The 288,358-nt window shown below is 42.1% G+C and overlaps 3 long non-coding RNA genes across 7 annotated transcripts; 2 read left to right on the forward strand and 1 right to left on the reverse strand.

Moving 5' to 3' along the window:
• Positions 1-20,647: 20,647 nt before the first annotated feature.
• LOC135304228 (uncharacterized) lies at positions 20,648-167,832 on the reverse strand. The gene is made up of 4 exons (XR_010365644.1): positions 167,641-167,832; positions 65,178-65,226; positions 22,279-22,329; positions 20,648-20,767 (listed from the first exon to the last, which is right to left on the reverse strand). It is a non-coding gene; the product is annotated as an uncharacterized LOC135304228 (long non-coding RNA).
• On the forward strand, positions 56,104-56,772 carry LOC135304170 (uncharacterized). The gene is made up of 3 exons (XR_010365618.1): positions 56,104-56,147; positions 56,260-56,412; positions 56,682-56,772. It is a non-coding gene; the product is annotated as an uncharacterized LOC135304170 (long non-coding RNA).
• A 94,098-nt stretch (positions 167,833-261,930) lies between the features above and the next one.
• Positions 261,931-280,282, forward strand: LOC135304229 (uncharacterized). Of its 5 annotated transcripts, none has more exons than XR_010365646.1 (4): positions 261,931-262,255; positions 265,397-265,534; positions 275,707-276,033; positions 279,522-280,282. It is a non-coding gene; the product is annotated as an uncharacterized LOC135304229 (long non-coding RNA). The 5 variants fall into 5 exon arrangements; XR_010365649.1 differs by lacking the exon at positions 261,931-262,255 and adding an exon at positions 262,448-262,658; XR_010365648.1 differs by lacking the exon at positions 261,931-262,255 and adding an exon at positions 262,639-262,770.
• Positions 280,283-288,358: the final 8,076 nt, after the last annotated feature.

A 288,358-nucleotide genomic window follows, 5' to 3' on the forward strand; every position in this document is an offset into this window, starting at 1 on the left:
CTGTACAAACCGGGCTGACTTGCAGCAGCACCAGGCAGATAATAGATGAGCATCCTCTCTCACTCCGTGCTCACTTACTAATTCATGGAAAATAACTGCCACACTGCAAGTTTCTGATGGTTTATCATTGTTCAGGCCACTAAAACTACTGGTTTTGCCAACCACTGAGTTATGAACTAAACAAGAAACATGCTACAGAGAACCGTAAATGTTTATGCATTAAGTTTGAAAAAAAATACTTCCAGACATACTAAAAAAAAATGGATTATGACAGCTGGAAAATTGAGCAAAGGTTGCTGTAATAAGCACAAAAAAACCTACCTAGAAAGATGCTAAGTAGGCACAAATCTGAGCTGTGGGCAGCCCAAAACCTCTCTGGTTTTGACCTTCACTCTAGGGGGGTGTAAGGAACAAAACCTCCCTGGGTACAACCTCACAACACAGCACTCACACCCAAAAAACCTGAGAGCACTCAAGGGAGAATGGGATGGAAATGGCCCATCAGAAAATAAATCTGATTCTTCTCTCTTTTCAAATCCACTTGATTACTGGAAATGTGAAATTGCAGCTCTTCATGAATTTCTTTTTTAGTAGAGAGAATGTAATTAGAGAAGAGAGGCTGAAAATATCTATTGGGAAAATGGATCAGGGAAACAAAAGGTGCTGGCAAGAAAAAAACCCCATATATATATATATGTATACACACACATATACAAGTATATATATATACATATACACTATATATATACACACACACGCATATACACTATATATATATTTATATATTTTTATATATATATATGTATACCTGGACCAGGTGAGCACTGAGTATCCCTTTTCCTTTCCTGCATATGCACAACAAAAAAAAAAAAAAAGAAAAATCTTTTAAACTGACTCATTCCTGAAACAAACATAAGGCTTCCATGAACACTAAAAGTCTACTCAAAGAAGTTCTTGAACCTTAAAACAGATGAACTCTTCCTGTTTTAAATAATCAGTGAGCCTAAGGCAAGGCCTGAGCTTTTGTTTATCTTATTTCTGAATCTGCTGCTTCCATTCTAAAACCTTCATAAGCACAAAGCCAAGCACTGGTTCCAGCACTATCTATAACATGCAGACAATCCAGAAAATAAACCCTAAATTTAGAATATGACAGAGCAACAACCATTATTCTGCTTGGTTTAAGCTTTAAGGAAAAGAACATGGCACAAGTCATCACTAGACAAGACTCTGAGATTCTTCCCCCCAGTTCCCAAATTCAGGTTATCTAAAGAGCATGAAGACAAGGTAAAATCAAACTGAAAGTGAACACTGTGGATGGTCAGCAAGGCACGGCAGCTCCCACATCCCATTTTACCTGCAGGTCCCCATCACATCACCCAAATTACAGAAATTTAGCGTCAGAGGGAAGGGGCGACTACAGCAGGAGCCTTCCAGGAATACAAATCACAGAGCACAAATCACAGATTTCAAAACTGGAAAGGCCTCAGGACTAATGAAGTGAGAGCAAACAGGAACTCTCTGCATTGCTGAAAAAGTAGTCAACAAAATTAGGGAGCAAATGAAACACTCAGGAATGGCTGGTAATTACCACGGCTTACAAATGAGAAGTGTGATACTCAATCACAGAAAGCAGCAGCAGAAGAAGCCCAGATATTGTAATTGCAGGAAAAGATAATCATGTGTATAATAAAGTAACAAAGAAAATTGTGGTAACCAGGAGATCAGAAAGGATTCTGCAAGGGATAATACAAAAGAGAGAGCAATACAGAATAATTTCAGAGACCAAAATGAGGAAGCTGGGAGAAAGAATGGTGGGGGAGTAGGAGGGATTTTATAACATGCTGGATAGAGTTGGGTTTTTTTATTTTAAAGACCGAGCTAATTAGACACTGAATAGTCATCTAGAACAAAGGTTAAGCATCAGCTGTTAAGGCAGAAGAGAGCACTCAAGGTGAACCTATCACAGATTTCAAAGCTGCAGTAAAAAATAAAAAGAAGATGATGGAAAACTGGCTTAAAATTTTAGGGACAGAAATAGCACATGAAGTGACAATTTCTCCTGTGGTTTTGTTATTGTTGGAACAAGTGGTATGCATACAAATCATGAAGTAGGTTTTTTGATGCACTTTTAGAAAGAATCCATCACGGTGCAGTAGCTTACAGTTAATAGAAATATTCTAATTATTGACTATATGTGAAAATAACATTGACACAAATCAGCAGACTTTTGCCTTGTAAAATGTACTTGGTTTGCTTTCCTGCTTGTTACGACATGATTCCTGGAAATGTGATTGCAACCAAATATTCATGTTAATGCAGACCAGGACCTGCATGCCTCAGCTCCACAGCAGAAGGGGAAATGGATCCTACATGAAAAATAATTACTCTGGGTAGCACCTCATGCCATACATCACAATCCTTTCCTCTGAAATCACTGCTCTTCCAAAACTGAAACATTTCAGTCTTTGTCTTATCCTGAGTCTGGGTGTGTTGAAGAATCTCGGTGGAAACTCAGTCCTGTTACAAACACCAGGGACAAAACATCTCAAACATTTCTCTGCTTTGTGTGATCACCCCAACCCACCCCAGCCCTGCCAGGCTTTGGGCAGTGTCACTTTGTCACAGGTGTCCTGGTCAGCCTCCACAGCCACCCTGCTCTGTTTTGGCTCCTTCCTGATGCCCACAGCAGGGCTGCCTCGCTGCTTCTTTTTATCCCTTTTGCTCAAATGCAACAGCATCCAATGAATTTATACTGTATGTATTTATTAGAAACATCTGCACTTCTAAAACCCTATAAAGACTTTCAAAGTATCCTATAAAAATAAGTAAAAGCATCATCAAGTTCATGGGGATTGTCTGTATGTTTTAAAAATTTTTTTTAGTATTTTTTCTAAGGAATCATTTTACTAAGTGTAAAAGAAATCTATGTATAAATAATTCATTTTATCTGAACACATATTGGTCATTGAAATGCAACTTATCTTTATTTTGAGAGCCTAAATAGACTTCAGATGTTCTTTCTTTGATATGTTGTAAGGTGATACATTTCTGCTACAGGAATTATGGATCACTACATGTATACAACTTTGTATCTTTTTTCCCTAGGAATATTTATGAGATTTTTTTTTGTTTGTTTTCTTGTTTTGAGTTTGGTTTTTTTAAGTGGGAGTTATATTTTACAGTACCACAGGAAAATGCAGGCTAGATGCAAACTGGAGCAGAGGCTGATCCAAACTCCTGCTCAGAGAGGGAGAGCCATGGGATCAGCCCAGCTCACCCAACACTTCACCCACTCATGTCATGGAAACCACTCAGGATGGAGGCAATCCAACCTCACTGCACAGCCTGTTTCTATATTTGACTATTCCAGGGAAAAAAAGAAGAAGAAATAAATGTCAAAAAAGACTTTTTTCCAGGCAGCAAGAGCCGCTCTGCCCACTGTCTCTCATCCTCCCCTGCAGCACTGCAGGATGCTCGTGGCCCCCTGTGCCTCCCCTGCCTTCCCCAGCCCAAAGCAGCCCCCAGGCACCCTGGGACAGCGAGTTCTGCTTGTCCTGGGTGTCTGCAGGGCGGGCACCTTTGTGTGAATACCCCAACCCCATCCCAGGGCTGGCTCAGGGATCTGGACGTGCCTCCCAACATCCCAGCGAGAGGGGGATGCTCCCTGCCCGCCCTGCCTGTGCTGCTGCCCTGTGCCCGGGCTCTGCCAGGCTCTGCTGCTGGCTCCAGCAGCTTTTTGGCAGAGCTGCTTGCAGCAGAGCTGCTCCCCAGGCTGCAGCCCTGCCAGGGGCTCTCCCTCCTGCATCACTGCTGGCCTCGCAGGGCTGCCCTGCCCTGCTCCAGCCTCTCAAGGGCAGCACGCTGCCCCATGCCAGGCACTCCTGTCACAAAGCCTGATGGCAGGCTGGCCTCATTAGCTGCAGGAGATTAAACTGCCTGTTTGATGGGACAAATAAAATTGCTGCTATCCTCAATGGGTGATTCCACATGCGGGATTTAATTGGGATGACTGATACCTAATTTCACCTGCATGCATTTAAAAAAAATACAAGGATTGAGACTGTCAAGTACAAATCTGTGCTAAAAAGCTTCCCTTAAAATGAAGGGCAGATCCCAAGTCCAACCGCTCACTCCTCTGCTGAAAGCATTCCTATTTAATCCAGAGTGTTGCACATACACAACACTGAAGAAACACTGGGGGGAAACGAGTCTCATACTATCTGTAGGTGTGCAAAAACTTTCTAAATAGGGTAAAAGCAAGAGAAAATATACAGCTAAGACGACAAGAGTTGATTATTTTCCTGTATAAGCATTAGAAAACATGTTATGACTGTAAACCACAGAGCAAACATATTTGAGGTGTGATACTCCAAGTGCAGTATTTCTGGAACAACAAATTTGGTGAAACCTGGAAAATGACTAGATACACAAAATATCAAGCTGCAGTGTCAGTTAAGTGACAGGTAAATTAAAGCACAACAGAACAAGGACACTGATTTGGTTCAAAATTCTATGTCTGCAGCAAGAATTACATAAATAAATTGGCAGGCAGGCACAGACATTTCACACAGAAGATGACAACAAAACCAGCAGAGAGTTATGAAATCGTGAGTTGTTATTACAATACTTGGAGACATTTTCTGACCTTGTTCAAACTATTTATACTGGGGAAAGCTCAGCTACAAACACCAGGACGCTGGCCATGCAGCACTGAAGGGTTTGGCTGGTTGTGGAAGGTTGGGGGACGAGCCCATGAGGACAAGGAGCTGATTTCCAACCTTGCAGCCCAGTTTGTGCCTCCATGGGCTGTGCCCGAGCTGCCAGCACAGCTCAGCTCCCTGACCTGCTGCCATCCTCTTCCCCAAAAACTCACACAGGCAGGCAGCAGGGGGCTGATGCATCCAGTTTACTCTGGTGGCTCAGAGGTTGTTCCCAACAAGCCTGGTTCCTGCAGAAGAGACTTCTGACAGGGATTTGTGCCTGCTGCACAGAAGATGAGCCAGTCTCCAGGCTGTGAACACACACTGAAGGGCCATGGCTAAGAGTGTCACTGCTGCAGGACATCCCAGCTGCTTTGGCACAAGGACTGGAGCACCCAGCACTGCTGGAAGGGTTGTCAGGCACTGGAACAGTGCCCAGGGCAGGGGGGAGCCACCAGCCCTGAAGGGAGGTAAAGGAATGTGGATGTGGCACTTGGGACATGGTTAGTGCTGGGTTAGTGGTTGGGCTCCATCTCAGAAGCCTTTTCCAACTAAATGGTTCCATGGCTCGTGGATAAACAGCTAATTTTGAGGTTGTTAGCTAAGGAAAAAACCCAAAGAGGGGAGGGGAAAAAAGAAGGAAAATGCATGTTGCTCCAGAATAATTGCCACAAATGTAGTAGTGCTAAAGATGTCGGGAGAAACTTTCTATAGGGATGGCCAGAGACAAGGAAATGATCAAGGCAGGATGTTTCACAATGTCCTGTCTGCAAATAGCTCCATCAGTAGCTGAGGCAAAATAATACTGCATTTATTCCCAGTGCAAAGTGTGTAAACTGAAACCATCTTCATTAAAAGGGGCTTAACGTACAAGGTGTAATCTTACACTGCAATAAAGCAGGAATTTACTCATGGTCAATTATCCCATATCAGCTGGGGGCAGGTGGAGGGGGAGGATGGAGCTCCCAGCTGAGTGCCAGTAATTTCTTAAATAGCTGAAACTCATTTGCTTGTTATAGTCCAAATATCATTTAATTATCATAACAGTGCAGACCATGTGGCACTTAGTGACCAAAATCCCCAGTTTAATTCTCCACAGTACAAATCTGCCAGGTACAAACCAAGTGTGGATTTGATTCTGAAAGGTGCAGCATCTGCAACTCTCTGCCCAGATCCTGACCATTTTAGAGAGCTTCTGTGGGCAATGATTTGAATAAAGGTATCAGGAATTTGGTGCCTTGAAAAAGCAAACCTACTTTAAAAGGTAAATTCTGTGGGCCTTGCACATGCAGAACTCTCCCAGACAAGTTTCAAACGAGTCCTGCTGTTACTGCATCACACTGCTCTATTCACAGGAAGGAAAAAAGAAATGTAAACATGAAAGATCTTTAGAAACTGTCCTTCCTCAGAGATATTTTTTTCCTCTTTATATTCCAATTCCTTTTTCTATTTCCACTAAGCCTGTGTTTTTTTTGTTTTCTTTGCTGAAAGAAGTTTTTAGGCTGATTGCTTCCAAGAATGCCAATAATCACACATCACTGTCCACAGCATCTTGTCTGAAGCTCTGCTGTACCTAACTGCATTACCTTTCCCACATTTCAGATCAGAATAGCATCAAACTGCTGTTCTCATGTCACAGAGGTGAGCTCTCTTGTGAGATTGTATGGCACAGCTAGTGAAAAGTCACTATTATCTGAATCCAAATACACAAAATAATCCTAAGTGGTTGCCATTTTACTGATAGTCTGTGAGACATGATTGTGTCATTTACTGAATTCAGCCACTAAATGACAACATGAGCTGGAACTGTGTGAACAATTCTTTTCAGAGCCATATGTCTGCAAATTGTCTGAAAATTGCCAGCACAGTAGAGGGGGAAAAAAACCACAACCCAACAACAAAACAACAACAGTAAAAAATCCTCCCAAAACAAACAAGCAGTTGCTTTGAAAATCCAATTTGGAATAATACCACTCCACCCAACTGAAGCCACTTCCACTCTTCCCCCCAAATGCAAACATGTGAATGGAGCAGGATCTGATTCAGGGAAATTGCACATGTAGCTGCAGATAGAACCAATAAAAGTCACAGAAAGTGACATTTCTTTGTGTGCTGTACATCAGTGTTAATATGGGAGATCAAGATGACAGGACAAAATACAGCAAATACAGATACAGCAGCATCCGTGGAGAGATAGAATCCTGTAATCCCCCCAGAGACTCAAGAGCACAGCCATTATTTACACTGATTTGTAATAGAAAATAGTTTGCTTTTTGCAAGTCGAGGGGATTTTTATTCCCAGCAAGCAAAGCATAAGCGTTGGCTCAAAGCTGAATAAAACTTCCATGACAATTAGTTACTGGAGCCTTGTGAGAGCCAAATCAGACATGAAACAAGCAGGTGGAGCTCACATGAAGGACCATGGTGGAGTTTCACCTCAAGACACTGTACCTTGAAGTCATGGAGAAGGGGAGCTAGCAGGAATTTTCTGCCCAGGGCTTTATTCAGTGCTGCTCCCCTCTGGTTAAAGCAAAACTTGCCTCAAAACTTTATGCTTGAACTGATGGGAACACAAACAGCCTGCTCTGACCTTTCACTGAACTCACACCCAACACGAGAGGCTGCTCAGATCATCCCTGCCACTCCTGGCTGTGCTCAGCCCCTGCCAGGACAACCAAGCATCCACACACCGACTCTGTTCTTGGAAGCTTGGCTGCATTTTCCAGCAGCTTCACCTGCTCCAGTAGAAGAAATGACCTCTTCTTTGGGATTCTGCTTTCCTTCTGCCCTCAGGCACATCCAGGTGCCTCGCCAGGCAGCAGCCAGAGCACACCATAAATCCCAGTTTACCTTCCCCCCCTTCCCTGCATCCTCAGGAGCAGGGTCTGCAGGGGGCTGTGCCCACCTGAGGAACCCCCTGAGCACCTCACAGCCACAACTGACCCCAGAGGGGCTGGAGGAGCTGCAATTTGGGGCACAAGAGGGGGCAGGATGCTCCCATCCCACCTTAGCTGCTCACATTTACAGCCCCACCACAAAACTCCGAATCAGAGCAAGATGTGAGTGAGAATTGCAAGTCCTGTAAGCAGCAGGGAGGCATCGTGGAACCCAGGCACCCTGCACAGCCCACTGTCCCTGCCAGACGGGTCTGTGCTGCTTGCCTTCTGCTCCTGCCTCTGGAGCAGTCATGTTAAGGTGTTCCAGGGCAGGCAGCAGCCACTGCCACCCAGGTGTGCCTGTGCCCTGTCACTGTGGCTGCTGGGGAGCACAAACAGAGCTGCAGCTGCAGGAACGGGGTCTGGGAGTGCAGGAGCCTCCTCTGGGGTGCTGGGCTTGCAGCAGCCCTGGCACAGCCTGGCTGTGCTGGTGGGACAGGGCACAGCAGCTCTGCCACCCCCCGAAAGCCCAGAGCCCCTTCAGCTCCCAGCAAACTGACAGCAGGCACGGCAGGAACGGCCCAGCAGCTGCCTGCAAGAGCTAAAACTCCATTTTTTGGAGTGAAAACCATTCAGAGCTGCAGTTGGCTCCCAGTGCGTGCCAATCCCACTTTCCAGTGAAATCCAGGATATCAGCTATTCTTTGGGACAAAGAGCACCAGCCTTTCATCCTGACCTCAAAGCTCTCCCGCTGTGTGGAACAGGGCCCCAGTTTAGCTCACTCCAGTGTGGAAAGCTGATCACAAGAGTCACCGCTGAGTCAATTACCTGTCTTTTATTAGCAGGAGATTTTAAATAAGGAATTTCATTTGCGACATTTCTTGGTGGAAAGTGAAGAGTGGAAAATACTGAGCACAATTATTGGTTTGCATTGCACGTACAATTATTTCTCCGTATTAGCACAGTTGTGACTATCTGAGAAAACAAATTGTTAAGCTTGTACGTGTGAAGATGCACAGGAAATATTTTAAATTCAACTTCCATGAGCTCATTTGAATTATTTGAGTTCTTCAAATATTATTCAAGTTAGACTCATCTTATTGGCAACAGAAACAATGCCATGTGACTTATTATTTCAGATTCCTGCATCTAATCAGTGCAGCTGGAAAAGTGAATATTGAATTAACAATTGATCATTAATTCATGACAAATGGTGCTGAATAAATCCACAGAGAAAACAACTGCGAACACTCACTCTTCTGGCAAGTGAACACTCACTCCTCTCTCCATCAGCTGATAGGGCCAAAATCTGCCTCATAAATTTTAGACTATAATTCAGCTCTACGTTGCAGATTAATACTGATGAAGTGGCATTTCATTTTGACACTTCATTTTCACTGGGATGGGATGAAAAGCTGTTTTGTAGGTTCTACCACACAGATTTAAGACTTTTTAAATGTATTATTTTAAATATGGAGTACCTGCTGCTCCCAAAGAACAAAGTTTCTTTTCGGTTCACTTCATCCCCCCAGCCCTGGTGAGCACTCCAGGGTGTTTGTTTTGTGTCTGTGCAGCCTGAGCTCAGCCCTGCTCAGGGTGCTGCCTGCTGGAAACCACCCCTCTGTCCCCACACACTGCACCCTGCCCCTCCCATAGCCACAACTGTGCCAGTTTAAATTACAATTTAAAATCTGTGTGCTGATCAAATTTCTCTTAATTTAACTCATCAGAAAACACGCAGCAGAGAAATCAGGGGGCAGCTGCCCCCAGGCACACAGCAGCACCGGGCCCTGACTCCTTCAGCTAAAAACCTTACAGCTGGGAGAGAGCTCTGGAGTGCATCTTTATGAGATATCCATAAGGTTTATTTTGGTATAAGATAGCCTTTTACTAGCTAGGTCACATTCCTTCCTGATTAAAAGCATCCACATGGGAAATTATACACAGGACTGCAGCAGCACAGCAGCACTGACACAGCTCCACTGCTAAATCTCCTTGCAGACAAGCTGTACATCCATTTTCTCCACACAGAAGTCCTCTAAAATCAATGTATTATCAAATTTACTTTGGGGGAGAGGTAAGCAGACTAACTGGTGATGGAGGAGGCTGGCTGAGCTACACCACCACAAGCATGGCACAGTTTGCCAAAAAAAGGTGTCTGGGGAACGTCACCTGCACAGCACCTCTGAGCCAGCCCACACAGGGAGAGCCTGGGGAAGGAAAGGCAGGAGTGAGCACGCACTGGGCACATGAGAAGGTGTGGGATGCACTGCTCCCCTCCTAGCTGAAGCCAACTTGCTCTGACACTGCTCCCTTTGCAGGTTTTGGATGGCTGTGCTGGCAGGAGCCCTGCAGGCAGCAGCCAGCCACCACCAGGGGCAGGGACTGGTGGGACTGGCTGTGCCACCACCTTGCAGACACCTCCTTCAGCAGGGACAGTGCCCAGGGACTCAGCCACGGGCAGCCTGCAGCTCTGCAGCTACAGCCCCTCCTCAGCTGCTCTGCACTATCAGAGATGCACAAGTCTGGGACTGGGTCTGGCCCCAAGAACAAAAACAAGGCAAAGGTCTGGGCAGCTGCCCAAAGCTGGAGCTGTGAAATGCTGGGCAGAGAACTCTGCAGTTTGTGAGATCGGGGTCTCAGGTACCCAGTGAGCAGCAGCTCACAGGACTCAGGGCAAACTGACCCAGGGATGCCAGGCCAGCATCCCCAGGCAGTGCAGAGGTTTGCTGCTGGCTCAGCCTGTCTGCCCTGCCTCTGGGGCAACACGAGCACCTCATGGTGCTCATCACCCCAGGAACCACCCCTGCTGCCCTGCAGGAAGGCTGGACAGGGACAACTGACAGGGAATGGCTTCAGACTGCCAGAGGGCAGGGATGGATGGGATGTGGGAGAGAATTCCTGGCTGTGAGGGTGGGCAGGCCCTGGCACAGGTGCCCAGAGCAGCTGTGGCTGCCCCTGGAGCCCTGGCAGTGCCCAAGGCCAGGCTGGAGCAGCCTGGGACAGTGGGAGGTGTCCCTGCCATGGCAGGAAGGGGTGGAATGAGAGGATCTTTAATATCCCTTCCAAGCCAGGCCATTCTGGGATTCTGTGATTAGCAATAAAGGACTGTCCCTGAGCAGTTCTTAGCCTGGTCTGTCACATCTGGGGACAGCAGCTCCTTATCCATCCTCTGTCTCTCCCTGTTCTGTGGGGGAGTCTGAAACTTCTGCAGCTTGCTGGAAAACTGGCTCCTTACTAGAGGACAAAAGGAATAAATCTCCTCTGTACAAGTGCATTTTGCACAAATTATAGCTGCTAACTTCACTGAGCTTTACTTTCAATACAAGTTGAGAAGAAAAAATAATCTCAGCTTAATCCAGTTTTCATTAAAAATAAATAAAAAAAATGTATTTGAGAGTGAGCTGCCCTTCAAGGCTCCCAGGCATCAGCAGCATCCCATTGCTTTGGCAGCTTCCCACCCTGGCACATGCCACTGCTGAGCACAGATTTCCAGCAGCTGATGCAAAGCTGCCCATTGCAGACTATCCATGGGCTGTTGGGAGCATTTCCATCCAAACAGTCTCAGTTCCTTTCAGAAACAAGAAAGGGCAGCACCATACAAGGGCTGGTGTGCCCATCAGTGGCACCCACCCTTTATTCTGAATAGCAGCTCTGCTCCTGTGGCCATGCTCTGCAAAGGCTCAAATGGGGAATGGGAAATGGGAAATGGGAAATGGGGATGGGGCAGCACTCCAGAGGGAGCTGGACACTGATGCTCACTTAGGTAACAACTGCACAGGCATATCTGGAAGGAAGAAACCGACTCCTAAAAAGATTACAGTGCCCTATAAGAGACATTCCAGAACAGTATTTCTGATGGGAATCAGTGATCCACTACCTGCTGAGAGCCAGGGCATGGCACAGCCTCTCAACACTGGCACAAGGGCAAACTCACAAGCATATACAACCCTAAAATATGGTTTGCTGAGGGCAAAATAAAATAAAATCTTACTTATTAATCATTTAACAATGTCAATTTTTATGATGGAGTAACAAATCATTATTATCTCTGTACCTTGAAGAGGTTGAAGAAAAGTCATGGAGATTTAAAAAAAGGGAATTTCACAATTCTAATAGAGCTTAAGGATCCTGAAAAAAACCCAGCACATATTCCAGCATATGAATTTCTCTGCAGCAGATCACCACTGTGCCTGGTCCATGGCAGGACTCTCACTGCCTGCAGCAGAGGGGGAGCTGCACAAACACTGACTGCCCCTGGGAGCTCAGAGCTGGCTATTTACAGTTTTCAGCACTGGGCAGACCTGCACACGAAGGGAAGCAGCACTGCCCCTTCCTCTGGACCACAGCAAAAAGAAACACCCACGTCCAGTCCTGCAGAAGGGAAACTAAACCAAGTTAGACATAAATCAAAACCCTGGGCTTCAAAACTCAGATACTTGCCGAAGGGGTGAGCATGGGGGTATTCTGTGTCTGCCCAGGGTCACCATGGGCAGCTGGCACAGTGAGCACAGCCCTGGTGGCACAGGGGACACTCAGCACTGAGCTCCTCAGTCCCCCCAGAGCCCTGGTGACACAAGGGACACAGTGCTGAGCTCCTCAGTCCCCCCAGAGCCCTGGTGGCACAAGGGACACAGTGCTGAGCTCCTCAGCCCAGGAGTGCAGGAGAGCCAGGGTGCAGCTACCAGGAGCAGCTTGTGTTTATGTTTGCAGAAGCACACAAACAACACAGAGCTGCTCAGAGAGGAGCAGCTCCAGAGCCACGAAGGAGGAGGGTGAGACAAGCACACACATTTCAGATCATCCTGCGCTGCACAGGGAGCATTTGAGATCACAAAGAGGCTGGTGAGCAAATGCTGGCAGGAGCACACCAGCACCAGCAGCCATGTGAGTCACCCCACTGGTGCCTGACCTCGAGAACTACCCAGATCTGCCTGCAGAATGTTGGGATACAATCCTCCACAAACTGCTGGAGAGGGACCCTTTTCATATCCCACCTGTCTGGCCCACAGCCACAGACTGTGTGCTCTGCTCTCTGAGAAATGAGAATATCACATGAGAAGAGTTAGCTGATCTCACAATTATATTCAAGGGGAAATGCTTTAAAGAAGCACTGAAGCAACCAAGACAAATCTCATGGAGGCATCCCAATCTAATGAGCAGAGCCTGGCATGTTCCTGCAGATTGGAATTCTTTTCTCAATTAAACAGTAGGAGTGGACTGCTTTGCAAATATTTAATTTCCAAGCTTCTAATTACAGTGGCTGAGTTTTTTCTCCTGAGGAAACAGGTGTTGACACAAGATCTGACAGATCCTAGCAACTGGCATTTGCCGGTCCCTTTCTCAGTTTTACAAACACACATGGAAAAAAGGAAAATGCACGATCTAACCTAAGAGACAAATATTTGGGCTTTGCATGGAGAATTTTTTGATCTGCGTTTGCATGGTGAGCTGTTTATAATCTGGCTCAGTTCTGCCAGAAATGGAAGTTTCAGCATGCTCCATTTTGAAATGGCATCATCCTGGCTGTGAAAAGCTGCACACATGGGCCAGTTAGGAGGAAGTAATTAAATACATTCACAATGAAATCCTTTCAGTGAGGGGGATTTAATCTTGTCATCTTCCCCAGACACATCAAAAAGGGAAATAAAATGCACAGAAGAAAATATAAAGAGGATATCTGTTGTACTTCAAAAAAACCATGAAAACCTGTGATGCTTCCAGTTCAGCTTTAAACTACAAATGGGAATAAAGTCAAATTTAGAGCTTAAAGTATAACCTAGTTCATTAGCATGCTCTAATACTGCTAAAATGTTAATGTATTTGATGGAAGCAAGATAACCATAAAAAATGCTACCTATTGCACATTGTTTTGCTGCACTGCCTGCATGGAGCTAATTACAGCCTCCCTGCCTTCACTCTCAAATCTCTTGCCTTTGTGGGTTTTATCCATTGTCCTTAATGCTGAAATGCAGGGGTTTGTCTGAATTACCATTTCATTGTACTATTAAACTTGTGCTGAGCCACATTAGCAGCACTGTGTTATCACAAGTTCAGTTATTAATATCAGTAACCACTATATTTAGTTTGTTTCTGTGTTTGGTCCCCACCCTCCCTAACCTCCACTCCCCAAAAAATTATTATTTACTTATGCCCTGGAACTGCTGTGTTCTATCAGCTAAATACCCCCATTCTTTGAGCTGAGTGCTGTTTTGGAAATGCACAGTACTCACCCATTTCAGTGGCCCATTGTCTCTGTTCCTACTGAGAGGTTTTTGAAAGTGCATTTCTGGCACAAAGCACTGAAAGCTCTACGGGCTGGCTACTGCACACATGCAATAAATCCATCCTTTATTCATGCTTCTGCCTCAATAACATAAAAATCAGCTAAGTATCTTTTACACCACTGAAAAATGGTTGATGAACCTGCCTCGCCTCGTTTTTTTTCCGGTTGAAATATTATCATTTCTGACTGCTCCTGCATTCCCCCCACAGGTCAGGAAGGCTCCATGACCCAGCCCTGCCATGCTCAGGTGTGAGGGGAGAGCACCATGCCTCAGCCCACCCCAAATTGCTGATGCCCAGCTCGGAGGGAGCCCAGCCCTGCAGATCCCCAGCTGCTTTGGGGCTCAGCCATGTCTGGGTTAGAGAAGGGGTTATTTCATCTTCTTCAAACCTTTTCACTTTTATATTGAATTCCTCACTATGTAAATAAGGAACCAGTTCAAGGTCTCTTGGATTATTATTTTTTTTGTTACTTCCACATTGTTCAAAGGCATGCCAAGCTCAGAGACGAGTTCAGCCAGAAAGGACTTTTGAAAATGTCTGCTCTGACCTTTCATGTAACACAAAATCCAAAACACAAGAGCATAAAAGTTAATGTCTTTACCACAGGGATGGATTGAGGTGATTCAACCTGAACTGCACAAAATGCATCCATTTTTAGTGCTGCCAAGTGATGCAAGTTACACACATCCAGGTCCCCGTGGTGCATTACCTGGGCTGATCTTTCTGGGTTTTACAGAAGCCAAGACTCCACAGAGCCACATGCCATACCTTGTGTTTTGTTTGCTTTTCAATGCATTTCAGGTCAATTTTGTCCAGTCCACCCATCTTCAGAAATGAAGAGTATTTCAGTTCTAAATTTACTTAAATAATACTCAATAAGTAAAGGAGAGACCAAGCCTTGAGCCTACAAATTGACATGGTCCCAACAAATGGAGCCTACCCAGGCTGAAAAAACAAAGTCCTCAGGAGGTCCAATGATCAGAAAATAGTGGAAGCAATGTGCTAAGGTAAACGTGGCAGCCAGTCTGAAGGAGTGACAGAGAGAGCCTGCAATGCCCAGGCACAGGTCCATCTCCTTCCTCTCCCTCTGCCACCTCCTCTGCTTTTCTACCTCCATGTAATCTCAGCCTCTTCTTGAATTAACTGCAGGAAAATCTAAACACAAACTTCCCTTCAACCCCAGAACATTTCTAAGCCATTTAAGGACTCTTCCTGCTGTGTCTGCATCCCTTGGAAGCTCTGGCACCAGAAGCAGCTCAGACATTCTGGTGACAGTCCTGGTAAGGCTGTCCCCAAAACCAGGCTCACTTTCCCACCTCTGCTTTATAACCTTTCTTCATTTATCTTAAAAGGTCTGGTTCCCGTTCAGCCACAGCACTCTGCTGCTGTCTCATATTTAGGGGCTTTGTTCTGCCAGCCCCCTAAACCCCAGTGGAGTGAACTAACAAAGTCCAGAGCCCTGAATCTGCACCTGCTGCTCCCACACAAGCTTCCTTGCACTGGTTTTATTAAAGACTGACCAAATGACTAACAAACCTGGAGAACTCAATAAAAGCAACTTGTCCTCTCCTTTGTTACTACTCTGCCAATATTTGCAAAGCCTGCAAGCTCTGCAAAAAAATTATGTGGACAATTAAATTCACTGAAAAGAATGTTAAATGTGAGAGCACAGCTCAGTCCCATGCTGGCCCTCCAGAAGGAGCCCTGCTCACAGATCTCTCCCTCTCTCTCACAACTACATTTTGATACCTACCAATGACTCAGTTTTTAAAAGACACACAGCTAAATCCAAGCTTCTAGTCCAAATGTCATGCAGTATTAAGTTCTGAAGCCCAAGCACACAATGTCAGTTAATCTGACTTTATCAACCTGTCTATTATCCATTAAAAAAAAACCCAAACCAACAACTAAAAAAGGATCCTAATTGTCTGTCTGACAAGGTCTGTATTTTCCAAGTAACTGCTACTGTTAATGAAATTTTTTAGCTGCCAAGCCTCGCTGATGAACTCCTGAATCAAGTGTTTTGTTATTTTACACAGAATCAATATCAAGCCAATTTGCCCACAGCTTCCTGGTCGTTCTTCTTTACCTCTTTAAAGTAAGAAACAGTATATATGTTATCTCAGATTCTGTGACATTTCTTTGGTTTTCAACACTGTTCAATTAGTGATTGAGAAAGCCCTCAACTTTTTAGAACGATTCTTATGAAATTCAACATATTTTTCCCCATTCTCCTTTGTTCCAAATGACAAAGCTATTTGTGCCCCAGCAGACTGAGTGGATGCATCCACTGCCTCATGCCAAACTCCAAGCAGATCTATCAGCTGAACATCTCAGGTTATTGGTTCTGCATTGGCTATGGCATTCTGACAATCACTCTTATTCCAAACCTTCCCTTGAAGGAAGGCTGGAAGCTGTTTTGTACTCTCCAGCAGTGAATTCTGCCTCACAGCAGAGGAGATGGAATCAAAGCTGGTACCACCAAACACCACAAGGGTGGATTCAGTTTTGGAGCTGCAAACAGCAAGCACAGCAGGTCAGGGGATGGGCCCTGCTGCAGGAGGGGAGCAGCCAGAGCAGCTCAGAGCTGCCAGGGGCAGCTCAGCTCACCCCTGAGCAGCCCAGCCTGTGCCAGGCAGGGCGGGCAGCGATGGGTGACACAGCAGGCACTGCTTGGGGCTTGCCCTGCCAACAGACCCAAGGGGAAGGAAAGAAATGACAGAGAAGAGCAGGAGAATCACACCTTTACTGCTGTGGTAATAATGAGTTGATATCAAGTAAGGAAATGCCAACTTTTGAGGTGCATGGAGCAACTAAACCCAGGAGTAACTTACACCACCAACAGGCAGGGGAGGACAAGGGGACAGAGAGCCCCCCTTGTAACCCAGCTCTGCACAAATGCACAAACAACTTCAGACTGCAGCGAGGAAATAAAAATGCTCCTGAACTCTCCAGAGAGGGTTTTTGTGGCCTGGCACACCTCAAAGGAAACAATGACAATCACAGTCACCTTGACAGAATTTCTGCCTCTCAAGTTTACACCACTCTCCCTTTTCCTGAGCAATCTCTCTGCAGAGTAGGAAAAACATCTGAGCTTTGCAGGTTGGTTTTTCTGGGAGAACAAAGTTAGTGACACAGAGGCTGCCGACACTCTGGTACCTAAAAATCCCCCAAACAATCCCAACTTCTGGGATTTGCAGCTCTCAGTCAGCTTTGTTCTCAAGGAGCAACTCCAGACCCAGGACAGAACTTAATTTGAGCTGGGGCAAAGACTCTTTTGCCTAACTCCTTTTACCCAGAATTTTGTACAGCCCAAAGTTAAAGGATTCTTTCTATCAACACTAAAACTTTACCAGTACCTCAAGAAGAAGAAACCAAAAATATTTGTGCAGCAGCATTGCTTGGCATTTTCTGTATTGCAGTGTGAGACTGTCAGGACCCCACAGCACTCAGCTCTGAATCTCAGGGCTGTATCCTACACCCATGGAGCAGAGATTTTATCAGACAGGTGCAAGGGTCTGCTGATGTTAAAGATTTCAAAATAAAACAAAAAAAGAAAGTTTTGGCTACTTTGTGTTGTATATTTTTCAATGGCCACTGCTGCCTCATAAAACAAATAAAATTTCAACTCAATAAAAAATACCAGGATCAAAACTCCCAAATTAAAAAAGTCAAAATTAAGCAGTTTTTATCCCAGAAATTAAAATTTCCGAGGAATCCCAAACGTGTATTCCCCTACTAGAAAGTGGAAATGCCTGTGAACTCTCAGAAACCCCCCAATGCAGGAGTGCTGAATTTCAGCCAGCTTCAGTAAACAGTTTATCAACACTCATTACTCACAGTCAGAGCAGCAGTGCACACAGGCTCAGCATATGCTGCCTGACACCCAGCCTCCCAGGGAAAGAGCCACTGCTCCAGGAGCTGCTTGCTTAAGCCTGAGAGCTAGGAGACATAAAGGAGATGAATCTGTAATTATAGCCCAGTTACTATGCAAATACTTCAGCACACTATCTCGCTAAGAAATCTAGGGCTTGCCTTTCAGAGCAGTTTCATTATTAGAAACGATTATTGCCTTTATTCCACCACTGTGATATTTCATGCATTTTATGGAGCACAGATAAGGAGCAAACAAGAACAAACAGCTTTTACCTCTGCAATCCTCACTGGCAGCATCAAAATCACAGCCCTGAAAGGACCCGAGCTGAGAAACACCCAGGGATTTCAGATCTGTGTTTAGCAGAAAGCCCCAATAATAACTTGCATCTCATGTCTTAAGGCTGCAGCTATTTTTAACGAGTTCATGAGGCTGCACAGGCAGCTGGACCTGCACAGGTCAGAGCCACGCTGGCTGCTGGTGTCAGGCAGCTGCTGAGCCTGTAATGGGTCATTAACACCTTGTCCTGGCTGTGAACATATTTTTTAAGCCTGTTTTCCTCTACTGGCACTCTTGACTGTGCCGGTGTGATGGAGCTAAGGCAGGAATTTCAGTGATGAGCAGGGGCTCCAAAGGGTGGCTGAAGGCTGCTGGGAGCAGCAGAGCCAGTGCCGCCCTGTTCTTTTGAGTTCTTCTTGTTATGAATAAAAAGTTATCTATTTTTTTTAAGGTTGCAAAGTTAAAACAAGTTGGACCAGTTACTGTTAAGTTAGCTTCATTGTTAAGAGTTCTTCTTTTTAATAAAGGCATTAAAAAAGGAGAAAGATCTCCTGCCCATTCCTTTCACTTCTAAGCCTTCTGATGTTTACATTCTTGTAATGAACTTTCTCACGTACTTTATGTAAATAATTAATTCTTTTACATCCCTTTTTGGAGGAGGAGAAACTTGATGGGCTGCTGGTTTGTCCAGTGTCATTGGAGAGGAGGCACTGTCACCCTCCAATCCACTGTCACTTTTGGAAATCTATAAAAGTTGGAGTCAGAAATGAAACTTCCCTTCTTTTCCCTTGGAGGTTCCAGTGTGAGTGTGGTTTTATTTCGTGTCCTAGGGTGACAAGCCAGGGCTGTGCAGCCTGTGCTGCCCACAGGATCTCTGCTGCAGGAGCAGGCTGGCTGCTCAGGCTGAGCACTCTGCTCTAAGCACATCAGGCCCAGCTGTGCATGGCAGGGCTTTATCTGCAGAGGAGGCTTTAAAGCAGCTTGCCTGGAATGGAATTCAGAAAGGAGAGAAATCCACGGGCAAAGGCTTGCCATTGAAAATGTCCTGCACCTCAGCCACAGCTTCATTATCTCACATTCACTGGACTACTTCAAACCTCCAACACGTTATTCACAGCCACAGAGTTTTCACAGAATCAGCAGAGGAAGGAAAAAAAGATGCTTAAGAAGAACTTTCTGCTCAAGGAAGTGAAAAAGCAAGCTGTCCTGCATACTTCATCTAGTGCCTCACATTTATTAAGGGCAAAATAATTTCTGCCTGCTCACATAAATGGACCAGATAGAATATCTCTCCCCAGAGCCCCAGGAGCCACCAGGGCCAGCTAGATTAGGTTCAGAGCACTGATGCAGCCTGGGAGAGGCATTACTTCATAAAGTGGTGAGTTAGCAACGTGGGGTTTCTTGCAAAATATTTTGTTTGCATCTTCTGTCAAGCAAACAAAGGCAGTAATTGTGGGGAGATGTGTTTTGATTTTTCTGTGCTGCTGCCTCGTCCCCAGATGCAGGCACCGTGTCAGGCAATTCACAAATGACACCTCTCCCTGCAAACAAACATTATGGTTGATCATTAAAGATTGCTGTGATATTTGCAGAAAGGATAATAGGGATCTGGACAAAACAAGAGTGCTATGTGATACGTGGAAACAGTTGGGTTTATGGAGTGCTGGATAAATTCACTGCAATTTTTTGCATCTCCCTGCCTGCTATATTTTCTCATTTGAAGGACAGATCTGTATTAGTTTCCAAACAGAGAGCATATTGTTCCACATGTTCTACAGCTCCTGAATCACACTAATTTATATTACTACATTTTTAATTTAATGATTGATATGTTGGCTTTGCAAACTGACTGTCAGAATAATTCATATAGTATTAAAAAACCCAAGTGTACAGCAGTTTTATTAATGCACCCTTAAAGAATAATGAAACCTTCAGCCTCGTTCTAATGAATTCTGGTGGAACACTTCTGAATGATGCTGCTCATGCCCCTCAGCTGGGGAGGGGGCTCAGGGAGGGCAGGAAAAGCAAAAATTCCCAGTGATAAAATGGAAACGCTTTCCGAAATAACCTTCAGCTATCGAGTCCTGGTGGGAGAAATGGCAGCCTCAGACCTGCACTTCTTCATTCCCCAGGAGCACAGGATTGTGAAGGATTGTTTCTTGGTTTGCCTCATTGAGAAGCCCAGGCACAGCCACTCCAGACTCTCCAGCAGCACCAAGGCAAGGTCTGTGCACCTCGGGTCAAGTCCTGAATCAGCTTTTCAACGGCTGCTGTGCTTAGGGACAAACACAGCCCAGCCCCAGGGGCTGCCCAGCACCCCAGAGCAGGGTGCCTGTGAGCACAGGGGCTGCAAAGGCTGTGCTCAGACACAGAGCTCCAGCAGGGCTTCCCTGCACGCTGTCTGTGGCCAAAAGATGAGCTCCCAGCCATGGCAGGGCTCCCTCCTGCATTCCTGCCCAAGGCCACTGTAGTACAAGTGCTGATATTGCACTGCAGAACATCAGCACGCCGTGGCTTTCCCTCAAAAATCAGAATTTAATAACTTCCAGTAAGTACAAGAGTTACAAAGCACAGCCCAGGTTCCTACCTGCTGATAACATGTCAGGAAATATTATGCACAAAGGGTTATAATGTCCAGGCTAGCTGAAGGACAGACAGGATCAATAAAGCTACAAGAGCAGCTGGATGAGGAGATCCCTTCTGAGAATACTCTGCTTCCTGCACAGGACTTCAGAACAAAATCAAACCTGCACGAGAGACACCTGAGATGTGAACGGCTGTGTTCCAGCAACACCCAACCCAACCCAAGGAAAAGGAGAGCCCCAACCCAACCCAACAAAAGGAGAGCCCCAACTCAACCCAACAAAAGGAGAGCCCCAACTCAACCCAACCCAACAAAAGGAGAGCCCCAACCCAATGAAAAGGAGAGCTCCAACCCAACCCAGTGAAAAAGAGAGCCCCAACCCAATGAAAGGGAGAGCCCCAACCCAACCCAATCCAATGAAAAGGAGAACCCCAACTCAACCCAACCCAACAAAAGGAGAGCTCCAACCCAACCCAAGGAAAAAGAGAGCCCCAACCCAATGAAAAGGAGAGCCCCAATCCAACCCAACCCAACCCAACGAAAAGGAGAGCCCCAACCCAATCCAATGAAAAGGAGAGCCCCAACTGAACCCAACCCAACAAAAGGAGAGCCCCAACCCAACCCAAGGAAAAGGAGAGCCCCAGCCTCCAGGCAGCCACAGGGCGCTGCAGAGCAGAGCTGAGGGTCCTGTCGGATGGGCACAGGGCAGGAGGGGTCACACAGCAGCACTGAGCCCTTCCTGCAGCCCCTTCAGGTGGGGTGGGACACAGCCCCGAGTGAATGCCAACAGCCACAGCTGGTTCTGTGTTAACCCCTCAAATCCCTTGCACCAGCGCTCTCAATTAACAGCCACCATGGCAATGAAAAGCTGCCTGAAGCCCTCAGTGACAAACAAACATTGTTTTCATTCTGCTACACCTAAACACCAGGGTAACACCAAATCTGCTGGTTCCAGGACTTGGGCTTAAAAAGGAGGAGTGTTTTCAAAGTAATCGGGAGGGACTGAACAGATACTGGGTGCACATTTCACCAGTAACAAGCTTGAGTGCAATTGAACGAACACCAGCAAAGTTTTCTCCATTTCTGCAATATTTCAGCTGCAGTGGAGGAATAATAATAATAAAATCTCAATAAAAGCAACTTGGAGCTTTACTCATTTTTTAGGATGGGTCCTCACCCAGTTTTGTGTGCATTCTTCCAGCTGGTAACACTGCTGAGTTCTCCCTCAAAGGAGGATTCACTACAATGCAAAGGCTCACTCTGCAGAAACTGTAAGTGGGTTTTTTTGTTGGTTATTTTACCGTGCCATGGCATAAAATTCAGCCAGGTAAAACATATTTCCCTGCTTTTAAGAGTACATAAGTACACAGCACAGAAAGAGACCACAAATGCTCTTACAGAGGCATGGCAGCCAAGGCTAAAGACCTGAAATGGGAACCATGTCCAGCAAAGTGCTGAGTTCCTCCCAATATTAATGGCACATTAGGACACACCGGGCTTCTTGCAAAATGTGCAGAAAAATCCCAGCATTTACAAAAAACCACCACGTGCTGCCCTTTTGGGGAGGGGGAGCAGAGTTTTGCCTGTTTCCCTGTCTCTGCCCTGCCACCCTCCATCAGCACAAACCCTCCTGGGGCCGGGGTGACACCGCTGCCAGATCTGAGACCTGCTCACCACGTCTCTGTGACATTGCTGGGGAGAATTATTCAAGGCTGTGATCCTGATCTGGAAGACAAAGCCCAGCACAAAACAAAAACAGCACCAGCAGGAAGGGCAGACCAGGCTTAGCATCCCTGGTGTGACAGGATGGGGATGACAGGGATACCACACAACAGGCAAGGAGGAACCACTCCTGCACCTGCCTGGGAAACATCTCAGAAAACACACAAACAGAGCTAAAACTCTTTTTCCTCATCTGGGTGTTTCTCCTGCTGTGAAATGGGCTCTATTTGGAAGAGGGAAGCAACAAGCTGTCCCAGTCAATAGCACACAGACTGCAGAGTGCAGCCATGGCTCGTACAGAGAGGCTTTTTCAGACCTTGCCAGCACATCTGATGCTGCCTGCATGCTCTACAGAAAATCACATGTCACTTGCTTTTCTCGGCCTCTCAAAGAGTATCTGCCTCTCAGAATTCCCAGCGGGAAAGAGTTCCAAGCTAGGAGAAAGAATCCAGTCTATGCTGAAAAAACATTAGCAGGTACTGGAAGAAATGAAGTAAACTGCTTTTATCTCTTGTCTGTGTTTATTAGTGCAGGAAGCAGAAAAAGTACTGAAGTGGATTGTGGAATCATAGAAAATCCTGAGCTGGAAGGGAAGCACACGTTGGCTCATCTAGGTGGGCATCAGTGGCACACAGATCCACTAGGTCTTGTTGAAAAGCAGTAAATATATTCATTTTCTGTTTGTAAGAAAAGATGAAGGAGATTCAGGCGGGTTTGGCAGAACTGCACTTCTGGGTTATAAATCCTGCCCCCATCCCTGAGCCTTTCAGGAGGTTCCCAGTTTGAAGCCATTAAATAATCTAGACCAGTATCTGCCCTATCAGACCTCTGTTCATTAAAGTGATTTTCTGCAAATTCCTTTTGCTACCCCAACAGTACCCAACCAAACAATTACTAACATTTTTAAAAATTACCCAATCTGAAAGAGAACAAAAAAATATTTTGAGAAATTTCGATTCCAACTTCATTTCTTTATTCACTGAGAAAGTGACAGGTGTCATCACATCACAATATCTACAATGCTTGTACTGAACCTTTACACAACAATTCTTCTCTTTACCCAGAAAAAAGAACAAAGGAAGAAAAAGAGAAATGTAATATTAGCACTGGATTTATGTGCTGCAGTAGAAATGAGATGAATACACAACTCTCAGGCTTGTCAAAGACATATTTGGGTAGTGGCAAACACTCATTTCAGAAAATGGGCTACAGCCTCTTGTCTGTCAGATGAAGTGCAGACACAAGTTCAACATTAAAACAAAAAAAGAAGAATCCAAGATGAAAGTAAAAATGTGGAAAAAAATAATAAAATCCAAAAACTCCAAACACTTTCAGGGAAATTCATTGCTTTCTGAGGAGAACAATCAGTTCCAAGTGCCAGTGTCTGGTGTGCAGCACATTCAGACAGATCTAGTCTGGCAATAACACACTACAAATACTTTCAGAGCTTCACTACCCTGGGCTCCTCTGCTTTGAGGTTTCTTTTTTTTAGTTTTTTTTGGGTTTTTTGAACGTGCAAGTTAAAGGTTGATTCAGTTCTCCCCTGCAAAACCCTTTCTTTCCAAAGGTTGTATATTTGGATTTACTGTGGCTGGTTATTGCAACAAGGAGAGGGAGGAGGATGCAATCCTACAAGCCTCGGAAAATTGGAAGAATAAATCATGACGGAGACTTTTTCTTCTATTACATTTACTTTTAGGAGAACAGTATAAATAAAAGACTGCAAACGAGAGTGAAACAGGAACCAGGACACACGAATCATCTCTACTTCTACTCCTTTCTTACTCCTGCTGAGGCTTTTTCTGTCTTTACTCTAGAAAGACAACACTCTGAACATCTATTAATATTCCTGGTTTTCCCTGGCTGCCTGTCATTATCACGGGAAGTGAGAAATGGCTGTCAGGCTCAGAAGCAAACCCAAGCACATTCCAAATCCCCTCCAGCCACGCTTGCTCCATATAAGGACTTTGCTGCTATTATGGCAGCAAGCAGAGTAAATAATTTAAAGAAATAATTAAAAATGTTAATAATTAACAATCCCAAAGCTCCCAGTTTCTCCCCAAGTTTGCTCTCTGAGCGGAGGCAGGGAGCTCTGAGCCCACCCAGGGCTTATCAGTGCCCAGGACACAGGGGACAAGGGAAGTGAGATCACAGAGCAGGGATTGTACTAGTGGGAGAACACAGTTAAACAAGACAAAAATCTGTGCCCAAATGGAAAAATCATCAGAATAGGAGGTGGTGCTCTGAGAGCCAGCTCTGTGCTTCCCTCCTCAGCACAATCTGCCCGTGCTCAAGGACTTCATCCTACTTCCCTCCAGAGAGCAACGAGGACAGAAGAAATATGAGTGACTTCTCATGAGAAGCAGGCTTAAATAAAGTCTGGAATTAGTTCATTAGTTCATATTCCAACCGTAGGGTCAGATTTTAATGACAAGGCCAACACCAGCCAGTAACTTCCAGTCATAATCACAGATCCAGAAATAAACCAGGCTGTTGCATGACTCCCAGCTTTCTGGGAAATGTCCTTTTCATCTGTCCAGCCGAAAGTCATTTCCAGTCATTTAGGGCTGTTGATTCTTAGTGGAGCTCAGATTTACCCAGATATTGGTCAGACACTGAAGTGCTCTGAGCCCAGCCCAGGCTGGACCTGCAGCAGTGTTACTGCTATTGTTTCACCTCCCAAAATGCAGAACATTCCTGAGAGCTTCTGTGCCCTCCCTGCTGAGGCTGAGCCTCCCAGAGCTGTCCCTCTGCCCTGCCCCATCCCCTGTGCCCTCTCTCCAGGCAGGATCTCCTGTGTCCCTGCTGGATGTGCCCTTCCCAAGGACCACTTGTGGCCAGACTCCTGACTCATTCTGCTACAGTTTTTGTAATGACAATTACAGACTTTCTGATCATTTAAAAGTGCATTAAAATACAGCCCTAAGGCGACGAACAACTGGCAAAAGAGTAGCAGTCCCAGTGAAATCTAGGATTTCCTTGTCATTTATTTTATATATTTTTTCCCAAGCAACCTCAGAGAAGCAGCATTTTGGAGGAGAGGTAATGTACCTCATTAAACCAAATAAAGCAGCCAGGAGAAGCAGACAACCTTTCAGACACACAGCTCCTTCAGGTCAAACATCACAATGAAATAATTCTCGAATTATTGCAGAAGTGTCCTTATCTCCAGTGATAACAAATGTGCATTTGAGCTTCACCACTGCTTATTAAAGCCTTAACATTTTGGTTTGGGAATGTACACAAGCTCTGTATAGCCCTGGAACAGAAAACTTCTCCATTTGAGCTCTACCAGAAAGAGCACAGACTCTAAAGAAAAACAAAACTGCCGAATTCCTTTATTCCTCCTTAAGCATATGAGTATTTTTATACAAGTGAGTTTTACCTAACTTTATTACCCCACATCTCAAAGTCATAAAATTTCTTTTCATATAACACTCTAATCTTCCTCTTTATTGACTATGCCACCTAACCTTCTGTAAATGGCAAATTTCATTAGCACACTCTTGATTTTTCATGGATTTCCCCAGTGAAAACATTAAATTTGATCAGGCCTAAATCTGAGCAAGTTGAATTTCAGATGCAACGTGCCCCATTGTTGTGAATGTGAGAGCTGAGACTAAAGCAAAGCTGATGTACTAACCCAGAGGTAATTCACTTGAACAACCTGAGCAATGCACTTCCACCCGGGGCACCAAGATTTAAGGCAGAAAATGGCAAAGTAAAGGGTTTGCTCCCTGCACTGCTTTGCAGCTGCTGCTGGGGGGGTTTCTCCCCCCAAGGACAAGAACAGGCTCCAATAATTTGAGGCCTTTTCTCATATTTAGAGCCTTCATCTGGAGCCTGACTGGAGGGATTTGTCTATCAATCCTTCACACTTGCTGCTGCCCTGAACTGATCACCCCTTTAATTAACCATGTTAAACTAGCTCCCTGAAGCTTATGATGCTTCTGTCACTTGCCTGTGGGTTTCCTCTTCACTACAAGCCTGAGTGCTTCCATTAAGTTTACAGTGAGAAGAAACCAATAGAGGAAATGATGAAGGATATCCCTGGGCTCCCTTTGAAAGGCTGTTAAAGAAAGGCTGCACAGCAAAAGAGAAGTTAACAAAATCACACTTTGTTTTTTGGGTTTTGTTTCTGGTTTTTGTTGGTTTTTTGTTGTTGTTTTTTTTGATGCCTAGGGAAAAGAAAACAGAAAGAATATATTTATTTTACTGTACTTAAAATGTCTTTTGTAATAGCAAAACAAGCCCAGTTGGCAAGCAGTGGCAGGCACCACAGAGGACACAGTGCATGCACCAGCTGGGATCCCCCGGCTGGGGAATCACTATTCCCATTCCCAGTGGGAATGGGAATATTAACATCACTTGTAAGGCAAGGAGCTGGAAGCAAAGAAGGGTTTGCTGGGGCTGTGAATAGATGGGTGATACCCACAGAGGTTCTTGTCCAAAGCCTTGCCTGGATATTAAGAATGCAGTGGCCACCTTGGAGATCTGCAAGATTTTGCCAGGTCACTATCTGTAGCATCACCATTATCTCCTTTAATGAGTGCTGTAAGTGATGAAGTGTCAAACAATTAACACATTTCTCCTAGTCTTGCACTTAGGATAACACATATTTCCCAAGAGTGGGAAAGAATTTATTTGGCTTGCTTTCAGTTCGTGCAAGGAGGGTACAAACGTAGCCTCAAGAGCAGCCAGTCTGGTACATCATTACCACTTTCTGCAGGTACACATTTACAAAGTTAGGGAGCTTCTGCCTGAGTTCACAAAACTGATAATGATGAAGCAAATATGACTGTTGGCAAATACACGTTTTACAAAATGAGTTAAGTATTTTAGCACCTTGAAAAAGTAATGGAGATATGAAAATAATCTTCCTCCTTGCCTTCCTCTGAGCAAAGACAAAACCCACAAACTTTCAAGGTTCTTAGTGAATTTATACATTTTTCAGTGGTTAATTCTTCATTCAGCCACCATCATTTTAGCCAAACATTTGTATTTTTTAACTGGGTGTGATACAGGACAGACAAGATGCAGATTATTTAGGGCTGGAACAGACAGACACAAACAACGACCTCTGAATTTCACTGGAACCAGTTTACACGACCCAGGTTTCCATTTCTGTGTGTGCAACTCCTCTGGAGAAACAAGAAAGCAACTCAGCTCCCTCTAGCAAAGTCTTTTGTGCCACAAACACAACTGGAACCAAACTGCAACATTCCTGTTTCTCTCCTTGGAGAGGGGAGGTCTTGGCCTGCCAGGGAGTGCAGCCTGGGGTGCGAGGTGCCAGCTCTGAGCAGCTCCTGTGTCCCACTCCTCCCGGGGCTCCAGTCACCATAATTACTGAGAGGCAGAAGGAAAAGCCACAGCACAGGCAGGAAATGTACAGCATTACACATAAATAAAAGATTACTGCTCCACAGTGCTCTTGTCTCTTCTAATTCCTGCTTTGCCTCCCCACAGACCAATAGCAGTGTTGAATTCTGATGAAGCAAAGTGTGGTTCAACCTCAGGCATTTTTTGAGGCAGAGAGCAATTAATTGGCATTAAAGCAGTACACAGCAACACTCACTTTGCTGTCAGGGGAATGCCAGCTAAAGAGTTAACTTTGGCAGTACCAGCAAACTTTAACCACACGTTTAAATGCTTGCTTTATTTATCTATCCCCAATGCTAAGTAAGTGCTGCCCATTTCATCCAGGCATTTAAGAATGATTTTTAATTCCAACCTGCCCATGCAGTCCATGGAAGCCAAGTCAAGTGCCTCCTATTCAAGGCATGCTTAAATGTCTGCTGAATAGAGCCTGGCTGAGTTAAGGACTGGGTGATAAGCCTTGGGAGGACAAAATACAGTAAAGTTTGCACCTGTGGCTCTCCAGACTCCAGAACAGAGAGGAGCAACATAAAATAGAAATGATCCATGACACCATGGCCACTTGTTTTTGTTTTCTGAAAACACAGACCCAAAAATGTGAGGTGATAAAGGGGAGATACAGACCCAAACCTTCACCTTCCTCCCACCCTTGAGCCACCTGTTCTGTTTCACCTTTGAGAAATCGCTGTGCACTCTGTGCCCCCCTCTGCAGAGAGCCAGGATGGGCACATCTAGCCAAAAGTGAAGAATGTTCAGCTTTTTTCTGGTTTTACTTTCAAAAAAGCTGCAGGGTTGACAGAACATACGAGACACAGCAAGATAGACAGTGTGCCTAGATCCTTCAAGTTTACAACTGTCAAAATTGTTAAACTGGGCTATTTTTAGTGAAACTACAATTTGGAACTGGCATGTTGATTCCACACAGTTGGAGCCTGCTTCAATGCCAGTGAGCATACTTTGATTTATTGCTCTTTTATTCAGGTCAGGAACCATAACCTCCAGAGCAGGGAATTCATGGGTTTTAGTGCTCTAGACTAAGGAGGTGAACGTGGCCTTCAAATTAAAGCTGTTTATGTTATGAAGGAGAGGACAATCTTCAAAGTGATGGAACTGGTTTTCCCTAATTAGCTAGAACTAAATTTGATGGCAACCTACTGAAACAGACAACAGAGTAGGGAAATAGAATTGTTCAACATGTTTAAGAGAAGTGAAATCTGGTAATCAGAAATTAGCCTGAGTGTAAAAAAACAGCCTCCAAGAGAAACATTAAAGAAAAAAAAATGAAAAGCTGAGAGATAATTAATTTCAAGCATAAATCATGCCTTAGATAGATGGGGACTGGCAGCATTTTAAGATGGTGCCAGTGGAAGCATCCTAAATGTCTTGAAATTAAAATAGAAACCAGTCAGCTTCTGACAGCAGTTAATTCCTCTCCTCCATAGAACCTCAGTTCAAGTGTTATTTGTGCATTCTCTGTGCTTTGATCAATAATGTACCAGTACCTAAAGTACAAGCAGCAGCATCTGTACTCAAAGAAAAGAAAAGGAAGAAAAACAAACCGCCCTGTGGAGTGAGGGAGGAGCTGAGCAAGAACTGGTTCTCCAAAGGCTCCATCCCAAAAGCAGGGAGGAATCTGGCAGTTCCAGGAACTGGGAACATGAACATCTCACCAAGAGCCATGCAGGACTCCCTGGGGGCCTCTGCAGCAGCAGCAGGGTTTGCTGCAGGGCTGAGGGGAAGAATTGTCTGGATTGGTGCTGCTGGGAGAGAATGCAGGGAACCCTGGTCTTGGTGCCAACCTGACAATTCACCAGCATTTCCTCCCAGACTCGTGGTGGCCAAGTTTGAAAAGTCTCATGTTATGACAGGTGTCAAGGAGAAGTATATAAAAAGCCCTGCCATCTTAAAACAAAACCCATGAAAATACAATCCACCTTTAAACCTGGCTCCATTCCTTTAAAGTGAAAACAATTAAGCACCATTTTAAGGGAAGTAGCCAAGGGGAATGACAGAAATCAAACATTTTTATTTCCAGATTAAGTAACATTATGAGAAGAAAAACACAAAACACAAAGAATAAAAGGGATTGGTTCTGCATTGCTAAACCATAAGGGACAAAAACCAGTGTTGGCATAACATTTTTCATTAACTACAGCAAAAGCAAAATGTACATATCAGTGTTACACATCCTTTTCTTGCCTAAGGCTCTGATTAAGTTCCCCAAACTTCCTTTGCTGTATAGCTTTTAATGCACCACCACATATTTTTCTGCTATCATTGAACATGTCAGAGAAATATCTCTGCAGCATGCTAAATCTAGGTTAAGACTCATGGAGACAAAGAGTGTTCTGTTTTTCTGCTCAGGATATTGAAATGGCCATGGTGAGGGATTTTTCCTACTCAACTCCATCCATTTCTGTGAAATAACCACCTCACTTCTGCTCCAGCATCAGCCACAAGTGTTCAGGTGACCCAAAGAAATTATTATTTGACTGATAATGGCCACTGGAGAATTCCTCTTGCATAAGAAGCTATCCTGGTATGAATCTGATAAAAGCAGTGTGGTCTCCTGCCATGTCAATTCCTTTCAATCTCTGCTGTATGCAGGGAATGGAGCAGGAGCAAACGTGGCCTGCTGGATTTTACAGGAGCACATCACAAAGAGGAGTCCCTCGATTGTTCATCTCACTGCATCCCCAAACTGTAAAACGTTTCCCTGACAGAATTCCCTTTCCTTTACAAAAGGCCACAGCACCTGCAGTCCAGAAGAGCTGATGTGTTTGAGCATCAGTCTGTGCAGAGGCTGCTCTGACAGAGCCCAGTGCTGAGAGCTGCGCGGGCACGGCTGGCTCGGCACCCAGGGCTGGCTCTGCTGCCAGGGCATTTCCCTCCTCCCAGCCAGGCTGCAGGCACGACAGGGCAGCATGTGCCCCAGCACCCTCTGCATTGTGCACAGAAGTGGGAGTGAGCAGAGGTAGCATTCATTAGGTGTCACAAACGACCAGAATTTGCCACCAAACCTCCCCGCGCGAGCGGTTCCCATTGTGCGAGGCGCGATTCAAATTGTGCCTACTTCAGCTCTCTCCAGCCTCAGGAATTTTTGGAAACTGGGGTAATATTTCAATATCAATAAAACAAGACCAGCTGTTGAACTGATATAGAAAACTTCTTTGGCCTTCGCTAGCGAGCAAAATTTTCCCTGCAGCAGAAGGAATTTTGATCAGCCTCAGATGCGCTGGCGTGGCGCACACGGTCCCTGCTGGAGACACGTGTGGGAGCTGGGGGAGAATGCACTGCAGCCCAGGGCTGGAAAACAGGGAACTGAGCTCATCCCAGGGCTGGAACAGAGGGGAGAATGCACTGCAGCCCAGGGCTGGAAAACAGGGAACTGAGCTCATCCCAGGGCTGGAAAACAGGGAACTGAGCTCATCCCAGGGCTGGAAAACAGGGAACTGAGCTCATCCCAGGGCTGGAACAGAGGGGAGAATGCACTGCAGCCCAGGGCTGGAAAACAGGGAACTGAGCTCATCCCAGGGCTGGAACAGAGGGGAGAATACACTGCAGCCCAGGGAGCTGAGCTGAACTGCTACCCAGGGCTGGAGAACAGGGAACTGAGCTGCATACCAGGGCTGGAACACAGGAACTGAGCTTCATCTCTGCTCTGGAATAGAGGAGAGAACTGAGCTGCACTCCCAGCCTCCCCCCAGGATGCTGACACAGCTGCACAGGTCAGCTTCTCACGGTGGCCCCACGCAGATTCTGTGGGACAGGGACAGGGGACAGCTCCTGGGGACAGGGACAGCTCCTAGGGACAGGGACAGCTCCTGTGGGACAAGGACAAGGGACAGGGGACAGGGACAGCTCCTGGGGACAGGGACAGCTCCTGGGGACAGGGACAGCTCCTGTGGGACAAGGACAAGGGACAGGGACAGCTCCTGCTCCCTCCACCCTCCCCATCTCTTCACTGGTGGAGGATTCGTGCCTCAGGGTGAAACTCAGGGGAGGTGGGCACGATTTGCATTTCGCACCGAACAAATGGTGAGAGGGAAAGAGGAGGCAAACATCAGCTCCTGACTGCTCAAACCTGCTAAAGGCACTGCTGATTGTGCCTTTCACTCGCAAACACCTCCGTGAGGCAGGTGAGAAACCGTGTTATTTCAGGCTTTTGTAGTTCTGAAGGCGCTGGGTTTGCACCGGTTTGGAGATCAATATGAGAGTACTGAGCTATCCACATAATTCTGTATTTCAAACCTTGACTGACTTTTCCAGGCACCATTAAAATCTCATTTATGCTCTGAGCTTAGCATGAAGCAAATGTACAAGTTGTGTACATGTCAAGCTTAGTGCCACCAAGACAATTTCTTAAGAGAGAGGCACGGAGTCAAGTGCTCTTGTCACAGCTACAGGAAAAAATAAAGATGTTTATTCTAGTAAGGCTCCTCCACTGTGCCCTTCCCAGCAGAATCAAAGGATTAAGTGAGATGGTGATTATGATGACCAAAACCAAACGCAGATATTTCACCATTATTCAGGAGTGTCAAAGTGGATTTTATGCTATTAAATATATCACCCCTGAAAGAACAGCCTGAGGCTGAGGCAACTCAATTAGCCATTGAGTGTGTGCCCAAGGAGTTCGTGTGGAGTCCAACAAACACAAGGTCCAAGAAACTCACAGTCCAGCACAACTCCTTTGACATCTAGGCCACAACTCCAGGACTAAATATTTACATTTCAGTTCTCATTTCAGGTCCCTACCAGGCCTCCTGGAGGTGTAAAGTAGGATGGTGTTTTATCTTTCCCTGATTTTGTTTTTCCACACAAATCTGCATCGCCAAAATCTGCCTGGAAATTGAATAGAGGAAACAAACATAACAGGGAAAGTGAGCATTTCAGAAGAATTCAGAAATCAGAAATGTCAAGAATAGGGTTTTCAGGAGGTCAGAATTAGTAGACTTTCAACAAACTTCTGAATGCTAAGGAGGTTCAGGCTGGTTTGGAAGGGTAAGTCAAAGAAAAATACCATAATTTTTTTTATGCCATATATCAACAATTACTGTTAACACAGAGCAATTTGATTTAATCCCAGTTTCACATTTCCACTGACAGTCTCCATAAAATCAGTGAAAATTTAGTTACTGGATTTCTCATGCCATTCTCCCAAGCGTCGAGAAAGTTTCAGACTATGTCTGTAACAGAGCATTTAATACTGCCAGTAAAACATCTCATGCAGAAGCCAGTAAATAAAAGAGTTTCTCCTGTCTTAATTCTAATGCAGTCTGTAATGTGTGAAATCTCTCCTTGGCAGGGGCTCTGCAGGAAACAGGGCACTGCCTTCTGTCTTCCTTGCTCTGTCTCTTCCCTCCCCAATTTCTGCATTTTGTACGGACCCAGAAACACCAAAAAATGACTCAACTCCTTTACCTGACCTAAAAAAATCCCAGAAAAACCTCTTTATCTCCTACAGCAACACATCAAATGCAGTTATTTTTTCTTTAACATCACTTAAAGGATCCTCTAGCTTGAGCCACACACAAACACTTTCAGCCCTCTCCTGTCAGAAGAAATTCCTCATTATTAGCATTGCTCCCAGTTCTGTGACCCCACTGAGAGCTGGGCACTGCTGACAGGGTGAGGCCCAGGAGAGCAGGGTCACACAATGTCTGGTGACATCAGCCAGGGTGGGGGCAAACAGCAACCCCCACCTGCAGCCAGGGGTGCAGGGAGCGCAGCTGCAGGCTCCAGAGGGGAATTTTGGGAGCCACGGGCTGTGTCTCAGAGCCTGATTTGTTCAGCTTTCCAAAACGAGAGCTGCAAACTGCTCAGACTGCAATCCATAAACACATATTCAAGCTGAAAAACAGCATTGACAGAGGAGCTGGAGTACAGCAAGTGGTCAGGATTTAGCTGCAGCTGGAAAGTCCCGTGAAGAATTGCCATGGGGTAATGGGATTCCAAAACACTCTCCTCCCATTAACAATTGGACAAAATGCTTCACTTGTTTGAGGAAGGAGCTCAATCAATTTAAATCATGATTTGTGCAGTCCAGAAGTCTGGATTTTGTAACTTTAGTGGTGACGTGGCTTTGGGATGGCATCTTCTGTCTGGCATGAGACAAATGTGCAGCTCTACTCTGATGTCAGACCAGCCATTCCATGTCCTCAGTTTCACAATGATTTTTGTTTTCAAAGCTCGTGTACTTTCCTGTTTAACCAAGGTGCTACAGGGACACACAGGTTTAGTATCAAAGGAACAATATCTGGTGAATTCCTCCTCAGGCTGGAAATCCAGAACTGCTGGGAGGAAAAGATCCTCTTCAGACTCAAGCCTTCCAAAAACTTCCAAAGCTTTCCCCCCTCCATTTGAGAAGTCTCCCCTCCATCTCCATTCCCTTTTAACTCTCTCTAGCATCACAGTCACAGACAGTCCGTGTGTCTGCACCACACTGGCAGACATTATATTCTCAATATTTTATTACAGCTATTAAAAGCCATCACAGGATTGGTTTGTTTCTAAGCTGAACAAAGCCATATTAAATGAAAAGCACAGTGCAGGAGTAGAGGAAGAACTTTACAATCACAGTTGACAGCTTAGCTATTTATGCTGTAAATGCATCATAAATAATTCCTGAGGTCTTCATACATTCCTGTACTTGGTCTGTAGGAGGCTCATGAATAGATTGATAGGTCTTTATGAAGCAGGGGTCCCCAAAGCTGGCAGAGCTGTGCTGCCCCCACAGAGCTGCCCTCCACAGGGCCAGTGTGGGAGATAAGCACCACAGATCCATTCACACCTGGGCACCTCCAGCAACAACAAGGAACAAATTCCAGAGGCCCTCAAAGGGGCAAAGGCACAGCCAGGCCAGCTTTCCCAGGACTGCCTCCTCTGCTCTCCCCCTGCCCACTGTTCACCTTTCCCCCTCAGCCCCTGCCCCGCTGTGCGTTCCCTCCTTGCTGCCTCCTGTGCTCCCTCTCCTCCTTTTGCTGACAGTTTCTGCTAATGGGGCTCTTTTCCTTTCCTCCAGCTGACCCCAGCCCTCAGAAACCCTTGAGCTTTTCTCCAGCTCCTCCTCTCTTACTCTGAACCTTCTCTGCCTCTCCTCCAACAGGCACCTGCACCCAGGTGTAAACACTCCTCTCTTTCTCTTCATTGCCAAGCTCCTCTTCCACCAGATCCTGCTGCTTCTGATCCTTTTCCACCAGATCCTGATCCTTTTCCACCATGTCCTGATCCTTTTCCACCAGATCCTGCTGCTTCTGGTCCTTTTCCACCAGCCCCTGATGGTTCTGAACATTTTCCATCACACTCTGGTGCTCCTGATCCTTTTCCATCACACTCTGGTGCTCCTGATGATCCTTTTCCACCAGCTCCTGATCCTTTCTACCAGCTCCTGATCCTTTCTACCAGCTCCTGATCCTTTTCCACCAGCCCCTGCTGCTCCTGATCATTTTCCAGGAGATCCTGGTGCTCCTGATCCTTTTCCAGCAGCTCCTGATCCTTTCCTCCAGCCCCTGGTGCTCCTGATCCTTTTCCAGCAGCTCCTGATCCTTTCCTCCAGCCCCTGGTGCTCCCTGGCTCTGTGGCCCCTGCCCCACCTCCAGCCACAGCAGCTCCCTCCTCCAGCCCCTGCTGTGCTTTCCTCCTGACCACTGACAGCTTCTGATCCTTGTCCTTGTCAGCCTGTTGTCCTCGTCCTTGCAGGACCAAGGACAGGGAACCTGAGCAAAGAGACAGAATTAATTCCTCTGCAGGATGCAATTCACTGAGATATGCTTCCCTTTACAAAAAAGGGGCAATGCTTGCTTTTTTGTTCAAAAATAGAAGATTATATTTGTTTGCTGATAAAAATTTTCTAGAGATTTTTTTTCCCCAGCAGAAAAAAAGAAGCTAAAAAGATGACAAAAATTTGCCAAGATTTTACAAAACTGGAATTTACAAGCGGCGGTATTTATACAAAAATAAGGTTATTTACTCACATAAAACAACCTACAAGGCTTAAAAGTGACAGAAATTTATGTAGGAATAAAATCCATCAAGATTTATTAAATAAAAACATACTACCTGCCAACAGAAACACTAAAAAAGAAAAATAATTTTCAAAAAATCACAGATAGCTGAAATGCAAATTATCTGCACACCGAATTCCCCTGCATTCCCTGGTGTTTGACAGCAGCTGGATGCTGAGCTCTGTCCTGAACTGTAGGGCTGCTCCTGCCCAGCTCTGTTGTCCATCCCCTTTGTGCTGCCCCCTCCCTGTCCCAGCAGCCAGGCTGGGAATGTCGCTGTGCCCTCCCAGGGCTCCCCCTGGGGAGCACAAGGCTCGGGATCCCCCATGCCAGCCCCGAGGTTTTAATTGCTCTGGGCATTCCCACCCTGACCAGCACCTGGACAGCTCCAGCACCAGCAAACGCTGCACACAAAAGGCAGAACCCGGCTGTTATTTCAACCCTTAAAATATTCAACACTTTCCAGGCCAATTTATTATTCAATTGCTCAGAAATGACAATTGAAGCCTGCTGCTGAATCCTCACTGCCCCCCTCTGTACACAGCCTGCCTAACTGTGCTGCTCAGCAGCTCGGGCTCAGCTCTGGCAGCTCCAGCTCAGCCTCCCCAGGCACAGAGGGATGAGAGCTTCGTGCACAGATCCCCCAAGAGCTGGGGCTCCTCTGGCCAGGCTGCCTGAGAAGGCTCAGGATGCTCTTCCTGCATCCCAGAGCTGCAGCAGGGAGGTGCCAGCAGGCTCAGCAGGGCACTGCCCCTCAGCTGGGCACTGCAGAGGGCACAAGGCAGCCCCAGGGGTGTGCCAGGCACAGCCCCAGTGCCCCGACACGCCCTTGGAGGGTGAGGCATGGCACAGACAGCTCCTCACTGTGTTCTGGCCACCGAGGAGTTAATAATTGTAAGCCACCCAGCTTCTGCTTCCATCTAGCAGGAGTCATGCAAAATGAAACAAGCAGCGTTGTCACTGCCTCGTTTGTAAAGTGCTTTACAAATATTAACCCAGTGCCACGCTGAAGGGAAATTGTGCAGGACCCCAAAATTAGGAACAGGGGAGATGGGTCCTGCTGTGAGCCTGCTCTTTCCAAGTGAAGAGTGTGGAAGGGCTGGACAAGGAAAGGAACGGGCAAGGAGAAATTCAGGTAATGAAGGTGGTCTGGCCCAGGGTAGTGAAGGACCCAAGAGCTGATCACCAGAAAAGGAAAGAAACCAAGGAAGTTGGGCAGCCACAGGAGGACATCTTCAGAAGGAACGTGAATCTCAGATAATCACATCATGACAGAAGAACAATTTCAAGGTGTACTGCAAGTATTGGAGGTAGAACCTGGTGGAGAGTCACCCTGTGCAATAATCCTGTGAAGGAGTGGGAAAAGAGCAGCAAGATCACCTTTTGCAATCAAAATCCCTGCAGAGACACTCAGTAAGGAGCAGCAAGGTCCATAAAGACCTCCACAATCAAACTCAAATACAGCTGAAATCTGAATGTTATCATAAAGATAAATTCTGTCAAAAATGTTCCCTAAACTTAACGAGAAGGAAAGTAGGAGGCAAATATCTGCTGGAGGTGATTGCTGTGTCTCAGTGGCTTGGCACATGTGAGAACTGGCAATCCCCACTTCAGCCCTCCTCCCTGTGCCATCTCATCACAAACAGCTTTAGCAGATACTCTCTCTGACACCCATAATATTGATATAATGCTGTAAGAGACTTACAGCAACATTCATTTTTTGGAAAAAAAATAAATATGCGTCTCTACTGTCCAAGCAGCAAAGGCTCCTGAGCCTGTAATTTAACACAGATGTGGGAGCTTGCACCAGGAGAGGATTTGGGCAGCACCAGGAGGCCTCATCTGCAGTACTGGAAAGGTCCCACCCAAGGGAAATAAATTCAATCTGCACTAGTAGGAGTATGACTGAGGGAATTAAAACTTCTTTTAAAAAGGAGGCTTTTGGTTTGTAGATCCTCACAAAATGAAAGTTGAGAAGGATGTCATGTATTTTTCACTCTTCCTCACCATAGAACTAACCTGCCACAAGGAAAAAGAGCACTTTAACTAAAGGCTGACACTGGCACAAGAACAAATGTTACAAACTGGCCATGAATACACCCTAGATTAGAAATGACAGTATAACTATCACATAAGCAAGGAGGCAAACGGGGATAGGAACAACAGATGCAAGAGAACACAACTATTTAGGCTACTGAATATAAAATATCAGTTACATAGAGCTGGCTGCACGAGCCTGGATTTTCCTATTTTCCCCAGTCCATCATCAGGCTTTTCCCAGTTCAGGCCACGGCTTAGACCAGCCTAGAGGTGCCTGCTGTGCTCGGGGGAGCTGAGGAGCCACACGCCTGCCCTGCCAGAGTCTGACTTATCCACACTGCCAGGAGGATCCGTGGTGAATTACTGACTCATGTGAATTAGGGAGTGAAAAACCAGGCTTGCCAGATGTGCTTTTTTCACATATTTTGACAATTATAGTTCAGCTTAATCATTTATGATAATACTTCATAATGTTCTAGCAAATGCTCTGGAGTATACTTTGCAAAAAATAATGAAGTCTTAAGTAACATGGCAACTCACTCAGCTTTTAAATCTTTGCTGAGAAGCAGGAGGAAGCAGCCAGTGTTTTGTGCAGATTATGGAGAGTTATTGTAGTGAAATTAGGAACACTTCCATTATTGCTTCCCCATCAGGTTCTTAAGCATTTACTACTGTAAAAGCACCGTGGTTCTACAGCAACAAGGCACCTTCAAATGAGATCAAATCAGAGCAGAGCTGCAGAGCCCAGGAGCAATGCTATTAAAGGGAAACACGGGGTTATACAATAGAAACCATGGGCAGGGACTAACAATTTCTGTGTCTGCATTCAGCTCTGTGCTCTTAATTCTCATTGCAAGTCAGCTGTCAAAGTCCTACGTAACAACCTTCTAATCACAGCTTTGCTCAGCAAAAGCTGCAAGCTATCATAAAAGTGCTTCTTTTACTTGGAAAAAAAAAAATCTTAAAAAATCATGCTAATAGAAATTTTCCATCTGACTCCTTTATCACAACTTCTGGCCAGGGTTGGAGAAGCACCAGAACATGAATCGTGTGATCTGGCAGAGCTCATTCAGGGCACACACAGAAGTTGATATAAGCACCTGAACATGTTGTGTCAGTGACAGTGACACTGCCTCAGCTGCGAGAAACGGCAGCAGCTGAGCAGTGCCTGTACCTAATTTCAAGGAAATTAAGGAAGCCACTGGCATTCACAGAAAATTCCCATTTCCCTACTTCCTTGTTTTGCTGATTGGCAGCAGTTGCCATTATAACATAAGGTGGAAAATAGGAACAACTTGCACAGATCTCTCATATGTTTCACATTCTGTGAGTGTTTAGGTGGAAGGAGTTATTGTTCCAAGGCTCAGGAAGAGGTAAGGGAGCATTCACTGCAGATGCAAGTCTGAGGCACTCTCCATTTCATAACATCAGAATCCCTCCAAATGTTGTGCCAATGGAGACAGTAAACTGACAAGAAATGTAGATCAATGTTCTTTAAACATTTCAGCTTTTCTGATAAGCAAACATTTCAGTCTGTGTAATATTGTCAAACTACAGCTGCAGAGAATTTTGAAGAGGCTCCTATGTGCGCTTTAAATATTCCTATTTCTTTCTACCAGAAAATGTTCTCAAGAGAGCAGAACGCCAACACAATCCTGTTCTCAGAGCCTCGCTCCCTGTGCTGAGTGTGGCAGAGCCCCAGAGAGCGCCTGCACCTCGCTGAAGCAGGCACTCAGAGCTGCACCAGCACCAACAGCGACATATCTGCCCTGCATTTGTGCACAAAAACTTAAACGGCACTGCAGACAGACAGACAGGGGATTTGGCAAAGCAGGCAGGAGGCTACAGGCATTACACTGCCATTAAATTAGCATTTAATCTTTCCTGCACAAGATGCAGCGTTTTCCTGAGAAATGTGATCTTTGCGAGATACCAGACTCGGGGATCTGTCAAATAATCAAAAAGCTGATTTCCTACCACAGAAAAGTCTTTCCATGGAATAAGACTTTTTGAATGACACACAGAGAAATTACAGGAAGGTAGTGAATGCTTCTTGCATGATGGGAAGAAACATTCTAAAGAGCTCAGACTAAAAAGTAAAATGTTAAAACTAAGAAGATTTTATACACATGTGAAGGAATTTATATAAAACTCAGACTCCATCTTTAAAACTGAGTCCAAAAGGTGCAAGGAGATAAACACACTTAAGTCCTGATGGTCTCAGGAATGTCTGTTCCATGAAAAAGTGATTTGGACAGTTAGGTCCATGTTCTGCACGTGCACAGCAAATTCTGAAGGCAGGAAACAACTTTGCAAGTGAGAAGTATTTTTGTAGCATTCTTTCCACATCAACCAGTAAAGCTCTCAAACTGCTCACAGCTAGGAAAACAAGAAAAAATTCTGTAAAAATAAACTATGATTCCATATCCACTCCCATATTTTTCCTTTGTAGCTTTCTCCTTTCTTTTTGTTCTTGTTACCAAATCCAGGAATGAAGAACCAAAAGTTTGTCTGAGGCAGTTTCTGGATGTGGCAACAATGACTACTGGCCTTCCAACATACACCATTTTACAGCTCTGTTTGGTGAGAAAATTGAATTTGTACTTGTGAGACACCAGGCAGGGGTGTTCTCCAGATGGCAGAAACTTCCTCCACTTAGGAGATAAAATACAAGAAAACAAATAACGAGAACTTTATAAACTTCCAAAAGATAGAAAATAGTAACGTGGTTTGTTAATCACTTTGCAATGCCTATCAAGCTTTTGGCTGTGGCTTTGCCAAATAAAAAGCTTCACCCAGCTGACTCATCCTTACTCTTCACAATTGCCAAGGTTCGTTATCTAAAGTAAAGGCAGGAATAAGAGTAAGAACTAGAAAAGTGAATTTTCGTGTCATATTTCAAAGAGATTGAGCTCTGCAGGTTTTACAAACACTTCAAGGGAATTTGAGTTACAGTGTTTGAGCTCATTACAAGAGCTCAAAATCGAAGAAGATCAGAAATGCCAAGAAAAAACAAAAGATATGTCTAGCATCTTCCAGAAAATCAACTCATCTCTATGATTTTACATCAACATATAAAATGGTAGTAACAAAAGAGTCAAACACCTTTGCATCAAGTTGGTTCTAAAAAGTGACATTAAAACATGGTGTGTTTGTGTGGGCTTGTGAAAGTGGAGCCTCCACATCGACACAAAAGCTGAGCCAGGCAGCCTTCCAAGCCCATGGAGCAAACAGAACAGCACTGCTTTGAGAGAATCTGTGTCTGCCTTTCAGGGCTTTGTGATGTCACTGTGCCACTGTCATTATGTCATGTCACTATTCCAGTGCCATTTTTGTGATGTCACCATTCCAGTGCCATGTTTGTAATGTCACTAATCCAGTGACATTTTATGATGTCACTGTGCCAGTGCCATGTTTGTGAAGTCACCATTCCATTGCCATTTTGTAATGCCATTATTCCAGTGCCATTTTGTAATGTCACTATGCCAGTGTCCTTTTTGTGATGTCATTGTTCCAGTGCCATTTTGTGATGTCACCATTCGAGTGCCATTTTTGTGATGTCACTGTGCCAATGACATTTTTGTAATGTCACTGTGATGTCATTATTCCAGTGCCATTTTGTGATGTCACTGTGCCACTGTCATTGTGTCATGTCACTATTCCAGTACCATTTTATGATGTCACCATTCCAGTGCCATGTTTGTAATGTCACTATTCCAGTGCCATTTTTGTCATGTCACTGTGCCAGTGCCATTTTTGTGATGTCATTATTCCAGTGACATTTTGTGATGTCACAATTCCAGTGCCATTTTTGTGATGTCGTTCTGGTGCCATTTTTGTGATGTCACCATTCCAGTGCCATGTTTGTGATGTCACTATTCCAGTGCCATTTTTGTGATGTCATTATTCCAGTGCCATGTTTGTGATGTCACCATTCCAGTGCCACACCCCTGCTCACGGAGTCCCCTGGGGTCACTGCCTGCCTGCTTTGCACTGCCCTGCATGTCCCTTTTCTCCTGCTCCCCTCACCCTCCAGCTGCCCTGCCATGGGGAGGCTGCTCCTGGCAGCTCCCAGCTTCAGTGTGAAACTGAGGAAAGGGACACCTGTGAGGGGGGCACAGCTCAGCACATTCCCAATAAACTTTGACATCGTTCATCTCTGAACAGTGACATGTCAGAGGTACATGAGCACAGCCATGAGACCGAGCCAACGCCAAATGTTACAGAAAATGAGCATTTCCCGAGCTGCCTGCTGTGCTCTGTGCACCCCTGACACGTGGCAGAGTTCCTGGGGTGACTTTAGACCCTGGGCCAGCCACAGGCTGCCACGGGAAGCAGGGGAGGAAGGCAGCTTGCACACCAAGGTATAAAGTGATACAGGCTTATCCAATAGTTCAACAGGAGGGAAAAGCTTCTGAGGTCTTATCTTGTATTGATTCAGCTCTTCACACAACTGTTAAAGCAAAAATCTCTCTCCCTCTCTGGACAAAAAAATAAAATAAATAAAAATCAAGCAATATTACAGCATAGAGATGTTTTGTTCCACACAGTATTTACTTCTCTACAGGATTAAGCAGGCATCTATTCTCAAGGAGCACAGGGGATAACCTGGATTAAGTTTGTTGCTTCTCCTAGTGAGAAATAACTTGTTTGCCAAATATTTTTGAAGTAACTGTGACATCCAGAAAGTCTACTTGAATTGGGGAAGCAGAGAAAAGTGGTAGTAAAGAAAAAAGCTTGGGAAGCAAACATGCCATCAAGAAAAATAATGTACTGAATAGCTCTATGGCAAATCCTTATTGGTATATATCTGTCTGACTTCCTCTGGAAAAATACACCAGGGGCCCATAGCTGGGGAGAAGGGAAAACAACATCCAGCAGAACAATAAGAGATCCTGAAGGAAGCATATATAATAAAAAAGAGCTATAAACACTTAGCAAGATAGTAACAATTGTTTCCTGGAAACTTAGCACCTCATTTGGTAACAAAAGAGATTTCCAGCGAAGCGAAATCCACCTGATTTGTTGCTCTAATTCAGACCATCCATCCCACCGCGATCCTCACACACACCCAAGGATGTTCCCTTGTCGTTTGGAAGGTTTGGCACCTACAGACCCCGCAGCAGCTCCTCGCTGAGGGTTTTTAACCCAGATGTGAGGGAGGAACAAAGACATCTGACCTGGGGGTGACCTTACAGAGAATGAGCAAACCTCCCCACTGTCCTGAACAGGCAGCTCCAGCTACAAGGAAAATAGGCTTTGTTTGTGCAAAGCCACTGGCATGATGGCATGGAGGGAGAAATCCAGCCCTGCAGAGGTGCTGGGAGGTGCTGGGAGCAGGGAGGGACCCAGGGCTCGGCAGGTGACACCAGGACAGGGGCAGAGTCACAACCCACTGCTGGTCCAGCTCGTGTCCTGCATGCTCTGAACACCTGCTGCTGCAGGCAAGCTGCAAATACTCACAAAGCTGCTTGCCGTAAGAGACAGATCCAAAAGGCCAGCTCAACAAGAAACCTGCTATTTTATGAGAATATTCCAGCAAGGCACAGGTAGGCAGAGAGATCTCCGAGATCCACATGGGATGGAATGGTCAGAGATGTGCCACAGGGGCGAGGAGGGCAGTTCATGTGCACAAAAAACTGTGAATTTCTAGCAACAAGTCCACTGCAGTGAATCACAGAAGGAACAAATATTTAAATACTGAGAAACATTATCTTGTTATTCCTCTTTGATGCTAAGATGAAAATGACAACTATTAAACCTACACATTTGTTCTTCTCTTGTTCTGAGGGTCTGAAAGGGGACAACTTCTGTGAAGCTGTGACAGCACTTAGGAAATGGAAAGTACACGCTGATAACAGCAACTGACCCCCTCCCCCAGTGACAGATGGACAAATCTGTGCTAGCAGAGATGTTTTGTTCTTCCTGTGCAAAGCCAAAGCAGCCCCAGCCACAGACGTGGCAGCAACAGCGTGAGCAGCACTCCCACTTCACTGCTGAGCATCCTCGAGAAACTATTAATTAGTTACAAAGTTGAAATAGGCACCTTGCACTGGTCTCTTCATGAAACCCTGTTATTCATCTCAATTAAGTGGAACCCCACAGAATGGCTGTGGGGAGTTCAGAATAACACCAACTTTTTCAGAAGCCTCTTTTCTCATTTTACTGCTTTCACTTCTTTTGTTAATTGCCTAATTCCACCTTTTCCTGACTGCAGTTCCCTTGGGAGGTAAAGACCACTTAGCTATTTATTCACACAAGCAATTGGGCTTTGAAAGTAAAAAACTGTGCTCACATTTTCAGACATCTGACAAATGAGACTAATTCATTAGTAATTAAAAAGTATGGCGTCTTAAATGCTCATCTTATTGGCACACTGGCATGGGGAGGGAGGAAAACAGAGCAGCTTTGGGGAATGGGGTGGCAGGTGTGGATCTGTCTGCTCAGGTGAGAGAGGTGAAATCCTCACAGGTTCCTCCTGCCACCTTCACCTGCAGGGCTGGGCCTCCCAAAGCTCCCCTGGCACTTGAATTCCAGGGAGAAGGATTCTCAGGCTGCATCTGCTCCCATCCCTGAAAGGTCAGAGTGGCTGGGGTTTATCACCTGAACATCAGCCCTGTGCCTCTGGAGGAGGATACAGCTGCAGGGAGCATTGCTGGGAGCAGGTTTTGAACAGGAAAATACAACTCACCTGCTTTAATATTGTAATTTGAATTTTGATTGTAAAGATCTCAAAACTACACCTAGGCAAGAATAAACATCTGTTACAGGACACTCTGCCCTACTGACTTCCAGCAAAAGCTTCTGGTTTTGCCCAGGAAACAACAGCAGCACTTTGAAAGCCTCAGCTTCTGGAGTTGTTTTAGGATTTTTTGTTAAGTAATCACTTCTTTCACAGATGGAAAACAAAGTTAAAACTTTCCTAACTCTACAAGTAACAGGCTTAAAAATTTGAAACAAATTTCTGTAAAAAAGTTAGCACATTGATCTTATTATTACTTGCAGTTGGTAATTCTACATTTCACTGGATTTACATTTGAAACAGTTGGCCTCACCTTTCATCCTTCCTCTCATATTCAGTATTTTCCCATCTCAGGATGTACTGCAATGTTTAATTTGGATTTTCTGGGCCAGATCTGTATTTCTATTATTATGCTTTCAAGTTTCTTTTCTAATGTATCATTTTTGCATATGCTGACTGAAACAATAATTAAAGCATGCTGGTTCTTACAAGGAAGAGGGAGAATTTTCAGTCCTAACTGGAGGCACAGGTGCTGTATTAGGCTGAGGCCAAAAGAATTCCTTTGGACAGCACTGCTAAAATGCATCCAGAACGAGGGTTCTTCTCTACAGCAATTTCAGAGCTCACCAGGCAGCTGTCCTTGCTCATCACCATCACCCTTGGTTACCTCTCTGGAGATTCCCAGGGACCAGCTCCCACTCTGGGAATGTCTTGCCATGACTCAGGCTTCTGGTTTAGCAGAATTTCTTTTTCCCTGAGCCTCTCCCTGCTGTTTTAATGCCATGAACACCACCCACAGCTGCTGAGATAGAGCAGCGATGCACAGGGAGTGCTGAGCTGTGCAATTCCCCCTTCCAGAGGAATCTCAGGCACACACCCAGGGCACTTGGCCAGCCCAGGACAGTCCTGCCCTTTCCCCTCTCCCCACAGGATCTGCTCTGCTCCCTTGAGCTCCTCTGGGACTCTGAGACCACAAAGGCTTTGGGTTCTTTCACCCTCACCCCAATATCACAGTGCCCCAAACTGGGGCCAAGGTTGGACCCAGCCAGGTCCAGGCTCCCCCCAGGATTCCAGAAAACCAGAGGGGCCTTTCTGCACCTGCACACTCAGCTGGAGCCTTTAACAAACTTTGTCTGGAGCTCTCTCCCCACCCAGGACACAAATAGAACACCCTTCGATTGTGGTGTCGAGTTCATTGTTAACCATGCAAATCCAAACTCAACAAAATCCCCGTTTTTTAAATTATTAATTAGCAAATGACAGCATAAGTGGTTTTGTATTGAGTATAAACCTCTGAAATCAATGAAGCTGTTTTACATGAAAGAAATGTATTATTTTAAACACCTTAATAGTGTCAGGAGACTTGCATCAACATTAATCTCAGGCAGAGAACACATTCAAAAATACAGCTCTCGTTGGGTACAAGACTCATTAATACTTTGCAATAAATATGATGTGCTGAGATAAGCATCCAAGCTCACCAATTTCTGGTCTTTTCTGAATTCTTCTCAGCTATAATTAACCCAGCAGCAAATTTGGGTCCTTCTAGGGCAGAGGTCTGTGAACTCTGTGCTTTGACCTTGAGTGCAATTATTGTCTGGGCAGAGAGGATACTGTGACAGCAAGTTTGAAACCTCAGTTATTAGGGCTTGATCCTGAAACTGGCTTAATATTTCAGTGAGATGAGCAGAATGGGGTCAGCTGATGCTGCTAATTGTGTGTGACATCATCACACACATTGGAGAATTGTCTTTGTGTGAAGACAGAATGACAGCCCAGCACGGATCAATTCTGCAGTGAACTGCTGCTCTGCTGGGCTGGGAGACTGGAACACTTAGGAGTTATGAAACACTGAGCAGGAATCCCACTCCCCATGAAAAATCAGTTTCTAGCACCAAGCACAGAGCCATCGAAAGGGGCTCTTCTGTGCTGGGGGAGGATTTCCTTCTCTGGGCCAGGGGGATCTGTGTCCAGACATGCTGAGAGGAATTGTCAAGTCACTTCCTCCAGTGAGGTCTGGAACATCTTAAAAGCAAACCAGCATTTCCTGAGGAACACCTCACACTGTGCCTGGAGCCACTCTGCTGCTGTATTTCCCCTTCTTTGCTTATCCCCAAAACAAGAGAACATCAATAGCATCGGAGTGTCCCACACAGGGGCAAAAGGAGATGTGGCTATGAAATAACCACCAGCCAGCTGGGAAAATAAAACACCTCCAAAGGAGCCTGCAAGACAAGCTATGGAGCCCTGCAGCAGAATCGGGGGCTAAAATCAGACTCCAAATGCAGAGAACCAAAGTCTGCCCCAAAATGACCTAAAATGCCTGAAACCATAAACAAAACCCAGCTCACAATAACACAGGTATTTACTCTTCCTATTGTGGACCCCCTCAAAGGAAATTAAAAGCTTCCAAATGCTTTTTCCAGATTCCAATGGAATATTCAATTGTTTAGGAGGAAGCAGTTTTGCATTGCAGTAACAGCTGGAATAAAATCAGAAATGGCAACAGGATCTTCCTGGGGAAAAGTCTGTACCTTTGGAGGATACTTCCCTTCAGCACAACAAAAGCCCAGATGTGGGACCTTCAAACACAGGGCATTATTGTCTCTGGGCAAATGACACAGTTATTCATAGTTTCTCTGGTTTTTTTGTGAACAGGATAAAAATCCTTTTTCGTTTTGACCTCAAATTTCTTGTGCTTGCTGCATATTCTTCTGGCTCTTGTTTTGAATATTTATATTATTCTGAGTAATTGCATGCTGGCAGTTTTCATAATCACTAATTGCACTAGATGACTCTTGTGATCACAAATAAAACATTTGGGAGGGAATAAATGAATGGAACCATCCTCAGAATCAATAACTGCTGAAGTCTTCCTACATACAGATAAATCTTTTTTTTTGTGCACAGAATAAGTTATCTAATATTTTCATCTTCATTGTTGATGCAGAAGCAAACTTTTTTGTTCATTCTTGAATTTAGCATTGTGTCAGATTTCTCAGTGTCTCTCATGTACAACACTTTGAAATGGCAGAGAAAATAATCCATTAGTGTTGGATCCAGCCCTGTCTCTGGATAATGGAAACTTATAAAATAAATTAAAGGGATTGAAATTAAAACAGTACACAGAAAAATAAAAAATAAAAGGACAACAGCACCACGTTCCTTTGTTGGTGCTGGTTTTGCAATGATTCATAATTTAATTAGTATAGATCACAAGTTTGTTGATTTGCTAAAGAGAGCTCTCCAGGGCATAAAAATATTTATATAATGACTGGAAGAGCAAATAAAACTCATAAACAAAAATAATTTAAATTATAACTGAACATTTATTATGCTTTAAAATATAAATCAGAATGTCAGGAGAAAAATCCCTTAAGGAAACGTTTCCAGTGTAAAAAAAACCTAGAGCCCCAACCAACCCTGGTCAAGATGCCTGAATTGCAATGATTATCCTCCAGGGTCTCTGCTGGGCACACACAGAGCCCATGCCCTGCCCAACTCACTGTGACTTCTGCAGAGCTCTGGGAATTACACCTCTTATCCAGCGGATAATGAAAGTTAAAATTAGGCAAAATAATTTCCACAGGGTTAGGCTGAAACAGGCTGCCCCAGCTGGACCTTCATGGCCACAGGCAGCAGTAGGAATTGGCTTTTCAGCTTCCCCCAGTGCCTGACAGGCCCAGGGCTCCCAAAATGCCACTGCAGGGAATGCATCAAAGCCAGAGTGCAGCATGGAAATGCACTGCCCTGCCCAGCTGCACAACTGCACAAATGATGCCACAGCTGGAAACACTGACTGTGCCACCACATATTTCATGTTTCTGGCCCAAGGGACTGCCACCTGGAGAAGTCAGTGATTTCCAAGTGGCCCATGGTAACCAGTGACAGCAAAGGGGAAGGTGCAGGTTCTCCTCACCCAGAAATAACCACGGGCAGCTCCAGGATTGCTCAGGAACGGCATCACCTGCAGGCAATCAGCCACAACACTCCTGATCAAACCCACACTCCTGATCCAAATCAAAATGCAAATGGAAACTCGCTCATCTGCAACTGGAGTCATAAACATCCACACGATTCCCTGGCTGCAGCAGCAATGATCTGCAATTAACAAATGAGAGCAGAATCGTTTTCTCCCAGGTATTTATGCACGGGTTTCAGTGCCACACACCCTCCCCTCATCTCACACCAAGATCTAAATGCTCCATCGTGGTATATTTAGTGACACATGGACAACATGCAAATGTGAAATTTAAAGTTATATAAATTAAATTATAATCTCCTCCTCAGCAGTGTCATCTGGATCTGGGAGAAGCTAAAGCTCCCATCAAGTACAAGAGTAACAGATCTGCTTCAAGATGTGTTCAGCAGCTGCAGCTTCCATTTGGATAACAAAGCACCTACTACAAATAAATAAGTGCACAATTTCCACAGAGTTCCAAATGCACAGAGGTCTTCTAGAAACCTGGGGCTGCAGTTCCTGTTCCTTAGGCTTGTTTAGCCCAACCACCCAAACTCACTGTGACTTCTGCAGAGGCCTGGGAATTACCCCAGTTATCCAGTGCATAATGAAAATTAAAATTAAGCAAAAAAATTTCCACAGAGTTAGGCTGAGACAGAATGGAATTTATAAGCAAATGATTAGAAATGATTAAACAATGGAGCTTAGCTTTAAATGGTGTGAAATTACTTCAGGACCAGCAGAACTTCATTACTTTCTCTGTTTGTGCATAATGGATTTTTTGGAGTATAATTTCTCTCTTGAAAAGCTCCATGATATTAAAATGTTTTTGATTAACTAGTCAAGAAGCAAAGCAAACAACAGACATTTTTATAAACTGGTATCCAAATAACTCAGGAGAATAACTGGGAGCACAATGAAAACTAAACGGAGCCAGAAATGCCTTGTAAATATTACAGTAGATGCTTCTGCCAAAATATTGTCAACCAGTACAGATTGCACAGTGCCATAATTACAGTAGATGACATAAAATTATTATAAATTAACAGTTTATAGCACAAAGTCATGCATTATGTATTTTTATTAAGTAGCTACACAAGTGTGTGAAATGAAGAACTGTGAAATAGTGTAAAAAGTGATTGATCTAAACTTTCTCTACAACACAAATTACAAGCTCATTTTTTTTTCCCAAGGTTTAAACTCAACACATGTTCCTAGGCAAGAATTGTTGGAGCTGGGGAGAAATGTGTTAAAGCCTGGAATCCCATTTCTGTAGCTCCACGCCCACATTTCAGTGCCCATAACTCCTGCCCTAAGCCCCATTTCAGCCCTGGCAGTGACGGGTGTTGGCTGTGGGTGAGCACACACATCTGGGCTGGGGTGCATCCCTGTGGGAAGCACATCTGTGCCCGGCTGGAACTGATCTCAGTCACAGCCACCAATTCCAGGCTCAGGGCTCCTGTGTTGTCACTTCTGTAACCAGGCAGCACCAGAACGGTGCTCTGGAGATGCACCAAGTGCTCTGAGCTCCCAGAATCAAACCTCAGGCCAGCAGAGGCTCTCCTAGGAATGAACTGGGCTGCATTTCTCCTCGTCTCAGCTGACAGACTCTTGCAAGGAAGGTTTTACATCAAGACAGACACTGCTTTTCTCCAGAGCATCTCTATTTTGGCAATGCTTGAGAACATATTTTGGATGAAGCCAAGACACAAAAAAGCCAGTTGTTTGTTTTACAGTTTAACATGGCCCAATCTATTTTCTACTTGCAAACATTCACCATTTCTGGTCAACCTCACTTCTAAAAATAACTTTGCCTTAATTCTGTTACAGTGAATTCAGTCTCTGATTAATCTATTAGAGATATTATTAATATAACTTTGATTTATGAGATATAAATACATCTGTTATATATCAGTCAGTGAATTTATCTAACAGAAGTTATCTTGCAGAGGAAATGTGCCTTTCCCCAAGGAGCACTCGTGCACAGTCACAGTAGTAGTTACATTTAGGAAACAAATCTGTCTGTGACTTGCCATTTCCTTCCTGCATCAATCTGGTTTATTAGGGATTAGAAAAGGTCCCGTGTGCCATGGCACACACACAGGGCAAGAACCTGCCCTGCACAGAGCCCCCAGCCCTCCAGATCTGCTAAAGCACACACCTGGGGAAAGCTGCAGTGGGAGATCTCCTGGGGAACCATCAGAGTCCCATCAAACTCAAAATCCCCAACTCATCAATGCAAATTATTCAGAGATTCTGGAAACATTGCAATCACCTATTTCTGTTTGTGTCACCCAGGCCCAGGAAGGTTCTGCCTCACCTTGGCCAACCAGCCAATTGTTATTGCAAAGAACAGATAAATGAACAATAAGAGCAGGTGATGAATAGCAAGAGCAGAGCTAACAGAGCAGCTACGCCCAGGCTCCTGTCACAGGACATAATTCCAGTTCACAGAACATTTTGCCATAATCCTGTTCCATTTATCAGCAACAGTAGTCACGACAGGGGAAAAAATACAGATTTCCTACCTACAAGAAATGAAGGTTGTTTGCTCATTTTCATGGAACATGACACTGCAGAGAGGAATTAGTGGCACAAAACACTTTGGAGAAGTGGAAATCCTACTACACAAAACACAGCTCCTGTGACACAAAAACATTCATGCAAATAAGTCCCTGAAGATCTGTGTCCACCTACAATCATAATTTATAGAACATGAGTACAGAAAAAACCTCAGAAAACCTTTTTCTACTTCAACTCAAACTCCATTTTTCAAGCTGCTCACACAACTCCAAATCATCATAACCAAACAGGAGTTTAAAAATACACCTAAGAAAAAATAGCCAAAACTCTTTAGTTTTACACCTCTATTTTACCAAATAGCTCCACAAAAGATCTTGGGCAGAGCGCATGCAGAAGTGCTCACCAGTTTGTGTTTTATTCCATCCCAAAAGTCCTCAAGCTGAAATGCCAGCAGTTCCTCCTGACTGAGGGTGTTTGTAAACTGACTGCTCTGGCCACCTAAACACCCTGAAATCCCTGATTTTGAGGAGAGCACACATGCTTTTCCTCAGCATGGAAGGTTCTACAATCAGGTTTTGGGCAGCAAATCCACCCTCCAGTGCTGCTGGAACTGCGACCTTTCCCGAAGTTCCTGCAGCAGGCAGGAGAATTCCCACCTGGGGAACGCCAGGAGCAGGGGAAGCCAGCACTGGAAGCCAGCTTGGCTCCTGGGGTGGCTCCAGTTTGGGCAGGGGGAGCCCAGCCAGCAATCCTGCAGTGACTGGCACAAACAGAACACGACATGTGAGCAGGTGACATGGAAGGAGCACCAAGGAGCCCTCCAGTTGGCATTAAAACTCAACACCATTTTCTTTTCATGATTTTTCTTCTTAGTGTTTGATTTCTTTTCTAATGACAGTGTAATGCACACTGACACCTTTTCATTTCCACATCATCAGAAGTTCTCTAAAGGCTCACACTGAAATCTCACTGCAATAATCACAGAGGAATCAAATTAACATCCTAATGAATTCTCCACGGACTTGGGCCCCTCTGTGTTTTCCCCATTCTAATCTCCTGTCATAATGGCACCTTAACTGGGTCCCTACAGATTCCTACCAAAATTGTTATGAACCAGCTCACGTGACAGCTACACTGCATTAATCTGAGCAGAGAGCAAGAGGCATTGCAAAAGAACAGATTCTGGAAAGAAACTACTGGATACAGTTATAATATCTGGTTTGCTGCTCTGGTTTTGGTTGGTTTATTTTCCCCCATATTATTCCCAAGGAAATTGGTCTGAAAAAAAGCTACCTGGAAGCCCCCTCCAAAATTCTTATTATTTAAAATATTCATCTAGAAAACTGTCAAGCCCTGCAGCACAGGAGTGTGTGCCAGAGCTGCTGCAGAGAGAAGACACTGCATTTTCTGGCCACACAGGCTTCTCATAGTCAGTGGCATTATTTGTGAAGAAATGCAAACTTTTCAACCTCACCAGCCCCTTTCTGTGGTCACAGGGACTGCTCAAGCACCACGGGATTGTAAAGAGCATTTCACTTCATTTTAAACTATTCAAAGTTTAAAAAAAACTCTGCTGGTATGAGGCTGACAAAAGCCTTGTTTTAATGATAACACCTGAAAAAAATCCTTCTTTATGGGATAAGTCTGTGGAGCTCTCCTGCCTGGACAGTCCCAAGGCACCACACACCAAATCCTACAGAACATGAATGCAACAGCAAATCTCCAAATGTGCTGATGCTTTTTTGGCCCTAAGTATTATTTGTAGAGACATTCTTCACATAAATATTTCATTTTGCTGTCTATACACACAGCTTTTAGCATACTGATTGTCTTAATGTCAGCTCAGGCCTCTAGGTGCTTTTGCAATGCGAGCCACAGATGCAGTGAAAGCTGGAAAAATATTTATTATGAATAATTTGTGGCAAGTTTTATGATTTGTTTTGAAACCAACTCCCAAAGACTCACAATTCAGAACTGTTTGACAAACAGTGAAATAATACCAGTAAGTCCCTGGACATTATTCCAGTGTGGGCTGAGACCATGAGCTTGGAGAGTGGCTGGGGCAGTGGACAGGAGGTAAGGAAAACAATTCTTCCTGTTTGTGGAGCAGGAGATATTTCAAAGTGATCTTTCCTTTCTTTACTCTGTTTCCTTGAAAAAAGAATAAAAATATCCTTTCTTCTCTCTTCCACCATTTCTGTTTAGTACAAAAGCAAGCCAAATTCAGGGCAAGGGTTAAAAGGAGCTAAGGGTTCATTCACCTTGAACTTCACGAGTGAAGATGCTTAATTATTACAGTTAACATGGCTCTTGGACTGAAGTTATTTCTGCTGTCTGCTGCCATATTTTAGTAGAAATCCTTTAAGATAACATTAAAAATACCTTGGTGCCTCTCACTCCTCAAACACAACATCTAATTTCTGTTTGTGACCACAGCAGCTCTTTTTGTGCAGCTGTAATTGTACAACTGAGATGGCACCAACACAATTTTATCAGTTCAGCTGAAGGGTAGACAAAGAAAATCACAGAACACAGCCGTGATTTGAGTATTTTGCTTGTTTTCATTATATATTTGTTATTTCTTTTGGGTTACAGGTTTAAAGGAGAAGTGAGAACCCCACTCTCCACAGGCTGGCCGGGGTATGGAACTTGCCCCTGTGAGATTTGTTGCTGCATCACAGGAGCTGAACTGCTGAAATGTCACAAACATTTTGTCGTGATTAATAAAATGTCTGAATTGAATCAGATTTGCAACTGGAAAAGGCAGAACTCCTGTTTCCAGCCTTGGAACATTCACTGTGCTATCACTGCTGCTAATGCTGCTAAGTCCCATTTATAAAACAAAATTTGTTTGTTTCTTTAATGAACATATGGGAATTTAATTATAACAAAGCTGATGCACACAAAAATTTGCAAAGAGCATTACATATACAGTAAGAAATACACTCAGTTTCAGTTCCCCAGCTCTGCATACAGTGACATCAGATGAATTTGTATTCCATTTCTAAACTCAGACATATGTATCACAATTTCTTGTAATCAAGATATATAAAGGTTACAACCATCTGCTTCTCAGACTGCCTTGCTAAGTTATAAGACAAACCCAAGTTTTGAATTTTCATTGCATTTAAAGGGCTGATTTATTGATATTTGGGAGAGAAAAGAAAAAAAGACCTGTCCCCAAAAACAACAAAGGTCAAATCAATAGCTAAGAACAGCTATAATGGTGTTTGTGCTAAAGTGAAAACATGACTGATAAGGTTGTAAAGTTCAGCACTTGAATATTCTCTTACACCTGTGTTCCTGGGAAGGCTTTTTCCTACTGTGGAATTGGCTCAGCACTGCTCTTAACCTCACTAAGACCCAATTCAAGAAAACAAAGCAAAGCAAGTCTGCAGCAAAAGGACAAAAAAAGAACTATTAAAAAAAAGAACTATTAAAACAAACCCCCTTCTCTGAAGAACCAGTTAAAAGGAGAGCAAACTGATGTAAATCATTAACTGGGGTCATGCAGAATCAGCTCTCTCGTTAAAAAGTGGCAATTAAGAAACCAGAAAATGCCACATGAAAGGCAACCTGCGTTCCTCCCTTTGCAAAGTGCTCCCATGATATACTTTTTAAAGAATAATTACATAATTGGCCCATATGCTGCAAGGAATACAATTGGATCTTGATTTTGCTTCTGATTCCTGATTGCTGCCACAGTTAGCACTGGCAGCTCAGTGATTGAAATGTTCCTCAGACAGACAGAACACAAATGTGTACTTCTCTGAGTAACACATTTTGTTGCTAATTATTTGCCTTATGTCAGTTGATAATTTAGGAGATACAGAGGACACATTTCCCAATTAATCTCTCAGAACCCTGAAGCGTGATTTTCTCTTGTATATAACAGCTGGCATTTTCAACTACAGAAACTGAAGCAGGAATGCAAAATCCCTCCAAGATACCTTGCAAACAGTAATATTGAACATTGAAACTCCCTGTTACTGAAAACAAATCATTTCCAGCCCAAATAATGCAATTTTAGGTTAATGAAAGGGATGGACCAGCAAGGAATGAGCACTTTCTTCTCAAGAGCAGTGGAATTTGTGCTTTGAGAGGGTCACAACTCTGATGCTGAAGTGTTTCACAAACCTGAAGGGTTTCCAGCTCCAACAGGCACAATCTCCACGATGGCCACTGATAAGATTTCTAAAGCCCTGAGTAGTCACACCTCTAAAAAGTGGCTACTTTTGGTATTTGCTGCTAAAACTGATGGAGAGGGATGAGAAAAACTGTGGGGTGTGAAGAGGATTTATGCAGCTTTCTCTAAGCAAAACTCAGCCAATTTCCTTGTCTGTAAGTAGTCATTTTTGCTAGATCTAGCCAGGTTTTACCTCCAAGTGTCAATTTGATGAAGCCAGTCTGAAAATGGTTTTTATCAACTTCATAATAGAATTTCTAGTCGGGGGCAGAAAGGTGTACACACATTTTCACTCACTACAGATGAGCCTGAAACACTGAATTTCAGATTTTGTGTCCCTTTACTTCAGGCCAACTCTATGATTCTGAGTTTTCTACGTCTCCCCTGAGTGTATCAGATTCCCAGCTGGTCTGAAGGTGTCTCAGCCTCTCCTGTGGAACGTGGCCACTTTCCCAGGTGCCCCACAGTGCCTGGGGCAGGCTGTGCCTCAGGGACAAAGCAAGGTGGGAAAGAGCAGATCCAGGGGCAGGGAGAGCACCCAAACCCGTGGCTGAAGAACCTCAGCTCTTACCATTGCAATGCTGGTACTCTTCCCTTTTACAGGTAGAAAAATTGTTGTCGGAGGACATTTGCATGGCCCTTGATTTAAAAAAAAAAAAACAACAAACCAACATTTCTCTGCCTCAGTTTACACCTCAGAATGTAAATGTGATGCTCAAACACACTACATGTGCCTCAAGGTCTTCAAATGCAGATCCAGCCTGGCAGGGGTGTTACCCACGCTGAAATTTCAGGAGACAGTTTAGTTTTATCTCAGATTATTTGTTTGTTTCCCATTCTTCCCACTGTTTTAAAGTCTGGCAACCTGACCCTTTTTTTTTTTTTTTAAATTAATTTATTCTGTTGCTATGGTGACAGCTCATGGGGTCAATCAGCAGCAGAAGAGGAAGGAACACCTTCCTGTGAGCAACTGCAGAAAGGCAACAGTCTGTAGGTGCAACAATTAAGAAATTGGATTAGTTTTGAGGAAATTAATCCGTACCCTCACAGTAAGAAGTCCAAATGAGGTTTAACTCCCTACAACATTTATTTCTGTCATCAGAGTGCACGTGGCTAAGGAAATCATCGGATCCAAGCATTTGGATGCAGGTTCTCTCTCTCCCAGCCCTGGGACAGGAGGCTGCTCTGGCGGAGATGGGACAGAAGAGATGAAATTTTAAATTGCTTCTGCTCCACTTCTATCCCATTTTAGTAGGTGTGTAGTGGTGGAATGCCTGGAACTCCAATAAAATAGTGGGTGGGTGCTAAACTGAGCTGTGAACAGCAAGGAGAAATCTTTCCATGAATTCAATGGCCCCATTCATGAGGAGCTCCAGAGCAAGCCTGAGCTGGAAACTCCATTTCCCCAGAAATGGGCCAGGCCACGGGCAGAGCTTTGGCTGGAGGATTTTATTGCCATGGGGCAGGCTGAAATCCCTCCCTCTTTCATTCCACTGCCACCCCCTTTTCGTTCCATTATTTTAGACCAGGAGAAGACACAGCATCACTGACCCCAGCCAACAGCTCTCAACGCTTCAGCAGATTTTCTCCACTGGATCACTCACTTTTAGCATTCACTATTAAATGAAATCTAGTAAAATATTGAATAAAAGTTGAATACCTCTTTTTTTTTTTGTATTTTGAGACCCAAGTTTTGCACTTCTCTCATGACCTTAGGTTTCATATATTTTTCCTTAAATTTAAATATTTTACCATGCTTATTCTTGCAGACATCCTGAAGAAATAATCTGACTATTGTTTGCACTATTTTTTATGCTCACCCACTAATAATTTTCTTTTACTTTATTAATTAAATTACAATATCATTAGTGCTAACAATTTCTGAAACATTTCAAATTTCTCTGTTAAATGATTCCCTATATATTACATGGATACTTAAAATCTTAGTGCATTTTAATATTCCCTCAATATCAGCTGCTTCACAATCAAACTTTTGTTTCTTTCTTTCTTCTTAACGTGTCTGTTCAGATAACATTGTTATCACTAGTTCCTACATGCTCCTTTATTTATGAGACTTGTCTTTTTTACAGGATTAGCTCTCAAATACCATGGATTGTTCCACAAATTCTCTCACTAAGGAATGCAGTATTGTCATCCAAAAATATATCTGAAATAATATAGTTATCACAATCAAAATCTCCAGAATAAAATTCCCCCACGATCAAAGTTCTGGCTCTCTTGCAGACTTTTTTCTTCTAAATCAGCAATGCATTCTGCTATCTGCTTTTCCTAACTGCCCTCCAGGGTTTTAATAACTGGATTGCTTTATTGTTCTTATCTACGAAAGCCTTCTGATGTATCAGCCAAAGAGAGACTGATTTCACTGCAACTGCCCCACACCACCTCACACCAGCATCAAAACATTGCCTTGCTTCTTCTTGTTCCTCCCACAACAAACTGTATGGTTTTCCATGTTAAATTTTTAGTGATTTTTCTTCCTGGAGAAGCTCTGATTTCTGTTCAGCAGACTGCACTTGGCATGGCCTTCTAGATAAAATGAGGTGATTTTTCCCTTCACTTTTTCATTAGTTCTAATAGGTTAAGCATTAAGGTTGGGCTGTATCTTTATTTTCCCTTCACATCTGGCCTAGAACTGTGTGCTCCATAACTCACATCTGCCAGCTGTGTCCCCCCAGCACCCCTGGGTGGCTCTGACCAGCAGAGTGTCCCTCCCCACAGGAATGCCAAATCCCTCAAACCCTGAGCAGGTCATCTCCATCCTTCATCCTACATCCTTCATCCTCACCAGGGAAGGACTCCAGGCAGAGACTGGGGTGAGGATGAGGATGAAGGCCCTGCCAGGGACTCTGGGCAGTGCAGCTGCTGGGGCAGGGGAGGGAATGGAAGGGCACACTGCTCCAAGATGCTCTCCAGGAGCAGCAGCACTGTTCTTGCACTGCTTGGTGAGCACAGAACTCCTGGCTGGAGCCTGATGGGAGCACAGCACAAATGGTGAAAACCCCAACTGGTGTTCGAAATGATCTCATCACAGGGACTGTGTCACAGCTCCAGGTGTTAAGAGCTGTCTTTGCTGCTGGTTTTTGTCACAAAATGTGCCCATTCAATCCTCCTGTGGGGTGACTGAGAGCTCATCCCTCTTGCCAGCCAGTGGGACTACTAAACCATGGGATATACAAAGGTACCAGCCATTCATGCCCCCACTAAATCCTGCTCGTGATTTATTTCCATCACCAACATTAACAGGCCCTGCAGAGTCAAATCCCACTGAAATATCATTCATGTACTTTGGTTTGCTCCAGCTGCAGGGAGAGAAGAACTTGTGCACCCAAGTACATTAATTTTTAAAGGGATGTCTGAGGGATGGCAGGATTTGGGCTTGGTTTATTTTTGAAAAGCAGCTGTGCTGCAAAATCCAAGACCAAAATCTTGAAGATGAATACCCAGAGAGCACAAAACTGTGTGACAGTGGAAGAAGCCAAGCAAGGACAGATGAGAGAATTTTCTATTGACTCCCAGTATGAAGAATCAACTTTTTCACCTTATCTGCTGTGAAATTAATCAGATTTTCACATTATGGTAGTACAAAGAGCTACCACCTGTGTAATTTCCTGAGCTCACTGGATTTTCTTTTGTCTGGCACCTTCTGTGCTGCCCAGTGTCATTCCTGTTTTGTTCATAGGCTTTGACAGTGTGAGTACATTTTCTCTCCAGAGCAGACAGCCCCCAGCTGTAGCTTTCCACATTGTGAAGCTGACACCACACAAATCAAGATGTGCCTTAAACTTGTCCTTGAAGTGCTTCACTTCCCTCCTGACCCCTCAGCTATTCACTACAATTTCATACCAGACAAAAAGAGGGGGATTTCTAGCACCTTCCCAGCGTGTACAGCCCACAAATAAATCAAGATAGATGAATCTACAGGAGAACAGCTACAATAATATTTAATCACACCCTCAGAATTCTGCTGTCAAATATTTTCCCACAAATATTCAGGTATATAAGGAGAGTAAACATAGAAATACCCAAGATCTTGATGCAATAACTAGATATTCTTCAAAATTTTGCAACTGCATGGAGAAAAGTAACTAAAGAGGATTTTGTAGAAAGTTACTTCTGTTTGAAGTTCATTGATGCTCATTCTGGATACTTTTATTTCACCAGGCAGTAGTTTTGGGGTAGTTTTACTATTGATCATCATCTGACACAGCAGGCTGCTGAGAAAGAAGTTAAACTAACTCCAACTAATGAGCAGCAAAACTCCTCAGAGAGCAAAACTCTGGATATTCATTGTCCAGCAGTGGGCAATGTCTGAATGTCGTGGTTAAAAGTTTACAAAGATCCAATCAGAGTCATTATCCAGGCAGTATCTCATCCAATAGATAAAAAAGAGGGAATTTCACCAGTGTTGAGATGCACACCTGCTACATTAATTAATTCTGGAGAAAAGAAAATAAATAATAAGAATTGTGCAAAGGATCCTCCTTTTTACTTGATATATTTCTTTCCACCCATAGCAAATGTAATACCTTCCTTCTTTAGAGAAAATTGGCAATGTCCTGTATTAAATTAACTATTTGAGAGCAATTGAAGGCACTGATGACTGCTTCCATGTACTTTCAATCTATGTGAAACTCTTTCTAAATCGAAGCTTATTTCCCCTTTTCTGGTACTTTTCCCCCCCTAGTTCTTCAGCATTTCATCTGTTTGTCAAGTGTGGCTTGGATCTTACTATTTCCTTCCTTTCCAATGAAAATGTAATTAATTCCTGCAGGACTCAATTAAGATTTTGAGCACAAATCATGCTGCAGAGTGAGACAAGGAGGGCTGGAGCAGTGCCCAGCAGGGTCGCTGCCCCAGCCCTGAGACACAAACAGAGGCTGCTCCAGAAGCTCAGTGTCCATCCTTCACAAAGCACCCAGGGCCATTCTTTGGCTGCCTGAACATGATAAAAGTGTTCTTGTGGTGCCCCTGGGCTTTTTGGGGAGCTCAGTGCTGCCTCGGGGGTGCCCTGTGACCTCAGGAGCTGCCCTGGGATGACCAAATGTGCCTGGAGCACTCCAGCACCAGCACAGCTTGCCTTGGCTTTTCTGCTCTGGCACTGCCAGCCCCGCTGGCCAGGGAGTGTGGCAAGGCACAAATGTCCTGTGGGGGGGACTGGTACCAGCCTGAGGCATTTCCATCCTCAGGAGAACACCTCAACTTCCTTTTCCCTGCTCAGGCTGCTTCCTTTCCTGCCTTCTCACAGATGAGGTAATTTTGAAGATATTTATCCAGAAACACTGGGAGGCTCCTGACATCAGGCCAGAGAGCATCACATTTGTTAATTTGCTTTTTCCTGTTGCATAGTAACGAAATTTACAGAGATCTGTCAAAATACAGAGCTAAGTAAATATGACTTTTAATATTAAAACACTAAGATTACACAGATGAGCATTTTGAGACTTTATAGCATCACAATATTGGCAGAAACAAGGACCATCTTCTGAGAACCAGCTAATTCGCAAAAAAGAGCATGATTAGAAGTGGTCCTAAGAAAGTTTTCTTCCTGTAGATTTTAAGGAAAACAGTGTTGTCAAAGAGAGCTTGGGCTTCTCAAGAGCTTGAGAAGAATCAACTAAGTGGAATATAAGATGGAAAGACAAAAAATGGAACTTTCTGAAAGCTGGGGAAAAGCCTGAATAGCCAAGTTGAATCAAAAGAGATAAAATCTTACAGACCAGAGCAGAAATATTTGAGAACTAGATCCAAGATGAAATCCTCAGGCTACACGGGCTCCCATATGATCTGGGTAAGAAAGAGCTGGTTAATTTTCTTGAAAATTGGATTGCAAAAGCTTAACAGCTTGCAGTTGAAGATGACCCACTTTGCGTTGAAAAGGCAGACAAAAACCTTTAAAATTATAAAAGAAGGAGGAAAAAAGAGAAAAAGAAAGAAATCCTGAGTAGGAGGCAGGAGGATGCTTGGCCTCTCAGATCAGAGATACGAGGGAAGGATCCTCAAGGCAGCCCATAAGGACAGTTACCTTATCTGATACTTCATATTTCCTTTTATTTTCCTTTATTTCTTGTTCTTTCTGTCTCACAACAGCCTTGCCAAAGACCTGAGGGGCCATTTCCACTTGTGTCTCACAGGAAAGAAGGTTTCCCACCTGTTTTCCAGGCAAGACTGGGAAGTGCAGGACATGCAGTCCTGTGGCAGAAAATACACACCTGCCTCAGCCTCTCCTGGGCTTCCAAAGACATGCAGAGCACTGAAAAGTTCATACAGCTCTGAAAAGTTCCCAGCAGACGACATGGCATTCATGAGACTTCACCACCGAGTTTTAAATCTCTTTTAGAAAAAAACCTTATTGACTAAAAACTTCCCAGTCAGCTCCAGGTTTGGCTCTTCACCACTGAATATCAAATAACAGGCAACAAACATTACATTCAGAACCTGGTGATGACCACAAGTGTCCTGGTTTTTACAAACTTGCACTCTTCAGCAGCTCTGAGGACAAAGCTGAGATATTTAGTGACCCCTATGAAAACTGAAACAAGCACATCACTCTGACTTTACCTTCATCTCACAGCAATCAGCAGCCAAATTTTTTCTCTTTTTCCTTCCAAATTCCATGCTCATCCTCCCAAAACCTCCTCACACAAACCTCCCAAACCCACAACCTTTCAACAGCTTTTTCAAAGGAGTTCTGCATTCAACACCTGCTGGAACGATGCAAAGAAGCCTTTGAGGCTGTGGCATGCTGGACTGAAGGGCCAAACAAATCTGCTATTATTGCCTGAATTTCTGCTGCTATTAGAGACAGAAAGATAGAACTGTAACTTTTTATAGATAACTCTGGGAATTTCACACTTCAAGGGTTTTCCTCATATCAATTTTCTCATTCATTTCCACTTAGATAAATGAACACGGGGTTGTGCAACACCTCATAGCTGAACAGCTGCCTCCAAATTTTAATTAAAAACATTCCAAACATTATGAGTTTTCAAACTTTCCAAACCCAGGTTTTTTTGTGGTTCTGCCTGTAGTTTGTTCATCTGCTCTAGGTGCCATTCTCAATTGTTATTTGTAGATAATTTTCCCCCCACATACCACGTTATTCCATTTTTTCAGAGATGGATTGACACTGTCCATTGAAATCACTATTTACCCCATGTATTCTGTTTTAAGATATATAATTGACCTCCAGTTGGAATAGTCAATGCCCAGATTTCTTTGATAGCCTTATATAAATATATAGTCTGATTTACCACAGGGAGATTTTTATTTAAATGAAACATGTTGTTTCTCACTGTGAATGTAATGAAGGGAAAAAGAGAAGATAATTCAGCTTGAATACATAATTAGAGAGCTACTTCAATGAATTTTGAAAAGATTCTCAGACTTCTTTTGGGCTTTTTTTTGTTTCTTTTTAAAATACTTTTAAAGATTTTTGAAATGGTTAGTTGGAGAACATTGGCCTGCATTGAAAAATCTAAAATGGAGTGCATAATCTAAGGAACACAGCATTTGTGATAATTATTTGAATTTTTGTTTTTAGACTGTCAAACCAAGTGTGCTTTAAAGTAGTCTCTTGTGAGTGTATGTAATGAAATAAATTATATTTCAGCAGGTAATTTTTCAGGTGATTTGCTTGCAGCAAAACAAAATGCTCAGCTAAAAGGATAATAGAAAACCTAACGTGCTATTTCCATTTTTTAAAAAATGAGTATTGTTATGGTTAGAAACGAGTGATTTCTTTATTGGTGGCTGAAAAAACAAGGTAGTGCCATATTTCTTTCTGCTCAGACAATGCTGCATCAGGAACCTCTTGTAACATCACTTAATTGTGACTGCCAGGGTCAGAGCCCTGGGCTTTGGCCAGTTCTTTCCTTCACCTTCCAGACTGACATTCCCACTCCACAACACGCAAGAACCCCAACTCCATCTACACTGTGATACAGAGAAAGAATAAAATAACTTTTAAACTGAGTAAGGAATAAAATAACTTTTAAACGGAGTAGAACTTCTCAGATACCTCAGTGCTTGCAAGTGCAACGCACCCTTGGGTATAAATTTTTAATCCAGTTCACCAAGATCTTGCCACTCTTCACATCTACTTTTCATGCCATGATATTTGATTTCCTAAATATTTGACAAAGTTACTTCCTGGATAAAGTTTGGGTCAGAACCACAGGATTTCACATCTCTTTGTCTCTACCTCAGTTTCTGCCCAGATGTATTTGTATTCTGCAGTACCAACACCCTCCCAGTCCTTCCTGAACTCCCCTAGAAAAGCTGTTCTTCCTCCTAAACCCCCTGCATGAAATGTACTTTAAACTCAGTTTAGTCACTTAGGGCAAGTTCCTCCAGTGCAAATCAAGTCATCTCTCTCTCTAGGAGATGATAATTTTGTCCTTTCCACAGAAACACAAAGCAAATTTGGGCTGCACGGACCCAGAAGTGCTGTGAGTGGTCACAGTGGGATTTCAGCCCAGGGAGAACTGAGCTGGGCTGGGAGGAGGGAGCAGCAGGTTTGGGGCAGATGATGTGCCTGTCACCATCCTGTGCATTCACATTCTTTGGAAAAATCCCTTTGCTCAGGATTTTTCTCCTGGGAAGCTGAGAAGCCACAGAGAGAAAGAAAACAATTCTTATTTCATTTGCTTCTCCTGTGTTGTGCTCATGTGCAGAATGTGTTTAGAGAATGTTTACCCACAGGTGATTGTTTCATTAGATTCTAGTGTGAGCTGTTTTGACTTATTGGCCAATCAGTGCCAAACTGTGTAAAGACTCTAGAAACAGTCACGAGTTCTCATTATTATCTTCCTAGCATTCAGTAAGTATCCTTTCTGTATTCTTCAGTATAGTATAATACAGTATTCTTTAATACAATATAGAATTATAAAGTAATAAATTAGTCTTCTGAGAACAAAGAGTCAAATTCATCATTTCTCCCTGCCATGGGAACCTCTGCAAATACAACACCATCCCAGGGTGAGCAGCAAGTTTGGGGCAGATTTTGGTCCCTCTGCCTGTCCCCATCCTGGATAGAGCAGCAGGTTTGGGGCAGATTTTGGTCCCTCTGCCTGTCCCCATCCTGGATAGAGCAGCAGGTTTGGGGCAGATTTTGGTCCCTCTGCCTGTCCCCATCCCAGGGTGAGCAGCAGGTTTGGGGCAGATGCTGTCCCTGCTGCCTGTCCTCACCCCTGGGTGGATGGAGCTGCTGGGGAGCAGCTGAGGCAGTTCAGAGCAGCTGCTCTCCTTGTTCCTGTGCTGTGTTATCACCCAGGGCACACAGAGCTCCCAGAGCCACAACTGGAGGCACTTTTGGCCGCCCTGTGCCCATCTCCTCACCCCAACATCAGCATCCATCCTCCCTCACCCTGGGTTTGCTTCCAGCCAACCCTGGAGCACCTCAGGCACTCCTGAAATGCACAATATAGGCACTAAAAAACCCCCAAGCAACAGTGCAGCACAAAAAACCAGCACAGAATGTAAAAAAAGCAACAAAAGCCCAAAGCAAAAGCCTGGGGCTCTGAGCAGCCACCAACAGCACAGCTGAGCACTGCTGGCACTCTGCAGCTCTCACACTGCCCTGGGTCACTGTTTCCTTCCTGGACTTTGAGCCACGTCATTGGACACAAAATACAGGCAGCAGTGAGTACACGTGAGCATCACAAATTACCCAAAAGGAAACTTCCGAAAAATGCAAAGGTTTTGGGTTTTTAAAATAAATTTCTGCTTAAGCTCTAAGACTGGTGTGACAAACATCAGCAAGCCAGAGTCATCCCCTGTCCTACAGCACACAGGACAAACAGAAAACTGCAAGTACCACACCGTCAGAAAGGAAAAAGTCTGCAGAGAATTTAAAATGTTCATTCCTCAAGAAAATAAAATCACATCACAGTTTCACAAGAAGAATCCAGAGGCTTCTAAGCAGTGGAGCAATCAGCAAAATTTGAATCCAAATCAGCAAAATCAGATCATTAAAATCAATTTATATCCTTCAAGTCCTACCTTGTCTTCCTAGATCTTGATTATGCAGCTCCATCAGTGCCCTTTATACCTGCATGGGAAGAGAAGGGAGAGCAATGCTTGGTACACAAAAACTATTGCAAGTGATAAATAAGAGCTGTCAGCAGGAGTTTAATTTCAATTTAGCAGTTAAACATTTCAATTCTCTATCAGCAACACAACTAAAATTTAACTCTGAGGGGAAAATTATTTTTCTAACTTTATGGCATAGAAGAAAAATGTGTTAACTCATTCTGGTGTCATAAAACTTCTGCTGTTATAACAATCTTGGATTTTGTGTATTTTCAAGGTTTCCAAGTTGTTTTTTCCCCACACAGAAAGGATGACTCCTGTGCCTTTTGGCAACAAAGTATTTGAGATTTTACTTCAAATCAGAAAATGGTGTTTGTTGGGACAAAGCAGGAAACATCAAGACAAAGCCACCCAACAGAGTACTTTGTATCTTGTGCACTCATTTGTGTCCTGGCAAAAGGAACTCAGTTCCTACCATGACAAGAACCAACTTCCAACAAATACCATTATTAGGCACAATTTGCACCCACTTTGCAAACTGAAGAATCCACACTACGTCACAGAGTGAATGTATTAAGATACAAAATTAAGCACAATGAATAATTATCTTAATAGAAAACGTGGCTAAGCCAATCAGCACCATCAAAAAGTTACAATTTCCAGATCTCTAGAAAGCTTCCTCCTTTGTCTACAAACATTCCACTGCTGCACCAACAATAAACACAAGCTCCTTCTGCAATTTCTATTCATGCTGCTCAATTAAAATCCATTTGAAAACATCTATCAATTCAGCAGATTAGTCAAGCAAAAACATTTAAAAAAAAGGAGGAGAAGAAGCGAAATCCCGAGTTCAATAATTACAGACACAGCTCACTTTATTTTGACCAATCAGCTCTTAATCGTTTAGCCTGGTAAGACCGAAGTCAATTAGTACTTCTTTAATAGACTAATCCTTCTGCTTTTAATTGTCATATCAATAATACTGGCATATCCCTAAAGAAAAGTCAATAGTTATTACATCAACTAATTAGAATCTGACTCAAAAGGTAACTCACTGAGGGTTCTGTTCAGAAATTGCAAGTTCTTGGAACTAAAACAACTCTTCATGGGATAGGGTGGGGATAATTTTCTTCTGTGAACCCACCAAAAATGCGTGGCTCTTCTGACTATTAGAGGTGACTTTTTGATTGGCATAATGAGAAGAAAAGTAAAACAGATGGGTCTCCTGTGAAGTTGCACAGGATTCCCACTGGATAATCTAAAATGCTGACAGATAACAAAGGAGTTCCACACTTGTTATTCACTGCAGATTAAAATTTAAACATCGTCTGAGCGAGCCAAGGATTTAAACCAATTTTCCTAGTACAGAATTATAAAATAAAATAACCTGAGATGGGAAATGTCTGTTTGAGGAATCAGGTCTACTAATGACTCCAGGAAAAAAAACCAAACCAAAACTTATTTTCGCTAATGAGAGCAGGAACACTGCAAGGATGTTTTCCACTGTTCTGCTGGTGCTGAGTTTGAGAAGCTGTTGCAGGAGCAGCTCTTGGGGCAGCCGGGGGAGTTGTGTGCAGCAGCACTGTGTGTGCTCCCTGCTGCAGAGAGCCCTCCAAGCACACACAGGGAAAGATCAAACATTCCCTGTGCCATGCCAGACTCTTTAGAGAGATGCAATTGAACAAGTTGCTTTATGGATTAAAAAAAGCCCAAAATAGGGGATAGGATAGAGTTTGATATTTGAGCCTTAGCCAAAATTGCTGCTATTTTTTTAGTCCTTAAAAAAAGAATTAAAAATAATAATTTAAAATAATAAAAATTAATAAAATAATTATAATTATTACATTAAATAATAAAATATTATAAATAATAAAAACAGTAATAGAAATTAAAAATTAAATAATTTTACAAAATTAAAAAAATAATTTAAAAAATAAAAAATAAAGATTAAAATAAATTTTAATTTTTTTTTAAACTAGGAAATCTAATCTCTGAAACCCTAGGATTCATGGTTGCACTAAATCTTTACAGTAAAACTGAAAAGCAAAAAACCCCTTTGTTTCCAAAGGGAGAAGAGACAAACCAGTCATAGAATTAGTATGTCCAAATGAATGTACAATAGAGAAAAAGTGGGAGGGGAAAAAGAGCAGCAGCCATTAACAGGAGGAACAATTTTGGAGATGGATGATCAATGATGCTTTTGGAAGAACAGTAGTTTGTGGAGATTAAAGGAAACTCTGGAGTGCCTGAGCTAAATAACCCTGTATTTCAACCTGAACAGCATGAAAAGCTGAGATCCTTCTCTAGCTGCAAGTGCACTCCAAAAATATACAATACTTCCAGAGGTCAATTTATAAATAAATTATATGGATAATTTTACCGTGAACTCATACACAGATTTATTCATGGTGCTCTCATAGCAAATACACCTCAAGCTGCAATTCCAGCCTGATCAGTATCTAAGGAAACTTCTGCCTGGGACTTACAACACAGAATTGACCCTGACGAGTTTCATAAAGAAGACTAAATACACAGGAGGAAAAAAAACCCCAAAACATTAACACACACCTTCAAATATGTGCGTTCTGCATGGAATGACTTTATATGCAGTTTAACACAGGTATTTAACAGTAAATACAATTATATTCTATTTAGAGAAGATAATTTTGGCCTGATAAAACCAACCAGATGAAAGTAAAGCAAAACCATTGAGAAGCTGATGTGAAAGGAGAAGTAGAAGAACAAAACACATCACAAATGCCAGATTCTTTATGTTCTACAACAGCACGAAGTGTTGAATCACCTCTAAAGGTGAGGACAAGAGATGTACAAACTAACGAGCTCAAATTTTGGCAAAGAGAACTGCTGGGAATAGAATCTCTCTCTCCCTAGTCCTTCAGCTTCAGGGATATAAATCTCTAACATTTTTAACAGGGTTTTTTTCTAAATAATGTTGATGGTGTTACAGTTTTCAATGTATATACATATATATATATATATATATATATATATACACACACACATGAATTCACACATATTCACACACACTCTACTGGTAAGTTGGATGTTTTATCATAACAATAAATGGGAAGAGAAGCAACATTTGTGCTGTCTAGGAAAAAATAACTTTAATGCTTCTCCATACAAAATCCACCCATTTCCTTCCTGCACTCCACCACATTGTTTTCATGGTTAGAAGAGCTAAAAAGCCAGCCTAAAAATATTACATTATTGCAGCCCTGGAACAGATTGCTTAGGGAAGGTGTGAAGTTACTATCATTAGAGATCTTTTAGTATGAGTTTTGCCAGCATCTATTTGTGCTTTGATTCCATCTTGCATAAGGAGAGGGCCCAGGAGCCTCCTGAGGTCCCTCCCTCTCTGCAGCTCCACTTTTTCACTTTGTGCCAAGGAATGCAGGAGAGAAGTCAAGGGAAGTGCAATGGGATTTTTATTCATAGCAAATAATACTTATGAAAATAGAATGCAGGAGGCCTATCTATCACCTCTGTGATTTGACTACTAAACCACAATACTTCAAAGCGCATAATCTCTTCCCTCATGACCCAGTAATGCGTTCAGGAAAAACTGCAAGAGCCACAGATTTATTCCACTTCCAGGCCATGTAGTTTGTTGTACAAACCAGCCAAAGCACAATATATATTAGAATTAAACCCTGTCCACCTCTTCAGAAACGACTCCAGGAAATTCCTATCAAATCTGTCTGCTGCAGTTAGTTTTTGTGACAGAGCCATTACAGAGAAATAAAGTGTCACTGGTGAAAGGAATGTCAAGCTGCTTTGAATTGGCTAAACAGCATCTGATGTCCTCAAGGATTAGAGTGCATTCTGACCCTGCCCTGCCAATCTGTTTAGCTTCTGACGCTTCACCATATGGGGTCAGAGCGGGGATTTCTCCTGCAATGCTCAGTGACCTAGAAAAGCCCGTGGCGTTTGCAGGGCAAACACTCGCGAGGTCGCCAAGGCTTCGGCACACAGCAGAAGCCTTGGACAGATGTGTCTGCGAGGAGCCTCCTCACACTGCTCAGTGTGACTGCTCTCGGCCCTCAGTGGCCAGGAAAGCCAAATAAACACCCACCGGGGTGGGTTTCACGAGCACATGGCACTTCTTGTACCAAGGCTCCATCAGGAAATGCACAGGTTTCTGATATGGCAGGAAATGCACAGGTTTCTGATGTGGCAGGAAATGGACACAACGTTTCTGATGTCACAGGAAATGCACACATTTTTGATATCACAGGAAATGCACAGGTTTCTGATGTGGCAGGAAATGGACACAACGTTTCTGATGTCACAGGAAATGCACACATTTCTGACGTCACAGGAAATGCACACATTTCTGACATCACAGGAAATGGCCACATTCCTGATGTCACAGGAAATGGACACATTCCTGATGTCACAGGAAATGGACACGTTTCTGACATCACAGGAAATGCACACATTTCTGACATCACAGGAAATGCAAAGGTTTCTGATGTCACAGGAAGTGCACACATATCTCTGATATCAGAGGAAATGCACACAACGTTCCTGCTATCACCTTGACACTTGGACAGGGTAATTTTTCACTGATCATGGCATTTCATGAAAATCATCATGGCTTGCTAGGCTAACAATGCCTCTGGGAAAACAAAGAGGAGGTGATAAAAATGAAAAACTCCTGTCTGAGCTTGAGAACAGCATTCTGAGCAAATAGCACACTGAAGTGGCCAGTGGAAGTAAAGAAAAGGACTTCCTTGTGCTGTGGTTAACCAAGCAAACAGCAAGGTATACATTCCAAGTCAATAAACTATTGTTTGTGTGTTTCGGCAAATGCTTTACATTACAAAATTTATATCTCTGAAGGCAGGAAAAAAAACCCCAAAAGTATGCTAAGCTGAGCAAAAGAGACAAAGTTTTAAGTTTGCCAAATAAGTAAATGCAAAGAAACTGGAACAATGTAGGAGCAAAGAGGATCTCAATAAAGACATATTAATGCATTCTTTAAACTTTCAAAACTCGTGGTTTCATTGGGAGTACCAATCTAAAAATATCCAGGGTTGTAGAACTATACATAAACAATGAACAGAAGGAGCTTTGAAAGCTGGAAGGTTTTATCAAGATTTTATTTCCCTTTTTTCATAAGATAAATTGGTCTGTGCTCATGACTAATGTTCATAAATGCACAGTTTAAACCAAGAGAAACAACACAATCATTCCATTCTTTACCAACAAACGACAATGTTACTGCAACAAACCACCAAACCACACAAAAAAACTGTCTTATGGATGAGCATAGAGTTCTTCTGGTGTGCTTTAATCTGTAACATTACCATGGGAGCTGTGGAAAATGGGGAAGCAAAGAAAGGAACGTGGGGAGAGAAGCAATGCAGGGGAATCGATGGCAGATCAAGGGGTTAAACATCTCCAGAGTTCTCTGCCACAGCTGGAACACCTCAAATTATCAGAAATGCCTCAAAAGGATGCAAAGGGGTTGGGAGCACCCATCCAAGAAGGTGAATTTGGGGTGTCCACAGCCCTGTCAGAGGGAGCAGTGCCACGGGATGAAGAGGCTGTGATTAGATTTTACAGACAGTGGTGGGCGAGCGCTGAGCCCCCAGGGGATGGGAGCACTGCCTGTGCTGGGGTGAGAATTGTAATAATTGTAAACATTGTAATTGTGATTGCAGCTGGGAGTGCCTGGCCCCCACTCACCAAAGGGCTGCCAAACAAAACCCAGCGAGGGCTCCTCACGTGGGAAGTGCTCAGGTTTCTGCTGTCACAGCAAGGGCTCCTCACGTGGGAAAAGGTGAGTGAGCCACTTCAGCAGGGAAAGAAATTCTCAGCACCCACTACAGCGTTGCCTATTATGCCTCATTCTGAGAAATAATCACCTGCTTCTCTTTGTCCTCGCTCTTACATTTTCCCTGCTCCCCCCATCAAAAATATAATAAAATTGCATTTATTTGCTGATTTACAAAGTTGCTCTTCTGCACATTCACTGAGCCTCACCATTATTTACCATCCACGAGTTTCCTTCCCCATATTTTCTTTTTTTTTTTTTTTTTGCTTAGCGAAAAGGTTGACTAGAAAACAAGAATTCAATGAAATAAGAAACAAAGAGCTGGATAGCTTGGAAATGTTTTGCAAAAACATCTTGCAGCCCACACAGGCAGACTGTAAATCTTGCAGAGAAGGCTCTCACCTGTGTTATGGCAGACTCATGTGGGTATCACTGCTCTCCCTAACAAACACACCAGGAATGGAAGAACAGCCCCACTGACCTCTTTAGCTCACTGGCTGCTCACTGACCAAGTCACATTTTTGATGTCCTCACCTGCAAGACAACAAGCTCAGGACCTTCCTAAATACTTCTGTATCCAGCAGACTGTAAGGCTGCAATGGTTTCTTTTTCTTCCAAGAATTAGTACAGTTCTCTCTGAATCTGTGGAAACTCTTCACATCCAGAGCCTCCTGTGGCAAGGGGTCCCAAAGCTTTTACTAAAAAGACCCTACTGAGTCTCTTCTCCAGCTCATCCTTTCCAGTGGAGGGCTAAATGCCTGCCCAGGCTGTCTGAGCTACCCTTGGTGTGCCTGAAGACTGAAGCTAAAGAGCTCTCACTCTCTTTAGGAGGCATCCCACTTCTTGTAATTACTGACACTTTCCCTAGGGCCCAGCATGAGACTTGGTCCAGTGATTAAAGCACTTAACGAGACCTAGAAGAACCTAATAATTGGAATTTTTCCAACAGAAAAAATATTTTGCTGAATAATTCACATCGAGGTGCTGCTGGGACAGAGCAATGACCTTGTCCTCATCTTGAAGGAGATTCCACCTTTAAAGCCCACCCCCTTTAGAAGCTACAAGGTGTCCCCAGTGTTGGGAATGCAAAGAGCAGAATATTCCTGGACAGTCATTTTTTAATCCTCAAAGCACCCTGACTAATCACTGCACTGAACCAGCACACCTCTGGATATTGTCTACAAGAAAAGAAGATATCTGACAACCTTTATGGGATCAGCAATAGGTGCACCAAAGAATGAAAAAGCACCACAAACTCCTGGGTTGTTTGGCTCCTTTGAGCCGTGGCCAGGCTGCTCACACAATGCCTGAGCTGTTTGCTCAGCAGTTGACCCCTCTTTGAGGAAAGAGTAATCTAATACAATTCAGAGTTTACTGCTTAGGGTCACAATCAAAACAGGGACATCAAAGTCCTGTGCAGGCTGCAGCTTTCAGGCTGGCATCACCAATTGATAAAGGGAGACCTGCAGCCTTTAGGGTCACTTGGTACAGAACAAATGAGAAAGGCACTCACAATACTGTCACAGAACCTCTTTGGCTCCATTTTCCTGTTCACTCCAAATACAGGAGTATTCAGTGTCTACCCATCATTCATCTAACAGTGATGAACAGGAAAATTTAAGTTCAGAAAGATTACGTTATAGACCAAAATCCACAGTTTTTGTAAATCTAATTTCTTTAGTCCCATAATTCCAGAAAAAATACCAGCAAGCACAAATGGCATTTTAAACAGCAATACTCACTCAGAGTACACACAAACAAGTCAGCACCTATTACACAGACAGGAGCTCAAACTGGTTGGAGCTTTGACAAAAATCCGTCTAGACCTTTTCTTAAAAACAAGCACATCTAAAAAGATCAGAACAGCTTTTAAGCTCAAATGCCAGGTTTTTTGAAAATGCACAACAGAACAAATAATTTTTGGTATGGGGAGAATTAAAAATGACTGAGAGAGATCAGAAATAAAGGAGATTTGTAAACAACCATGTTCCTACTGCATCCTTGCAGGGTTTTCCCTTATTCCCAGGCTTGCTCTCAATCAAGCTGCTCTTCAGGGCATCCAGAGTTGCAGAATTATCACATGCTCTGGTGTATCTCTAGGAGAAATGTTTCATGTGCTCCCCCAGCACTCTCAGCCCTTGCACTGGAGGTTTCCTGCACTATTTTATTCCTCAGACTGCACTACAGGAGTTTATTTCTTCTTGACTCTGTACATGAGAAGGAGCAACCTTGTGCCCTGTGGCTTCATCCCACCCTACACCAGGAGGGCAAACAGGGGATTCTCTCTGCCCAGCCACAGCCTTTCCAGGAATGCTGCAAAGGAACAGAACAGGCTCTGGCTGTGATGACTGCACCATGCACCTCTCCCAGCAGTGATCCTGCTGGCAAGTTTCTACAGCAAAATAAGATCACAGGATTACAGGATTTGGTTCTGAAAGAAGCTGTTCTAGAAACTGGTGCAGCAGTCAGGAGGAGATCTCAGATCGGTGGAACAGAAGGCCAGAGACTGGGTGCCAAAAGGCAGAATTTCAAAAAAAAAAGGACTAAAATTTCTGCTATGTAAGTATCCATAACTATGTAAATAATCTGTATTTTGTGATCAATGGGCTGAGATGATGAGACAGCACAGACTGGAGACTGTCACCAAGCTGGGTGACACGAGGGGCTTCCTCCTTAACGCACCCTGTCCTTGTAACCAGAGCAGGACTTTTGGGTTCACCCCAAATTGCCTTCTTTTGCTCTATTTACTCACAGTAGAACTAGCAAATAGTCCACCTCCACTTGTAGGTACCACAAAGCACAGACAGAAACTCACTTAGAATCAATCACCATGCTCTCCATGGGAAAAATCAAATATTTTTTCAAATAGTAATTTTTTTCCTCAGCATTCAGAAGCTTTAGCTTATTTTGTTTTCAGCCAATGATTAGCTAAGATCTTTTAATTTAAATTCTTATTCCATCCGTCCCAGCTTCAATAAAATTGAAATTTGTGAGCATATTTTCCAGAAATATCTAGTGGAAGCTATTAAAAGAGGGGCAGATAATATTAGACTTCATTGGCAGGCTACCAGGAAGAAAAAAACTCCAGCCAGAGAATGTTATCATCTCAACTACTGTGAACAGAACTGGTCTCAAGTGAAATGACCTCCACAGATGTCCCCTCCTCACTCTGAAACACTCCATTATTCCATGGAACAACATCTGCTGATGGAGACCTGGCCTGGCCTCTGAGCTCGGGCTGACAGAGGAAAGCTCCTCACGTCACCTCAAAACCACGCTCAGAGCTCGCAACACTGGCAAGCCCTGCTGTCAGCTCTCATCCTTCCAGGAATTCAGGAGTTTTACAAAAGGATCTGCTCTCTGGGAGGAGATGCTCCATGGGCAGGCTCTGTGCTGGAGACCCTCTGCCCTCCCCTGCCTCTGTGCAAATATTTCCCCGTGCTTGTTTTTCAAGTGGCATCTCAGAGTGGAGGAGATATTCCCCTGAGTGCATTTTCTTTCTTTACCGTCACTCTCTTCTATACAAACAACAGATTGCTTTGCTGCTGCCCTTTAAATTGAGAGAATAAGAATCCCACACTGCAGATGCCTGGTGGTGGGGAGAGCTGCTCTCCCACAAACTCACCAGGAAGTCAACAACCCCAGCCTCGCTCACGGGCCCTCTCCAGAGAATGCAGACCTTGAGTTCTCCTCCTCTGAGGGTGGCTCTCAGCCTGATTCACAGGATTGTTGGAATGCAAGATCATCCTAAGCACTCCTGAGCTGGCCCATCATTTTTCCCTGTACCAATTTTAATCCCAATGCAGTGATAAAGTTGGATAATTGTCCAGAAGGATTACTGGGGTTGAGCCTCCTGTAGGATTGTACCTTAGGAAAGGTGTTTTTTTTTTTTCTGCATGCTGGTTTTGCATAAACAGTTAATCCCATAAAATAACTTCAATACTGAAAGATTCAATTGTTTCCAGAAGTTTCAGCTATTTCACTGCCAATATATTTCTGCAAGGGCTCCTCCAAAGCACTGAGCAGGCTGCCAAAAGGAGCTGCAAATTTGACAGGAGGAGACCCTCCAGGAAGACTTTCAAATCCCCACAAGGAGGGAACAAGCAGTTTCATTTGGCAGTTATTTTCCCGTGGTTCTAAACCTGGTATCTTCCTGCTTTTCATGATGCCTTTCTTCTCCAGAAGTCAATGGCTTAGTCAATTTTCAATTTCAACGCCCTTAACAGCCATTGACTTTTTTTTAAAAAAACCAAAGGCTTATTTAAACCTCTAGCTATGATTCCTCCAGCTACTAAAGCCATGGTCAGCAGCCTCCACCACAAAAATAGCTTTCCTGCCTCCTCACCCTCTAACCACTGGCGATCACAAGTCTGCCAACCCTGATATCTTCCTTTGCCTCTCTGTTCTCAGAGAAATGTTGGGTTGGGAAGTTAAAAAATATAAGAATTTATCTTTTTTTTTTTTTAATCCTCAGTCGTTGTGTTCCTCTGGGGTTTAAGGGACATTAGCTACGAGCTCTGCTTTCACTGCAGAGAAAGGGAGAAGGCAAACATCAGAGCTGGATAAAGTGATGGAATAAAAGCCAGTCAAGTGCTTTGATGACAAAGGTTATGCAAGCGTGAAGGAACGCTCTTACACTTCTCATCAGTGGCGAGGAAGGGACTTGGAAGCACAATTTAATGGCCAAAAATAAAAAAGCCAGGAACTGACCAAAAGTTTGGGGTTGGGTCCGAGGTGCTCCAGGGACAGAACACACAATGGCACCATGAATCTCCTGGGATTACTCTGGTGTGAGTAAAGAAAATTATAAAGCCCCAGGCCTCTAAAAACATGAAATTCTCATGCCCAAACCTCAGCCAAAGCTGAATCTTTCTCTGCAGGGCAGGGGGGCTCTGCTGGACATTCACAAGCAAGGCCAGATGCTGTACTGGTAACCAGAGAAGAGTCAATACAAAACCAAAAGAATTCTGTAAGCACCAAAATAAACACCAAAAATTGATACCAAGGTATTTTTTTAAACACTTAAAATAAACCAGTTTGTCCTGCTGTTCTGTTCCAAGAGAAATGGAGATGTAAAATAAAATGACGTAAAGTAAAATTGGCTATCTTGCTATATATGTTTTTAATACTGGATAGAAAAGCCCTGTTTCTTGTTAAACCAAGAATATTCAGGTCTGTTTGTCTGGGATGCGTCCCAGGGCAGGGCTCACCATGTCCATGCCCTGTGGGACAGCCTGTGCCCTGCTCCTGTGTCACACACACTCAGCACCAAGGTTGTCACAAAATCCTTTCCCCACTTAACGACCCCACGAAGCAGGAGATGGAAAATATCATATGGAGACCATTAAATCAACCACGATTTGCTTACTTAGCAACACTTCAGCAATTAAAAGTTTGGAATATATGTACGTGCACATAAATAAAAATAATGGGAGAAAAAGGACTTTTAAATCACCCACTAATTTCAGTCTCTCCTCCTGTTTTCCACAACCTGATTAATAAATCTAATATTTAAATTTCAGGCAATTTTCCACAAAAAGGAAAAAGAACATGGAGAAGAAAGGGGGGAAAAAAGGCAGGGCAACCAAGCAGAGGTCATTAAAGCAAATTTGGTTTCCTACTTTTTTTTTCCTTTATGGTTGCAGTATATTTTTCTGTCATACAGAGGCCATGTTTCTAGAAATAATGGACTCTCTCAAGAAAAATTGCCTTTATTCTTAAAATTCCATAAAAAATCAGATGCAAATTATATGAAGTTCTCTTCCAAATTATGCCTTGAAATAATTTTGATGTATTTTAATAAATTTTTAAGTAATGTTTACTTCTGAAATGTAGCAGTGGCTTATGACATTTCTTTGATCTATACTGAATTTTACCAATTTTTTTGTACTATAGAATACACCTGGTTCATATATTGACATCTTTTGATGTACTGAAGTCTTCATATAATTTTCGTTACACATATTTTTTAAAAAATGAGTAAAAAAACCATATAGAGAATATTTATACACTGCATGCAGCAGATCACAAGTAAATTCAGTCAGTTTTTCATGAATAATAGAGAACAGAATTCTGACTGAAAATAACTGCACGCACCCAAACCCAGCAGAGCTCAGAGCAGAACCTGGGCTCTGCCCCAGCAGGTGGGTAAATCCTTGGCTGGGGATCATTGCATGGCACCCACAACCACGGGATGGCTGGGTTGGAAAGGAGCCCAAAGCCCATCCAGTGCCACCCTGCCATGGCAGGGACACCTCCCACTGCCCCAGGTGCTCCCAGCCCTGCCCAGCCTGGCCTTGGGCACTGCCAGGGATCCAGGGGCAGCCCCAGCTGCTCTGGGCACCTGTGCCAGCCCTGCCCACCCTGCCAGGGAGCAATTCCTCATTCCCAAGATCCCAGGACAAGGGAAGAGATGAATCTGACTCCGTATTTCTTAGAAGGCTGATTTATTATATTATGATTATATTATATTAAAAAAAAAAATTATATACTAAACTATACTAAACTACAGAGAAAGGATACAGACAGAAAGCTATAAAAGAATGAATGACAAAAACCCATGACTGACCAGAGAGTCCAACACAGCTGGGCTGGGATTGGTCATTAAGTAAAAACAATTCACCTGCTGGGATAAAAAATTCTCCAAAGCAGCAAAACAGGGAGAAGCTGAAGCTTCCCAGGAGAAAATCCTGGGCAAGGGAATTTTTCCAGAAAACATCATGGTGACAGTGGGGTCACCAGGGGATGGACCCTGGGCAGCTGCAACCAGCTCAGAAATAAAACAACTCCTGCTCTGGGCTGGAGAAATTACCAACAAGTGGAAACACCCAGGACACTGCTGGGGAAGTGGGGTACGAATGTCAGAGCAGCCCAAGGACAGGAAGGCTCCAGGAGAGAAGGAACCAGCACAAACACATCCCACAGAGCTGGACACACCAGGAGTCCCCTCCCATGGAGCACAGCAGGACAGCAAGGGGAGGAAGGGGCACTGCCAGCCTCCCAGCAGGGCAGGAGCACGGATCCACTGGGAGAACACAGGCTTTGAAAGGGGGGAGTTGGTAACAGAGTGGAGAAAAGAGCAACACAGGGCTGCTAATGCACCTACAGAAAATTCTATATACCATACATCATATTTGCATGTCTTAAAGTTCCACAGGTTTATAATCACTCCTGTTACCTGATCTTATTTTCATTTTTTTTTACCAAAATCTGCTGCACCTCCTCCTCCCCTCTCTTGGTTAAACAATTAGTTTCCATGGAAACCAATACATTCCTGGTATGGACAGCAAGGTGTGACCCCGTCATTAATGTGAAATGTGAAATGTCTCCTCTTCCTGCAGGTGGGGACAGTGCTGACCATGGACAGACTTCATGTGAGAAGCAGCTTCACACTTTGTGACAACAAAGAATATTAAATTTGGATAATGCTGCAATGCTGTGCAAACAATGGAATAAGAAAAGAATTTACTGAACTCATTTTAATGGAAATAACCTCAGATTATATACTGAGCAAGTACTTCATGTTCCTCAACTTGCAGCTATTTTAGCAGACTCATCACTTTTCAAAGGGGATCATGACCATATCCACAAGGGAGGCATCAGGCACCTCTAGGACCTCAAATGACAACAAGGCATTGGGGGTTTTCAAATTCCAGTTATTTTGTTGGAATTTCACCTGGCTGGTGAAAAGGAGTTTCCTGTCATTTCAGGCATCCTGTATCACCTCGAGACAGGCAGGTAACAGTTGTAAGCAGGAGACCAGAGCAGTTTCATGGCTCCTCTCAGCCCAGGGTGGAACATCCCTCAGGAATGGGGTCAGCAGCTCCCAGAGCAGCATTCCCCCCTGGACTCCCTGCAAACCAGGGCACAGGCTGCCTGGGGAGCTGCTCCACGAGTGGCACTGTGCAATCCTACCCCTTCATCAGAGCAGAGCTTCCTGTCACTTAAAACCCATTTCATATGCGGATCCAGCAAGAGACATCTAAATGAGATCATTTATTGCTGTGATTATTTTGACATGAAAAGGAATGTCAGAGTATGAGGCTGTGACTGAAAACTGACACGGCTCTAAGGCTGGAAATACTACCCTGTATTTTCAGAATTGTAACTGCATAAATACTGCACTTAATTTACTTTTTTTTGGCAAGGGAAGGGAAAGAGAGGAAGTGATTTAGGAAGATATAAAATAATATGGAAAAGAAGAAGAATAATCACGTTGTGGATGAATTTTGCATAAGATCACTTTAAAATATTTACAAGCTACAATTTTGAGTAGTTTTCTCAGTCTCACTATTTCTATCTTCCAAATACTTTGTCTCAGATTAGCTGGAATTATCAATTCATTTAGAGTGCTCTTCCTGCAGGGTATGGAAATGGATAAACAGGGAAGAGCAGAAGGAAAAAGGCAGTCAACAAGAAATTTTTAAAAAAGCAGAAGTCCTGTTTCCTCAACACATTTCTCCAGAAGCTAAGAAAGTGAATTTCTCTAAAGGAGCTAAAGACAGCAGAAATTGTGTAATAACCACAGTGATACAATCTAAATGAGTGCAAAAATTGGACGTGTCAATTAAAATCTCATGAGGTTTTTGGGGGTTTTGACATTCACCCACACCCACTTATCTCTGCCATTTCTTTTCTGGAAAGGAGAGTCATAAAGCAGGTGGAGAACTCTACAGACAGCTGAAGCAGCCCTGCCACTGCATTTGGAAGGAGACGCCTGGAAGCTGAATAGGGAATGTGGCAAGAATGTGCCAGCACAAGAGTAAGGCAGGCAAAGGGAACATTAATACATGGAAAATCAACAGCTGGACTTCACCTTCAGCTCCAGCAAGAGATCCTCTAACACAGGCTGCCAGGGGAGCTGGAAAATGTGAATTCTTTTGTGTTGTTATTACCCAACAATTATTCGATCATTAATTGTGCAAAATGTGTGGCTTCATGCATTAAAAGCAACAGAAATTGCCAGGAATTGCTTTGCTAAGGCAGTGGACGCAGCAAGCACTCTGAGTATCTATCCAGACAAATCCATAATTCAGTGCTCAGGTCCAGACTGGGTTTTGTGGCACTGCAGGTTCACTGCTTCTGACTCCTTCAGCAGCCAACCAGCAGCTCAGAGAGATGAGATGTGCAAGCCAGCACTACCTACACGGACTGAGGCTGCACAAACATAAGCAATTAAATAATAGCAGCTCATCAGCTTTTGTTCCTTAGCACGAAGTTTCCAGCTCTGGTGAAGCCTGTTTTCACTTCTGCACCTGTCACATTTCAGGAGGGTGATAATTCCAGCTGCTCCCTCCACCCTGCAGCTCCATTCACAAAATAACTGTGCTCAGAGCACGACCATGGGTGAGCTGTTAATGAGACATGAACATCACCAGTGACCCCCTCCCCATGCCCTGCTGTCCTGGCAGACCTGCAGCCTAACAGAGCAAAGATTTATAGACACACGAGAGAAACACCTCCAACTATCCACCAAAAGCTGTCTCTAGCTGCTGTTAGAAGGGCGTTTTAAATATTTTTAAATATTAAATTTAAAATATTTTAATTTTATATTTTATATAAAATTATAAAATATATATTTTTATAGTTTAATACTGCATTTTAAATATTTTTTCCTCTTTTTCTCAGGAAAGACAGGTGACACAACGAGGTGCAGACTGGCAGTTTGAGCACCCAGCACTGTGCTGGATGCCAGTCATACCTGGTGGCTCTGGATCTCATTGATCAGTCACAACCAGCAGAACAAAACCAAAACAGCTCCACAGACCCCTGAATTCCCCACTGGGAGGGTGGGCTGGGTGGCTGCAGGGGACAGAGAATTGGCAGAGATAGAGATAAAATATCAGAATTCGTGCATCTTCCCACAGCAAAGGCTTCTGGGTCAGCTCCACAGTTCTCTCCTGGACAAATCATTAACCAGGATTAATTATGGTGCTTGCTATCTATTTTTCAGCTAGAACATGGGAAGGCTTTGAAAAGGCTGTGGAAGAAGGGGTAGTTGGAGGTGGGAGGAAATGGATGGGCTCATTAACACTTCAGGAGAGCTCTGAAAATACAGAATGTGGTGCTGAAGTGGTAGAGACTAGCAGAAAACCTGCAGGAAGCCCAAGGCCATTAGGCACAAATCAATTTTGTAATCATCAGCACTCCAAGATGTTTGAGAGCGAGTTTCTTCTCCTCATAGAAGAAACCATGCTAAAAACAGTATTTTGAGAAGCCAGGTGGGATGGAAATGTGCTGAGAAAAGGTGCCATGGCCCCTTGCCATGCCTCTCTCTGGCTCAGAACCCATCACCACGCTCTGCTAGCCACCAGTGAGAGTGACCAGGCCCAAGGGGCACCAGAGCAATCCTTGCCCTCAGGAATTACTGCAATAAAGAGAGGAAATGTGTAGGGTTTTTGAGATACACAGAGTTGTACAAAGAGGGAGAGCGTGCACAGGAATGGAGCACAGCAGAGCAGCAGGCTCAGCAGTTTCAGAGGCTGAAAAGCCAATCCATGTACAGGACTGAATTCCTGAGCATCCCTTCTTCCCCCAGCCCTTGTTTCTTGCCAATCAGTCTGTATTCCACCGAGGAGGGAAGTGACAATGACAGTGAAAATGTATTTGGGGAGACGCAGCAGGAACACTTATGCTAAGTGGATTAACATCTTGTTGATCAAGTGGCTGAGTTATTTCAGAGTCCTTCCAGAAGAACTGGAATCAGCCCGGGCCCATTGGGGATGTCCTTCACAGCCCTGTGGGAGCCCAGAGTGGTGCCGAGATTTGGAAGGGTCTGTGAGAGGTGCAGCCCCAGGAGAGCCCTGGTGTGCCAATGATGCTGGATGATCAGATACCACAGGAGCTGAGGAAGGTGGGACAGCCCCTGGCCATGCTCTGCTGGGAGAAGGACCAGTGGCCAGGCAGATGAGGGGTGCCCTGTGCTTGCCCTCAGCTCCCAGCAGCTGAAGGAAATAAATCAGCCCACCCAGTGCTGCTTTCCACCAAAAAAAACCCCAAATCCAGATAATGGAAAGGTGAGGATTGACCTCCCACCCTGTGCCTGGGGCTCTGCTCTGTTCTCCTGAATCCCTGTGTGGGAGCTCCTCCAGAGCCTCCCTCAAGTCTGGGCTGAAAACCCCCTGATATTGCCCAGTGGCAGTGGCACTGCAGAAAGGACACTCCCTGCAGGGTGTCACCTCCACCCTGGGCTGAAATCCCCTGATATTGCCCAGTGGCACTGGCACTGCAGCAGGGACACTCCCAGCAGGGTGTCACCTCCATCCTGGGCTGAACACCCCCTGATATTGCCCAGTGGCACTGGCACTGCAGCAGGGACACTCCCAGCAGGGTGTCACCTCCATCCTGGGCTGAACACCCCCTGATATTGCCCAGTGGCAGTGGCACTGCAGCAGGGACACTCCCTGCAGGGCTGTCACCTCCATCCTGGGCTAAAATCCCCTGATATTGCCCAGTGGCACTGGCACTGCAGCAGGGACACTCCCTGCAGGGTGTCACCTCCACCCTGGGCTGAAATCCCCTGATATTGCCCAGTGGCACTGCAGCAGGGACACTCCCTGCAGGGTGTCACCTCCATCCTGGGCTAAAATCCCCTGATATTGCCCAGTGGCACTGGCACTGCAGCAGGGACACTCCCTGCACGGTGTCACCTCCACCCTGGCCTGAGCTGGGTACCAGGAGCTCTGGGGACAAGCTCCCCCCAGGAATTCAGGTCAGGTGCAGCTCCACAGGAGCGTTCAGGCACTTGTGTGTAAAGTATTTATACATGGATGAGGCAAATATTTTGACACAAAGAGCTCCAGACACAGGCAAATATCTATGATCTGCCATCTTAAGTGGAGGAATAATAATTCCATTTCCTTTTGCACTGCAGTTTGTTTGACAGCTCCAGTCTAGGATCCACAGCGCTGACACTGAGCCAAACTGTCACTGACATTTCCATGTCTGAGAAATCCTGAATCTCACAGGTAAACTGTGAACGCTGAGAAGCAGGCAGGGAAAGTGTGAGCCTCAGAGCTACCGCAGCAGACAAACTCTAAAAAGTCACTTTGTATGACCTCTGCTTTCTTATAACTGGGGGCAGCTTAAAGCTGGGAACAGGGGAAGGAATGAAAATCCACAGAACTTTTTGCAGACAGAAGAAACATATGCTCTACAAAGTAAAAAAAATTACTCATATGTGATAGACTAGATGAGCCAGACATCATTTAAAGTGAATATACCCTTTAAATCTCAATAAAGAACGTAAGAAATACATTTATGTTTTCATTTTTATACACTGTTGAGCAGGCAAAAAGGAACATACTGCAATTTGGAATTCGCTCAGCTGATTTTTCTTTTGTACTGGTAGGAAAGGAGAATGTGTGGGGGCTTTCTTAGGGTCAAAAGAAGAACTGAGACCTGCTGACCTCTATAATTACAACTTATTGATTTAAGGGAGGTGTTTATATCCTGGCAGCACATTTAATGCAGTTAACGTTTACACAGTCATACAGATCTCATTTAGATGACACTCACATACTCTTAACATCCTCTGTTGCTCAAAAGAGAAGGAAATAAAGCTCTTCTAGGTTAATGAACACTCTGGAAAAATTTTCAGCACTTCAAAGGAGGTGACACGTGTGGCCCAAGAACACCCCAAGTCTGGGAGACAAACCCATGCCCCTCCAAGTTTAGGAAAGCTGAAGGTCCTCGCATAAAGCAGAAGCACAAAAGCACAAAATCTGATCTGCACTACTCGTTATCACCTCATTTATACAAAATCTTACCGACACAAAGTAGCTCCCACTAAAAAGGAGGGCTAGAGATATTTGCTGGAAGCATTGAGGACTGCTGCTTCGGGAGATGGATCCTGTCAAGTCAATTAATCTGCTAAGGGAACAACATTTTCAGAAAAACACAGCAAACCGGTGACTGTTTGAAATGTGTATTTTAAGCATCCATTTGTGCATTGTCTGAAAGCGGGAAATGTGCCCAAAGGCATCAGTTAGTGTTTCATAAAACCCCAACATTTTTAGTGGTTCAGGACCTTTCTCATACGAACAGACAGATGATGCTCACAGAATAAGGAGAAAGTTCATTATTCTCCTATTAAATATAGAGAAATTAGGCGTAAACCACAAAACACAGTCTTACAACAAGAAAGAATTAGAAGGAGATTTCTACCTTGAATTTTTGATCTCCTGTTCGTAAAATAGGATGGTTTTTCCTAAAAGCTTTGAATAAAATCCTGACAGAGACATACCTGGTTCCTACAAGTCTGTTAACTCATGGTCTCTTTGACTGAAGGAATGAAAGATAAGAAGTGCAAATTAAGACTCATGACATTTCATCTGGACACCAGAAAATGCCTTTTTTTCTCTCCTATGTCATTCCAGACTGGAATTCATTGAAACCCAAAACACCATTCCCATCCCAAGCTGCACTCAGTGCTTCCAAGAATTCAATATTCTTCACTAACATATGCTTCTCACTCTTCTGAAATGCACTCTGGAGGTCTAAGTTTCATCCCAAATCTGCAGGAGAATTTAGGGATGACTTTTTTACTCACATTTTGCAAGGCACATAATTGGCACTTGCATAATCTCATCCAAATAATCTGCTACTTCCTCCTAGAGATTTTTTATGCAGTGTTTGTACCCAGTTGGCTTTTCATAGTACTATCACCCAACCCTGAATTTTAAAGGCAGTTTATTCATGTAAGCAGTCTTAAAATACACATTTTCCAGGGGAGAGCTGTCAGGCATGGAGGAGCTGGGTAACAAGCTAAATCAGCAGTACAAATAGGAGCAGGAGAACTACCTGCTCCAACAGTTTGAATAATTGTGTGATGGATGGGGAACAGAGGAGGCACTTTTCTCCTTAAGAAGCCATGGAAGGCATGAGAAAGAGTGAAAACTGAAATTCTCCACTGATCAGCAGAAGCAGAGCAATTTCAGATCCCCATTCTGCTGCTCCTCTGTCCTTCAGCATAACCCAGAGACCATCTGTAAAGCAGAGCAGGAAAATGTGCAGGAAAGTTCCAGGCTCATTAAATTCCTGGCCAGGATGGACAGAAATGCCTGTGTGTGAGTGCTGCAGGAAGGACTTGAACTGTGACCTCCCAGGAACACTTCAGCAATTCCCTGAGGTGGAATTCACAATGTGACCCAACCTGTTATTGCAGCAGCAGCAACAAAGAACCTGAACTTGAAAACAAATACACATATTTTTCTGCTCACAAGAGAGACAGTTCAACATGCTTATGCTCAAATACATAAAATAAAAACACATAACCGTGACAAAAATACATAACTGCAAGATCAGCCTAAGTGACTAAAATCAGTGTTTAATTTAAATTAACTTCAGGGAGTGAAGGCTGCAACAAAGGTTTGCAAAAGTTTGTGAATGTTTCCCAGAGCTGAGCATTGTGTGAAGAGCCTGCTAGGCTGCCAAGATGGAGAGCCAATTTGGATTATTAGGGGTTGATAAAGAGTGACATTTTGTGTTCAGGAAGCATCTGACAGGAGCTGCCATGCACCTTGTCACACTGCAGAGACTACAACTGCTGATAATGCTGAAAAAAACCCTATTGAAACTGTTCCCAGACACACACATTAAAAAATATCCACAGTAATGTCTTCAAATCAACAGAAGAGCCATGTGTTAGTGGCCACAAATGTTCAGGATTTGTATATTTTATTCACAGAAGAAAAAGGTAAAATAGGAGCTGCTCACCTACTATGCCCTTTTCCACTTTTCTTGGGAATATTATACTAATTTCTTTTCTGGCTGTCCTAGAAACAAGCTTTTTGTCTTGAAATGACATTTGGCACTGGACAGAAATGCACACATTGAATAAACACAATTATACAAGTGGTATTTGCAACTATTTCAGTTTATAGCTGGCTGTACACAAAGGACTGGTCCAGTGCTCTGAAATGTGGCACCACACAGAAACCACACACACACTCTCCCAGAAAGCACAGTTTGCTTTTCAGCCTCTTAACTTCATTACAGCTCAGCACAGGTGAGAATTTCCCACGTTAAAACACAAATATCAGGTTCTAGATACTCTGTGAACTCAGCCAGAGAGCTGAACACAGCAGGGTGGTTCTGAGTCCAGCTCAGAGAGTCCCCTGGCGTCCCAGGTGGGTTTGTTTTACCCCAGGCTGCCCGTGGGTTATCCCAAGGACACAGAAGTGTGACTGAAATAATAACTCAGGCTGTGATCCACCTTTCCTCCGTGGAGCCTTCAGCCAGAGCAGCTCCATGGGAGCAGTGACCCCAACTCTGCAGTTTCCCTGGACTTCCACAGCACCCACGGACCCAAGGAGGACTCCAGTCAGCTGCAGGCATGTAACCACCTTGCACATGATGCACTCGGCCAAGCCCAGCTGAAACCAGGTTTTTCTGGGTTACAAAGCATTCACCTGACCAGGAGCACACTGGATTCTCTCCCCTGTGTGGCACATTTCCATCAGTACCAAGCAAGCCTCTGAAGTAAGATGCAATCTTATTGCTGCCTTTCAGGCTCTTATTGGCATTCTAGATTTATTCCTACACAAAATCTTTCTTTACTTTTAATGTATGGTTTGGTCTAGGCTGCTATGAGAGGCTTTTAGAGAATCCAATGAATCTTTTGCTGCAGCCTCTGCGACTTCAATCAGCTCACATTAAAACATGATTGTTATAAGGGTGAAAGGAATTAATATGGTAAAGTTCTGTGTACCACATTAAGCTAAAGAATATTTGGCAGATGTGTATTTATAGCAGAATTACACAGACATATAAATTCCTTGCACAATGAAATGGTTGCACAATAAAATGTCTCCACGTTCAGTACACTGCTGTTCTATTCCATTTATGTAATGATTTGTAGTTTCTAAAAGTTGTTAGGCATTCTAAAAGCCAACAGGATTACAATCTATCTTAAAATTTACTGCTTTCAGTGAAGTAGCAGAGCACTCAGGCTTTGAAGTCATGGACTGCAAAGGCTGTTTATTCCACACAAAGTGTTCCAGGATATTGTAGGGACGGAGATAGAAGGGCTGCAGTAGAACAGACTGCTAAACAGCTCAAATATTAATTCATTAGCTCCCAAAGTTGTGTTCAGAGAGCATACAGAATGAAATAAAATGAGAGATTGGGGAAAAAAAGAATGAGTAAAAAGAGTACAAAGATGTGGCTAAACTGCAGAACAGCCCACTGACATCCTGAGGCTGGGAGTTATGTGAATGGAAGAGGAACGTGAACAAATGGATTTATAAAGTAGATTTCTGAATACATATCATTAAGGCTATTTCATTTCCCTGCACTTACACACGCAAAAAGAGGGGAAAGGCAAGAAGAGTTTTAAGGAGAAAACACTGGAACAAGAAAGGGAAGAGGAAAAGCAGCTTTCTACAGGACTATTTTCCCTCCATTAACCTGCCTAAACACCATGGATTTCCTCCCCAAGTTTAATGATGATCAAAAAGCCACATTCTTGCTTCTACCTACTGCTTCTTCCATTGTAAGAAATCATGCCATATATTCCTTGAATCACGAAGAGAAGAGGAGAACAAATCTGTTCACACTGGTGGATGTACCCCAAATACCCAAGAATGCAAATCCAGAAATGCAAATACTCATTTCTAAAGTCACAATGATGAGATTTCTGCTGCCAGGCAGCAGAGTCACATTTCTCCACCGAGGTGGAAGCCTCCATGAAGGTTTGTGTGTGTGACTCTGAGCATTGTTTTAACACCTGAGCACCTGCAGGCCTTCCCTGGCTGGCTCTGTTTTGGTTCTGCACAGGGTACATGAAAGGTTTGGGTTTTACCTGCAAGGTGACCCCACAAAAGAGCGACCTGGTTGTCCTTTTGATTAGGGCAAGCTGGGAGTGACGTGCATTGCAGGTGGATTTGTTCAAGAGAGTTTGTTCTATCCTGAAAACTCCTGTGGCAGATGACCTGACCCATGGTACCCTTCCCATCCACCTGTCCTGGATCTGCAGCTGCAAGGCAGAGCCCAGGGAAAGCAGAGGTGCCTCCAGCCTCAGCCTGGCTCCAATTCCAAAGAAACCTGAGAACGGCAGGTTGCAGCAAACAGGTCTCGTTTCTTAGAGTCCAAAACCAAAAATTTACCCAAAGAAACACAAATCAAGATCTAGGGTGAGAGGACCTAAAACTTACATTATGTATTTTCAGCAGAAGAACAATTTTTCTCTCTGAAAATGAATGATGATTAGCTCCAAATGAAGCACAGTCTCCACAGGGTGATGTTCCATACCCAGCAGCCATGAACACTAACAAGACATTCAATTGCTATTAAGAATATTGCTGGCTTCTGTAATTTGGGCATCTGTGTTTCAGAGCTGAACTGACAGGCCAAATCCTACTATGTATTTCACTGAGAACACCAGAAGAAATCTCTGTGCAGGCAAATGTCTGGTTGGAATCCACGATCTGGCTGGTAAACAACCCCAGACCTCTCAGAATCCAAATAATAAAATTTTAGTGCTTGGCAATGCCAACCCCTGAATCCTTTAATAAAAAGCTACTTCCCAAGGTGGATTGTATATTGGAGCTGCACTTGCAGTGTAATGAAATGATCCAGAAAATATCATGGAGCTGAACCAACCACGCTGCACATTCAAAGGCAGCAGCTGCACAGCCAAGGCCCTCAGAAAATCCCTGCCCCTGGTGATAGTGCTGGTTTTTTTTGGTTTTTTTTTTTTAAAGTGCCCATCTCTCTGTCAGTAATTCCCATGCAGATGATTCCTTCTGGGCCAGAGGAGGTTGAACAGCACACAGGAGAGACACCACAGGAGCTGAAGAGCAGAAGCTTTTCAGGTACCAAGAGATCTGGGATTCCTGCATGATGAGCACTGAGTTTCCTCTTCTGGACAAGGCAGCTACAGGAATTCTTTTGCTCTGTCTCACATTTCAAGATTCACCATATCAAGCCACAATTTTCCCTCCATTGCAGGAAACTGGGCCAAGTTACAGCATCAGGGAACAGTCTGTTCACAGAGCCCTCTGCATGGCACAGCACCAGCCGGAAGGAAATCTCTTTCCTGCTGGAGAGAGATTTTCTTTTTCTGCAGCAACAGAAGACCAACTCCCAGCACTAAAAAGGAACCAACTTCAAGCAGGAGACTGAAAGAGAAGTGCCATCAAAAGCCAGTTTGATGGGAGAGGCTTCTGGCTCCTCACTAATACACAGCTCCTCTCCAGTCAAAGCAACACAGATCCTCAGAGCAGTTGCCTTTGTGGAAATTTGTCTGAGAGAAATAATTATTTGCCAGCACACTGTTCCTTCTTAGAAGCACACAGAAGCCATGAAAAATGCTTGGATGGATGAAACATGGCAAGTTTTCAACAAGAAAAGCCAGTCTGCACCAAACAATGCCATGTGCAGTGACAAGGACTGTTCTTCCTGTGGGTATCCTGCCTGAATTCCCAGCACAGCAGCCACTTACACACCTTCTAGAAGGAGCAAACATTAATGACTTGCTCCAGGAATATTGACCACAAATGATAAGTCAGATCTCTTCATCAAGTATTTCATAACTGCCACAAAAATCCAAGCAAAAGCTATTATTTACCTCTTTCAAAATTATATAAAGTTATTATTGTGGTGTCTTAGGGGTGAAGGAATTTAATAAAGACCCAAGAGTTCAAGATTTGCCAGTGACTGTATCTAGAGACCCAAACAATAAAGTATTTTTCTAACAAGCTCTCTGGATGAACTGCAGAGAAAAAGTCATGTAAAAGCTGCGTGCTCAGTTGTCCAGACCATCCTGAAATCCACACCAATTTTCACCGTAACAACAAAAAGAAATCCAGTGAGTCTGGTTCCCTTAGCAACCAGTAAAATATTATCTACATTATTCACATTAACATTATTTACAGTACCCTAGAAGTAAGAGATACCAATTCACAAGGAGCATCCACATTCCTCATTTCACAACTGGCTAGCTTTGAAAATTCCAGTAGCCAACATTCCCAGTAGCTCTTGTCTGCAGAGCTGCTATTCCACTCATAATCTCCTCTTTGTTCCTGAGTGCAGCTGGCTCTCACAGTGACCCCAGGCCACCCCAGAGGGGTTTGCCATGAGTGGATCCCTCTGCCACTCGAGCTCTGCTGTGCTGAGAGGGGCTCATTGCAGCCATTTCACCGCAGGGCTTCTTCACAATCTCACCTCAGCAGGGTGAAAACCCTCCTCAGGCCCAGGGGTTTGTGGCTTTAGCCCTGCTGTGCTTTGGGATGCAGGCATCCAGCTCAGAGGGAGACACTTCTCCAGGTGCTGCTGCTCAGACACATCAAGGAGCAGCAAGGACTTGCCACCCTTTCTGTACTTCCCATCTGTGGCTTTAGACATCTGTCACACAGCTGCCCCAATAGTAAAAATCATGGATTTCATTCCCTGCACAAGTTCTTTGCAGCAGTGAAGAAATCACCTCCTGGATTTCCACGAAGTTGCAGCAAAATTGTGTGAAAACCAAGACTGAGGAGGAAGCCCTACTAACAGGTTACATATCATTAATTAGTGCTAGCAACTTGTGCAGCTGAGCATTTCGAGCAGGAAATCATGGGAAGTTTTGAGTTCAGGGGAAAAATATTGAAGTTTCACTTAAAAGAAATGTGTAATTCCCTCCATGGACAACCAGAATATTAGATAATGTTAGCATCACATCAACTGCCCCACTCTCAGGTACCAGAGCAGTGATTCACTGCACAGAGGAAGTCCTGCTGGACTTCTCACAATTTCAGACACGGACATGTGAAGGAAGAACTGAAGAAAACTTTTTCCAATGTCCAGAATTAAAAGATGCACTGAAACCTGGATGGAAGCTCAAGGGTTGAAATGAAGTTGTCTGTTTCTCTGTTTGTCTATTGCTTCCAATTCTCAATTGCACATAATTTTGAATAAAATGTAAAAAACCAGCTTCAGCAACAGGAGCCCACAACATCCCTTATTGCAAACTGCACACACATCACAAATAAAAATCAGCATCCTGATGCCATTAGTTATCAGCAGAACCTTGCTACCAAAAGGGTTATAAACTTCAAAAGAGTGAAAAAAACACGTTAATCATGTGTTCTTATTGAACAATTAAAATCAGAATCAGGATGACACTAAGATCTAAACCCCCTACACAGGGAACAATTAACCAAAACTTGAACTGGTGTACTGTGAGATTTTCTTACCAAGGGTCATTTCAGATGCATAAAAGGTTTTATAAATAGGACGTTAAACTGAGGAAATTAAAAAATAGCACAGCTCTTCAAGCATCTTTTACATGAAAAGTACTTTTTGCCTTAATGATTAAAATTTTATTTATAACCAATTCAAGATACTTGTGTGGCTCTATCTGCTGCTTAGCTGCTCCTCACTATTGATGTTAAAAACTGTTCTCCTTGGTGCACTTTGGAAAGATGAGTTTAAAGAGACAGGAGGAGACTCAAGTGCTCAACAGCAGATTCGTGGGCGTGTGCTGAAAGTGGGCCAAGACACAGCAGTGCTCTGATCAGAGGGTAAAAGTGATTTTGGGAGGGAGAGGATGGCTTTTTGTGAGACTACCCGACCCCACGCTGGCCAGGAGCAGCAGCAGCCAGGGCAGGGGCTCCTCAGCCCTGAACACTGGGAGCACAGCAGCTCCCTCTGCTCTGGTTTATCCCAGCTGCACGAGAAGGACCTTCCCAGAGCAGCCCAGGAATCCGAATCACATCTGAAAACATCAAATGGGAGATCAGCCATGCTCTGCTTCCTGTGCTGGCCAGGTGGACACTCCAGGTACAGCACTCCACACCCAGCTCTGCTGCTCTGGCAGCAAACCCCAGCTGGGAATGCCCAGTGAGGGCACCAGCATCACCCCCAGCAGGATGAGAGCACCTTTCTTGTGAAAGAACCACGAGGACAGACACCAACCTCACCAGACAGCCAGGTTTCCTTATGCACTCTCTCTCCAAAAAATATACTTATTATTTTCTCCTTTAACTCTGCTTAAAAGAAAGAAAAAAATAATCTTCCCATTCAGAGAAACATCAGAAAATGGGCAAATTACACAGGAGTGCCAAGTCCCATATTTTAATAGCGCTTTAAAATACTTGTCATCTCCAGAGAGTTTTCAGTGTTTTCAACTTGTTATTTCAAAGTCATTAGAAATTAAATGGTTAAGAACTTAAAAACCCCAAACAAACAAAGAAATACCTACCAAAACCCACTCCAGAAAGCAGTAAGAAAAACATTCCTAAATTCCCTGAATCTCTTTGTAGCTAAATGGCTTTATGAAGTGGAGTTGGCTCATATTTTTTCCAACAGCCCTAGGCTACATAGATGCTTTTACACATAAGTGTTTTTCTGCAACCTTATTTACTTCTCCAACAAAAATGCTGATTTCACACCTGACAGAGTGTATTTATAATAATTCAGTAAAAGAAGAACTAAAGGGAGTCTGTTTAGTTCCTGCTCTCATTTGATTCCCTTCACTGGCACTTAACACATCCAAACACATCCAGCAGTGAGGTTTTTTTGTGTTCTGCCATTTTTTTTTTCTTTTGCACATTGGTTAAACACATCTCTCATCAACACCATCTAAATCAAGGGTACGTTAGGATCCCTGAACTCCTACAGACCATAATGCCATAAAACATGCTTCAAGGTGCACTTCAGTACAACTCTTAAGGAGTTGACAGGAAAAGCAAAGAGAGAGAGATAAAAGGTGTGAACTTAATGTTTTTTACTGCTAATCCTAAATTAAATATAGATGGTGTTGGGAAACTGCCTGAATGTCCTCCTCTCTCCTTTAAAAAAATCTAAATTAAAAAAAACAAAAACCAAACCCATTGAACTTGAAAGTTTACAGACGAAAATTCCAGTCTCTCTTCCACCTACACAGAATGAACAAATGAACAAAAAAATCTTAAATATTCTAACTCATAAGCTTATCTATGGGTTTTTTTTTTTTAATGCTATTTTTATTTACTTTGGGGGGCAGAAGGCTTGGTTTTCTCTAGGTAACCTCTGCCTTGTAAAAGCCCAGCCCAGCTGGATTAGCAGCAGTGTAAATAGCTGTCTGCAGTAAACAATCCCAGCCCCACCTGCTCGCCCAGAACCCACACTGCTCTACACGAGCACCCTGGCAGATATTTCAGCTGCTGTGTTTAGCCTTGTCCTTCAACAGGGAGTTAAAGGGGCAGCTTTACAATCTGAAAAACAAGGTGCTTGAGCACTAACAGCTCTGCTGGAGCAGCCCCAGAAGGCTTGCAGTAATTCTGCACATGCTTTTGTGCAGTTATTGGATATCCTTTCTGGAGAGGAATGCTTGACAAGGGACACAGCTTGTGTTCCCACTCCCTTCAGGAGTTTGATTTAGGGCTTGCTGGAAAGCACAGCAAAGGCAGGGTGAGTTTCTCAGCTGGGCTGTGCTTTATTCCCAGCAGCAGCCAGGTGATTCTTTACCTGCTGTGGCTGTTCTGTGACACTCAGAGATCTACAGCACAGAGGTGACACTGCACTGAGCCAAAAAGGAACAGAATATGGGAATTCTGACATAAAGGTGCAGAATTCGCCTACAGCTGGAGTAAAAACATTACATATAACCACAAACTCCACCTTCTACATGCTTAGCTCCAACCTGGCTTTAACAGGAAATTATTTGCAAAATCACAGGTTATAAACAAGTAACCACTGCCCATGGGTAAGCATCCCAAAGGACAGAGCAGCCTTAAGGATTTCCAGCAGATCTAAATGAAAACCCAGCACTTCACAGCTGAAATGGCCTCTGAATACCAAAGAAAACATATATATTCTCTATCTAGAGGATATATTCTGTACACCAGAGAATGAGGCTGTAGTGGTTTAGAGCCCTGTGTGTGTCTGGCAGGTACCAAAGGGCCAGCAGATCCCAGCAGTGCCATGAACAGCACCAAGATCCCCACTGCCCACACATTCCTCACCTGGGGCTCCCAAGGTCTCCTGGATGTGATGCTGCTTGAACATCCATGAACAAAACCACAGGGAAATCACCAAACCAAACTGGGAACGCAGAAACCATGGGCTGGAGCCAGTGAATGCCCCAGGGCTGTCCAAGGAGCACATCACAGCCATGCATGAACCAAGTGAATCACTCATGAATCACACATGAACCAAGTGAATCACACAAGACTCATTAATCCCTCATGAACCCTGAATCACACGTGAATCATGAATCACTCATGAATCAAGTGAATAACACATGAACCAAGTGAATCACGTGAATCATGACTCACACATGAACCATGAATTACACTTCCAGAAGCTCTGACCTGCTGCACTGACCCTGCTCTGTCCATTCCCATCCTGAACCCCCGTTTGTCTGTACCCACATGGAGTCAATGCTGCCCACCCAGAGGAGCAGCCTCACAGACAGAACACCGATTTCCTGGCACTCCTCAATCCTCTTTCTTCAAGTCCAGCTGCCTTACATAACTTCAGGGAAAGCAGATTGACAAAAGAGAACAGAATCCCAAAATATCCACCATGACACAGCCTTATTTTTTAACATTAACTTCTAATAACTCTGTGCATTATGGCAAACATTCATCTTGTCCTCTGAAACCTATTTTTAGGAAATATGTTTATATGCAGGCTGGAACTCAATATAAACTTAAGCATGCTACAATTGAAAAAAAATTAATTAAAGCCAAAAAATGGAGTCTTAGAAATATTGCATCAGCCTTTGTAATGAGAGCAAAGTGGTTGAAAGATTCTGCAAGCTGTATCTGATCCAGTTTGAATTTATTGGCAGAATCTTACAGTCAAGAGACTAAGCTACTTTGGAATATAGAATTAAATGGTTGGGTTTATTTAATATCCACATAATACTACTTTGAAAAGAAATCCTTTATTCTATTGCCACTAGAACAAGGGAAATGTAGATTTTTCTCTACTGGCTGTCAAGGGTTTTTTTCCTTTTTTTTCTCATGTACATGTGCTGTGTGAAATTCAGCAATTTCATTTCACAGGGTGTCTTTGGCATTAGCCACAGTGTAATGGAACGGGAACTACTGAAGTTCATCTGATTTCACACCTAACCCATGCAGCCTCACAAATTAGACATTACCTCAATAAAAAGAAGCAAACATTGCCCAAGTTTTTTCTGGAAACAAAGCTCATATTCCCTGGAGTTTCCTGATCAAGACAAGGTTGCCAATGAACCCAACTTGTGTTTATGCTTTGTGATAAAATGTCCACACAGAACCATAAGATTTTTATGTTGTCTGAGAGATTTCTGGGTCAAGCTGTGGTTTGGTGTTTGTTTTGTTTTTCCTCAGAAAACACTGTGTAATGATGGCATTGAAAAACCACATTTCATGCACAACTTCTGTCTCAATATTGTGGAAAAGCAACGTTAAGACTTTCAAATGAGGAACAAGAGCTTCCATTCATCCACAAATGTGAAGAAACAGATTTGGAGGAGACTACACAGGAGTAATTACTAAAACCAGCAGCTTTAAAACCTCCACTTTTTCATCTAGAGCATTCTGGATTTTGTGATTCTGCCCTCATGCTCCCACCAAACTGCTGCCACAAACCCCGAACTATTCCCACCTGGTTTTTTGCTCACTTTGCAGCCATGCCCAGCTCTGATGCTCCATTCACTGCTCCTGCTCCTGAATCCTCGTGCTCTGTGCCTGTCCCAGAAATGCAATCCCAGCAGGGCTCCATCCCTAGGCAGGGTTCTGTGGAGCTGAAAGCTCATCCCAGCTGGAAGCAAACAACTCCTCCTTGCCCATGGTGCCTCAGCCCAGGCTCTCACCTTCAAGCTCAACAGAGAAATCCTCAAATTATTCTTGTTTATTGTAGGGTAAAATGCTCTGCGCAGTCTGGGATCATAAAACCAGAGTTGATCTGAAGAAAACAGAGGTTAGGGCAGAAAACTGGAAGGAGGCAACTCTGCACTGCTCATCCTTTGTTGATTCTGGAGAATTTGGCAGCAGTTTCTAGAACAGGAGAAGCTGGGGAATGAATTCTGTCACAGCCACTCTGGCTGCTGAGGGAGCTGCAGAAAGCAGCTTGGGGCAGAGGGGGACAAAGCCCCAAAACACACACAGCTCTTTTCACTGTAAGGATGAAAGAAAGAGGATCCAGGGCCATCAGAACATATTAATGTAAAGGAAAGATGTCTCTGGGGGAACTCTGCTTGAAGGATGTTCACTGCATATATCTTTAATTACAAGCTGGCGTACATTTTATCCTTTAGCCACAATTTATATTCCTTTTATCACCTCTGTTGTGAAACACCAATGTGCTTTCCCACTTTCATCTAGAATCCACACCATTAGACACCCAGCACTGTCATTGCATTCCTCTGCAAGTCCCTTTTCCCTGAACAGTCAATCAACACCAGCAAACACACAGAGAGCTGCAGCCTGATGTGCAGCTCAGCCACTTCCATTTCAGATGTGCAGAGACAACTTCCAGGAAGAAAGAAATATACATCAGTAGATAAGGGGAGAAAGAAAAGGAAAAAAAAGAGCAGGAGGTGTATTTATTCTCGTACATCTCTTAAGATGCACATCTTATTTCCCTCATTTGTTTCAGCCTTCATTTCCGGCTGCAGGGGAGAGCAGCTTCACTTCATCACCCACCCAAGGTAAAACCAGCAAGTTCTTTATTCCAGCACCTCTTGGTGGCTCCCAGCAGCCACTGTTTGCCCTGGCAGCCTGCTCAGTGACAAATGGCAGTGACAGGAATCCCCAAGAAATGTCACAGAGCCCATGGTGACATTCCTGCTCTGTGCTGGAGCACAAGCAGCTCCAGCAGCCAGGAATTGTGGATGCATGCAGTGGTTACCCACCAGAACCTCCCTCCTTTACAGCAAAAGGTAACAGCACATCTTCTTCCTGAAAAGCTGATTCTCTATCTGTATCAGCATTTTTCTCTTATAAATCACACAGAGAGACTTCACAGGAATGGAAAATAATATTCTGGATAAAGATCCAATGTCACTTTGAGACTTGAAACTCTGCATTCCATGCAAATAAGTTTAGTTTCTCTCAATTTGCAATCAACTATTTAAACTGATATTGAAGCACATTGATGAATTTAATTAGGCAGGCAGCTTACAGCCTGAAGTTATTAGAAGCACACACTTCCATGCCCTAGGTGACATATTCACTCTTTTTATTACCATTGTATGATAATTTCTTTTTTTTTTTTTAATTTTTTGTACAAAGCTCTCTCTGGACTAAGTAATTGGTAGTTGTTCATGCATGTTTTAATAGTCTCTAAAAAAGGTTTCCCAACAAATGCTATCTAGTAGGAAAGACTATTTGAACTGCATTTATTCCTATGGCAGATTTCCCTCGTTGGCCAATTAATTACAAAGTATGAGAATCTTCCTGAAGTCACTTGGAAAAAGAAAAAAAAAATCAACACATAACCTACGACTTGTGGTTCATTGTTCCTATCTTGAACTGATTCTACTCCATTTACGCAGAACTGCTTGGTATTTAACATTTCTGGTAGAAGACATGACAGGTAGCACACAAGGCCACATTTCTACATGCTAACTTCCCCCATTCATCCACCATGGATCACAGAATTAAAAGCAATGTCACAGCAGGGCCACACAGTGTGCCTGTGAGCAGTTTATATTGTTCTATATGTGCAGTTTATATTGTTCTATATGTGCAGTTTATATTTTGCTCTGTGTGCAGTTTATATTGTTCTTTATATGTAGTTTATATTGTTCTGTATGTGCAGCTCATATTCTATATGTTCAGTTTATATTATTCTACATGTGTTATGGTTTTTTTATATGTGCTGTTTATATTGTTCTGTATATGCAGTTTATACTGTTCTATATGTGCAGTTTATATTTTGCTCTGTGTGCAGTTTATATTGTTCTGTATATGCAGTTTATATTGTTCTGTATATTAATTTTATATTTTTCTGTATATGCAGTTTATACTGTTCTATATGTGCAATTTATATTGTTCTGTATATTAATTTTGTATTTTTCTGTATATGCAGTTTATACTGTTCTGTGTGTGCTGTTTATGTTGTTCTGTGTGTGCTGGGCTCACAGAAAGCACAACTGCCAGAGGAGGTTACAAACCAGCACAACAAATCAAATGTCATTGTCAGGGACTGACAGAATTCTTACAACAACAACAACAAAAAGTGACTGCAGTGCAAACACCAAGATTTTTCGGGAATAAAACACAGCACTTGACTCAGCCTGGTGACTGAAGCCCCTTTTTGATGGATGGCTGAAGCCACGTGCTCTGCCATGGCAATTTTGGTGAACTCTCCCACTGACAGATTCTGCACACAGATGTCACAGAAATCACAGCAATAAGTCAGCTGCAGCAGAACCTTAGAACTGCCCACAGCCTTGCAGATGCAGAGAAGCAAGGTGGCACTGCAGCCACCTGAGCCCCAGGGCTGGCACTCGGTGAGCCCAGGCCTTCAACCCCTGGGAATTTCCTTTGGTCATGTCACCATGATATTTTTGTGAAAAATCCTTTCGCTAGGATTTTCTCTTGAGAAGCTGAGAAGCCTCAGAAAAGAAATGTAAACAATAACTATGTGATGGCTGTGGAACGTGGTCTGGAGATGGTTTACCAACAGGTAAATCTTTGATTGGTCTCATATGAATTGTTTTTACTTGATGACCAGTCATGGTTTAGCTGTGTCGAGGCTCTGAGCAGTCATGAATTATTCATTCCTTCCCTAGCCTTCTGGTATATTCTTTTCTCTCTATAGTTTAGTATAGCTTTAGTATAGCACTATATAATATAATAATACAATAAATCAGCCTTGTAAGAAATATGAAGTCAGATGAATCTCTTCCCTTGTCCTGGCACCCATGACACGACAAGTAATGTTGAAATGGAATTGGTAACAACCTGTAAAGTTCAGGCATTACAGCAATACAAGGCATTGCATGCACAGGAAACAATTCTGCATTTATGCAGCACAATGGGTTCTTCATTCCTGGTGTTGAGTTCTGCCACAAACGCCTCATGAATTCTGAACTGCTGCAGCTGCCAGGGTCACAGTGAGGAGCAAAGCACCAGAGAAAATGCTCAACAACCCAACAACCACCAGAGGCATTTGCTTTGGATTAGCTACACCTCCAATCCATATGGAAAACTAGAATTCAGACCTGCAGAACTGTACTGAAAACGCTGGTGGTTATGTTCCAAGACAGCCACCCAAGAAATGACAACATGACATGAATTCAGGCATGAATTTGTTCTACTTGTGAACACCATTTTTTTGGTCCATGAATGCTCTTTGCAGAGCTTTCTAGAACTCCTCAAGGAGAGAATGCTTCTAAAAAGAGAAAATTAATATCTACTCTTAAATTTCAATATACTACTAGAAAGTATATTAATATATATAAATATATATATTTATATATATATAAAGTAGTATATTGAAATTTAAGGATGTGAAAAAGATAGCAGAATATTAATGAAATAAACTTAGCAAATCAAGACAGAAAATGTCATTGGTGAAAACGCACTTGCATTTTCATCATTTCAGCAGCACTAACAATTGATGAGTAACTGCTTTAGGATGGCCCTGATGGGGGAAGAAAATGCAAATTGTGCAGAGCTTTTCTGGCTGAGTGGGCTGTGACACTGCCTGGCCTGACACAGCTACAGGAGAAGGTTTCCTGCAGGAATTCACAGGATATGCCCATAAAACAAAGGCTTGGGACTAAATGTCCTGTCCTAAGCTCTTGCTGCTCATTGCAGAGCCTACAGAAACAATACCCAGAGGTTAACAAGCTGTTTCCAAAAACTCAACAGGCTAAAACACGAGGAATGACCCAACTGAAGCTGAAAATAGGGAATTAAATGCCTGTTTGAATATGGCAGTGAATCAAGATCATGGAAACAGGCAACTTTCTAAGCATGACTGCCCTCTTTCTTGTCCCTTTCTTCTGTGACTGTGGTGAAATTCTTAAATAATCTCTTTGTTTTCTGGTACAAACAGATGTGGTTGCATATTTTACTTCCCTATCCTGTTTAATTAATCAATTCTGCCCCCAAATTTTTAGCAGCATATTTTTTTTTCTGCTCATGGATGAGTGGAAAAGAATGTTCCTTTGCTGTGGTTTTTCGGGGGTGGTTAATAACTCTATTTCTTCAGTAACAAACAAAGCAGCACTCAGGAAAATTAGTAAAGAAAACATCCCCGAACTAAATTAAATAAATTAGTCTAAAAGAGGTTGACACTGTGAGTAAGCTTAAACAAATGACAGCAGCTAATCCCAGGAAATGAGTCCTTTTCCATGGGCTCTGTGAAGAGCACACAGAACCTGCTGCTGCAGACTGTTCCCTTGACAATGCACTCCAAAATCAGATCTCAGAGATAATACTGTTATTATGAAATTTTTTATCAACAACTAAAAATCAATAATCTGTGATCACTCAAGCTTGCTGTAATGTGAGTCATACAGTATATCAGAGGAAAAAAATCTATAGTAAACTCTGCAGTATTATGATTATTTTTGGAAGGAAAAAAGGATATAAATGATAACTGAAATAGTTTCCAACTCTAAACCACAAAGTGATGCACAGTTTGCTGATAAAAGTATCCAAAAAGTACTTGGTGCCTGAAAAACTATACTGGGCTGTAAATACGTAAAATAATGAGTCAGACTGGCTCCTTTCTGTGTGCAGGCAGTGCTGAGGGTTTCTCCTCTGGGGATTTCCAAGGGTCTGTCTCCCATCAAACAGGGTTAACTCTGATCTGAAGAGAACATTCTGGATTTTCCAGGCCAGCAGCACCCAGATCTATCCAGATCTGCTGCCCAGAAGTGCTTCCTGCAAAGCACCCAGCTCCTTCCAGCTGGGACCAGGCTGCCCTCAGACCTTGGTTCACCAGGAGAACAAAGCTTGGCTCTAATTCTGTTAATCTGGAAAATCCAAGTCTCTCTCAGAGCAGTACACTAGCTATAGGAAGTCTCATAGCTGCCATAAATATTCATCCCACCATAAAAACACAATAGAGGCTCTCACTGAGAGAAACAAAACCAAAACATTTTCCAGCCTGAATATTGTTTGGGGCTCAATGTAAAGTAACACAAGTTGAACACCAATTATACTGCCACGACTAAAACTTGCATTTTACAGTGGTTTTGTTCTTCATATTTCACACAGGGCCTTATTTACCCTTTTAAATCTGTATTTCTCCACCGAGGGCTCTGGGACCATGGAAGAGGACAAAGGCTCAGGGTGTGTCACAGTGTGTGTGTGGGTTTTGGCATGGGGCAGGATGCTGGGGTTCATTCCTTGAGCTTTTCCTGCAGCATCAGCCTAATGACAGGGCTGGGACAACAGAGAGAGGGCAAAGCTCATGTACAGCCAGCAGCAGCCAAAGATTTCTTTGGTACAGAGCATTTCAAAAACTTTCCAGCCAACAGCACATTGCTAAAGCCTACAGATAATTCTAGCCAGTCACTAGAAGCACAGGTACACCTGCTGCACACAGTGCTTGCTTGTATGCCTTCTATTACCATACACAATAATTGATTATTCGGCCTAAAACCTTCTACTGTCTTGCTAAGCATATTTCCTTTCCTGTTAAGATCTATCTGAGCCAAGCCTAAAGCTCAAGCTCTTGTTCCATGTCCTTGCTTGCTGTACTGCTGTAACTTTTTCTGCTTTCAGACTTTGCACTGAGTTCTCTGCTCTTTCTGCTTTTACAGCTGTCTGGAGATCCTTTTACCTGCACTATTTCACATCCCAGCAGCCAGAGCCACTGAGGATGGGCTGCAGGAGCACAAGGTCCCTTCCAGCTGCTCAGGGCAGAGCATCCCTGTGGCCATGCCCAGGCAGAGGCAGCACTGCCAACACCTCACCAGGCAGCACCAGAAATTCAGTGTGGGGGACTCTCAGCAAAGGAAGACTTCCAAGTTAAAAAAAAAAAAAAAAAAAAAAAAAAAAAAAAAAAAAAAAATTAAGAATTCTGGCAGCTAAGAGCTGCTTTTTAAACGTTAATGAGTATGTTAATGACCCAAACCAAAATGAAGAAACCCATAACCCCAGACACTCATTAATTCTGTACAAAATATATTGGCCAGAAATCATTAATGTTGTGAGACGCTTCTGTAACTGGAGCGGTTTTAATCAACTCTCAAATCTTCTGTAATTATACACTTATGGCACAGGTTACTTTATTTATTTGGATTTCAACTTCATAAAAGAAGTACCCACCTCAGATGCTGGGTTATTATTAGAAAAACAAATTATTACAGAGCTGGTAGATCACTTCTCTTACAAGGTAAGCCTAACTTCCTATGGACATGAAGTCTAATTCCATGCATCTGTAACACTCAGCTCTCTTTCCACAGCACAGTCCCTCCAGAACCCTGCAAAGACCCAAAATTCAGCTCAGGGTGTTAGATCGGTTCTGTAATCTCTTGCACTCTCAGTGCTCATAATTTGTTCAGGTTTAAAAATCAGGGTAAGAAATCTTTGCCTCTCCACCTCCTCCCTCTGAACGTTGCAATTCACAGCTGTTTGTGTGAAACAAGAAGGTTTTCCTTGAGATTTGCCCAAGCCATTCCCTGCCCCTTCCCACTCCTGCCCTCTTAGATCCAGTAAAGCTCTGGGTTAAAGACAGGCTCTGCTCTGGATAACACCCTAACAGAGTTGTTAGGCAAAAATCAAATTGCAAAGCAAAATCAATGCAACTTTTAGTTCTTGGTGCAGATCCAGAAGTCTAACCCAGGAGAGGTTTGGCTGGCAGGATTCTGGCTCACTCTCCTGATCTCAACACAGCCCTTTGAGAGACACGAACTTAAGAGAAAAAAAATCATCTTTGTAACTGTGAACTGAATTTTCTCTGAAGTCACTGAGTCCAAGTGAGATGTTGAAAGATGGTAGCTTCTCTTTCACCATTTTAAACATGGAACTCACTTAAAAAGGCACATTAAAAAAAGGAAAATGTTACTATTAACATGCAAATCTGCAGCTTCAGAATTCCCAGGAAGGTAATGAAAACTCCCCTCTAATCATGCACAGCAACCCCAATTCAGAGGAAGTGGAGTGAATCTCATTATCTCATTATTTGCATGCTGCAGATGAGGCTCCCCTCCCTGGCAGCCCACAGGAACCAGGGCCCTTCACAGACAGGACAATTTTGACATCGATGACTGACAGCTGTAGTTCTTGTCCAAACAATGAACAAACACTTTGGCCCTTCCTGCAAGAGAATGGCTTTTCTGCCAGAATGCCTCTTTGGCTTCTTGTGGGAGACCTCCTTCTCTGCCTTTCCATCATTCTTCTCTCAACTCCAGATGTGACAAACCAGGAGCAGGAATTTTTTTTAAATGACTGATCCTAAGAAACACTTCAGGAACACGAAATCATGAAATTTAAATTCAGCTGATACAGTAAATACAGGCTTTGGGGAGATACCCATCACTTCTGTCAGTTTGTTCCTCTAGGATAAATGCTAAATATTAGCTTTAAGAGAGACAGAAACAAACCCCAAGACATAAGCAGAGCTTTCTAGCACAGCATATCCCCAAGGAAAAAGTCAAGGTCTTTGGTAATTGCTGTAATTGTTTTTGATGTTGGGTAAGTTAAGTGATATAAACAGGACACAAAAATGCAGCATTTCAGTAAAAAAAAATAAATTCTCAGTGCGTGCCCTCCAGAAGCAGAGCTCTGCTTCCAGCAGTCAGTCTGTCAGAAAGTGCTTCCTTGTTTTTGCCTCCAAAGGAGATTTCCATGGGAGGAGGTTAAAGCTGAAGCAGCACCTGGGCTGGAGAACAGAAGGATGGGCAGAGTATGAAGGGAGAAATCACCCTAAAATCACTTGAGAACAGTCATCTAAGAAAAACATGCACTTTTCAGGATTTGGCTGACATTTGACATTTCTTTCTAGGAGCATCCTAAGGCGGGTGAGTTTTTTGTTCTGTGTCCAAAATTCTCAACCTCAGAGGATAAAAAAGGGGATAAATTCAAGGCAATGTGGGGAACGTGCAGCAATTAAAAACAAAACATAACCCTCAAAAGTAATCAAGTTTGGAAAAAAGAGACTAAACTGACAAAATATTCATATTTTACAGCAAAGCAGTTCACAGCTGGGTCTGCAGAACCTCTGCTCGTGCCACAACCCCAGCTGCTGGAGGCCACTCCACACAGACAGACTGAACACGCTCAGCTCAGAGGGTGACATCTACACCAGGGCTCATCTTATTGAAATACTTTAATATTGAAATATTTCAACAGTGGCCAGCCACCCTCAGAAGCAAGGCAGGAGCCCTGAGGTGTTTATTTCCCAAGCCCCACGTGTGGGTGTTTTCTCGTCTCTGCCATTTGTTCGCAGCGAGTGACCTGCTGTGCATTATTTGTGCCTTGCTTCTTCCACAACATTTCCTCTTCCTGACACGCTGTCCCAGCGTTTACCAGGCTGTCAGTTCTGACATCCCAACTTCTTATAACAAGAGGAAGGGCAGGGAATGGGTTTCCTTGCAGACAAAGCTGAGGAATAAGCAGCAAACCCTGTGTACCCTCACAGCCTCTGAGAGTTTCCATCAATTCCAGCACAGAGGCAGAGAACAGAACTGCTGTGGAACAGCTGATGCTACTTGTCTTTTTCAGGAGACAGCCTCTTGACCCACCGAGGCTTCTGTGTTCCACAGAAATACAAGAACTGTGCTAACAGGAATTTTAACTCCTTAGTGCCTTCCTCAAAGAGAACAGGGGTGGTGCACACCCAGGCGAGGTGCCTGATGAGCCATGCCTTCCTAAAGATAGAACTAAGACCCCACAAAAATAATAATAATAATAATAATTAAAGAAACATTTGAAGAAGTGGCATAAATGACAAAGGCAGTGAATATGACAGAATCCAGGTCCTCTCTCAGTTTGCCACAATGAGTAAAAGGGCTTGGGAAAAACCAAATACATTAATTCCAGGATACGTTATGGCACAGGGGCTGCAAATGTTGAAAATACACATTACTATCAATTCAATATTCAAAGTTTCTATATCAATATTCAAATACTGAATATTCAAAGTTTCTGTATCAATTGGATGTAAAAATTGATGTGGCAGGGTGCTATTCTGACTTCAGAATCCCGAAAGGCAAGGAAAGGTGGGCAGATCCTACCAAAGTTTCTGTTTAAGCGGGATAGCCTTATATTGCCATTTTTTTTCCTTTTGCTGCCAACCAAAAAAACCCCAAACAAACAAGCCCAACCAAACACAAAACCCCTGACACATTCTGTGAAAAGATAAGGTTGTTCTTATTGCTTCAGTGTCTGTGAGTACGTGCCTGGCAGTGCACAGTCCCTGACAACGAGCCTGTGACGCCTGGAGAGGATGGGCAGAGTTAGAGAATAAAGTGGGGATTCATTAAAAGGCCTCAAAGAACACACCTTGGGCAGTGCAAGAGCTTGGTCAAGGACCAGCATCCTGGTCCTTGTAGCCCTGATCAGGATGCTCCTGGTCACAAATTTTCACCCTTTTATCAGTTTAGTCCATCTCCACATTGGGTTCACTGTCCAATTCCAGCTCAGGTGATGCAGTCCCACCCTCCCAGGTTGCTCTCCTCCATCCCCTGCTGTTTGCACTTTTGGGGCTGAAGCTGCAGCGGTGTCCTTGGTTCTGGGGTGGGAAAGGATTGTTCTGTGTGCCTGAGCTGTGAGGAGAGCTGCTGACACTTTACATAGAGTTCAGAGTTCTGTACCAATGCAGTGCAGAGGGTGGGAAATAAGAAAGCTCAAACTGAAGGCACCACTCCCAGCTGCCGTGGTCACTCTGGCCAGCTCCCAGCAGTGGGGTGTGAGGGGCCCTGCTGGGCAGGACCTGCTCCTGCCTCCCCAGCTGACCTCCCTGCCTTGCTCACTTCCCTCCTGGCCCGAGGTGACTCCAATTCCCACTTTAGGAAGGTCTTCCCAGTGCTTCTCATTAACCTTCCCCCTGCACTGCCTTTCACAGTCACTGCCTTGTTGATTCAGGGCCTGACCTGGCACACTGGTGTGCTCAGGAATAACTTCTCCCCTGGGAGCAGCCAGGCTGCCTCTTGTACAGTTTCTCCCCGAAGTGAAATTACTGATGTGGATGTGGTGAATGGCATGGGGGTTTTTGTTTGTTCAGGCTTTTTCCTTTCTGACCTTCCCAGTCTGCTTCTGGCATCTTCTTCTTCATCCTCTACTATTTTATTTGTGGCTTTCAGTCTTAGCCCACAGTGAATAAATTATAAAGCATAATTGGGAAATATTGGAGGTGTGTCTGTGCTATACTGCAGGTGAGGACATACTTATGATTGTACAGTTATTGTAGGTTTTAGCTTTTCTATTTTTCACATTCTGTGCTGCTTTAGTGTGTGGGTCTGGGTTCATATTATGGGATGGTGAGCTCTGTGCACAGAGCAGGGAGACAAAACAATTCCTTCTCTAGCTGGGCACCAAGGACAAATGATCCAAATCTCACCCAAGAGCACAAACCCCGTGGGCTGCAGAGAGAAAAACAAGCAGGGTGGGACTGCAGGGGCTGCAGCTGGAACTGGACACTGAACTGCAATGTGCACATGGAGCAGAGCTGAGCCCAGGGAGAGACCCCGGGAGCGCTCGTGCATTTTGGGAACATTTGGGTTCACCTTGGGTTCATTTTGGGACCATTTGGGTTCATCCTGGGTCCATTTTGGGACCATTTGGGTTCATCTTGGGTGCAGCCCTGGCTGGGCTCTGGTGCTGCCCAAGGTGCATCCATGGAGGAGATCCTTTTCATAAATCCCTGCTTTATCCTGTAACTCTGCCCAGCCTCTGTTCTAGCTCAGCCTTCCCAAGGCAGCAGGGAGGAGAGGGGATTTCTGCACTGCTGACACAGCAGCCGACAGCAGAACCACACCAGCATCCCACCGCAGCCTCCATCTCTCACTGCACCCTTGGAGCTCCCATGGCTGCAGGCTCAGAGGGAGTTCCTGCTCCCCCAGGGATCTGTGCAGAATTCCTGCTCCCCCAGGGATCTGTGCAGAATTCCTGCTCCCCCAGGGATCTGTGCAGAATTCCTGCTCCCCCAGGGATCTGAGCATCCAGCCACGTCCCCCTGCCTGGGGAGGGGGCAAAAACCAGAGTCAAACAGCAGAATATTCACATGCAGCCCCAACAGGCAACTCCATCTCAGAAAAAGAGACTCATGCATTATTCATGCCAGGAAATCTGGGAGTTTTTTCAGAGCATGTGCCACAGACTAGAGATAGGGTTTATCTACTGTTTTAAATCAGCATGTTTTATCTAATACAATAACAATTTATTTACTAAGGATATTTATACCATTGGAGCTTTCCAGGTTTAATTGATTCTTTTCATCAAGATCCTGTGCACTGGGAAAAGCATCTCACAAGGGGATTTGACAAGACTGTGCTGAATATCTACAAAATTATTTAGGTAATAATGGAGTAAAGTTATGGATCTGTTAGCATTTCAATTACCAGATTCTCTTCCTTTGGAGCTATTCTACAAGGCCATCCTCATCTTGAGGATGTCAGAAATAGTTTTTCATTTGATACAACAGTTTATGTAGGCTTAAATAATCAATAATTAAACCTACAGTTAGGCAAATCAGTCTGTAAATAGCACTTGCATTGACAAAAGTCAACACAGCCAACACAAAATGCAAACTTTAGCTATTATTGGTTCAAGAATGTTATAAAAATGTGGGCCAAGCACAATCCTGTCCAGTATTTTCCCTCTAAACCTGACATCAACCATAAGAGTGAGAGGAGTTTCACCACAGTGAGAACACAGGTTGGTGTTTATCCTTTCAGTATTGCCATGCCCAAACTTCAAGTAATGAAAAACCCATCTAAAATTAAGAGATAATTCCAAAAGTAAAGATTAAAAAGAAGCAGTTGAGGTAACTCATCACTTGATGTTCAGCCTCAAATCTGTTCATTCCAGGAGCTGGAGTTTAAGACATGAAAACTCTCACTGGTGAGAGAGAAGAGATCCCACCCAGTTTAAGGGAACAGGACTAAAGCTGGAGGCAGCAGCATGCCAACATAACTGCCTGGGCCAGCAGGAAGCACAGCCTCTGCCAGTCTGAAGCCAGGGAAATCAGGAGATAATTAGCATTCCTTTTGATTGGAACTGAGCTAATGCACAGACTACACTCTGTCCTGGGAGAAAAGAATGATTGCAGAATGAGGTTTTCTACACAGAAGCAAGGGCACTGCCCTGTCACCCATCTTCAGGTGCCTCTTGCCCAGGAGCAGGGAAGGATTCTGCTGGAAGTGAAGTCTGGATAAATTGCAGTGAACAGGAAAGACAACACAAACTGCTGTGACATATTCAGGTGTTCAATGGAAAAAATGCAAGCAGACCTTGCTGCAGCAGGTACAGAACTTTGATCTGTAAAAGACTACGCATCAGAGAATGTATTTTCATTTATGTATCAGAAGTCTTTATGTGAAAAGTTTGGCTTCTGTGTGAAACCCTAGCTAACAAATTAGCCTCACTGGTAGAGAATTTTCCCCCCTATTTTCAAAGGTTTATGAACATGTTCTAGTCTAATCTGAAGAGTATTTCTGATGTGATATTTCTGAGAGAACTATTTTAAAGCCTTTTGGCCCAGAAGGCAATTCCTGCTCAGCCCTGAGTGCAGTGCATGCCCCTGACTGCTCTGCAGGCAGCTCCTGGCCACACATTTCTCCTCTGCAGCTCCTTCAGCTCCACCAAAGCAGGGTTGGTTTGTTTTATTGGCTGCCTGGTGGGTTCTTATAGAGATGAGTTTGTTTATTTGCTTGTTTTAAATCCAGAAGCCCTTTTCTCAGGGAAGGTAAATGTTCTCAGGTTCCCAAAAATCCCAAGCTGTGGGTTTTGAGGCCATTTTTTTCCTAAGGTATAGTTTTCACAGCTCCAGAAGCCAGCCCTGCACTAATCTGTCTGCAGCTAGCCTCATATCCAGGCAATAATTGCCTGTCCTAGTAAGGCCCACTAGTCCCAAAGGATGTGTCTTTTAAGGCAAAATAACTTGGAGAAGGGACAATATGCAAAGTGACAGCAGATTAAAGAATGATGGAAATTAAAAGTTTAAAAAGCATGAGAAAGCAATTAACCAAGGAACAAAATGATGTTTCTAAGCATATAGAAGCTCAGAGTCTGTGACAGAATCAAAGTCTCCTGGAAAAAAAAAAGGGAAAATAAAAAAGCAGCTAGGGAAACTACCAAAAAATGAAAGTTTTTATCTTTCCTTTTTTTTTTGTACAGAGTATAAGATAAGTGCCATTTCAGCTGCCAATCCCACTACAAGGACAGAGACAGGATATTAAAACAAGCAACACCAGAATAAACTCAGGGAGGGATCACCAGCAGGGCTCCAGAGCCAGACTGGGCTCCATTAACAGCACCTGCTTCATCCAGGACACAAATAAATTGTCAAGACACTAATAAAATATTCAAATGAACTCTGAGAACCCAAATTTAATTGCTTCCTGGTCTGAAATGGAAAACAGATCAATAGATTGATCCCAACCTTTGTTTAGTCTTGGGTCTCTCTGCATATTTTACATGGGAGAAGGAAGGAGCAGTTTTTCTCCAGATCCTGGGGGATTTCTGCCCCTCTCCTCACACAGGTCCCCTCCTCTGAGACATGGAAACAACATCTGTCAAACAGCTTCCCACAAAGGTGTGCTCAGGAAAACAGTCACAGATGAGAGCTGGGACAGCTCTGCTCTCCTCCTGGCATGCAATGCCAAGTGCTCAACAAATTCTAACTGGAGAAAAGACCTGGCTGTTGGTTTGGGAAGCCAGTAGGACTGGCAAAGATTGGACAAAGGCAAAGAGAGTTAAATATGAGATAAAAAACATCTGGAGAAAATCTAATATCACAAGCAACAATTCAGCCTACTCTCTAATAATCCAGTTTTTTCACCTGTTTTAAAGTGACATCAGGAAAAGAGGCTGTTAAATGGACATGAACTCCCCCAAAAATATAAAATATGAATTTTTTTCTCTGAGACTGTAGTCCATGTCCAGCTGAATGAAATATTATCATCACAGGATTGGGTTATAACTGTGGGCTAAAATAAAGCATGGCCCAGCAAATTAAAGATCTGTGCTCAGTGACTTTAAACAAGTGATTTAACCTTTCCTTCCCTCAGTTTCCCAACCTTTTTAAAAGGGTGAGGCACATTTTTTTCAAAAACCTCAGGCAAAACCCAAGCTGTTGTGATAGTTATTAAAAAATTAATAAACATTTAATTAGGCTAATCTGAAAAGTTATTTCTAAGCCCTTAATTCTGTGTAGATGAAAACATCATTTGTAACCAGACAACCATCTGAGTAGAAACCAATATAAATCAGCAAGAGCTATTCCAGTAACAGAAACTGTAGCTACATCATTAAGAACAATTTTAAATGCTTACAGCTTTCGTAATCACTCGCATTTTATTTTCAAACTTTTTTATTAGAACATCGACTAGTCATTATCCTGGCACAGCTGAAGGGGGACAGAATCAATGCCCTGCTGACTGTCTGCTCTGCTCGCTGTGATAAACACTGTCTCACAAGTTGGAAAAAATCCATTTTGATACTGCTTCCCAATTAGTGCTGTTAAATGCTTCTTGAATGACTAAATTCTGTTTGCTTTTACACCCAGGTATGTCGCCAAGCTAATATTCTGAATTGAGGAGTACTGTACTATTTCTAGTCCTTTTCTTATCAGATTTCAAGCTAAGCAAATGAAATTGTCATCCTTTTCTTGGGATTCAGTGCAGTTAGTGATGGCCTTGTGTGGAATTCCTGCTCACAGCAGCAGCTGAGTGGATGCACTCTGAGGCAGTCCTGAACCTGGCAGGAGGCAGCCCTTGCACGTGTGGCACAAAGGAAACAAAATAAATTCCAAATAAAACCAACAAATCTCAGCCAGGAAGAGAAATTCCAGCCTCAATCATCACAGAAGGCATTTTCTTGGAATCATGATTTGGAAAGGAGCTCTAAAGCCCCTCCAGTGCCATGGCAGGCACACCTCCCACTGTCCCAGGTGCTGCCTGGCCTTGGGCACTGCCAGGGATCCAGGGGCAGCCCCAGCTGCTCTGGGCACCCTGTGCCAGCCCTGCCCACCCTCATTCCAGGAAATTCCCCCTCCTGTCCAATCTGAGGTCACCCTGATGTTCTCTGATGAACTGGAGTTCCCTGCTGGCTGCAGCCACAGGAACTTCCCTGGAAACCTTTCCAAAGTCACTCCAGACTTAACTGGTGAATTCCAGAGCTGCTGCCACTGTAAAAAAAGTCAAAGCAATATCTACCTCAGACCAGCTAAACTACACATTCTGAAATACCCTATACTCCTTAAAGACCATCTTGCACTTGAAATTGAAATATCTGGTTTTTCCTGCTGCACCAGTGAACTTGGGAAATGTTAATTCTTTTTTTTTCTTTTGCTCAAGCTGACCTCTGTCCTTGCTTTTCTTGCCCTCTCACCCTCTCTTCATGTTGTATTATTATGTCTGCATTAAGCTTATAGCTCTTCCCATTTGCAAATTCACTTAATCATCAATGTAAGTTGCCTGTAAGTTATGCATACTTCACTTTAATGAAACTGTATTTTCACATCTTAACAGCCTGGGTCACCAACTGAAATGAATATTAAAAACTGAAAGCAAGCATATCAAGATCTGCCTAATGGACCCATTACAAAGGAACAGGAATAAACCAACCAGCTCTAGTATTCTCTAAACCCTCTTCTCAGGGGGCTATAAAGAGAAAATACAGGGGAAAAAATTGACATTGTTGTTTTATTAACAACCCCAAACTTGTGTGAAAGAAGCTGCCAGACTCAGCTAAGCAGCCTGCCAGGATGGTTGGTGTCTGCTTGGTGTAGTCAGAGTGTTTCAACCCACAGGAGCTCAGCAGCACCCAAATTCCCTAAATTCCCTCCCTACCCCTGCCTCACGCTGCACCGGGCACATCCCAGCTGCTGTGTCTGTGACAGCCCTGAACTGGGGAGCTGTCAGTGCCCAGGGCCAGGGGATGCTGTGCTGGTGACCTGGAGCCCAGAACAGCACCACAACCAAAACCCGCCCCAGCAAAGGGCCAGGATGGGCTGGGCTCATTGCAACCTCATTCTGGGTGTCTTAAGAAAAAAACCACAAAACTTTGAGCCACAGAGTACAGAGAAAAGAGAATGTGTCACTAGGGCACAAGGATTACATGGACAGGTCTCCTCTTATTTTACATTAAATGATTAATAAAATTGCACCAAAGATTTAACTGGAAAGGACAGAAAACTTGAATTCACTGTCCTTAAAATCAGCCACATAGGAATGAACTACCTTAAATCAGACCAAAGATTTTCTTCCCCAGATATTCAAGAAAATGCCATGCAGGCTTAGTGTTCAGAAATGCTTCTTAAAAGACTTTTCCATAGTAATTGATGTCTGTTTTTTTTCTGTGGTAAATTTCTTTCTGCTGCTCATATTTACTTTGATTCTTTCACATGATGGTAAAAAATTCACATGAAGATTTTTGTAGATGCTGATGGTTGTGAGATTATTTGCCATTTGTTTCAAGGAAAAAAAGGACAAAACTTTCCAGGCAAAATGCAGAGAGGACCCCATTATTCCACCACGAGGAGCAATGAAAGAAACTCTGACAGATTTCCCAGAGCTGTGCAGACCACAGGAGCCTGCACTTGCAGCCAAAACAATACCAGTGCACAGGCAGAAAACTGAATTCTTGGTCTAAAATCAAAACAGGTTTGTCAGAGTAGCATTTTTTAAGCAATTAACAGCGGCATCGCTCAGGTTTCAAAAGTTAGGAAGCACTAATGGCAGCTATCAGAACATTTTAGTTTGTCAGGGGAGAATGCGAAGAAGCTCTAATTACTGCATACAAATGTTTGCATTAGTGTTGGTATTGAAAGCTGTTAATTCCCTTGAATTGCTAGCAGGGTTTCATATGCTTTAGGGTCGAATAAGAATAAACACCTGTAGCCAATAAAAAATTTAGTTGTCATTCACACCTCGGAGAGGCTGAACTGCTGCTGACTCAGCAGGAGCAGAAAGGGAAGTGCTCTTGCAAAGGAGCTTCAGCAATCCCTGCTTTGGAGAGCACACATGATAAAGTACAATAAATCCCTGGGACAGGCTGTTTTGTGGGTTTGCTTTTTGAAAGATCACTAACATCTAATAAGAAGGACAACATTCCCAAGCCCAGCATGATGATGTTATTTCAGCAGCTAAGCCTCTAAATTAACTTGTAATGGAAGTGCTCCTAGCACTGGAAAGAAGCCAAATTGTGACACTTAAACTTCCAAGACCTGTTTGCTGAAGTATTCCCCCAAAAGTGCAGCAAACCGTTGTAGGTATTTCATTTATTTTCTGTATCTGTTTAGGAATTTGCATCGACCTGTGCGCCAATAAAATTCCTGCAGAAGATAGATGGGTACACAACAACCAGACAGTAATATTCCAGAGCTGTTGGGCGTCTCATTTTCTGAAGAACACATATAATTGTGAGATCCTTTGTCACTAAAAAACAGCACCCTGAAGGAAGCTGTTTGTCTTTCTTTCAGGAACAAATTAGGTCACAGAGATGAAGTAGACAGTGGAGCAGCCTGAGTTGGATCTTTAATTAGCAAATGGCTCATAGAATTAGCTCTGGGTTTTGTTTCTCCTTTCCCCCAGTCCCCTGGTTTATGGAAATGTGTGTTCACATGAGAATCAGATTGCCAGGAGCCATTTGTGTCCCAGTGCTCACACTGATTGCCCATGACACCCATAGATGGCAACACCACCAGTCCTGGCAGAGCAGTGCACCACCCTGTTTCCAGTTTAGTCATCATCTGTAGCCAAAGCAAAGTGGATTTAACATTCAGGACTATTCCCCCTCTTTCTACAGGCTCACTTTACTCATGAGTAGCCAATTCACTGCACAAAATGGACAGAGAGCACATGAAAGCCACCAAGTGCTGCCCAGACAATGCTCACGGCTCACCTCGTGCTCACAGGGAGGATTCTGAACCCCTTTTTTGAGAATATTGAATTTCCAGGCAGTTCCCACCCATTCCATTCGTTAACACTGACCATAAATTCACTTTGGTGCCCTTAATTTGCTATGTTTTGTGTTCTTTAGGAGCATTCTGCACTGCAGAATTTACTGCTCACTTGGAGACCTTCAGTTTGTGCTCCTCAGATGAGCCCTGGCTGCAGTGCTGATTAAACATATTGCCAGTGTTTCAATGACATATTTTCCTGGGCTCTGGAGGTGTGTGTGTCTCGCTGCTGATGATTTGTGAATGCTCATGAACTGATCCAAATGCAAAGTATTGAAAAAACCATTAAAATGTGAACTGTGAGGCATCAGTAACAATGGCTTGGCAATATCATGACATCATGAAGAGGCAGAAGTAGGCAGGACAAGAACAGTCACCTCAGAAATGACAGATTTTGGGAAGGACCAAATCATGTGCAGTGGTAAAGGCTGGGGGAGAAAGCTGGGAAAAGAAAAGGTAGGGAGAAACAAAATGAAAAAGGAAGTTTATAAGCATGATGCTAATAAAATTGTAACACAGAATGATAAAGACTGATGAGGAGATTCAAAGCAATTAGAACATACAAATCTAATGTTATTAAATAAATGCAAAGGAAAAAAATCCACCCAATCGATTTCCTAAGGCAACACAGGCAGTGGAAGGACTAGAACGGCGACAGTGACAAAAAAAATAAGACTAAAGCATGAACATCTGATCAATAGCCAGTGAGTTCTTATTGAAAAGACAAGAGAAGTGTGAGGAAGACACAGCTGGGGTGGGAGGAGGGGTCAGCAGGACAAGGAGTGGATCCCCTCCGTGGCCACAAATGGGAGATCATGTCTGAGGAACAGGAAATTGTGAACTAAAATACCTGTGCCAGAGCAGGCATTTAAGCAACAACTCTGGAGTTAATTCACTCTGGGGAAAAACAAATAAATCCCACCCCACCTCCCAAAAAATCAATCAATCAATAAATCCACGCCAAAAAATAAATCCAAAAGCCTACACGGAGATAAAATGTAAATTCTAGAACCTCTGACAGAAGTTCCATCAGAAATTTCAATGAGAGGGTTTTAGCTCTAAAGACTGAAATACCCCTTTCTTTCAGAGGTGTTTGGCATATGACAAAAAACAGAATAGAAATATTCTTCTGTCACCACTTACAACTGTTAGATAACATAGCTTAAATTTCCAGGGTTAGCAGGTTGTCATGAGCCCTATGCTAACAGAAGGAGCATTTTATTCCTGAAGACACTTGCTATTTCTGGAAGTTAAACAAGATATTCCAATAAAGTAGAAAAGATCAAGCAGGAAAATTAATATTCCATCTCTCCTTCTATACTGATCTGCAAGTTCTGTATTGCATAAGATGAGACAATTAAATCCCTTTTCTTTCTTTGGACAGACATTTATATACCAACTGTACCAGGAGAATTTTGGATCTTGATTAAATAAGTTGTTAACTGTTCTTGCCACTCGGCACAATTTGTGGATGCTTAGTGTCAGAGCAACACTGACATGGCCAAATTTGAGAAAAGTCACCTTTCATTACAGAAACCTTGCATTTTTTACAGAAAGATATTCAGGAGCTCTCCAATGTTATTTTCTTTCTCTACTTCTTTCATCTTGCAGAGTCAATAAAACCTCTGCTCAAAAAGAAACTTGTCTTTTGCTCCCCTTCCAAGCAGTTCTGCAGGGCTTCACAGCAAGGGCTTTTCTTCTTTTTTAAACTACGGACACTGGGCTTCACTGCACAATTCCTGCCAGGGCTTTGGCAACAATAATTTATCCATAAAACCTGAACGGGATCACAACCTCTGTGGTCATGCACGTGAGACCTTTCAGAAGGGATTTGGGTTCAGAGATACTCCTGGTGCTGGGAAGAAAAACAACATTTCTATGGCCAGGAACATTTCAAACAGAGTTTTTAAATGAATGCTTTTTTCCAAGATTTTGCAAGCTTCTTGCAGATTTTCAACGTTTTTCTGCACACAAACAATTGTTCCCCCTCAGTTAAATCTGACCATCCCTGTCCCTGGTTTTGGCAGACTTTCCCCACTACAAGGACAACAGAAACTGGCAAATTTAAACTGAAACTCTTTAAAACTCTCTCAGCATTCTGCAACATTAAATTAAGAGTAAAAACCAACTGCAGAGTTTCCAAACCAAATAAAACTCAATTAGAGACTTCTCTTTTTATATTTTTCCACTGAAACAACTTCTTTGGAGGTTGGCTGATTCTCTTTCAGTGCACTGCAATGGAATGAGTTCCTCCCAGGTTTGCTTCTTGTCAGAAAACCCTGGGGAGATCAGGGATGAGCACAACCCCCACGAAACTCAGCATTTTGGAGCAGCAGGGAGCTCTGAATGCAGAGCTGGAGCCTGGCTCACCCTGCCCTGCAACACCCAGACTGTGCCTGGCTGAGAACACTTGGGGTTCTGGGGACACCTCAGGGTCACACAGGACATAAATTGTATTTTCTCCTCTCCCACAGGGCCTTGGAAGGTGCCCACATTCCCCCAACACCTCCTGAAGGTGCCCAATAACAAAGTCAATTGTGATTTCCTGGAAAATATGGCTCAACTGAGATAATACATGTTCGGATCTGTTAAGGTTTAAGAAAATCCAGTATAAGATTCATTACACAGCAAAGCTCTGAAAAACACTTTATCCTAATTGAATGTTTGCAAGGAAATTCATATGGTGTTTTATAGTACAGTTTTATGCATCATCAATTAGCAATTGAACCAGTTTCAAACTCTGAACTCCTGAAAGCATCAAGCACAAAGACGATTCTGGAGCCCACATTCATTTCAGAACAAACTGACAGGTAATGCTGAACCTGCTACATCTCCTGCAAAAACTTATTCATGTTTCTTACACACACACAAACACCCCAACAAAGGAACCCCACACAATGACGACAACCTGCACAAAAACAAAACCTTCCTCATCCAAAGGCTGAGGAGAAGCTGAACCACACATTCTAAACAAATGGCATTCCAATTAGTGCTTTGGATTATTCATATTTTTATCCCCTAGGCTCTTCTAAAAATCCTCATCAGAGTTGCATCAAACTCTTACTTTATATTCAAATTTACTGATTCAAAATCTTTATAATTCTGTCCTGAGGGCCCACAGGATATTGGTCCGTAAGGTAACCTTGGTTTCTCTGATTTTTAGTAACAGGAATCGAGGGGAAGACAAGACTGAAACACCAAAGAAATGGGAAAAATGCACAAATTCACAGCAGATTCTCCCTGAGACAGCCTATTCAAATTAAGCTAATGCAGTCTAACTAACTTATATGGGAGTAACTATGAGCTCTTTATTAATATTTATTCTCTGTGTGTGATTTGCTCTCAAGGACAGAACAGTTAATGACTTGGTCTTGTGATCTGAGTCAGAATCAGGGCTGGCAAGAACAACAACAAAAAAAAAATCACACCACCCTTAAAGAAAATTAGTATGCACACTGATATTTTCTTCATTTTACCTTAGCACAGGAAGAAAACTGATCTCATACATCAGGAACCCTGCACTGATTAGCAGCCATTGGAGCTATTAACAAAACTGACCAGTGAATCTGTTCCTGAATAAGAACAAGAGAGGGGAAGAAAAAATGCAAAACCCATGTCATTTCTAGCTTGGATTCCAATATTTTCTTTCACCTTTCCAGCATTTTTATCAAATGACTATTTTTTTTTACTTTGTAAACCTGTGTGAGAACAACTTGATGTTGGTACTCTACTTTATTCATATGGAAATGTCAAGCCAAGTAAGGAAGCAATAAAAAGCAAAGAAGAAATATGATGAGAATTTATAATATGATCTTAGTAGGCATCTTGCTTCTCTGATGCTCAGTGTTGTCTGCAAAAATACAGAGCCAGATTAATGAAAGGTGAGAGAAGAAAACATTTTTCATGTATTCAGTTTTAACCAGTAAAAGAGCTCATACAGTACCAGCTCTCAGTGCTCCACAAAATATTTTCAGCTGTCATTTCTATGTAGATTTTATAGCAAGTGTAGCTGTTTAGCACTTTTCCTGTATTATTTAAATTAATATTTTCCATGGTGTGTTTTTGTGGGTGCAGCTATGATATTTTATGAAAAATCCCTTCCTAGGACTTTTGCCTCCTGAGAGCTGAGGGTCTCAGGAAAGAAATGTAAACAATAACTGTGTGCTGCTGTGGAATGCCACAGGTGCATCTTCCACTGGTCCATGTGGATTGTTTTCAATTAGTGACCAATCACAGCCAGGGCTGTGAGCAGTCACAGGATTTTGTTATGCATTCTATTCTTTTCTTGTTCTTTGTCGCCTTCTGATCATTCTTTTCTCTCTATTCATTCAGTATAGTTTTAATGTAGTATTTTAGTATAACATATAATAAATCAGCCTTCTAAGAAAAATGGAGTCAAACCTCGTGTCCCCACACTTGGAGCATCCACCACAACAGATGGGTTCTGGTGGGGCTCAGGCAGGTGCAGCAGGCAGGGATGGGGAGCTGCCAGCTGCAATGCCAGCTGTGCCCTGTGCCCAGGGCAGCCCCCAGAGCTGGGGGCAGCCCCCAGAGCTGCTCCCCCCGTGGCAGGGCTGAGCCAGCCCTTCGGAGAGCCCAGCCCAGCAGCAATCCCAGCCAGGGATGCTCCTGCTGCAGCTCCTCTGCCTGAGCCTCCTGCCTGCAGGCAGCACATTCCTCCTGCCTGGATTTCTGTTTGACACCTCCTGCTGCTGCCTGGTGGTGAAATGAGTGCTCCTAAAGAACTTAGGGACAACCTCCCCAGAAATGCAAGCAGCATCCGAGTGAGTGGTGTGTCTCATTCTGAGAGCCTCAGCCAGTTCACTCCTCTCTGCTGCAGACTAAAAAAACTCCAGTTCAAGTTTTCCCTCAATTTAGCTGAGATTTATTATTTCCACTGTCATTTTTACTTCCCCTCCTCCTTCTCTCTCTTTCTTACCTGGTACCTTGCTTCCAACACTTTTGATTTCTCCATTTGTTCATCTTCTCTTCTTAAATGTGTATTCCACATCCTATTAGTCACTGTTCCCTCTGCACTTCAAACTCAGAGAACCTCATTTCAGCTGTAAAATCTCTACACAATCTTTACAGCACGAGGCAGGCAAATTCTTCTCTCCCACCAACACAATCCATTACTTACAAACTGTTTCTGAGATGCAGAACTGAGAGCAAGAAAGTTCAATTCTGACATCTGTGTGCTTTCCTGCATATTAGCACTTCACGTTTGGTTGCCAGCAGTATTAATCTGATTGTGCTTCATGAGAGACTTCCCTTTATATTGATGTGAGCTACTGGAGTTAAAGACTGAGAGAATTCCTTCCCTCCCACCCCAGCTCCCTTTTTCTGTGCAATGCAGAACATTGTGTATATTTATAATTGGTTCTGGTCAATAACAATATTTCTACATCTTGGCCTGAAGAGAGAAGCTGGAAGTTCACAGGATGGGATATTGAGAAACAGCTTTGTTGAATGCCTTCATTGTCACTAGGTGGAAATCAAACTTACAGTTTATTGTACTGACTGCACTCTTCATAACTCTGGACAGTTTTACAGATCTCCCCAGCTGGCAGGAGAAAATTCATCCTGAGAGCTCCAAAAAAGGAAAAAAAAAAAAAAAAGGCAAAAAAAGCCATCTAAAGCTGCAGTTTAGAACTCCTCTAAAAAGAAGGAAAATAATGACCCATTTGAAAAGTATGCTCAGTACAATTCATCAGACACTGGTTGAGGATAACAGAATATGCAGAGGATCTCAACAGGGAGACACTGTGGATCTGCTGTCTGAGTTAACAATATTCCTTTCAAAACCTGTTTCATGGGCACAGGCAGTAATCAAATAAATATTGATATTTGTTTATTTGTGGCTGAAAACCAGAACAGGAATTAAAACCATAATTTTTAGGAGCAGTAAAGAATAAAGCTAAGATTTTTTTTTTCAACAGTGTTAATTACATTGAATTCAGTGTGCATTAATACCCAGGTGTTTGAACAGTTATATTTAATAGGAATAAAACAACATAAATCAGTGATCTCCAAAGCTCTGTTTAGAGCACACTCCCATAATTCTTTTATAGTTAAGGGCTACTCCCATGAAAGATGGCATGCTCAATAAGAGCAAGAGAAGGGCATACACGAACATTTTCCTTTCCTTTATGCTCTACAAAAGCTTGCTGAGCATCTTTAAAAAGGGCAGTGAATACATCTTCAAAGTTCAAATACTTCTGGAAAGCATTAGATAAAATGTTTGCTTAACAATCCAGGAACGGATTTCTCATATCCTGACAAAAAAAATACCCCACACTAACAAAACCAAAACCCACCAACCACCTCCTAAAAAACCATCCCCAACAAACTACCCAAAATAAAAAAAAAGTATAGAAATTATCTAGTAAAAAAACCTAAGCCTGAGAATATAATAGAATAAATTTGGTGTAAGAGGAAATGTATTTTATAAATTCTCTACTCTAGGGTACAACTTTGGCAGGTTGAAGCTTCTTCAAGCACTGTAAATAGGAAAGAACCACACAGACAATCAGAAAGTGGGAAGGCAGTAGGAAAAACTGAATTCAGGTATCCCTGCTAATATTCCAGTTAATATCCTCATTTTGGGCAAGCAGTGATTGCTCCATTTGTCTTTCACAGCCTCTTTTGAGGGGCCCTTGCTGCTGCCCAGAAGCTTTTCCACCAAAATAATGTTCACGTGTAGTAAATGGACGTCACAAACCTTTCACCTTCCCCAGTTTTACCAAAGCAAGCACTTAATTTCCCTCTGTTTCAAACTGTGTAAATAAACTTCAAGAAAATTTATCTGAACCAGTTGGAAACACTTCTCCACTGGTACCTGAGCAACCACATGGATCTGGGCATGCTGATTTTTAATGGGTAACTGTTGACACTGTGATCTGACTCAGAAGGCATTCTGAGACTGGAAGGAAGACTTTTACCTTGATGGAAATAAACCACAGAAGTCAGCAGAGATGTTAATTAGTGTGAGAGGCACAGTGCAGGGCAGGGGCTTGCACCAGATCCTGCTCCACTGCTAGGACAGGGTAATGAGCAGTGTCAGGTCACATCATCCCTGTGCAGAGCTCTAAGAACCACTGATTTCTTTTTGCCATTATTTACCAATTCTTCTCTCTCCTTGCATATGCAGAGGATTGTATTGGGAAAAAGGCTTTAATTAATGAACTTTTTACATACCTCAGTACCAGTAATTCAGCTATCAGAATCTTGTACTTATTTCTTCCCTGCCATCCCCAGAGACCTTTGCAAGCAGGTAGGGAACAGAAAAACCCCACTGGTTTATAAATCAAACCTGCAGCACAAACATCAGCCCAGGGAATCAGTGCTCAGGGAAGCCAGGGCAGTTTGAGGGGTTCAACAGCAATGACCCCGTTCACAGGCACTGAGACTGGGAGAACAGGAATTAAAGAGTGGTTGATGGTGTAACAAACACCACCTGAACACACTATGGATGCAATCTTCTCAGCAGAGAGGAACTGAGCTGTGCTGCTCCCAGACCAGAGGGCTGAGGTCAACCAGGGAAGGGCAGTGAGAGGATGGGGCAGGCAGGGCTGAGGGGATGGAGGGATGGATGGAGGGATGGATGGATGAGTCACCCTAATTTTTTAAGTTTTTCTAAGCCTTCTGATATTTACGTTCTTGTAACGAACTTTCTCACACACTTTATGTAAATAACTTCTTGGTTTGCATTCTTTTATGGAGGAGGAGAAATTTGATGGGCTGTTGGTTTGTCCAGTGTCATTGGAGAGGTGGCACTGTCACCCTCCAATCCATTGTCACTTTTGGGTATCTATAAATGTTGGAGTCAGAAATTAAAAGTACCTGCTTTACCTTAGGGGAGCTGTGTGTCTGCGCCGTGTTATTTTGTGTGCTATAGTGACATCTGGACTTAAAAATCAGGGTGACATGGAGGGATGTATGGACGAATGAAGGATGGATGGAAGGAGGGATCTGTGGATCTCATCCATGGATGGATGGATGGATGGATGGATGGATGGATGGATGGATCTGTGGATCCATGGACGGATGGATGGAGGGATGGATGGATGGATGAGGGATGGATGGAGGGAGGGGTCTGTGGATCTGATCCATGGATGGATGGAGGGATGGATAGAGGGAGGGAGGGATAGATGGATGGATGAAGGGATCTGTGGATCCATGGATGGAGGGATGGATGGAGGGATGGATGGATGGATGGATGGATGGATGGATGGATGGATGGATGGATGGATCTGTGGATCCATGGATGGATGGAGGGAGGGATGGATGGAGCTGCTCCTCCAGGAGCACAGCCCACGCTGCAAAGAGCCTGCTCCCCTCTGTGCTGACCTTTCCTGCCATGCAGCAGCAGCTCACCTCTCTAGAGCTCTAATGCAGCCAAATTAGTCAGAAAAACCATCCTGTTGCCCTAGGCAACTGCATGCATGGCTTTGTTTTTGTGGCCATGGAACTTTCTGTCATGTTTCTGTTTGGGTGCATGGAAAAGTGCAGATCCATCCTTGAAATCCCACCATTAAGCAGCATTTCCCATTAGCATCCACTTAGCATAAAGACCATTTACAAGCCCCTTTTGTTGTTACAGACAGGAAAATTCATTTCTGCAGGCCTTTTCCTCTAAAACCTGCAATCACATTTCAGAAACCATCCAGCCTGCGCTCAAAACAAAAGTTTATAGTCCATTCTTATTTCCATCCAGTATTGAATATTTAGATGTTAATAGTGTTACATTTTCATAGCTTTTTTAGTTCTGCCCTCCCCCCATTCGTAAATAAGTCATGGGAAGAAAAAAATATGATTTTCCCTTTCAAGCTGAGCTGTCACATAATAAAATATTTCATCATATTTGATTACCTTAGGAATCTAACTTTCAATGCATACCCTCACTCCCAAAATTTCTGAATATATGTATGTTGAAATTAAGCAAGTGTGACATAGTTCTTGGTTCCCTTGGGAACAATATTCAGAGCTCATTTGAGTTGTGACCTGCTTATGCTGCCAGGGAGTATTAGTATTTTTGTTGGATCTTTGGAATAGAGATATGGAGTGAAGGACAAAGACAAAAAATAAGACTCTAAATTCACAGATGAAAAACAGATGAGATACTGCTCTATTTCAGAAGGCAGTGTTGGCTTTTTATAGAATCTGCCCCATTTCGTAAGCTCTGTTGAAGGGATTACTCCCTTTCATAGTAAAATATTTTAGATGAGCTATGCATGGAGAAACCTACAGCACAAGGTATGGTCCAAGGTGTCTAAAGAGGTTTCAGTAAGAATTAAGAATGGAAATTAACTTCAGGGATTATTTTGCAAAATGGATGGGAGCTCAAAGTGGAATAGAACCACCCATCCTACAAGGTTGCCTTTTGTCTCCTGTCACAGCTCAGTCACAAGGAGCATCCACTCCATAATAAATGGAATTTCTGCTGTTGTCAGTTCTGCTCCAGCACAGGGCTGGGTACAACTGAACTCAATGGCTTGTTCATTAGAACAAGCAGTGCTTAAATATCTAAATATCCTTCCTTCACCTAAATCTGACTGCTGAGCCACGTCACCCTCTCAGTCCACTGGCAACCACAAAATCCACACCTCCATACACAGCTCATACAGATTTTAGGATTAGACTCCCTGTATATTTGGATTAGGGTCTCTTTCTTTTCCCTCCTACTCTCTTCCTGTGAGTTCCAGGCAGGATTAGGCCAGGGAGCAATTCTCCATCCCTCTCCTCCATCCTGCCATGGTTCCATTTCCTCTCCCCAGCCCCTCACCCCTGGTGGGGAGCTGATCTGAGCTAACACACATTTTGTTCAGTGGGTGCCATTTGAGGCAGTGACTCACTGCAGTATTTATCCCAGTTCTCAAGTAAATAACTATTTACCACATGGGAAAGTTGTAAGTGTTTCCATAACAGAAATTACATTTCAAAAATCTCTTCAAAGACAAGCTGGGCTTGGGAAGGTTTGAGGCCCTGCCTGCCTGCCAGTGCAAACCTTGGACCGATGGATCCCTGGTCACAGAGTCACCAAAATAAACTCTGCCTGAGCTGGAATTCACTGAAACCTTCCTCAGCTCTGACCTGCTTCTGGGTCCAAGCACAAAATCCAGCTGACAGCTCAGAGAAACCTGTTAGCCACTGCCTGGGTGCAAAGGAGTTTTCCTTCAGTGCAGATTATCAATATATTTCTGTTAAAGCAGCCTCATTTTTAATACTGCACTGAACAATCTTAAGCTTATTAAACTGCCTCATGTTACAAGTACAGACAGTTGTACTCAAACATGAAAATGAGTCAAGGAAAAAACCAAACCTGTTTCTCATAAGAACTGCAAATATGAATGTGTTCCTATTAGCTTTCACAACATATTTAAGTTTGCCTGTCTTGTCTTCATTTTCTTCCCCTAAGAGGTAACAGTGGACTTGTTCCTCCTGAGTAGGGATAATTTATGATTACCTTGTTTAATTTTATTATTTTGCTGCCTTAAGTTCTTGTTTACAATGCCTTTTCTGCAGCAGAACAAAAATCCCTTTAAAGTTCAACCTGCTAAATTAATAAACTGCGTTCTCAGTTTTAGTTCCATGTTAAATGGAGCTGCATAAAATTGTTATAACACACCCATAAAACAGCAGCAGATGCAATATGTTCAAAACGATTATTTTCCTTTAATTTTGTAAACATACAGAAAGTTTGCATTATAGCCTACCCTTAAGCACATCCCTGCTGTAAATTAAAGATGTGCCAAATCAGCTCCAAACACATTTTGCAGTAAACAAACAATGAGACGTGGGACACTGCAAAATGAGAGCAGTAAGACATCAAGGCAGAGTAAAAGGCAGTGGCCAACACAGAGCAGAGCATTTGACAAATCCAGCAACATTTCTGCATCTCTGGGTACTTGGGCACCACAACCATGCTGTGATCAAGGTTTTATGCAATGTGGATAAGGGCTGCAGGGGGATTTCACACATAATAGGAAAATTATCATTTCACTCCCCAGTTTTGTCCTCTGGGACTCCAATGAAGGGTCTCAAAGGCTCAGGAAATAGCTGAGATGTCAGGGTACAAAATAAAGTGGAATTGACACAAAGAGGATTGTGTGTCAAAGAACGAGGAGTTGTGTGCTTTTATTAGCAGTAGTAACAAAGTTTCTGTGTGATAGAGAGTTCTGTCAAAAGTCCATAAAAAGTTCCAGGACAAATTATCTGCTGATCAGCAGAAACCTGAGTAAACTAATATGAAGCTTAAGTATTGTATAGATTATACAATAAATGCTAAGGCACAAACCACCAAACCCTCTGAAATATGTAGAATCTGCTGTAGAAGAAGAAAACATCCAAAGGTAACACAAATTTCTGTGTGCTTTCATGCTTTCAGAACAAGGCCCTGTCTATATATAACATTTGCATATGTTTTTCAAAAGATACATTCACCACCCTCATCTGCTTTAACTTAGCATTGAGAAAGTGTTCAAAATTCATGCAGTGCTTCATAAATTTGGCAACACTAAAAATTGATCCAAGCCTCAATCAAGGTAACAGGAGATTGTACACTGACCTCAATTAGCTTTGGATCAAGCCTTGGGAGAATTACAAATGTTCTAAGCAGTCATCATCCGTGGGTACAGCACAGAGAGTCAACCACGAGCACCCCCAGAATGGGCAGTGACTCAAAATGAACACAAGACCAGCCACATCTTTTTTATTTTTTGTGGTTAAACAATGATTTCATTAAAACTCTGCTAAGTCAGGCTTGCCCTATTGCTGAACTAAACCTCGAGGTAATCTTAAAAAAAAATTACATGCCAAGAGAAAAGAAAACAGAGTTGGTGACCTGGAGCAGCTGCAAATGCTGCTCAAGGCTGAGTCAGACTGAGCTCCTCTCTGTTCCTTCCGTTTCCCTTCTCCTTTCCTATCTCTCTTCCTTTCCCTTCTGTCTTCCTTTCCCCTTTTCCCTTTCCCTTCTCTCTTCCTTTCCCCTTTTTCCTTTTCCCTTTCCCTTCTCTTTTCCTTTCCCCTTTTTTCTTTTCCCTTTCCCTTCTCTCTTCCTTTCCCCTTTTTCCCTTTCCCTTCTCTTTTCCTTGCCCCTTTTTTCTTTTCCCTTTCCCTTCTCTCTTCCTTTCCCCTTTTCTTTTCCCTTTCCCTTCTCTCTTCCTTTTTCCTTTCCCTTCTCTTTTCCTTTCCCCTTTTCTTTTCCCTTTCCCTTCTCTTTTCCTTTCCCCTTTTTCCTTTTCCCTTTTCCTTTCCCCTTTCCCTTCTCTCTTCCTTCCCCCTTTTTCCTTTTCCCTTTTCCTTTCCCCTTTCCCTTCTCTCTTCCTTCCCCCTTTTTCCTTTTCCCTTTTCCTTTCCCCTTTTTCCTTTTCCCTTTCCCTTCTCTCTTCCTTCCCCCTTTTTCCTTTTCCCTTTTCCTTTCCCCTTTTTCCTTTTCCCTTTCCCTTCTCTCTTCCTTCCCCCTTTTTCCTTTTCCCTTTTCCTTTCCCCTTTTTCCTTTTCCCTTTCCCTTCTCTCTTCCTTCCCCCTTTTTCCTTTTCCCTTTTCCTTTCCCCTTCTCTCTTCCTTCCCCCTTTTTCCTTTTCCCTTTTCCTTTCCCCTTTTTCCTTTTCCCTTCCCCTTTTTCCTTTTCCCTTCCCCTTTTCCTTTCCCCTTTTTCCTTTTCCCTTCCCCTTTTTCCTTTTCCCTTTCCTTTTCCTTTCCCCTTTCCTTTTCCTTTCCCCTTTCCTTTTCCTTTCCCCTTTTTCCTTTTCCCTTTCCTTTTCCTTTCCCCTTTTTCCTTTTCCCTTTTTCCTTTTCCCTTTCCCCTTTTTCCTTTCCTTTTCCTTTCCCCTTTTTCCTTTTCCCTTTCCTTTTCCTTTCCCCTTTTTCCTTTTCCCTTTTCCTTTCCCCTTTTTCCTTTTCCCTTTTCCTTTCCCCTTTTTCCTTTTCCCTTTCCCCTTTTTCCTTTCCTTTTCCTTTCCCCTTTTTCCTTTCCTTTTCCTTTCCCCTTTTTCCTTTTCCCTTTCCTTTTCCTTTTCCCTTTTTCCTTTTCCCTTTTTCCTTTTCCCTTTTTCCTTTTCCCTTTTTCCTTTTCCTTTTCCCTTTTTCCTTTTCCCTTTCCTTTTCCTTTCCCCTTTTTCCTTTCCCTTCTCTCTCCCTTTCCCCTTTTCCCTTTCCTTTTCCTTTCCCCTTTTCTTTTCCCTTTCCCTTCTCTTTTCCTTTCCCCTTTTTCCTTTTTCCTTTTCCTTTCCCCTTTTTCCTTTTCCCTTTTCCTTTCCCCTTTCCCCTTTTCTTTCCCCTTTTTCCTTTTCCCTTTTCCTTTCCCCTTCTCTCTTCCTTCCCCCTTTTTCCCTTTCCCTTCCCCTTTTTCCTTTTCCCTTCCCTTTTCCTTTCCCCTTTTTCCTTTTCCCTTTCCTTTTCTTTTCCCCTTTTTCCTTTTCCCTTTTTCCTTTTCCCTTTCCTTTTCCTTTCCCCTTTTCCTTTTCCCTTTCCCTTCTCTCTCCCTTTCCCCTTTTTCCTTTTCCCTTTTCCTTCTCTCTTCCTTCCCCCTTCCTCCTTTTCCCTTTCCCTTCTCTCTTCCTTCCCCCTTTCTCCTTTTCCCTTTCCCTTCTCTCTTCCTTCCCCCTTTCTCCTTTTCCCTTTCCCTTCTCTTTTCCTTTCCCCAGTGATGTGTGATCTCCCCTGACCTGTTTCTCCTTGTGGCCACCCACAGAGGCTGTGCACACACTGGGTCAAGCAGGGCAGTGTTTTCGTGTCACACCCCACTCCAGAAATGACCCTCAGCCCCTTCCAAAAGAAACAGCTCCCTGGCTAAGCCTTGCTCCACACCAATAATCAATATTTGACCACTGCCTGCTCTCTGGTACAGCCTGGCAGCTGGTTAAGGCTACCCCAGAGTTCCCAAATTCAGGCTGAGTAACCAGTGCTGACTGTCAGAGGCACCAAGGAAAGCAGAGCTGTCATCACGGCCAGAGAACAGGGAGGAAACTGAATGCTAATTATTTGCCATGAGTTTCTCCTTTCAAGGAAAAGTTGCTGACTTGCTGGGATGGTTAAAACAGCAGGAGCAGCACGTGGCTCTAGCACTTCATGCAAGCTGCATTATCCCAAGTTCAGGGTAGTTACCTGGTAAATGAAGTTAAAAAAATCCTGTTTAATCAGACAAAGAGGATAGGGACAAACTGTCAATAATTTTTTCTGTATGTTGGTCCTGTATATTACTCAGAAGATGCCAGTTCAAAACGGTACTTTCCATTTTTCTGACCCTCTAGGCTCTTATAGAATCTTTTCAATGAAACAGGAATTTCTTCCAAGGATATGCTCTTGACTTCCTCTTGCACTAATTCTTCCTGAGTATTGGAAGTGCTACAACCCCTCAAATACTTCACACTGCCATCTAAAGAGATCACTTGTGAGATGCCAGGCCCAAGGAACGTCCTTGGAATTTCTGATGAGACTTCCATAAATTTACAAGTTAAATCAGTTATGAAGAAATTGTTCCACTCACATTTCAAAGACTATTTTTTATAGAGACACACACACACGCACCACAAGAAGAATGTAATGAGAATTTCTTTTATTCATGAAGAAAACAAAAGCAGAAAGAGTCCCATTTGAAAATAGAACCAATTTGAATCAACACATTAAGGAACTTGTGGCACACACTGGGAAACTGGGGGGAAAGAGGGGGAAAACAAGAGAAACATCAAACCTCCAACACATATAGAGCAGTACATGGCTGAGCAATGTAAAACCTCAGCAACACTAATAAACACAGGCCTTGTGAAACATGTGATGTATAAAATGAATTAGAATGGGGGCATTTGTACTTTGGAGTAAGGAGTGAATAAAACACAAAGCACAGTGGAAGGAGAAGCTACTCCTGCGTGTGGGTACAGTCACATCTGTATTTTTTGGCTATTTTAAACTCCAGACATCTCAGAACTACACTTACCAGTGGAAACCCTAATTTCTGGCAATTATAATGGACAAAATATGGTAGCATGCTGAGCAGTTTGCAGGGAAGGAGGCAGGAAGATCCACCTCCAGACCCAGCCTGTGAGGGATTTTAACCAGCCCACACCCAGTGCCCTGAGCTGCCAACTGCCACAACACAAAATATTGAAACCACAAGGCATTCCTCCCTGACTTACACCACAAGACACCCCAAGTACTAAAATTCCTCCACTTTGCCAGAGGCTGAGGCTTTTACCAGCTGGAAGGTTAAATCCTGGGCGGCAATGCAGATTAGATTTAATTACCTTGTACTGACACCTCCTCGGTTTAGAGTGGAGGGAAGAAAAAGCTCCACACCTACACTGAACTGCAAAGGACATGGACATTAATCAGAGCTTATTTCTTTAAAATTTCTTGTGGATAAATAAAGGTTTTAATTATACAGGTCCTGGGTTGTTCTGTTTGTTTCCTAATTAGAGAAAAATGGCAAGTCTCCCAATCTAAGCTCTTTCCCTCTGAAGAATTTAACAATACATTTGGACAGGCACATATATTTATTTGGAGACTGCACAATGAATAAAATCCCACTTGCACTTAACAGAGCAAAGTTTGCCAGAATTCAGTGTGTGAGCCAAGGCTCCACACTCTGCTAATGGCAAAAATAGCTCTCCCTGCAGTCCAGCAGTGGATTATGTGCATTGCTGAATGTGCCTGGCAACACCCACAACACCTGTTGTTTATTGTAAGTGGCTGCATTGAGAACAGACAGGTTTCAACTGTGAAAGAAGGAAAAATTTAAAAAAAAAGAAATAGGAAAGCAGAAAGAAAAAAGTTTGTGAGTGTGAAAATAAGGACAAAGATGGTAACTGTGATTTCTGAAGTGTTTCTGCTGAAAGGACTCAACTGTGAAGTGCAGCATCCAATAACTTTCACCCAAACCCCTCAAAACACAAAAACTTTCCATGAAGACATTTAAAATTTTTGGTAAGGCAGGTTATCAAGCAAAATGAGGTGAGGAAAGTGAAGGAGGCCAGGAGCAGAGCCAAGAAATCTCAATTCTAGCGACAAGGCAAATGACCAGAATTCTGTACTCAGTTAAATCCTGACTAACACGTGCTGTGCACAGAAATTTCTCTCTGTGTATTTAACCAGGGCAGAAATAACATCAGGACTCCCTCCTGCAAGTTGCACAGAACTGCTTTTCACCTTCTACTTGCATGAGAACACTGAAACACCACCAAAGAACAAGGATGTGGACACCAGCACCCTAAAAGATTGCTGACTCACAAAGATAAACCCAAACCACACAAACCACTGAATATCTCCTACTGCTTTTACCAGTAATTACAATGAGATCTGACTCTTGTGGCCTTTTCCTCCTGCCAGTTTTTTAGGCTGGGTCATTTTCCTGACTGCTCCCCCTTACTCCACCCACCCTCTCCCCATCTCCAAGCTTTTCTTTGATAAAACCTTTCTGCCACTGACAGGAGCAGCTGCATTAATTTGGCTTTGTGCACAGCTTTTGAGGTGCTGATGGAGATGATGCCAGTGTGAACTTTGGCTTTTCTCACCCCTGCCAGCAGGACACTGATCAGATCTCAGGTGCTGACCTGGCTCTGTCCTCCTGGTGAAACAGGTCAGTGGGCAGCTCTTTCACTCAGTCTGCACAAGAGCAGCAACACAATCACCCTGCACATCAGACACTGGTTATTTATTTTTCCTTGAAAGCAGCCAGACCAGTCCAGAGCTGCTCTGCACAGCAAAAATTCTGCTGTCCCAGGATCTTTGTTATCCAGGTATTGTTATCATCCGCTTTGAATTGTGAGAAATGAAGCCCTGCACAGAGAAGACATTCACAGGAAATCTGCACAGATCCAGACTTTCAAATGAGACCTCCAAAGCCTCCCAAATACCCAATCTGTAAGGTGTTCTCCTCCCTCTCTTGGCAAAGGTCCTCAGTAAAAGGAACTTTGCTGGTTTTATTCAACTTAATGTATTAAAAAAGTCCTGTCTATTTGTCCTCAGCCTGGGACAGTGCCTGTCAGCTTGGATCCTCTGCACATCAGCCTGGGCTCTACTTCAGTCTTTTCTTTTTCCAGCCAGCTTTTCTAACATTCTTCCAAATTAAACAATATTTTCCCCAATTCTTAAACCCTACAAACAACCATGACATTAGTGTCTTCACCCCTAATACATTTTTAACATTTTCTGTCTCCTACAGCATGCTCCGTGTATTCTCCCAGTTCTAAAACTGCCTTTGCACCTCTCTAACCCATCATAAAAGGAAGCAAACCCATTTTATTTGTATTTTTGTGCGATTTGGCTTTGAGTCTGGCTTCCGTGCTCCTCAGCTGAAAGGCAGAGCTGCTCAGAGCTGTCAGCAGAGCAAAGTCAAGCTGAGCTGAGCCATGATTTATGCAGGTAGGGCCAGAGGTGTCAGTTCCCCTGGCCTGACAGTGGGGTAGAACTCACTGCTGAAAATCCAGATTCACCACATGACAAATCCAGCTCCGGTCCCAAAATGACAGAATGCAACATGCAATTCAAAAAACACATTTTCAGTAGCACAACAGCAGGATAAATAAATTGGGAGACAATCTATATTAATACTGGAAGCCTGAAAGCACACTGCTTATTTCTCCCATTTAGATTCATAACGGAGGCTAAAACATTTTGTTTAAACAGAGACACACTAAAGAAAAAACTGCACTTTGATTTATGATTTAAAGAGAGACCACATGTATTCTAATGTGACTATTTATTAGAATTTCCCACAACTGTGACAGAATCTAATGCCTTCAAAACACCAGAATGCAGTTTGACAAAGCTCCCTCCATTCCATCCCAAGCAGGATTTATGTGGCTGAAGTTGTACTTGGGTTATGAAGTGACGGTTTTACCAGCAATTCCCCAGCAGTACCTCAGTCCTCTGATGAAAATCAGGATTTAAATGTTGTGGTGGTTCATACTCCAGCTCCTGTAATTGCTGATCAATCACCTCAATCAGGGAGGGAAACTGAGAGTCCTGCTCAGCTGCCAAGGTGAGAACTCTACACTAAAAGCAGAGTTTGAATCCTAATCTTGCTTGGGGACTCCAAATCTTGCTGCAGTAGCTTCTTGCTGACACCACCAGAACTATCTTAGGAGATACTTAACTTTTATATTAAGTGGGTATAATTCCTGCATGATGCAGGTTATAATGCTTAGAAATATTATTTTTGGCACTCTCTGAAGTTTACAAGCAAGATATCTACAGCAGCAGCTCGAAGAACTGCCCAAATCAGCTTAATACAAACTGACCTTAATACAAGGGGAAGGATGGGCATTAATCTCTGTGAAGAAATACAGGGAAGGCTCTTTAGCATAGTGAGTTTCCTTAACATGATCTGTGCTGCAGCCTCCTCTTCTCAGTTCACAGGGGAAATAAGTCATGCACACGAGAATCCCAGACAATTAAGAAAACTTAAGGAAAACTTAAGAAGAAAACGGCCGGGTTCAAGTTTCCTGAACAAAGAGGAACAAGAATGTCCCCATCATCTCTGCTTTCCCTATCAAGGGATCATGAACAAAACTTTCCCCATCATCTCTGCTTTCCCTCTCAAGGGATCATGTCCATGGCAGCTCTGTGTGCCTTTTCCTCCCAGCCCCTGTTCCATCCCTGCCCCGTGCTGGAGCACACACCCCCTGCTACCAGACTGACTCTAAAAACGAGAATGCGCTGCACACAAAAAGGGCATTTAATTGTTTCTTTTCGTGGAGGTGCCTCTGCTAGGATGGATACAACCTGACATGAGCACTGGGAGCCAGGACATCAGCTAGAAAATGTACAGAGGAAGCTTCTCTGCAAGGGCAGCCACATCTTCCTTCAGAGCTCGAGAAGGGAACCAGCAGCAAACCTAATGCATGTGTTATTTATTGCTCCTGTGCTGACAGAGATAAAGTGTACAGCAGGCAGCAGTACTGTGGGGATCATTACACAAACATTTGAACACCTATGACTGTGGACAGTGGTCTGATATCCTGGCCAAGGAACAAACCTGCATCTTGCACACTATGGAGTGGACTTGCTTTCTGCTTTTTTTAAATCAGTGATGTGGATATTGTAAATAAAAAACAAGGAAGAAGTGGTTTTCTGCAAATAGTAAATATGCATTTCTTACAATGTTTGCTGAAGATTCTGCTTCCATATGAGTAATTCACTTTTAATCCATTTACTTTTGTAAATGTTCTTGTTCTGAGTAACATCAGACCTAAAGGAAGGCTCTCCATCACTAACATACAGACAAAAGCATTACATTAGCTTGAGACATTCATGATTTTCTCTCATTTTATCCCTAGTCTCCCTTTATCAGGGATTTCTGAACTATACTGGTGTCAGTGAAATACCAGTGGCATGCCATTCCAAACTGTTTTGCCAACCAAATTAAAAACAAAATTCCAAATAAGTAACTTTCTCTGAGACAGAGTGACAGGAATTGTTTTCTCCCCTGGTAGAAGATGAAGTGGGTAACAGTTGCTTGGAGTTTTTTTATGGACATGTTCAGTGACATGTTTATGAAAATTAGATATTAAAAGCTCAGCACCTAATTCCTCATCTTAAATAAATTCTCACCATTCTCAAGGAGAGTTATGGAATGTTCTGTTTCCTTGAAAAACAGCCCACTACTCAAGACAGCTTTGTTTTAGGAATATGTATGAATTACATCTGATCATTTTTCAGGATGCTCCCTCCTTTTCATAGCTCCAAAGAGCTGACAGCAGTCCTTCAGAGTTTCAGATGAAGCTGAAGGAGTTTTGTGCAAGCTGCTGCTTCATTTTATGTATACCTGAACTCTTGAAATAAAACCAACTCTCCTGTTTATTTACTTCTCTGAAATAAGCACCAGGCTATGAATCTGCAAGCAAATGGTCAATTATTATTCCTCAGCTAATGTACAAAGTCCTCAGCACTTCATTTTATTGCATATTATAATGATAGGGACAGGGCAAGTGCCTCCAGTCATTACTCAGCCCGATCAAAGAAATCCAACCTGGTAGAAATGAGTAACAACACTCTCCAGTCCATTTATTTCCTTGGAATCCATTAACCTCTTCCTTTTGAGAGCTCCAACAGGTTTGTTTTTTTATTTAGATCCAAGGTTCTTTTATTATCAGTTTATCACATGCTGCTCTAAAAATGTACTCTCCACACAGGCTGCAGTTAGAGAGCTCACAAATTAAACAGCAATCTTGTGCAGGGTGGGAAAACATCACTATGGAAAATCAAAAGGTCATCAGTGATGGAAACATAATTCAGCAAGAGACCTGCCCACTGTTTAATTACAAATAAAGGCTTAAAACACATGACAGGAACAAAAAACCCCTGATAAACAAAAGCAGTATTTTCCTTTACTACCTTTTTAACACCTCGGGAGCATCTTCCTCCACAGGAAATCCTCCTGACCTGGACCCAGGGGAGCAGCAGAGCACTCAGTGCAGGTAAGGGGCAGAGAAGAGCAACTGGAAACAAATACTGAGCTGGGAGAAAAGTGCTGCCCACCCCTGCTCTGTGTGTCTGCAGGAAGGCTGTTCACACAAGGAACATGGAGGGACAGGACCCAGGGGATGGCTCCCATCTGGATGGGATATTGGGATTTGAGAACTCCTCCCTGGCAGGGTGGGCAGGCCCTGGCACAGGGTGCCCAGAGCAGCTGTGGCTGCCCCTGCATCCCTGGCAGTGCCCAAGGCCAGGCTGGATGGAGCCTGGAGCACCTGGGACAGTGGAAGGGGTCCCTGCCATGGCAGAGGGTCTGGAACAAGATCTTTAAGGTCCTTTCCAACTCAAGATATAATTTCAGGCATTGAAATTAGTGATGACTCAAATTTACTCTCCTACATCATTGATTATGAATATTTAGCATCTCTGTGTTGCTCCCTTTTCTTCACCCTTCACACAACACAAATATTTTCACTTGCCCCTCCATCATTTCAAAACTAAAGGGAGAAGAGCCTATCCAGAAGTATGCAAATAGCAGCACAGCTGTGCTTATTTATTAATAAAAATTAAGGAATGGCAATGTGATACAGTGAACAGGATGTTTTAATTGAGGAGCCCTAGGCAGCAGCAGTACATGAGCACAGTACCCTTCTCTTAGTCAAGCAATTTATAATGGATTGCACAGCCCCCGTGGGAGCCCAGAGCAGCTCTCTGCAGTCAGTACAGGGCAAGGAAATACAAATGCTTTTTGCAGATGTCTGTAACACTCCTGCCAGTCCTAAAGTGGTGAACTCTCTGTTTAACCCTCCCAAACAAGATTTTAAAAAACTCCAAAACCAAACGAACAATAACAACAACCAAAAAAAACCCCAAAAAACAAACAAACAAAAAAACCCCAAAAAACCCCCAAACAAACAACCAACCCCCCCCCCCCCCCCAAAAAAAAAACAAAAAACCACACCACAAAACCCCCCCAAAAACCACCAAAAAAAGAAAACTAACCAAAAAACCCCAGCCAGGACAGCAGCTGGAAGTTGGTGATATTGCTCCCTGACTCTCCTCCCTGCCCAGCTGTTTTCCTGGCTGGCACTGAAGCCCCCAAGGGCTCAAGGCAGAGACTTTTGCTGTCCAACCCCTCCTGCTCCCTGGTGCCAGGAACGCAGGGGAGCATCACTTGGGCTCATGGGTGAGCCCAATTTGTTCTGTTTCTAGGACTGTTTTGTTCTGTTTGCTCTGAATTTTCCTCCTCTGCCCCTCTTCAGTGGGTTAGCTGGGCAAACAGCACACAGGGAATAACTGAAATGGGAGAGCTTGGAGTTAAAACCAGGGCTGAGGGACCGAGCACAAAAAGTGAGAGATCTGCCCCTGCCTCCAGCAGAGCCATTCTGTGAGAGCAGTCAGAGCTCACCCCAGAGCCACCCTGACTTTCTGCCCCTCGCCTTGTCCAGCTGGGAACACAAGAGGGGATGCTGTGGAGCACACAAATAACACAGGAGATGTTCTGAGCACACAAATGGCATGGGAGCTGCTCTGGAGCACACAACACAGGACAGGAGCTGCTCTGGAGCACACAAACAGCACAGGAAGAGCACACAAATAGCACAGAGATGTTCTGAGCACACAACACAGGACAGGAGGAACACACAAATAGCACAGGAGCTGTTCTGGAGCACACAAACAGCACAGGAGCTGTTCTGAGCACACAAATAACACAGGAGATGTTCTGAGCATACAAACAGCACAGGAGATGCTCTGGAGCACACAAACAGCACAGGAGGAACACACAAATAGCACAGAGATGTTCTGGAGCACACAAACAGGACAGGAGCTGTTCTGAGCACACAAATAACACAGGAGATGTTCTGAGCACACAAACAGCTCAAGAGGAGCTGTTCTGGAGCACACAAACAGCACAGGAGCTGTTCTGGAGCACACAAATAACACCAAAGCTGTTCTGGAGCACACAAACAGCTCAAGAGGAGCTGTTCTGGAGCACAGACTTTCTGACTGAGCTGTTCCAGGCACTCCAGGCCCGCCCCTGGGCACTGCCCTGTTTTATTTCCACCCAGAGCTGCAGGCTCCTGGCCTCCGGGCACAGACTGGCTGCTGCAATAAGATTATTTGGAATTATCAGTGGCTACCTCCATTTATTTTAGAGGATTTAAGACTTGCCAGAGTCTCCTGATGCACAAAGCACTGGGAAGTTACAAGCTTGCATTTCAAAGGGATCCTTGCTTAAAATCCTCCCTGTACAGATTGACAACAGCTTAAATATTTGATTTTGCACTACTTAAAAAAACTCTGTTGCTAATAGCAATATAATCACTAAAGCAGCTACCAACCACTGAATGGATGAAAAAACCCCATATATGATAGCACATAAGCAAAAGTTACAGAAATGAAATTCCTTAGAAATTATACAGTCCCAAATGAAAAAAAAAAATAGTATTTCATAAATTTTATTTTCAGGTTAACTGATTTCATAACCTAAATTATTTTTAAACAAAGCTGGAAAAAATAATAAAATAAAAAAAAAATCAAGGCTTAATTTGATCATGTCTCCAAATTCCATTTGACTTTGAGCATGTGAAAAGGGAAAGAACAAAGATGTAAATGCTGATACTATTTCTTTGTAAAACACAAACAAAAATATTTTGTATTAATAATTTAAAATATTCTTCATCTACTCTAAAGCAAGAAACACTATGATGCCTTTTTTTAATGGTATTTTTGGCAATTAAAATTACTCTTCTCCAAAGCCTTAACAATTTCTTTGTTTCTCTTGTGCAGGTGAAATTCCCATAAAGAAAAGAGTTACCACCAAAATTCAACATGATCTGTCTCATATTCCAGAGACACTGATAAATTTTTTTCATTAAAAAGAATTCAACACTTCCAGTACAAACAGAATCTGTATTTCACATATCAGTTTTTGATCCTAATTTATGCACAGACTTTGCCTATTGCAACAAATCCAGGCTGGAAAGAAAAAGCCTTGCAATATGGAAATGTTGATTTAAATACTTAAATACTTCTCAGACCTTCAGCAACCCTACCATGACTTGGTCCTTTGGTCTGTTTGGGAATACAAAAGTTATTTGTGTATCTTTGCTTTTATAAAGTTCTTCTTTGTTAATACAAGGTCAAATAAGAGTAGAGAGCTTCAAATTCAAATAAAGATCATGGAAACAGCAATATTGTACCAGGGTACCTCAGGATGGCAAGAGAAGAAACCCCCACCCCTTTGTGACTGAACTCTGACAAACACAATTCCAGTCTTCTTAAGGAAAAAAGAAAATTACTACAGAGATAATAAAGATAATTGAGCTTTAAGATATCTCAGTCTGTGTAATCTACTGCCAGTCCCACTCCAGTGTGATGGCAGCACCTCCTTGTCTCAGTAACAGCCCCAGGGTGGCCTTCCCTGTCCCTCCTGGTGTCACAGCCCAGCCCTGCTGTCCCTGTCCCTCCCGGTGTCACAGCCCAGCCCTGCTGTCCCTGTCCCTCCTGGTGTCACAGCCCAGCCCTGCTGTCCCCTGTCCCTCCTGGTGTCACAGCCCAGCCCTGCTGTCCCCTGTCCCTCCCGGTGTCACAGCCCATTCCTGCTGTCCCCTGTCCCTCCTGGTGCCACCAGCCCAGCCCTGCTGTCCCTGTCCCTCCCGGTGTCACAGCCCAGCCCTGCTGTCCCCTGTCCCTCCTGGTGCCACCAACCCAGCCCTGCTGTCCCTGTCCCTCCCGGTGTCACAGCCCATCCCTGCTGTCCCTGTCCCTCCCGGTGTCACAGCCCAGCCCTGCTGTCCCCTGTCCCTCCTGGTGTCACAGCCCAGCCCTGCTGTCCCCTGTCCCTCCCGGTGTCACAGCCCAGCCCTGCTGTCCCCTGTCCCTCCCGGTGTCACAGCCCAGCCCTGCTGTCCCCTGTCCCTCCTGGTGTCACAGCCCAGCCCTGCTGTCCCTGTCCCTCCTGGTGGCACAGCCCAGCCCTGCTGTCCCCTGTCCCTCCCGGTGTCACAGCCCAGCCCTGCTGTCCCTGTCCCTCCTGGTGTCACAGCCCAGCCCTGCTGTCCCTGTCCCTCCTGGTGGCACAGCCCAGCCCTGCTGTCCCCTGTCCCTCCCGGTGTCACAGCCCATTCATGCTGTCCCTGTCCCTCCTGGTGCCACCAACCCAGCCCTGCTGTCCCTGTCCCTCCTGGTGGCACAGCCCAGCCCTGCTGTCCCCTGCTGTCCCCTGTCCCTCCCGGTGGCACAGCCCAGCCCTGCTGTCCCCGTGTGCCACAGACAGGGAGGGCAGTGCCAGGGACAGGCACAGGGATGCCTCCCTGACCAAGAGCCACTGGGGGTGCACAAGGAACGCTCCTGAACCATCCCCAGAGCCCAGCTGGACCAGCTGGAACCTGCTCCCTTCAGTCCCACCCCAAAGCCACACCTGCTGTCTGTCACCTCTGAGTCAGTCCCCATAAATAAACCAGTATTCCTGCTCCAACTTCTCCAAAAACTTCTCTAAAATTTCTCTAAAGAATCTCCATCAGCTGAAGACTCAAGATCGTGGGAATGTCTGTGGCCAGGAAGCCAACTGGAGTATCAAGAAACTGCACAGATTTACCTCCACCCTACAGCTCCTAATTGTTGTATAAAAAGAAATTTGTGTGCAGCGTTTCTTTTTGAAGGTCCTGGAGGTGTTTAGCACCTTAAAATTCCCTGCCAGATTGTTCTAATGACAGCAGGTCTCTCTTTTCATTAAAGCACACTGGGATTGCAGCAGGGCAAAGAAAAGTAAGGAGTTAACACATTAAAAAGAAAGCAACATTCAGAAAGTCTGAAAAAATTCTGAAATGCTGTAATAATTTAATGAGCTCACCAAAGCATATATAGCACGTACAGATTTAAGTTTGTCCTCTTGGATATTCTCTTCTCCCACTACCTGATGTTACACTGGTATGCCCCCCACCAAATTGACTGTTTCTAATGGAAACAGATTTCACTTTATGAACGTATTTCTGGAATCAGAAAAATGGAAAACATCAAAGAGCTATCATGTCAGGAACCTGTCTGTCAGGAGAGGATGCAGCAATTCTTGTTAGAGTGCATTGGCCTGTTTAGCTCAGCTGTAATGAGCTGAGGCTTTCATCATTTCCCTTTTGGAATCAGTTTCATTATTTGCTGAAATTCTCTTAAGATATTTTTGATCCTAAAATACAACATTAAGTCTTTTTTTTTTTTTCTCCAATTTTTTCCTCCTGCTGCTTTCAGGATTTACATTTCATGTTGCTGCAAACAATCCCTGTCCTCTGCTGGTGTCTGCACCACTCAATCACTCGGGTCTGGTTTTCCACTGGACTCAGAGCAAATATCTCAACCACCATAAGTGCCTCTGGAAAAGTTCAGGCTCAAGTTGTTAAGCATCCATCTCACTTGGATATATCTCCCTTTTATAGCTTTCTATCACACCACCAGTCAGGAAATCAGATTAATGCAGTCATTTGGTAAAGTATGGCAACATTAAGACTAATATTGCAGCATTTACCTTGAAGAGATTTTTGATAATGAAAACTTGTCTATTATGATCTGCCATTTCCTAGCACTGCCTACTGCAAATCTGCTGTTCTGAGCAGCAGCAATTAAAGGCTGCAATCTTCAGCAGAAAAATTTGAGCTGAAGAGCAGCACATCCCCTGGTTCCTGGGCTCACACCAGCATTTCCAGGACTCAATTCACGTGCATTATTCAGGAAAAGACTTTGCCAATCTTATGAGACTTTGCCATAACCTGTCTGCCCCTTTTTGCAAGGCTGACTTCAAACCCTGACTAATAAAAATGTCCCTGATAAAATTAATAATCTTTAAGACTGCTTACACATGAACCTTGATTTTTTTTTTTAAGTCATCATCTGCATGTCATTAAAAAAAAAAGTGCTCTTCATGAAAAGAAAAGTTTTTCTTAGGGAAAAATAGTTTTATTTCTGTATATAAGAAATGCAGCTGTGGGGAGACCTTGGTTCTCCCACATCCCAGAGAGCCTGGAACATTTCCAATTAAATATCTCTGCCTCTCACATGGATAACTTGTTGTACACTCCTTGGAGTATTGAGCTGCCCTTTCTTTGGAACTTTGAAAGCATCTCTCATGCTTTGGCAAGTATTACAATAAATTATAAGTGGCCTGAGAATTTTTAAATGTACATTTTTTGGCTGTCCCCATCCACATTAAGTAACTGCAGTCTATCATGTCCATTTCATAGCATCTGAGCACTGTGGACAAGTGAATAATTAGCTTTAGCAAGAATAGCCAGATTTATGTGAGGAAAAATTTAACTCCTAGAAAGCTCAGCAACTCGAGATGGATTTCTCTCTTCATGCAACACTAATCTCAGTTCATATTTCCCTTGTACTTAAGACAAATTGGTGAAAATGGACATGATTTAATTAAAATCTGAAGCCTTCACAGTGCTTGTCTCCTAAATGAAACTTGTAATGAAAATGAAAAAGAGTATTTCTAAAAATTGCAAGCACCAGATTTTCCCTTTTCTTTTTTTTTTTTTTTTTTTACATTAATAAATAACTTATGAATAGAGTCTTCAAGGTAGCAATGGAGGTAGATAAGAATCAAAACTTTCAGGCTTCCACTCAGCAAGGCAGGAGAGATCTCAGCAGAGCATTGCTCCATTACACCCCAAACCCACCCCATGTAAAAGCACTTCCTGAAGGGTCACAGCCACTCCAGGACTCCTCAAATACCTGCCCAAAAAAAGGAAAAAAGGTAAAAAGGAACAGGCCTGCATGGGGTGTGCTGTTCCCAGCATTTTCATGGAACCAGTATCCCAACAAGGGATTTGTCCCTGTGAAATTCAGAAGGTTGGAATGTTTATTCTTCTGTCTCCTTTCCTGAGGGATGCTCAATAAAAATCAGATGGCTGAAAATATTTTTTTCTCCACCTTGACCATTGTCACATTTTAGATGGGAATTTAAATTCCCTTTAACCAACACAAGCAGGTGATTTCTGGCTTGCTGTTTTCCTTTAATGCTCATACAGACATAAAATCAGGTACCTCGGGGTATGGCTTTTGAGCAGCATATTTTTTAATTTGACTTTGTACAACATCAGTTAAAGGTGCACTCCCTGGACCTGTGCAGAATGCAGCACTGGGCAATTTACCCTGAGAGCAGCTGAGAGGCAAACACCTCCCTCTGCCAGCCCCCCAGAGCTACAGCCAGGTTCAACCATCTCCTAAGGGAAATGAGGTTAAAGCACCCAAGTTAAAACATAAACTTGAAATAAAGAGCAAATGAACCCCCAGCATGGCAAGGTTTTTATCATTAAGTACCATCAACAATAAGAATGCTCCACAAAACCTCCTTTTATTAAAAGTCTCCCAGTATTTGCAGCTTCCATCTAAAATCAGGTCCTTATGTGGAATTTCCTCCTCCCCTTACTTGTCAAAGCAGTAAGAGCCTCAAACAAAGTTCAAAACAGACAGGCAGTCTTGTTCAAAATAACTGAACTCCTTGATTCTTCACACACCTTTAAATACAGTATTTTATTAAATACTTCAACACACAATTGTGTCGCTGCTAAAAAGCTCATGTGGGCTCAAGAGCCTCTTTCTCTGTCTATTCTCCATCGAGGGCTATCAAATACAAATGCAGAACCTCTAACTCAGTAAATCCTGAAGCCTAAAGTTCCTGGAATTAAGAAGCATGATGGAGAAACACTGCTGCAGTCCATTTCCCCCTTCCATTCCTCTTTGCCATCCACAGCACGCTGCACCAGGCACAGGTTTGCTCTGATCCAATAAATACACACAGTCTTATGTTATTTTAAGGTTTGTTTCCAGAGGAAATGCCAATTAAGCAATGACATTCTCCATCTGCCTGCCTGCCAGTACTTCATGTCCCAGTACAATTTTGGAATCAGTAAATTAATTTTGACAAAGTTTTCAGAGATTATTTAATTCCAGCAGGCTCTGTGAGCTTTGGCTGCTGGGTAAAGCGAGTCCCAAGTCCATTGGAACAGTAAAAACACACACTAAGAGTTCTAAAAACACACACAGGCTACCCACCCTGCATGAATTCTTCTTTAAGATATCTATATCCACTGTTTCAGAGTTCCTAAGGCATTTGTTATTAAAAAAAAGAAAACAAAGTTATTTGCCTTTTTTTTTTTACAACTAGTGGCCTTACAAAACAGAAATGAAACAAAAATCATTACAACAGAAAGTGACACTTTCAACAGCATCTTGATTCAAAGTGTGTAAAAGATCCCATAGCTTAAATCTGAATCACCATTAATAATAAAGCAAAAGTATTTTATGTAAAAGAAAACAAAAATCCTCCCCCTGTTTTGGGTACTGATGTGTATTTTAAAGGAGAAAGCCAAAGGAATAAACTGTTCTTTATTTAATGATGATGCTGTACTTTATATGCACAAGCAGACTTCTGGTTTTTTCAACCTTCCAATAACAAACAGAGAAAACATGTATTATTGATCAGTTGTCTTCTTTTGAATTAAAAATAAGTGTTGAGATTGTCCACACAGTTACCATGAATTTGAAGCTTTTGCAGGCAATTGTAAATACAAATCTGCCTTCTAGAACAGAAGACCAAGATCCTTATTAGAATTATCTTTTCATAGTTTAAAAAAAAAGCCAAAAAACAAAACTGAACAACATAAACACAAAACCAACTGCCAGAAATGGGGGGACAGCAAGTTCCTTGGCTCCTGGTGATAAACATGAGTGAGTTTATCATGAGTGAGTGAGTTCACATGTATGTGGCCAAGGAGAAGGAGTTACACACATGAAGAAGAATTCAGAGAGCGCAGGCATTGCTTCCACAGCCTCCCAAAAGCCACAAAACACCAATCTGTGCTTATCAGGAGGGGATTTTCCAGATATTTTTTTTTTTCCAGCAGGAATTTCTCTTCTGCAGGAGTTCCCTGCTGCCCCTGTGCCAGCCCCAGCACAGCCTGAGCTCCGCTCCCCGAGATGCTGACCAGGGACACCCAGCTCTGCCCAACTGCTCAATTTGGGCTTGAGTAGCACCAAATGTTGTTCTTTCCAACAGAGTTACTCACTGCTCTGTGCTTCCTCTGCCCCTTTCTCCCTCCTCCACCTCACCTGCCCCACCATTGCTCTCCCTGCTTCCCTTTCCATCTCTGAAATTTCTCTTCTTTCAGAGCTCCTTTCTGAGGAGCTCTCCCCTCTCCAGCCCCACAAAATCCACCCAGGCTTTCTCCCTCTCACCTGAACATTCCCCTGCAACTTCATTAATGCCTTTTAAGCCTTTCCTCACTCCTCTGCCCACAAATTAAGTCCTTTTTTAGCATCTTTCCCATTATTCTCTCTCCGCTGAGAAACGAACACATTTTAACAAATCAAGAATGCATGAAAAATTCATTCATGTATTTGTACAAGTCTTTTAAGACACAATTATGAATCCTTGATTCTCCATACTTTAGAAACTGTCCAATTAATAGCAGAAATCCTAATTTGTAAAAAGCAAATTGACCTACTGTACTGTTCAAGATGGTATCTTTATTTAGAATGAGTTTAGAGAGGAATCCAGAAGGATGTTTAAAAAATAGACAATATACCATTGGGAGATGTTTTATTCATAGAGACATTGTGAGAAAAGGATTGAAAACACTGAAGAAGACTTAATTATAATCTTGAAATTAATGAAACAATTATGTCTATTTCTCTAGGCAGTATATGAACTTTTCACATGGGCTGGATCAGTACCAGGCTACAGATTTTGGGGAAAGAATTAGAAGTAACAAGATTTCAGATCGAGTTTGCTTTTCCTCCCCTGACCATATTTATGGTGGTTTGTTTGTAGAAAACAGTAGAAAATAATTCACCCTTTTTTACTGAGAATTCCCAGCAATTCTGGAGCAGGCTGTGCTGCTCGACCTTTAGGCAGCACTGCAGAAATTCAACAGAGCACCGACTGTGGAAATGCATTTTCCACATGAAAGGAAGGACTTGAAAATGAGGGGCAACCTTTTCCCTCCCCAGAGAGGGTGTGCAGGGAGGAAGAAAAACCCCCCCATCCACCCCTGCCTTCCTGGGAGGGTACAGACACCTGCAGAGGATGGAGCAGCACTGACCTGCCATAGGAGGAATAATTTCATATAAAGGAGTGGCCAGAGCTGAAGAAGTTCAGTGAAGGTGGTCAAAGGCTGAAGAGTATACACTCAAAAAAAAAAAAAAAAAAAGGCAATATGTACAACTAAAAATAATAATATGTATGGTTAAATATGTATATATACATATATATGTATGGTTTATTTTTCCTTTTTTCATTTTCTTATTTACTGCTGAGTGCCGCACTGATGATAATGAACCAGTGACTTAAATGAAATCAAAGTTTTCCCAGTCAGAGCATGGCCAGAAGTATGGAGCCCAATGAACACACAATGGCTCCTGCAAGAGGGCTGCAGGTGAGGTTAACACAGATCTTGGGTTTTGTCTGAGCTGTGTTGGACTGTTAAAAAAAAAAATCCCTATTTTTGAGTGCTAAGCAACAGCAGTTGTCTGAACACCACTACCCAACTCATTTAAACATTTGTAACTGTGGTGTTAAATCTATTATTATAAATGTATTTCTGTGACTGTTTGATGGCAGCAATAAACAATGATTCTGTGCAGAATAAACCACAAAAATGCAATGCAGAGAACACGGGCCCTGGCCCTCAGAGGAAGCACAGGAGGATGGCAGCTGGCAGCACAAGGCAGCTCTGGTTAATTACTGCTCAAACGGCCTCTCTGGCCAAACCCCATCCTCACTCTGCTTCTGTTCTTGGTCAGGGAAAGAAACAGAAAGAAAAGGGAAAAAACAATAAAGCACCCGTTCAAAATTTCAGCATTTGAGTCTGCCACGCATTATGGAAATGCACAATTATTTTTTTCTTCCCCAAGATGTCAAAAAGTTTATAGATGGTTTCAAAGCAGAGAATGTGAGGAGCTGTTTGTTTACTGATTTCTGCTGTATATTGGACATTTGGGATCTTTCTGTTACAGTTCTGGCCTAAGCTAACTGACCTGGAACAACCAATTAATTATTCCATGCCTTGGTTTGCCCATCTGAAGGAAATATATTATCACCTGAAGAGCCTTGGGAGGTGACTTTGATATTTTTAATAGAAGTGCAAATTCACATCGCAGGTTTACAAATTGCAATGCATTTCAAACAACTGGAATTTAAATAAGTCTTTGATCGTCCAGAGAGAATTCTGGAGGTTCTCAATTCCTGCTCTTAAAACTAGATTGTCATATTTAAAGAATATCAGTTTAGCAACCATTCCCATTATAATGTGAAGTGTCTTGTCTTTATTATTTGTAAACAAGCAATTGCTTTATTAAGGGGGAAAATCACTCTCCTGCTGCTTGAGGCATGTGATAACATTGTAGATGAGTTTTGTTTCTCTTTTATTCATGTTAGGATTTATAACCAAGCAAGACAGTTTCACTTTTTAAAAAAATCATGGCATCATATAGGAAACTGTTTCAGCAATTCTCAAGATGATTCCTCACTTATTACTTTGCAGAGGGAAAACAAACAAGAACCACAATACACCAGCTGGGCTAAAATCTCTTCAGCTTTTAGCCTGACCCAGATGCAATTTCTTTTTAAATGGGGTGGAAAAAGCCCACGCAATTCGTGGAGTTACCTAGGTATTAGAAACATAAGTAAATAAAATGTTTCAGTTATTAGATTTGTGCCTCAGATGTGTTTTCCAAATTAATATGCCTTAAAACGAAGTTTGAAATAGCAACATACTCCTGGCACAGAGAAAAAAAAATCTTTTTAAACAGAGATGTAATGAATTGGAAATAAAATGTAAGGCTAGTACAGTATTTTGTACTGAATCACTTGCATGGACGAGGATATTGAGATGGTTTGAGGTGCCCTGGTCTTCACAGCAACTCTGATCCTTTGTAATTAGGGCAGGAAATCCATTTTCCCAAGAAAAGATGTGAAATAAAGGAAAGTAGTGTGACTGTCTCTTATTATACTCATTAAAAAATCTGCCTTAATTGCAATGAAATAATCTCAGGTGTCCTTGAGCACGAAGCCTAAGGGCACACTGCAGGTGTACACTGCCTTTCCCAGAGCCCAGAAAAATGCTGCTTTCACTGAAAACTGGCCCAGAAAGGTGCTGGGTGTGCCCAGAGGCTCCAGGTTCACCAGAAGCCCGGGCAGGCAGACCTGGAGAGCAATGAACCACCCAGACCTGGAGAGCAATGAACCACCCAGACCTGGAGAGCAATGAACCACCCATGAACCCTTCAGGACAGTGCTCATGCAGCCCTGGCATCGCTTCTGCACTCCTAACCCTGCTCCACCTTCCTTTCACTCAGCCACCACACCAGTAAAAAACACCCAGGTGAGAGAAGCTGGAAATGGAATGGCCACATCTCATTTTTTAAAATTCCTCCCTTTCTCAAAGGAACCACCATCCCATCAGGTCCATGCCAGGGCAGAGCCCGGTGCTGCAGGAGCAGCTCCAGTGAATCCCCAGCCCTGTGCCAGGGGCTGCAGCACTCCAGGGCTCTGCTGCAGGCACAGCTGTGCAGGGATGACTGGCAGGAAAATGAGGCCTCTAGAATTAGGGAGAAAAGCTTTGTCTGTTTTGGCATGTGGTCGTTTTCACTAAAAATATTTTTCAGAAGCAATGTCATGTTTCGTATTTAATGATGTTCCTCCAAACTCAGAGCAGTGGAGCATTGCAGGAGGGTTGGGTTTTGCACAAGAACCAGGCGAAGTTAATTCTGTTTTCAAGCAGTTTTGGAGCAAAGTTTCATTGGAGAGCTAATTACTGAGAGCTGAGAATGCCTCCAGTTTAAAAGTTCCTTAATCCCCCATGGAAGAGCTGTGGGTGCTGACTTTCTTACCTTCTTTCTAAAGTGCAAGCTGTTAAAAATGCTAATTGTCTGAATTCACAAAATTCTCTCTTCAAAGAGAAATAACACTGTTTTGAAAGGCAGCTTTTGAATACGATTTTGATTCTAAAGGAGCCTATTTAGAGAAAATGGGATCCATAAATGTCAACACCACCTGTAGTCTGCTTGATAATGTGCCTGCTTTCTGACAACAGCATTGATAAGCCACAGGCACACTAGAACAAACATCTCTTACTTTATCTGCTAGATAAAACTTGAAGGAGGTGGTGGTTACTAGGAAACTTTCTGTTCCTAATTTGTTTCAACAGAAATCTGCAAATACAAGTTTGAGCATCAAACAATGGCAACGAAAATTCGGTGGATTGGCATTTTCCCTGAAGGAGGCAGGGAGGTTCTGAGCCTCCTTGGGTTTGGTGTACAGCACTGCAAAAACCACAGAATTTAGAGGCAAAGTGTCTTTGGAGCCTGTTGTGACCACGAGAAAAAGCCGTGTGACACATTAAATGAGAAATAAACATTCTGACAATGCAAAACCCAATCTTCTGCCTTCTGCTCGTAGAAAAGACATGACAGAAACAGCCTTGAGGCAGCAGAACACCTCAACAGGTTATGAAAGAAATGCACTGAGATGGTATTTTACAGGAACTACTGGAGAGAAGTTCTGGTTATTCCAATTACGAGAATGAAATTTTGGTATTGTGATAAGCGCAGCTAAAAAGAACAAAGGAGGAACAGCTACAGCCAGCAAGTTTTTTGTCTGCTGGAAGTTTCCCAGGGAAATTTTTAATAATGGATGTCATTTTCCTGCAGGAGTTTTTGTCAATATGTTATGATGGCACAAAATGGTAGCTTAAATCCAAGAAGTAACTAAATACTTTTAAAAAAGAACCCATAAAGTTATAAAAACTTTTGCATTCACTTTTGAAATGAGTGGTGATCTCAATAGAAAGGTGATACTCTAATGAACCTTCTTTTTATATTATCTGTTTCTTATTTTGATTGCCAGGTTATTTTACACAGAGAAAAAGATGCAGGGGAATGAGAAAGGAAATCTGAAATCAAGCAGCATCACATTCCTCTACGAAATATTCATTGGTTTGAACAGGACAATTTCAATGTTGTTTTGCATAAAAATCTTTTAAAGGGTAGAAAAAGGGAAAAGAAAACACACAGATCACAGGAGATACCATGCAAAAGGTGAGGTGCTGACCCACTGAGCTCCAGAGCTCACTAACAGCAGCCAGGACACAGCTGGGCAGAGCAGAGCACACACAAAGGCTCTCCCCACCACCAAGAGGGGAAATCACCCAGAATTTCCCATCTCAAACTGGGAAATCTCCCAGGAGCTGTTTTGTTTCAGTTTCCCCTTCACAAAGTCAGTGTCTCTCAGCCAGGCAAAGCCTGCTCATTCAGGGAGATCTCTCCATCAATTCCTCTGTGGCTGCAGTTCAGTGAGAGAGCTCTAACATCCAATTTAAGAGTTCCCCACACCAGCTCAAGATTCTCTCTCTTTTCCTTTCAGTATGTTAAATGCACTGTCCAATTCAACTTCAAATAAAATCAAGGCAAAGGGCTTCAAAACCACTTCAGACAGATTATTGCAAAGTCTAATACGTTTTATTGGTTCTAAGGAAAAGGCTTTCTTTCATTAGCTTAATTTAATTCCCTCTGTGAGTTGCTATTCTTTTGAAACTACCAAAATACTCACAATTACTCCATGGTGCTTATAAAACAGCCTTTGAATATGCACTGATATTTCCTTCCAGTTAGCCAGCCTCTTAAAAATCCAGGCCAAACTCTCTGGTACTGTAAATCAACGCTGCCAAATTGAAATTAATGACAGCAAACACGGACCTGGCCCACTGCAAGAGCCCAGGAGGAGGTGGGATGGAAAACGTGGGCTAAAACACAAGCACTGAGCCTGTCCTGTTCATTTTGTACCCAAGGATGACACGAGATGGAAATTCAGTTGCATGTGAAAAAATCACCTGGGGAATAGTTAGGAATTTCTCTGGGTCACTCACATTTGTAGATGGAATTTCTCCCCCCCTTTCTCCATTCAATTAAAGATGTGGCTGCCTGAGTTCCAGACAAGTGCTCAGAGGTGAGCTGCTGCTGCACTTCAGACAGGGCCTTTATAACCTGCTCTCACTAATCTCAGAGATTAAAACTGCTAGAAATAATTTCTTCACACGTTTATTTTATCTTCTCTTTCAATTAGCAGAGGTGCCAACACTCTGCATGCACCCACTGAGCTCCCTTTCACCATTTTTCTTTTTACTTAATGAAAGAATTGTAAGATTCTCTGGAGCCTTGAAAGGTGCATGAAATGAGACATTACTTGGACATGAGTGAAATTGTCTTCATTTGGTTGTGGGGGTTTTTTCCCCTTAATGATTCTTTGATAGGTTTTTTAATAATCATCACACATACTCGTTAACAGTATTGATTCAACCACAAATGAACCCAAACTCTTATTAAAGACCTGCTGAACAGGCAGAGTAGAGGTAATAGAAACAAAGTCTTCCCCTGGCCAAAACTGCCCTATTTATAGGACTTAACAGGTGCCCAAAAACCTCATCATTTGTAGACACAGTAGAAAAATTCAACCTGTATCATTTGCTTTGAGATTGCTACAATGGACATAAAACAGCAGCTGAAAACCTGGATAAAGGAAATGAAACCATTTGCCTGGAGTGTTATATGGTCTGACACCAGCTTCACAGAGACATTTCAGCTAATCTAGAACTGAAATTGTGTTAATGCAGTGCAGCTTGAATCCAACTGAAATGATCACTGCTGAATTCTACAGAAATGTCAGAACCACGCTAAGATTGATACTTTTTTCCTGAAGTTTCCCACATAATTCTCTTGTAGAATCCCTGAATAAAACTGGACAAGGTTGTTTATACTCCTTTTTCTTGGTAACCTAACTCTCCATGGAAATGGCTGCTTTGCCTTCTAACTTGGATCCTGCATAATATCAATCTCTTCCCTCCTTCTGACATTCCCTCTTGTAGCAAAGTGAAAGAGCAAAAAAGGGAAATAACTTCTCAATTCTGCTTAGCTGCAAGGTCCTGCCAGGACATGGCTGAGCAAAGGTTGCCCTCCTCAGCATGAAGAGCAGACAGATTTCAGGCTCAGCACTGAGGCTGTGGCATTGCTTCAGCTGCCAGAGGCTCAGAGCAGGGGGGTCTCAGCCTCAGCTCAGTTTTTGGGTGAGGATACAATTTTCCATGGTTTTGACACCAAAATGTGTTCGTGTTTGCAAAAATCACATAATTGAGTTTATTGATTGCTCAAACAAATCACTGACTGCCTTGCACGTGAGTCACCTAATAAAGACTGGAGCAAAAGCTTATTTTGGAGCTCATTTCTCCTGGTGTCACTGGCTGAAAGTTGATTTGTTCCTCATGCAGAAAGTCCATTCAAAAAACATGCTGCTGCCCAAGAAAATCTGTAACTCATGAAAAAATCCTTAAACACGCCTGGTCAAACCAAAAACTACCTGTGGTGGTAAATTCACAGAGACAATGCAAAACAGATCTGGCTTCTCTCACTGAGGAACACCCAGAGCACCAGAGGGACCCCAGCACAGCCAGCTTCTCTTGAATTATGACAGTCAAACAAGGAAGATCACATTCAGTAGTTAAAAGCATTTTTCCACTTAGTCATATATTTATATGACACTTTGGGTAGAAAGCAGGCCTCTCAACGTTCTAGATAAGAATATCTCAGGAGAATGGATGTATTTTCAGCTTCCATCTGTGATGTCACTACAGCTCCAATCTGTTCCAAAGCACAAAGTCAGGCCCCAGGGGAAGTGTCTCAATCTGATTTTCACACACCTTGGCAAAATCACCCAGATTTCTCATTTACCCAGGCTCTGGGTCAGCTGGAAATGCTGCTTCCTGTCACTGCCAGGCTCCTTGCCTGCATCATCAACCACGAGCCAGCTTTCAAATGTTTGCTGCTCAAAAAGGAGCTGTTTGCCCAAGTCCACTCCTGCTTAGAAAAGAAATTAAATGGCACAAAGCCCCCCAAGGGCAGAGATGAAACCCCAGCCCTGGTGCAGGAGGCTCTGGGTGTGGGAAGGAGAAAATTCCACCCACAGTGTCAGGCCTGGCCTGGCAAACTCTGCCCTGATTTCTTTTTCCAGAGCTTTCAGGAACAGGGCTCTTGTCCCCCTTGTTCCTATCTTTAACAATTAAAGACAACAGAGACTGCTCGTTTAAAAGACCATTTGGACAAATTTTCCTTATTGAAAACTGTTCCCCTCCCTTCATTCTCTCCCAAAGCTTCAGTTCCTCCTCTATAACTTTTTGGATAAAATAAACATTAGTGAATTTCTTATAGAAATGTCAAAGGAAAGGTTAAACCATTCCTGTCTCCATCAGAATTATTTTTTTTCCTCCTTTCATACTTTTTTTCTGTGGTATGAAATAAAGAAGCAGATAATTTGAAATAGCACTGGATGACAAATAAAGGAGTTTTATATTAACTCGGGGAAATCTGAAGTTAGATCATGTACAAAACCCCTAACAGTTGACACTAGAATTTTCTCCTTATCTATCTGATTTCTGACATTCAAGAATGTGGCCTTCAAAATTAATTTCCTTTTGAGCTCAATTTTTTTCTGTTCCTTCTTGTTTAACAGTTATTAACTATCTCATAAGCACACACTGCACATCAAAGTAGAGAGCTACCAGAACACAGACCTTTATTTTTCTCCATTTGTTCTACTCTGTATTTTCATCTCATCTGATGCATAGGCTGCCAGGTGATGTTTAAACAAAATTCTTTCAAGTTAATAAATTTTTCTGTATTTATTTTAAACCAGCACCTGTTATCTCTCTGCTGTGCTTTCTGTGATTTCACAGCAGCTGACTGGAGTGGGATTTGGCACTCCTGAGCTTCTGAAGCAATGCTCACCCTGCCTCCTTCCATTCAGCTGCACATGGCTCCATTTCATTGCACCTCGTGGGCAAGGGAAGGAGCTGCAGAATTTGGGAAGGAGGGAGTGGAATCTTTTGTGATGTTGCTAATTTCAGGCGGATTTCTGTTGTGGTTTGGGTTTTTTTGTTTGACCTGCTGAATCAAGACAACACAAAGCAGGTTGTGATGAATTACAGCAACTTCCTGTCATGAACCTGGACAAATAATCCCTGTGGGGGTGATGATCTGCCTGCACGGCTGACAGGAGCACAGGGGACACTCAGGTGTCACTAGGTGCCTGTAGCCACCCAGTTCCCATCATTTCTTGGGAGGATTTAACTACTTCCACTTCCCATCTGGAATGCAATTCCAACAGCAAAACTAGAGCAAACAAGAGGGATGAAAATGTAACCAGCCCAAAGCACCTTTTGAGTTTCCTAAATTACTGAGACCTCAGATCCAAACTCGTGATTTAGTGACACAGGCTATGACTAAAATACACATATTACGGTCCAGGGATTATGGAAATGAATCAGCCTAGCACCAAGTAGCTTTAAAAATTAGGATATCAAAGGGAGTTTAGCTCTAAGTGCCCATGGCAGCAAGGGGGGGGACAGTTTGCCTTTTAGACTTCAGATTTTCCTACCAAGGCAGTTATTTGCATCTAAGCTGGATGAAAGAAGCAGGTACATGACTTTAGAACAGGTGCCTGAACACGTACTCTACCAGTGCTCTTCTCAGGAGCTGCTCACTTCCCCTAAATTCACCCAGCCAGGTATTCCAGTGTCATTTTGCCCAGGCTTTGTCCACAGGGCTGCAGGCAGTCACACCTACAGGAGCAGGAGCTTTTCATCTGTGCCCAAAAGGACTAATGACAACAGCCCTCTTAATTTTTACACTTGAAACCCTGAGTGTCTTCCATTAGAAATTTACAACACACTCCATCCCCTTAGCCTCTTTCCAAGCACAGTAAATCCACCACAGAGCTGCTTTATTTTTATGAGCTGGATAAAAGTGAAGAACTGGGAAACACCAGAAAGAAAACAGGTGCATTAAAGCCCAAAGTCAGTGGCCATCCCAGTCCTAACCCACTCCTGTCTGCTTTTTCTCTCGTTCATGCTTCACCCTCTATCTTGCAGGCTTTCCAGCCCTCGTGCAAAGCTCAGAGGAAGCAGAGCTGAAGGACTCCCTGCTCTCCCCAAAGAGCAGAAAGCTGGAGCAGGGAAGTTGGTCCAGGTGACCTCCAGGGGCCCCTTCCACCCTGAACCCTTCTGGGATTTTTGGAGGGGAACTTTTCCTGAGGCTCCTTGTGTTTTGGAAAAGCTCAGACTTCTCTAAGAAAAGACAAGCCAAGGATAAGATTTGTATGCAGCTTTCACACAAGTCAAATTCTAAGCTTAACATTCCACTCAAAAACCTGGTGCAGCCACCAAACCACTGAATTGGCACAAAATGAGACTGGCCCTGAGGAGGGGGACAAAGCCCCCAGTGAATTTAATCCTCAGGAGTTGATCTGGTTTCCTCACCCATACATCAGCCTTGCCTACATCCAGTGCCACCAGGGCAGCAAAGCCAGCTCCTGGCAAAATTATTTCCAAGGAATTGCAAACAAAATGGAAGGAAGAGCCTTTCCATCTGGAATTATTAAAAACCCCCACGACTTTGTTTTAATTCTTGCAAGCTGCAGAGGCAAAGTGGCTCTTGATTAAACCAGCAGAAGAGCATCACACCCAGAAAACCCCAGGAGCATTTCAGTGACCCCTGACAGCACATCCTGCTGGGTAAGGCAGAGAAGCAGGACAGAAAGAAAACCACCTCAACAGTTTTGTTGTGATGGGGTTTAGTAGCACAAACCCACAAGTTCTGCAGGAGAAAAAATTAGGAAGAAGTTATTAAGGTCATTTTACTCCCCAGTTTCAGGTTTATTACCTGCATCACAGTAAAGCCCATGTCTGTCTGTCAGACTAAAACTGTGCTGTAGTAGCCACTGTTAAATATTTATGGGCACTACCCAAGGATTAAAACACTTGAAAAATTACAATAACTTACCCCCTTCTCAGGTACAAGCTTTGAAAGCTGAATTTTAAATATGAAATCACTTTCAGCTACTTGAATAACATACAGAGACGTGAAAAGCACCACAACCCAGAGGAAAGATGTGTTGCTTGTCAGTACCACTGGATTTTTTTTTTTAATCCCTACAACTTTTCTACCTCTCTCCAGGAAACAGAAGAGAAAGGTGCATGCTAAGGGGCTAAGAGACACTTCATCTTGCCTTCCCTCTCATAATCTGAAGATGACTGTCAAAGGATTTTTAATTTCCTGTGCTAGGGAGATCAGGTTAATCTCCAGTGAGAGGTGTTAACAAAATCCTATAAGCAGAGCTAAGTTCTATGCACTGAACCCTAAACCCATTGGCATCCATCATTAGTAATTACTCCTGTGCCCAGGAAACCTTTTCAAATGACAATCACTGCACACTCTCAGTCTGCAGAGCACGTGTGGCTACTGAGTTAAGAGTGTTACGTATTTACAGTTTGTCCTGGACAGGCAGCAAGACCTTTGCATTAGAAACTGCTGGGTGGGTCCCATCTAAATCCATCTGTAATATGCAACAATTCTTGAGATGAAAGCTACTTGTACCAGAATACCTAAAAATTATTTTAGGTAAAAATTATTAGCATGAAGATCCAGTGAAGGCTTTACACATCTCCCTACCCAGACAACAGTCACTGTTGAATTTCTTTCCACTTGTACAGACTACAGCAGCACCTCAGGGTCTGCTGGACCCTCCAAATGTGCTTTTGCAACCACCAAGAGATTTCAAAGAGAATTGCTTTCAGTGGCAGAGAGAGTGGGACTCACCCCACTAAGACAGGGAACACCCAGAGAAGGATTTTGTTTGCTGTAACAATTGTTTGGCTGCATTAGACAGATGCATCAAGGGCATTCCAGCCCACAGCATCTCCTGCTGCCTTGCCATGGTCCCCACACCCTTCTGCAGGCTGAATTCCCTCTGAACCACCAGCAGCAAGAGGGGCTGAAGCTGTGGGGAGCAGTGAGGGGCAATGGTAGACAGGCTCACACCAGAAATTAAACCAAGCTCTTTTCTATTTCCAGCATCCCAGCAAAAAAGAAACCCCCACTGTGTGAGAACTCAGTGTTCTCTGATTTTATCCACACCTTCACCACTGTTTTACCATTCTGTATCACATGCTGCATCATCCACATGGGAACCCCAGGAGCTGGTGCCTCTGTGCAGCCACTGCTGGCCCTGAGGACTCACTGCAGCCCTGCCATGGCAGCAGGAAGGAGACTGAGCATGTAGATTACCAAGGGATGGGATTATGTCTAGAATCTTCCATCTCTCTGTGGGAAGGTTCATGCTCCCATGGTTGGTTTTGGCTCAGTTTTTGAGATTTAATGTTTTCTAGCAGCCTTTCTATTCCACTCCTCTGCAAAACAAGTTACGAGAGAGTGGGGAAAATTATTTATTGGGCTGCTGGGAGGAAGTTGATTTTCTTTTAGAGTATTTATCAAGTTCTTTCAAGTCTCTGTGGTTCAACATATTTAGCTACATCAAAGCCAAAGCATACACTTTTGAGCTATTCATTTTCTGTTAAAATCCACATTCTTGGATGCTGAAATGTTTACTGCACTTTTTCCAAGCTTTGGAGTTAGTGGTCTGCTGGCTGTATCAGTACCAAAACTATTTTGGATGACTGCAGTCTGCAAGAATATTTACTGAAATGATGTACTAAGGGAACAGGTTCATTGTTTACACCAGGAAGATTAAATTAGGTCTAAACATTTACAGGAATGCTCTTTTTATTCCTTCTACCCCTGCAGCCATATTCTCAGTCACACATCAGCTCTCAAAACCTGAATTTACAACACGAAATACAGCTGGTGTCATCTGCCATCCCAGTAAAACCCCAGGGTTCACCCTGTACTTTCCAGACAATGGAAATGTTCCCTTCCAGGTGTCCAGGTTTCCTCACCCCAGGCTTCTGAAGCAGCAAACTGCACCCCAGGTGCCCATCCCTCTACTCCCAGCTTGTCTCAAACACCTGAGATACATCACCAGGTGCCAGGCTGGGACCCAACAGCAGCAAAACATCGCTCAGCACGCCGAGCATGAACACAGCCCTGCTGTAAATCTCCCCTCCGCCCCTGATTACTCATTAGTGCTTCAGCTGATTAGAGAGAGCAGGAGCTGCTGCTGGAGCCCTTGTTCCTCAGGGCTGCTGTGCTCAGGTTTGACAGACACCTTTCCAAAGGGCAAAAACAAACAACAGGCTGAAGCAGGAGATGAGAATCGCCAAGGTTCACCTTGAAAACAGATCCTCACCATGATTCCTTCCACTCCTGTCTGGGACCAGCCTCTCACCACGGCTCTGACTCTCATGTAAGAGCACTTCACCTTCCACACGCTCGTGCTGACAGAAATGAGACACTAGAAGTCTATTGTCAGAGGCTACAGAGACAGAACAAACACAAAGCAACTTCCCCACCTTCCTGCTCCCAGATCCCAGTCACAAATCACTGCTCTGGCTGCAACAGCACAAAAATGCTCGAGTGTGGAGCCTCTGGAATGTTGACACACGTGTGGCCAAATCATCACTCAGCACCTTCGAGGGTGTTCAGGCTCCTGCTGCTGCTGCCCGGGGGTCCCTCTGTGCTGGGGCTGCTGTCCCCAGCTGTCTGTCCCCTGTCACACACGGGTGAGATGAGCAGAGCCCAGCCAGCAGCCTGCTGTGCTGGTTCACATGCAGCCACCCCATTTACAGCTCCACCTCACAGCTTGGGAAGAGCCAGAATAGTTTCCACCTACTACACCACAGAAGTAATTCAATCGACTTCAATCCTTTTTACAAATTAGCCTTCAGCTGGCAATTTTCACTGCAAAACTATTATAACAATTTTCTAACTGATTCAGTTCAAGTAATAGCTATTCAATAACGTTTTCCAAGGAAGAAGCACACAGATTTGTCAGTTTGCATGTCTAGAAAGGTCTTTACAGGCTATTATTGTATTTCTTAAACTGTGTATGGATTGTGTGCCACCAAAAAAAAAAAAAAAATCCACTTGCTTCATTTGTTTAATCACAAATCACCACACACACCCTTCCCACCACCACTGACAGCCAAAAACCTCCCCACGGCACCCAGAAGAGAGCAAATATTTAGTCCCTAAAGAAGCACTCATCTCTCGTTGTGATGAAAGGGGTAAACAGGATTTAAAACCAACTCTGGTTAAAGAAGGATTAATCCCCATCTACCAAATACAATAAAATCCTTGAATGTTCCGTCTTTGACCAAAAGGACAAATCAGTCTTCTCCCCCAAAAATATCTCAACAATTCAGCGTGATCTGGTCATAAAGACAAATTATTGCAAAGCAGATTATTGCTTTGATATTTAATATATGATAGAAAAATATACCTAAAGCAACATGCTTCACACCATGAAATAATGAAATCACTCTTGCAGAGTCCTACAGAAAAGGCACAAATCTTCATGAAACCACAATTTACTAAATTTGCAAATTAAGGGTTAAACTGGAAAGCAAGAGAGTTCCAGTCCACTTAGAGAGCTGAGGACACTCACTGACAGCTGACCTTCCTCACTGGCTGCTGTGTTTGGCTCTGTCAAACAGAAAACAATCTGGGGAAAAAAATCAAGTGAGTGGTAATTTCCATTCAGAATACATTAATCAGATTTTTTTTTTCCCTACAATATAGGAGACCTAGATACTTTTTTCTGTATTTTTGTGGTTGCTGTACAGCTTTGGTCTACTTGTTAAAAGAAAATAGTTATAATAACTTAAGGGCATTAAACTTCTTGGTTCTCCTTTTATTAAAAACTTCTCCTCTATCATGAGAATTCTACTCACATTCTCCTAATGTGCCTGAAACATTTTGTTTTTTTTTTTTATTGGGCTCTTATTCCAGAGGTCTTGACTTGTTCTGGTAATTTGCAAATGCTGCCAATCCCTAGCAACGACTGTGCTGTAAAGTTGTGTATTTCTTTTATCATCGAGTTACATTACAGAAATTTAATACCACTCAGAACATGCGTTCAATACCTTTCAAAGGTACAATACTAACAACAATAGAGCCAGGATTTTTTAAAATTCTTTTTTTAAATTTTAGCTGGTTGGAAAAAGTACACAAAACATGATCTATTTTAACAATGCCCATTTATCACTGACTTTATTCAAGAGCAGAAATAATGAATTTGTTAGGTATTATACTATTATTTTCTGTAAAAAAGGAAAAAGTAAAATTTTTCTGTGAATTAAAATACAGAACAGTGAAGCAATGTGATCAACAGCTCTAACTCCAAGAAATATGAATTAACAATTATCTAAAATTTCTTAAGAAGCTGATGCAAAAAATCAGTTCCCAAGAGTTTCAGTTAAAAAATTCTACGATTTCCAAATTAGATGTATGTTCCATTAGGGGTTGCACTAAACTCCCACAGCTTTTGGCTCTGCAGATTTTACTGTAAAGTAGAATAAATTATGTAGCAACCTGTTAGGAGCCAATGGTGGTAGAACTGTATTAAAAAAATAGATTAAGAAAAAGATTACTGTGTAAGGTTTGGCATAAAAGGAAGGAAAAAGCCAATGGCAATTACACAAATTGCAATAGCTTCCAAGGGAATGGGATTTTGTAGCAAAAGCCTTCTCCTGTTCTGAGGGGCTGCCCTGGGGTGGAGAAGGGGAGGGTTTGCTTTGAGCTTTGGGGGTTTTTGTTCTCTCCAGCCAGAGGGGCGACCACAAATCAATGCAATGCAAACTACAAATCACCAGAAATTAGAGACCAACTCCCTCAAGTTGCAAGGCACTTTTTTCATAAACATCTCCAGTAATAACAGATATTGGGAGCTGAGCTCAGGGACCCCTGTCCTGCTCACACCTGAGCACAGCTGGGCAGGTGACACCAAGCAGGTGACAGGGAAGGCTCTGGCACCTTTTCTGCTGACCCTCCCCTGCCCTCAGCATGGGCAGATCCAGTGCAGGAGCTGCTGCTCATCCTGGGGTCCCAAAGCCTGAACTTCAAATGCTGTTTGGCAGGGGGACATCAACAAAATGCTCCATGAAGTTCAACCCCTTCCCCATCTCCTCAAAACTCTGCTTCACCAGCTCCCAGAGATTGTTTTGCTGTTCCTGCATAGCAAGGCAAATGTAGCAGTCTAAAGGTCTTTTGAAGAATGGGGAAAGAAAGCCTTTTGAATATCTCTGTAGATAGCAGATCTTTCTCTTCCCAAGAAAGTGCTGAATATACAATTAAATGCTAAACAGACATTGTTATATTCAAAACTGTTCCATGAAGAAAAATCATCTCTTTCACAGGTCTGACAACTGTAAACTCTACTTTTATACAAGAGCTCAACATCTTTACTAATCAAAAGGACAGACTTGTAAGACACACATATTTTAAGTCTGAGTGAAATGGATCATGTTCCTATTCAGAGACCTTGGTACTACCTGCCCACGATACACCACAATTCCATATGTGCAAATAAAGCACATGTTAAATGTGTTACATTATCTGTTTTCCCCGATTTGTTGGTTTGTCTGGATTGGAGGTGATCACAGAGTTCTCAGGTTTTCTGTCAGAAAAAGCAAAACAATTTAAGTGAAGCCAGTGCTGCCAGTGAATCTGAGGTGCCAGCCCAGCTTTTGTTTTGTCCAAGAAGTCAGAGACAAGGAATCATAAGATGTATTGTGATTTTAGTTACTGATTTATATTCATAATTGGAATTGGATGCAAGCCCTTTTCCCTTTCACATTTTAAAAAGTTTATTATTTATATTTTATACCAGATACATAAAGTATTCTAACTTGTGAGAACAGGAAGCAAGGTCAAACCAAAGATCCCTCCAGTTCAATACTCCAGCCAAGAGCAGATGTCTGAGGAAGCTTTGAGAACATGACAAGTACCCAGGGACAGAGTGTACACAGCATTCTGTGGGAATGTTCTACAATCCAAAGATTCAGAGGTCAAGAACCTCTTGAAGAAAAGTAATTCTTTTAATACAGAAAGCCTTAATAATTTGTATTTGTTGCGTACTTGTCCAACTGCTTTTGAACCCACACAGATTTTATTATCTACACACAATGCATTGGATCAACAACTTCCACAGCTTAACTTCACGCTGTGTCAGGAGCTGCTTGCTTTAATCATACTGAGCCAACCACTTGCTGGGCTTGATAGCTCTTAATTCTCATATGGAAGAGACAACTCCCTCCCGTTCTCTTCCTCCAGCTAATTCATACTTCCTCTCTTTTCTTTGTTCACCCTCAAAGCTCCTAGCATGAGTTACTTAAAAACAACAGTTCTGTTCTGCTGGTTGTCATGCAGCATTCTTTCCTAGACCTTCTGCAGTTCTGCTACATCCCAAGACAAAGGTCAAATCCACTGACAATATTAAGGAGATAATCCTGTCCTTTATTTTCCACTCTCCATCAGTTCCCTAACAATCTGTCTTTCTGGATTTTAACCACAGTCATCCAATATTTCCATAAAACAAGAGAAATATCACGACCTTGTTTCAGAAGCTGTAGTTTTGTTTTTAAATCTAGGGCTGTCCAGGATACCTGTAATGAACGTGGGGGAAGCACTTTACTCAGCCGCACACTTTTTACATCATTACCTATCAGACTTCACTGTGCTTTGCCAGTGTTTGCCAGCATTTCACAGGAAATTCATTCACCATCCTTTGCCTTCCTGGAAGAGCAGTTCTGCTCTGAATGAAACACAAGGCTAAATAACAAAAGCAGCTTTTCTTTACTCCTGGTTTTACATTTGTGTGGAAAAGGCTCCCCAGCCAGCAGAGGCAATGCTGAACTGCCCAAGGTGTGAGAGCCAAGCTGGAATCAGAGTGTGCTGTCAGCAGGGGCTGCACTGCAGCATCTCCTCTGTGGGATCAAACTGTCCCTCCAATGGACAGCCCCATCCCATAAAAGACATGGATGTTTTGAATGCATGGCAAGCCATCTAATCTTAAAAAAAAAAAAAAAGTCCAAGTCGTCTAAATTCAATAATTTACAGTTCTGGATAGTCTTCAAGTCCTCCAAAACTTGCTTGAACCTTGGCAAGGTAGCTATGAAGGGTTAATGATAGGCAATAACATGAACTTTATTTTATATACTGGGTTATGTAAATGTACACTAATATTTAACATCTAAAATAGATGTTGAAACATATTCTGGCCAATAACTGTATCAAACTCAACAGAATCCAATGCCAAATTTGATTGGCATCAGTTAACAATTCCCTGCTTTTCAGACAGGGAAAATATCAACAATGCAAATGCTTTATTTTATTTTCACCCCATAAAAAGTCATTTTGTAGTGTCTATTAAGCATTAAAAGTAAACACAATCACAACTCTGGAATTTCCAGAAACATGCAGAAGTCATTTAGGCAGCTCCTGAGCAGAAAAATGCCATATTACTAAGCAGTTTACATTTTTATGTGTTCTTTTGGGAATTTTCTGTACAGGCTTCTGATATCAGAGTGGCAATTCCCATCTTTTGTTTTGTCTCTAACAACCTGCCAGGATAATTAAACTCACAACTCAGCACGTCTCAGTGCCTGCAGAATCTTCTGGACAGACATCAGAAGACTGGCATGGAAGCAACTCGTGTCTCTCTAACGAGGAGGAGAAAATCTCCAGCAGCAGATGTCCAGTTAATCCAGCCTCAAAGGCAGCAACAAACACACCAGCCACAAAAAAAATGAACCAAAGCTGAAAAGAGCACATGTCCCCCTGCCCCAGAAAAGGAGAAGCTCTGCTGAGCAGATCCATCTATTCTATTTGACCTGACCGAGTGCCAATGCAAATCCTCAACAAAAATGCCAAAAAGTCCCTGCAGCCTCCACTCCAAGCCCCCTGGTCCCCCCAGAAGTGACCCCAGCCCATGACAGAGATGCCCAGGCAGCCACACAGCTCTTGCAGGTCTCCACTGCTATTTCACCACATTCCCAGGCCCCCTCCCATCACAGCCCCTGCACAAATTCCACAAGTTTAACCTCAGACTTTGGACACTGGATGCTCCCATCAGCAGGGTCAGGCAATCATGAACAGACAGAATTCTCTGTCCCATGAGAAGTCTCACAATCTCAGACCTGGTCTAAGCTCTGGTTTACTCCTAGGTACAAGAAAACTCTTAAACCATGGGTTCCTCCCTTGCAAGACCCATTTTGTCAAATATTCTCAGAAAATTAAAATTCGGCTGGAGAAATGGAGTTTTATATAGATAATCAGCGCAAGAAGGAAACATTTGGGAGCTGTTTGGCCAGCATGTGTCTGTCTGTTCAACAGCCCCTTGAAGACACTCAGCAAAGAGGGGATCTATTTTCACTTCTTCTATCAGACTCATTTAAGGACGTGTTTTGACTCAGTTCTTTCACACTTAGGTCATTCTCCAGGAATAAATTGACTGGATTTTCAAGTTTTTCTTGAGGAGACTTGTTCAAACTGTTTTGTTCTGCACAATTGCCCAGAGTCATCAGCTAAGAGCTGGCCCAGCTGACCCCCTGAGCTTCCCTTGGCACTTCAGAGTGTCTATTTCAGGTAACTGCCATTCAGATTATATTGGCTTTTACAAATTACACATGTGGAACTCAATATTTACTAGATATTTCATAGAAATACTGTTTCTTGATTCAAGACTAGGTATTCTTCTGGCACTAACCAATGGCATTGCAACAATCGGACAGATTTGTCATTCACTGCTAAAACCAAGGACAGTACAAAAGGTTACTCAAGACATTTATGTTAAAAAGGTCCATTATAAGGGGAACAAACTTTAAAGCCAGAAAACTCAACCTTGTTATAGAACCAGAACTAAATATGGAATTAAGCAGAACACCGAGGAGAATTTTTTGAGCTTCTTTGTTTAAAGAGAAAAAGACTAAAGCCACTAAGAAGTTTGAGCAGCTAGATATTGATCAAAACTCTCATGCATGGTGGCGAGAGTCTGGAAGTTTATAATTTCCCATATTACTGCTCAAAACTTAAAAATACCTTACACATATGCTCAGTTATGGAAGAAGGAGTGCTGGTGGAAATAGAAGGTCTGTTCAGGATAATCTCCTCCTGTTTGACATTGTCCAGGACCCACCATCAAAAAGCAGGCATAAATAAAGAAATTAAAATCTCCATTTGCATCTGCTTCATTCTGGGATGCAAACATCCCACTAGAAACCACAGGATGTAAGTGACTGCAAGATTCTCTCCCAAACCAGGCAGATCAGTGTGAAGGGAACAGTAAAAATCAGCTCTGGGGCCCAGCCTGGGCATCCAGGCTGATCAGGAACTGGAGTACCTAGGACCAAGGTGGGTACCAGATAGCCTCAATTAGTGCCTAATGACTTCTTCTGTAATGAACGTGAGGAAGTTCCAGTGTTCTGAACAATTTCATGAATGTTTTCCTCAAAAGGAAAAAAGGACTGCAGATTTTACACCCAGAAAATGGGATATAGCTCTTTTCTCTAAACTACTACCGTGTGCCAGGAGATTCTTACTAAAAAGTTTTAAAAGCCAACAGATTCCTTATTTCAGTATTTCCAGCAAGGCATCATTATTTCTACTGTTCTCCAGGGTAAACCTTACTTAAGCTTGGCCCATTTAATATAATAGAAGAATAACCAGAAATCAAATAGAATTTTGTCTGTGACTTGCTCAAGAGCGTTAAAGTAACTCAAAAAGTTTGAGTGCTTTGGTGGCAAATTGCCATCTGCCCTAAGCATGTCCCAAAGGCTCTGTGAAGTGACTTGAACACTGATTTTTCACTGTTCTGAGCTTCTTTTAAAAGTCTTTCATCCCTTATTTCACAAACAGCAGTAGGAGTCTGAAAACGTATCTTGTAAATAACTGTACAGTCAGATCACCTGCATGTGTCACACGTTCCCAGCTCCTCCTCCATAAGAACAGGACAGAAAGGAAATAAAATAACGTGGAACAAATGCTCACTCCCAACAGGATGAAAGCTTAAGAACAGTAGAAGACCAATTCTGATTTCAAGGACGATATACTAAATACACCTAAAATAAAAGATAAACTGAAGTTCTCTTACAGTGAGGCATGCCCATTAGAGATGAATAGGTCAGCATTTGTACAATTGCATTTTTAAAAATATTTCATGCTAAAGTAATAACAAAACTTTCTTTCTCTCAGTCTTGAAGAGGTCTTTTTGAAGATCAAAGGATATTAATTTAATTAATTTTGATAATCAGCTACATTTGGTATTTGCCAATTTAAATAGAGTATTTTCCAAATACTCTATTTAAATTGATTTTTGATACTCTATTTAAATAGATTTTTATATAGGCAAGCATGAGAAAATCAACACCAAAAAAAAGATGTTTTGGTTATGAAAAAGACAGAAGACAGGATAAATTTGGGGTTCTTCGAGGGGCATTTCATTTTAAATATGACCTTAATTTCAGGGAAATAGTTGCTCTTGAACATAAACACTCCCCTCATCTCTTAAAGCAGCCATGGGACATTTTCTGAACCCTTGTCAGGAATTGCTGCTTGCTGCCCATGTGAAATCCTGCAGGTTTCTGCTGCATCCTTACACAGGGACTACTCTGAAACTGTAATTAGAATAAAGAGGACCTTGATTCAGTGGAGTGCTGAAGCCACCAAGTGATCATATTGTTAGATTTAACCTTTCCCAGGAGATGCATCTTCTGGTGACAAAACACAAATGTAGCAACATTTATGATGTTACATTCATTACTCAAGCACACAGCACAAGTGTTTAGTTGATAAAATAGCAGTGGGGGTAAAAAAAACCAAAACATCTTGAGCATCAGTCCCTTCATTAGTGCACAGCTCCATGCACTACCACACCAAGGCACTGATGCCTTTCATTCAGGTACCAAACCCAGCAAAGGAGCTTTTTCCACACCAAATATCACACCCTGAGCATGGGGGCAGTCCATGGTGTGGGACTGCTACACACCAGGGCCCAAACCAGCCCTTTAGGCAAAAAACCTGTAAATAAGGACTTGCTGAACCCAGCCCCAAGCACAGAACATCACTGCTTTACAAACATTTCTGCATTCCAGAATTACAGAAACCACGTGTATTTCCCAAACTCGTCCATGAGTGTGTTCTCTTACTGCCTCCTAACAGACTGAGCATTTTCATGTGCCAGGATTATTGACAGGAACCTTCACCTGCAGAATACCTTGTAACAAACTGCTGAGTCCACTGATGATAAAAATAAAGGAGAATCATGCCCTGTTTGGCATTTAAATCTTGATTGAGTCTGAAGAGTTGTGAAAACCCCACACATTGAAAAAAAAATATAAAATCACTATAAATGGCAGTGAAATATGAGTTCATCTTTCTGGTGCCAGAGCCCCTTGGCTTTCTCAGTATGAGCCACATTTGCTACATTTTTCACTCATTTTCTCCCATCAAACAGTGCAGTAACAGCACCCAAAGGGTTATTCCGTGATGGAATCCACAGGAAGTATCCCAACCCCACTTTTCTGATGAAGCAAATCTATTGCTGTTAAATGCTCAGTACCAGATTAAACCAAAACCAGCAGCCACATTCCAGGCTGGTTCTTCATTTGCTCTCAGCTGGAGTCTTCATCCAGAGCTGTTTGATAGAACTGGGTGCCTTTCAAATGCATTCTTGCATCTTTGGAAATGTTTTGAAATGTTGAATTTTGTGATGTTTGCCTGCATGCTTGTTCAGTGAGTATAATGACCATGGAGCTGCCTCTTGTACACTTTAAAGTCTGACTTTGCTTTCCAAAACAATCTGTAACTGTTGTCTCCATTGAAAGTTTTTAGGAGAGGAACACTCCACTACATAAGATCAGCTATCATTAATTTTGTTCTTTTGCATTTAGTTATTTTCATTTTTATTATCTTCAAAAAGCCAGATGATACAGCTTCACACACATTCCCATCCCAAAATGTCCATTTTATTTTCTCCTGCAGTGCCTCTTTCAGTTAACAAGTAAAGTGTAAATGAGATGAGCTCACAAACAATTGAAAAAAGTTACTGCTGTGCTCAAAATATTAAAAACTTTGTAGAAGGCAATAAAGGTCCTGCCAAAGCAAAAATATGGGACTCTGATAAATTTCTTTGCAGAAAGTGAGAGAGTATTTCATATAAATATAAATATACACACACCCAATGATCTTGCCTGAAGCCATTTATATCCATTGTTAATTACAAAACTTACTGTGGAAAGCAAGGAATGGTATCTGCCTCATAAAAATGCTTAGTAATTGTTAAGAATTAAGAAAAGAACTCATCTAATTTAAGATAGATCTCCCAATTAGTGCTGTGTTATTTCTGTGCGTTATGTTTACTGTGCAGAATTTCCCCACCAGGAATCAGATAATACACATCAGTTATCACTTTGCTACATGTATGTGACAGAGGTACATTATAAAGGAACAAACAGACCATTGCAGCTCCAAGGAAAAACAAGAGCAATCAATTAAAAATAAAAATAAAGGAGAACAATATCTGTTCAAAGAAGTCAATCTTTCTACTGCATTTTGACCTCATTCACAGGGATTTTGGTTTTGCTTTCAAAAGTCCATAATTTCAACACACCTCAAAACAAAAATAAAGTCAGGTACTTGTCATAAGCTCATTTTTAACGTGGTCATTAATGGTTAGATGAAACCTCAGTGAAGCCTGAGGCTTCTGCAAGCAGGTAAAATCTGGTGTAAGAACAGAATAATTATAAATTGCAGGATTTTAGCTACGTGCCCTTCAGTCACTTCTATGAACTTGCACAGAAGATTTTCAGCTTTTATCAACAAGTAAAATTCCACAGCCATCTCACCACTCTGCAGTGCAAGAGTAACATTTATATTCCCTTTCTGAAATCACAGCAGGTGAGCCACATAAAACAAAGTCAAAGTGAAGGCCGGTGAGAAATATTAACTGCCTGTGATTCAGGAAGTTAACTCACTCTTGTAAGTGGATTAATGGAAAAGAGCTCAAACATTTTCATCCTCAGCTGCCCACGCTGCCCCTCTCCAGGATTATCCACCAGGAACAAACAATGCCAACTGGAGCAACTGAGCTCATCTAACTCATCAGCTGGCACAGGCTGGCATTAACAGCCATAAACTATGCCCAAAAACATTTCAAAACAGTTCTTCAGAGAAGTTTCCAGTAAGGAAACAAACATTGCAGCAACTCTCAAAAGCCAAAGGACCAACTGCACAACAGAACTCCTGCAGAGCCACAAAACCCCATCCAGGAGCCCTCAGGAGGCAGAACTCCTGCAGAGCCACAAAACCCCATCCAGGAGCCCTCAGGAACCTCTGCCCCTCCAATCCCAGCTCCAAGGCAAGGCTGGCTCCCCAGTGAGCCCCAGCAGTTCCCTCATTCCTTACCTGCACTGCAGCCAGGCATGCAGCACCTCCAGCAGGAGCTCAGAGACTCTGGCAGACCCAGAAAAACAGGGCAGGAACTGGAAATGGGTTTAAACCTGACCCCAGAGTGCCAGGGCTGGGCTGGGATGGGCTGGGATAGGATTGGATTGGGCTGGGATAGGATTGGATTGGGCTTGGTTGAATTGGGTTGGGTTGGGCAGGGCAGGATTGAATTGGATGGGATTGATTGGATGGATTGGATTGGATTGGATTGGATTGGATTGGATTGGATTGGATTGGATTGGATTGGGCTGGGCTGGGCTGGGTTGGATTGGGCTGGGCTGGGCTGGGATAGGATAGGATAGGCTGGGATAGGATTGGATTGGATTGGATTGGATTGGATTGGATTGGATTGGATTGGGCTGGGATAGGATAGGCTGGGATTGGATTGGATTGGATTGGATTGGATTGGATTGGATTGGATTGGATTGGATTGGATTGGATTGGATTGGATTGGATGGAGCTGGGCTGGCTTGGATTGGATTGGATTGGATTGGATTGGATTGGATTGGATTGGATTGGATTGGATTGGATTGGATTGGATTGGATTGGATGGGGCTGGGCTGGCTTGGATTGGATTGGATTGGGCTGGGCTGGGATAGGATAGGATAGGCTGGGATAGGCTGGGATTGGATTGGATTGTATTGGATTGGATTGGATTGGATTGGGCTGGGATAGGATAGGCTGGGATTGGATTGGATTGGATTGGATTGGATTGGATTGGATTGGATTGGATTGGGCTGGGCTGGGATAGAATAGGACAGGCTGGGATTGGATTGGATGGGATGGATTGGATTGGATTGGGCTGGATTGGGCAGGGAGGCCAATGCCCCACCTGGGGCAGGTCAGGACTATCAACACCTGCCAGGCCTTTCAGACCCTCAGAGGGATCCTTTGCTCCCCATCCCAGTCTCCATCTCACCTCAGAGTGCCCACAGCTCACACACAGCCCCTGTGCCACCCCACCACGTCACTGGCACATCCCTGCTGAAGGTTTGCTTTTGTGTCTGCAGCCCAGCAGGAAAGGGACTGCAGCAAAACCCACCCTGGGAGGACAGGATTAGAGACCAAAATACACAGTGCTTGCCAGAGCAGATGAAAGAAAAACAATGTTCTGTGGTCGTGTCACAGCATTGAGGGCCAGGTAGACATAAACATTACTGAGAAATTCCAAAATTATTCAGAAGAAGCTGGCAAAGGGATTGATATTAGCCCTGACATTAATTAATTGTCTCTTCCCCCACCCACTAATAATAGCCAGGTTGTACAGAATCAATTTACTCTCCTCCAAAGACCAATTTCTTAATAATAAAAATAAGGGAAGGAGAAGTGGGAAGTAAAACCAAAATGATGCTACTTAAAAACAAGTGGTATGATTTTTTTTTAATAATTCAGAATTGGAATTCCCTGTCTTAAAACTTAAGTAAAACCAAGAAATAAGGACAGTTCAAAAAAATAATTAGATGTTTCAAAGAATGAGACTATCTCCATAATTACATAATTTTTTTCCTTTATCTTAAAAAGAAGTGAGGATTGTATTACAAGGTATAGGTCAACAACTAATGAACAAGATGAAGGATAAATGTTTTTGGAGAGACTCAGGCAGCCATCTGCAAGAGGAGAAGAAAGGAAATGGCAAGCCTCTTAACCTTTGCTGTTTCAGCTCACAATTAATCTGGTAGGAGATAAGAGGCCCATAATCCTTTTAGGAGTTTTATCAGAAATAATAAGCCAACAAATTTACAAAATGCATATGCAAACCAGTGTATCCTAAGCTTATTAGGGATGAAGCAATCCCACAAAAGAAGGTCATAACTGAAGCATCCTGTAACAGATGCTTAGAGAAAGGATATGAGAAACAGGGCAAGTAAAGAACAACCCTCTCCTTGTTCATCCCTCCCAGGTACAATCCATAATTTCAGAACTCCTGTACTAGAGGTTGCATTTAGAAAATTATTTTCAGCTGCTCCCTCTGGACCATTCTTCCATAAGTGCTGTGTAGAATCCTTTTTTGAACCCATTTAGAATTTGGCTTCTGCAGTGCCCAGTGTAAAGTCTTCCATCATTTATTTACACGTTGTATGAAAAAAAAAAAATACTTGTGTTTTCTTAAGCTTCCACATGACAGATTTATTGAGGTAGAGATTAGCTCTTAAAACAGAGGATAGCTTAAATGGCAAAAGTGCTAGGGACAAGAATACTTAGGAATAATCAATACCACCTGTGCCAAAAGAATAATTGAATTGCAGTAGTTTGCCTAAAGACAGAAAAATGAGACAACATTATAGCAGTCATCAGGAAAATAAAAGGCTGTTGCAAAGAGGAATGGAATTATCTGTTCCTCGTGGCCACAGTGAATAAGCAATAGGTTTAAATGGCATAAGGAAGCTCAAAGCTGGATATTAGAGGAAAAAACATCATCCTAATAACAGCAAGGCTAATCCAAAGGACTGCTCTGATAGTTTCTCTGGTAGCAAACTGAGGAGAACCTTCCTGAGACAACACAGATCTGTCCAGCTGGTTTCACAGGGAGCTGCACTCGTGGCAGCCTGTGCCCCTTCCAGTGCAGCTCTGCACAGCCACAGAGGAGGGAATTCCACACACACCTGGTTCAGGTGCTCACTGCACTCCCCCTCAGAATCCTGTTTAATTGCTGACTTTATTTGTGTCACCAGTGAATCCTCGATTTTCAGAGCCACTCACACCCACCCAGTACTGGGAGTAGCTGAAACAGAGCAGAGCACAGCCAGGGGGGTGCCAGAATCCAGGCTGGGCTTTGCAGAGTTATATTAGTTATTTTTCAACAGTTTGGGAGCTGTTGCCTGTGCTTTAACATGTAACTATTCTCTCTGTTCTCTCTAAATTCCAAATTTGAGAGCAGTAACCTGGCTTTCCACGGGTAGGATACCTTTTCCTTCTGGACAGCATCACACTGGTCAGGATAAAAACTACAGTTCTCAGGGGGAAAAATAATCTAAAACTAAAGACCCAGTGGCCATCTAAATCAAGGATTTGATTCTTGATTGATTGCAATCAATCAATTCCTGCAAGAAATGGGGATTGCTGAAACCATGTCTGTATAACAGAACATGCAGTAAGACTGTGGCTTTGGGGTTTAGCCTTTCTAGCTACATATGGTGAGGAGAATCAGATAATTCTGTGTAAAACAGAATTCAGTTTGAATGGATAAATACAGGTAAAGTTGTTTGCTCATAATAAAAGAATATGTTTCATCCAAACCCTTTGTTTTGCTGTTCATTCCTGATCATATTTCACATCGAGATACCTCGGAGGACAAAATTATTTACAGAGTTAGTTAACTGTAAATATCTTACCTTGTTGGTATAAATCAGGGATATAATGAAACATCAGCTGCTACTTAAAGTGCTTGGCAGGACAGTTCATCTCATATTTATGTGCAAGCATAAACTTTGTGTGTCCTGATATATAATTGCAGTAACAATTCCATTGAATTTATCACTGCAAAGCTGCAGGTAGAAGTGTGCAGCAAATCTCATCGTTTTCATTATAAATGTTTTATATGTTTTCCAAATTGTTAGTATTTTTTCCAAATCTTCCAAGCTTGGAGAATACATTTTAAAAAAATTATTATAAGAATCTTGAAAAGATTGAAATACAAGTCAAAGAACGTAGAATAATCTGATTAATAAACCTTTAAATATAGAGAGAACAGCTTGAGAACAGTTTTTTTACCTTTTCCTACCTGAGAGAGAGAAAACAGATGCTCAGAGGGCTGGAGCACCTCTGCTGTGCAGAAAGGCTGGGAGGGGAGGTTGTTCCTGCTGGGGAAGAGAAAACCCCAGGGAGAGCTCAGAGCCCCTTCCTGAGCCCAGAGGAGCTCCAGGAGAGCTGGGGAGGGACTGGGGACAGGGCAGGGGAGACAATTCACCTATAGAAATCATCCTTCTCCCTTAGAAATCATCCCTCACCCATAGAAATCATCCTTCACCCACAGAAATATCCTCCTGCATCCCCAGAAACCCCAAACCCTGCACCAGGGAGTTCTGGGCAAAAATCATCTTTCACTGACAGAAATCATCCTTCACCCACAGAAATCTTCCTTCACCCACAGAAATCTTCCTTCACCCACAGAAATCATCCTCCTGCACCCCCAGAAACCCCAAACCCTGATCTGGGCACAGCTTTTGCACAAAGAGCAGCTCTGGGGCCATGATATCCATTCACTTCTGCAATGCCCTCAATATCTCCTTGTCTACCAGCTGGGTGTTTATTCATTCTACATTGCTCCATTTGTTATTTTCCTTTATTCCATTTCCTATTTCAGCCTCCTCATTAATTTTTATGCACTTTTATTTTCATTTGTATACTTTTCATCACTTCAATATCCTAATATTTCAGCAGTCCAATTAGCTACTTCCATATCTTAATCACACCGAGACTCCTTATTCAGCTATAAATATAATTTTATTACTGCTGTTTTAATGACTAAGTGTTATAATAACTATTCTATATAAAACAATTTCTCTTAAAACTTTCCCCATTTCCTTCGCTTGTCTATAATTCATTTCATCTCTCATCAAACTTTCCATTTTGTGCAGTAGATCCTACATCATCCCAAAATGTTTCCTGTATTGGAAGCTAATTACCTGGGGAGGTGGTGAACTTTCAGTGCTTCCCCATAAACACAAGAGCAAACACTGAGACATTTCCCCACACTTACCAGGCTGTCCTAAACCTGCTGAATGAACCCAAGCCTGAAGCAGAGAGCATCTCCACGTGAAGAGGAATTGTCTTTTAATTCACATGCAGGCACAGCCCAGATGGGCATGATGAATATAATACACAGCTCTGTTCTGAATATCAACATTATAAATAAAAAATGTCTTTGTGGTATATGCAACCATTACTTCTGAAGTGAAAACCCAGCATTATTCTCAGCTTTATTTTCAGATAGACCATACACTTGCAGTGAAATAGTTAATATTTATTATATTTATTAATTTAGTAACATTCCATCTTCTTAAATCCTCATTATTTCAGGCAGATCATTAACTTCTGAGACGCTGATGCTTCTCACCATCAAATAAACCACAATGGAAGTCTCCAAGTCAAACCATAAACATTTCTTCCATTCCAATTGTCCCTGTTCTGAGAGCTGGAGGATTTGTCTGTGGCATGAAGATGCAGGTGAGAGCTGGTCTGCAGGAAACACAACCAGAAATGTTCATTCATGTCACCCTGGAGGTGGAAACAAAGAGGATTCAGGGCATTTCAGAATCAAAATCACCATTATTCAGTGCCCATTTCTCTTCAACTGCTACACAACTTCTCTTCAACAGCTACACTTTCTAACTTGAATTTGGCTTTATGAGGGAAGGATTAAAAGCATTGAAGGAAGTACAAAGTAATGCAGTTTTAACAGTCTGCATCCAAGTAGCCACATTTATTTACAATATATTTATTTATAATATACTGAACTCCTCCACAGGGGACTGCAGGACTTTTTTTTTTTTCAATTTATATTTAAATTTATATTTAAATTCATTCCCTTCCCAGTGCACTGGTCCTGTGTGCTGAGGTGGCTGTGCTTGGTCAGTGTCACACTTTTAGCAGTTTATTCCCTGCCAGAGGTGGAACCCAAGCCCTCGTGGCTTCTGTACTGGTGCAACCTCCTGTCTCTGCTTATAAAACAAATCTTCCTGTGCAGATTCTTTCAGTTCCTCGATATTTTGTCATCTCTCATCAATATTTCATCAATAGAGCCCTATTTTTGTAGGGGATGGTATCTTTACACATCTTATTACCCAAAATGGAGATCTAAATCTGTTATTGTATAATATTATCATGCAATAATAGTATGAATAAATTAATAATTTATTTTAGATAAATTTCTATAAATACATATTAATATTTTATAAATATATTAATAAATTATTTATGTATTGGAGTGTTATTAATATAATATAAAGTTATATAGAGTATTATTACTAATATAATAATATTATTTTAAGACAAGCCAGGTGGACATTAGACTTATTGATGCATTTTAGACCTAAAGCATAACATCTTGATAAACCAGACAGAACTATATTAATATCACTGGCAATTTCTAACATCTTTACATGTGACTTTACAAACCCAAAATTCAGTTGCCACCCCCAAAGGACCCCAGAAAAATGGTCTTGTCAAGTGTATGTTTCCTCCAATCAAAGTCAGTAAATCCTATCAGAGATTTAAGACTGAAGTTGATAATGTAATAATCTATATCTGGTGGCTTGTATAATAGATCACCTGCAGGTCTGGTAGCCATGGAGCAGTTCCCTTTCAGTGGTAAAGAAAGCAACTGCACCCACTGCCGAGACAGCTTGATTTAATTGCACAGAAATACACAAGCTCATGCCTGTTTGCACTGTGTTAATTGACATTTCCAGTCACTACTGATGTCTGCTTTTAAAAATGCTCTTTACTTTCCACTGAAGTCTACCATTAAATATTTTAATGTAGAAATTTGTGGTACAGGGTTTGCTGCCTATTGCAAAAAAATTAGCACTAATATCAAGATATGATACTTAAAAGTTGCTCAGATCTGTTTCAATAATAATTTTTAAACAGCTGTTGTTAAAAAATGGAAGATGCATTATTTTACAGATTTTTTTCTTCACTTTGGTGGTCTTCTCATCCATCAGAAAGAAGCCACCTCCTCCAGCCTTATTAGAAAACTTCACTGTCTTAACCTAACTTATTATCAGCACAATAACATTTGTCTTGATTTGATACTTTCCATTACTCTTGCATGTTTGGATAGGTCTTGGTTTTTAACAATACACAATCCATTTCCTTCTGACTATCATCACTCTTCCTGTATGCTCCAGAGACTTTTCTCATGTTTCAAATTCAAGTAGCTGGCAAGATGCTGTCAAAAACTGGATGTTTCAGTATTTTCTCCAAACCTTTTGAGACATAAAGATATGATTTTTTCATGCTGTTTTGAGCTGTGAAGTATTACAAGTCAAAATTTAAAATTTCCTGAGTGAAATGTTTGTTCTGTTAATCAAAGTTTCTCTGTTTCAGTGTGATCTCTTCAATTTCAAAGGGCAAAAGGCAGGGCAGAGGTCAGCTGAGAAGAAGAGAAACCTCTACCAAAAGGTCATCAAATCCATTCAACGGGAGAATAAATTAACATTTTACAGTAGGTCACATCCACATTTGACATGCTAGGGTAGGAGACCACGTCCAGAAAAATCTGAATGGCTGAAAGGCCTAGGTGCACTTCTGAAAAACCCCCAAAAGAACAATTTCAGTGGAGCTAACTAATATTTTGGAATATTTTTCCTTCTTTTCCTGGAAACTCTGCAAATATTTACCCTTCAGATACATCTCACAAGGAAATTTCAACAGACATTCTAACCACACTCATCAAACTTACTGATCACTGTTCCCCCCACGAGGAATGAGCGTCTGTGCCTGCATTTTGTTTCTGTTTTGTGATTACAGCTGTGCAATAATTGGTTATACTTCCCTTCACACAGAGCTAGACCAATTATAATTATTTAATAAATGGAGTTGGAAGAGATGCTGCTGCACTGCTTGCAGAGCACCTTTGTCTCTCTGCACACGCTCCTCAGAGGATAATAAGGTTGAGGAGCTGGAAGTGTGTTTGTGTTCCTGGCTCAACAGAAGTGCAATGGAAAACTGAAAGAATGGCAATGTGTTAATAGTGACTGAGGGAGGGAACACTGGCAATGGAGATACTCACTGAGAAAGGCAACGAGATGCTGGCAGGAATGAAAATTGGTGCAAGTTTGCTTCTCGACTTTTGGCAATTCCAAAGACAATGAACTTTACCTGCCCCCTAAATCTGCTCCTCTACCAAACCCAAACATCTCATGCATCTAGGATCCCAAAAGCAATGACAAAGACCATCATTCTCACGTTCTCTATTATTTTTTTGCCATGGACTCCCTAAACAACACCCCTGACTGTGCTCTTGGAGCTCTGCAGGAGCTCTGGGGGTGGGTGCCAGCTCCAGACTGCAGGGCTGGTTCCTCTTTGCAGGAAACAGTTGTCACAAGCAATGAGAACAGAAAATACTCACAGCGTTCTTGCTCCAGCAGTATCTTATTTCAGGCTGCACGGAGTCATTTTCTCCACGAGATTGTCTTGCAGTGTTTACAAGATAACAGCCAATAACTGTTCAGTGCTGCTTAGGTGGAAAGAAAAGGGTTATAGAAATTTCAAGGCCAAGTCTAGGTAAATATGATCCTTGTATTTCCACTACAGACATCTAGACACTTCCAGCTGTTGAAATTATTGCTAAATATATTTACAGTCTTTGTACAATAAAAAGCTTTATTACTTTTACTACAGGCAGAAGAAAAAAGCTTTAAATCTTTAGTTCTGAAGCAATATCTCCTGTCTTAAAGGCAATGAAGCCTTTCAAGGGGAAAAACCAGCACACTTTAAAAAAGGTGGTTTATGATGTTGTATCTTTGTTGCAATTTTGGTTCATATATTTTTATTAAGTGTAACCTTTATATGTAAATGAAATGATTATCCAACACAAAGTATGTTTTCATAAAGTAAGAATAGGTTTTATGTCCTCAAAGATAAAGCAGCATAAAGCAGTCAGGCAGCTCAGCATGCACTTGATGGCTGTGAAATGAACTATTTGATTTCCTATTACAGCCTTAACACTCTGCACTGTACCACAGCACCAAACCCACGCCATTAGACAGCCAACCTTTCATCAGGGAGCCCAGCAATATAAATCTGTATTTCTAATGGGCAGGAGTCCTCATTTAAAAAGGCTTGGCAATAAACCCTACATGGTGAAACGTAGGGAGAGGGAAATGAGAGCCATGTCCTAAAAACCCAGGGAGAGATGAATGTCCCCAGCACAAAGAGAAGGGCTCAGACCCACTGTGCTGTTGATGTGTTGGAGTTTTTGTTCTCTCCGTTTTCAATTGCAGCAGGCCAACTCTAGGAGTGGGAAGACAGGGGGTCAAATTGCTCATTTCAGTTTTGTGTATGTCTCATATGCTGTGAAGAGCCAAAACCCATCAGCAGCATTACATTACTTTGGAGAATAAGGTGATTTTTAAGATTAATTTTTTCCATTACTCACCACAACAGAAAGCACAGCAAGCTTGGCATGAGCCTTCCCCACTTCAGTTTGAGCTCAGGATAAAGGATCAAGGCCACCAAGGAATGCTGGATGTCCAACCTCCTCTGGACAAAACCTCACCAATGCTGGATTTACTGAGAGATAGATACAAAGCTACAAAATCACAGCTCTAACAGCATGCATGTCTTTATTTTTCTCTAAACCTCCTTTTTGGTTCAGAGGATAAAGTCTAACTCACCATGGGATCACCTGGAAAGCCCAAGGATGTGTCTCCTTTTAACAGGAGTGAAAGTGGCTAAGAGCCAAAGAATTCAGGGCACTCCAATCCCAGATGGCAAATTAAACCCGTCACTGAACAGCTTTTTGGGTAAGCAGCTGTCATAAAAATCTTTATTAATAAATTGATGAATAAAATTGTTCTGCTCCTAAGCAAGGTTGTTTATTCCTGAACCAACAACTCCACAAAGAGTTGGTACAGAAAGCCTTGCTGCTTGTTATAGAAATCTGGATCTTCACAGTCCATCTATTTATTCCCTCTTTATTTTCTTGTTCAGCAGGTGCACAGTGCTGAGCACAATGACTCCTCATTAGATCCTGTAAATGCTACAAGAACAAAAAAATAAAACTGCCACACAGTTTAAAAACAACCTACTGGGTCAGTCCCTGTATTTTTTCTGGTTTTACATTTTTGTGGTCTTGGGCATTCCTTTAATCTATCATCACAAGAGAATCTGTCAATAGAGGGAGTTATGAAAATAAGATAGGATTGGAGAAAAAAATATATAGATTTTTTACTTTGGGTGATTAAATTCTCACTGACATTAACATATGACAACCTGTTAGAATGATTTGTAAGTCTTTGCAGTTTTATAAATAGCTTTATCTCTCCATTCCACACGAGGAAAAAGAGAAATATTATTTATTGTACCTTTCTACCTCCACAGCACGGAATATTTCAAAGACTCATTTTAAGTTTTGTGGAAGTCTCTTGATATTAAAGGGCTGCAGATAGAAGATGATGAAACCTCCTTTCTATCTGCTGGCCCCCTGCTGCACACGTTGTTCCTCAGTGTTCTGGGAGAGCTGCCTCTAATCCTCAAAAGGAACATTTCCCTTTCACTGGGAAGCAGTTGGAAAGCCAAAGCAAGGCATCACCTTCCCATGAAATCCTGCTGAATTCCTCGGAAATGCTGGGGACGACTGGAAATATGCAATGTTTGCTTTACAGATGGACTGAATATTTATAATATTTCATTTACACGGTTGTTTTTTTTTCGCCCTCTTAGAAAATGAAATATTTGGTTTTGTTCTCTTAGTGGAGCACAAGGCAAATTATATTAATTAGTCTATTTACATGATTTCCTAACTTGGAGCAGTGAAAGTTGCCTTCAGCTAGCAAATAATTGAAATTACAATTGCTGGAGATATCACAAGTTGGTCTTTTTTAATTATATCAAGCCCTATCAAGCTCTGATAGGACATTAATAGCTACTTCCCTTCCCTGCTGTTGCTCTTTCTCCCCACTAAGCCATTCCAGTGTACTCAACACCATAAAACAGAAATACATGACAAGAAATAGTTATCTTCCAATTTTATTCCCCAGGCTTCAGGTTTACTGGCACATCCCTTTGGGAACATAATGACAGAGCTTTGCTTTCATAAAGACACTGGAAATTGATTGCAGTCTAAAAGTTATCGTAAGATTTTGGGGAAGCAACCAGTTCTGTTAGAAACAAAAGAGAAGCACAAAAAATACAGAAAAGCCAACACAGCACAAATATATTTTAGTACTGGAGGAAATTCTTGCCAACAAAAATATTGTTCTTTTCTTTGCTTTTGGAAATCAGAGGGAAGGAAGAAGCTCATTAATTCAACATCTGATTTCTGAAATAGAGGGAAAACTCAGTCGAACACAACAGTTTCCACGACAAGAGAACTGTGGACCATCTCTTATCAGGCAGATGCAATCTAGGCTTCTATCAGGCTGGATTTTAATTGAGTAATAGGCATTACAGATGTTAACAAAGCTGTGAATAACATTTCTTCCTCCCAGTCTAACAGTGTTACTCCAAGAACCTCAGAAAAAGGACTCAGGAGCACCTTGCAGAGCTTTGGAGGGATAACATGAACCTGGAACAAATGGAACTGCATTTTCTCACTTCAGACTTATCACACAGGGCCCTACCTTGACCCTGTGGTTTGCACTGGTCATAGGTGAGGAGAGAGCACAGAAAAATAACTCAATGTCTTGATTTAAAAACAGAGGCAGAGTTGACTAATTTTTTTTCAGAGTGGATTGGTTTTTTTCAACAAAATATTGTCTAGAAACTTCCAGAAACAACATTCAATGGATGTCCATGAACAATCTTTGAAACTCACTAGGTCCTGGTGAATGCAGAGCTCCTGCTGAATGCTCAGAAGTTTTCTACCTCTCAGATGCCTGGCAGCTGTTCAAAACTGGACATGGGGCTGAACTATTTCAGAAAACCCACGAAACACGAGAAAATCTGAGCAAAACTCCAGTAAACAGTTTAAGGACTTCTGTTTGGCGAACTGAAAATTCAGTTAACCTCTCAGGAGTGAGCGTGCCAAATTTGGAATTAAAGTCAGTTATAGAGTGAAATGGGCGTTTTTATTTCTGCTTCGAGTGCAAGCTGCAGCACATTGCTGAAAATGAAGCTGCTTCCAAAGGCTCCATTCCAGTTTTAAGGAGAGGAATTATGGCTGAACTTTGGTATGCTTGGTGCCCATTAGTAACGTGAGTGGCTCAGAAGGAGGTGGCAGAACAGGGAGCTGGGCGTGGGGCAGGTCACCAAGGAAGAGGAGACACAGAGCCAGACATGGGAATGCACAGCAGCACAACTCATTTTAGCCTCTCAAGCCCGCAGTAAATCCACACCTGTCCATTTAGAGACAATAAATCCCTTCTAAGGAGCAGAGCTTCATTTTCAGCAATAGACTATACAAATGGCAATGTTCTAAACAGACACTGGCAGTGACTTTTTTTCTGCTGCAGTAACACCAATGTTCTTTTTTCTCTCTGTGCTTTGACTTGTCTGCTCTGTGTCCCTGTCACTAACGCCGTGCTCAGGAAAAGCTCTGCAACAGAGAGACTAAAAGGGAGTCTTGGAAGGCAGCTGACAACATAATCTGGGACTGGAGAAACTCTGCTGAGTCTGGGTGTAAAGGCACAATTCAGGCTCCAGAAGGTCATTTTGTGGAGAAAAGACTCTAAACTCCAGGCACTTTGCTGTAGACACCAGACATTTCTTATCATTTTGAGCTCATCAGCAATTTCTTTGTTTTTAAGGATTGCAGACACTGATTAACACAAACCTCTGGATTTTCTCCAGCAGTCTGCCTCCAGAGCCACAAAAGCATTAGCACAGAAATATTTCTGTGAGACAGCATCGTCCCACAAGAGCAGCCTCACCTGGGCAAGAGCCCAGAATGTGTGCCCAGTTTTCCACAAGTGTGGAAGCAGAAAATGCAGGGTATTCCAAAGGCAGAGGAGAGGAAAATGAGGCCTGAGCTCCTTGTTTCCAGCTCAGAAAGGGATTATACACTGCTGCTTACCTCTTAATCAGAAATTCTTTTAAAAGATATTTTACATTATTGTATTATTTTATATTCTTTCAACTGGGAAATCAAAACTGAAAATGATACTTCACTCATCTGCATGTTTCACCCTCATTAAGTGAACTCTGCTGTATTCTATGCATTAATCTTGCATAAATTACAGTGTGAGGAGCTATGACCTTTGTTTCTCTTTTCCTTGGGAAGAAAATCAATGTGCTTTCTGCCTTCATACACACATGCATACATGCAAATTATTCTGATGTAGTCATTCCACTAGGAGCTGAAACACTTGAATCACGAGACCATTAATTTTGATAAATAAAATTAAGCGAAGAAATAAAGAAAAACCACATTCAATAAACAATTCAACACTCATTGCAGGATCCCAGTGATCTAAACTCACAGAAGTCAGCAAAACACTCAGCATTTTTCTGAGGGTGACATTCCAGTTTGAAAATTTTACCCTGAACAAGCTGACTTAACAGCATGAAAAATTTAGAGAAATGTAGCAGTAAACTTTTTGGACTCATTTCAGTAAAAACACCATCAACAAAGAGTCAGAACTGAGCCCCAGGTAAGGGAATAACCAAGAACTGTATTTGAATTACACTGGCAAAAAAAAAAATATAAAGTGTTTCAGTAGGGGCAGCTGTAAAAAAGCAAAGTTTGGTAACCAGGATATGAGGAGGGAAAAATACCTGAAAGCTTCCCAGTTTTACTGAAGAGTCTGCAGAAACTTGCAGGCACCACGTTTCTCTGTGCCCCTGGAAACCACATCTGGAAAACAAACACAGCCCTTCACAACCACAAGAGGCTGTTAGCAAGGGAACAGGTGTTAAATAAATGGTTCCAGCTTTGGGGAGACAGAAGAATAAGGAATGAACAAGCCAAAAGAGGAAAAAAACCCAAATTCTGACTAGAATTCTTAAGTATAACAATTTATAGCATGAGTAGGCAATAAAACATAGAGGAAAGGGATATATTAAATAAGGAGAGAAAGTTTATTTTGACTGGCATGTTCCTCTGCTGTAAGAAATAAATGTGCTTTTGTGAGGACTAATCCTGCTATACTGTATTTTTTGCCTCTACTGCCAGTCTGATGTTCCTTCCCTGATATAATTAAAGAGGTGCCACAGGACCTCCTTGCTTTCATACTGGGAATAAGGAATAACTGCTGATACAAGCTAACAGCTGGAAGCATGTAAAATAAACATAAGCTAAGCTGCTGAAATCACAGATCCTTTTCAAGAAAAATATCTGTCTGCCAATCACAATTTAAACTCACATGCCACACAGCCCTAAAATAGCACTTAGGAGGAATAATCAGGGCTCTGTGTTATTTTGGGAAGGTAATGGATTAGAAAGATGCATTGTTTTAAATCAGTCATCAGCTGAAGGAGTGGCAAATCTTTAATAATGCCAAGATTGGTTTTGTAAGTGAATAAACCAGCAAAAAGCTGGCTGGGTGCTAGTAATCTTCAAAGCTTGATTGCTTTTTCTGATAGCTTTAGAAAATTAGTGGATGAAAGCATGTGTAATATATCTGGTCTGAGTAAAACACTTGATGTAGTGTCTTACAAAATCTCTGCTCGCAAAATTAATTCAAATTGGCTTGGACATGGAGGACTGTCACTTGGATTTAAAAATGGCTGGCTGAGTGCAAATAAAGGGTAATGAAAAATGGCAATGCATCAAGTTGGTGGGAGGTGTCTGGTGGAGCTCTGCAGGGATCACTGTTTGGTCCTGTTTATTTAACATCTTCATTAACAGCCTGGAAGAGGGAGTGAAACAGCATGTTAATTAAACTGACACATAATAATAAATCAGGAATTGCTCCTAATGCCAGCACTAATACTTCACAAAAACGCAGAGCACTACCAGGCTTTGTGGAGAGGTGAAACGTGGCAATACAGGGACTCAGCTAAGATGCTCTAATTGCATCTACCTTTTAAAGAGAGTAGTCCAAAACACACACTAAGTAGGAATCAGAAGCCTGCTGGCAACCCAGTAATTTAGAGCATGATTGCCCAGTGTATACAAACTCAAGTAACTGGAAACTTCCACGGAGAGACACGATTTCCTTTCCCCCGACGCCTGCAGTGCATCCCGTTCAGAGTGAGATTAAACCAGCTCAGGTCACTCATCTGATGCAAAACCAGTGTTGGAGGGGAGTTTTAAAATCAGTTTCCAGTTGTTGCTACATTTCATATTTTGCATGACTGCTAAATATAATGTAATAGAGGAAAATATAAATATAATGTAATAGAGGAAAGAGGGATAGGAGGAACGAGTGACAGGGCTGCATCCTTTTCTATCTGTTAAATTGGACCAGCTATAACATAAACCACCCCTTTATGCACAGATTTATAGTTTCATAAGACAAAACTCAGCATTTTAAAGTAGTGTTTCCACAATGGTAGGACACTCTGTTGCTACAATATACTAGATTTACTTTAATTATAAATACTTTTTAAAAATCTCAGATAAGTAAACACGAAGTTGTTCACTGAACACTGGTAAAAATTGATCAAAGACTACATAAGTCACAGAAAAGACTTCCCAAAATAGGCTGGGATGTTGGTACTCAGTCAGAGACACCTATTTCTGTTTTATAAACATACATAATATAAACCTGGATCTTAAATAGGAGTGTTATTATCTCCCTGCTTTGAATGATTTATTGCAGCTTATCTGGGCTGGCCCTTGGGCTGCTGCACAGCACTGAATCATAAATGCAGACTCATTTTGAAAGGACAGTTTGATGCTACTTCCTAAAAGGTAAGAAAAAGGAAGAGAACTTTTAAGGTCTGCTTTACCACACCGAGTTTAAATTGCTCTGGGAGCTTGTGAAGTCCCCAGCAAACACGGGAGCAGTTTAAAGCTGCGAGACTCTCCCAGCCATAAAGAGACTTCCTGCATGAGCAGGAGGGGACTGTACAGCAACAAAGGGCAGGGAGGGAAGCTCTGCAGTGCCCACACTGCCTGCTCTGCTCTGTCTCCTCAGCCTGTGGGAGAGCTGGGATGGATGGAAACCAGGCAGGGATGGGTGGATGGATGGATGGATGGTGGATGGATGGATGGATGGATGGATGGATGGATGGATGGATGGATGATAGATGGATGATGGATGCATGGATGGATGATGGATGGATGGATGGATGGATGATGGATGGATGATGGATGGATGATGGATGATGGATGGATGGATGGATGATGGATGGATGATGGATGGATGGATGGATGGATGGATGATGGATGGATGATGGATGGATGGATGGATGGATGATGGATGGATGATGGATGGATGGATGGATGGATGGATGATGGATGGATGATGGATGATGGATGGATGGATGGATGGATGGATGATGGATGGATGGATGATGGATGGATGGATGGATGGATGATGGATGGATGGATGATGGATGGATGATGGATGGATGGATGGATGGATGGATGGATGGATGGATGGATGGATGATGGATGGATGATGGATGGATGGATGGATGGATGGATGGATGGATGATGGATGGATGGATGGATGGATGGATGGATGGATGGATGGATGATGGATGGATGGATGATGGATGGATGGATGGATGGATGGATGATGGATGGATGATGGATGGATGATGGATGGATGGATGGATGGATGGATGGATGGATGGATGGATGGATGATGGATGGATGGATGGATGGATGGATGGATGGATGATGGATGGATGGATGGATGATGGATGGATGGATGGATGGATGGATGATGGATGGATGATGGATGATGGATGGATGGATGGATGGATGATGGATGGATGGATGGATGATGGATGGATGGATGGATGATGGATGGATGGATGGATGGATGGATGATGGATGGATGATGGATGGATGGATGGATGGATGATGGATGGATGGATGGATGGATGGATGGATGGATGGATGGATGGATGGTGGATGGATGATGGATGGATGGATGATGGATGGATGGATGAGGGATGGATGATGGATGGATGGATGGATGGATGGATGGATGGATGGATGGATGGATGGTGGATGGATGGTGGATGGATGGATGATGGATGGATGGATGGATGGATGGATGGATGGATGGATGATGGATGGATGGATGGATGATGGATGGATGGATGGATGGATGGATGGATGGATGGATGGATGGATGGAAACCAACTCCACCTGTGCTGCAGAAGGGAGCTCTGGGAAACTCCTTGAATTCCCTGCCTGGCATCCATCAGGCCTCTCCTTTAGAATCAGCACAAAGCAAGCTCTGCAGACAGCACTTCTGGTGCCATGTTCTTTGGGTAACTCCTGTTCATGAGCTGAGCTCTGCCCCTGGTCCATGCAGAGGGCAAATAAAGCCTGGACTGGCTGCAGCCCGTGGTGCCAGGGCAGGGAGAGCAGAGAACACCAATCCATGGGTCAGCATGGAATCAAACATAATGCACATACAAAGGCATTCAGGACATGGGAACTCTCCTGGTAGTGTTATATAATATCCCCAAACCCTCTTGTGAAAAACCACAGAAACACTCAGGGTTCTTTAGGTGTCAGCTGTTGTATTACACTGTTCTCCACTAATTTGACCTGATGGCACTAGGCTTGTTTAGTTTTATTTTTAATCCTCTCTTTTAAAAATTTCTTTTGTTGTTTGGTTGGATTTTTTTTTTAATTATTCCCTTATTTTTTAAACTCCAGTAATTTCTGAAGCAGCTGCATTGGTCATGAACTGCTTGCATTTTATTACACCTACAATGACTTTTAAACAGAAAGAATCTGCTCATGGGAACACTAATCCTTCCATGATGGAAATAATTAAGCTCTTTTATTTGCAAGATGAAAATCTTTAGGGAACATATGAAAACTAGCAAAGAGCAATTTTTTTAAAAAGAGAAAAAAATGATGATCTAAACAGACCTGCTAGTGTCTGTTAAACTGTGGCATATGGAAAGGCACACAAACTCTTAGAGAAATCTTTCTCAGTAATTCTTCCACTTGGCTCAGGAATAAAGGATATTCTACAGAACTTTCTGTACAAAACCACTACAGCACATTTTCAAGAGATGTTTTCCAAGGCTTTTCAATGGTAATCTGCTCCTGTTCTTTTATGGTAAGTTATTCTTACTTTTTTATGGTATTGTTATTCTTACTTTTCTGTAATTATCTTTGGGCTGCTCTTGTTTACAAAACAGACTCTTCCTAATCAAACAAAGTTAGTTATTTTTGATTTTTACTTATTTTTTTTAGGTTTTTTGCAGTGGTGCATTTGACATGGGGCAGTTCCTGTGTAACCCTCCTGTATTATTTGGTGCTGTATCCTGCACTGCATTTACACACACAGGATCCAGCACATTGCCACTCAAATATTTTTAGAAACTTACTGACATAGAACTGGTGTCCAATCAGCAGATTTTGGCTCAGAGAAGGAGACAAAAAACAGGTAAGATAATCAGAGAACAAGAGAAGATTTTGTGATTAATAAAACCATACCACAGGGCTTTGAAAAGATCCCTTGCTGAAGGTTTCTAAATGAGGTTGTTTGGGGGTCCAGGTTGTCTTTTACTGTGGAGGAGGTTTGTACTGGGTCCTATTCAGAAAAAAATAGAAATAAAACTTGACTGAGTTACAAACTTTTCTGTTTCTCGTCTAATGGTGTTAATAAAATGAGATTTTATTGCAAGTTTGAGAAAGTGGCAATAAAATGTCAGCTAAAATGTGCTGTTGATAGACATAAAAACAATGCACAATGAGAGGGAAAAAAATCTTAATTTGCATCTCCAATGCTGGGCTCTGACCAAGCTGCATAGAAATATGTTGCTGGAATTATGATAGACAATTCTACAAAAACATCAGCTCAAAGGCAAACAGAAAGCAATTGAATTTTTAGAAAATGGAAAGAGAACAAAATCGAAAACATCATTGTTTTAGAACAGAAATCCATTTTGTGCTCCTGAATCCTTTGTGCATTACAGGTTATTCATCTAGGAAAATAAAATAGTAAAACACAACAAGTAACAGTAGCACAGGAAAGTAAAAACATGTGGAATTATTTCCTTAGAGCTAAGCCTGAGAAGTTTTTATTTCTGGTGGGCACAAAATCCACCAGGTTTTTATCAAAGCCTGTGGGTCATGAGTGGCACGGACTCTGAATAGGGAGTCACAAAAAAAGCTAATTATAATTCTCCATTTGGCACCTAGCCCTCAATAAAACACAAACTGTAACACTGAAACTTGTTGCTTCCAGACCCAGGGAACGTTAATACAAGGGGAGTTCTAGCACAGATTAGAGGAACAAATAAAAACAAAAAATCCACCAGCACAGTGAAATAGAGCCCTTCCTTTGGTTAGAGCATCACTGATTACCAATAAATATATTTCTCCTCAGACTTGCTGCTGGTCTCAAAGCTAAGCAGACCTTTGTTCTCAGGTGGGTTAGAGAGCCCTAATTCCTCTCGTTTCTATTTTTACAGGAGAGAAAATTGGCATCCTTTGTTTTGGGTTTTTTTTTAAAGATAGAAAGTGTTGTAATAAAGTTCTTGTAATGAAATATTAATCTGTGTATGCTTCACTGGGGAAGTATTTTAAGCTGTTAAACACCTAAAATGCAAAAAGGAAAAAATTCTTTGGTAAACAAGAGCAACAACACTGGAAATTCCATTGACAGTATTTCCTGACAGCATAGCTGATGCATTTTCTTGTCATGGTTAAAAACTAGAGAAGAGCAAAGATTGATTAAAGGAGTACACACTTTTTAAAAAGCTCTGCCTAATTTTGGGCTTACCTTTTTTTTCTGGAGGAGATGAGTGGCAGAGCTGCAGATGGGAGGGTGCTGATGGTGGCAGCTAAAGCTCAGTTCTGCCATTGTTCTCTCAAGGGTTTGTTTGTGCTCTCCAACATCTCATTTCACACGTGCTTATTAAACGTAATTATCTTCTGTTTAAGTCAGATTTGTGTTCAAATGTTGATTTGGTCGCTAGAAATCAGGTTAAACCTCAGCATCCAGCTGAGTTATCAACTGGGAAAGACTCCAGAGTGACCCAGCAGCTTTCAATGCCTACCCAGAAGGTAGGCCTACCCTGCTTCTGCTGGGCATGAGCTGCTGCACCCTGCTCTTGCAATTCCATTTACAGTCCATCCACAGGCTGAAAAAGTTAAAGAAAGGAAAAAAAAATAAAAATAATGAGAAAAAACCCTTCTGCAATCCCACTCTGAGGGTATCGTTTAGGCTGGCATTCAAACAGCTCATGGGTCAGGCGAGTCTTTGACAGCCCCTGCAGAGATTGCAGTCAGCCTTAGGGGTGCAGGGGTGCCATCCCTCACTCTGGGCTGCCCAAGGAGGATACATTGATTTCAGTGAAGACCCAGAGCTGGCACAGAGCTGAGGAGCACCAGGAGCAGAGCCCAGGGCCAGCAGGACCCAGGGCTGAGGTCTCAGGTGTCTCCAGCACACCTGAGCTCCTGGGGCTCTGCAGGGCTCCCTCTCCCTACACAGGTTTGGCATTTTTGGTGTTTTTATGAGCACCATCACCATGACATGCTGATGAAAATGCTGATGAGCACAGGATGGGATCTACAGAAGTCCTGCAGCTTTATCTGGGATGGATCTGGGCTCACGGGCACAAGGGTTTCTGGTTGCTCAGGCTGGGAGAGCAGTTCCCAGTGAGCAGTCAGGGATCAGAGCAGATCAGCGATTTTGCAGCAGGATTTTCCGTGCCTTAGCTGACTTCCAGGACACAAGAATGATTTTATCAGACTTGAAATGCAGATGAGACTTTCAAAGGGATCTCCAGAGAAGTGATAGCAGCTGCTGTATTTCCATCAAGAGCTAAACACTGCCCTGTTAGAGCTCTTCCACAACCTGACACAACTCAAGAATCAGAAACAAAATCCTGGAACTCCTTCCTCTCCTTCAATATCCAGTGATCACCCTGCAGTTCTTGAGAAGAATAAATGGAGGAAATTAAAAATAATGACAATAATGGAACTGTTTGGAAGGTCTGCACTGTGGTGACTTTCTATGTGAGGATCATTACATGAATGGACCCTGAAGTATTTCTCCTGGTTCTTAAACAAAACTTTGAATTCTAAAGATTTTGCAGGTATCTGTGTAGTTAATCACATGCTGATGGTTTCTTAATGAGCACCTATTGTCCAACAGCCTCTCTGCTACTCCAGGAGGTTTTTATTCCATCCCTTGCTCAGAAATGTCAGATTAGCATGCATATCCTAACATTTGGAGGAGCAGCACAATTTATCTTTTAACTTTTGTGCCCTGAAAACTCCCAAGATAATATTTTTAAGTGATTGCAAGCCTGAGCAGCTATTTCAGGAAACAGAGGAGACAGTATTTCCACACCACTTTGTGAGAGAAAGGTATTAAAGGCCTTTTAATCTTGCCATAAAAAGGTCTAAAGTAATATCAGTGTCACAATTTTAAGGATTATGCATTGCTATCATGGGCCTGTCTGAAAATTCTGGAATTGCTTCTTTTAGCTAAATAACTGTGATGGAATTACAACAGAAGTTCAGCTCAACTATTGAGTTTTTAAATGGCTGAGAGCTACTCTGAAAAAAAAAATTGCATCTGCAACTGCCTTGGCTGCTCAACAATCTGTGAATTTATTACTTTGGGCTCAGAAATATTACAGTCTACTTGGACAAATTAATCATTTGATAATTAAAGAAAAGACAAATATACTCCCTAACATTTATAGATATGATTTAAGGAGAAAAATAACAAATGAAAGCACAGAATTTATTTTTCCCTCTTTAAATAATAAATTGAAATATTGTTCTGGGAAAATTCTGCATTTAGACTCATAATAATGCTTTTCCAACATAATTATGGCAAATGCTCTTAGATAGCAGTTAAAAAGTAAAAATCAGATTGCAAATGTGATTTCAGATGTGTTTAAGGGGAATTGATAAACTATTCAGTTCCTGAGAGTGAAAAAAATCATTGGTTTGCAATTCCAATCTCCTTTGCTTTTTGCTTATCTGAACGACAGACTGGAATACCTTTTAAAAGTATTGAGCTGCCTTTTTATCAAAGGCTCTGGAAAGTCACTATATTTATTCTCTGATTTAATTCAAAATAATAAGCTAAATTTTCAAAACTGATGGGTTTGATTCTTATTTTCTTTTTTGCCTCAAGCTTGTTTTAATCAGTTTTAATATATTTGATTGATAGAATACCTTACGGTTTTAAGAAGGAATTCAGCCTTTTAGTCTTTTTTTAATAAGAAAATTTATCATCTGTAGAAACAGAAAGTATTTTAATTCTTATCAAGGAAATGAACTGGAGTGGAAAAAAAAATATCCAGGTAACTAAAGGCCTGAGGTTCAATAAAATCAGTATTTTTGAAACACCCACAGAATCAGAAAAGGCAAATTCCGTGTTTGTGGATTGAATTAAAATGAGATATTTATACAAATAGCAAGATGGAATGGGGAATAACAGCATTCCAGAGATCCAGAGGGATGCAAAGAGCAGGAATAACTCTCATTCATTCTGAAAATCTCTGGCAGGGAGGAAGGGCCACTTTTCTGCTTTAACCTGTGCACTCGGAGATTGCTTCATTTTGTGTGAAGGGATAAAGTTAAGGAGCTGAGGATGTGAAAATGTAACCTTCACAAAATTTTATTTTGATAAACACCTCAGTTTATCTTTCCATGGCAGACTGATAAGGAAAATTAACATAGTTCAGCAGAGTGCAGGTCAGTGAAAAATGAAACAGTTTCTTCTCAAAGTCTCTGCTTTCCCAAGGCAAGTGGCAAGAATAAAAATAACAACAATAAATTCTTCAGTCTGAGAATTCCATTAGGAAAAAAGGTAACATTTATCTGAAAAGCACCTAGGTAAAGAAAAGGCATTAAAACTTCTGTATTAACAGCAAATGAACGGGAGGCATCGTGGCCAGCAGAATATGCAACAGTAACTTGGATTTAGGATGGAGAGTTTCCAGAAAGAAGTTAATAATTGTATTAATATTGGAACAGTAAATTCAATTTCAGGGATGCTGCAGCAGCAATGAATTTATGTTACATTTAATATTAATAAAAGCAATAGGCAAGAAAGAGGACAAATATAACTACAAAAGAAAATAATGAGAATATTTTAGCTCCACAGCTGAAAGAGGCAGACATGAGGTCACAAAGGTAGAGACTGTCCAGTGACATCATATCTAGAGAAATATGGGAATTCAGGTGAAATTTTCAGACAAAGAGCCCAGCAAAGAGATGATTTCATTTGTTTAGTTCCCAACATGCAGCAGGACAGTGTGCAAAGCAATGGAAGTCTGTTTTGTTTGTAAAAACCTGAATTCTGCCATGCAGCCAAACCCCACTGGGCTCCACATCCTCTGAGATAATTCTGAGTTCCACTGCATAACTTCAGTTTCTTTCCTGATTTTTCTGTCCTCTCACACAAAAAGGAGGAATATCAAATATTCCATTTCTTTCAATCAGGACTGGAGTGTCTTTTGAGATCCATTTACAGGAATTTCAATAGTTCTGAGGGAAGATATACTGCATTTCCTAATTAAAAATAGTGGCCAAATTCTGCTGGCTGGTGGAATTCCACTGGAATTCCTTTGTTCTTCAGGAATCTTACCTAGATTTTCCATCTGGAAAATGAGATTTTGACCAAACCCGGCACAGCAGTCATTAAAAAACCTTTGCATGTCTCTCTTCAACTTTTGTACCACTGAGAAACCCAAACAAACAAAAATCCACAAACATTTCCCCTCCAAAAGAGCAAGAAAGCAACAAAACAAAAGCAGCTACAACCAAACCAAACCCTCTGAAGTGTTTCTACTTGCAGCTGTGTTTGTGCTGGGGAATTTCTGTAGATGATACAGAGAGAAGATTAAAAACATGCAATTAATGACATGAAGGTGCACTAACATTTCAGCTGACATTTCATACATGATTTATGCTCTGCCTACGACTCAGATGATGGATCAGTCAAACTACCTTAGCCTGAAGCACAAAAAAGTGAAAATGCTGTATGTCCTCTGGCTTAGAGCTTTCCCTGGGGTGACTTTGAAAGTGTTTTCTGCACTTGGAAAAAAAAGTAAAAAGTGGGAAAAAGTAGTTTATATAAAGACAGATATAAAAAAACCCAAAAAAACAAAACCAACCAAACAAAAAACCCCAAAAACCAACAAAAAAAACCAAAAAAACAAAACAAACCCCAAACCCACAAAGCAGGAGCATTTTAAATTTTGTAAATATTGTGCAAACATATTGAAAGAATAATATTTGCAATTAAGGCCCCTGAACTCCAAGTTGAGGTAAGTGCAGTTTTATCTCTAAATGTGAACACAAGTCTCTTATGGTAGGATTGTTTAAATGCCATGGGTTTTGATCTTGCTGAACTATTTTTCAGACTTTAGGGTATTGATTGGAAAATAGAAGAAAAACCAGCTTATTTTTGGTAGGGAAATGTATTGATCAAAGTCTGAGACCAGCAAACCTCAGCTTGACCTGCTGAAATTACCAAAAAGAGAAAGGACTTGGGGAAAAAAGAAAAAAAAGGATGCAGAGAGAAAGATGGGAAAAACCATATCAGCAAAAAACCTTTTTTGTGGTCCTTCTGGGAATAAAGTTTTCTAAACTTCCATAGTGCAAAGCAGCAGTGATGCCAGGTGAGGGATTTATTGGGGTTGGAGGAGACAAAGCTTTCATCCTCCCAAGGCACTGCCCCCAACAGAGCCTGCAGTGAAAATCCCAGCTGTTTTTTAGTTCCAGGTAAAAAGAAAAACCCACTGGACTGAGGAGGCTTCTACCAACACTCATCCAAGCCAAAACTCTGACTTATTAAATCAAGGGAGTGGGAAATATCTGCATTTATTGCTGGAAGGAATGCTGGGAGAGCTCTTCTGCACGTCCAGTGGCTGTCAAAGTTCCATGGAGAAAATCTGGTTGAGCCAGAAACTTTTCCCAATTAGATCAAAGCTAAAAACAGCAGAAAAAAAGAGGAGAAGAAAGGAAAAAAAAAAAAAAGAAGAAGAAGAAAAACCAAACCCTGAAGCAATGGACAACACACCAACAGAACTGCTGAAAGCATCAAGTAAAAATAAGTCTTTTTTTACCACAAAATCTCCAAGAGTCCAAGGCTCTCCAAGAGTCTACACAGCAAAGCATTGAGATAATGCAATTTTTGGGGTAAAGATATTTACATTCCTTTGGTATTAAAAGCTTCTGTGACAGTAAAAAAAATGCAGAGGGAAGAATTCTGCAATTCTGTCCTAAAAATGCAGTGTCTTGTGTCTTGTGAGCAAACAGGGAAGAGATCTTTGTTACCAGATGAGAATAACAAAATGGCATTTCGATTCATTTCCATGTGGTGTAACTTTAATTAGAATGAGGGGTTTCTTAATGAATTTAAAGATAGACTGTGCAGGAGCAGGATTAGACTTTTATCGAATGCAGATGTGGGGTTTTTTTGTTTGGTGGTTGGTTTGGTTTTCTTGTTTTGGTTTGGTTTTTTTGATGTTGTTGTTGGTTGGTTGGTTTGGTTTGGGGTTTTTTGATTTTTTTTTTGTTGGTTTGGTTTGCTGCTGTTGTTTTTTGTTAGAGGTTTTTTTCATTTCAGCTTAGAAAGAAAATAGAGGGGAGTCAGCACATTCCCATCAAAGGAAGCCAAATATGAGTCTCCATTACCACCATTACAAAAGGACTCTTGACCCAAATTTCTACAGAAATTAGGAAAGAAAAAAGAAAAAAAATATTTACTCTCTATTTCTCTGCATTTCTATAGATAGATATGTCACCAATGAAGACTTAAATTCACAGTAGGCAACTGGGTAGAAAATAATCACTGGAACATCAACTGCTCACTTGGCTCGTGCAGATCCTGTTATTTCAAATCAGTTGAGCAATTTTGTACATGCACTGATAATAATTTACATTTGTGCAAACAGGCAAGACATTTCCTCCCAAGCCATGTACTAAATGCAAGACAATGACAAAAGAAAGGATTTAATGGAGTGTTTTAAGGCAAACCTGACTTAGTTGTGTAAGTACAGTATTGCTCTCAGGATTATCGAAGATCTGAGCAAATATGACAAAAGAAGTTCTGCAATCATTTCTCTCCAGCACTATTTACCCAATTTTAAGGCTCAGTTTTGCTCGTTTGGCTGGGCAGCTTTCATGGAACAGTCACATCCTCGGAAATGGCTGCATTATCCTCTCTCCAGAAGTCCTCACCTATCAAACAAGCTGCATTAATAAATTATATAAATCCCAATAGATAACAATTCCAAATCCAAGCCCATTGGTTTGAGCCATCTCCATGGAGACTTCAACAAAGCATTTTCCTTGGCAGCCATGGGCAAGGTGTTCTGTGCCAGTGCTGTGGAAAATCATTCATTGATGATGGCTTTCCTTTGCATCCTGCTGGAATGAAAGCAGGGAGGGACAGTAACACAGGGAGGGGTTTGCTTTGGTTGTTGTTGTTGGTTTTTTAAATATAAATGCTGGAATTATTCCAATATACATAGCTGGAGAAATCCCACCAAAAGGAATGCCTGGGAGATGGGCTTGCTTGTCCCATTTCCCCCTCTATATGCATATAATGGTGAAATTTTCACCTCTGATTTGTAAATTTGGGGTTTTTTTATTCATATGTAAAGCAGAGCAGGCTCCCTTCTGGTCTGAAGACAATCTAATGTTTTACAAAACCACTTTTAGCCCAATCCCCATATCGGTTGTTCTGATCTCTAAAAACAAGAATACCTCCTTACCTTTGCGAGAGTTTAATTAGGAGGAAATGTTACACTTAAAAAAGATAATATATAATTAATAACTTCAGCAAAGGTGGACAAAGAAGAAAGAGATTGCAGGCTTTTTACATCCTTAAAAGCATTTAGTTCTCTATTCATCTAGAATTAACAATCAAACTGTGCAGTAGAAAAGAGTTAGAAAAGCTCAAATTATATCACTGACTGTATTTTTGTTCTCTCATTCTTCAATGAAAAATTGTTCCACTGGCTGTCTCTGGCTTCTTGCTGCCTGAATTATATTTTTAATTAAGAGCTGCACTGTCATGCCTAAGAAATTTGTTTGTCAAGGATTCTTTTCTAAGCATGTTGACAAAGAGCAAGTTATTAATACATACAAGATTTATAAATTTGAGATTTGGGCAAGTATTTAGAGGGGAAAAAACATGGACAAAAAAATTGTTTTCCCTTTCACAAACATTCCAAAAGTTCTGATTGTAGACTTAGAAAGGATTCTGTAGAAACACAAGGTGTCTTTTGGGCTCCCAACAGGTGCCAGGGGAGGGTTCACAGAGAGGACAAAACCAGGAATTATAGCGATTTCTCAGCTTTCCTGTGTAGCAGGCCTTGCATATAATTGTGGCAGTGTCTCAGCAACAATTCTCTTGGTTTTTGAGCTAATTTGTTGGAGGAATAAATATGCAAGCAGAGTTTCTTCACACTGTTCTGAACAAAGACCCTGAAGGTGTTTGTTCTCGGTATGGATTGAGTGGATCTAACCAGGAAAAATAAATGAAACAGAGAAATTATGGTTGAGCCTGGTGTTTAAAGTGACATCCAGGTTGTGCAGGCTGGAAAAGAGCAAGTCTGCTTCTCTCACCTGTGATCCCAGGCTGGCAGGAGCTGTGCAGAGAACAGAGAACATCTGGAACAGAGCCTGTACCTGTGTCATTGCCACTGCCACGCTGAAATCATGCACGTTCCTCCTGGCTCATTATGGAGGCAAAGCTGAAGGCAAACTTAGCAAAAAAATTATGATTTGATAATTTTTTTAAAAGATTGGATTTTTTGAGGCTTTTTAAAGCAAGCTTCTTCATAGGAAATCAGTAGCTCTGTGGGAATGGGTTTTCACCCAGCACCTGGACTTTATTCTGTTCTGGAAATTCAGAGCATTGATTTGAGCACAAAAAATTCAAGTTTTCTGAAATCAGCGAAAGCTTTTGTCCTCAGCGTCTTTGGTTTTTACTTTCTTATCTGTGGAATGGAAAGAGTAGCCCTCCATCTCCAAGGAGCAGTGTGAGAGGGTATAAATCAAACGAATGTTTGAGACACCCCTGCATTGTGGTGAGGAGAGGCACTCACAGACAATGCTGTGATGAACAGCTCCTTCCCCACACCAAAGCCCTGGGGGATCCAGTAAGCCAGGCAGACAAACAGCAATTAACAGTAAGAATTAAATGAAATATTGAACCTCTGCTCATTGGGTGAATTACATTATCTTGGTGTCCAAGACAAAGCCCAGGTTCTGAGTTAAAAATTGCAGGCGTGTGTGTAATGCATGGGGGAAGAATCCATTCACACAAGGAAGCCCAGACAAGGCTGCACTGGAAACATTCATTTTGCTGGGTAATAACTTTTAAGTGTATGCCTTTGCCACCTTCAGTTATATATTGCTTTTTACTTTTTTTTTTCCTGGGCATATTTAATCCAAAATTACAATTACCTTCAGTAATCACACATAATTTTTTGTCTGGAATTTAAGCAGTACCGGGTGCTGCTCAACAACCGAGATCATCTCGCATTTGTTTCATTCGCATTCTCCCTCAGAACAACATCAGCAGTAAACAATTCCAGCTTAATTACCCAAAATGTGTTTGCACTGCAAATAGTTTCCTCTGCACTCCCATTTTTCCTGTGCTGCCACCGGCCCTGAGCAGGGAGCAGCAGAAACAATTGATGAGCGTGGGGAGGAGATAAAGGGCAGAGACCCTGCAGTGGGAGATGCTGCTCTCTCCCACAAAGGCAATTTCTGCTGCCCCAGAACTGGAATAAAGCTGGGAATCTCCTCGGGAAGATGCACTCTGGGATGTTCTGGAGAGCACCTCACACAGCACAGCAGCACGTGTTTCTGAACAGAATAACTGAGCCCACAATGTTTAACACCACTGCAATCCTCACCTCAGGTGTCCAGAATTTATCTGGGACACTCAGCCCGTCTCTCACCTCACTCTTGCAGAGTGTCATTCATTTTCCAGGGATGGAAAGTTTGCAGTGATGTTTGCAGTCCTTCAGAGCCACCTGAGCCTGCTGCAGCACTGCCAGCTCCAGTGCAGGGAACTCTCAGAGCTTTGGGCCTGAAAGCCAAAGCTCAGAATTAAATCCAGGATTTGATCTGAGACCTTGAAAAAGGCTCCCAAACTGAGGTGCTAGAAGAGAGAATGTGGATTTGTAGTTTAAAGCAGACACACGTTAAGCTAAGGAAAGTTTAGAGTTTTAGAATTTAACATATAGAAAAATTAAAGGTAGCTACAAATGTAAACAAAGAGTTTAGAATGCAGTACTGTGAGTCTGTGTCTAATAACATGATTGGCTAAAATCTTACACTGTAGCATGGGTCCATAAGACAAAATATTTAAGGATTGGGTCAAAACCACAAACAGCCTCGTTGGGCAGTGTTTTATTGGTCAATAACTCCTTAAAAGGTCTTGTAACTCAGGGTCTTGTGACCATGCAGTGAAGATGTGAGCTGAACTCACCCTTCCTGCCTCTGTAGAAGATAAGAAAAATAACTCCCATCATCAAAAACAGCCCAGAGGTTCTGTCTTGAATCCCTTCAGATCCCTCACAGGCAGCAGGACTGGTGGGGTTTCCCTGGGGCTGCTCTGCTGTGGGGGCTCTGCACAGACCCAGGCACATCAATCCCATCCCTTTCCCCCTCAGCCTGCCTGCAGCCCCTGCTAAGGAAGGGAACCCCGAGGCTGGCAGGAAAGCTGAGCCAGGGGAGCACTGGGGGATTTTTCAGAGCTGGGCAGCTTGGGGTAGTTCTGTGTGCTTGTCTTCCTCAACGCTTCAGCTCAAGTGTTTATTCTTAGATAAAATAAAATATAGTTATAATTTCAATTTCTCTGACAGGCATAACGATTTTAACCATAACATTAGATAATATTATGAAAGCATAGGAGGAATCTTTTTTTTAATTAATGCCCTAAAGTGCAGTTCATTCTTCTGTAGCACATCACAGGGACAGCTTGTCATTTTAGCATGGTGCTTGTGAGGAACAAAACCCTGCCTGGCGTTAGCCCAGCTGACCCATGCAGTGTCTGACAACACTTTTCCTCCAGTCCATACAAGTTACAAACTGCCCACATGAAGTGAGATGCATTTCAAAATGAAATAAATGAAGAGGAATGGATAAACAGGATAAATAAACAATATTTCACAATGAAATAAATGAACAGGAGTGGAGAAACATGATAAATATCAATATTTCACAATGAAATAAATGAACAGGAGTGGATAAAGAGGATAAATAAACAGGTGGATGGCGGGTTCAGAGGTTTCCACACAAACCCAGCTAAAGCAGAGCTGCTGGCACTGTGCAGCTCAGGGTGCAGCCCAGGACAGAGGCAGGAATTGCACAGAAGAGGTGTGGAAGTGACTGCTGATCCACAGGGAAATTATCATCAGGAGGAGCAGCTGCTGTAAATAAGGAACATTTCACCACAGCAGCAAAGTCAGATATTGATCCTGCTTAGTCAGCACGACAATTTAAATATTCACCCATAAAACAACAGGGGTATAAATAAAACAGATTCTGAAGCTGGAAGGGAATTTCACATTAAGGAAAAAATCCAAATAGTATCCTTGGGAGGGGTGAAATTTAACTTACAGGAAACAGATGTATCAGCAAATGAATTTGGTTTTTAATTATAAAACATATAACGGCATGTTTCAGAAACTTCAAGTAATTATTGACATTTCACATATTTGATGCTGGTTTTTTAGTATTTGAAATTTATACATTGAAATATGTTCAAATTTTTACCCGCAGTAATTCTTATTCCAACTCACCAACTAATCTGCTGTTGACCAAAAGCCAGTTTAATCCATGCATGGATAATTTGTGGGCTCTGTGAAAGGGAGGAGCCTTGACAGGCCCAGGTGAGCTCTTGGACAGGAAAAAGAGCAAAGGTGGCACTAAGAGCAAGTGCAACATGATCCTCAGCCACAACGTGGAAGGGGAAAAGAAGATTAACTTCTGCAGAACCACGCTGATGGATCTCAGATCTGTAAAGTGAAGACATTCCCATATAACATTTGAAGATGGTTTGCTGCCACGAATTTAAGTAGTGTGGCTTGATGGTGTAAATTAGTTAAAATCCGTGTCCTGAAAATGTCAGATTATGTACACTCTACACCCTGCAAATCTTGTCACTGCCTGCTTTTCCTCCATCTGATGCAAAGCCTTACAAATAGGGATATGCTGAAATGCACAGACATATCTTAAAACCTCCACAGAACTTCCTACCAAACAAGGGTCACGGAGTCTGGAAGGAAAAAACCGTGGCAGGCTTTCTTAATCTGTTTTGATGTTTCTGTATCAACCCAATTAATGCACAAAGGAAGGGCTCACACAGCACATGTAAGCAACCTGCTCTCTAAACATCTCCCCAGAAGGAGCTGCCTCAGAACTGCCTTGGAAATAGCAATTTTAAGACACTTATTTGCTGGGGTTTTTTTACAAATTATATAAGAACACAGGACTATAACCAATCTCTAGTAAATACTGTTTGGAGATTTATTAAATATAATGAATAAGCTGCTTAAGAATTATTTTTTGTCTCCCAGCTGAGTTGAAATGTAGTGATTCTTTCTGACTTCTGCTTTCTTGTAAAGAGCAGCAAAGCAAAGAGGAGCAATTAATACTGTGAGGAGCAGAAACAACAAAAGCTGGCCTTTTGTGAGTTTATGCATCACCCCTGATTTATTCTGCTCCCTCACATCTACAACCCATCCCTTTTTAATTCCTCCAGCTGCCTCCTTCCCCCTCTCTCCTTTTTCCTGAGCTCCCGTTCCACGTGTACAAACAATTTCTTGGGAGCCTGCTGAGTGGCATCTGCTCTGCTGTGGTGTGCAGCTTCACAGGCAGGGAGAGCTCAGCTGGCTCTGCTGCCTGGCTCGGGACAGCTCCAGCTGATGCCAGGAGCACCGAGAGCCCTGGGCTGGGCTCGTGGCTGCCCAGGCACCCCGACCTCCACAGCACCCACACCTCAAACCTGCTGATACTGGCCAGCAAACACCAAAGCTCATGGATTAAAAGGGATGAGGAACAAATAATAGTGATCGGGAAGCTCTGGAAAAGGTTGTGTTATAGGTAGAAAAATCAGGGAAAAATGCTGGGTCTCTTTTAGACAGCACACCTGTAGTGAGTGTTTCACAATAACACAAACCCACTCAGCCACATGCTAAAAGAGAAACTTCTTGGTATTTGTTTTCCTTTATTCATTTTTTTCCATGATTCTCCACACTTCCAGGTCACTGAATGGAAAGGAATTTCCCCCTCCTGTTTCCATCTCCAGGCTGCTTTCAGACAAGTATCTGAATTTAACCTTAATTCCCTTCCGCTGTGATACTCACTTGAGACTCACAAGGAGGACTCGAGTACTCACTCAAAGGTACATTGCTAAGTAAAATATGGCAATCTCTAAGCCAGGATGACATTTGCAGTGGTTTCCTGGGTTGATACTTTGGTCAGAGAGAAGAAACCTTCAAGCCCAATAAAATAAAATATCAGCCCTGAAATAAAAGTAATGAGGTATTTGAAACCTGCAGAACATTTTCCATTGACTTGTAGGTAGTTCAATGTTTACAGATTCACATTGAGTTGTGTTTTCAGAGAGAATTATAGAGATAATCCATTTTTCTTCATGCTTATATTCTTGATAGGGCTTTTCAACTAAAGTTACAATCAAATCCAATAGATTACCTACCTTATAAAAGCCACTTATTTTCCACATTTTCAGAACTAGGAATTCTGTCTGAATACCAGATGCAAAATCAGTAGAAATGCCTCTTTAATGATTGCCAATTGAGATGTGTTCAAAGTGGTTTCAATCTCTCATCTGCAGCCTGGCTGCTCATTCTGTTTGATACTAGCACTGCATGACTAAAATTTACAGCAGGTTGCTATTCAGTGGAATTCTAGCAGCATTTTATTGCTCTTGAACTCCATCAGAATTAACACCCACTTGTGCTATTAAACTTCAGAGACAGAAACATTATCTTGCCTTAAAGTCAGTGAGAATTAAATAATACACAAACAAACAACCTGCCATTTGAATACTGGAATAACATTTGAATATTTTCTTGCTGGTGAGCAGAGCTAGAAGGACTGTGCTGGGGTTAAAAGCATTTTGGTTCACTCAGGGGGTGACAAGGACTCATTTTCTCACTAGTGGTGTCTCTCTGCCTGGGGGCAGGACAGAGAGGTGGAAATCCAGGCTGCCCCTGGATCCCTGGCAGTGCCCAAGGCCAGGCTGGACAGGGCTGGGACAGTGGGAGGTGTCCCTGCCACGGCAGGGGGGCACTGGATGGGCTTTAAGGTCCCTCCCAACCCAAACCATCCCAGCATTCTGTGAAATTTGATTTTTCCTGAATACAAGACCCACTTCCCCACTCCACCAAGGGCAGAGCAGCCAAAATGAGGTGCCAGCCCCAGCTCTGCCAAGCAAATCCCCCCAGGCCAGCAGGACCTTCCCAGCAGGGCAGGGCTGCAGGCTGGGCCAGCAATCCCCCAGCAGCAGATTCCCAGATTTCCCCCTCCTGCTCTGCTTTCCCACGCCCACCTCATCTGCCCAGGGATATCACAACAGAAGCAATCACATATGTGCTCCTCAAAAATGAGTTTTGAAAGAGGCTCACTGCAGATAAAGCAAATCAGCACCAAGGCCTCCTGTCCCTTACATCTGTTATCTGTAATGGGAAGAAAGACTCCTCTAAAGATTAACAAATGCTTTCAAACAATAAGGTTCCAAAATTCTTATATGAGCAATTTTATCACATGTTTTACAAATGGGAAAACTGTAAGACATCATTTCACAAGACTGTATAAATGTAGCAATCTTTGTAGAACATTTACTCTAAAGTGCCTCTGCTAAGGATGTACAGCAAGCAAGAGCTAAGAATAAAAAGAAGCAGAAAATCCATCAGTTGAAAATAACCACATCAAAGAAAAAAAATTTGTTAGTCCCCACCAAATTGCAATTTCTGGAAAAATTGGAAGCATCAAATTGAAATAATTTATATTGGTTCAAAAAGTTTACTGGGAGGAAAAGCAACAACAACAACAAAAGTGGTTTAGAACTGCTCAAGCATCCAAATTATCTGGGTTTTTTTCCTATTAGAAAACCTTAAAAATTCTGTTAATTTCCTTTAATTGGTAGTATCCTCCAAAATGAGCAGTAACTGATATTCTAAAATTGTATAACCTAAATTCCAAAACCTGTGGAGGGAAGGCACATGCAGAAATTTACCATGGAGTTCAACTGTGCTCTGTGAACAAACATTCAGCAAATCTTTTCTAAATTATTTCCATCTCCAGTGGAAGGCTGCTCCTAAACCAGCATTCCTCATTTCACTGCATTCAAGTGACAATGCCAGAATTCCCCTTTTCTGAGCAAAAACTGCTCCCTTCAAAGGAATGCAAGAGGAAAAACAGCAAAGGATTTCCTTCAGCAGAAATTTTTAATGCATGTTGCTACCAAACATGACCTGTACATCAACACTTCAGCATTAATAGTGGAAACAGTTTCTTAATCTGACCTTGAAAATACTCAATTTCTTCAAAGTTAATAAAAAGCAAATGATATTTTGGGAGTTTCTGTAACTTGTGAAAGTTTTTATACTCATCACTTTAAGTAAAATTTAAAAAAAAATAAAGACATAGTAACAGAAAAAAATACCTGAAAATATTTCTCAGTGCTTTGCTAATAACTACTCTACAGTAAATTAACTGACTTTTTTCTATGTATTTAACAGCTTCTAATTCAATCTGCATCAGTTTCCTCTAAGGGCAGATTGCTGGGTGCTGTAGAAGAAAGTTAATTAGCTATCAATACCAAAGAGCACCCAAATAAAAAGGATCATTATTAACACCCAGGGAGCAGCTGGGCCATTTGATAAATTGGTTTTGTTTCTAAAACAAAACCAATTTTCTTTGGTTTTGTTTTAGAAAACCCATTTTTTCTTTTCTCCCATCCATTCCCTAGAAGAAGGTTTTTCTCCTTACAGCTGTCCCTGTGAAATCTGAACCTGTTCCACACACAAGGGGTCAGCAAGGGCCAGAGGAAATGAGCTGTAATTTTGTAAGGATGAATAAAGTTTGTGTTTGATTGCATTAATAATAATTTACTCCCTAACAACATAACAAGTGCTAATAGAGATGAAAGAGTTAGTGTGGGAATCACTAGATGGTGATGGGGCTAAAAGTTGTGCTGGACAATTTTTTACTTATCATTATCATCAGGTTTTCAAAAATATGACCTTATTTACCTTGGTGACTAAATTTAGAGCTAGTGAAAAATAGTAGAGAAGTGTCTGCAGAGAGTAAAACTCTCATACTTCTTCTGTTGAGGTGTGGTAATCTTGAAGTAGAGAGATTATATGAAAAAAAGCTTGAGAATTAAGTTTTCCAAGAATACCACACACCAGTCTACCCTTCATTTCCACAAGTGATTGATCATGTAGAAACCTGATGCTAACCTAAAATGATTAAAAAACAAACTGTCCCATCAATAAAAAGTAGAAGCTTAAATCAACATAAAAGAAGTTATCAGAGTTTTAATTTCCTATGCTCACGGATACCCTTCGTGGATGTTTTATGAATGAGATCCAGCACACACTACTGAAATTACACTCCAAATCCAGATGTTGAATAGGAAATCACATTAGAAGTTATTTTCAAATACACAGAAGTCACAGATCCAATTAACTGCCAGATGTTCTGAGTCATCACCACCATCAGAACTTATTAAAGATTAATTAAATTCCTATTTGATAAACTGATGGAAGACTGGGTTCTCGTGGCTTGGGCATCAGACTGACTGAGGGGGGAAATTTCAGATCATCTCACCAAACTGGGAGCAGATTTTCACTTATTTCAGCTCCTTCAATTCTTTGCAGCTCCTGGCCTGAGCTGTGAAGCTGAGCTGCAGGAACCTCTCTGCCGTGGAGCCAAATTTCCATGACACCCAGTCACAATGTTTGCTGTCTCCAGTGCCAAATTGACTTTGTGCTTTTGGCAGAGGGAGCTCTGAATAAAGGGTTGTTAACTTAATTCTAAGCTACAATTTCAGCAGAGAATATAATGATTTACCTGGATTACTCAGTGAATATGAGCAATTTGGTCACACAGTGCAATCACCTCACTCAGAATCACTGATGTGCAAATTCCCAAATTCCCAGGAAACAAGATCCTGCAAGGCTGTTGCCAGGTGGGGTTAAACCACAACAAAAATTCAAGCAAAATAAAAAGTCACCATATTCCCTTGGACTTCAGCTGTCACAACACTTCCTAAATTTGGAATTTATTCATATGGAACTTTTCTATTTCTTTTGTAACAGACCGAGCATTTTCAAGTTACAGGAATTCTTTTCAGACACAAAAATCCCTTGTAGCTGGATTTGTTCTCAGCAAAATTTGGCATTAAAAAGTATCCTCCATTCATATAAACACAAAGGTGAAAATTAGAACCTCTTATGCCTTGTGTCCCTCTGGTATTTGTAATAAGCATGGATGTGAATATGAGGAGAGAATTTCAGTGTAATGGAGATCTCACTTACCAGTGAAATGCACCAAATACAAGGAATTGCCACAAGGAGACTCTGACAGAGTTTCTATTGGCAGAGGAAGATTCCATAATTCCATTTTAATTCCCAATTTATGCCCACAGCTGTCCCACGTGCCATGGAAGGAATTGACCCCTGAAAAAGACAAGGGCAAGGTTAGCACAGCCACATGTGGGGATTTACTGTAATGCCCTTACAGGAACACCCCGTGCAGGTCACACTAACCAACAGCAGCTGCAAAACAGCACCTTGAGCTGTCCTTCAGACATTGTCTTTCCTGCAAAAAAATCCCATACAGGTATTGGGGGGGAGGGAAGAGGGGAAAATATCCCAAAATAATCAGTTTTAGGGAATCACATCAAATATTCAAACCCTTACACTCTGCCGCTGTAGAGCCAAACACACTGCAGCAATCCAGAGGATATTTTTAAATGCTCTCTTCTTTTTGGTACTCTCAAGATTTTCATAATGAAGATGCAATTTTCATCCCATATTGTTCCCTTTGTTATATTTTATCTGGATGAAATATTACAATTGTAGGACATGGCATTTATTCCCCTTTATCAACATAAACATTTTGCTAGACACTCCAACCTGAGTGTACAGAATGGCTGTGGAGATCACTAAGTGTGATTACACTCACCACTGAAATAATTTCAGATACAATTGGGAATGGTAGTTTTCATTCCAGAAGTGAGCTATAAAATTATCCTTTTCTTAGGCTGGTATTTGATTTTTGAAACCTAACAGAGAAAAAAAAGAACTTGCTAATAAATGACCTTTCCCTTTCAAACCATCTGCAAAACCTGAACAGGTTCAGCCCACGGTGTGAGGTTCACCTTTTAATTCACTTGTTTAATTACTCATTATATTATTACTCACCTTTCAGAGCTGTAGACTTGAAATATAATCCTAAAGAGGTTTAATCGAGCTGTAGCTCTTTCCTTGCAGCTCCAGTGAAAGGTGCTGGAGTTTGGATATGGGAATGATTTCAGGATTTCAGTCCCTGCCCAAGCTGCTCTGGGTGTGCTGGCAGGGGAGTCAGGACATCAGGAGTCACTGGAAAAACCCCAAACAGATGGGGGTGCTTTAATTCCTTGACCCCCCAACTCACTTTATTCTTTGAAGTTTTGTTAGTACAGAATATTAACCAGAAACTAACGAAAAGAAATTTTTGCCCAGGGCAAAAAGAATTTGAAAGCTCAGAAAGCAAAAGGAAAATCAAATTTTTTCTGCCTCCCTAGTCATAATTATTGAAAGACAGAAGTGGGTAAGAACAGGAATAAAATGTGTCTGCTGGTGGGGCACAGCATTGAAATCCATCCTGTTTCCTCCATGGCAGAGAGCATCAGCTTTGACTCAGGTTTTCAGTCCAACCCACTCTCCTGATACATCAAAAGTAACTCTCCATCTACTGGCATTTCAGAATAAACCAATGTGCTTTGAAGTCTAAAGCTAAACAAGTACACTTAGAGTGGTTATATTCAGTTAATTGTGAAAGAAAAACTGCACACCCCAATCTATTCCCTTTGCCTCTTTCCATCTATTTACACCTTTACACCCATTTACACGTCTACATCTCTTCCCTTTTCTCTTCCCTTTTTGAAACAGGACTGACTTTGTTGCCCAAAATTTCTGCTGTCTGAAATGTGTTCTCTCTGAACACAGAGTGGAGCTGGAGCAAAACTCCTGCAGGAATAAAAAAGTCCCCAAAAGAAGCAAACACAAAGGATACAAACACCTGAGAATTGATGCTGCTGCCTCCACAGCCTTTCCAGCACTGAAGGGAACACAGCTTTATGGCATCTTCTTGCCAGTCTCTTTATTTTTCCCTCACTAATTCAGTGATTAATTCGAATCCATTAGCTCATTATATGTTTTATGTTGCAGCAGCCCCTTGCAGACTCTGCACAATCGTGTTTTGTTCTGTGTCATTATAAAAATGTCTATACAATTATCAATAACTTAGCAGCAAATGGCACGTCAAGTATTTAATAGATAAAGAGGCACTTAGATAATAAAGCAAGCACAAAAATCTATTACATTTATTTGCTTAAAAAATGCCACCTTGAAGTGGAAGCTCCATCTTTCTATGAAATTAAAGTTATTTATTATGTCTAAATGTGTAAATGTTCAGACATCACAGTAGGAAATGCATTAGGAAAAATATAAGGAAAATATATTTGATGTTGCCATTATCTGTTCTTGAGTTGGTACAGAGGGAATTTGGAGAATAATTTTTAAAAGTCTACTCCATTTGCATTATGGTTCATTATTAGCAGCTAAGAATGTTACATAGTCTTCTAATTGACACAGAACAATGTTTTATTTACTATTTCTTTATCATAATAATGTCCAATTTGCCTGATTTTCCAGCTCTAAATTAAGTAATATATCAAAAATTATTTCAATTAATGCCTAATTTGATGTCTCCAGGTAGCACTGTTACGAGATTAATGTGATTAATTTAAATTTCCATGTTAAAAATCATCATTTCCACAAGAAACAGATTTTGTGTTTCTCCTTGTGGACTCTGCAGTGCAGGTTTAGGCTGCTCCTGGAGACCTCTGGAGATTCCTTCTCACCCAAATTCTCCTCTGGCTTCATGTTAAAAGTGACAACAAGAGGTGTCAGGGAAAATGCCACATATTTTAAATTCAGAGTCAGCAAATAGAGGGATGCAAGGAGAAATGGGAACCCGGGGGGGTGAAATTCAGACAGGAGGAAAACCCAACGAGTGAGGTGTGTAGGAATGACAGAATTATGAGATGACACAAACTTAAACTGTTCACATTTCTATAAAGCTCTGTGTGCATTTTGCAAATCTGACATTTACAAAGTGATGAGGAACTGGAGCAGTCTGAACTAAATTACAAAATGAAATGTCAGACCTCGGAAAGGGAAATCCCAAAGAATCCAACAAGCTCTGCCTTAAGGGTGCGTTTGTAAAGGAACTGAGGAAGGGTTCAACTGGCAGGATTGGGTGGCAAAAATGAATAATTCTCTCTTACTGGCATGATGTAATGCTGACCATTTTTAATAGCACTCTATGAAACAAAATGGATACAAGATTTATAGCAATACGGGGGAAATCTCCCTGTTATGGAGACTCGTGTTCATTTCTTTTGGGTGTCACAAGAACAAGGGAAATTCAGGGGGATCTCAAAAGCCACTTCACAGAAAACATTCAGGTTCTTCTGGAAATATAAACCATGGTCAGGATGCAGTGAAATGCAGTGGAAATACATTAGAAAATCTCGAATGATGAAACAAGTAAGAGGAAAATACAGGTTATCACAAGAAATGATGCTTTGATATTCCCCTTCAAAGAACCAGCATTTAATGCTTTTTTGGGACATGACTTCTTCAAACTTTTGCTCTTTCAAGGGTTTCCTTCTGGATTTCTTTTAATATTAGTGTTATTTTTACTAAAATATTTCTTTTTGGCTTCTTAATAAAACCCTTAAAACTGGTGTTTGAGTAGTTTTCATTTCCATGAGGAATATTCTGAAATTCCTTTAAATAACTTTACAGCTTAAGAAAGTTTCAATATGTCAATTTTTTCATCAAATAATGCTTTTAGGAAAAATTGGAATTGCACAGACAAAAAATAAGGGCATTCTCAAGTGAAATGAAAAAACAATAAATTAAAATCTTTTTACAAGTCATTGTCTTCATATTTTATTTCTCATTCAGTAAATCAGCAACCCATGGATTTTCACCTGTAAAATACTGCTGCAGGAAATTGCTCAATATGAATTATAAAGAGAACAGTTTAGTTAATTAAAAGTTTGAGTAAGTAACAAGTTACTTAGACAACTAAATCCAAATTTGAAGATAATTTATCCACTTTGCCTGTCTCATGAAAAATTAATGGGAAAAGACTCACACAGACTCTAAATCATTTCTGCAGATATGGTTTGGGTGGGTTTAAATGTGCTTTACCAAAACCCATTTTTAAAACTGAATACTGCTGTACCCAAGTGCTTTTTTGATGTCACCATCTTCTGAGCTGCTGCATTTCTGCTGTCAGACTGGCAAGAGGCAGCAGCCTAATGACAGCAGCTAATTAATGCTGGAGTGCCCAGAATCCTGTCAAACACCAGCACAAGCCTGCATCTCTGCTATTATGTATTTAATAACAATTATCTGTTTCATAACAATTACCTATTTAATAACTATTCTCTGTTTCCTAACAATTACCTATTCAATAACAATTATCTTTTCCTAACAATTACCTATTTAATAACAATTATCTGTTTTGTACCAATTACCTATTTAATTACAATTCTCTTTTCCTAACAATTCCCTATTTAATAACAATTAGCTGTTTCATAACAATTCCCTATTTAATAACAATTCTCTTTCCATTACAATTCTTATTTCATATCCTATTTCAGTTTCTCTCTGAGCCCTGGTGTAGCCAGGACACGAGTGCTGAGAGCATGGCACAGACCCTTGAAATGCCAAAAAAATATCCAATAATCAGATAAATGAGACCCAGGGTGCTGCTGTGGAATTAAAATAGTTCCACCCCTTCTCTAGGTGGGGTTGTTGGGGTTGAAATTTGCTCCCTCTGAACGCAGAGTGGGGGCAGAGCAAAACTCCTGCAGAAATAAAAAAGTCCTCAAAAAGAAGCCAAGCCCAGGTTGGCTTCACTGTGCACAGAACCTGCTGGGCAAGGTCTGAGAGCTCCAGGATTTCCCCTGGCACCTCAGCAGGAGTCAATCCCAGGGGCACAGGAATGTCACAGGGTTCCCTTGGCCTCTCATTATTCCCCCCTGCAGCTCTCCCAGGCTTAGGCTCGACAGATTTAAGTTTCCCACTGTTTTTAAGCTCTCCCTCTCTGTTTTTATCCTAAGTGAGATGTTTCTTCCAATTCGTTTCTCTGCACTGCTCAACACTCCCAAAGTTTTATAAAAAGCAGCATTATTGGCTTGCTTCCCTTGATTTAACTGCAAACTGCAGCCCAGAGCTTGGAGGCAGCACTTTGCTGCTGGAAGGCATCCACTGCTCGCAAGGAAATGCTGTGCAAACCTTCTCCAGTTGTTCTTCACAGCCCCAAAAGGTTCCCTGCTCTGTTTCTCGCTCCGAGTGGATCTCAGTCTGCTGCTCTGGCAGCCTGGGAGCTTCCAGCTGCCTGGTGGAATCAGCCACAAATAAAAACCTTCCCCAACAGGAAAGTCCAGGCTTTCCATGCAGCAGGAACAGGGGCAAAGAGAACAAATATTATTTCAAAACTGCAAGTGCTGATAATTGTGTATGAATATTTGTAAAACAGACACAGAGCCAAGGAAATTGTCATCTATACAGAACTGATTGGAACAAATTGGTTTTCTAAAATTAACTTTTAAAGAACTTCCATTATGACCTTACAAAGTGTAGGGTTTTTCTGAAAGAGTCATTGGAATGGTACTAGAAATTCAAATTGCATTATTACAGAGACAGGGCAAAAAGAGAAGCCAGAAAAATAGGACAGAAAGATGAAAAAGACATAAAATTAAGCCAGAGGAAATAGCAAAATGCTATGGAATCTATAAAAATATGCAATGGATGTGTTCAATTCCTCCAGTAGGAGGGTTGTTTTTGGTTTGTTTGTTGGGTTTTTTATGACATTCAGGGAAATTTAGCATTTTGTTATGTGAAAAAATAAAGCTTAAACTATTGAGTTGTTCCATGTCTGGGCAATGGTACCATAAAAAGAAATTATCTCCATGGTGTCCCAGTTTAACTCATTTGTAGCAACCTGAGCTCCACCAGGTTTCACGAGGAGAGCACTAAAATGAGGGAAAACAGCACAAATGTTTTGGAAACAAAAACAAATCCAGATTTTACCATGCTCCAGATGACCCTGGGGCTGTGGTGATAATCAAACAGAGCCAGGGCTCCCAAAGGTGGGGTACAAAGGAGCAAATATCAGAAATTCTCCACGGAAATTCTAAGGCTTTTAATGATTTTTTTTCCTTAGAAGTCTAAAATTATTATAAAGAAAGCATTTCTGCATAGGAAACCTCTCCAAGCAGGAAAAACTTCACATTTTACAGGTCAGCCCTAAAACCGTGAGGAGCTCATGGAGGGAACAGGAAAAGCAATCCCAGCAGATCTGCACTAGCACCAAAACCCAAGGTGAAATGAAATCCCTCACTCATAACTCCTCACTCCACCCTTTATGAATCCTCCGTGCCAAGGCCAAAAATACAATTAAACTCAGATTCCATCCCTTGGTTGTCTCCTGACTATTTAAAAGCTGATTATTGTCATTGTCTGTGAGAAAACAATCATCCACTCGAGCTGGCTCTGCTGAAAACATTTGGTTTTCTTTGCCCTGCACTGAAATCAATGAAAGTGTGCCAAGAATCATCAAAACAAGTTTCTGTGAATACTGGCATAAATTGAGATGAAATCTCTTTGTTTCAGCAATGTCCTGGATGTAATAAAAGCATTTGTGCTACAAATGCAGTTCACAAGGACATAAATACTATGTCAGCCACATCTAACTGTTCACCTTTATTTTTAACAGGCATTGGCATAAAACCTGCCTTTCTGCCCCAGTTTTGTGTGTTAAAATATCCTGAAACCAGAGAGCACAGCAGAAAGTCCCCAGTGCTATAGATGATGACTGAAGAACAGAATTCCAAACCCTCCCTCATTTTTCACTCTGTGCCCTGATACCAACAGGAGCCCAACATGCTGATCAAGACACATGATTGCTAACAAGGCACAATCCTCTTTGCCAAATTAGACTCCAAATAGAAAAGTTACAAACTAGAGTCAGAAATAACCAAATATCCAAATATACTGCTAAAGCAATATGATTAATATTCCTTGTACAAAGTTATTTATTTAAATGTATTTATTTAAAATATTTAACCAGGAAATTACCATCAAGATTAAAAGAATTACACTTAGCCTACAGCAACAATATGCTAACGTTGCCAGCACTTAAAGGCTAATAATTTCCATGAGGGACATATCTAAGCACAGCAGATATTAGCAAGGATGAGTATTAGGGATGCTGGGAGGAGAATTCACCACTGTGATGGAAGGGAGGCAGAGAGCACCATCCATCTGCAGGAGCAAAGGCACTGAGGGGGAATTCTCCAAACACTGAACCCACCAGGGTTCAGGATGGCAGGATGCACTGTCCATGGCAGGGGCTGGAGCTGGGGGAGGTTTAAGGTCCCTTGCATCCCAAACCATTCTGGAATCCTGGGATTCCATGAATGCAAATCCTTCTGGAGAGTGCCAAATGTCCCTGGAGGGGAAGGTGACACAGGGTGCAGCGTTCTGACTGGGCATGTGGGCTTCCATTCAATTCCATCTTGGGAAAAGGGCAATGCCAGTGAAGAGCTTTTCCTTATGGCACTGTGTGCCCTCTGTGGCAGCCCCCAGGCTGGTCCCAGCAGGCAGGGGAGCCCAGCAAACCCTGGGAAAGGCAGGGGAGTGCTGGCAGGAGCTGCTGCTGCCCCTGGAAGGGGAGTGGGGCTCAGCCTGGGCTGTCTCAGTGCTCAGGGGACAGCCAGGGGTTTCTGGCTGCTCTCTGCAGAAACCCTTCACTGCCTCGCTGGCTGAAAGGTGAATCCATCACCTCCAGCTCCTGATCACACAGCTCACTCTGCTGCAAGGGTTTGTTTTCTTCCATCACCTCCAGCTCCTGATCACACAGCTCACTCTGCTGCAAGGGTTTGCTTTCTCCTCAGTTTGGAGTGTAGGTGTTCTTACATCAAGAGAAAGAAAGCCAACAGCCTTTTGCTGAGGCCCTGAATTATTTCTTTCCAGACACATCTGCACTTGTCTGCCCCTGGCCTTGCAGCCACATCCTGAATCACCCAGGAATTCCTTCTTCTTTTCCACACACTGTCACTCTTTACCCTGGGAATGACATCCTTCCCTTCCCAGGCATGGAGTACAGTGCTATTAGACAAAACAGGTTTTAAATAAAAACATGGAGAGGTTCTCATCACACCCCCTCCATTCATATTCTTAAACTAATATCCTGTTGAACTATAACATTCTGCCATTTCATGTACAGACTGTGTGTCCTCTGGAAGATGAAATGTGTGCTCTGTCATCGAATGCTGCTCTGCAGCATCTGGAAAATCCTTCAGTGACAATTCCTGTGCATTAATATCAAAAGAGTGTCCATGCAGGGAAGTAAATATTTAAATTTAAACATATTTTTTTTCACCCAGAAATTTACAATAGCTCAGTTCTGGCTCAGGAAATGCCTCAAGAACTGATGGTTGGAGACTTGGAAAATGCTCACAGGAATCCCACTGACTGTGGTCCTGTCACTGTCCCCATGTTTTCACTGCTGTCCCTGCAGCAGTGTCCTCTACACAAATTTAAAGCCATAATAAATGGTGAAGTCTTTGATAACAAATAGTTCAGACTCAATTGTATCTCCACAGGATTCATATTTTGAAGTTATGTTTTCTCCAAGTGGAAATTTTAGTCAATGAGAAGAGGGTGAAGGTTGTATGAGGCAGAGGAGAGAAAGGAATCCATTAATTTGTGTTACCAAATGCAAGAATGTGATTTATGGGCAGCAGGTAATGAAGGACTCTGAAGTCCCGTGAGCAAAAGAGTTTACCTGATAGCCCAAAACTCAAAAAATACAATTCCCCTGGGATATTCCCTATAAACACTCACATTTTCATAGAAGCAATAAATGCTCCTGCACCAAACACGTTTTGCTGCCAGTCTCCAATGTTTGATTTTGATTTTCCAGCCACCACCCAAGTTTTCACTTCTCTGAGTGCAAATGGGATTCTCAGAACAGCAAGGTGGAACCTGGACACTTTCTGCACTGTTTTCCTTTAAAAAATCATTTCAGGAGAAGGTAATAAATTTGACTTATCTCACTACTGAGAAGATCTCTGCTCCATTAAAGTTAAGCTGCGGAAGTGCCATTTGGCAGAGTTTTTCATAACCTGAATTGTGCCCTGAGTCATTTCATCCCTCCCACCCTGGGGGCATGGTGAGCACACAACACAGCAGACAAATCCCACCTTAAAGAGAGATAAATTATTAAATAGCACTTCTATAGGAGCCCATTTTCTGAGAGTGCTTCCAAATGATATAAATCACTTATTTTAACAGCACTTTTCCCCCTGCCAGTTCTGCTTCCTCTGCATGTGTTCATATGGCCATAACACAATACTGCATTCAGATGGGTTAAAAAATCCCATTTTTCAGCTCCTACAACAGGTAACACTAATTATGAAAAGAATTGATTTGGCATCTACATTTAACACATCTCTAAGCATAAAACTTAATTATCTTATCTGGGGATACTTGGCATTTATTAATAAATGCAATACAATTTATAATACATCATTCTGGACATGTTTCAGTCTGCCTTTAAGAAAAATTTACCTATTTCAATCTTGTAAATTCTGCTTTATCTCCCAATGTCACCCAGCAGAATTGAGAGAGTACTAAGAAATGGAGTAGGGAGCTCATAAGAACAAATTGGATTTCTAATTTAAAACTGGAATCAAACCCATTATTCAGTGCTATATTATTTTATTCTTTTGGAGAAGGGCAAAACCTTTCAGCTTCTAAGTTATATATAGTTTCCTACTTCCCCTCCCTACTGACAAATAGATTGGTTGAGGCAATTTCTCTCCATTAAAGGTTTTGCACCTGACACTGTAATGCAGCCACTGCTCGAGTTCCCCTTCAGGGGAGCCCTTTTTAATCCAAGGTAACAGAGGATTTGCATTTGTCACTTCAGCTGAGCACAGCCCTCACTGCTCCCTTCCCTTGGCCCATCTGATCCTGCTCAGCCAAGGAAGCAAAGCATCGCTGGGGATTTTTTGGTTAGTAAAAGTTAATTTACATGTTTATGCAAAAAAAAGATTTAGAGGAGCTTTTGAAGTAGAAATAAAAATTAAGAAAAAGAAATTTATTTTGAGGACAATTAAGGAAAATTCAAATTATATCATAATGACAGAGTAAGGGGCATGAAATATGGACAGCTGAGCAGGAAAGAGGGACAGGAGACTTCCCAACACAATGGGAGAAATTTGATTTTTTTAAGAGCTGCCCAAGTTCAGATTGGAACTATAAGAGCCAAAGCCATGATATATTTTGTAATACACAGTGAGCCTGGAAAAAGTTGCTTTACTGACTTCACTGACTTTTTTTGCTTTAATGACTTACTTTAAAATGACTTTTTTGCTTTAATGACTTACTTAAAAAAGAACAGATTTTAAAATAAAAACCTGAAGCAGAGAGAATTAATATAATTAAAATAGAGATACTAAAGATGTATCTGTTCTTCATGTGAGTTATGACACCAAAGCTGGTATTTTCCCTCAGGACATTTTGGATGCCCCAACTGTGCCAGCCCAGGCCACTGTGCCACTTGCTTGCTTCTAAAAAAAAGATTCTTATTAAGACTTCACCAGGAAAGCATGACATGAAGATTCCCTGTCAAAACCTTACTTCTTCAAAATTGTTTTCTCTTAATTCTGACTCACAGTAGACATTTCTTTTCTGCTTGCTATCAGCTACAGAAGCCAAATTTTGGCTAGTGGCGGCTAGGAGCAAATAGTGGATTAATCATGATGGAAAATGTGTTTTTTCTTTAAAATTCCCTTTGCAAGGTTTCTTTAAAACCAACCAAATAAAAATAAAACACACAAGTCTTTACTGAACCTTACACCAGAAAGAAGAAACATAATGATTTTATCTGTGATTAATTCCATTATTAGTGGTTAGATAAATGAAAATGAGCATTTACCTGCAGAAATCTTGTGTTCATAGAGACTCCAGCAGGGAGATCCCTCCTGGGCCAGGGAAATCCCTGCACTGGTGCCTCAGTGAAGCTGCAGGCAGAAAATGTTCCCTGCTCTGCACTGGGCAGCTGGGCCACCAGGCTGCCCATCCTGAGTCTGAGCTACTCTGGGCACTGCTCAGTTCTGCTTTCCCTGCTCAGAGCTGCCCCAGGTTCAGACACAGCACACAGGGGTAACTAATTCCCAATTATTCCAGTGCAAATTGGGCACTCATGATCTTCATCATTTTATGGCTCCCATCCATTGGGCAGAAGGGAGAATATGTTTTCTTTGCCCCCTGTCTATGCCATAATTATCTATAGTATTTTTGAATTAAAACAATTATTACTCTAAACCCCCACTCATAGAAACAGAGATCATAGAAGCCCTTGGCAGTTTCCCTGTAAGTCACAGTACAATTATGGGATGTTTTTATTGCAATCCATTTACTTCACCCCAAAAGAACTGACTAAACTTTTTCTCGTTCTCCACAAAGGGACATATCCAAAGATTCTCCAGATTCTTTCAAAGGGCAGGCCAGGTTAGGAGCTGAAAAATGCTTTTGTCTCTCACTGAAATCCTGCCTCCAAATTCTCTCTGCCCACAGAGCTGGCTCCTGGTTTTGTCTCTGCCAGGCGAATCTCATTCCACTTGACAGGGAGGTATATATTCAATAACCACGTCAAGTTTCAATTCTACCTTTGCATTAAATTTGATTTTGTGTGATATTTATTAAATCACTGGATAAATCGCCCACACAGTACAATAAGCAGGATTATGCCCTTCGTCTCTCAAACAAAGCAGATTACAGTATTGATTTAGATGAAGTAATAAGGGGAACAAGTTTTGCAGACCCTAAAATGGCTTGTGTGGGAGTGCAGTTATTGTAGGAGATGTCACACCTATCCCACACTGCTCTGCTGTTTACCAGTGGCACTGTGAGATAAGTAAAAGCAGGTATAAAAGGCATTGTAGGAGAAAAGAATGCAAATCTGTTACAGTAATTTCATCTACATGTCTGAAAGAAAATGCACATTTAAAACACTTGAAGCCTTTCTGGTATGTGCAAGGAACTGGGATGTGAACAAGAAAATTTCTTAGAAGAAAATTGCATACTCAGTTTTTTTAAATCATATTAATAGCTCTTCTTTGTACCTATTGCAGCTTGAAGTGGTTTCTTTTAAAAGATCATGATCAGGATGGTGAATAAAAGTTCAGCTGAGTTCATCACAATGTAGATAATAAATTTATAGTGGCAGTATTGTCCTGATACCAAACACATTGAGGTATTTAATGCCAAGTTGGAAAACATCAAAGTTTTTGACAATGAAGGCACAGGACGGCCAAATGGCAGATAAAGGGCACAAAAACTGCAATTTTTCACTGTTGCATCACCAACTTTCAGTGCAGTGCCTGGGAACTGGAGTCCTGGGCAGGGCTGAGATGGGCACAGGGCACAAAGATCCCCTCAGAGCAGGATAAAAACCCCCAGCACTGCCTGGACCACAGCTAGACCAGCCCCAGGAGATGGAGGCTCACATCCTGCCCCTGGGCACGAGGCAGAAATGCACAGTGCTGCTCCAAGCCTCGTTAAAGACAGAGGAGCTTTGGAGAAGGACACAGAGCCAGGGAAGTGCTGGCAGAAGCAGAGCAGTTACGGGGGTTAGAGACAGTTTTAAATACTCACAGGCCTAATTTTGAGCTCTGCCTTACTGAAAAAGGTCCAAACCTTTACATCCCACCTCCCAGGAGAGGCCACTCTCTCCTCTCACTGACACAAAGCAAACAGAAGACACATTTAGACAAAAAAAAAGGAAAAAATAGCAGCAGGGGAATTTAAGCTCTGTATCCCATGAACTCTAGCTTTAATTCTTTGCTACCAAGACTTGGATGTTTGAAATCCCAAGGTGCAGTCTAAACCCTGTGTTCTCATCCTCCTGTGTTGGGAATCTCAGCTACAAACAGGGTACGACTGAGTGGAAGTCCTGGGTCAGGAAGATTTAATTCTTACTTGGTAATTGAAGCATCACAACTGAGTAAGAAGGGATTTCCAGCTGCCTGGAGTCAATGGAGTTCTCTTTAGTCAATGAAACTTTAAATGCTGAGCATTAACAGTAGGAGGAATTCATTATTTTTTAAATGTAAAATGGAAGTTACAGGCACCTTGGACTTCTGAAATAAGATTTGCAGCCTCAAGAAGAGCAAAACAGGGGAATTCCAGTAAGTTATTAGTGATTAGATCTTGCATTAAAAGGCACTTCTAGCAGAGAACAATCCATGGAAATAGCCCAGACAAAGGTCAGCCAGATCCTCTGTGCTGAGAGACACCCACATTCTGATGGGATAACTGCAGTCCTTCAGAATGGAACATTCATTCAGCCTTGCTCCCAAACCTCTCCCAGTTTAAATTATCCCAACGTGAAAATAAAATGTTTTATGTCAATAGCAATAAGCCACAAGTCTTGGTAATGATGACAGTCAGACAGACATCAAGCCATAAATACTGAAAACAGCAAAACATTTTAGGAACAATAGAGAAAACAAACAAGCCCAAAAGCCCAGAATTTTCCAGGAATTGACCCAGAATGTCCAGGCAGCAGCACAATGAACAGGGTGGGTGATGAGCTGATGGTTTGAAGACAACATTTCATTTATTCTAACACACTGCAGTGGTGTTCCTTTCTCCCTGTTTCCCTCAAGAGCTGGCCAAGGGCTGGTTTTGCTGCAGGAGGGTGAAGTCCTCGTGCAGAGCTCAGGCAGGAGCACAGGACTGGCACTGAAAACAGAGGGGCCTTTGGAGCTGCTGCCCCTCAAACCATGCTGCACGTGGGGAGCTCCTCCAGCTGCCAGGGCTGACCCCCAAATCCCTGGGACAAAATCCCTGGGACCACATTTTAAGCAAAGTGAGCAAAATGAAATATTATCACCAAACACTAACAGATAACTCTATGAGTCAATTACAAAAGAAACACCTCCAAGGAAATTTCATCCATAAAGATTTCTGAGGAACAAATAAGATCATTTCCAAGTGATAAACTTCACTGTTGTTATATTCTTTCGCTAATTGCTTTTGCTTTCTTGTAAATTGTTTTGATTTTTCAATTTCAATTAGTAGCCTCAGCAAGGTGTGAACTCAGACAACCTTGCTATTCTGTTATTCTGCTCCAACAAGAACATTTCTACATTTTTATTGTGAGAATGCTACTCAGATTAATTACTGGATTATTTATCTGGAAGGCTGATGGAAGTGATATTTTTTTCCTCATATTGACACTGGGAAGCGGTGTAAGTCCATTGAAATGGAAAGAGTGGAGCCTATTTCTGCCAACTGAGAATCTATCCGTGTGAAGCAAAGCAAAATTTTCCCTCTGGGCTCTATCTTTATTGGTAACTCAAGCTAGTATCTAAAATCTATCCTATAAGAGAAACATTCCCTAGGAATTTTTCATTGAAAAGATCTGTTCCTTCTGCTCAAAGATTCCTCTCCTTATGCCCATCCCAGTTAATGCCAACAAACCACACTCGGCTCGATCCATCTCAGAAAATAAATGTAGCATATCTCAGCATTAATGGTATGGATCAATAGAAGAAGCACATTATAAATCCAAGAAGAAAATAGAAATAAAGCTTAAATACCATTAAAATCCATAATGCCTTTCTTTTACAAGCCATTTATCAGGAACAGCGGGTGTTATAGCCCACATGTGAAATTCTACATGGGGAATTTTACAACACTGTGTGCACAACTTCAAGAAATCAAAGAAAAAAATTTAAAAATAAGTTTAAACAACAACTAGAATTTGAATTACTTTAACTAGAATTTTAATTAATTATCACTGTTTAATCTATGAAGATCTGTAAGCAAGTTAAATGGATTTGGAGAGGCAGAAATATTAACAACTCCTGAATTCGCCTACTGAAATATATGACAGCTGTGAGCAAATCTCAACCTTTATCTTCAATGAACTGTCTTTAATGGTATCAGGTAATTTCAACTTTGATCAAAAAAATCAAACCCCTGTGCTGACAAGAACAATTTTTAGCTGTAATAGTGACAAGGGCAGACCACAGCTCCTGGTTTTCAGATGAGTTAAACCACGACTGAACAAAGCCTTGCAGCAATCCAGCTTCTGCTCACCTTCCAGTTTTACATCAAATCCTTTCAACCCCCAAATGAACAGGTATTCCTTCCACATTTCTGTGTGAATGCAGGAAAGGACAGTGCTCTGTACTGAATGATCCCCTAACCCCTTTTTGATTCTCATATACTGATGTATATTCTAACGCCCACTGTCATACCGGGTCGGTCTCAGGTATCGAGTAGCAATTTCTGAAACACATTCAAAAGTGACACCTGAAAGAAGTAAACAATCCACTTTTCATATCCAGACATTTCATCCTGTAAACAAGAGAAGACACTTTCTGCAATTTGCATCAAGAACACACAAGATCAAAAGGGTACTTACATGAGATTTTGCTGAGGCCAAGGCAAGAGAGAGCGAGTTCCTCCAGTCAAACTGCACTTCTTGATTTATCTAGAAACCTCTGGCCTGGAAGTTGAGGACAAGATGGAACAATTTTAGTTCTGATAACATTCTTCCTGTGACCTGTGGCTTCAGCTAAGTAATTACAGTGGCCTTGACAAATATGAGTTAAGCAGTGTTGCCATGCCAACACATCCTTCTCCTTTCCAATATTTTACTGCTCCAGACACTCTGAGCTTGGAACACACTTCCCACCAGTCAGACTCCTACAGGAGTCCGTATTAGACTTCTTCTATTATAGATTTCTATCCTATTAATGAATTAATTCTATTAATAGAATGGAAATCTATAATAGAAGAAGTCTAATATGGACTCCTATAGAACAGAAATCCATAATATTCTCTTATAGATTTCTATTCTATTCTATTAATCTTCTATTATAGATTTTTTTTCTATAGAAGAAATTCTGACCTCGAAATGATGTTAAATGCTATGGATTTCACTTCACAGGATCAAGTGTAAGCATTAATCATCAACATATTTCCACTTCTCATATTTTTTTTTTCCTGAGGAAGAATAGCATGAAGTGGCAATTGTGATCAGCATTGCTGGTATTCAGCAATATAAAATATCCTTGTGTACTGATATTGCAGCTGGAGAAAGGTCTTTCATTTTTCTGGTTAAAACATATCAATATTGCATAACTGATACAAAAGGAGTTTGTACTCAGATGATCTTTTTCCAGATGAAAAATGAAAAACTAAAAACATGTGGAGGTTTTAAATTCTGGATTAAATTTTGCCAGAGTAGCATTGCAAACAGTTTTAGGAATAAGAGAGAGGAAAACAGCAAGAGTCCAATGCATGTAACCCAAACCTTGTGTAGCAATGCAAAGTGGAATTCCACACCAAAGAAGAAATATCAAGTTTTAGAGCTTTTAATATATGGAAAAGGAACCAATATAGAATTTACCATGCCAAAGAAGAAAGTATCAATATCCTAATTGTCACAGGACACTACTGATCTTTTGTGCTCATGCCACAAGTGAAGCTGTTTTGCTCAGGACCTAGATGTAAAGTGGGAGGTACTGGACAATTTGTACTTATTTTAGCTCTATACAATTTGCACAATCATCATAACACAATTAATGATATTTTTAGAGTGTTAAGACTTCTACTGAGATAATAATAAAACTTCAGCTTCAAGCATGAATTGTGTTTCCTTTTTTTTTTCCATTACTGGAAAAATGTAATTTTTCTGCCTGTGAAATTGATGGAGGACCCCTGCAACATATTCCATAACTTGGATGCAAGAAATTGATAGCACCAGCAAAGGCTATTGATTATTAAAAACCCTCTTAGATAAGCAGAAACTTCAAGCACATATTTTACACAATATGTAGTATAATGCGAGCCTGATCTGCATTTTTAGTCCTTTCCTGGTTTTTATTTATTTATTTATAAAATATCAGCAGGATAGAATTACAGCAGCAGAACCAGCATGAGCTGTTGTTTTGGGAAAATGTTACTTCCTGCAGCTGCATTTGCAGTGCTTTTACCAGCACCACCAATCATGGAAGGACAACTTTGAAAACAGTTTTTGCAGTCTAAAAATAGATCCTTCTGGATTAGTATTCACCTATACATGTAAATAAGTCAGTATTTTTTTCAGGCAGGCTTTAAGGGAAATGAGATTAACATAATATGAAAATAATTCAATTATTCACAAGAAGATGCAATTATCATACAATCAGTGTTCGGGAATCCAAATAAATCAGCATCTTCATATTTATATTTCAACAAAGAAATCCATCTGCCAATGATAGAAGATTCAAAGACAATTAATTTATTATAGAACAAAAGACGTTGTTCTGACGATTTGAAAATCAGGTACAAGGAAAGCAACAGAACTGATAATGACTCTAATGCATGCTTTGATTGCTGGAGATGGAAATTGCATTAGAGAAGCCAAACAGAGCTAAGTGACAGCTTGTTCTACACGCTGGGGCCCACAGGGAGCCAGGCTTGTCTCTGCTGGGATTGTTTGATCTCTGGTGGGTTCTAAATTAACCCCTTCTGCACGGGTGCAGCTCTCAGCAGCCCTGTCCTGTGGAGATCTCTGCTTGAAACCACAGATTTCTGTCACCTGCAGGGAAAACAGGACCTCTCTCCTCTGCCCAGCTGCTGCTCACTAAACCTGCGGGAATCTGATAGACTTAAGGCTGTCAATGCTTTTGAGATATTCGTCTGTGGAATAAAATGTGAGGGGTGGTTGCAGAAATACAGAGGTACCACAAAAACCCCAAAACCAACCAACCAACCAACCAACCAACCAACCAACCAACCAACCAACCAACAGAGGAATCAACCAACTAACCAACAGTTCAACCAATTAACCAACCAAGGAATCATTCACCAACCAACCAATGAATCAACCAACCAACCAACTGAGGAATCAACCAAATAACCAACAGTTCAACCAATTAACCAACCAAGGAATCATTCACCAACCAACCAACCAACCAACCAACCAACCAACCAACCAAGGAATCAACCAACTAACCAACAGTTCAACCAATTAACCAACCAAGGAATCATTCACCAACCAACCAATGAATCAACCAACCAACCAACTGAGGAATCAACCAACTAACCAACAGTTCAACCAATTAACCAACCAAGGAATCATTCACCAACCAACCAATGAATCAACCAACCAAACAACTGAGGAATCAACCAACTAACCAACAGTTCAACCAATTAACCAACCAAGGAATCAACCAACAAACCAATGAATCAACCAACCAACAGAGGAATCAACCAACTAACCAACCAAGGAATCATTCAACCAACTAACCAACCAACCAATTGAAGAATCAACCAACTAACCAACAGTTCAACCAACCAAGGAACCAACCAAACAACCAACAAATCAACCAACTAACCAACCAACCCAGTCAAACCACTTTTTGGTGGAATAACCAGGTTAAAGTACAGAAACAGTTACGGGTTTTGGATGTATTAATTAGATTTGGTAACTGTGAGTAAGACAATATTTGTTCTCCAAGCCTATCCATAGACACTGAATATTTTTGCATTATTGAAAGGCAGATAAAGACATCAGCAGAGTGCCAGTTTGGGGCCTGGAGGCTTTACAGCCAGCCAAGTATGTAATGTACATTATTCCATTGTGAAGTATGGCCAGTGCCATCTCCACATCACTGAGCTAACTGGATTAACAGCCCAGCAATCACAAACCACGTTTGCTGGATGCAATTCTCACCACCTATGGAAACTGCATGTCTACCAGTCAAAACAATAGATCAAGTTAATCCAATATAAAAAAAGTTAAACTAGATTAGTCCAATGGGTTTTACTCTGATTTTTTGAATTAGACCTTAATTTTCAGCAGTTCCAGTCATCAAGAAAAAGTTAAAAACTTGTGCACGTCTGCAAGACCAGAGCCCACTGAAGCCATCTAGCAGTCAGACAGGCCAAGTTTTTTCCCTTCTTACTTTAAATTTGAAATGAAATGTTAATTTTTAGTCCATATTTTCTGTATAATTTCAATGAAAGCTTAAAATATTTTTTGTTCCAATAATAAAATAGAAATTATGGCAACTACTCTAGTTTTTCCTGGTGTTCTTTAGAAAATATTTAGCATTTTTTGGTCTCCAACAGTCTGATACTTCCAATGGCAATTTTCCTGACATCTCTGTATTTCTTTGGGACTGATGTTTGCCCTGAATATTATTAAAACACTTATTAATCAATCCAAAATGCTGAACTAATTCCAGTTAGTGCAAGACAGATGAAAAAAGGCATTTTGCAGGCAACTGGGAGACAACTCTGGGCACGCAGCTTTTTTCAGCCAGCTGAGTCTGACACCAGGGTATTTCGCTGGATTCTCCTGAGAGAAAAAGAGCCAGCTGTGCTTCTCCTGCTGCACATTCTGCCAGATGATCCAAAGGCCTGGCAATTCCAGGGAGACTGGAGCCTTCCCTTTTCCTGGACTGTGGAGTGCTAAAATGGTGCCATGCTTGTTCCAGCACGAGGAGTATCTTGTTATTGCCACTTACTCGTTATTTATTAGTGGGAAACAATTCAAAAGCAACTAGAGAGTCAGAACATTCCCGTGATTTTGTCTGGTTTTCTCTTCTTTCCTCTATTCTAAATGGTGATTAGAAATTAAAAATAGGCAGGGAGTTCTACTGGCTTCACCACCACAATAGTGCTGAAGAGAAGGAACAGACTCCATTCTTCCTCCCTAACATTTTTCTTATTAAAACCACCAGAGTCTTTGGTAATCAGGACAATACCCATCCAAATTTTCAGCCTTCACTTGCTGTCCTAAAAATAGGTGAGCTTGAAGCCATTCTTTCCAAAGGGTAAACTGATTTTATGCTCCTATTTCACAGATAAACCAGAGGGGCAACAAATGTTCAGATAAAGTGAAATAAGGAAAAAAGAAGATTTTAAATGAAAAGAAATTCAGTCAATTCAAACTTGCCATCAGAACCTAAATGAAAAAAAAAAAAAAACAGCTTTGGAGCATCTGTTTGAAAAGAAATCCCAGTTTCTTGTGAAAGGTTGATCAAAGTGCTGTTGGTGGCAGGGCTTTCCTGTCCCCTCAGCCCACAGGGGGATCCTGCAGGCAGTGAGGGGAGCAGGCTGTGCCTGCACTGACCTGAGCTCACATTTACTCACATTTTATTTCTGCACAGACTGCCCTGGGAGTGCTATTGATGCGTGCTTTTCTTGTTATCTTACACTGAGTTATTCACCCTGCAGGGATCTTTAAGGCCTGCAGAAGAGACTGATAGCTCCGTGCCCCATTTTCCTAGGTGAGTTACCAACTTAGGGACTTATTCCCTCTCTGGCTTGGAGAGTATTTAAATATTTTATACAAATGTAATTGCTGGCTCCAGCTATAAAAATTAGGAAAAATCTATTTGAAATTACAACTTCTTTAAGTGGGTAGTAGAACATACACCTAAAAATCCACTCTGCAGCTGGTTCAGAGAGGGGATTTGACAAGGATTTTGATAGAGAGTGACTCTGTATCCTCCTGTGAACTGGGCTTGGGTCTCTCACGTCTTGGTGAGAGCTGCTGATCTCCCAGGGAAATTCTAATAATGCTGTGTCTAAAACAAAAAAGAAGCTTTCAGAAAGCTGCTTTTCTGAACAATTTCCGAAATTATTCAGTGATTTTGGCCCAGATAGTTTTGAGGCAATGGAAGGTTAGACTCAAATTTGAAATTTTTCTTGTCAGTTTCAGAAAAAAAGAAAGATCTTTGAGTTAGTTTGTCACCCTGAAGAATCACAGGTTATCATAAGATACAGAACTGGGCAACTCTCTCTTATTTTCTTGTATTCTATCTGCAGCTGCATTCAGGCACCTGATTCATTCCCTTTCTATCCTTACACCTCGGCCCTGACAGCAAAGAATGTATATAAAAAAAAAAACTGCTGGAAATTAACCTGGTGATACCTATTAACAAACCAGGCAATTAAAACCAGATGGTTAAGCACCAAATTTTCAGCAGACCCCAAGCACGTTCCAGAGGAATAACAAAAATAAGCGTCTGAATGTAAAACTGTGAAACATATGTTCACACTAATATTAAAGTAGCACCACTGGTGTGTGTATGTGTATTTATATAAATACTTGAGGGGGGTACTTCTGATATCCTGGTTTATATGTTGATTATAGGAATGGACTTGCAGGCTATTCTGATGTTGAGAAGTCAAACATCCCCTTACCTGCTCTGGCTTTAGGAGCCATATGTTTTCATTTCCAGCCCACTGAGAACCTCCCAGTTCCATATGCCCGATGTAAATGGGAATTTACATTTGTGAATTGAGCAAGCACACACTTGTGTCATTTAAAGCAACACATCAGAAGCCTAGGATTTCATTATTCAGAGCAGACCTGCAGGAGCTGCAGCCATGAAGAGAAGTCCTGGTCACAGTCGGTGGTCACAGGTAGGTGTGGGAGAGCTGCAGAACATGAACAGTGTGCACGTGGCCAGAGTTTTGGTGCGTCTCACAAGAAGCAGAGACCCAAATGGCACCTCCAGCCAGCTATGGGCACTGAGAAGGGGCTTTGCTTGTTCCAAGGAGATCTTTTGCTAAGATCATGATGTTTTCTCTCTCAATTCCCCTCAGCTCCATGTGAAAGCAAGATCCAACATATGCTGTGTGCATCCTGTGCCCGCCTGCACACCCCTGCACGTCACTTTGAGTTATCCCAGAGCCTCCTGAGCACTGGGGGAGCAGAGCTTCATTGGGCTGGAAATTCATGCTTCAGCAAATGCATTGTCAATTTGGTGACCATCTGCAACTCACAGGAGCCTTGTTTTATGCTGTGGCAATGAACGAGGCAGGGCTTGGATTTCAGAGCAGACCCGGGGATGTTCTGGAAGCCCTGCAGCTCATGGGTTTCTAAAGCCCAAGGATGCAGGGCTGGATGGGATCTCTCACTTCAGGTGAGCACATCCCCAGGCAGCTCCCACACCAGAGACATTTACACCTGCAGGTGAACATTGCAGCACAAGGAGTAAGAGAAGGCAAACTTCTAGGAGTTCCAGGGTGAGGCATTAATTACCTTCATATTGCTCTGGAGAAAACCAAATTTTCAGTGGTGGTCAGTTAACAGCCAGAGACACAATTTGCCTGGGTTGTTTCCTCTGAGTGCAGAAGAAATGTGCACGTGTACCTGAGCAATATACTCAACAAACAATTAATTATGCCATAAGGAATTTTGGCTTTACAAATAAAACTTTCAAAGAGCGATTAGAGATGAGTGAAAATGGTATTTTTCAGTTGAAAAGCATTTGCAGCATTATTTATAGATTTTCTATCCAGCATTCAGGACATGGACATCCCTGAGCAGCCACACTGCTGGTGGTTTGCTGCAAACACAGAAAACTCAGGCAAGCATGACCACCTTATCAGGGGCAATTTAGGAACTCAATTGTTGGCCATTGTTTCCTTTATTAACAGCAACAGCCATCCTCGTTGTCTCATTGAAACAGAATTTACAAGGAGACAAAAAGATGCAGTTCACCTCAGCCCTTCCTAAAACAGCCCCAGAACAGTTTCCTTCCTCCCTGCTCTCTCTAATCCCCGATGAGGAGATGGTGCAATATTAGTGAATTACATTCATTATTCACCTGTCATCCTGATAAATGATTTTTCAATAGGGGAACCCACATGATACATCTTTACTACAGTGAAGTAGGGAAACCCAGAACAAAGCAGTGTCTCCTCAGCTGCATTTGCATAACCCGGGGAAATATCTTCTCCTAAATCATTTCTGTTCCCATTCTTGTTTGTTTTCTTATAGCAGGATGTGAACCCTGGCATTTGAGAGGGATGCTAATGAATTCCCAGAGGACTAAAATAAAGCTACAGTAAATAGAGTTACCTCTCAGTCACCTTTGTAATGCTTACATCTGTGTGCAGGAAGGACCTCAATGGAAATCATTTCCCTCCTCCTCCACAGGTTACTGTGTTGATTTTGGAGGGTTTGCACTGATCTCACTGTAGAGGTGCTGGTAAAACAGAGAACAAACCTAGAGAAATTCCAGAAGCACTTGGGGAAAGTCCCACGTTGGAATCTAACAGCAGTTTGTCTTTTACCATTTAGAACCACAGAATGGTTTGGGTTGGAAGGGACCTTAAAGATCCTCTGGTTCCACCTGCCCTGCCATGGCAGGGACACCTCCCACTGTCCCAGGTGATCCCAGCCCTGTCCAGCCTGGCCTTGGGCACTGCCAGGGATCCAGGGGCAGCCCCAGCTGCTCTGGGCACCTGTGCCAGCCCTGCCCACCCTCACAATTCCTTCCGGATATTTAACCTAACCTTGCCAGTCTGAAGCCATTCCCTGTGTCCTGTCCCCCCATCCCTTGTCCCCAGTCCCTCTCCAGCTCTCCTGGAGCCCCTTCAGGTCCTGGCAGGGCTCTGAGCTCTCCCTGGAGCTTCTCCTGTCCAGGTGAGCACCCCCAGGTGCCCCAGCCTGGCTCAGAGCAGGACCTTGCTGAACTTCCCAAGGTTTCCACATCCCCCCTCTCCAGCCTGTCCTGGCTGAGAGCCCACGAGAAGAAACCACTGTGGACTGTTCCAAGTTCCTCAATAGGACAAAACATTCTGCTCTAAAAACCAAACTTTACAAATACATTCCCCTTCAAACTCTTCTGCTGAGGAGGCTCTTTTTTGGTTTCAGGTTTCCTAGCATTGGTTACCTGGGAAAAAGACACCACTCTCAGGGTACTCCTATTAATCCTCTTGTCCTAAACACAGGCACAGAAAATCCCCCATTCAGAGGGGTGGAGGGACAGTGGAACACTCCCAAGGAAACTCAAGGAAATGTTTATTTTGTAACCTGTTTAGCTTAGATGGAAACGGAGCTCTGTGTCTGGATCAGCGCCATGCTACCCAAATTTACAGCATTTATACATAGCTAAATTATATAATTGCTTTTAGCTGTTTTGCAGCAAGCTGCTTAGAAACTTGGAAATTTTGACTGTTATTTGTTGCAGCAGGGCAATCTTATAAACCTTATCAGCCTGTAGATAGGATCTTGTGAAAATTTGCCATATCTTCTGCTATTTGTACAGCTTTTTAAAACTTTTTATTCAAATAGACCTATTTTACTGAAGCAGGCTTAAAACTTTCTAAATCAGGTTTAAAACTTTCTTAATCAGGTTTAAAACTTTCTTAATCAGGTTTTCCAACCTCATTTTTCTTTAATTTTTTTCAAACTTTAAAGTTCTTAGGCTCAGTCACTTTAACCAGTAAGGAGCCTGGTCTGGCTAACCACTGTTACCAGAAAATATTTCATCCACAAACAAGTCATTTGTCAGATCCTAAACTGGACTTAAACTGTTTTCTTTTCTGTTGTGGAGACCTGCACTGTGCTATTGGGTTCTGCCTGAAAGATCTGGAAATTAATTTTAAATTATTTTCACACTCCCTGGATTTAAAAACTTCAATCAGACTGGCATTAGGCTCAAGCACAGCTAAATAGCCGAATAAATATGAGTTTTGCTGATATTAGCAGATGGCAGAGGGCTCTGCAGCCTGCTCAGTCCTAAGCACTGTGATGCCACACACAATAGAGACAAATATTCAATGCCACTCATTCAAAGGGTAAAACTTTGATTTGGATGAAAACTTAAGTTTGTAAGCACTGATGTTTATCACAGAACTCTTCCATTCACTTAAGGGACATTTATTCACTGTTTCTTTGGGGTGTACATGAGGTCCAGTTCCCTTTATTGAAGTGGAAAACTCCATTAAAATGAAAAAAAACCCTGTGACTTGTAGAAGGCACAAATCTGGTTCAGCAGTTGCTGAAGTTAAGCAAATACTTGACTTTAAAGCTACCCTCAGTTTTGTCAGTGTAATCACACAGCCCACAGCTGGGCCAGGTGCACCATATTTACACATATGTGAACATTTGCATAAGGAAATTTGGCTGTGGCACCAAGTCCAGACAGATTTTTAAGTGCTAACAAGCAGCCTGAATTCCCTGGGTTTATTCTGAGTCTGGCTTAGTGCTCCTGAGCTACATTTCTGAATGGACACTTCCACAAGCAGTAGAAAATGCTCTTTTCTCTAGTTTATCCCTTACTGATTTCTGTATAGTGTTACATTTCTTAGTCACCTTTAATTTGTTTTTTTTTTTTTTTTTTTTTAAACAAGAAATTGCTACAGGTATGCAGAAAGAAAAAAAAAGCAGGGTAATAGAACCATCAATCTTTTACACATAAACATATGTGTACATATATACACACACATATCAGTTTGTATACATCGCAGAAAAATTGGTGAACTGTTATAAGCAACAGCAGAATTCTTAATTGAGTTCTACACTAATAATGAGCATTAATATTGCTGCTTAACTAATCAAAGTATTAACACTGCTGTGCAAACTACACCTGCATAACATTCATATTGTTGACCAGGAATTGTAAAGTGTTGGGAGGATGCTGAGGAAAGGGAGCAAACCTGGTTTTAGTCTGCTTTAGCTGCAAGACCACAGTCTACAGCAATTAATTGAAAAAAATTCCTGTACAGCTCTATTTTTAAAAGCTAATATCAGTGCTGTTATTCCTACTGACACTAACAGTGAGAAATCCCCATGCAAATGAAAAACAGGATTTTCAATTTCTCCTCCCCACCTCTTGTTTATATAAACAAGTGAAAGGGAAGAAGATAAAGCAGATGCATCTTTCTACACCACATTTAGAGCTGAATTTGTAGGTTCGTAGCACAAAAACCATTTCCAGCAGCACTCCATCAGTGTGATAAATGCTGCCATTCCATCACACGCAGTTTGACACTCGCAAAAATCAGTTCTGAGCTCCCCTCACTGGAAAGGTGAGACTGGTGTGAGAGCAGAGGAAAATCAAAGCTACAGAGCAGCACTCTCCTGTACAAGAATTAGCATTTCTTCCTGGCATTGGCAGCACTGCTGAGACTTGTAAATTATTCAACATCTACAATCAACATGCCAAATTTCAGTGGAAACGTTGGTGCTTTTGTAAGTAAATTTTTATCTTACCTGATCATGTTTGATGTGTGATTGACTGAGGTGTTGCACAAAGGCATCTCTGCAGCTTGATTGGGAACGCTGCACTTGTGCTTCCTCAAGGAAAAATTAGCTACTTGCATTAGAAATTCATGCCATAAATTCCTCAGTATTCAGATTTACCATCTCTCTTCTAGCCTCATTCTATCTCTAGAATCTCTGGCTTTGATGAAGACAGGAGAAACTCCAAGGAACTACAAGCAGATCTGAGAGGACCGTCCATTTATTAACTTTAATAAAAGTTATCTTGATCCACAAGGCTCAAACATTTAATTAAAGTAAATGGAAAAGATGCAGTAAAAAAAAATCAGAGTAAAATGTAATATTAGATCAGCCTAAGGAAATTCAAGAGAAAACAGAGGGGACTGATAAAATACCTGATGGAAGGGGAAGGATATGATAGTTCAAGGAGAGGGGATGTCATGCAGTGTTGTCCCAGCTGGAGTGAAGGCAGAGCACACAGCTGCTGGGCACCTCATTTGCATGCACAATGCTGCCTGGAATGCCACAATGCAAGAGAAGAAAAAGCCTGAGATAAATTATTGAAGGGCTGGAGATGCTGCTCACACTTTCCCTGCTCTGGCTCCGGGTTTGCACACATCCATCCTCCCACCAGTTTAAACCAGCAGCTCGGGAAGGAGGAACAGTCTGGGGCAGCAGTGATGCCTGGGGATTGGAGCTTTTCTGTTTTCATGTATTTGTGATCCTGCAGTTCTTTAGTGTGTAACTCTAAACTCCATGCACAGTGTGAGCTGCTGCTGTCCCACTTTGGGCAGACACAACAATTCCTCTCCAGGCCAGGACACCTCACTGCCTCAGGCCTGAGAAATGGAAACAAAAGTGAGTTGGGGGAGCAAACTTGGGGTCAATGACTTCATTAGCTGAGGCTGTAATTGGAAGATTAACCCCTAATATGCAAGTGGCCCAAACTTATCAAAGTGTGCGAACCCATGACCCATCATCCATTTTTGGGTATAACCCTGGGGGCTTTGTCTGCCCCAAATGTACCTGAAGACCCTTCAATAAATAGAAATGCTTTTTATTCCCTTAATTCTGTCTGGCCCCTGTTTTTAGGCAGCCCCAAAAGGCATCAGCAACACGAAGCTCCTGCAGACTGCAGCTCTCAGCCAGGAGCTGGAATAAGCAGCTGGGGAAGGAGTTTCAGGATTTTTAGCCCCTCAGCACAAATGGGACACAGGTGGCTCCAGAAGCACGGGAGCAGCGTCGCTCTCCCCCTCCAAGCCTGGCTGTTATTCCACTGAGACATTCTCATTGTTGTGATTGGCTTGTCAAGCCTTCACATTCCTAATTTCTCAGTTTTATGACTAGATCTTTGCTATAATACTAAGAACAGTGCAGGAAGTGAGTGAAGGACTGACAGTCTTTCATTTTTTGAGACACAAAATAAGTCTTTCCTGTCTACAAGTCAATCCTGTTTTATTCTTAGCTTCTCTGGAGCACACTTCCTCAGACAAGAACTAAAGTCTTTTGTCAAAGACATAAATACTGTAGCAACATTATTCAAACCCTTCCTTCTTGAGTTGTGGTAGCAGATTGCAATGTGCCTGGCAGCATTAAAGTTCTAAAAGTTTTTGTTTAAAAAGTTGCCATTGAGTAAAAAAAAGAATTGAAAATATAGAATTTAAATGACATAGAATTCCTGATATTGTCCTGAGGGAATTAATAATCTAAACATAAGCAATAGCTACTATGTAACATTTTTAGTCAACATCAAGCGAGATTAAGAAGATATTTTTTAAAACAGTGAAATAAGAAATTACATTTTACATTGGAGTTTGATTGATGATAAAGAAGAAATATTTTATATTCCTTGCACAAAACAGGCTGAAATACAAATATTAATACTATCTAAGACTTCAGTGTGGCTAAATAATTCATAAAAGTTAATTGAATTTTGTTGGTTGGAAAGGGGATGAGATTGATTCAGCAGCGAGACAGATGAGATAATCCCCCTCAGCCTCTGATATCAGGATTGCCCTTTTCTAGGACCTCCCCCAATTTGTTCCCTAATTGCACAGGGATCAGTCAGCAAACAGCTCCTGGGGACTCCCAGCAGCTGCTGACCCCAGAATTCCCTGGAGTGAATCACAGGGGAGAGGAAAGTCAGCACCAATTGCAATGGTTAATTTGTACATGTTTAGTGCCAGCTACTTATTCTCAGGTAAATATTTTCCTGACCCCTCCAACCACCAAGAGCTGTTTAAAATTTTCCTTATGTTTTGCATACTGCAGTTATTTTGCATTGTCCACTTGCGTATTAATCTATATATCTAATTCACTTTACCTTGCAATACAGCATTCCAGAAATACAAAGAGAAATGCATGCAAATTTAAAGAAATCTGATGAACAGATCAAATAATGCTCAGGGAGCTGAGAGAAATGAAAACTCTCTCCAGTCTAAAAACCTAAGAAGAAAGGAAATTTGTGTTACTGATACAAAGAATTTACCCCAATGTTGGTGTCAGTACCTCCCACCACTCAGACTATGACAGAGAGGTATAAAAGCAACTTTACAGAAGTTTCATGCACAATTTCAATGCTATTGATGAAATAAAAACTCTGATTTGCAGGAAGAAACTGTAGCAGCAAGAGTTGTTGAGGAAGAACAGAAAATTACAGTCTGGAAACTGTGATTATTTAAACTATCTCATCTACAGATTAAAGGAAATTTATTTTGGTCCTCTCCTACCTAAATCCCCAGTTCAAATCCTAAACTGTAGTCACTCATTCACTTGGTGAAATACTGTAGCCTGGCGAACACTCTAAACCCACAATATTAAAAAGGTCAAAATAACATTAAATGTGGGGCTTTGCAAAATGAAAGAAGAATCTTTCCGAGCAGTGCCTGGCCTGAGCTCCCGGAGCAAGACAGAGGAACTGCAGCTGGTGATGCTTTGCACCCAGGGGGATTGTGCTCGAGGGGAGTGCTGGTTCCACACACTCATAATGAAATTTAGTGAGATGAGAAGCGGCTAAATATTAATTCATATCAGAAAAGATGACAGAAGCAACATGAAAAGGAGACTGCTGTGAGAAACGTCAGTCCTCCTCCTGTGCAAATGGCCAGGAAGAAAAGAGGAGAGGACACGAAACAACACGACTCTGTTGGACTCTGTTCCTTCCAAGGGAAAAGAGCGCTTTCATTTTCTGACTCAACATTTATAGGTTTCCAAAAGTGACAGTGGATTGGAGGGTGACAGTGCCACCTCTCCAATGACACTGGACAAACCAACACCCCATCAATTTTCTCCTCCTCCATAAAAGAATGCAAAACAATTAATTACTTACATAAGGTGTGTGAGAATGTTCATTATGATAATGTAAACATCAGAAGGCTGAGAAAATCTAAAAAATTGGGGAGACAGGAGAGCACTAAAGAGGCGTGCTGGGATCCCAGTTCCCAGGGAGTCACTCAGGTGGAACAGGGCTCCTGCATCATCACTCAGGGACAATTCCCAGGCCATGCACCAGCCAGGAGTTGTTATTTGGGGTTATTTCACCAACCCCTCTCCAGCAGGCGGGCACACAAACACAAACATGAGCTTGGCTGCTCAGGCTGATTGTGAGACCCCCCTGCAGCTCTGAGCCAGCAGCACCACACCAGGGCAGCTCCAGCAGTGCCAGGGACAGAGATTTCAGCAAAGAACTACAGGCTTCTTCACCCAACATTTCTGAAATGTGAACACATTGAACCTAACGTGTCTATTTCATTATGTCTTTAAAAGGCTCCTGAAAGGACAGAAGAACAAATTGACTGGTACGCAGATGGAAGTTGATAGAATGACAGGGACTCTACTAGTTCACATGTGAGGCATTTCTATTTCAAAACAGAAAAGCTCTTCTATTTCAAAAACTATGGCCAAGTTTCAAAAACAATGAATCAAGCAAATGATATATAGCTACTATATATTATTATTAATAATTATATATTATATTATATAATTAACACGTTATATATGATAATTTATATATCCAATTAATTATATATGTAATTAATATATATCTGATTACAGGTTCTTACTGTGGAAGAGTTAAATCTTATTAGATCTGTGTCTCACTCATCCTCTGCTTTTAAATCACAGTACAGCAACAAGACAAAACAAAGACTTCAGGCTGTTTCCAAGGTGATAAATCAAGAGGCAATATTACATGTGGCAATAAGTTCACATTGCAGTTATTCAAGCATTAAAATCTTTGCTAGAGGATCTGCAAACCCCTTCCCTCTCGTGCTCCCCCACCTTTCTATTTTATTTTTTTTTCCAAATGAAGGATTATGCAGGGTAAGAAAACACAGGTAGGTATTTGTACTGGCAAGAGTAGGAGAGTAGGGGACAAACCCCTTTTTTCTTTACTCAAAAGTACTTTTTACACTGCTTTATTTATTTTTTTTCTTTTCTGGCTGCTTATGTCCTGAGCAATTGCTTTTATGAGCACAAAGTGCTGTTTTTAGTGGAAGTCTGGAGGGGTCTGCACAAGAACATTAAGCAGGGTTGTGACCCAAGAGACTGAAGCTTTGATCCAGTAATGAGATCATCAGAAATCCTCCCAGCAGTGCTGCAGATGTGCTGTACAATAAAACAGAACTAACTACAGCATCAAGAAATGCAGATCTAGAACAGCCACACACAGAGTAACTGGGGAACAGAAGGGTGAGGAAATAAAGGCTGCAAAATGACTTCCACTGCAAGGACTAAATGATTATTGCAATTTCAACTCCAAAAATACAAACTGCATAAGTCATTTGCATCACAAATACTATCTTGATATCTATGCAGTAGAAAACACAGATTAGAAGGAAAAATGGAGCTTTCAAAATCCGGGAAGATTAGATGGGATCTAATCACCTATGAAATACTTCACTGAACTATATCACGAGGCAAATACAGGTAGAGTTTTTAGCAGAGAACATATTAGTTTCACTCTTAGTTAAGCAAGTCATCAGGCAGCAGGTGAATTGTGCTACACTTCTTGTTTCCACAGTAGGAGGATTTTCAGACTCTAAATTGTCTTAAGGAGAGATAAGGGGCTGCCAATACATGACTGTTTCCACTGGGACAGTGGGAACTGCATTTATCTGTGGAGCAGTTCTTCAGGGACAGCTCCAGTTTTGGGGACCCTGATTATCCCAGGCTGCATCTTCCTCTATAGAGGCTCCTCATCTGTGTCACCTCATCAGTTATCACTTAATAAGAAGTGTTACTCCACTTTAAATGTTCAGCATGGACAAAGTCTGACATTAGCATAATGGAGTCTAATATCTCAATAAAGGGCAGGAGTCAATAACTGCCAAGAGCCGTGTCCTGTATTCAGCCAGCCCTTTCAAATTCCCAGGGGAGACAGTCAAAGTATTAAAGGGCTCAGAGGTGTTTAAAAGGTGTTTAAATTAAAATGTGCAAGTGAAACAGAGTAATTTAGGTTGCTTTGAAGCCAGGATCTGAATATTGTTTTCTGCCAATTGCTAGTCAGCAGTTCTGCTTCTGATTTTATCTGAAAACTATAAAGAAAGAAGATTTCAACTCTCAGTTACTCAGAGCTGCTCCCCCTGCACTGTGTGCCAGACAAGCCCTGTCAGACAGACTTGTGTTTTACTAGGATACAGCATCATCTGCTTTATCCTTAGCCCAGATTTTTAAAGCCACTTTAATTAGTGTACTTTAAGGAAGATTCATCTGTTCTAAAACTTATATCTGAGCTGCTTGCATCACAGGCTGTCCACAGTTATTGAGGTTTTTTAAAAGAGCTGTAACTTCTGTTTCATATTGTCTGAATTCAAAAGAATAAATGGCTATGTTAGAAACACTAATATTTATGAACACAGAAGTTTGATGCACATAATAACAAGTAGTAATGCATGAAATATCAGCAGTTAATGCACAATGCTTCTTTTCAGAGATAAAAAAATAAGGAAGTGGCATGCAGACATACATCCAGCAACACTCCAGAAAAGTTGAGTGTGATGTGCTGCTCTGCCCAGTAGAGGATCAACCACCAAGCACAGGGAAAGGGGAAGAATAAAGTGTGGCCTGGCCACAAAACTGTCCCTAAACCAGCAGAAACAGCTCCAGCCCTGAAATCCAGACCACTTAACAGAGAAATGGATTCAATTAGCAATTAATGCTTCTTCTCCTCATTTTCCAGCCGTGCTGCAGCTCTTGTCTGGAGATCACAGACAGGAGCTGCTGCAGGAGGACCTCTGCAGGGACAGGAGCTCTCAGCAGCTCCCTGGGGTCTGCAGCACCCAGCAGTGAGCCTCCTGGTTAACTCAGGAATAAACAAAGCTTTCAAGCCATCTTTTCCCAAAAACCAGCATCAGTAACGTCAGGTGAGTGGTTTTTAAACCAGAATTAAATGGCTCAGTCTGCTAGCAGACACATTCATTCCAGATCCCTGCATAGAGCAGTAAATGAACATGGAAACCTTTGTTAGAAATGATTACAGCCAACACCTCAAGGGGAGGCAATGAGAAAACAAAGGTGTGTGGCTGTAAGTCCTGTTTTACTCAGGAGATCAGACCACTCTTGTCTGGCATGTCCAGGACCTAGATTTAATTCTTCCTGGAAAAACATTTCAGTTTGCCCCTTCTCCCTCCCAGTCTACACTTTGGTGTTTCCAGTCCAGGAAGTGGAGGAGGAGCTGAAAGACACCAGAGATCTTTTCTCCATCATGACTATTTCAGCTATGGAACCATCACATCGTTTATTCATTTTGTCTTTTTAAGCATTTTGCACAAAAACTGAACTGCTCAGCTGAAGGCACTGAAAGATTTGCTTCACTACACGTGTGTACAGGAAACTTCCTTTTCCAAAATTTCCTCCTAATTCAACGGAATTATCTGGGAACCATAAACACAAATGTAGAGATAAATACAAAAGTGTTCAGCACCACCTGTAATTGGAGTTTGATTTCAGCTTTAATGTTCAAGTCATGTACGTGTCTGCCTTCAGCAGTCAAAGTCTAAAGCTTTTATCAAGATAACCAACTCGTGAGTTTTGCACTGTGACATCTGAGAAAAACATTATGTCTCATACTTCCTGGAAGAAAAATGATTTCCATTAAGTCAGGTGTACAATAGTTATAAAAGCACAGTCTAATACTGTTAAAGAAATACTTTGACATCCTGCTGATAAGATCATTCTACCCTTGCAGAATGTCAACAGCTAATCATATTCTTTATCTGCACAGATATTATACTGAGAAATTGACTTTGCCATCTGGCTCTCCAGAATTTTTATCAGGTCTTTTTAATTAGGTTCAAATCATTGATTTCCATTGTTCCCCTGCTCCTGCGTTTTTCAGACTGAATCCATGTGCAGTGCACTGCAGCGTTCTCAAGTGGAACCTAAAATGAATAGGATTTCCCCACAGGTTTGCACACTTTACATCTGCTAGCAAAAGTCCTGTCATGCTTGCTTAGTGGTGCATATAATTCAATTTTTGTTTTATTAAGATATGAGGATGACCAATCTATTAACAACAAAAAAAAAAATTAAAAAGTTAAATCAAACAACCTTAAAAACTCCATATGAGAAATGGGCCCAAGGCTCATAAATTAAAGATATCTGCAAGGAGTCTGGGAGGTTGGGTTGCTATAATTGTGATGAGCAAAATGAAATCAAAGTTGTAAAGACTTTCATAGGCCAGGACACATTTCTGTGTTAGATTGGGTTTATATTATAAAATATTGCTGTACACCTCACATGCAGATACTGTAAATTCCAGTTCTCAGAGCAGAATTCTCCTGCAAGACTGTTGATTTTAAACCCTACACAAAACAGTAATTAAACTCCAAAGTAACTTTGGTAATGTTAATCTATGAGGAAGACACTCTTCTGGGTAAGAACTGTCTTTAGGAATTTGCATTCAGCAGGAAAAGTGAAGACAAGTCCCTAAATAATTGATGACTAATTTGATTTTCAAAGTATGCAAAATCTAGATCTGAAATTCCCTCAGAATTTAATGGATGGAGGGGCTTGGATAGAGACCATAACCTTAGTTTTGGTTAAAAAAACCAAACAAAATAAAAACAACAGAAGAGCAAAGAAAGCAAGCACACACCCACCACACCTTGGTGATACAATTTAAAAGCTGAACAGTGAGGTTTACATTTTCTGCTCATTTACTTCACTAATTATATAAAAATTTATGTGTTCTAGGTATAAAACACAGCAAATCCTTTGGGAAGGAGACCAAAGCACTAATTCGGGGTCCACGCAACAAGGCTGTCAAAGGTTGAAGCTAAAATGACAAGACACAGCAAAACTCCTCCAAATGTCACTCACAGGGCACTGCACTCACATTTAAACTCAAATATTTCCCAGATTCTTTGGGCTTTCTCACTGCTGACCAAAGAAACTTTGGGTGGGAACCTGCCAGGCTGTGTCTGCTCAGGACCAGAGCTGTAACTGGAAGGATTTAGCACTGGAACAACATTATTTCCCTTTTTCCCCCTAAAAGAGAGGGCAAAATGTGACACCAGGGATAGCAGGATATGTCTTTCTCTTGATGCAAACAGAACTTTCATTATGGGCACGTAAGTCAGCTCAGGTACTCGAGAGTACTTGGAAATTCAGCCTGCAAAATATTTCTCTACAGAGGGTCTGGAATCAAACAGAACCTGCCTTCTGCTGAAGAAATTACAGCCCTTGGAAAAATCTTACTCTAAGGCTGTGCTAACCCCACACCCTCTTAATAATGTATCAATAGCAGAGTTTACTTCAAAACAAATCACAGGACCTGCAGAGCAGCAAACCTGAGGCATGAGGACCAAAATATGGTGATATTTTGCAATTAAAGGCAGCCAGTACACGGGGCTGGCCATGGGGTTGGAAGGGGAAGCAGAAGGTGCAGGAAAACTTTCCCCAAGTTTTAATTATCTTCTACTGATTGGAGCTGTACATCTGGGCACTTTCATTGAGACGTTTGCTTGGGAAGCAGAGTAAGAAAAAGCAGGAGTATGTTTGGTTGGCTGTTTTTCCCAAAAATTAAGCTGCCTCAACTATAATTCTCCTGCTCTTACATTTAAAAAAAATTAAACACAAAAATCCCAGATACCACTCTCAGTCTTTTGGGGTTTTTTACGTTTGTTGGTTTGTTTTTTCTCTTTTCAAGATATACTCCTTTATAATTCAAACATTATTTAGACTTTATAAAATGTCAATTATTTCTTCAAGTCTCTGAACACCAATTGCATCATAAGCCTGACACTGTGCTAAAACCTCCAGTTCCTCTTTCTCTGTAAATATTTTTCAATTGCTTTCTTATGTTTTTCATAGGGATCCAGGCACACAAGATATTTGATAGAGTAATATTATTCTTCTACTTGTTCCTCTTATGACATTATTATGAATAAAGTTCTCTCATTTATAATCCCTGTTCACTTAGTTCTTTTCACAGCTACAAGTGTTATTTCTTGCTCTGGAGGTTACTCAGCCACTCAGAAATACTTCAGTGATTTTTTTTTTAATTGATCAGAGAGGTTTTTGATGGCTCATTGTTAAATGACTTTGACTCTGCTTCAAGCCGTGGTTCTACATTTGGATTTCTGGCATTTTCTGCGTGTGAGGAGCTCCCGTGCAGGGCTGGCCCTCAGAGGGGGCTGAGCAGGCAGAGCAGCTCCCACACCCTGAAATGCTGATGGAGATGGATGAACCCAGGTGTGCAAATGCTGTGACAGGTCCCTGCTTTTACTGCAGAGCATGACGAGTCCTGCAGGAGAATACAGAATACTCCTGGCCCGTTTGAGCTGCTGATAAAAGCTCAGCCACTGCAGCACAGCCTCTCCTCAGCTTCTTCAGCAATTTCCCCCTGCCTGGGCTGGAGTCAAACAGTCAAACTCAGCCAAACAAAGCCCTCGAGGATTTCTCCCCAGTGGAGAGCAATAACCAAATGCTCTCCTGCAACCACTTTTCTTCAAGGTGGGAGAATGAAGAGCCAGGCTCTCATCTGCTACAAAGCTCTCTCTGCTGGGAGGAAATCAATAGCAGGGGTGATGACTCCTCAATTACCCCTTCAATGCATGTGCAGTTTTCCTGCTTTTACCACAGTTTACCTTCTCCTCGTGGCTAAGGCACTACCCAGCTACTCACGGGAAGGAGAAACCTTTCCCCATGATCTCTGAAGCAACCCAAACAGTTTGATTTTAGTCTGAAGTGTTTGCGAGCTAGTAATAATTATGATAAATTAGAATTTAAGAACTATACCATGAAAGAACTATATAGTATATAAATATATATCAAATATATAATATATATAAAATAATATATAATAGGTAATAATATATAATAGATAATATATATCTATAAATAACAATTATATATATATATAATTTTTATATATATTAAAAATATATATCAAAGGATAAAACCATTACCTCTGCCATGGTGCTTTTCCCTCCCCTGTGATGAAAACTGTGCAGATGATAAGGAGATGAAGGCACAAACTTTTCCCATTTTTATTTTTCTTTTCAACCAGCAGTTCTCACCACCAGAAAGCCCCAAAGCTCAGTAACCCCCATTAGCTGCCTCTGAGCTCCACAGGCACCCCTTGCTGATGGAGTCTGCTCCATCATGCCAAGGAAATAAAACCAAAAACACCCACACTGCCAAGGAAATAAAACCAAAACCACTGACACTGCCAAGGAGGTAAAACCAGAAATACCCACACTGCCAAGGAGATAAAACCAAAACCAATGACACTGCCAAGGAGATAAAACCAAAACCAATGACACTGCCAAGGAAATAAAACCAAAACCAATGACACTGCCAAGGAAATAAAACCAAAACCAATGACACTGCCAAGGAAATAAAGCCAAAACCACTGACACTGCCAAGGAGATAAAACCAGAAATACCCACACTGCCAAGGAGATAAAACCAAAAACACACTGCCAAGGAAATAAAACCAATAATACCCACATTGCCAAGGAAATAAAACCAAAAACTCCCACACTGCCAAGGAAATAAAACAAACAAAAAAAAAAAAAACACTGCCAAGGAAATAAAACCAGAAATACCCACACTGCAAAGGAAATAAAGCCAAAACCAATGACACTGCCAAGGAAATAAAACCAAAACCACTGACACTGCCAAGGAAATAAAACCAAAACCACCCACACTGCCAAGGAGATAAAACCAAAAACACACTGCCAAGGAAATAAAACCAATAATACCCACCCTGCCAAGGAGAGAAATCCAAAACCACTGACACTGCCAAGGAAATAAAGCCAGACCCCCAGCCCAGTGAGTGCCTGGCAAAGCTGACCCTGCCGGCCCCTCTGGCCGGGCTGCAGCAGGAGCAGCTCCTGAGCCCTGCCCTGTGCCCCTTCCCCAGCCTGGCAGGGTGGGCTGGGCTGGGGCACCCAAGGGCTGTTAACCCCTTCAGAGCCACAGAGCAGATGGGCCCTGCTCAGCTGCTGAAGGGCTGCTAATGTAACCATCCATCAGTGCTTTAATTACAGTTTGCTTGTTTTCAAAACAGCCCATATTGATTTTTTTTTTATTTTTAAAGCAGAACATAACCTGCCCTGTAAACACAGGATAGACTGATAAACACAAATAGGCCCAGGCAGTGTTGTCCTGTGAAAGCTCCATGTGAAGATTAATCTGTATAAATTTATCAAAAATTATTGTAAATATAGGTGAACTTAAGCTGTGTCAAAGGTTCCTCCTCGACTGAGAGCAATATTTTAATCACCTGTTCCCAGGGTCCATAAATTATGTGGTGTGTAAAAAATTCTATTACAAAAATTCTTCCTGCTTAGAAAATGCAATTTAAATAAAATGTATCATTTTCTGCTTTGGGAAATAATAGATGTATTTCCATAAAAACCTTATGGATGAAAAATTACCTCTGCCTTTATGTAGTTAGGATATTAGTTTGGTAAACTCTCTGAGGATATTACAGTGAAAGCCATTTCATTTTTATTTTAATTACAGTGAATTACTTGTTAAATGAAAAAAATTCTTCCACAGATATCAGCCTCATACACCAAACTTTCTTCCTTCAGGAGCCAGCTGAGAGCCAATCCAGCTTTATTAAGTCCAAGCCATTTATGAGCCTGTGCAGCCAATTCCCTCAGTCAGGTGTGCACTTTCTAGACATGATGTTTTTTCTCACTGCTCCCAAGTTTTTTGCAGGTAAAAACAGGTAGAAAGATGCATCACAAACCTCTAATTTAATTTTGTTTTACTATTTGACTACGACAAATCGATATTTTTAAGACATTCCATGAGTTTTTATAACAAAGGCACTCTGGAATAAGCTGCAAATTAAAGCATAAAAAGGGTTCTGAAAATGCACACATCCTTGGGAAGATTTATATGCATGAATAAATCAACTGTATGAACCTGTAACTGTAAAGCATTTTATTTTTATCTGCAAGAAAAAGTTATGTTTGGGGTAATAATTTTCTTTAATATATGATAGTTTAATTCTTATAAATAAAGGTTTCTATTTTTAGAGAAAGAAAGTATCCAAGAACTCTTTGCCAAAACAAACTCTTGAAAATTGTCTGTGTTTAAAGAGAAAAATTTACCTTTGCAAGGTGAACAATGAGAAAAAGAAGTAATTTTGGGCTCTCCAGCATTGTCTTTCCCTGATTGCCTGGCATGCCAGCAAACACCAAGGTTTTACTTCCCTGCAGGTGAACACTGGCACAGGAAATTGTGAAAAGTGCTGTATTGCACCCAGCAGCTCTGCTGTGCATCAGCTGCATTTATCTGCTTAAAACCACGGGGCACTGACCTCAAAACCAAAATTAACAGTGAATTAAAAATTACTTTTTGTCTCCCTGTTCCTCTGAAGTTCTTCTAAGCCTTCTGACATTTACATTTTCGTAATGGAGTTTCTCATGCATTTTCATGTAAATAATGATGGTTTTACACTCTTTTCTGGAGGAGGAGAGAATTGATGGACTGTTGGTTTGACCAGTGTGGCTGGAGAGGTGGCAATTCCATCCTCCAATCCATGAGCACTTTTGGAATTCTATAAATATCAGAGTTTGGAAATAAACTGCCCCCTTTTTTGCCTTGGACGTCTCAGAGTGTGAGTGTTGTTCATTTTGTGTCATATTGTGACAACATTTCATGTCTTTCTCCACATCACAGTCGTTCCCCCAAAGCCTTTGTTCCAAAAAGGAACTTTTTGTGTGTGTTTTTTTTTTTTTAATCAAGAATTCAAATGGTGCTTTATTAATGTTTATCCTTAATAAAGGCAATAAAACTGCAAGGAAGGAGGAAGGAGAGTAAGGAAAGAGAGTAAGGAAAGAGAAAGGAAGAAGCTAGTCTGTGGTGTTCCTCCTGAATTATTTGGGATGTCAGAGTTCAGGAAGGAAAAGCACAGGCAGGAAAACCTGTAGGTATTTTGCCTCAGGGTCCACCCTTGGCAAAGCCCAGTGAAAGCAGGAGGGGAAAGAGCAGTGCAAGCCATGGAATAAGAGAAAACACAAAAAGCACCTGGCTGCTCTCTGCAGACCCACAGTTCCGTGGTGGGCCCGTGTTTGTGTCCAGCTGTGTGCCCAGCACACTCTCAGCCTGTGCCATGCAGAACTGGACAAAACAGCTCTTTAAAACGTGCCCGTCCAGGCTGTAAAAATAAAACAGCTGTAAATGTTTAATAGACATTTTGGGCCATTGCAGGAGCTGACCTCCCCGGCTGAATTAATGATGGATCACCCAGTCCCAGGGCTCTTTCTGTCATGGCCCCTGAACTTTTCCTTCAATGACTGCTCAAAATCAGTTGTAATTTATTCTGATGCCTGCAGCTTGCTCCACATTTTTGAGGCATTAAAGCTGTTCTTTGATTAGCGATTAGGGTGTATCTTTATCTATTTTAGAGGAGTATTTTAAATGAGAGCTCTCTGACAGGCCATGGTGTCATCCACAGAAAGGTCACTGGCTCCCTGCTGACCCCAGACAGCAAAGGCTGAAAGTCAGAGCTGCCCAGTGGCACATTTTATCCTCTGGATGCAGTGAATTGATGGGTTTGGTCCAGAGCTTCAGTGGATAAATATCCACATCCCAGACTGTCACCAGAACTGGTGTTATAATGTCATTCTCAGCAGAAGGTCAAGGGGTGAGCTGGCAGAGAAACTGAATTGTGCTTGCAAAGCTAGGAGGCAAGATAAAAACAGACTGACTGGGTGGCCTGGAAAAATCCCACCCCATCCCTAGGGCTGCTTCAGAGCTGCTGCTCTGAGATTCCTGACAATCCAAACTCTCTTTCCAAAAGAATTTACCACTGGGAGGATTCTGAGACAGTGAACTGTTGAGAAAATGCAATACTTACTGGCAGCTATGAAGTAAATATCCAAGCAGCAAATAATGTTTAGACTGATCTCCTCCATCAGTCTGCACTTTGGAAAATCAGCTAATTGAAATTAGGAGATGAAACAGCTCATCTGGTTTCACCTTCCTCCAACCTGCTGGAGGAGTTTAACCTCTGCTCAAATGCCCAAATAATGCCCAAATAATGTCCAAATAATTGCTCACATTCCTGATGAACACTTTTCTTCCAGTATTTCCCTTGGGCTTTGTTTAGATGCTTTTCTTTAGAATTAGCCAAATTTGAGCTTACAAGATTTGTTTGGAACCATATGTAGTCACTTTTTGAACAGCTGAGATTTTCTTCTGCTCCACTTTCTGCTTTTTTGAGTGCCATGGGGAAGAAATTCTCTGTCTCAGACCCTTCCCAAAGTTTTGGTGGTTTCCAAAGGAGCTCTGTGGTGTTTGCAGGATGTATTTGCAGACCAGGACTGCACCAGAGTAGCATGAATATACAGCAAACACTTCATGTGTAAGAGAACATTTTATTCTTGAATTTGCTCTTTGTGCACAGCTCACCTACAAGATGCAATTTCTTCCACCTACATATTTTTTTTTCTGGACAAAGGTCCAGAATTACAGTTTTACAGAGTGTTCCTACTCACTTGTACAATAATTGAAAGTTTTGGTTTTGTTTAGAACCAAGCACTAATGCTGTGGAAGTCAGGGGATAACAGGGCAGTGAGGTTTGTGCCCCTGGGAATGACATCCTGATAAATTTTTACATTCTGCCAACACAGGGCCCTGCTTTTAGGAGTTAATTCTGCACAAGTGGGAGCTCCTCAGTGCAGCCTGTGTGACCAGGTGGGAACTAAAGAGAATTAACAGTGGCTGAATGCAGTTTAATACCAGCCCTGGGGTTTTAGACTCTCTTTAATACTCTGCCCTGGGGGAATTCCTGCTCAGGGGACACTGAGCTGTGCCTCACAGCCCAGCTGGGATGGATGGGGGCTTCAGAAAGTTGTGGCTGTCCACAATTCCTCTGAATTATCCCTGAAACTGAAATCCAGCAGTGTCCCAGCCCTCAATTTGCTGTGCTTGCTCTCCTGAATGCATTAAAGGCTGCACATAAAACAGCCCAGCCCTTAGGAATTCTGTTTTAAAAAGCAGCTGGGCAGGAAAAAGTGCAAACTCCTCTTCATGCCACGTGGCAAAAGCAAAATAAACCACGAATAAATGTGTTTTTCAGGGGAAGGTGCTGGTCTTAAAGAGAGAAGGGATTTCCAAGAGGAGTGAGCTCCACAAGGCGAGTGAGCTGGACCAGTTCATAAATATCTTGGCAAGCACATGCATTAATATCCAGGGAATTAATGAAATAATTGCCAAGCTCTTCCACTCGAGGCATTACAGCCAACAGAAGAGAGCTATTCAGGTTGGTTACTGGCTTGGACAGAAAAACAAAGATAAATAGACAAATTAAAATGCATGACCAAGGTCTTTTTTGGAGGGACTGAGTTTATTTTAACAGTGTCAATAAATGTCTGCTCATATGGGTTCAGTGGTAACAAATGTTCACCAGGAGGTTCATTTTAGAAACAAGAGCCAGAGAAAACCTCTATAAACACAAATGGAAAGATTAAATGTGGAGTAAAAATTAAATCTCTTAGGAATTTCCCCTTAATTTCTATAATTTAATAATTTGGGAAAAGTACTGCTTTCAGTTTTTCATAGGAAAGAAATCCAGTTTTATACAAGATTTGAAAGGTAATCAATTCACTCATTAAAAATATAGGAAACATGAACGACAGCATTACTGCGTTATTAACATTTAATTTTAAAATAAAATTTACAGGATGAAAACTGCTCTTTCTTAATCATGCTCACTGCCATGGAACAGCTTTAGGAAAGTATATTATTAGATAATTTTACTTTCCTGTTAAGAAATTAATTCTGAGCATTAAAAATTGCATGATATATGATACATATATCTCATTTTATAGATGGATATAGATATGTATTTAATATAAATATCTTTTTTCCCTTTTGAGCCTGGCCACAGGAGGAGCACAGGAGAGAGGGCAGCACGGGTAAGAGATGTCAGCCCAGTGGGGGAAAGGAGCAGGGAAAAGGGAAACATGCAGATCAAGCCATCTTTTCATAGGATCCTAAAATGGCATTGTTTGCTGAGGCTGATCTTCACCAGGAGGAGAATCTAAACCTGCTTGGGATCTAAATCCAGAGTCCTACAGCTCAATTAAGGTGAGGATGAACGGGCCAGACCTGTTCACTGCAATCATTTCTCCTTAGCAGGGATGCTGTTCCTCCAGTCTCAATGAAAATCTGGTTTTAACAGCGGTGCTTAATTTATTGCCAAATTAAGCAGGCAGGATTTTCAAATAAGAAAAGGACAAAAAGCATGTAATTCAAATGCAGCAGTGCTGTTCTCTTATTAAGATTGGTCTCTCTACGCTTTCTAATAAAAGCCAGGGCATAGTCAGACCTGACAAGTAACATTATCTGACCTCTATTTTTGTTTATGAATATGTGACAGAGTTATTTTAAAGAGATAGGCTAAGATGTTTCAGAGAAGTCACTCTGCATCAGCTCCACCTCGTGATTAAATATTACTGATAAGTGTCAACCATCACAGTGAGCACACTGAGAAAAGGCAAAAACATAAATTTCTCCCTCTGAAGTGCAATAGTCTGGGGTTTTTAACAGTCTCCTGTAAAGTGCAGAGGACAAGAATGTGACAAACAGGGGTGTCACAGGACTCTTACAGCAGAATTCTGCTGCCTCCTTAATTGTCATGGAAAATGCACTGAGATCCACAGTGATGGGAGCATTTCCAAAATCCCAATCACTAATATTCTCAGGAACAGTGTTAATTTCACATGCTAATTGAGTGGGTAAAGAGAATTAATATCCCTGAGGGAGGAGAAGAGGCTGTCTGGGGTATGATCTGCCCCTCAGCCTGCAGTCAGATGTGGTTGGGGATGTGCTGTGTTTGCCAGACTCTCTCCCTCGCTGTCTGCTTGGGTTAGAGCTCTTTTTGTTCCTTTTTCATTTTAGAAGGTTTATATGCAGAGTGAAGACCAGTGTGATGGGTTGTTCCTAGGAGTGCAATGCTTTATTAATATAAATAGCACTTTCATTAGGGTGTTATGGCAAGGGGGTACAATTAGAGGTGGGATAATTAACGTGGAACATGCAAATCTTTACTTTCAGGGAATGCTTAATGTAGGACACTGTGCAATGTTGTCTGACTATAGTAATACCTTGGTGCTCTCTTTTAATCCTCATCACTGAAAATGGAATTTATTCCTTCGGGTAATTCAAATCAAACTGCAAATACTGCAGTGAAAAAGAACCCAAAAACCCACCACAAACACACAGGGAAAAATACAACAACAAAACAAGCCAACAGGCAATTTATTCCATTCCTTAAGCAGAAAAGAAAAACAAAGCTAGCTACTAATTTTCTCTTTAATAAATGAAGTCTACTGATAAACTTATTGATAGACAGATATTCTGGCAACAGATTGTCAGAAACATCTCACCAGGCTGCACAAGTAACCCCCACTCACTGACAAGCTGTCTGCAAAGTTAATCTCAGAACCTGTAAAATATCCCAGGTTTGGAGAACAAATAATTTAGTGATGAAGTAAATCCAGAATAAGTTGTGTTATTGAGTATTCAAATGCTTACAGTTGTTAAATATGCAAAGAGCTAAATTTAACTTCAATATTAAGAGATATTTGTTATCTCTAATAACAGAAGATATGCACTCCCAGCTCCCCAAGCAGAAACCACAGAGTTACACATCCAACAGCAAGTGCTGCCCCACGTGCTGCTCTTGGAGCAGCATTGGACATCTGCTCCTCCATGCCAAATGTTGAAGGGCTTGGGGTGAGCTTCATGCTGAATTCCAGCTGGGATCTTTGGGGGGAAGACTTTGCACTGGTTGCTTATCACCAGACCCAACATTTCCCTAAATCTCTTCTGAGAACTTGCTCAGGTTCCACACTGTGCAGGCACTACATGGGATAAAGAAGTTTGTAATTATTTAAAGAGTCCAATTCTGTTTCTTCTGCTCCCCCTCAATCTGTTCCAGCAGACATTAGGAAAAATGGGAAGGCCTTGCTAAGCAAACCATGTCCTGCTGCACCAGTAATTGCTTTTTGGTTGTAGCAGCTGTTCAGCCGTGTTAACACCTCCTTAGTGATTCTGGGGAGATGCTCAAACCTGAATGGACACAATCCTGAGCAACCTGCTCTGTCCAGCCCTGTCTGAGCTGGGTTTGCACTGGGTGCTCTCAAGGGGCTCTTGAGAACATTGTTTTCTTTGCAGGTATTTTACTTTCATTTGTGTTTACTGCTAGAGAGCCCGAGATGTAAAATGAAAGTTGCACATAGGTCAAAAAGGATCTTTCTGCACCCTCTTGTTTCCAGTGCTGAGTGTGGAACAGAGGGAACAGAGGGTGTGTGGTCACTGTGGAGAGGAACCAGCCAGGAACTTCCCTTTACCTCTAGATGGTGTTTCTCTGGTTGATGAGATGATCAAGCTACTCTTGATCCCCTCTGGTGTTTTCTGATGATGCTGCTTCTTCATCCAAGAGGACTCCACTGCCTCAGACCTGGCTCAAAGCTGCAGCAGAGACTCAGCTGCATTGAGAGCACCTGGAGAAGGAGCAGGAAGAAGGTGTTCTGCTTAGAAGAGGAAATATTTGCAAGACAGGCACTGGTAGGAGAAGGGTGTCAGACACAGGGAGGTCAGCAGATAGGACAGACATAAAAAAAAAAAAGTGTTACATACTCACTTCAGGATTCTCATATTACACCAAGAAACACACAGGACGTTCTCCCATTTCTCAGACTCCAAGAGCTAATAGAAATGGACAAATCTATAATGGACTAGGACATCAACTGTCCTGAGCAATGCCTCTGCTCCATGCTGAGCTGAAATCTGCCGAAGCACAGGCTTAGGCCTCCCTCAGGCCAGAGACTCCTTCAAATGCAATTTTTGGTAGCTGAAGCAACATTTGCCCACAGCACCTGTCAAGCATCTATTGAGAGCTGAGCCATGTGGTTTCTAAGTACACATCATCTTGGGCTGCTGTCAGGATCTGGTGGTGACCTGATGTGAGCGCTGCAGCAGAAATGTGTTCCAATTTTGCTCGGGAAAAAGATCCTTTGGTCAGGAAAAAGATCCTTTGGTCAGGAAAAAGATGAAGATACTTTGCTCAGAAAATCTTGGCCACGATGAAAGGAAAGACAAAGTGAACTCCTAGCAGAGGAGGAGACAGCCCTTCCACACAGGCTCAGGAATTGCAGCTGTCCATGGCACCACCAGCATTTCTAAGTCAAAAGCATGAAACGGCTTTTAATTTGGATGTCTGTCTTAAATTCTCTCTTAAATTTACACATCTAGTGGTAAGACACAACAATAATAATCTACTTATTTTTATTATGGATAGATACAGAAAATACAGAAATTTATAATCTTCTATTTTTATTATAGATATAGAAAATACAGAAATTTATAATTTATAATCTTCTGTTTTTATTATATATAGATATAGAAAACAAAAATTTATAATTTATAATCTATTTTTATTATAGATATATATAGAAAATACAGACATTTACAATTTATAATCTACCCATTTTTATTATAGCTAGATACAGAAAATACAGAAATTTATATTTTTAGAAAAGAGGTATCATAAATATATATTGGTTTATAGTGTTCCATGTTAAAACCAGCTAAAAGAATGCAGCTGTGCTTCATTATCACACTGATAAGAGCTAAATGAGATGTGAGTCAGGAGTCCTTGGACTGCACTCCTCCCATGTGCTTGGGCACCTGTCAAGAACATCCCAAAACTGCTTCTTCCCTGTGGAGTTCTGGAATTGCAGCTAAAGGGATCCTTTCTACATTTTGCCTGATACTTCTTTTGTTAAGTTTTCAGATTACAAATTTTAAAAAGGTATTTTTTAAAACATGCAAACTGAACATTCATTGGAATGGGAACTACATTAAGAAGCTTTACTGAATAATTTGATAAAATCAAGAAAAAAATTAGAGACCCTGCCCAACAGTGAAACAATTAAATTAGCAAGGCTGCCCCAAAGTGCAGTTTTATATCCCAGCCTAAGCAAGACATGCAGTGTGCTGGTTCTGCTCTGATACATCAGTGAAAGCATAATTTCACTGAAATTGGCTTAAAAGCCTCCATTTCCAAAGGAAATATTTACACATTTTCATAAATGTTTGCTTTGCATGAGAAGACTTCTTGTTATAAAAAACAAACAAAAAACAGTAGAAACTGAGTAAGATTAGCTCTAAGAACCAAGACTAGCCTCAGAAATAATTTTTTTTCTTAAATATACTATTATTCCTTCTGCTACAAAGAAAAAGTGGATATTACAACAGGAACTAAAAATAGCAAATAACTGTTTGAAAAAAGTCTCTTGATTTGCCAGAAGAACTTGTTTTTGAAAAGCAATTCTCAAGTGCTTCCTCTGTGCTTCCCTCAGTGGCGTTATATGGCAAATAAAAAACCTTAAGACAAATGTGACAGTGGTGTCAAGATGAACACACTGTTCCCCTGCCACACTTCTGTGCTTTGCACAGGTGGGGTTTGGACCTGCTGTGGGAAGAGGAGACACCTCCAGCTGTGGATTCATAGGATGCACTGCAAAAACCCCAGTGAATCCAACACTTCCTACAAGACTTTGTTCACTCTTCAGCACAGTGCTTCCATTCCTGGAGCTGAGGCCAAACTCACCAAGCATTTAAAAATTATCTGGTGTATACCTCCAGAATGTACAGGGCAGCTACACAGCACAGACTGTCCTTTAAAGATTCATTTTCAGGTGTTTTCTGCCCAGATTTCCTTGCTGGGTTCTCTTTGTCCTGACACACTTCTCCTGTCCCATGAAGCCATTTATTCCCAGGGCAGTAGCACACAAACACACTCTGAGGGGAAAAAAGGAGTCATTTTACCCACAATTTGAATATTTCAGTGTGAATAAAGTATTAGCAAATATAATAAGATGAAAAAATTCCTGTATTTCAATTAATTGGCCGCTGACTCCCAGGATGCAGACACAGACCCTGGCTGTTCCCTCCAGGCCAGGCTGGGCACTCTGTGCACACATTTTTGTCACAACACTTGTTCTGTATTTTTGCTTAGAAAATATTTGTATTCTAATACCAACTCGGGATCACAGGAAGAGGACCTTGGTGATCCTAAACACTTAAAGACTTGTTAAAGAAAAAACCCCCACAATTTAAACTTGTGACAGCATTTACCTTTTAAAGGAGGCAGGAAGACAACAAACATCTGTGTGCTGACCTGTGCTGATGTGGAGAGGATAGCCTGCTCCTCTCCAGCTGCTGTCAAATATTCTCCCTGTTCAGGGCAAGAGAACACAAACAGAAACTTGTGCTCAGCCCTCACTTAAAACTTCTTCAAGCCATAACACCTGGGGAGGAGGAAGGGAAGGTGATTGTGCCAAAGTGCTGCTGGTAAACACACACTGCTGGAAAGCCAAACCTGAGCATTTTGTATCAGTAAAATGAGCAGGAAGAACCAAAGTCTGAGCAGCAGGAGCCAGGAGAATGAGATAAGCTCCCACTCCAGACACAAAATACTGCAGCTGCAGTTTCATCTTGTGAGACCCTACAGCACTGACAAAGTAAGTGGAGACTACAAATTTATATTCTTTTAGTGGAGGAAGCACCTAGACTTACAGCTCTGAAAAGGAAGGCAAAAAGGCAAACACAACTCTAGGAAATGCAAACCTGGGACACTGTAACCCTGTGAGACCTGGGATTTTGGGGCAGTTCCTCCGTGGTGTCAATGCCCTGCAGCTGCAGCAGCTCCCCACTGTCAGGGCAGCTCTCCCCATCTGCTCCCTCACTGCTCCCATTTATGAGAGCACCAGTTCCCTTTGGTTCAACCAGTCTGGTTAGCTTTGGTGCTTTTCTGAGCAAAACCCCCATGCTGTGATGTGTCCCTTGTGTCTGCTCACAGAGTGTGTGATCTCTGGCACAGCCCCAGCCAGCCCGTGGCACATTAAATACAGCCCGAGCAAGAGTGCTACATGAAATTGATAAAATAAGTCTGGATTTATAAATTATACATACATTTCCCAAATTGTCATATCTCCCAATCTTCTCTCTGCTCTTTGCCAGATTTTCTCCCACCAGTCACTGTCACATCACAGCTTCTCCTTTCTTTTTTATGTCCTGATTAACAGGACATCTATATTCTCCCTTGAGCTCTCTTCCTCCCAGCAAGATTATTTTCCATATCCCTGCAGAGGGGCCAACAAAGCATTTGCAAGCCTGGGATGCTTCTTTTTCAAGATATACTATGTGATCTAATAAAAGATAATACTTTTTCTTATAAATGTAGCTCCATGAGCACAATTCAAATGCTTCAATATAGGTTCAGAAAAAAAAAAATCTATATGAAAACAATTTATTCTTAGATTACTTTTAAAAAAATAAAATTTAAACCTTTACCCCTAGATGTTAGGGGATTCTATTAATCATTTGGGAGGAATGGTTTGACTTTTCAAATATTGATAAAGACCACAGATTTTGCAGCAGGAAAAAACAGCCAAACATGGAATGATCAGTTCCTCCTGGTAGCACTGATTCTTTAGTGGTGTTCAGGACACTTTTGAAAGCCACTGCATTCAATACAACATTTACACCTCCTGCTCTATTTTCAAACTTTCCCATCAGAGTAATGAATCTAGAAGAGAGTCAGACAGTACTCACAGGGGTGTGGGTGGGTTTTTTCCCCAAGCTTTTGCCAAGCTGTAGAACTCTATCTTCCTTAGGAGGCTCTCAGTACCCAGAGGTGCTCAGAGGACGTGCCAGGTGTTGCAGTGTGGCTCAGCAAAGAGCCCACAGCTGCAGGCTCTGGGATGCAGGTGGGTTCTTTGCCAAAATAAAAGCACCAAAGGACATCATTTTTACCAAGGAACAAGTACCACCAGGTACCACATTCTTCCAAGCAATGGATGATGCTGGAAAATGCTTCCTTAGCTCTGAATTCCCCTCAGTGTTTGATCAGAACCAAGCCACAAGTAACTGCTGCCAGTTCTCCTCACACCTTGTGCCCAGCTTCACATTTTATTCAAAACCAGGAAGGTCCCCACAGGTCTTTTTGGTTTTCCTCTGCAGTGACTTCTCCTGTGCATTTCCATCTTGAATAGGTACCTCCTTGCTTTCCAAAATGTGCATTTTTGTGATGTGGGTATTACACACACCAGACACTCACAGCAGCTGTACAAACATCACTTTGCCTGATGGGTTGATAGGAAAAAACCCTCTTGAAAACAGAATTGTCTTGCAGTTTTACTCTTTAATTGCACACTGTGTGTTCCTTTTGACTTTTCTTTTTTATAATGGGCCTTGGTACAAATTAAGCTTTTAGCCCTAAACGGAGGAGAAGTGTTCACAATACATCAAACAATGTGTAGGAAATATCAAAATAATCTGATTGGCTTAGGCATGTCTCACTGGTAGTGTTTGAAGAGCTCAGTGGTTCAAGGAAAATGGTTTCTTCTGCTTGTCTGAAAGCAAAATGGATTTACAGGTAAAAGGCAGCATGTGTGCATGGACTACACAAATACACATCCCGACTCACCCTGGAGTTCAACTCACTTTTTCGAGCACAAAATAACACAGAACACAAAGAGAAAGCAAAGTCCTTGACTGCTACAAGGTGCATTTCTCAGGTGTCTTCCCTCCCACTGCTTCCCAGCTGCCAGGAGAAGAATGTGTCTCCTTAAACACCGAGTTTGTGTGACAGACACTGAGCTTGGCCCTGTCAGCAGGGCAGCAAATGTGTTCAATCCTCTGCTTCAGACAGAGCTCTGGTGCTTCCATTGCTGGACTTATTGTGCATAAGAGACATCACAGTCCAACCTCTGAATGTCACAATTTATTCCAGAATGTTCCTTTCTAGGTGGACTAAAAGCACAGCAGTTCTGTGGCAAGGGGTGGTAAAAGTCATTCTGTGTTCCACTTGTAATAAGGAATATTTTGTTGGAGTTAATAATAACTATGAGTTGATTACAATTTCACGTGTCCATGCTGAAATTAAATCTGTACTGCGTGGCTTGACCTTGAAAAATAATTGGGTTCAGTATCTAGAAGACAAAAAACTCTGTGGCAAAAAAAACAACAAACCCATAATTTTTGAAAAAGAAAAGGATGAGAGTGCCAAGAGTATCTTAAATATGCTGTGCTTTTGTAAGAAAATGCATACCTGATGTTAACAAATAGCACATTTATCACCTGACTGCCTGGGAAAACTGCTGTTCCTTGAACTCCTTAGACTTTATACATTTTAAAGAGAAGGGCTGTAATTCTGTAAGAGTTTAGAGAATGTGTTTAACCATTAAAGATCATTTTTTGGTGCCTGTGAAAGATAAGTTTTGAACTTGTTTAAGACTTTAGACATCCAGTGATTCTCAGTCATTAGGTGCTGCTCTTCTGAAAGCTGTTCACCTCAGCATGGCTTTTAGATTTATGAGTCTTAGCAAAGTAGACCTTACCATTTCCATGGTTCATCTGCTTCTCTGCATTACTCTCGTGCTAAATCAATCTTCAGATTCATAAACCCAGTCTGTAAATATTAATGCAGGCCACAGCAGCCTCATCTCGGGTAACTCTCACAGCAGAAGCAACTGGGCAAGCAGCAGCTTCTTCAGAGTCCTTTCCAGCAAAATTCAGCTCCTGAGCAAGACAAGAGAAGAATATTCTAGTGAGAAAAAAAAAGTGTGCAATAATACAGGAAAATGATGGAGTTTGTAAGGTGATTTTAGAACAAGAAAGGGGAAGGTTGAGAATATGGAAAAGGAGAATGTGCTGGGGGGATATGGAAGGGAAGAACAGAATCAAGGAAGGAAGACAGAGAAGAGAAGAAAGCACACAGCAGTGACAGAAAAGAGAGTGAATTACAAAGTGGTGGAAAGGAGAACAAACCCTAATGAGATTATATTTCCTTCTGCTCAGTTTCTGGAAAAGCATCAATGAAAAAGCACACAGTTCAATGAATGAATGAGTTTGTAAACTGGGTAAGATATCAGGAGAGGTCAGGGGCACAGAAATTCAGACTGACCAAGAGCAAGGGGATGCCTAGGGCTGGTTCCTAACCCCATCACACTGAGACAGCAGCAGAAATTGCCCTGGATTTCTCCTTAAAACAAAATAAAAATACTGCCAATCTCTCAGTTTCAATCTTTGACATGTTTCATCCCACAAAATGATGATGATTGGCATCAGGTTTCTCTGCTTTCTTATGCACTGGTTTCTATTGATTCCTTGAGGGTTTTTTCTTGTGTCTTTAATTTCCAAATTTCTGTTTATTTTAATTAATCTTTCTTCAGGTTGTCAAGTCTCACAGGTGATTTTTGTAAGCAAATTCTCTGACCTGGGTAGATTTTCCTCTGCTTTAATGGCTTTTTTACATTTTCTCAAGGAAAGAAAGAAAGATTAAAGGGACTTTGAGCGCAGGCAGCAAAACTGGACACTTGTCTTTGCGGTGATTTTTTTTTTTTTAATTGGCAATCAAGGGGAATTAAAACAAGAGGAGAAAACAAGAACTCCTGCCAAGACAGAGAGAGCAAGAAGCTATATTCCTGCTTCCAGTTTCTGACATGATATGTTGAAATCCCTTTTGGTTACAGTACGTCAGCTCGTGTTTCACCAAACGATGAGACATAATGCAGCCTGACACACCAATTGTTTCTTGACAGAAATGTAAAGAAAAAGAGACTCTCTGCTCTGCTGGTAAAGAAATAATTTTAAGCAGAAGAACAGCCAGATTTCTCCTAAACATGAATGCATCGAAGTGGGATGGCCTTGAGAGCTCTGCCCCCGCTGCCAGGGCTCAGGGGCAGCTCAGCTGTGGGCAGCTCTGGGCTGTGCCCGTGCCCAGGCAGCCCTGAGGGTGCCCTGGCCAGGCTGAGCCCCCCTTGCTGCTCTGCAGTTGGCACTGCCATGTTTGGCTGCAGCCTGACCCGCAGCCAGCTGTGCCACATCTGGGGCTGTGCCTGGTCCTGGTGATCCCCAGCACATCTGGGGCTGTGCCTGGCCCTGGTGATCCCTGGGTACACCATGACACACCTGTGGCCCCCCAGGCTCAGCTCAGACATGTCCCAGCTCTGCAGGAGTGGCTGGCAGGCACTGGGACCTGGCTGTGACTCCCCAGGACCTGTCACCCGTGACCTTGAAGCTGTCCCAGCTCTGCAGGCGTGGCTGGCAGGCACTGGGACACCTCTGGCCATGGGCAGCACCCCTGCCCCTGCCCCTAGCTCGGGTCAGAGCTGCCAGCACCCCAGGAGCAGGGGCAGCAGGAGGGACCCCTGCCTGAGCCCACCCTGCCCCTCTCTCTGAGCCCCAACACCAGATAAAAATGGTCCATGGCCCCAGGAGCAGCCCTGCTCCATCCGTGCAGGCCCTGCTGGTACCTCCCAGTCCTGGTGGATTTTAATTGTAAACCTTTGAATGTCAAAGCACGTTTGTAGGGCCCTGGGTGAGTGGATGACCTTTAATTTTAGACATGTATTATGTGTTCAGAGTGATTAAAGGAGGAATCAAGTTCAGCTTTTAACAGCTGGAAATTTCATGCAATCAGTTTGAGTATTATAATTTTGGAGCTTTTCAGCAGCAACATTTCCAGACGTGTAGAGCTTTTTTTTTGTTTTCCCCTTTTATTAACCATTCTCTTTTCAGCAGGTCTACCTGACCCTAGGGGCAGCATCTGCCTTTCTGGGCACAAACTGTGGCCAAAGAAATGGACACTGGGGCAATTCAAAAAGTGGAAGTTGAGAACAACTTCCATCCAACCTGTGGCTGATTTCCAGACACACCACCAAGAGGAGGTCTGATAAAGGACTTTTTGGTCCTACAAAAATTCACAAAGACAACAAATGTTTTTTTTGAATATTCCAATAATGTTTTTGGGCACACAGCCCCTGTGTTCTGGGAGCTTGGAGTCAGTGATATTTCCAGCCCTTTTTCTGCAGCACAGGTTAATTTGGTTACTGGGCTGGTGGGAGATACAGGAAAGGAACTGCAGCAATATTTTTGTTGTTCTCTTCCCTGATAAGGAGTGAGAGAATGGGAGCAGAGTGGCAATAATCCTCTCTGGTTGCTGAGCCCATCCTGTCCTCTGTGCTCAGGTACAGAACTGCTAAGGAATTTTGATAAAGAAAAATAGGTTTTGTCTTAAGTGACTCTTGAAATTCTTCCAACTTGGGAATTGTAACAGTGCTATTAAAGACCAGTTTTATTGACGTGACACGTTCCCTAGGATAGGCCATTAATCATTTTGTGTTATTGTATACTTAACATCTGAAATTCAAGCAAAATCCTAATGATGCAACTATCAGGAGGAAAAATGGAACTGAATCTACCTAAAGTGCTGCTTCTGCCACGACTGAGCAGCACACTCAGACCAAAACCTATCAGCTGGATTCCTGCTGTTAGTGTGGAGTTTTATTCCTTAAAGTATTGTTCACAAAAAGGGAAGGAGGTGAGCAATGTCATTCTTGTCCCCTCCCTGCTCACAAGAACTGCCTGGATACAGGATCCTGCTGTGTCCTCGTCTCTGGGGCTTTCTTTTAAAATAGATGCATAAACATATCTTTAATCACAACACTGGGCATCTGTTTCAGCCCCAAGCAACACTGATTATTATGGTTCTATACCAAAATAACTTAATGAGGTAGAGGCTACAGGTTTTGCTCCTGTTTTCCAAATAATAACCTGTCCTCATTTACATGTCACTTAAAGAGGATTAATTTTGACTTCACAACGTATGGTGATTTCAAACCTCTAGAAAAGCAATCTATTAATGTGTGACTGCCTTAATTAGTATCTGCGACTTTTATTGGTCCTGGCTGGTCCCCTAAAAGCATTCTTTTGGCAAAACAAACAAATCAATATTATTTTAAAGAGCAGGAGGGGAGGATAGCAATAGTGTTCATGTAAAAGGGAGCCTCAGGGATGTGGAGATCACTGTCCAGGGCAGAGATGAGCACAGCTGCAGAGCCCAGCCAGCAGAGTGAAGGCTGACAATGAGGAAATGACTAATGAACATTAATAGCCTTGAGCTAAAGGAAGGTGGATTGAGGTTTGATTTGGGCAGGAATTGTTCCCTGGCACAGGGTGCCCAGAGCAGCTGGGGCCGCCCCTGCATCCCTGGCAGTGCCCAAGGCCAGGCTGGGCACTGGGGTTTGGGCACCCTGGGACAGTGGGAGGTGTCCCTGCCATGGCAGGGATGGAATCAGAGGAGCTTTAAGGTCCCTTCCAACCCAAACCATTCAGGGATTCTAAAGGGCTCCCTGCTGTGCCAGCTCAGGTCCTGTCCCTGCTGTGCCAGCCAGGTAACGGTGTCAGGGCTCAGCCCTGGCACAGAGCAGCTGGCTCTGTCCTGCTGCTTGTGCTGCCCCAGCTCCAGCTGCCTGCAGTGCCCTGGAGCAGCCCTGCAGAGCTCTGGCCCTCACAGCCCTTGGTTCAGGGCAAATCCCACTCCTACTCTGTCCTGCTGAAGGGAGCCAGATGCTCCATCCATAGTCACTGGAATTTCCCATCACATTTCAAAGGTTCTGCCATGAAAACCTTTTGTGTGACCTTGGGGGGTCTCTGTGGAGCAGCTGGTGAGCACAGACACCTCAGCCAGCTGAGAATCCCACACCAGCACGAGCCTCACACTGCCCTGACCCAGTCCAGGATGAGCAAAGAACAAAACACAACGACAGCAGAGCAGGAGAAACCAGCAGGGGACGAAAGGAAGGGGAGAGGAATCAGAGCTGAGGGGAAAGGGATCAGGAAACATAAACTGCACCAAAGCTCTCTTCTTCCCAAATTAAACATGACTACCAATCTGCTGGGTTTTTGCAGGCTGGGTTTACAAACACATTAGTTCACCACGCTTCTTTCAGGTTCAATAAGAAAAACCAAACCCAACTGGAATGAGTAATAGTCAGTTTTGTTGTCTAATAAAAGATTGATGGCCTTAAGCCTTCTCAAAGGAAATTCAATTTGAATAAGGATTAAACTCGAATTGTCAGTGAAGTATCCATCCACAAGTACTTATTTCTCACATTCATTCTAAATTCTGCTTGTATTTTGTCTTCCAAAACATCATGTTTGAAGCTGGGCACAGCTAAATCACACAGTATCCATATTAATAAAGATGTTTAATGTAAGAGCATTGTTTTTCTCACAATCATTCATGTCTCAAAAAGGTCTTTTACAGCACCACAGGTAAAGACGATGTATCTGTGAGAGGTGTCACAAGTATTGAAGCAAAAAATTTTTTGTTTTTTTCTTTTGATATTTTAGTTGAGGCTTTTAAGTTCAGGTAATTAACTCACAGTTTTCTTGTATCCTTCTGCTGCTTCTCCTGTCTCTGTGTCAAAATAATTTCATTAAAACACTCAGAAATTATCATTTTAATGAATTTCTGACAAGTTAATATACTCCTTGTAGAGGTGCAGGGTTTGGGGTTGATTCAGTCCCTGATACATTTGCTGTTCACAGAGCAGGAAAACCACCAGGTGTAATGAGTGGTGCTAAGCCAGAATTAAATCAATTGAACTCACGTTTTTGGACTTCTAACCATTTTTCAGTCAATATTTAAAATACATGTCATTCAACGGAGCTCAAATACCTCTACCCCAGATTTAACAAGAGAAAATCATTGCAACTGTGGAGTGCACACTTGCCATGAACAGGAGAAGCTCCAGATCCTTCTGAACAGCCACTGCAACTCCAAACGAGCTGATGAGGTTTTAAAAGAGCACCCACTGGAGCCAGCTGAGGCTGGAAGGAGATTATCTCATTAATTTATGAGTTTTCAGTTCCTTCTATGTTAGCTGCCTAGAGTAGCTTCTTCAAAGGTGTCCTAAAATGTAAAAAACCAGGGAATAATCAGAGAAAATAATCTGCTTTTCCTGTGAGGCAGTAAGGAGAGGAAGACAGAAAAAAAATGTGGGTTTACTTCTCTTGTGTATGAAAAGGAATAGGGGTAGAGTTGCTTTAGACACTCATTCCAAAATATTTTCCACAAATGAGCTAATTTTGAAATCACCTATAATTGAACACACAGATAATTTTGGCTTTGTACATGAAGTATGGTATTGCAGAAGCTGCAAAAAAGGAAATGGCATGTGATACATTTGTTGGATTTAGAAACAGTGAACTAAGAGGAAAAGTATATTTTTCTCCAAAAAAAGATTCTGGCAGTTAGTGGAAACAGTCAGGTCCTAAGCAGGGTAATGAGCAGCAATGCTGCTCCAAACATTACCCTCAACATAAGAAACAAACAGAAAGCAATGAGAAATAGACCATGGATGAGGCATTCTTCCTTGAGCCCACTCCATTCAAGGTGATGACTAATTAGGAAAATCTCCAAAATTGAGTTTTGCTATCTTTAAGTGCAACAGTGAAGATAATGTAAATATAACTCAGCCGTATCAACTGATTCTGCTCCTGAAAATAAACTTTTAAGCATATGGTCAGGAAAGCCAATGTATAGGAAGAACAATCCTTGAACAGCATGACAACAGTCTGGAATTACATGCTAGGGCTCACACAAGTGGGTTTCCACAGCCATAATTTCATCAAATACATTTCAGAGTTTGACAGTCAATCACACAGAAACACAGGGAGGATTTCCAGGAAATGTTTACATTGTTCCACTCAGCTTTTGAACGGTGGGATTCATTTCCAGTGGGGGAAGTAGGAATTTCTCTTTGTAAGTGGGGCAGATTTCTTCATTAAATAAAATGAGATGGAAATCAAAGAGCTCAAATTGCACCAGGAAACACCACGGGGGGCTGTGCACCAAAATGTTCCATTGATTCTGGCCTGTAACACATGGACAGGACTAGCAGAGCTTGAGCCCATCATTCCTGCTCTGGATTTTGAAAACAGAACCATTGATCCCTCTCCTGGTAGTGACTTCTATGAGTGGATTTGGTCCCACATTGCCCAAAGTTCCTTTTTATTTTTCTGATGTTCTAATTCATCAACCAGGCTCCTGATAGTTGTTAACAAAGATGGAACAACAGCACCCCCTCCAAGATAAAGTGATTCCTTCTTCACATTTCCTTGAAAAGAACTATATTGAGTGCATTTGATGCCTACAGAAGCCTGGCTCCCACTAGAAGGGAACTTGAGCACGACTGGATATCCTGACAGTATTTTGGATAAGTAGATGTTTGGTCACTTGTGATACAAATGTTCATAAAATTAGGAAGGTAAAAACTGATTTGTGCTCAAAGGTATTCCTAAAAAAGGAAGATAAAGTAAAGGTGATGTCATTGAGAAATTTCCCCTGTAGGAACAAATATAAATGTTCTACGTGCTCTAGAAAGCCTGAATTACAAAAGGAGAACATTGTTGTTTAGAAAATCTTTGCCATAATCAGAGAATAGATATCAGCACTTCAACACTGTTAGGCTTCTTTGCTCATAAATCATTACAATAAATTACAAGTGTCCAGTAGCATTCAGCAAAATGTGTAAATGTCAAAATCATTTGTCACAAAATCCTCATCACCATCACCAGCTGCTTTTTAAGGGAAACAATAAGAAAACAATCCAGCATTTCCATAATGAAGCACTTTAAACATCCTTGTTTGGTTTTCATATTTCAGTGAAGTTTGGGTTTATGATCAAGTTGAGTCATAGATTTGGAATTTCTTAATTTAGTCTTATTTTACAACTCCTTTATCCAGTTTGTTGTGCAGAGCTGATATCTGGCAGTGAATTTCACCTGCCTTTTTCTTCCAAACAGAGCACAAACAAAGCTGGCATGACTAGGAAGTTTTGACTAGCTCTGCACAAATCCATATTTGTTGTGGGAAGAATGCAGAGTGTATTTCAATACCACACCTGCTTGTTTAACTGTATCTCCTGGAAAACTGTACAGAAAAAACAGAAAAGAGGAGTAAATCCTTGGAGAAGTCTGTCTGCTCAACCTCCCTTGCTGTTCTTTTGGGTTTGCTCCTGAGCCTTGGCTGTGCACTTGGTGCTTCCACTGGGAAATGGAGAGCTCCAACCTCTATTTATTTGGGATCCACATCAGTTCATCAGTTAAGCTGTTTTCACACCTCCTTCTCCAGGTAAAGCAAGGCTGGTGCAATAACTACAGGTCACAGGTTGGACTAGGTGATCTTAAAGGTCTTTTCCAACCTGGCTCAGTCTGTGATTCTGTGATTGTGAGATTCTGTGATTCTGTGAATTTTGATTTTTTGATTCTGTGAATTTTTGATTCTATGATTTTTTGATTCTATGATTTTTTGATTCTGTGATTCTATGAGTTTTTGATTCTGTGATTTTGTGATTCTGTGGTTCTGTGGTCACCACCCTGCAGTGCCTGGAGGTCACTGCTGACACCAACCACCTGCTGGAGCTGCTCCTGTGAGCAATCCCAAACCTGTCACAGCCCCAGTCAGTCTGGTCAGCAAAATTCTCCTATGCCTGCTCTGTTTGCTGACTTGGATCATTTGGCTGAGGAGGGCCCAGGTAAGGGAATCCAGCAGATTAAACACAGGATTTCATTCCTGGGGGAGTGGAGAGGAAGCAGCAGCAGCTTCCAGCTGGTGGGACTCCAGACAGGAGCACAGACCTGCATCAGGTGAGCCTGGATGCCCAGGGAAATGAATATTCTGCTTTATCCTTGCACCAGAACACATCTGACTGCTGTCAGCTGCAGGACAGACAGCCCCTGACCCAGCAGGAAGTTCAATTTTTACAAACAGATGATACTTGATTTAGCATAACCTCTTTGGAGGCAAAGTTACTCCTTCAAAAAGCGATCAGAAATATGATCTGGCAGGGAACATTGCTGTGAGCTCAGCAGAATGTCTTATCTGGACTCAGCATTTCTGGCTGGGCACAGTTAATATCCCGTGGAAGTGCAGAGTCCTTCAGACAGACAAGGCTACACCCACTGCTAAATCACAGAGACTCAGAAATTAACTCCTCTCTCTGTGTGGGAATACAGCGGGGCAAAGAAAGTAAGTGATCCTTTTCTCAAGCTTTGCAGATGTATAAAAACGCTGCAGGGATTTAAAATAAAATCTAACAAAAGTAGAGAGTAACTGTATTGATATTATATCCAATTTGTGACAATTAATGCTGGACAGAAGCTTTTTAAATACTTCCAACCATTATTAAGCTCAAACTGCTTTTTTCCTCAGCATCAGTTGCATGCTATTTTTAATCTCTATATTAAATATTATCTGATTTTCCTATTGTACCTACAACACTTATTAGCATAGCCATTTATAGTTAGCAACATCAATTATATTTTTGTGCTAAGACTGTGAAAAACGTAGAAGTGTTTACTGCAGCTGCTGTGCCTTGCACGCCCTCACAGTATTCTGATTTACTGTGTAATTTTTCTCAGAAGATCCCTTAGCATAAGAGTAAGCAATTTTGCACCATACCTATGTCATGTTTTGTTGGATCCACATCAAGATGCCAATGCCCTGCAGCACCTGGAAATGTGCACTGATCTTCTGCAACACCAGTTTGAGCTCTTCAAGACTGAAATTGATTTTTCTCAAAGTGGCATGTGAAGGCACAAAGTGTAGCCAGTGATCCATAGCCCAAATGAGTGTAACAATACCAGTCCCAGTCGTTGAAGAAGCAGTAACTTTTTAAGTCTTTGCAAGCAACAGTGCAAGAAAAAACAGAGTGTAGTGAAGAATTTATCTTGTAAAATGCCAGGCAGTCAAGTTGTTTTACTGCTGCTGCAGGCTATTGTCAGAGCTGCTAAGTAAATGGTAGGAATGGTTTCTTTAATTGGAAAGAGCTGGGATACCATGGAGATGTGCTTTTTATAGCACCCCCACACAAACAGATAAACCAGCCTTCCCAAACTCAGCTTTGATCCGATTTGAGCCCAGTGCTGGGTTGGGTGGGAAAGGCTCAGATCCTCCCTGGGAGCGCTGGAATTGCCTCTCCTTGTCCTCCCCACCTCACAGCCCTGGGGGAGGCTGGGGGCAAGGCAGGGGAGGTCAGGATGTGCCTCTGGAGCCTGGCCCTGCCCAGGGATTCCCTGGGAGCTCTGCAGCCCCGGCAGCAGCACAGGATGTCCTGGAGGGGACAGGGACCAAGGCAGTGCCACCCCTGCTGCTCTGCCAGCCTGTGGGGCTTCCCCAGGAACACAAGGAATGGCCTCAGGTGGGCTCTCACCTGCAGAGTCCCTCACCTGACAGCTAAGACAAAATTAAGAAGCTTAAAATATTATTTAAGACATCTGTGACTTGTTCTGGACATTCAATGAAGAGTGTATGAACAAGAAAGTTTTTGCTGCTACAGTGCCCCGAAAGAAACACCTGAATATTAAAACAATTAATGTTTCTACCTGCCCTGGCTCCTGCAGAGTCCAGGGCTTTAAAAAGCCTGTTTACTTCTCATTAAATGTGTGTAACTGTAGGAGAATTTTCACAAGCCCAAGGAGAGGTGGCACCTCAGTGAATAAAAGAATTCCGACATTCCAACACCTGAGATAACAGATCTTTGCAGTTACAAGTGAAAAGTGACCTTTGCAATTTTAGTTCCCATTTTCTTCTCCTGGAATGTGATATTTCTGTCTTTTTTCCTCCTACTTGCAAAAAGGGACTGCAAAAAGTTAGTGTTTGACTTTTTAGAATAGTTCTTAGAAGGCCATTCAAGGTGAGCAGGTGCAGATGCTTGGCTTTTTTAAAATTCAAATATAAACAAGGAGGCACGTCTGAGGTCTGTCAGGTCCTGGGTACAATTCCAGCACTGAGGAAAGGACCTGGGGGTGCTGTGCTCAGGGACTTGAACGTGAGCCAGGTCAGAGGAACAACCATTCCCCTCTCACAGCGCTCCACAGCCCAATGTCCAAATGTGTTTTCTTCCCTCTGCATTCACCTGGTGGCAGGGGGAGGTGCTCACTCAGGATCTGTGCTATCAGAGGGAATTGTTTCTCACCAATCTCACCTGCTCAGAGCTGGCTATAAAATACTGAGGGTTAAGTGGAAAATTTGTATGAACTCTGAGAAAATCAGTGTCACTCTTACAGACAGGAGAACTGCAAAAACTGAGCCCAACTTTGAAGGCTCAGGCTGTGTCAACACCAAGTTTGTGCTGTTCTGACAAAATTGTATGGAAATGAGTGTTAGTAAATTACAAAGATGACTTCAGCTAAGATTTAATTTCTTTAAAACTCTAATGGCAGGTGTAGCTTTTAAAGAACAGATGATGCTAATTATATCTCTTGCTTGCAGTCCCTTACCTTGTGAACCAATGCAGCTTCTGCCGATGACAATTCCAGAGTGGCTGCTGGGGGGGAAGAGTTGTGGGTGGCATTCCTGGACTCCTCCAGGCTGGGATGCCAAGCAGCTTCTGATTCTGCCCACAGAAAGGTAAATGAGGATTTGGGTCAGTAATTGTGCTCTGGCTGTGATTAGTGCAATACTGAGCAGAGTTCAAGGGGGTTCATGGGCATGGAGGGAGCTCTGACATCCCCAGGTGAGATCCCTGGGATGGGAGCATGGCAACACCCAGGTGTTCCTGCACCCCAGTGCACAGATATTAATAGACTGCTTCACTTTTACTAAAAAGAGAGCTGGTAACACAGTCTTTCTTTTAAATTATGGCTTGTTAGGCCTATTTCTTAATGTGATTAATGACACATCAGTGCTCAAAGCACGGGACATTCATCAGCAGAGCCCGTGCCCTTAGCACAGGTGTTGAGGGAATTCCAGAACGGTACAACACCAAGTTCTGCTGTGTCCACGAGGGGATGAAGTGACAAATCACCAAAGAACAGAAACCATTACAGTCCTGAAATGAGAATTAATTGGTGTGTATTTAGTGAGACATGTTTTCTCTGAGCTGCAAGGATTCCATAAACCTGTATGGAATGGGACTGTGGAGGTAAATATGAGCACAGGAAAAGCTAGAGTGAGAAATAATTCAGATTTACACATTTTCCAGTGCAGAATGTCAGACAACAGGAAAATAATCCTTCTTGAAGATAGAAACTAGCTGTGGTCAAGGTTTTCTCAATGGAAGAAACATGTTCTGAATCTTGAGCTAACAATTTGGAGAGAGAGGGTGAGCTGACAGTCATGTAGAAAGCTGACCAAGGGCATATTCTATATATAATAAAAAAATAATACAACTTACTCCTCAGCATCTCTGTAATTAGAGCACGAAAAATCAGATCTCAAAATCAGTCACTAATTACAAGAAACACCCAAAGAAATAAATAACTGTCCACAGAGAACACTACTGACAAAACTGAGACGCAGATCAGGTAAAGACCCAGAAGACAAAAGGCCTCAAAATTCTGAGAGAAATGGAAAATAGCCTGAAAAGAAAAGAGAGGCAGGGAGCCTCAGTCCCTAAAATGCAAACATGGCTGTGAAATTAGGTAATTAATTAGAAGTAATGCAAGCAGATCTTATTACTTTTTGTAACATCTGTGCATCTCAGAGCATTTTTGATCAAATATCATACTTTCACATTTGTGTCTTGTTTTACCAGGAGTCATGAGTGACTTTTGTTTGCTGCCTAGTTCTGTTCATTTTTTTATCTTCCTTTTCTTCCCCAACCTTGATTGTATGTGTTGCTCTGTTATTTCATCTGCTCTTTAATGTATACTGGAAATTCTCTGGAGCACTTGTTTCTTTGTTATAGGTCTGCAGAGAGCCCTGAATAACCCAGCCATGATCTGAAAATGAGGGGATCTGAGTGATAGCATACAAATAAATGAATAAAATGTGTTTATTGCACTGACATCCTAATAGATGTAGATGATTAATGGATATTAAACAGTGATTTTATTAATTTAGGAAAACAATACAGGGAAAATCTTGTTGGTAAGCAAGTCTTGGAAATGTATTTCTATGCAATCTGTTGGAGCTGTCTTCAGAAAAACTTCCTGGTTCTGCCTTCAAAAGCAGAGCTATTCTGAAAGAATGAAAAATTAGGGGAAAAAAAAAAAAAGAAGAAAAAGCTAATAATCAGTGCTGTCTATCAAAGGAGGCCTGTGAATTATGCAGTGCTTCAGTGCCCTGACCACGGGGGGAGATTGAAGATTGACTCTCTGGAACTGAAATTAAAGAGGAGTTGTGATATCTGACATAAACCCCATTTTCATGGCTCCAGCTCCTTCAGAATGTCCATCACTAGATGGGCACTCACATCAGAATGCAGAGTTTTTGTTTCACTTCTCCTTTAACAGTAATAAAATAACAAAAAACCCCATCAAAATATAAAATAAATCAAAATATAGAAAAATATATTTTTATATTTATATAAAATGTTTGTTTTTATATGTATATATAAAATATAAATATATTTTATATATAAAATATATTTATATTTAATATATAAAAAACCTTCAAGTATATACGAATACTATATATAACCCAACACATACAAAAAATTACAACTATAAAAACACATCTACAAAAATTAAAAAATAAAATTTAAAAAAATCACCAAAAAAATTTAAAAAACTTTCTACAGATCTCAACAATACAAAGCAAAAATTCTAATACCAAACATAAACATCACCCAAACAAAAAAAAAATACACCCTGTGAGCTGAGCTATAATTCTTCCTACATAATTATAAAAAATAATTTAAAAAATTAAATTAAAAATCTACTACAACTCTAACACAACAAATACATAAAGTAAAAACCAACAAAATTCAAAAAACAAACAATAAAAATTACATTTTGTTTCTTTACATTATCAATAAAAAAGTTACAGAAAAAAAGTGTCATAAAGGTTTAATTCTGATTCTTAATACTCTTTTAGTTACTGTTAATAACTTTTCTTAATGCCCTTTTAAAGTTTTAAACCTATTTTACCTTTCCTTTGACCCTATATCACACCATGGAATGCACTAATAATTAACCAACACTAAAACCCACCACTCTCATTAATACAATTAACCAAAAAATCCCCAAATGACCAAAATCTCAAACTAACAAACCAAACCACAACTCAATTTGAATAAGTTGCCTCTCCACGCAGCCGATGCCAGCCTGCTCTCAGAGCTCAGCTGAGCACAAACCTTTGGCCAATGCCACAATGGTTTTGTCCCCCATTTAGGAACATCTTGGCTTCCTGCATTCCCAACCCCAGGAAAAAAACAACCTGGAATTTGTAAAAGATTAAGTAAAAAAATAAAATAAAATAAAAAACTATAGGCAGCAAAATGAGGACTCTGAAGTGCAAGTGTGTCACTGTCATATTTTCTAGAAAAATTCCTTGCCCAGGATTTCTCTCCTGGGAAGCTGAGAAGCCTCAGAGAAAAAGGAAAACAATAATTACCTCATTTGCTTCTCCTGTGTTGTGCTCACATGTGGAATGGGTTTGGAGATTGTTTACCACAGGTGATTGTTCCATTGGATTCTGCTGTGAGTTGTTTTGACTCATTGGCCAAGCAGTGCCAAGCTATGTCAGGGCTCTGGAGAGAATCATGAGTTTTTATTATTATTTTTTTAGCCTTCTGTCTGTATTATTTAGTATAGTTTAGTATAGCATTCTTTAATATAATATAGATCTTAAAATAACAAATTAACTTCTAAGAACATGGGGTCAGATTCATCATTCCTGCCTTTGTCTGGGAACCCCACAAATTCAGGACAAGTGCAGGATTGTCTCTGGGAGTGCAAACTCTGCTTCTCTTCCAGTCCAGGCTGCCTGCAAAGCCCAGCCAGGGGAGGACTCTGTGGGATGGGATGTGTGCTGGGTGACCTTGGCTGCTGCTCGAGGAGGATGTTTGAGGATGGCTGATACTGTGCCAAAATAGCGCTGGAAGAGCTCTCAAGTGTGGCATTTTGTTTTCCATATCCGTGCTGCTGCTTCTGTGTGTTTCTAAACCTGACCTCCAGATTTATCCCCCTAAGAATTTCTAAAATAATGGCATTCCATTAAGAATAATAATTGCTGAAAGTTTCCATGGTTTGTTTTGCCTCCTTAAAAACTACTTACAAAAGTGGAATTTCATCCTTTATCTCACCTCTATCTTTGATGGTTTTTTCTGCTCTTTAGAAATCAACAATCTGCTAATAATAGATACTTCACACAAGATGTGTTAAGTGGTGTTTTATAAATGATGTTTCATAGCAATGGATTATTCACAACACTCCAGCCATCTAAATTAGAATACATGTTAACAAAGAAGTGGAAGATCACCTTTTTGGGGTTATTATAAAGTTTGCATTTAACTTTTTGTCTATTTAACTTCATATTTCCATTTTCAGTTAGTAGAACCTTCACTATCTGTACAATCAGAATAAACCTTTACCTGCTTCAGACAAAGAAATTTTTGATGACTTTATCATTAATTTTTCATCTCTTCAAGCAACCACCCTCATGCACAGAAAAGTGAAAGGGCAATTACCACAATTGGTTTTTTTAAGGTTTCTGCGTATCATAAGTTAGTTTTGTTCGTCATTTGGGAAAAAACAAATTTGGGAAAAAACCAAATTTTTGAAACAGAATTTGGTTTATTTTTTTTCCTCTCCTAGTTATCTGTCCTTACCTGTTTTCAGCACTTCTATTTGTGCTGCTCAACCTCTGACCAAGAGATGTGAGCAGGGCTGAAGGACAAACCTGTCTGTGCCCTTGCTGGGAGGGATGCCTTGCTCCCTGAGTGCCAGGCTGAGCCTTTCTGTGCCACCCCAGAGCAGAGCTGTGGGCACAGCGTTGTCCCTGCCTGCCCAGCATCTGTGCCATGGCAAGGGACTGCCTGGAAATGAATCAGCCAGGAGGCAGCTTTTATAGCCCCACATAAAGCAGATGTGGAATAAATCAAATTATTGTTTAATGTGCTTGATTGTCTTTTAATGTGTCTGCAGTCACGTGGCATATGTCCTGTGAAGGCCCTGGGTTTGCTCCTGTGAGCATGTCATGTATCTCCTAATGAAGAGAGATGGCACAACAACTTCTTGCCAGAGTCAGAATCCAGGGGAAAAAAATGAGTTATAATAGAGATTCCTGCTCTAAAGACTGTGTTAGCAGAGGCATAACTCATTTTGAAAAGGGTGCATTAATTAGAACCTCCTTTCTCAGAAAACAGGGAACAATCCCTTTTGCTGATTAATATTTATCAGAGAATCCCTGAGGTGGAACCTCCTGAGCTCAGCTGCTCCACCCCTGCTCAGAGCAGGCTCCACTCAAGGGCCTTGGGCCAGTCTGGTTTTTACTTTCTCCAAGAATTCCTTTTCTCAGCCTGTCACAAACCTATTGCACCACCTTAACTACCAAAAAGTTGATTTTCCTATATTTAAATTAGATTTTCTGCATGGTTTATGCCCACTGCTGCTCATCCCGTCACTGGGCACCACTGACATCTGACTGTGGGTTTTGGAAGGAACTTAACTGTAATTATTGCTTATATAAAACAAAACCTGTGAAAAAATATATTTGCAATTCTGAAAAAATATACAAGTTACTGCTTAATCCAAAATGTCTTTTTACAACTGAATCCCTGCTCTTGGTAGAACAGTGCATTTCACAACGTGACAAAGCACCTTCCAGTCATAAATTTAGCAGTAAAAAGGACTTTGAAAACAAAAAGATGTCACAAAGATTATTTGGAAGCAATTTAATAGTAATTTTTGGGTGCAGACAACAACTGGGATGTAATCTAAAGGGGTTTGTGGGCTGAGATCCCTGAGATCAGTGAGAAATTTTCTGTTCAAGGGTACAGTCAGTCATTAAAGCCTGGATTAAGGGTGTCACTGGTGGTTCACTCTGCCTGCATGAACTGTAGCACCTTATTATTTTTAATTTATAATAATAATTTATAATAATTGTAAAATGAAATTAAAATCTACTACAACTCTAACACAAGAAATGCATAGATTAAAAAGCAACAAAATGAAAAAAAAAAAAAAAAAAAAAAAAAACACCAAAAAAAAAAACAATCCAGACATGCACTCAGTGCAACACTGGATTTCCTGAGCTCTCTGATTTCCCAAGTCTGAGGGGAGGAAGCTGTTCAGTGCCTAAAACAGGTTCACCCCCAGTGCAGAATAAAGTCAAAGATGCTCTCACAGCTCCTGCCCTGCAAACATCCTGGCAGAGAAATGAAATCCCAGGTGGAGTGAACTCTGCTCACATCCCAGGGAAGGAGATTTCCCCCTGCACCTCCTGCCAGGCCTCCACGTGCTCCAAGCTCACCTTGTCCAAGCACCAGGCTGAGCCCAAGCCATGGGTTCTGCTGCAAAATCAGATCCATGCATGGCACTCCCGGGCTCTGGAACTCTAAAGAGAATTTTCACTTCTTGCTATTCTCAAGGAAACAAGCAGCTCCATATGAGTCATCATTTTGTGGGAGTTCAATGCCAAGCCTGCTTGCACACAAAAGAAAATCACATAATTATACTACGTTTTGTAAATCAAAAACTCCTTTGTAACTGCCTTAAGATTATTTCATATTCCGTTCTCAGAAGATGCTTCCCTATGTAGCCATTTAGAAGGAACATTTATTACAAAAGTTAATTACAGTTTCTTAAAGAATTAAATAGGCTTTTTTGATCTTTGGGGGGTTTTTGGTTCCAAAGAATGTCTCTGTTACACTCATATCCAAATTTTGGGGTTCTGTTTCAGTTTTGCCCAGATTTTTGACAATCTGATTGAGGAAATGTCATTTAGTTTTCCTGTACATGTATCTAATCAGTAAAACATATTTTATTGAAGTAGCATTGGGCAAAAAAATGCCAAACACTGCATCACTGCTGTTCTTAACAGTCTCTGAACTAATTTTAACTTCAGGAAAATACTTTAAAATTAAAATGAAGGGAAAAAATACAGAAACATTTTAAATAACATGCTATTTCAACATACAGATGAAAACAGACAGGACTTTTAAAACATCACTTAATTGGAAGAAAGAAGGGCTGGGGAAAAAAATTGATTAAAAAATTCAAGTTTTTCCAGTTTCTGCCATATTTTTTGGGGCTTCTTGGAGTCCAACACTGCCAATCCAGCAACCAGGAGCTATTTCTGACGTGTTGTTTCCTCACTAAAACACAGTCTGTCACTTGAATCTCCAGAGAAAGTTATTGTCTAGAAAAACTGAACTGGTAAAAGGAGGGAAAAGAGCAGAAAAATCCCTTCTAATTTCTGCTATATCCATTTGGGGACTGGCCAGAACATCAAAAATCTCTCCTTATTTCTTCCAATAGAGTAGAACCAAAGAAAAGTCTCAATTTGAACCCAGCTCTGCCTGGGTCCTGTTTACCAAAAGGAATTTCTGGGCTCCAGGCAAGTGGGGAGAGGCAATAAAGGACTTCTCATAATTTAATAACCAGCCACAGAGTTCTGTTTGGGCAATTCTAATGCTTCAGAAAATTGGATTTGGATGAGGTCTCTGCACCTTAATTTGCTCTCCCTTTGCATTTCCTGCAAAGGGCTGTTCCACAGCACACAGCCCGCAGCCCCCAGGTGTTTTATTGCCTTTGTGACAGCAGAGCCCTGCTGGGCTCACCTGAACTGGGCAGAAATTCTGTGTTCTGACACTGCCCGGGCTTTTCTCCCTCCTTTGGCACTCCAAAGTGCTCTGCAAAGCAGCTCCTCCTCTTCCTCAGCTTCCCCCTTACCTCTGGACCTGGGAGCAGAGCACAGAGAATTCCCAGTGTATCTGGGAGCAGAGCTCAAGGAATTTTCAGCCCAATCTTCCAGGGAACAGAGCTCAGGAAATGCTCAGCCCAATGCACCTGGAATTCTCAGCCCAGTGCACCTGCAAGCAGGGCACAGGGAATTCTCAGTCCAATGCTCCTGGAATTCTCAGCCCAACACTCCTGGAATTCTCAGCCCAATGCTCCTGGAATTCTCAGTCCAATGCTCCTGGAATTCTCAGCCCAATGCTCCTGGAATTCTCAGCCCAACACTCCTGGAATTCTCAGCCCAGTGCTCCTGGAATTCTCAGCCCAATGCTCCTGGAATTCTCAGTCCAATGCTCCTGGAATTCTCAGCCCAACACTCCTGGAATTCTCAGCCCAGTGCTCCTGGAATTCTCAGCCCAATGCTCCTGGAGTTCTCAGCCCAACACTCCTGGAATTCTCAGCCCAGTGCTCCTGGAATTCTCAGCCCAATGCTCCTGGAATTCTCAGCCCAGTGCTCCTGGAATTCTCAGCCCAACGCTCCTGGAATTCTCAGCCCAATACTCCTGGAATTCTCAGCCCAGTGCTCCTGGAATTCTCAGCCCAACACTCCTGGAATTCTCAGCCCAGTGCTCCTGGAATTCTCAGCCCAGTGTACCTGGAATTCTCAGCCCAGTGGTCCTGGAATTCTCAAGCCCAGTGCTCCTGGAGTTCTCAGCCCAGTGCTCCTGGAAGCAGGGCACAGGGAATTCTCAGCCCAATGCTCTTTTCCCTCTGCTTTGGGGACAACTTTGAGCCCTTTCAAAGCCACCTGAGAGATCCACAGCTCCTGCCTCAGCCTGGCTGAATTCCAGCCTCATAATTGCATTCCACCTACCCCAAATTCTCGCTTTAGCTCAAGTGTGCCATTTTCTGTGCTCATAAACTCCCCGTGAAACTGAAGAGAAAGGCAGGCAGGGTTTGGCTCACTGGTCTAAAACCATTACCTACAAAGCAGCAATTGTTCAGGAAAGGCAGCGAAACCACCAGCAAAGACCTGGGCTGGAATTCTCAATCAAAACCTGCTGCAGGCCCATTTCCAGACTGGTCTGTGGCAGCACTTAAGCTCCTGTTCTGCTTTATTCAAAGTGCTGTGGAATGGAAATGTTTTCATATGGAATCTGGGACCCATAAGCAAACGCCCAAAATAAACTTTAGAGTAACATTCCCCCTTTATGAAAACTGATAAGTGGCTCCATTTTGATTCCAATGGGGAATTAAAGGTTTCCAAAACTTTTCCAGGAAAAAGAAATGTCAGTCAGGAGTAGAATTTGCTTTTCAGGCCCTAATGTAAATCTTACTCTTGGATTAGAGGAGTGACCTGAATCTTCCAGAAGTTCTATTTTTATTAACACCTTCCAGGCATGTGGATTTTCATTTGTACTTGAAATATATTTCTAAACATTTGCAGTCCTCTACTTCACCATTAACAAACTGATCATGAAGTCTAAAGGGAGATAAACTAGTCAGAAGGACTGACATTTGCAAGATAAAAGCAGTTTAACATGAGTTAAATATGAACTATTAAGCAGCTAAGATTTTTGAGACTTCCAAAAATCTTTTAGTGTTTAAAATTTAAAGCCAGAACAGAGAAGAATCATTAATAAGAGGAATAAAAGTGGCATCTTGATGCATATGGGAAGAGTGGGTATAACTATGCATACAAAAAACTGGTCTTGAAGAAAGATCATCAGAACATGAATAAAATCAGAAAAAATATGTGAGCTAGAGTTAAGAGAGACAGAAAAAAGGAAGTTAAAAGGAGGACAGTGGAAGAGGAGGTAAACTGACATAATTTCCTGCTGAGCATTTCAATTATTTTCCTTTAGCTCACGGCAGCATCACGAAATCAGCATTTTCTTTTCTCTATTATGCCCGTCCTGGTGAAGTTGCTGGTGTTTGGATTTGCTGCTCAGTTGACAGAGGGATTTTGTCAGTGATCTGTTTGGGTTGCTCGCTGCTTGCCAGCCTGTTGTGCTGTGTATTCACACAGAACATATTTGTTTGCTGCAGCGTGGGAGGAGCAGCAAGGGGACACAGGAGAGGTGTGGACACACCGACCTGCCCTGGCAGCTCTGCTGGGGTGTGGGGGCTCTGTGTGAGCCCCCACGGCCACACACAGCACCCCCAAATGTCACCTCTGCCCCTGGTATCAGCCAGGAAAGCCCTGAGGGACACGGGAGTGCTGGGAGCAGGGCTGGTGGGTGACAGGGAGCCACAAAAGCCTGCATCAGTTCCTTCTTTATTCTCCCTACCAATCTCACACCTCAGGGAAAGTCACTTAACTCCACTAAAAAACCCACTGTGCCTCCAAGGAAGAAAGACCAAACCAAAATAAACCTTCCCAAAGAGATTCAGTCTCAGCAAGGATTTCGTCTGCTGCTCTTGAAAATGCACAAGCAAATAAAAGCTGGATATCTGGGGGGTGACGTGCTTGAACAAATGAACAAAATGCACATTACAGGCATCTGTGTGTGTGTGAATAGTTCTCTTTCTACAGCCAGAGCACGAGGGTGCCAGGTTCTGATTTTAGGGGCAGGTTGTCAGCACGAGGACAATTACAGTGTTCATCAATGTGCACTGAGTGGATGCCATGGAAAATTGCACCTACACCCAGCAGCTAGTAAATCATTAGATTAGAATTTAGTAAATCCATTAGATTAGAAGTTAGTGAAACCAAACATTTTCCACCAAGCTGGAACTGAGCATTGCCATTTGACTTTTTCCTGTAGCTTTTTGCAGTCCTCCAACAGCTGTTCTGTGTGGTAACAAAACCTGTTTTTTTTCTGGACACCTCTGGGCCTCCTAAAGCAGCCTGGCTCCTTGCTTTTAATTGAGAATATTTGCATCTGCTGCACCTGATTGTCTCTGATCATTCTCCCCAGTGCTGATGGTTTAACTTCTCCTTTTGAATTTCTGCAGATGTTTGCTGATTTATGCAAACTGCAGCTGCCTTTCAAACAAGCTACAGATGTGTTCCAGAATGCACTGGACATCAGAAGAGAATTTCAGTGGCAGCAGGTTTCCCAGCTGATGAAGAGACAGAATGCTGAGAAAAAGGAATTTGCTTTTTGCAGGAGGGAGAAGGGCTCTGCTCCTCTGGGCCTTGCTTCCTGTGATTCCTCTCTGCAAATGGAGCTCAGCACATGGCCTGCATGAGGAAAAGCACCATGAATACCAAGTCAGCCCTGAGCTGCAAAGGAATAGAAAATGCATTGGTTCTAGTTAAAATCGATTTTTGCCTTGGAAGTAAGTATTGGATTCACTTTCTCTCTCTCTCCCCAAAACACTTTGGGAAGATGGAAAATATCACTGTACCTGCTGTAGAGTGGAGAGGTAAATAAACAACCAAACAGCCCAGAAATCATGCTGGGAGTGTCAGGGAAACTCATTCTCATTGTTTCCCTGCAAAAGGGGGAAGCCTCTGGAACGAATTCAGAGAGCTCTTCTGTGTGGATCCAAAAAATGAGGGGGGGTTCTTCTCCCTCCCTCAGTACCAACAAGGTATAACTGGAGCAGAGTAATTTCCAGAACTTTAGAGTCCCTAGGACTATGGAATTATCAAAGGGAAGGAGAAGCAATGGAACATGAGCCAATCCATTTATGTTCTGAGCAGAATTTTGAAAAAGTTTTTCATTTTCTTTTTTAAAAAAACAAGGCCACAAAGGGTTACATGAAATTATAGAAACAAGGTTTTGTATACTGAGTAATAAAGAGCAGCTGCTGGATTTTTCAAGCCTTTAAATTAAGATAAAATAAATGACTGATCTTAGGTTTTTTTTAGTAGTTACTGACTTTAAGTACAGATAGTGATGAGTGTTGATGATTACTGTGCAGCCACAGGGGGACTCAGTGGATATTCAGAGGAGGGAAAAGCTGAATCATGGGATGGTTAAAGGTGGAAAAGCCCTGTAAGACCTTGGAGCCCAGCCAGTGCCTGACCCTGTCCCTGAGCAGCATCTGAACACTCCCTGAACACCTCCAGGGATGGAGACCCACCTGTGCCAGTGCCTGGCCACCACTTCCAGGGCAGAAACCTCTCCTGAGTCCACAAAATCTGCACTGGGACTTTTTGCCCAGGAAGGAAAATGTCCCCAGGGCTCCTTGGGGGTCTGAGAGGTCCCTGGGAGGTCACAGAGGAGGAGAGGTCTGTGCTGGTGCTGCCAGTTTAGCTACACACACTTAATGGAAACATGGAAAATTTCCTGCAAAGCCCCTTAGGTGTGAGCTGTGAAATACCAGCAAAGAACTAGAAAAACTGTGAGGCATTGCAAGTGAGAGGGAAAAGGAACCTTAAAGAACTCAACTGAGGGCGAGTTGTGGACTCAGCTCTGACACAGAGCTTGGAAAGAACATCCTCCAGCCCAAGAAATCTCCTGCTGCTCTCAGCTGAGCACCCCTGTGTGTGCCACAGCACAGGGTGACACCGCTGTCACCCACAGCAGGGGCTGTGCTCCAGGGAATTCGAGCTGTAAGAGTCTTCCCTCTGCAGAATCTGCTGCTTCTCCACCTCCCAGCTGTTTTCTCCTTCGCTGTGGGTATTGCAGGACTGCACAATCTGGTTTAAAGCATGGTAAAAGTCATTATCTTCCTATTGTAATTCCTATTTTCTTTGGTATTCTTTGTGAGGCTTCTGCAAATCCATCCCCTGCTTGGCTGCAGCCCTGTGGAAATCACTGGTACATGCCTTTAGAGATTAACTCGTGTTTTCTTGCATTTGCATGCAAATGCTGATGAACTGAGGAACTCTGCTCAGTTTTGCACATCTGCACTACTACAGGCATCTTTGCATTATGTCACACCACACTTGCACCATAATCTGCATTTCCCTTATCTAATCAAGCTGAATTAATAACTGTAACCAACCCCTCACGTCCTGCTTTCTGTGCTCTCCTGACCCCTCATGAAATGCCACATTTTGCATATCTGCACCAGACTCTCCCCTGGCTGAATTCTGAACCTCAGAGCTTTATACTGGACAAAATGCCATTCTTCAGGCTTGAATACATTCTGATAAAGTACAGAGATTTCTCTTCCCAGCTCCCCAAAATACATCCTTTTCTCCCAAAAAACTCCGAAGTTTGCTGTAAATTATTCCCTTTGTGGTCACACATACTCTTTCAACACAGAGAAAAACCCTTGTTCAAACTAAGAATTAGCTGTCTGCTGTTCCCTCCTCTCCCTGGATCTCAGACCTGTGCACACAAACTCCACAGTCCTCTGCACTTTTTTAAAATGAAACTGATTTTTCTCTATTTTGATGTGAGATATATCAGGAGAATAATGCCTCCAAGAAAGCTGGGTGAAACTTGCTTTAAAAGATTTGCTTTCTCAAGACTGGATTTTCAGTTGGTGGATTTATATTTTTTCAGAATTGCTGGCACAGAAAAGATCAGTTTGCTTTGCCTAGTTGAGCATGGTGAATATTTTCTCTTGGATAATTCTCCTGGGAAAAGATACAGGCATAATGAGACTTATTCATGTACATGAAGTATATGCAGTTAATATGGAGCCACAATTACCAGAAATTAAATCCTAAATGCTCCTGTAATAAAAGCACATCTATGAGAGCCTCAGAAAAGGCAGAAAGAGACCTCATAAAGGATAAGACAGAGATCTAATAATGAGAATAAAGGAGAGCTAATGGGGTGTGGGAATTGGGATGCTCCTAAACCAAGACTTGCATGGCTCTGCCTCAGCCCATTCCTGCACCCAGATTTTGTGTCTGCAGCACCTGAGTGCCCCAAACACCTTCTGGGACACCTGCAGGGCCTACTAAACTCCTAGGCAAAAGAAATTAATAAACTACAGCTACATTGAGAGTCTAAAGAACAGTTTTTAAAGCAAATCAAAACCTGTAAGAATCTTTGCTGGTCAGCCCTTTCTCAGCCTAGGAATTCACTTAGTCAATTTTTCACTTATTCCTTACACACAAACATGTTAAAAAACCTCTTCCTTTGTACAATAAAATAAAAGATTTGCCCTCTATATTCCACTTCTCAGTGCCAGAATTCCTCAGCCCAGGACAGGACACCAGATGTTTCACACTTGGGGACATCACTGTGCCTGCCCCACTTGCATTTAGAGTCACAAATTCAAAGCAGAGAATGCTGGTTCCAATCCTTTATGCATATGACTAAACATGCAGTGAATATATCATCAGAAAAGAGCTGCACTTAGTGCATGCAGCACTAATCTGGACCTAATGAGTTTAATTAATCACAGTCTTGTACACCATAATGACACCAACACAGACTGTAGAGAGGGTCTCCATCAGCCCACCCCCCTCTCAGTTATTAAACAGAGACTGCCTTGGATTTGGGATATCCTGCAAGGGTTTCACTCGTCTGGCAGGGCTCAGAACTGCCTGAGAGCACCCCAAAAACCAGCCCCCATCTGAGATCCCTGGGAAGGCTGGGCTGGAGCAGGGGTTGGGCAGAGTTACAGAATAAAGCAGGGATTTATTAAAAGGATCTCCCCCATGGATCCACCTTGGGCAGCACCAGAGCCCAGCCAGGGCTGCACCCAAGATGAACCAAAATGGTTCCAAAATGAACCCAAGATGAACCCAAATGGTCCCAAAATGAGCCCAAGATGAACCCAAATGGTCCCAAAATGTGCAAGTGCTCACGGGGTCTCTCCCTGGGATTAGCTCTGCTCCATTTGCAGATTGCAGTTCAGTGTCCAATCCCACCTTTTATGTATGAATTCCATCCTCCTTGTTTTTCTTTTTTCAGTTCACATTGTTTATACTTCTTTTGGGCCTGGAGCTTGTAGCAGTTGGACAAGCTGGGAAAGCATTGCTCTGTCTATCTGCCCTGTGAAGAGAGCTCACCATTCCTTAGTATGAGGCTCAGAGTTACACACTAAAGCAGCACAGAAAAATGGAAAAGCTATATTTGAAAAATATAAAACCCAAACCTGAGGCATCATCAGAGGGCAGAGCTCATCATCATCATCCTCACCCCTCGGTGAAGAGCTGTGGTGCAGAGGGAGAGGCAGAAAAGTCTCTGGAAAACTTTCCACCTGAAAGAGCAGCACATGGGGTTAAATATCAGATTGATCCTGGTGCTTTCAGAAGCAGCCTGGAGAAGCCAGATAACTGAAAATCTTCATTTTCCACCCATCTTTTTTCAATTTGCTTTTACTTTGTCATTCTTTAATGTTTCTTACCATTATGGAAAGTCTGAGAACTCTGCACCGTTTTCATAACAGAAAACATTAAAATGAATGTTTTACCTTGAAAGTTCACTGTGTCTCCACTGGGACTTCTGTTCCACTGCTAAAGGATGTACTTTGAGGTGTTAATAAAAGCCAAACAATACAAATGTTTCCTTAATCAAGAACATTTGAAAAAATATTCAGAGAAAGTTTCAACAGAGGCTTCCAGTTCTACCTTCCCCTGGCTGCACTAAAATCTAGAAGTGATTATCATAATCATAATTTGACACTTCCATCATTTATGAATTATGAAAGAATAAAGGAAGACCCACACATTTTTCATGTGTCCATGTGTGTTTATTTCTTAATATGTAATATTAGACTATTCCAAGGTTCTGTACTGAGTACAGCTGTTAGAACTTGACTTCAATCAAGCTATAATTGGGGCAAAACATCCTTTTCCAAGTCACTTACTGTGTCCTAAAAGTGATAAATTATAGAAGGATGGGAAAGCAGAACAAAGGAGGGCTTCAGAAGAAACTGCCAGCCACCCGCTCCTGCACATTTCCATCAGAGCAGCTCATGTCGTGCTGGTATGGAATTCAGAGCTAAATCTGAGATTTAAAAGAGGTCACATACCCCATGACAGATTTCTTGTAGAACAATCTTGATAATTTATTCATCAAGATGGTATCAGCTAGGATATGACAGTGGGGAAGGGAATTAGAAACAGGGCAGGATGAGGAAGGGTGAGGTAGAACCAGAATATGCTGTACAGTTGTCAGAACAGGAGGAAAACACTGCTAATAAAACAAAATTTAAAATGAAAATTAAAAGTAGATGAAGTAACACAGTAAAGGGACCTAACACATAATGTCAGGTCTGTATAGTAATTATAGTGTCAAAAACAGGAGTGGAAGCAGAAAGCACTGCAGTTGGAAAAGTAATTCAAAAAATAAAGAATAAAGTGAACTACAAAACTGTGATTGAAGGGTACACAATAATAAGAACAAAATTATGGAGACCATAACATACATTTAGGACAAAAGCACTTGAGAAAATCTTCGGTGATTCAGAGGCACGAAAAGGAAAAATGTCATGTCATTTACATAAAAGTGTTGAATGAAATATCAAATGAGAGGATTATGCAATAAAAATATATTTGCAGGAGCTAAACAAAGATGAAGAATGAAGATAAGTAATGAGTTCTGTAGAAATAAGTGACAAATTAATGGGATTCTATTACAAAACAGGAAGCTGAACAATGCTCAGAAATAAACAGAAATAAACTACAGTTTATTGTTAGCAGAGAGAAAACTCTTAGGGTCACAAAGAATTAAAGAGCTGCTAAAAATTAAATATGGTACCATTGTCTGTGGAAACAACAAATTAATTACAGACTGACAAAAATGGTGGCATTGTAGCTTTGTTGTACTTCATCTCCCCAGTTAGTAAATTGGGTAAAATAAATTGGTAAGATAAAGTCTTGTGGCTCTCAAGAAGAACTCCCTTGCTTACCTTCAGTTAGTTGTGATGAGTTCATCTCCCAGGCAGGTTCAAGGTGAGTGTGGGGAGCCAGGATTGCACAGCTCAATTTCTAGAGAAATTGCATCAAAATTAGTTAAATGTGCCTGTTACCTGCCCAAGTTCTCTATAAAATTAATCTGTTAAATATCTGTTAAATACAGATATTTAAAACTCCTGAGTGGTGTTTGGCTTTCAGGTGGAAAAATAAAGGATATAAGTTTGAAGAAAAGTTTTTTTTCCTTTTCTTTTTAGAAGTTGGCCATTTACAACAAAAACCCAATCAGTTCTAAGTCCCAAACTGATTCTGCTTCTGTCTGGGTGGATTTCAAGAGCCATCAAGGGAAGATAGAAATGGATTCAGCTCTGGCTCCCCTCCCAGGTCTGCTCTCTGGGCTGTGCCTGGGGTCAGCACCCTTGATGGATGGTCTGGGAAGCAGCAAACAGGAGCTTCAGCTCTGGCACAAATGCTGGAAACACTCGTGCTGTCACACACACACATCAAGCCCTGCAGAAACTCCCCCCGTCGTGGGCACTCCAATTAGAAAGGTGCTTAATTGAGTTAGCAGGCAAAACCAAGGGCTGAGGGAGGAGGAAAGGTCAGAGCTCTGCCAGCCCTGCTGGTGTCCCAGGCTGTCACCTGAACTGGCAGCACATGCCTTTCCTCCTGGCAGGGAATATAAAATCATTCAGTTCTATTTACAAGAAATGTTAAAATTACCTAGAAAAAGAATAGATTCAAATGAAAACTTTCCGACAGACAAGCAGTTGGTGAAGCTTTCCTTAGCACAGGCAAGTAAACTCTTCATTAGCAAAAATGTGGGCTCCTGTAGTTCTTTTTTCCTAAAATTAGCCTGCTCCTCAGCACCACATCCAGAGGGAAAACTCTGTCTGTGCCTCTAGAGGTGCACAGCAGGGAGACGAGGTCCTGACTCCTCAGCAGAGGTTCCCTGCTTTATGCAGAGGTGCAGTAAATCTCAGGCAGGATTTTAAGAACAGAAAGGAATTCCTTCCTGTGTTTTCCCTTGCCCAGCTGTCCATGCCTGCTTTTGGCAGATCCTTTTATCCCTTGCACAGCCCCAAAGGCCCTGGTGAGCAGGGTTGTGCTGCAGGTCACACAGGGTAAAGGGAGAGCACCACACACCACAACTAGCAGAACTTCTCATTTGATCAGGGGAAAAACTCCCTTCAGGAGGAGGCAGAGGCTAAAGCAGTGTGTGTGCACACTGCCTGCTCGCATTGTGCAGTGGTATTAGCAGAAAACATGAAAGAAACAAAGCCACTTCTGAGCTGCAGGGATTAGGGCGGTGTAATTGCTCAAGAGACTGCTGGAGTCAGTGATCTAAATCACTCCTCACATTGGAAATTCCTGGGGAATTCCAGCCCAGGTGCTTCCACGCTCTTTGTTATTTGAAGTTTTGTACTGATAATGGGAAGGTATTGTAAAGTTGGAGACGAGAGATGAAATCAAAACTTCTGTAAGAAATCAAAACGTTTAAGCTCCACTCTTTTCTAAAAGACATACCTGAGTATTCTCAAATGAAACGAACACAAAACACAATCCAACTCTCTGGACAGTGATGTGAGGGACAGGATGGGCAGCTCTGTTTAGACAGCAGGGTTTGAAACACAGGAGTTTGAAACACACGGATGTGATGAGCAGAGCACAAACTGCCAGTGTGAGTTTGGGGATCCTGACAGCTGGGATAGCTCACTCTGCTGCCTGCTGACACCCCAAGTGTGCCTGTGCTGGGAGAGAGGAATCAGGGACATGCTGCAGGCAGCAGGTGCCAGGGGTTGTGTGGGTAGGGAAAGGAGAAATCTCTCAGCTTGGACTGGTATTAAATTTGCCAATCCATGTTCTGCTTTTCCCACGGCATGGGGGCCAGCTTTGCTGCAGGAGCAATCAAAGCCCTGGCCAAAAAGCAGCAGGAATATAAACAGGGAGAGAGCAGGCTGCTGGGGGCTGCATTTCCACTCACCTGAACCTCTGGGGCCGCTGGGATTTCCAGTGGAGTCAGGAAGAGCCTGTTGGAATAGGGCTGGTCAGCAACTGGAAATTCCTCTGCCCCACTGAGGACTGTGCTGCCTTCCCACCCTCCCAGAGTTTTCTGTCTTGGTGCAAAGAAAATGAAAGCACATCAGGGAATGAGCTCCTGGAGTTCTCCTGCAAATATCAGCAATCACACATTCTCTGCAAAACCAAAAGACCTCCCTGTTTCTGTGCAATCTGCTTTTTCAGTTCCAAAATTCCTCCCCTGGAAACAACCCCAGAAATCCATAACTGATTCTGTCAAATCTGCGTTTGCTGGTAGAAAATTGCTTTCCCAGGAACAAGTTCAGTGGAAGTCTCTCTCACCCATGTATTCACCCAGATATTTTATCTGCATAAAGGACCTAAAATATACTTGGATTGGTTTTTTTCTGAAATTGAAAAATATTTCATTTGCACTGAAACCAATCATCCTAAATAGCAGTGCAAATCAGTCATCCTGAATAACAGTGCAAAATAAGCTTATTTACTATTACATTAAGCAACAATTTTGCACCTTGTTGAGTAGGACTCCAGTTTTCATTTTTCCCTGACAGGTTGAAATTATTTTCTGGGTTGATAGACAAGAACTCACAAGAAGCCCTGTAATTTAAGCCATCTTTTTGGTTCTCCATTAAATATCCAGAATATGCATGTTGCTCTAACCTTGCAATAACTCACAACTCCAGCTGTAACCATTCTCCAACATTCTCCTAAAATAATAATGACCAATAAGAAGAAAATACATACTGGCATCAAAATCAAAAGGATTGAAGATTCTTCAAAAGAATCCAAGATTCTCCAGTCGTCTCAACATCTAGGCCACCTGAAATCTTTTCCTAGGCTTTCAAAATATTCAAACTGCAAGCAAAGGAAGTGACTTTCTCTGTACCATTTATCCATTTTTTATCTATAGTTTCATAGTACCTTCTCAGCTTCTTTCTTGTAACTGTGAATAGATCTGTGCTCATACAGAAAGGCATTTTATTGAATTAACGAGATTATGGGGCTTTGGTGTGGAATACTTGTAGTAATTAGACTTAATATAAGAATTCTCCCAGCTGATCAGAGGTGTGAGAGGCATCTTGTAATGAAGACCTCCCTAACACCACAGTGGCAGGGCCTTTCAGCTGCACACTCAGACAGGCACAGACATCCAGGAGATCACTCTGCCTCCTCAGCAGCCTGCTTGGGAGCTCCTTATTGCAAAAGGAGAGACAGAAATAACTTTCATTTCTTATTTAAAAAAAAATATATATATATATATATATATAAATAAAATATTCCAATTTTATTTTTTTTAATCACTCAATTTAGCAAGGAGAATTGATCCAGATATCACTTTTGGTATCGCCACCAAAGAGTCTCTTCATCAGTAAATCCAGAGGATTTAATTGCTGCCAAATCCCTGCTGATTTTTAACTGGAACCTCAAGAAGCCTCATCAATTGTAGCTATTGATGAGCTGCAGTTTGATTTGGATCCTGAAGGGTTGAACGTGCAGAGCAGATGAGCTGTGCAGAAGTGAGCTGTCCCTTGCTAGTGACACCAACTTTATTTATGGCATTAATGTCACTGCAGGGCTGGTGCCTGTCCCTCTGCAGATCAATGCTGAAGTTTGGGGAGAAAACTTGGGGCTGCCCAATTAGGTGAAAAGAGGAACATGATTATAGATGCCTGAAATGCATTGATTGCTCCATGTGCCATCAGTCACTTCTGTGCTGGATTTTGGGACTGCATGGACTGGCTTGAGCAGTGTGAAACCAAACATTTAAACTCTTCCATTAATATTTATAGACCAAATGTAATTTTCTTCATAATATTGTTTCAGTTCCACCTATTTTCACATGAAGCATAAGTATCCCCAAAGCATGAAATTCCCAGATCTGTGTTCAGCTGTGCAGGTATCAAAATAGAAATGCTTTTCTTAGATCTCCAGTTGCTACTGACAGTGAGTCCTTTCAGCTACAGGGGAGGATACAGACAGGAGTTCCAAAATAACTTTGAGTTTCCTCCTCACCAAGATCTGTGATTTTCCAGCACAGGTGAGGGTTCTGCTCAGTAGACTGTAATTTTGGCTTGTGAGATACAGAGATGCAAGCTGTGCTATGAGGCATCTACTTAACAAAAAACCATCTCTAATGACAAAGACAGTAACCCAGAAAAGGCAAATCACTCTCATTTATGCTGGAATGGGTGGATTAAAATGCCCTCAAATTCTATTTATTTTAGTGAAGAAACAAGATTTGGAATTTAAAAAAACTAAATAAAACAAAGCAAACAAAAAGCCTCAACCAATCAACTAAAAAAAACCAAAACCAAACTCAACGAAAAAAAGCAAATTCAATAAATCTGTCTTCTTGGCCTCCTTTGGAACACAATAATAGCTATTTTTTCACAGAGGTATAGTGTTTACTAAGAAATCTGCTCCTAGGGTAAGCTGTTATTACTCCAGCAGTCTCCAGGCTCCAAAAGGAATGAAAATAGTTTCAAAAATTCAAGGCATCCCTGGAATGGAGGGATGGATGATGAATTTGTGCCACTCACCACCTTGGTGGCTGTTTGCTTTTCATCAGCAGCTGAAGAGGCTCAGCAGCCACTTGGAAGCAGGGCCAGGCTGAGGCAGGAGAGGCAAACCCAGGAGTGGGGAACATCTATTATTCATCTGCAGTAATTTGTGGCCTGGCAAGAGCTGATGAATCCAATCTTGGGAGTGTTTTATGGTGAGTTAAGGAATCTACAAGGGAAAATTGGTAAAAATATTCGTTCCTGTTGTAGAAATAAGCCAAAGCCCTGACTGGAAATCCACCCTGTCTGATAACCTGAGTTCAACAGGCAGTGGTCAGCATCTCCCCAAGGCTGGAGAATGGAATGCTGAAGTCATGGCAAAGGTCAGATTGTGCAGGGGAAGCAGTAGAAGAAATGAAAGGCAGAGGCTCTGATTCACTGCAGGGTCTGGAGCATCCTGAAAGGTCCCAAAAAGCAGGAGGGGACAGCACAGGTAAGGTGTGGGGCAAAACCAAAGAATGCTCAGTAACAGGAGAACAAAGAGCACTTGGTTAAGAAGAGCAAGGACAATTCAGGCAAGGCAGGAGAGGTCTGACACTGTGGCAGTCATATTTTCTGGAAAAATCCCTTTGCCCAGGATTCTTCTCCTGGGAAGCTGAGCAGCCTCATAAAAAAAGGAAAACAATATTATCTCATTTGCTTCTCCTGAGGTTTGCTGCTTTGGAATGTGGTTGGAGATTATTTACCCACAGGTGATTGTTTCATTGGGTTCATGTGAATTATTTTGACTCATTGGCCAACAGGGCCAAGCTGGGTCAGGGCTCTGGAGAGAGTCACGAGTTTCATTATTATCTTTTAGCCTTCTGTCGGTATCCTTTCTGTATACTTTAGTATAGCTTTAGTATAGCATTCTTTAATATAGTATGGATAATAAAATAATAAATTAACTTCTAAGAATATGGAGTCAGACACCATCATTCCTTCCTTTTCTGGGAACCCCACAAATACAAGAGACACAACCCCCAGCCCCTCCAGCACACAAAGCCAGAGTCCTTGGGGCACACTGAGAACAACAGCCCAGAGCTGCTTTATGACTTGAAATGGCCTCAATTCCTTTGAGCTGCAGTGATCCCTGGAATCAGGACCTGGACAGTCCCTGCATTTCAGCTGAGCAGCAGCTCCGGCTCAGAGCTGAACCTCATCCCATCAACAGCACAAATACAGCAAAGGCAGCCACTGCATCTGCCTCTGGCTTTGTGCCTGCATCCTAAAATTTGGCTACCAAAGGAAGATTTTCCTAACAAATGGAATTTGTGTGTTGGTCAATGCACTTGGGAACAGACAGAATTTCTATTTCATGCAGTGAAGCAGAAAGGAGCAAGCCAATCTCAATTTTCTCTTTCTTTTCTGTGTCATAAGGCTAAAAATAGCACAAATACTGTTCATAATAAAAATCTGCATTTATTGATTTTGAGAGTGGTGTGATGGTGGCTAAATTTGAAAGTTCTGTTCATAAACACTGACTTGTCAAGTAAAGGAACAAATCTTTTTAAAGAAGAAATTAATCACTCTCATAATTGTAAAGTCTAATAAAATAAAAACTCATTTCACTGTTACTCCAACCCCTTATTATGAGCTACGATTTATACTATATTACAAATCCTCCTAAAGGTAATAAATTTGATGCTGAAAAAATTAATATAAAATATAATTACATTTAATTTGATTGAATTAGAATGGATTTTTTTTTCCTGTAATCTTGTTTAATTCAAAACATTTGTAAAACACCAAAATTATTAGCAAGGCCTAAAAAACCCTTCATGTAAAGTTATAGACTTGAGTAAATGCCTACCTTCCACTCCATCACAGGAGATGAGAATGGAAATCTCGTGTGCTGGGCCAAATTCTGCCACAGGCAGCCACAGTCTGCTCTGCTGATCTCAGTCTGTGTTCTTGGGATCCACAGTTTTAAAGGCAGACAAGAAATTGGGCACCGGGAATGCAGAGTATTTCTACAAGTCACTATGTCTCTGAAAATATACAGGAATCTCACTGCTCTCTCTCTGGCAGCCACAAAGAATCTCACTGCTTGTCTCATCACATTTATCCTGAAAGAATTCCTGATTTGCAGGAGTGAAATCTTCTCCTTTTCAGGAAAGGAGTTTGTTCTGGCATGAGCCTGGGCCAGGGTTCCACCCACTGCTGACATCCCTGATCCTGATTTATGTGGAATGGGACAGTCATGCCCATGACATTCTCCCTGCCCAGCTAAGGAGTTAAATCTTCCAGCTGATGGAGGAAATCTGCTTTAAACCAGCTCCTCTTGTGTGTTTTTCACAGGGTGTAATTT

Source organism: Passer domesticus, chromosome 7, assembly GCF_036417665.1.
Source record: "Passer domesticus isolate bPasDom1 chromosome 7, bPasDom1.hap1, whole genome shotgun sequence".
NCBI lineage: Eukaryota > Metazoa > Chordata > Aves > Passeriformes > Passeridae > Passer > Passer domesticus.